Source organism: Vanellus vanellus, assembly GCF_965231255.1.
Source record: "Vanellus vanellus genome assembly, chromosome: 25".
NCBI classification, from domain to species: Eukaryota; Metazoa; Chordata; class Aves; order Charadriiformes; family Charadriidae; genus Vanellus; species Vanellus vanellus.
The window spans coordinates 2,956,335-3,187,424 of NC_138930.1; the positions used below are offsets into that span (position 1 = coordinate 2,956,335).

The 231,090-nt window shown below is 52.0% G+C and overlaps 1 protein-coding gene across 3 annotated transcripts; it reads left to right on the forward strand.

Moving 5' to 3' along the window:
• The first annotated feature begins 56,399 nt into the window (after positions 1 to 56,399).
• On the forward strand, positions 56,400 to 221,122 carry PTPRS (protein tyrosine phosphatase receptor type S). Of its 3 annotated transcripts, none has more exons than XM_082495277.1 (34): positions 56,400 to 56,472; positions 120,856 to 121,023; positions 140,098 to 140,243; positions 141,184 to 141,325; positions 149,481 to 149,669; positions 159,392 to 159,502; positions 172,353 to 172,622; positions 174,779 to 175,360; positions 176,292 to 176,425; positions 176,596 to 176,740; positions 182,714 to 183,019; positions 184,426 to 184,619; positions 185,060 to 185,086; positions 186,893 to 187,010; positions 190,585 to 191,175; positions 191,849 to 191,946; positions 192,434 to 192,687; positions 193,057 to 193,150; positions 193,379 to 193,594; positions 195,383 to 195,540; positions 198,397 to 198,509; positions 200,824 to 200,871; positions 205,039 to 205,136; positions 207,886 to 208,009; positions 210,944 to 211,119; positions 211,700 to 211,819; positions 211,949 to 212,103; positions 214,040 to 214,325; positions 214,788 to 214,966; positions 215,851 to 215,977; positions 216,057 to 216,182; positions 217,250 to 217,404; positions 218,119 to 218,254; positions 218,746 to 221,122. In XM_082495277.1, the coding sequence occupies exons 2-34, from the start codon at positions 120,936 to 120,938 to the stop codon at positions 218,812 to 218,814; spliced, it is 5,775 nt and encodes a 1,924-aa protein (XP_082351403.1). In that variant the 5' UTR covers positions 56,400 to 56,472; positions 120,856 to 120,935; the 3' UTR covers positions 218,815 to 221,122. The 3 variants fall into 3 exon arrangements, with proteins under 3 accessions (XP_082351403.1, XP_082351405.1, XP_082351404.1); XM_082495278.1 differs by lacking the exon at positions 56,400 to 56,472 and adding an exon at positions 83,279 to 83,322; XM_082495279.1 differs by lacking the exon at positions 200,824 to 200,871.
• The last annotated feature ends 9,968 nt before the right edge of the window (positions 221,123 to 231,090 follow it).

Consider the following 231,090-nt stretch of genomic DNA (forward strand, 5'->3'; position numbering starts at 1 on the left):
CTGATCCAAATTCCACTGAAGTCCACAGCAAGGCTCATTACCTCCGTCTGGCATTAGCTCTGGCTCTTTGCTCACGATAGCTCCGGGCAAGAACTCCCTCCCCAAGGAACCCCGACGCAATTAACTGGGGAAGCATCGCTCCCATCTCAAAGCTGGGGAAAAGCCCCAGACCCTTCCCCACTTAACACGGGCACATCGGTACCGACCGAGCCGTTCAGCCTGGGTCCAATAGAGGGCAACAATATCACACAAACCGCTTCATTAAACTAATTGCGAACAGCCAAGGTGAGAATAACTGCCCACACTCCTCCAGGGCTGGATTTATCCCTTCTCTCTCCCCTTTCCCTGGGAGCTGAGCAGACGCACACGCAGCCTCAGGCTTCGGAGGCGGTGGCATGGCCAGGATGGACAACCCCAAAGCGTTTGAGCTTTGGGTGCCTCTCAGCCAGCCACGCTGCTTTCCCCCTTGCTGTGGGACCCCACAAAGCTACCAAACCATCCATCCTCCCCTGGGACCCACCAGGCCACAGTCCTCGCTCAGAGCTCTGCCTCCCCCTCCCCGCCTGCAGCTTATTACGGCAATAACAAGATGCACTCCGTGTAGAACCACAACCTTCTGTGAGGCTGTTTTGCATAAAGACACCTTATACACTAGTGAACATTTGTTTAATTAACACTCTTGCTTGCCAGAGGTCTGCCCACAACCCCCATCGCTGCGCAGGGAGAGGGGTTTTCCCCACTGCAACTCAGTTCTGACCCCTCTGAGCAGAGGAGTCCTTAGGAGCCAGGATGGGGATGCACCATCCCCTTCACCCGGGGGAATCACCCTGCACTGTGCTCGCTGCAGCCTCCCCAGCGCCGCTCTGTATCCAGGCACGTCATCCTAACGAGTCTGTGCAATCGCATTGCCCAAGGGGAGCATATCCCAAGCTCGCAAGCAAGGAATGCCCATGGGATGCTGGCAGCAGGCATCAACGCAAAGCAGCTTGGCTAGCACGGCTGCACGCTAGCGAGGTCTGGATTGCAGCAGGCCTGGCAAAACGGGGGCTTTTTGGGGGGGGAAAGCGCTACAAAAAGCAGAGCTCTGAGTTGTCCCCCATCAACTGAGCCACAGGAATCACCAGTGCACTTGTATTGTGAAATGAATCAGTGTAACGACTGCTGCGGGAGGTTAAGCTAATATTTTACTCTTCACCCGGAGCAGGCAGGGGGCTGGCAGGCAGGCAGCTCGCAGGCAGGCAGGCACTGCAAGTCCCCATCCTGGGCTAAGGCGACTGCGTGCATCCGTGGTTTAAGCTCTTATTACAAGAGGGTGAAAGTAGAGCTGTCGACACTTTCAAGGGAGTGGGATTTCACCCTTGCTCCCACCTGAGAGTCCATGGAGGATTCCCAGCAACATCAGCAAAGTCAAAGTTTTACCCTTTCCCGTCCCCAGGGTTGGCTCGTGCCACCTTGCGTTTGGTTACAGCGTGGGTGGCAACCACGTCTGTCAGCGTTACACACCGCACGTCTCCTGTCATCAAACCCAAACCATGCCCGAGGAATTTGGTGGAAGTAGGAGAGATGAAGAAGCCGGGATTTCACTTGGGTTGGCAGCAGAGCCTCGGTCCCAGCATCCCCCATGGGTTTCATCCAAGCAGGCTCAGACAGGCTGCTCACGTCAGTGTGGGGATGAGAGCCTGAATCGCCCAAATTGCAGGCTCCTGCTGTACCCCAACCTGTCCTCCCTCCCCACAGCACACAGGACTCCTCCAGCCCATCAGCTCTCCCCCCCCCTCCCCCCCCCAAAACCTACGCACCAGCTTTGAGGCTCCCTGTGAGGGGCCACCAGAGAGGCTCTGTCCCCATCACCAAGCAAGCCCCCTTCAATCCATGAACCAGCACAAAGGCAGAACTCGGCTACTTGAGACGCTGGTAAAGGCTGGACCTGAGCCACAGTGTTGAGCTCAGGGACTAAGTCACCTCCAAATTTGGGGGACCGGGAGGAAAGGCTCCATTCGACCCTGAAACCAGCAGCTGAGACGAGCTGGGAGCTGCAGTTTGACCAAAGGAATTCCTCCCACCAGCAGCTGCTGAGCTCTGTTCAAAGCCCTCAAGCCGAAGGCTTGGCCGAGAGCCTGCAGGACGAGCTCGCCTCTCGCTGGATGCGTATTTGTTTTCCCCGGGATTTAAATGATGAGATCAAAGCAGCTGCACTGAGGTTAGATAGGATTTACGGAGGGCAGAGCTCTGGGGCGTTTGGTTGTATGGTTTTGCCCCCATCTCCATTTCACCGGGGGGAGTTCGAAGCTGTCTGAAGGATGAGTTGGGCTGATTTGCGGTAGCCCACTGCAACCTGTGTGTGCCCAGTGCCACTCGCCTCCAGGCGCTATATATGCCGCCAGACAGCAACTTCTGGCAGAATATGCCAAAACGAGCTCCCAGTGCTCATCTCTGCACAGGGATGGACAGACTGAAGCCAGGAACAACTGCAAACCCGCCTTATGGGACACAACCAGGGGACCTGGGCACCTGTATGCAGACACTCAATCCTCCTTTCAAGCTGGAGAAGTTACCGACTTTGCTTTCACAGAAGCGAGGACATTGGTGCACCTCCAGCGGTTCTGGCACAGACCCGTCCCACAGCAGGGCAGCAAACGGCTGCTTTGGAGCCTTTCTCCCAACCCTCACCCCCCATGTGGCCACACGGTCCCCTACACAATAAAAGCACAACGCTCCCAGCCAGCGACGTAGCGCGCAGGGCACTGGCACGCGCTGCTGGGGCAGCCCAAATGACTGACCCCTCCTCTGCAGCAACACCGTAAGAGCTGACCCTCCACTTAAATACATAACGCAGGAGGCAACGTGGCAGGGGAGCACATGGGCTCCAAACCCACCTTCTCCAAAGCTGATCCCTACACGGCAGCAGCACTCGAAGCCGCGATTCACCCCTCGGCGCTCCGTCACCAACGGTGGGTGACACCCTCCCACAGCGGCTGCGGTTACACCGGGTCCACCGGAGCAACCTCCTCGGCACCAGAATTATTAGGGCTGAAATTTGGGGGAGGCGGTTTAAAGAACAGATGGTTGTGCTTTAGTATCGCAACACACTGCCAGTTAATTAATGCTAGCTGTAATTAAACTTTACACAAATTAGCTGTCAGCTATGCTAAAGGGAATCATTTCTCTCAAATGCCACCTTGAATCGCTGAGTTGTGAGACTTTTCTACAACGTAATTAAAAGCAGGAGGCTGGCATGGAAGGGGGCGGGTGGCAGGGGAGGGAATAGCCGGGAGATGAAAGCTGCAGGCTGGGAAGCAGCTGGAGATCCCCACCCTGCATGAGCAGCTCCTCTCCTTTGGTCTGGGGGACCCCAAGGACTCTGCTTGGCTTTTATCCCTTCCGGCATACAAAGGAGGTTCCTCTCAAAGAGTCAAAGTTTTAGTCTGGAGCTGAATTTTTTGGCTCTCGGAAGGAAAAATTTTGAGTTCAAGAGGCCCAAGAAGAGGTGGTAGGACCTTGGCAGGACAAGGAGAAAGTTAGGTCGGGAGTTGTTGCAACGAAGCCCTTCTATTCAGAAAAGCAGAAAGCAAGAGGAGTTTACAGGGAAAGGGCTGGTTTTGACAAGTCTTCTGCTTAAAAGAAAGAAGTCTGTCAAAACAGCCATGTTGACATTTTCCAACCAGTTGCATTTTAGTCTGAGTGATGCTTTGGATATTTTAGCTCATTCCTTGCTCTGCATGTTCGCCAGCGCTCATCGAGCTATGAGCTGACTAACCAAGAGCACCATAACCAAGGAGGTGCACACTTACTTGAGCTGGGGGGAACTGGGAATATTAAGGCTAATTTATCCCAAATGCAGCACAACTTTTAGCTGGAAATCTAATTGGGGAAACAGACAACAAACACCTGAGTGTCAGATATATTGATGGTGACTGGTAGAGGTTTTCAAACGTGCTCCTCTTTGCACAGAAACATACAGGACACATTGGGGGGTACCTGAGCATGGAGATGGCCATCCCTAGAAGAAGCTCCAGGGTCCAGACAGGCAGGAGATGAGGCTGGAAGCAAGACAGTAGAGAAACCATGGAAAAAAGAGGACTGGAACCCCATCATGGGCTTAAATAGCACTCCTGAGTGAGTGGGTGGGGGTCCAAGGTGAAGCTGCTTAAGGCAATTAAAGCCAATTAGTGCACTCGGAATCCATGAAGTCAAACCACAGCCTTAAGGAAGAGCCAAGTAACCCCAATTAGACTTAATGGCTTAAGTCCTCAGGGTTATTTCCCTACTTTCCGGTCCTGTGACCACCTGCACCCCTGTCCAGGTGCACTGGATGGTGCATCACCACCCCAGCCCCATGCGGGACCTGGGCGATGGGCCCCAAAGTCAGCTGAGGGGCCGCGCACGTCCCCTGGGGATCCGTCTCAGGCAGCCCGAGGCGTTACTGATGCTCACGTCTCATGCAGTCACGGGTAATTGATATGCCCAGATGTTTTCCACTCCATGATACAGAGGAAAGCAAAAATCTCCGTGGTTCCTGCCAGACTGACATGTGGAAAATTCCTTCCTGATCCCGAATCTGCTAATCAGATCAAGCACTTCAGGGAGACTTGGCGGGCGAGCGTGTCTCAGGAAGGAGTCCCTACACCCCCCTGGCCATGCTCGCTGCCCGTCCGGCATCCCACCTCCCACCCGGCCGCCATTCGGAGCACCTGGGACCACAGCTGGCCAGATGTGCGCCTGAGAAACCATTTCTCCTCCACTCCTGCAGACAACCGGCTGAGGCTCAGGATAAGTTATAGTCATGGCCTCGCCGCAGAGCTCCGAGTGTTACGAACATCTTGAGGGCAGAGCGGGACGGCCTTCTCTCCGAGGGCAGGAGCGGGGGGGATTTATGAATTAAGGTCAGGAAGGGCCACCGTGACTCTCTCCCCTGTTCCTCCCAAATGCATACGCCGCAGCTATTTTTCTCCTTCAGCAGCTGAATTAAAGCCTCTGGTTTGTAGCAATACCAAATCTCATTTTGGAGGCTCTAAGCAACAGTAAATCCCCGGTCCCTTGCTCTCCGTCAGCCCTCGCTACCCTGCAGCGTGTCCTCCTCCAAGGTTGCCTTCAGCTTCCAGCAATTAGGGCTTCTCCGGCATTTTGCTTGACAGGCTGTAGGCTCCGTTTCCAGCCTGATACGCACAGAGGAGTTCAATTCCTCTGCACCAGCGCTCTCACACCTCTCCTGGGGGACCCCGAGCCTCCCACCCCACCGCTCGCCTCCCACCACCATCAAAGCCCCTTTACGCATTCGGGCTGGCGGGTGCGGCGAGCAGGGCTGGCCCCGACGGCCGGGCAGATTAGCTCAACCATATTCCCCCGCACGCTGCGCCGCCTCAAGAACTCAAGAGCACTTGTCGGCTTTTCTTTTCTTTCCTTTTTTTTTTTTTTTTTTTTAAAGCTCAATCAAGGATCACATCAACTTCTCTTTTTCCCGCAGCTCCGCGCTGGGAGCTCATGATGAGGGAGTTATACACCCATGACCCCTAAATCCTTTTCTGAGTCACTGCTGCTGCAAGCTCTGCTCTCCCATCCTGGAGGCAAACAATCCGGCTCCTTTGTTCCCACATAAGCTACAGCGGCCTCATACAAAGCACCGAAGTCATCGCTATTTTGCACTTCGGGAGTGCTTTGCAGCACAACACAGTCGTAGCACGGCAGTACCTGGAGTCCCCAGCGCAGACCGAAGGGGGTCGAGCGGCGTATTTCTAGGGTCTGTGTATTGCTAAATTAGGGGTGAAAAGGCTGAAGATGGGCGTTGATGTGAGCCCGGGCCAAAACTTTTGCCCTTTATGGATTTCTGAGCTCACTCAGCCTGGCAGCAAGAAGCACCCCCAACCCAAAGAGCAGGAACCTCCCCATGTCTTTCCTCAGCCAAAAGGGACCCACAGTTTTTATACAAGACTTCTCTACCCCCAAGTCCTTACTCCAGGGCAGCCCTGATCCTCGGCTGTGTGTGACAGACTGTTTGCCCGGCCTGCGGCCACCTTGTCCCCGGTCCAGGAGCGATTCAGCCCATTGCAAACCTCATGAGAACCGTTTGGTGGCCTCCGCTTTGCTTCTGCAGCGAGGCTGGGACACGCAGAGCTCTGCGTGCAGCATCGTGTTTGACCACAGAGCTCCTCTGGGCTCAGAGAACGGCTGCATGGACCCTGTCCCACCGTCAGGGCTGGAAGAAGGGGACAGAGCTGCCGAGCACAGTGATGGCCGAGATGCAGCACACAGAGCGGGCTTTGCACCTCATCCTGCTGCCAACAGCACCCGCAGGAGCTCAGTCGTGGCTCAGAGATTCACCCAACCTCGTCTCCTGCTGGACCCACGACGTACACCTGGTTCTTGCTTCTCTAAGCAAAAAGGACGCGATTTGGTTTAAAAAAGAAAGCAGAACGTACTCGAGAAGCGGCGGGTGGGAGAGCACTGTGCGTGTGACACAGGGCTCTGATTTCGCTCCTTCTTCCCCCTGCCAAAGGATACCTGCCCGGGAGTCAGCCAGAAACAGCCCCAAACGCCGCCTGAGCGGAGGGAGGCAGAGCGCTCCGTCCCAGCGTTACACCACCGAGAGCTGCAGGAGGTATCGACTGCCTTCCCCCACCTCCTCCAGTTCAATTAAGGAACAACATGTTTTCCTCCTTGTCTCCATCCTTGTATCTCCGGCTCCTTCTCGCGCTGCTCTTCCGTCTCTCCCTTCGCGTGACGGTGGCATCGTGGTACCCAGCTCGCACAGCCCCCGGGAGCACGGCTGCATCTCGCAGCCTGCGGGAGGCTGCAGTGAGTGACACAGGCAGCTGTGCATGTGTGCATGGGTGCGCATGGGTGTGCGCCTGCGTGTGCACGTGTGTGTGCATGCATGTGTGTGTGTGCACGTCTGCATACACGTTATCCCCACCTCTAAGGCAGCACTGGCACTGGGGAATCACTTTGCTGAGTGTGTCCGCTGGAGTGGTTTAAGGTTAAAAAAGGTGGTTTTGGTTGGAGGCAAGGAGTGGGTGTTTGGTGAAGGAGGAGTTGTACGCAGGTGCTGAGCTGTGCCTGCCCGGCCACCCCAGCAAACACTCGGCAGTGCCCCGCTTGCAGGATGCTCCTCCGCCTTTTCCGTGCCGTGCTGTAACGCGGATGCTCAGCTGCGCAGAGACGAAACACGGCCCCGGGGAAAGGTCTGCGCGGGGTTAAGGAGAGGGCTGGTGTGGGGAGGAAGGGCTGTGGGCACAGCGGGCGTTGGTTAGCGGTGGGTGTGCATTTCCTCCTCCGGCTTCGCCGAATCACCATTTGCATCTCACTTGCCGGAGATTTGAGGGCTCGGCTGCCCGGCTGCGGTGTGCGCCCACTTTCCCGTGGTAAAGGGAGCTTTCCTGGAGGAAAGCCCAAACAAAACCCACGCGCGGATCTCCCGTGCCCAGGTACAAGGTGTCCGCTGTCACCGAGCATCGCCAGATGCGGGGGTACGGCCCCAGACAATTTGTAGATGTCACAAATAAAGTCGTCAGCATTGACAGGGAACAACTCGAGGACGTCGCCTGCAGGGAGACCCCACCGGAGCTACAGGCATTAGCTGCGCTGAAGTTGTTCAATAAATTCCTGGATTTAAGGCCAGGAGGGACCTTTCAATCATCCTGGCTGACCCCGTCCATCGCAGTTCCCCCCTTGTGCTGGGAATCGGGGAGACGGGGGTTATTAGAGCCCTTTCGGAGTGGTACCCGGCGGTGCCGTGGACGGGAACCCACCGCTCCGCTCTGCTCCGCCGCCCGCCCACCCGAAACGCATCTCCCTGCCTGAGTCAGCTCCTGTCTCACACGACGCTCACTAAATCAAAGGCCCCTCGTTCTCCCCGAAGGTAACGCTGCGTTGTAATCTCAGCAGGGAGCTCTTCACATCGCTCACTGTCAGGGTTGTTCTCCTCGAGGTCCCTTCGCTGCGTGCCAGCCCCGGCTGCGGGGACCAGCCTGGCTCCGCCTGGGCGCGGGGAGAGCGCATCCCACCGAATTACCCATCCGGGATGCAAAGGTCCAAAGCGAGCACATCACCCTGAACAGCGCTGCGGTGAGCGAGTGGGATGGGTGTCCTGGGGGAGACTTGGCTGGTCACGCTGAACGACAGCAGGCGGGTTCCTGCCCCGCTGCCTCTTGCGGTCACACAAGTTGAGAGCAAAGGGACAGATCCCGGGACAGACACGGGTCTGGTGCTGCTCGCAGAGGCTCTGCCCCTCCTCTCCATGGACTCACCCCGACTGACGCCAGCTCAGGGGGGGAATCAGGCCCGTGTCATCGCTTGAAGGCAGTGATGGATTCGTCTTTCAGGTGAGTAACTGGAGGTAACTGAACAACCTTTCCACAGCGAATGGGATGTTCAGGCCCCAGTAGATGCACGGTCCAACTGGGAATCCCGCCTGTCCTCATTCCAGCTCCACCATAGCGAGCCTTGAAGAATTTAGCAAAAAGAACAGAGCTGCTTTGAATCTGTAGCGAGAGGATGGAAAAGCAGAGCTGGGCTATTCAGGAGCCAGAATAAAAAGAGACGTTATAAGGTCTCAGGCCTGGGTGGCCATTGCCACACTGAGCCCACGTTTTGCTGTCCCAAAAAGCTCCTCTGCATTTCCCGGCGTGCGGTGGCGGATGCCATGGGGGACACACGGGCAGAGCACTGTCCATCTGTGAGGTCTCGCGCCGTCCGGTGCTGAGGATGGAGACACCGGTCCTACTGCCAGCCCTGCCGCTGGCACACGGCGTGGGACCTGCTCGCGGGTACCACTCCTCCTTGCTCCTCAGCTTCCCCATCCTCGAATCAGGGACGATAAACACTTTCTCCAAGCTGTATTATTCATGCGTTAACTTTATTGATGGGCAATACAGGACATCAGGCAGGATGAGGACCCTGGTAAATGAAGCAACACAGAACTGGAGCTCAAGGCAAGTAGAAATCTGCCCATCTGCAGCTCTGGAGTTCAAGAAATGTCTCCTTAAACCGGGCTGCAATTTCATGAGTCTCTGCTCTGCACTATTTGCTTTTGCTTTATATTGTGCTTGGAGGGCTCTGGATGACAAGGACACTATTATTATTATATACTCCTGCATGCGAGTGCCTGCACAGTGGCTCAGGTGTCTATCGGTCGGAATAAATTACAGAGAGACGGCGAAAGGAAATGTTGCGTTTCATTAAAGCCCCGCTTTTCATTTGCACTGGGAGTTTCTCCGGTTAGAAGTCAAACTGCACACCCGCCACTCGCTAATTGCACTTTTCAGAATCAAAGGCTTTAGCCAAAGGGATAAATATATAAAATTGTCGGGAAGGAAACATTTTCTTCTTGAATTCCAAGTGAAAACTGAACTAATACAGACTTCTTTTGATAATAAAAGCAGCAGAAACAGATATCTGATCTCCGTGGCTAAAGGCAGCTTGAAACAGAAGTAAAAGATTCGCTTATCAGGCCAGGAGGACTGTTCTAAGTGACTGAAATTATATTAGGAAAATCATGTCCCTGTTTTCTTCTGTAATTATCTCTTGGGTTTTCAGCCTCTTTTCCAGGTAACTCAGTCAATGGGATATTTGATCCATCTCCACGTTTTTTCCCTGCTTCTTAGATCATCTCGCCAAAGGGACCAGCAAAGAGCACCAACGAGACAAACCACAGTGTTCGGCATCCCAGCTGCGGGATCCTCCCCGAACCCCAGCCACCCACCTCCTTTATTTCCCTTCATTCCCCCTTTTTTGTCCCTTTTCCAGCCAAACCGTGGCCATTCCTCACTCCTGGGACAGGGAGATGGAGGACGGAGTCACGCATTGTTAACCCCCCCCTTTCCTGGGGCTGCCGGTGATTTATTAAGAGCAACGAGGCATGAGGACGGCGAGGCGAGGACCGGGGAGCATCTTCGCTCCGTCCCAGCTCAGGGCTGCTTAATAAGCCATTTTAAAGGGAAGTTGGGGGGGGGGGGGCAGTACTTATTGGGTGAAAAAGTAGAGGACACGGGGTTTTATTTATTTCATGCCTTGGTTTTTAAGGAGGAAAAATGTCTCCATTTCGGATGGGGCAGCTTGAAAGCACAACGTCACGCCAGGAGGATTCAGCCCTGAGTGGAGAGGCCGGATCCTGCTCCTGGTTGCGGTTTCAGACACTGGGGTGGATGACTTGGTGAGAGCTTCCTCTGCCGCTGTGTAACGGAGGCGAAACCCAGGCACGTGCCCCTGTATTTATGCATTTTCACCTGGTTTCTGGCACGGTTTTCGTCATCTGGTTTCATTTTTGCCCTAGGAATCAAGTTCGTTCACTGATTAAAAAAAAGGGGGGAAAAAATTATGTGATTACTAAATAAATAAATAACAAGAATTAAAAACCCCTACTGGAAACTCTGCCTCTTTTTTTTGCAAAAGCGACTGTGAAATTTATGGAACGACAGCTAAATGGAATGAGATTAGGAAGAAAAGGGCCTGTCTATTTATGTGAAGAGTTTTCAGAGTTATCATAATTAATTATAACAAACATTTCGCAATACACATTAAATCTCAGGCTTCGAGGCTTAGGCTGGTTCCAGACGCTCCAGCTCGGGACGAAGGGCTGAGCTGCCGGAGGCATCCTCACCGCATCCTCGCCGGCAGGACCGCAGCAGCGGTGTGATGTGGAGCAGAATGCGACCCTGCTCCTCCACCTCAGCACTGAAATGAAGCCAGAAATGCAGTAAAACCCCCTCATATTTCTTAAAAACATATTAGGTGGGGTTTGTTTAAAGAAGCCAAACCTGGTCCATGCATGCCATAAGCTCCATGGACCGGCTGGGCTCCTCGCAGCAGGATCCGACCCAGGTGTGCACGTGGAAATGCATCATCCAGGAGGGAAATAAAACCAGGGCAGGGTCAGAAATGCCTCACACGGATTTGGGAGATTCCAGGAGTTAATGGTGGGCTCGGCTTTGCCTCACTAGCGCCTTCCCTGCCTCCAGCTCGGGGGGTGCCCACAGCAGAAGGCCCCGGAGCTGTTGGAGCGGGGCCAGAGGAGGCCCCAGAGAGATGCTGGGAGGGCTGGAGCCCCTCTGCTGGGAGGACAGGCTGGGAGAGGTGGGGGGGTTCAGCCTGGGGAAGAGAAGGCTCCGGGGAGAGCTCAGAGCCCCTTCCAGTGCCTAAAGGGGCTCCAGGAGAGCTGGGGAGGGACTCCATTAGGGAGGGGACCCATGGGATGAGGGGGAACAGTTTGACACTGGAAGAGGGGAGATTGAGATGAGATCTGAGGAAGAACTTCTTGGCTGTGGGGGTGGTGAGCCCCCGGCGCAGGGTGCCCCGAGAAGCTGTGGCTGCCCCATCCCTGGAGGTGTTCAAGGCCGGGTTGGACGGGACTGGGAGCAACCTGGGCTGGGGGGAGGTGGCCCTGCCCCGGGCAGGGGGTGGCACTGGGTGGTCTTTAAGGTCCCTTCCAACCTAAACCATTCCATGATTCTGTGAGTCCCACAGGTCACGCACATGGGCACTGACTCCGGCACCACTTGTTAAGATTTAATTAGGGACTAGTGGCTGCGGATCCGGATCCAGTCCCACCTGCAGCTCTTGGCTCTGCGTAAATGTTAACTCCCAACATGTAGCAGCCCATCGAAGAGCCTCCCACTCTCCCTCCTGGCTGCCCAGATTGGAAATGGTTTGGGGAAGGATGTCAGGAGAGCCCGGGGGAGATGCACAGGCAGGAAAATCAGGGAAAACAGGGAAAACATCCATCCCTATGGATGCCCGAGGATTCACGCAAGGAAAGAGGCTCCTCAAAGCTGAATGATCTCGACCCAGAGTAAGGTTTAAATCTCCTTCTCTCTGTGGTTTCGGAGCTAAGGCAGGAGTTCGCAGAGCCCCCCGAGCATCTCCGGCTTCGTGGCTCCCGACGGCCGAGGGCAGCAGCAGCTGCGCGCTGCTCGGATAAATACAGAAATTGCCAAATCTGCCGAGAGAACTGAAGCGGGTGGAGGAAAGGCAGAGAAAAATCACCTCTGCCAGGCTCCGCGCGTGCTCCTGGGTACGCAAACGCCAGGCTTGATATCTCGCCTGCGGGGCGGTGCCAAGAAATGGTCCCTCTTGCATCTCTGGATGGGGGCAGGAATTTGAGGTAAATCACCCCGGTTTGAGCAGAACCCATTCCCCAGCGCAGCAGGCGGCCGGCTCCCTCCCGGCCTGTCCGCGAGGGCTTATTGCCTTCACCTTTAAACCCTCCCCAGGTTTTCAAGATGTATTACTTGGGGGCTTTTGCGTTTCCTGAAGCGAAGGTTAAAAAAATACAAAACCCCTCGGGCTGGGTTTCCTCACTCTGGTGCAGAGACCCCGGTCCCCAGCAGCCTCCCGAGCCCAGCCCCGCTCAGCACTAATTAACCGTTGCTCGTCCCGCCTGGCTCTCACCGGCAGCTTGTGTTTCCATCAAGCTTTTCCAGCCAAAAAGGCGAAGGGGAATAAACCCAATGAGAGCCCGTGCGCCTCCCCCAGGCACAAACCGATGCACGAGGGTCTCCTCCAGCAGCGCTCGCCCCGGTCCCGCGCGCAGGGGAAGCTCAGCACCGCGGTGCCCGGGGCTGGTTTAGGTCCCGGATGCGGCAGGGCTGATCCTGCCACGTCGCGTGGGCACAGTGGTGTCCTCGGAGCGAGCCAGGAGCTCGGCACGCTGCCGCTCCTCGCTGGCATCTCCAAAGTCTCCTTGAATATTTGGCCCAGCGACAGCAAGAAACGGTCGGTCGGGCTTATCCTGGCACTAACCGGAGACATTTTTTTCATTATTATAAACAATAAATCCATCCTGATCCCCAGCCCCTGCCCCGGGCTGCAATTACCCACCGGGTACAACCGAGACAGATGCAGGGACACGATCGCGGCTTGGAAAAAAAAAAAGGGGCATTGGGGACCTTGTGGCACCCCGGCCACCCGCAGCACCCGCTCCCCCCGTGGGAGACACGGCCCCCGGGCACAGCGTCCTGCGGCCGTGGCTCTGCTCCAAACTGACTCTCGTCCCACCGCTGATTTGCGGCTGCCTGCGGGCCTTGGCCCGCCGTGCCGGGAGGTAAATCGTTACAAGTTTTTGTGCTTTCAGCAAAAATGAGAAAGGAAAGGAAGGTATAATAATAATAATAATAATAATAATAATAATAATAATAATAATAATAATAATAAAATCCTCCTGCCCCCCAGCAAGGTAATAAACTGCTGTGGAGCCGCGGCCGCCGCTGGCTGCTGCACCGGGAGGGATGGGGAGGGTACCCAGCACCGGGTATCGACACGCTGCAACACTGGGAGCAGGGCGAGAGCCCCCGGGTGGGAGGTGGGACTCCCCCCGGTGCCACCCCACCACCAGTAAACGCAGTGGCGGGAGAGCTGAAAGGGTCCTGGGTTTTAGGGAAAAGCTCGATACACAGGTTGACGTGCCCCCCGCCTTCCCTCGACTTTGGTAGCGTGGAGTCATCTTATTTCCACAGCATTAAGCGATTCGGGTTTGGCTTCTGATGCTCAAATAAATATTTTAATTTAACACGCGTAGCAGGCTTGATATTATAATCCACAGAGTTCGTCCAAACAATGTGCTTTAACCATTCGGGGAAAACAAGTGTGTAGAGCCCGGAGGGAAATCCCCAAATTCCAGCTACGTGCACAATAGTGACCGCTCGCGAAAATAACCCTCAAGTGTATTGCAATTTTTAGCCCCTTCTGTGAAACCCAGGGACAGAAGGACAAACTGGGGACAGACAGACAAGGGCCAGGATGGCCAAGGGCATTTTTTCAGCGCGTTTCACCGTTTCTAGTATTTCCCCGCACTACAGCGGTGAAGCGAGAGGCTTGACAGCATCTGCGGTGCCGGTAAAAGGAGCGGAGTTATTCCGCCTGCAGCCCAGTGCTGGACCCCATCCCGAGTTCGCAGACCCGAGGGGTTTGGATTAAAAAAGCTTGTTTTGGTGCAGGGTTTGGTTTTAAGCAAGGTTATGAATTCAGCTGCCCGCCAAGGGTGCCCAGCTGGGACCCACGGGACCACCAGAAAAAAGAAGAGGAAAGAAATACAGAGTTAGATTCCTCCCCAGACCAGGAACTACCTCAATATTTAAGAAAGAAAGAAAAAAAAAAAAGCCAAGTTATGCCAACGCAACTCCACTGAAAATTTTTACTTAATCTGCTGCCATGATTGAGCCAGATGGATAAAATTAAACCTACTGGGGAAGAGCCACACGTGCTTTTCTTCATTTGCAACCAATATATCAACTCAGCCTTCCTGCATGGATTATGAAACGCAAAACTTCATGCTTTCAGAGCCCAGAAATAAAGAAATAATGGCATAGAATTAATATAAATATTGGGGGAAATCATGTTTCCTGTCATTTAAAGAAGAAATCTTTATACAACAGAAAAGCTGGCAGGTCCATCACAGTGCTGCCGGTTGAAAAAAAAAAAAAAACAAACAAAAAAAAGTCATTCGACAGGACCCAGGAATCACGAGACTGATGCAAAATCGTTACATTTTTAAAAATGGAGATTAAATCGTACCCCTTGATATGCGTCCCGCACTCCCACGCCGCATGTCAGAGCAGCGGCAAAAGGGTCCGCGGGGATTATCGGTGGGTAAACGAAGGCTTGTGCTTATGTCTGAAAAGCTGTGGGTTTGCATCGTCGCTTCAAACGCTGGGGTAAATATATTTTTTTTTTTTTGGTGTGTGTGTATATGATCTCTCTCCCAGGCCTTCCCCTCCGTCCCATCCTCGCAGGGTCCGGGGAGGTTAATAGAGACATGGCTGTCTCCCCCCTCCAGGCAACAAATCCATTATGTAAATGGAGCCGCCTTTGACTCCTCAGCCTCTACCTTTTATCCAGTTTGGCAGAGGAACATCATTGACTCATATCATAAATCAAACATTTCTCCCTGCGCAGCTCCAGCCGGGCTCTGAAGGCTTTCATTAGGGTTTGGGGACACCCTGTCCCGGCCGGCCGGGCTCGGACCCAAATCCTCCCCCCACCCCCACCTCGTTGCCTTAGCAGAAGGGAAAGAGGTGGGGGCTCAATTCAGCCCTGGGGATGGGTGAATCGGGGACAGGGCTGTCCCCCTTTCAAAGTGACCTCTGCTGCAGCTGGCAGCGGGCAACGGGGGGGTCTGCAGGCAGGGGGAGCCCAGAGCCCCCCCAGTTTTCTGCATGGGCACTGGGGGGGCAGAGCCCAAGTTCTTGCCGGGGTGGCTCCGACCGACTCCTTTTGTCACCCTCTGCCTCATTTTCCTCCTTTTTCAAACGTCCGTGCTGCTGTTAATATTGATAATTGATTTTTTTGAGGTGCTCAGATGAAAAATAAAAATTAACATCCAGCCAAGTGCAGAAAAAATCGCCGCAGAGGCAAAGTCAGGAGGACTCTGTAACCCCAGGCGGCCCCTCTCCGCCCACCGTGCCCTGCTGCCCGCAGCGCTGCCCGGGCCGCATCCATCACCATCACCAGGGCCCCACGAGAGCCCCCTCCTGCCCGGGCACCTCCTCCCGCGGGGCACTGATGTGCCTCTTGGGCTTAAACCTGCGGCTGGTTTTCTTACAGGCTGCCCTGGGGGGTTTAATTCTCCCCGGAAAACTGCACCCAGCTTGTTTCCCGGGTCCAAAATGACCAAAAGTGGAGAATATGGAAGAAAAACTCCAGCACTGCGTTGGACACCAGGTAGGCATCAAACACCCCCGCTGCGCCACAGCGGCACCGGGGACTTTCCTCATGCCAGGTTTGGAGGATCACCCCGGCTTGGAGGATCACCTCACCCGTGTTTGCAGCGGCAGACTCCAGACGTTTGCTCTTCTCCCCTTCCCGGCTGAAGATGGAGCGGCCAAGTCCATCGCCTCGCTGTACCCAGAGCTGAGCACGCACGTCCCTCCTTAAGCACTGAAGCCAACGGCTGCCTCTGCCAGGACCGAAGCAAACCCCATTAGAGGCTCCTTTAGGAAAATTCCAGCCCAAGGCTCTAAAAGCAAGTTAGGGACAGGAAAAAAAAAAAAAAAAACAAACAAACGCAAATGAATTTAATAAGAGCTTAATTGGATTCTCCACAGCGGAGAAAGCTGCTGCTTCCCAGCAAATGCCCCCTGCAGCAGCCGATGAGTCAACCCACTCCCCCAGTTACCCCAGTTTGGGGCGGGGGGGCAGGTCTCTCCTTGGGTGACCACAGCCCAGGACATGTCCTCGTGTCCCCACCAAGCCTGGCCCGGCCAAAATCCACGGGGTGACGGGCAGGTGGGTGCTGCAGCAGGAGCACCTTGGGAGCACCGAGCCCGGCAGCCCTGGGGGTCCCCAAGGACCAAGAAAGCGACTGGAAACGGTGGGGAGTAAACCCCAGAGCTGAAACTATCCCCTGCAGCCCCCGGCCGTGGGCTCAGGCACAAGAAGGGGCCATCTCTGTCTTTGAATCCTTTGCACAGCTCTAAGCAGTAGCTGCGAATTGCAGCCGGGGCCCGAAGCGGCCCCCACGGCAGATGTGACCCCTCGGATGAGCGTGGGTCCCCACGGGGAGGGACGTGGCAGCGGATGGGCCCCACTGATGCGGATTTACTGTCACCCATGGGGCCCATGGTGCAACCAGCCCTCATCCCCGTGGCTCCTGGTCTCCCCCGGACATCGTTAGCCCCCTCCGTCACCGCCCCACGCTTGGGCACCTCTCTGACCAACCTCCCCCAACGCGCGTGGCCTTGCTGCCGCGTTCTTCCCCCCCCCGTTGACCCCCACCAGCTACAAATAAAATAAAAAAAAACATCTGCGGAGCAAAGCTGCATTAAATCAATGAGCCAATACGCCTGCTGCTAAGATAAGCACAGCTACCGGGGTCTCTCGCTCCGTCTTTAGTGCTGTAGGATTCTCAGAGCCAGAAAACCCGGGGAGACTCATTAGGAGAAGCGGCACTTCTGGCTGGATTTACTGAGAGTCTCTCTCCAGCCTCCGCGCTCCCCTTTTTCGCTGCAGGAAGCCCTGCCCTTGCTCTGATCTGGTATGCAGCGTGCGGAGCCCATAAGGCTTTCAAAAATAACACGCTATTAAAATAGTTTTAATCAGAATTCCTCCAGCCAAGACACAGCAGCCAGAGATCCTGCAGTCTTTGGCAGAAAGGAGCTCGGAGAAATTACGCGATGATGGGAGGAAGTGATTTCAAAAAGCCCGACCGTATCTCGCTCCATCAAGGTGGACCTGGAGTTTTTCATGAGGTTCGGACCCAGGAGGGGAAACCCAGCCCGGCTGTAAGAACAAATTTAGATTAAGAGATGAAGATCCAACCGCAGTTCCTGTTTCTGCAAAACGTTTTCTCTATGGTCTTGGGCAGGTCACGTAATTCCTTCGTGCCTCAAGTTCCCCAGCAACTAAATAAGCTTTTTTTTCGCTTTTCTTCTGCCCTGCCTCCCTTTTGGAGTCGAGGCTTTCTCAGGGTGTTTGCAGAGCCGCGTTTGGACCTCAGCCTCAGCATTATAGTGAGAAGCAGAAGGAGAAACCACCTCTGCGCACGGGCAGGAGGGTGTGCAAGGAGCTGCCGGGAGCTCTTCAGAAATGACTCCCGGAGGCAGCATTTTAAGGAGCAATCCCTAGGTTTGGCGATCTCAGCTCCTCTTTGGCACCTGGGGAACTCAGCAGGACCAGGACCCGTCTCGGGGGTCAGTGTCTGAGAGCAGCGGGTGCTGCAAAAACCCCTTTTCGGGCAATATGGGGCAACAGCTTCGCACGTAACGAGGCAACGGACTCAGCTTTTTGGGGTCTCCCTTGTGTGAAGATGCTTTCGGCAAGATCAGCCTCCAGCTGATTGACTTTGGGATGAATCCTGGGCCAAAGCGTGGCCACCAGTGGTCTCTCACTGGAGAACAAGGGTCTGCCTGGATTTCTTTGGTCCAAAATCCAGTTTTGCTTATTATGGTCTGCATATCTACCCATTTGGAGAAAAATCAGACCTGTGACATCTCCAGGAAGCCACTCCCAGCACTGCCCAAACCATTAGGACAGCCCTAACTCAGCCCTCCACCAGCAGCACCACAGGGATGCGTCCACTGGCCAACGGAGACTCCCGATGCTGGTCTGGGTTCGCAGCGGATGGACTTGGGTGTGAGAAGCTGCCAGCCCCATCTGGAGGGTTTTTGAAGACTTGGTGATTTTTTAACTTTTTAATTTTTTTTTAAACACTCACCGGTATCCTGCATGGATTCTCCAGGGTCTTGTAGGGTCATTCACGTGGTAAAATCACGCTTAGCCATGGGACCAAGAATATTTTGTGCTGGAGCAGCAGGGAAACGGCCTGTCCAGAGGAGCTGGTACAAGTCCTCAACAGCAGCAGAGAAGATTTTCATACTTTTCAGGTTCCCTCAAACCTGCAGGAACACAAAAATGAGCGTAAATTGAGATCAGAGACACTGATGGACACCGCACAGTGAAGCACAGCCGGGCTCCCTGGTCCCCAGCGAATGGGGCATTTCAGGGGCATTTTTTACATTAAATTTAAAAAGTTGTTTTTTGGTTTTTTTTTAACTACCCTCTGGCTGAGGGTAGTTAATTTGTCAGAGCAGGGCAGGTATTAACCTTCTCCACATGAGAGCCAAAACCACCGCACACAGAGCAACCCGTCCGTGGCGGCCATGAGCAGAAGGAAGGAGGAGGAGGAGGCAGAGAAGGAGGAGGAAGAGAAGGAGGAGGAGGAGGGGTCCCCAAAAGCCATTCAGATCCCTGGAGAAGTATTTGGGAACGGAGACCTGGAGCGCACGGCAGCCCAAGCACGAGTGCATTCACTTCAAAAATAAAACAGATGGTTTATAGCCGAGAGAAACAGGCAAACAATGAACGGATGCGTTGGAAAAAGCCAACCAAAGCCAGACATTCAGGATTGCTTGAATAACCATAAAATACACTTTTTTTTTTTTTTAATTCATAAATTACTATGAATTGGGGTTTTTTCCTCCACTTCCAGCAGTCCTGGGGCACGTGATAGCTCTGCCCATTCCCATCCCAAATGGAGGAGGGGATTTCCCCACTATCTCCTCCTTCTTTACAGGAAAAAAAACCCAACAGGGGTTCAGCCCTCATTTTCCACCCACTGCAAAAATCCCTACCCCGCGCACACCTCCTGGCTGCCGCAGCCCAGTCTTCCCAGTTTAGCAGCCCCAACCTCCAGTGCCAACCACCAGTGCAATGCTTTGCTGGACAGACATCATCTCCGGGAGGTTCCTGCCCATCACGGCGTGGAAACGTACTGTCACGGCCCCAGATTTAATTAAAATAAAATATCCCATGCCAACAGGAGCCTCGTTGTCTTTCAGGGTTGTCTCAATAATTATACAATAAATTGCGTTTCTATTGCGCCTTTCATCCTTGGATCTCAAAGTGTTTTACAAGCGTTAATTAATTTAGCTTTCAAATAGCCTTTCCCTCTGATGTCCTATAAAAATTTAATAAACAGGTAGTGGAGAGGCAGGGACCTGTCCTGGGGCACGCGGCAGGTCAGCGGCAAGTGCGGAGGGAAAACCCCCAAAGACCAGAGCTTGCAGGGCGTGGGGGTGTGAAAAAGAGGAAAAAAAGCCATGGAACAGAGATCCGACCATCGCTGCATCCATCCCTGCTTTGGGGCCCCGGAACCCCCCACAGCTCCCTGCCGGCGTGGGGAATCGCTGCCGGGGAAGGGGGAAACCCAGGCTGGGAGTGTCAGGAGCTGTTAAGACGCGTGACATATTGAGGGAATTAAAACACATTTAGGGAAATCTCCAAATAGGGTTTTTCTTTTTTTTTTCCCCCCCCTCTCTTTTTTTTTTTTTCTTTTTTATAGCTGTAAAGAATAACACCGACTGTCTCAAGCTGTGGTAATGTATTCAGGCAACACAACTGAGTCAGAGCTAATTGAATTTAAAAGCAGGTATTACATCTGTGCCTTCGGAGTGAGTACATCCTGAAAATCACTTCAGTGATGAAGTGTTTTACCCAACTACTACTTAATCTTTTTACATAGAAAGCAGAATTAACCCCGCTGCGCAGCCTTCATTAAGGAAACCAAATGAAGTTACCTGGTGAGGTGCAAATGTGCTGCAAGTGGTAAAACTTCAGCTGAAGTTTCTTAAATCCAGAGGGACTTTTTTTTTTTTTTTTTTTTTTGTTAAATCCTGCAAAGTGGTTTAAACCAGGTCAGTTATCTGGGTCCTGTTTTACTTTCCCTCGTTAAATCTGAGAGGAAATAAGTACACCTGGCCCTGTGTATAAATACATATATGACTAGAGAAATAGGTCAGCTTCCCCTTCCCGCACCCCTCTCCCCGGCACCGTCCGCGCCTGCCCTCTTTTCCCCATTCCCATCCCATTTTCTCTTTCCCTCCAGACCGTCTCCCTCTCTCCAGGAGAGAGGATAAAATAAATGAAGGCGAAAACGTGCCCTGAAGAAAACTCCAAAAATAATCCACGCCCCCTCCCCGCGGCGGCACTGAGCATCGTCCAGAGCCCCCCCTGCTCTCCCTCCGCAGCGCAACAAACTGCGGGGCAGGTCAGCAACCTTACGGCTACGCGACGGTAACTCTTCATGGGTGGAGTAAAAGCCCATAGCTTCTTTATATATATTTATTATTTTTATATATATATACATAGCCATAGAACGGTTTGGGTTGGAAGGAACCTTACAGATCATCTAGTTTCACCCCCTTATATATAAATTTTTACTTACGTACTTTTATAATATAAGTGTGTATATACACACTTATATAGATATATTTATATTATATTACTTTATAGAATTGGTATTTTATTTCACATACTTGTTAGATTACTTTTTATATATATCTCACATGTATTATACATACGACTTTATATTCTTGGTCTCTTTATACCAAGTAAAAGCCCAAAGCAATTAGCCGAGCACAAGAGCTGGATGTGCCCACCAGTACTCCCAGCCGAGGCAGGGCCCTGGGGGAGGTGACAGACCCTCCTGCCATGGACTGGAAACAGAGCAGGGAAAACACCCCGAAGAGCCATTTGTGAAACTGTTGCAGCAAATCATGGGTTTTGGCTGGCTGTATTTATCCATCAGCTCCCAAGGCAGCCACCAGGGAGCCGGGAAAGCTGTGGGGATCCCCTCAACGCTTCATGAATTTCAAGCGCAGACAATTGATTTACATCGCCAGAAATTTGCACGGGGATAGCAAAAAAAAAAAAAAAAAAAAAAAAAAATAAAATGAGCTCTTCATCATTCATTAATTTTCTCTAAAATTCATTCATCCAATTAGGCAGCTGAAATGGTGCGTTGTAATTTAGATACCCTGTGACACACCATGACTATTGATGGTTCCCGATTCAAAGGGAACAAGAACAGAATAAATCCCAGGCTATGCGCTCTTCAAAACCTAATTTCCTTCTAGTTATGAACCAGGAAATCATCCGGAGAAATCAGGAGAGATTCAGCCAAATTTAGGTTGGGCATCAGGAAACAGAGCAGGTTCTTCGCTGGCTGGGAGCAAGAGTTTGAGCCTCAGCTCAAAATTTTCAGCTCAGCTGTAAATTTGGGGGAATTTTTCCTTTACAAAATATCTCAGCAGTTATCATGGCTGAATCTGAAATAGGGGCACCCACCCACCCTTGTGTGTCCACCCGGGAGAGCGTCTCCTGCAGCATCGCCAGCTTTCTTAACTGGGGTTTCATTTCCAACCTCAGCATCTTTATTAGCGAGGAGAGGCACCGGGCGGGACAACTGCCAAAGTCCGTACATCAGGTTTGGGCTGCAGAGGGCAGGTTTTAACAATAACAAACAAGGTGATTTTTACCTTGCCTCTTCGCCATTAAGAGCCACTGCAATTTGCTGACCGAGATGGAAGCGGACATTATCGGGGTAATGAAGCAGCGACGTGGGGGTCCTATGGAGGTTACCAGCCAGGTCTTCCCACTCCACGGGGCTCGACCCATTTTGCAGAGGAGGAAAGCAAAGCGATGGGTATTGTCAAAATTTTCCAGGTATGAAGTTGAATAAAGTTGCAATCCTAGCAAAAAAAAAAATCTCACCGAGGTAGAAAAAACACGTGGAAATCAGGTTTTCCCCAATTTCCCTTACTGACCTCTCCAGGGGCGCTCCATCCACTTGTCTGCAAGATGCATTTAAGGGGCCCCATTTAACACAGGCAAAAAGAGGGAAATGTGGGGCCAGACCAAGTCGTTGGAAGGCTCCCACAAGTCATCCATGGGCTGTGGAAGAGAACCGAGGACTTCACCTTCCCCTAACGACCGTGAAACCCCACGGCTGGGCTCGGGGTCCTGCTCCACCTCAGGGCTATGGGAACACACGGCATAAATAATACAGCAATAAATATTCAAGTCAGCCGGCTTCATCCTTTAAGTGAATATGGAGATATATATAGATACGTATTTAGAGAGAGTTATAGGCAACTCATCATCGTAACGTGTGAGCACTTATTGAGTTTTCCAGGATTTAGGGTGAGATCCAGAGATGCACTTTAGGTGCTGTAACTTAGGCGATGCAACGCCTAAAATAAACGATGGGATGCTCAAGGACACGGCTTCAGGGGTGGTCGATGCCGAGACCGGTGCTTTCCAAGAGGAAAGGCTTCTTCCCTGGCCACACCAAAGGACTTTCCTCGTGTCCCACAGAAACCTCGGGGCAGCACCAGGGTTTAAATCCAGATGTCCCGAGGCTCAGCCCAACGCCTCAGCTCCCAAACCCACAGGGTGAAAAAGAGATATAAACCCATAATCTGGGGCGCTGCAGAGGTTTCGCCCCCTCCCCGAGTCAGACTTCCCTCTGGATGCATTTCTTCCCTGATCCCCATTTTAGGAGGGGAACCACCTAAAATCTCTGCCTGGGGAGGTGTTGGGAGGAGCAGGTGACCAAACCCTTCGCGAGCTGCTCCGTGCCGTAAGGGACGGCTCGTGCTGCTCCACGGCAGGGAGAAGCACCTGCCGCCTGTTGGGGTTTTTTTTTTTTTTTGGTTTTTTTTTTTTTTTTTTTTTTTTCTCTCTCCAAAAAAATAAGCTCCAGAAATACAGAGTGAAGATCTGAAGGCTGGAGGTAAAAAGGCAACGTGTGGTGCCAGGCGCCTGTCAGCACTGGGGAAAATAAAAGTCGCCTTTCCCCAAAAGCCTCCCAGAAAGAAAACCAAAAAAAAAAAAAAAAAGGAAGAAGTAAATAAATTTCACTGAGCCTTTTGAAAACGCCGTAATTGCCTTTGTGGTCTAATTGCTCCTGGTTTTACAGCCTCATTTCTTGTCATAAAATTAGTCCCACTTTTTATGCTTTTTCCTTTGCTACTGGTCTGTGATTATTATTTTTTAATTGCTTTGCTATGTTGATCTCTCCCACATCTCCCCGGGGAAGGGGGAGAGGGACCCAATTCTGCGGCTGCCGCCTGCGCGCAGGGTGCCGCGGCTGCCGAAAGGAGATGACCGCTCAACTTTTTGGGTGAATATTAACATTAACCTCCCCCAAATCGTCGCTGATACCCAGAAGCAGCGCTGGGCACAGGGACGGTGCGTCCGAGCGGAGCTCCGCTGCGAGGGGAGGAGACGGTTATCAGAACCGCAGCAATTTCTTGCGGGACTTTCTGGGGAAAGAAGAGGCGATCTGGATACAAACCGCAGCCGTCGGGAATGTAATAAGAGCATAGGAGGAAACAAAACCACCTGAAAAAGATAAAAGCTGCATCATCTGTAACCCTTTTAATAACCATCTTATTTCAAACAGCACCAACTCCTCCTCGCCTGCTCTCCGGAACAGCGTCTGTATTTGTTTTCTTTTTGATATACAGCTGCAATAGGAAGCCATGCGTGAAGTTTATTAAGCCTGGGTAATTTTCTATCAGTTCTGCGTGCTATTGATTTCATCTGTACTGTTATCTCGCTCTGCCTGAACCTGAGAAGTCATTTAAAAACCAAAAAAAAAACCCCAACATATAATTCTTCAAAAAATGCAACTATTATGGGATGTAGGACTTTGCCATTTTGGATGCATTAACAACATGCTGAAAATGAATGTGTCGGAGATACAAATCTTATTAAGGAGACTTTGATGATACCGAGACTACAAGGGAAGGGGCAGTCTGAGCTGAACCAAAACGCGGAGCCGAATCTGAACTTCACTCCGCACATTTCTGTCCCAGGGGTGGAAGGCAAATTGCATTTGCTTTGGCTTCCAGCCAGCCTTGCTTCATCCCAAACCAGCTCTCCGCTGCCCAACCTCTCCCACGTCCTTGGAGTTACTCCCAGTTTACGGCATGAGCCCGAGTGAGCTCAGAGCGAGAGGCTCTACCCACCGCGCCGGCGATGCTCAGAGCTGGCGCGGGTCCACCTCGGGCTCGCGAGTCTCGCACGGCGTCAGAGAAATGCAGATCCTCAACGCAGAGAAGCAAACCTTGAAGCCTTCTCCGGGCCACAAAGCATTTGCGAAGATCTTCAGCCCGACCCGGGGCTTCCCACGCACTCCTCCACGAAAGGAGAGCACCCAGGAGCCACGGGATGGAGGGGACCGCGTCCTGCGTGCATCCCAGCCCCAGGCCCAAGAGCGGCCAGCCCAAACCAGCAAAGCTGCTCTGCCACAGCTGGATTGTCAGCCTCGTGTTTTGAGCTCCCCGAATCAAAAAGACAACGGTGACAGAGCAAGTTAGACATGGGTCCCAGCCAAATCCAAACCTTCCCGGAGCCGCGGGATGCCGGGATTTGGGTCAGGCCCATCTGTACTCAACTCATCGGCTCTCTCAGCTGACTGGCACAAACCGCCCTGCAGTGACATTTAAAATATATTAATTAAGAAATCAAAATCAGTCATCTAATTTAGCCCTTTCTCCAAGCACGGCTCCTTGTCGCTCATGGCAATTGGCACAACGCGCAGGTCTCCAAGCTCACCTCTCCAGCCCTGCTCCTCTCCCTGCCCTGCCCTAACCGGAAATGTCCTTTCGGGTTTTGTTTTTTCCAGTTTTCCATGGGTTTAGGTCACCTTCGTTTTCTTACACCGGCCAGACCACTGTAATCCAGGGACATCAACCATCCCAGACCCACAGCACAAGGAGAATTTGTCCTGGCTGGACTTAAAAAAAAAAAAAAAAGAAAGGAAAGTACAGCTGAAGGCTGCAAGATGAGTTGCGGGAATGAGAGTGCTTTGTGGGACATCATCCAATTCCTGCTGGACAAAATCCATCATCCCCTCGGTACTCACCTGCCTCTGCGCCAAGAGACACCAAAGATAGCCAGGAGCTTCAGAGACCTTCAAAACTTCGTCCTACCAACGCGGGGTGGAGCCCCTTGGGTGGACGGGGGAGGCAAACCCCAAATGAGTTTTCTAGAGCTTAGGAGCACCTGGAAAAACCGATGGAAAGCAGCAGGCCTGCTGCCCACGGCTGCAGCTTGTAATCTTGTGCTTGTCCCAGGCTTTCTCCAGACTTCACTGGAGAACATCTCTGCAGCACGGTATTGCACCTCGCAGGTGGGAGAGAGGGGCAGGATGGGCTCGGGCTCAAATTTCCTCTGCAATTCAGCTCATCGCCGGCACCTGTGGGCATTTTGGGATGGGGCTAGATGCCTTTACCACCTCCCAGCCCCTGGTCTCATAGACGTATCAAGGGAATTGCTTGTGCCGTTGTTTTTGTGTGTGCGGTGCGTTGGGCAGAAGAGATGGGCAAACTTCATCCGTACTGCTCCATCGTCATCAGCTGGACGCAGCCAGGCACTTCCCAAAGAGCGGAGGAGCAGCCCCATGGCTGTGACATTTGCGATGCATTAAGTTTAAACATTTTCCATAAAGAAAAACAATCCATTCAGACTTGCTTTATGATTCATAGTAATTGCAAATAGAAGCAGTTAATATAATTGTCCAGCTGAGACCAGCAGGCTGGGAACATGTAGCAGTGAGATGTACAATCAAGGAAGGTTGGGAGGGAATTTAAGTGCAGGTTAAGCAAATGCATTACTTTAATAACACACAGAGACAGCCCTTGTAGTTATAAAGAGGATAAAATAAATATTGTACCAGAAATCTACAGAATGGGAGGTTTTATCACCAAGAACTGCCCGCTCGCTATTTACTTTCAATTTAGATTTTACAAAAGCTGCGCTTGCCATGTTTTTTATGTACGGAAGAGAATGACTTGAATTGACAAATGACCTTATTTCTCCATAAGTTTTACAAGGGAGCCTCAGTTTCTCAAAGAAAAACGATCACCTCCCGGCAGTCGTCCTGGGGAGAGAAAGATGCTTTTTTTTCTTTTTTTTTTTTTGAAAAAAAAAAGGAGGACTATAATTCCAAGAGGAGATGGTGCTCCTGCTCCTCTCGCCCTTGGAGGTGGGCCAACCTCTTTGACTTCTCCAAATCGCAGAGGGAAGGGACCTGCTTCCCTGCAGCGGGTCTGTGCCTGAATTTCAACCCTTTCCTTACTCCGTCTCGGACGTGACAGTGGTGGTAGGTACCGGCCTGGGAGGAAGGTCCAGCTCTGGGGCACGGCTCTGACGTTGGCCATGACCCTACTTTGGGTTTCCCGATCCTGAAAATTAGGGTTTTCCCCCTTTTAAATAATTAACTTGAGGTGGTTCAGTGTGAAGCGTGTAAAGAGGAGCGGGGTAAAGAAGAAGCTATTGAAAGACATCATCATCATCATCATTTATGCGGCTTAACCGAACTCTGGCTCTCCAGAGAAGAACTATAGTGCTTTATTTATTAAAAGATATTTCTGAGGGCAACACATTAAATTAAAGTATCTTGTTCACAGCCTCCCGACTTAACGACACATAAACAGCTAAACAAAACAGAACATCGTCTCATTACAACCATTTATAAAATATTAAGGGTCTTAAAAATTAATTACTCACAGGCACCTTCCGCTTGTTTATGGGGGAGAATGAGGATGCACGGGCTGGAGCAGGCCACCTGCAATACAGAAAGAGAAATATTGTTGTAAAACTCCCTCTGCGTGTCAGCTGGTGTCTCCCGTTATTTTTTGGGGGGGATGGGGTGGGTTAATGTGATGAGTTAATTCTGGGGTGGCAGTGCCTGGACGTTGGCACCTCCCCAGAAGACTGCATCCTTCAGCGTCCTCCATCCGGGCGAGGGGCTAAGAAATGCAGGATAAGAAATGCAAAAAATATCAATACCCACTGCTCCAAAAAACCCCATCCTGAACCCAAACGACTAGCAGCTCTTGCAGGGCACCCCAGGACCATCCCTTGCGCCGCACGGTTGTGGGTGTAGTACACAAACCTGTATCCAGAGGGCTTCATACCAGGGAAAGGAGACAGGGAATGTAATTTTAAAGTCGCAGAATTTAGCATAAGAAGGTAATGGGATTGCAGTGGCTTTCCAGTAAATGTCATTGCCGTAATTAGGAGAACAATTATTGTCAACCGGCAGAATTGTCCCCTATCTGTCATTTCAGCAGGAACAGCCAGAGCCACAATTAACACCCGCGCAGGTGGGTCGCCCAGTTCAACCCCCATTAAATGGGATTGACGAGGGCAGAGCAGCGCCCGCCGATGGCGGGGGTCACTGGGGGACAGGGATTTTGGGGGTCCGTCCCGCTGGTCCCACTCCTGACTCACACCAGCCCCGCAAGAGGCAATGTCACACCTCTTGTCTTGACGGAGCTATTTATTACGACCCCAGCCCGACGCTCTGGCCTTGTACAGGAAAGTCTTTAAACAAATGCTTAACTTGGAAAAAAATAATGTGCTTGAACTGATTTGCAAATTTGAGGCCTTGGAGGCCAAACCTGCCTCCACCTACAGCAGCACGAAGCTGGAGGAGCTCCAGGGAGGAGGAGGAGGAGGATGCCCCAGTGATGAATGCAGCACAGGAACACGTACGTTATCTCCAGTTTCCCTCCCCCCCCCCCCCATCTACTTATTTTCTCGGCGAGAAGGTTGCCAAAAGCGCAGCTGACAGCACATCTGAAGTGCGGGGCACCGATGAGTCAAAAAGCAGTTCCCGTGATGTGAGAGGGAGGCGGTGGCTGCAGCCGTAACCCGCTATTAACGGCACCCGAGTCCCCCGGGACGGCTGATCCCCGGCTCGAGCCCCGCGTTTCCCGGGGCACGGCCCCCAGCTCCCAAATCCCCTTCTCCTGCCGCGCAACCCGACGTGCGAACGCTGCGGCTCTTGAGCCCCGATGCGAATTGGGCGAAGCACAGCCCTTCCCCGACTCTCTGAGGGTGTCACCGCCAGCGAAGCCGAAATGAAAAAAGCAAGCAGCGGCGTGCAGCCCAATTTCTCAACTTGGGGAGAGAAGAGGCTCCTGCTCCGAAGGAAAGGGGGCCGCAGGGGCGGGGAGGAACAGGAGGGGCAATTACATCCAGTGAAAGCATTTGCAGCATCTTTGCAGCTTGCTATGATTAACTGCGGCCAGAGTGCTATTAGCAGCCTGGTATGATGATTAACAAGCTCTCCTAATAGCTGTTTTTAAACCTGCTTTAAAAAAAGCCGGAGCGGAGCTGGAAGGGGGTGGGGAGACCGAGTGGTATCTCCAAGGAAACCAGAAACAAAATGGGCTTTGGCACATCGCAGAACCAGGCGGGTAATCAAAGATTACAACCAGTTTTAATTTAAGGTTAATTATTGTTTACTCTCTGGAGGCCGTCCCGGAGAAAAGCAGCAGTCGGTCTGACCTTCAGCAGCTCACGGTGGGGCCCTCCGGTTCTCCCCCTCCCCGGATACGCTCACCGGCATCTCCCGGTGGGAGCGGGAATGGAGGGGGGGAAACGGGAGCTGCAAGAGGGAGGAATGGATGGGGGAGGGTGGCGCAAGGGAACAGGGATGGAGGCATCCGGCACCGACATGAATCCCACCCCAGCGGCACGTTGAAAAGCTTCATTCAGTTTTATTTAAATGCTTGCCCCCGCTGCAGACATGGTTAATTAATATTGGACTCCCATCGATTTCCCATTTGGTGGAATCACACTGGCATTTTTGCACGAAAGCAGCCCCATTTTCATCAGTGAAAATGCTGCGTGTGGAGGTGTCTGCCCCCAGTGAGGTACACCCCCCGGAGGAGAGACGGAGGCGTTAACACGGTCAGGTCACAGATTTGCTCGGGGATAGGGCATCCTGCCCGGGGACGGGGCCAGCCGGGCGCGAGGATTCGGGGAGCTCCTCTTACCAATGGCCACGACCTATCAGGCACCAACACAGCCCCCAGCTCCTCTCGCTGTCCCCCGGCGGGTGGACGAGGTCGGATCCTTCCCCGAGAACAGATATGATGTCTATAGATAGAAGCGGGCAAGGACCGGGCTCAGCACTCAGCGCTCACACGTCCCCACCCCTTTTTCTCCTCCGTAGCACCCAAAGATGCCCATGAGCCCAACTCAACCTGTTGAACCCCAACTTTGTAAAACACCCCTCCTGCTCTAATACCCCCTTGCTCATCTCTAGGCTGGATCCACTCTGCTTTTGCCAAAGCAGAATGCAAAGATGGAGGACATTTCTCAAAGTTTAACCTGGAAGACACTTTTTTTTTTTCCTCCCCAAAACCATTTTGCTGCTGCCTTGACAGCACTGCTGAGGAATGGCAGCTGAGATTAAGGATGGTGACAACTCCCCTAAGCTCTCCTCCCTTTGCTCGGAGACAGACATATTTAATTATGATAGAAAGGCGATCCTGGTGCGCGCTGCAAATACTTAAGGTGATTTGAAGCGTGAAGCTGCATACGGTTTGCGAGATTTGAGTTCCCAATCTGTTTGGGCTTGTTTAGACAGTTTCTGCTGTTTATTCCCTCTGTATTTTTATTTGCTTTCGAGCACATGGGGACTTCAGAAAGACGAGTCGGAAGAAATCATTGCAGAAAGGTTTTGATAACTTCATTCCCCATTTCATGCCTGGGATGAAACCCGTTAGCAGCGATGGGAGCACGGGGTTGGGCGAGGAGGGGACGGGTACCGGAGGAGGCATCACTTCTCTCCAGAGCAGATTTCAGTCCCTCTCTTTAGGATTCATCTCCCTCCTGCTCATCACTTTGCGGATCACTTTGCTTTGGCTTCATAGGGGTTTGCAAAGGTGTTTGTAACTGGGTGTGTGCATTGGGCAGAGGGAGAGGGCTTCCCTGTGATGCTGGTCCCTCGAGTTAGACCTGTCTGTTGTCCTCTCCATGGCACAAAATTTGGGGTAGATGTCAATGGCATCAGCAGGACCAACAAGGACACCCATGTCTTCCCGGTGCAACATGCAGAGAAACTCGGGGTGCAGTAAACATCCCCTTCTCCTGCACCCCTGAGACCTGAAGACCCAGCAGAAAGCAGCTCTTGGATGTCAACATGGACCTTGGTCAACTCGTTGTCTCTCAACCCAACTGGTTCACATGCGGATCCTGGAGATCGAGGGCTGGTTTGGGATGTCCCTGAGCTACCAGTCAACGTCACATCCATTTGCCTTTGATCCCGGCAGGAAAGCACCGATAGCAGATTTCAGACCTGGATAAGGACAGGTTTAAATCCTGCCCGGTTGGAAACACTGCAGGTATTTGGAGAAAACAAAACAAACGGCTTTCCAGTGTTAATATTTACCAGGGAGATCAAATGATTAAACTATAATCTCCTCAGAACTCTTCTTCTATTAAGTTGCCTTCAAAAATATTTATCACATTTCCCTTCTGCAGCGTCGCTGTCCCCACAGCGACCCCGATGCCCTCCCACCCCAAGGAGACCTGCCCAATGCCACCAAAGAGGCCAGCAGCAGAGCAAGAACTTCAAGCCAAGACAACAAAGTGCTATCCCGACACTGCCCCATTTGCCCCCAAAAGTGAGATATTGGCTCTTTTGCTGCCAGAGGATGCTCTGGTGCAGCCCGTCTCGCACCAAGGGAAGTATCTGGGTTGGAGAAATCACCCTCCCACTGTCAAAACAGAGGTGGGGGATGAATCCAGGTGGCCTCATGGAGGCCTTTCCCTAAATCTGTCCCAAATCTGCTGAGTCCTTCAGCCACAAAGCATCCCCCTTCCAGGCCGATGGATGCTCTGGCTCTTGTGCTCACTTTGTCGCCGCGCCGCCTTCATTTCCAAAGATGCACTCAATTAAATGTAAGCTCTCTGTATTCACTTCACCGAACCAGGTTTTAAGGTACTCAGATATACATAATTAAATCTTACAGATCCTCCAGCATTTCTGCAGATGTATTTCCTATAGGAGATGTGCCGCGGTTCCCTAAAGTATCATTTCTATGGACACCCATTGGTTTTTATCCCCATTAAATATTATAAGAGTCTCTTAGGATTTCTTTCATAGGGACTTGCCGTGATTCCCAAGAGAGAAACTTCTATTAGTCTGATCTCTCTTGCTCCAGCTCCCAGCGCAGCCCCAGAGCCTCGTACCATCAGGTTTTACTGGGAGGTCTGATCCTGGCCGAATGCGGTGAGACGACAGCAGCCACACCGCCTGGATTTGGCTGAGCCGGGGGCTTTGGCTGAGCCGGGGGCTTTGGTCTGAACGATGAGTATTGATGAAGGTGAAAAGGCGAATCTTTCCCTTAAGGGAAAGTAGATCCCAATTTTCACGCAACCAAGAAGTCACCATGTATATAAACACCGGATTTGGGCCGGGCCCGCAGCAAGGCACAGCACCCATCCAAAACCTGTGGCATATAACCGCCACGTGCTGCGTGATGTCCCCGGGCACATCCCTGTCCCGAGCAACTCCTTGTGTGCAGGGTCGGGGGATCCTGCAGGCGTGCACACACACGTTTGCATGCTCCTGGGGGACATCGTTCATGGGGACACTCCAGGGCAGACCGAAGCCCTCAAAAAGGGTTTGGGGATGGAGCACCGTAGCCTGCTGCGGCGGGGACACAGAGAGGAATGGCTCAGTCCTGGGGTGTGTGGCCATTTCACGCCTTTCTTGCTGTGGCATATAAATGGCCTATTTTTTCCCCGTTGGACTATTGAGGCAAGGAGCACATCGCAAATCATAGTGGCTCAGTGGCCAAGGCTGTTACTACCTCTGCACTGAGGAGAGTGCAAAAACACGGAGGAAAAAATTAGCTATTTTGATAAATATACTCAAAACGGTACCTGCTTGAGATGGGGCCTGGGAAGACGGACACACGGAGGCACCCGGGATGCTGCAATTATTTACACCTCTGGTGCGGAGGGTGCCACCAGGCGGCACCGGCTCCTGATCAGGTCCCACAAGAAAAAAACAAGTCGGGGGGAAGGAGGCGAGAAGGATGCTTTGGGTCTCATGGCATGGAGGATTTGTTTGTTTGGGGTTTTAAGCAGCAGGTTTGCATCACTGGTTGCCATGGCAGTGCGGAGCGGACCGCGCGCTGCATCCCTCGGAGCCGGCAGAGCTGAGCACCGCGCCGAGCTGGTCCAGCGATGGCCAAGCGTGACTGGGGCCCAAACAAGGTGTCAAAGGCAGCTCGAAACCTGCGGCAAGACTCGGAGCAGAGCAAGGGGCAACCCCGGGGCCTGCAGAGCCACACACCATCCTCTTCCCAGGAGCTCCTTGGCCACCGCTTCCTGCGGGATGCAGCTGCCTCCTCCACTGCCCCACCAGCCTGCAGGTGCCCTTCCAGCTCTGCAGCCAGACACAGCGCTGGTAAAGCCGGTTATGGGCAGCAGCCGGAGAAAATCAGCACCTTCCCCTTCCCGCCCAGGGCTGCCCCACGCCGAGGAGGTGACCCTGCCCTCGCTTTCTCCTCGATCTCACCGTCGCAGCGGTGTGGAGGGGCCGTTCCCTCTCTGCCCACGCAAAGGGCCACGGCAGCGAGGAAAGCAGCAGCCCAAAGTTTACAGCTTCAGCACGTTTCCCGGCTGCTGTTTCCCTTGTAGTTGCTCCCAGCGTCTCCATTCCCATCTCAAATCTGTGCTGTCCTTATGCCCGTTACCTTGAGTGCTTCTCTTTATTGTCCTGTTTGTCTCCTCTCCACAGTGTAATTTTATCTTGTTAGAGCGACACTGGGCTGTGTTTACTTTGTTTTACTTTTGTGGTGCTTTTTATTCTAAATTCTCTTCATCTGGGCAGCATTTTATCAGCGAGGGGAAGCCGAAGGAAGCTATCTTTCATCCTTATCGAGATTCCTCTCCTTTCATTATCTCCAGTGCTGCTACAGAGCATCAAAAGGGCATCTTTGTTCTTGCAATCTAATGTAATTTCAAATATAGCAATTCAAGCCTTTTGAGAAAATTGTGTACACAAACACCCACCCATTACCACCCCTCAGTTCCCCCCGGCGACGCTCCCACGGGAGCCCCACTTTGGGGCTGCTTTGGGGCTGCCTGGTGTTAAGGGGTGCACGGTGGAGGAAAAAGACATTTTTAGGGCCACGTGGGCTGAAGATGGAGGATGGGGATGAGCCAGTGCAGGGCTTGAGCATCTCTGGTCCTGATGCCATCCCGTGGGTGTGAGGATGGCCCCAGGGGCTGGGGGGGCAGTGGGACCAGTCAGGAACTGCCAGTGGGCAGTGTTTTTGTCCACTGATGTGCCCACGCTTGGCTGGAAGTGCTGCTCCGTGCTAGATGCCAGTGAGATGGTCCAGATGTTTCCTCCCGGCTCCATCTGTGGCAGAGCCATCTGCAGCCATCGATCTCATTGCGTCTCCCGCGCGAGGAGCGGTGCGAGGTGCAGGGTGGGCTGGGGGCCGTTAGCAGGGATGGACGGTGCTGCTGTTGATGGAGAGCCCGGCCGGGCACAGCGGAGGAAGTCACAGATCTTCCATTGCAAGAGGTGACATGGACGGGGTGAGTGGCCAAGAGGAGACGGGAAAAGCAAAGTCACGGGGAACTTCTGCCTGGGAGCACTTCCCGGGCAAAGGGATTTGCTGGAGAGGTTTGGTGGGGGTCTGGCTTGAAATCCTCCTTGCTGGGGCGGGCAGGATGCCTGTCCCTCATGGTCCTGCTCCTTCCTAGTCCCAACCAAGAGGAAAACCCCAATTTTGCTCAGCGATCGAATGCTGAGAGCCAATGCGGTGTTCTCACCACGTCTCCAAGCTCTGTATGACGTCGTAAGCACATTCACTGAGACCCGTCCTTCAGTTCCCCCAGCCCAACCCTCACCTCCAGCTCCTCTTCCCTCTCCCATGCTCAGCCGAGCAGATGCCCGGAGGCCTGGGCACGGCCAGGTCGCAGCAACCCTCTCCTGAGCTCATCCACACGTCGAAGATAACCAGGTGTGAAGGTGGAAAAGCTTTTTAAAGCTCCTGGAATTAAGGGACATGAGGGGGCTTCGATGGGTTTTGGAATAAATTGTCCATGAAGTGCTGGGGAAAACCTATCTAGGGAAAAGAAGAGAGAAAGAGGGCGAGACAATGATATATCTAGGAAGGAGAGAAGAGGAGAGATCGGGAAGCGACTGGCTGATTGTTCCATAAGCACCTCTTAAAAGCAAACACAATAGACATGAGCAGTTTTTAAAATGACAGACAATACAATGGGAGATAATATATTTAAAACCCATATCAGTTGTTAACAGACCATAAAAACGCCGGTACATTAATCTATGCTGTCTGTCATAGGCTCATGAAGCAGCTGTGTTATTTTATAGTTTCATTCCTGCGGGCTTCTCTGACACTTCCACAAATACATCTCAATTTATTTGGATAAGAACAAATAGAAATATTGAATTCTTCTTCCTCTGCTTCTGCTGCTTTTTTTTTTTTTTTTCCCCCAGCCCCAACGATTCACGGACGGCACTCGGCACAGCTTTGCCAGTGTATTTTTATCTGCCAAAATGATTGTTTTAGGAGGAACGCACCATGCAGATGCGTGCCTCTCCCTCGCTTTGGACGTCCTGAGCTGCTTCTGTGCCTTCACAGCGAGCGGGATGAAGGCTGGGCTCCCGCAGCACCCCTGGCTGCCGGTCCCGGCGGGCTGCTGCTGGGGGCTCGCGCGGGGCAGCTCTCCCCATCCCGCAGCACGTTCGGACTCTCAACCTGATGGTTCTTAAACGCTGAAGTGGGACGATTTCTTCCTTAATAATTGTCCATCTTTCACCTTTGCTCGCGGAGCTCTGTCCCCGTCTCCTGCCTCCTCCTTCCCTGTGAGCTGGGACCAGCCCGTCCCTAAATCACGTCCAAAATCCCAGTGCCTTCACTCCCTATTTGCTTTTATTTCTGAAGAGGAAAGAGGAGGAGAGATAATGTGCTCCTTTGCTCCCAAGGAACATAAAGCATGGATGAGGTGTTTGCTCAAAGCCAGTTTTGTTTTCCCTCTAAATTTGCACTCAACTTCTTTAAGCATCAATTTTATGATCATAAATACACACACACACGCAACACTGTCGATGGCAGAGGCGGCGGCTGCTCCCAACCCGCTGCTCCCCACGCACAGGGTGAGTCCCGTGCAGCCCTTTTCCAGGGACTCAGGACCCACCCCGCGCTCCCGTCCTATTAACCCCATGAGCAGTGCTGCTCCCTGGGGGCTCTGCAGACCTATGGGCACCCCACAAACACGCCGGCGACGCTCTCACCCCCTTCCCCGCTCTCCGGCACAGCCCAGGAACAAGGGGAGCTCTGGTCCCCGCACCACTACGACCAAATGTTTAACACGAATTACTGCGGGTGACGGCACGCGGTAGGTTCAAAGCACGGATACACGCTTTGGTGCGGGCCCTTCAAAGAAGAGGCGTTTCTGCTGCAGCTCCCGTGGGACGCCGGTTGGGAATAGCTTAAGATGCTGCAAAGCGCTCGGTGCGCGTCTCTAACGAGGGTGGCAGGAGAGCGGGAGCCTGCCTGGGGAAAAGCAGGCAGGGGGCTGGAGGGGGCTTGTGATGAGGGAGCCAGAGCGGCGGTTTTTAACGCTGAACGAAAAAGCTTCGATCACCCTCAAGATGCGAGTTGAGGGCCGGGTGCCCCTGCGAGGGCAGCATCGTCGTGCCCCCTCCCCGCTCCGCCTGCCTGGACCACGGCTCCGGTTTGCAGCGGGTGGTGTGCGCGCCCCAAAACTCAGCACCGCTGGCACCGCTGGCATGCGGTGCTCCCAGGCAATCTGTGAGCGGCTCCCAGCAGCAGCAAAAGGAGGACAAACCCCTCTGCATTGGCAAAGAGGGAAAGAACCCGCCTGACAGCTACCACGGACGAGTCGGTGCCCGGGAACTCTTCAGCATCCCGTTAGGAAATCCCCGGTCAGATCTCCATCACTGCCCCGGGAGAGGGAAAATCATCTGCAAAGCAGATCGGCGACACAGAGATGAGGAAAAAACCAACATGATTATCATTATTATCATTATTATTATTATCATCATCATCATTGTCATCGTCGTCATCATCCTTGTTGCCTTTCTTCTGCAGCTACTGATCCAAAACAGAGCCGGACTCCGACCCTTTCTACACACCCTGCCCCAAAGGAGGAGGCACATACCTTGAAAACAATTGCCATTCAGCCTGCCAAGGCAACACAATTGCTTCTCTTCGATCATAAAAGTATACAAATAAACATTTGTCATCCACACATAACCTTTTGGTTTGTCAGCTGAAATACTGCTGCTGTCCCCCGTATATTTTCTGTCCCAGCCCGGCCCCGGCCCCGCTCCCTCCAGCTCTCGGGGCTGTCACTCAGCTGCAATTTCCCACTCTGGATCCGCGAGAAGGAGAAGCCGCGAATCCTCCGGCACTGTCAGGATATCATTAACCTTTGCTTTGGATTTAAATGGTCTCTTCTTGTCAGCTCCCAGCTGTGCAGTCATTTACTTCCAGCCTCCTCGCTCGCAGCCTCCTTCCATCCTCCAGGTCCCGGGCAGCGCTTTGCTGGGTCCCAGCACAACCTGCAGCTCCCACGTCCCCGCACACATGCGTTCGCCCAGCAGACACGTGTGTCTCCGCCCCACCGTTGGCCTCCCCATCTCCACGGAGGATGCCCATGGCAGAACCGGCACATCCACCCAGGAAAGGCGGCTCTGCCGCAGCACCGGATGGAAACTGGGCAACCCGATGGAGTTGAAGGTGTCCCTGCTCATGGCAGGGGGTTGGACTAGATGGTTTTTAAAGGTCGCTTCCCACCCAAACTATTCTATGAGTCTGTGATTTTATATATCTTCTCTATCGCAGCAAACCTCATCCCGACCGTGCTGCCGCTCTCGCGACGACGGGAGCTCCTCCAGCCTGCCCCGCGCACGCCTGTGCCGCCCAGCACGCTGCTCCCGCGGCTGCTCGCAGCACAACGGGGGATGCTCAGGCCACCTCCTCCTCTGCCCAAACTCGCCTTTCCCTCCCCTGTGGCCTGGAGAAATCAGACACGTCCCTTTCCCCCCTTGCTTTTATCTTAATTTGTGCTCATTACCCGGAGCTCCACAGAGGAGAAGAAAAGCGGCGGAAACGACGAACTTCCACACCTCCAACGGGCAGCGCTGCCCCCCGCAGCCCCGCGTTCTCCCCCTCTGGCCACACAGCTCTTAATTACAGAGGCGGCAGCGCCGGGGAGAGGCATCGACGGGGAGGGCGGCTCGATACGGCTATCGGCTGCTTCTCCCCATAAATCACTCCCCGGCGTTGGTTTGTGCTTCCCGAAGCGCTGGGGGGGGCGGCAGGGCCGGGGAGCGCCATCCCGGCGCTGCGGCCGCTTCGGGGCGGGTGGCTTTCGGCCCCGTAACTCATCGGTGTTTTCTCCTCTCCGCATGTGAGGAGCCGCAGGAGCACCGTGAGCACGGCCAGCCCTTTTCCTGGGAATTTAGGGGAAATAAAGGGGCAATATTGAGGGGGGTGTGGATGTGAGAGACAGGCCCCAGGTGCATTTATAGCGGCAGCTCCTTCCTCCGTCAGAGCATCGGAGATCTTTTTGGTTCGTGGTCTCCCCTCCCTGCGGTCACTGTGGGCTGCCTGTGTCAAGCATACGAAAAGTAATAAAAAAAGAAAAAAACCAATAAGGGACTTCTCTAAATGCAAAAGGGGAATCTGCTTCTCTGATGCTTTGCGGGCAGAAGCATGCAGCTGCCCGGGGTGGCTGAGATGCGGCCGCAGCCGCTCTGCGCCTCGCTCCGCGCCCAGCAAAGCCAAAGGGCAAAAATTGCAAATTGCGGGAGCGTTCGGCCCCTGCGGTGCCCCGGGGCCGCGCGTTTGCACGGAGCGGAGCGGGTGGGGATGTGCATCACATCCTCCTCTCTCAGCGGCCCCCAGGGCTGTCGGCGGCTTTCGCCGCTTTTGGCCTTTTGCGAAGTTTTTCTCTCCGCGTTTCCTGAGTTGGACAGAGAGAGGGATGGCGTGATGTGGTGGGGCCGGAGCGGGGATTGGTAGCGACGGGTAAACTGCAGCCCCAGAGTCACTCTGTCGTGTTCCCAGAGAGGCTTAACCCTCCTATTAAAAAAAAATAAAAAAATTAAAAAAAAAAACAACTGGAAACGAAGAACGCAGCCGAGATCAGACAGCGGGTGAGCAGCACGTATCAAATCTCGCTCCGGAGGGCTGAGAGCAGCGAGAGCTTCACGGACGATTGCAGAGAAGCAGCCGGACTGGCCCAAATCGCCTTTGCCGCCGTCGGGAGAAGCCGACCGCTTTTTGGGCAAGAAATCGGCCATTTGGTGATCGAGCTGCCGAGCTCTCCGCCGCCGGGTGCTCTGCTCTCCGCTGAGCCCCAGCCGCCGCGTGAATGTGAAATGATGATCAAATATACAAATATAATGAGGAGCGGGAGGAGGGGGGAGCGAAGCCGTGGCAGATGGGCGGGAGACGGGCGCTTCGCATCGGCCCCGCGCCGCTCCCGGGGGGCAGCGGCAGCTCCCCGGGCTCTCACGACGGGCACAGAGACTCGGGGTTTGCTTTTGAGCAAGGAAATAAGATTTTCTTCTTCTTCACTATTTTATTTTTTTTTTTCCCCACCCCCAGCAAGGGAATTTTCTTCTCCCAGATCTCCCATCCTAATCCAGAGGCAAACATTTAACTTGAACTAATGGGAAACGGAGGTTTGGCAAAGGTTTGGGAGCCAGGCAGAGGGGAAAGGGCAGTGCTGGCTGAGGATTTCGGTTAAATCAGATATTTCCGTCATTTTTAAATGGTTCCTGTCTTTTATGCCGCTTTGCACATGAATTTGGTCCCAACTCAAGCTGGGGGAAGAGGGGAGTTTTTCTTTCTACGCACCAGAAAGGAAGTTTTGATCATTTCAGAGTAGTTTTGTCCATCAAAACCAAATGTGCAATTCAAGAAACATGCGGAAGTCAGGTCTGCCCAGTGGAAATTTTCAGTTTTAACACGAAAAACACTTCTGCAAATGAAAAAAATAGTGGAAAGTCCCTCCCACAGCGATGCCAGGAACACCGGCTCCCTCCGGGCGCTCACGGCAGATGTGAGCAGACCCGATCCACTGCCCGGGAGAGGGCTCAGAACGGGGGGGACGGGGATGCAGAAGCCTTTGACCCCCTTTTGGCCCCGTTTGGTCCCCAGCCGGAGGCGCGATGCTCGGGGGAGGTTGGCGCTGCTGCTCAGCAGTGAGCTCCATCCCACCCGCACGCGTGTGCGGGACACGTCTCCCCACGGTGCCATCCTCCCAGATCGTTAGGAGAAAACAATTACTATGCAAATCTTAATGAATCAAGGCCACAACCCACAACTGGGAACATAAATATCAAAGCGCGGGCTTCGATTGAAGGCAGAGGAAGAAGTGTAATTAATTCCATCACGAACCGCCGTCCCGCTCCAACCAAGAGGCGGCTGAGTCTCACGGAGGGGAGGACAGGTATGGATGTGCCCGGGCTCCCGGCTGGAATCGGGATGCCGGACCCCATCCCCTTTGGGCAGTCCCCCCCCCCCAGAGGACACGGCTCCGTGTATCTGCATCTTGGCTCCCGGCTCAGAATTAAAAGGTTATTTGAGACTTTGCCAATTGCTTTTGATCTGGTGATGAAAGACGATGATAAATCTTAAGAGACCCAAATTAATAGAGAGGAAATTGATTTTGTAACGTGTGGACTTGTTTTATTAGGCTCCTGCAGGCTGGGCGAGATTGGGAAGGCAGCAGTGTTCGGCTGGGTAACGGCACCGGCACGTCTCTGCCGCCCCGTTCACGCGGGCGCAACCCTTCCCCCCCTCCCCCCTCTTACACAGACACGGGCAGAATAAACTCACCGCCCGGTCCTGCCCCCACAGCACCCCCTGCCACGGGCTGATGGGGTGGCGATGGAGAGCATGCAGGTGCCCAAACCCTTCCCCATCGTTGCCGCCTTCTTTGCCGCGCCACAAGAAACATTTTGTTTATGTAAAGGCTGAGGATCTCGCTTCTGCCCCCTCCCCAAAAAATTACACCCCCTCCCAAACCTGGAGCCTGACCTTCCAGCTGCAAAGATCTGAACTGCTGGAGTGACGGCTTCGCAAATGATGGAGTTCGCAGCCCGTGGACTGGGCGCTCGCATCTGTTTATTAATTATAATGACTCGGTATCGTTCATTAAGAGCTGGAATTTATTAATCAGGCAGAGGCAGAGTGCCGTGCAATATTAGGGTTCGATTTTGTTCCGTGAGATGGCAGAGGAGCCCAGGAATTAGGAATGACTCTGTGCATTGGGCAGGAAAGAGATGTACGTATCAAGCTAACAACATGGGAGAGAAGCAAAATTGAGATACATGGCGCATGCCCGCTCCGCTCCGGAGGAGTAAATGGACGTACATATTATTATTGCAATATAATTTGAGCAAAGTATTTTCCTAGGATCTAGAGCGTTTGCTATAGTTAATTGAGATCCTGAAGTTCAGTGCCTTTCATTATAGCAAAGCTCTGGAGCGGAATACTCTCGGCTAATGATCAGAAGAAGATGGAAAGGGCATTTACCGGAGCTGCATAAAAGCGGCTCAGAGGTGGGAGAGTGTCAACAAACACGCTCCAACTCCCACGCCGGGGCTGCTCCGCGGCACGGCGGCGTAAATCTGGAGTGAGCTGGAAAAAAAACCTTCCTGGGGTGCAAAAGAAAGCCGGAGCTTGGCTCGGCGGAGTCGAGGGAGAAGCTTTGCTCGTTGGCGCGTCTGAACTCACGGAGCGGGTGAGCACCGCGGGGTTTTGCTCTCCGGGTCTGTGCTCCCGAGTAAGGATGCCATCACCCCGTCAGCTCTCCCTCCTGGGAAGGAGCGGGACCGTCCCCTCCAGCAGCTCCGGTGCGGCCTCGGGGGGCTGCAGGTCTTGCCCTGCCTTCTCCCCAGCCGCCCTTTCCACTCATAACCGCGGCATCTTCCGAGCAACCGCTTCTCTCTGCCTTTCTCTGTCCCAAACTAATCTCAACTAACAACGGGAGCAGTTATCCTAATAACTCTCCACCCTGCTGGAGAAGTAATTACTGCAAGTCCAGAAGAAAATGTTAAAAAAGCAATAACGGAGCTCAATAAGGGCAATAAGGGGCCGAACTCGCGGGACGGGAGCCCGGTGCAGCCCCTGCCACCCCCCCGGGGCCAAGGTGGACATCTGGCACATCTTTGCACCAAGGAGGAAAACCCACAGTGGAACCTGCTGGGGCGACAGCCAGGTCCTGCGTCTGGCAGGAAGCACCGAGCCCCGGCGCTTGGCTGGTGCTCAGGCACCTTGCATGGTTTTTACACCGATTCCCGTATTTACGCCCGTGCAACCGTCACGGCATGAACCGATCCCGCACCCAGAGGGTCAGCAAAGCACAAAGCAGAGGCTCAGCTCACACCGTCGGAGTGATGCTGCCTACCACGGTCCCTCCCTCTTCCAAATAAAAAGGTGATCTTTTGTCCCCGATCAGGCTACAAAGCCACCAAACCCAGGGGCTTGGGGGGGGTCCTGCCCCATCCCCCCCCACCCCCCAAAAAAAAGGCTCCCCTGGGAAATGTGAGCCCTCCATCATTTTGATGTGCGCACCTCGCGGCGCCTGTCATCCATCCCACTCCACCTGTGCACAGCAGGCTTCGCTTTTCATTAGAAATAAAAATAACCCTTGTCAGAAGGTGTGTTGTTGGTTTTTGTTGTTTTTTTTTTTTTTTTTCCCCGCGGTTGAACGCGGAGACAGCAGATGAGCGTCGGCTGAGCCGGGCCCCCCTGGCAAGGCTGGGAGCCGGAGAATTTCTCTGGAGTTTTTCTAGGTTTAGCGAGGCGGAAAATAGACAAGGAGAACACAAAAGCAAAGGCCGTCACTCAGGCTAACTTTATCTCAAATTAATCCTGCCAAAACGTGGCAGCGAGGGAAGGGCTGCAGGGGGAAGGGAAAAATAAAATCAAAGGTAATACGGAGAAAGTACTAATAAAAAGGTGTTTTTTCCCGTGGCCAGAGTGGCTCTGCTCCGGGGCGCAGTGTCGGATCTCTTCTGCAGCTCCCAGGCTGTGGGATTCCTCCCTCCTGCCCAGGCGGGTGCCCGGGATGGGGTCCCCGCTGCTGCCTGGCACATCCCGGCCCCGCCAGCGAGGGATGCACCAGCGCCCGCAAATTCAAGGCTTGAACCAGCACAGAATGCAACTCCAGCTTCTTTAGAGAACTGGAAGTTGGGCGGGGAGGAGGGGCAGCCCCCAAAACAGGGGTGCTGTGCAAGGCTGGATGGCGCTGGGGGACGAGGGGGGGGACTGCCCCCGCCGCCACGGGAGGGAAAGGGGGATGAGGACGGCCCCTGGGGCTGGGGTATGTCTGGGCTACATGGCGGTTTGGGAGCACGCGGGGGACCCGGCCCTGCTGCTTCTCCCCCGTGCACCGGAGCTGCTCTTTGGAAATTAGGTTTTAGAGCTGGGCGAGAGAAACAGCCCCCCCGAGTGCTTCAGCACCAGTTTCCCCACCCGCGCCCGGGGATCACCGGCTCCTCTCTCCCCTTTACCATCGCGCTGCTTTCCACAATTGCTTTTATTTTATTTATTTCCCACCTCAGCTGCTTCCGAGCTCCTTTACCCGGTTGCTATAGCACTTTCTGCTCCGAAATGCCCTCTTTGCCCCCAAATCTGCCCGATTTTAGCCCGAAAGAGGCCGGGCGGCTGCAGCCTCTGCCCATCCGGCAGGCAGGGCGGCCTTTCGGGGCGCAGCTCTGCAGCTCCCACGCCATCGCTCCTCTCTCTCTGGTCCCTATTTCGAGCTGCATAGGTTCTCGCTGGAAACAAAAATACTCCTTATTGCTGGAAAAGAAAACCTACACACCTGCCTGGGATTAGGCAAGGTGTTATTTTAAGCTAGATCTATTTTAAGACGGTGCCGGTCCCGGGGGAAGCGAAGCGGAGTGAGTGTGTTTACACGAGGAGATGGGGGGGTGTGTGGCATTGCGCCTTCTCACGCAGAAAACACCCTGTTTCCAGCCGCTTCTCCTCTCTCCTGTATTTTTAACCCTGACGCCCCCCTCGTGAGGGTCCCCCAAAGCCTGCGCTCCCGCAGTTCCGTGGCTGCCCTTTTCCTCCCATTTGCCGCTGCTGAGATTTACGCCGGGACCTGAGGACCGTCTCAGGGGCGGGGGGAGGGGGCGATGCAGGAGGCGAGGGGCAGCACCCGCATCCCCCATCTGCCGCGGCGCGCCTGGGGAGACGGCGGGGCAGGGGGGTAGGAGGCTGCAGGGACACATCTGGCAGACGTGGGTCCACTCAGCCCTAACACATCTGGACAGATGAGCAGGCGTCTGAGGCAGCGGGGAGCGGGCAGGGGCTCCGCAGCATCAGCCCCGCGGGTACCGCCGGGCAAAGCTCAGCTGGGGAAAATAATAAGCGAACGCCAGTGCAGGCGGCAGGGAGGGCTCCGCTGCGGGTCCCCGGCCCCCGGCCCGCTGGGTGACCCCGGAGGTGAGCCGGGATGCGCACCCATCTCCATCACCACCCTGGCAGCGGGTTATAATAGCGCCCTCGTTAAAAGCTAAAAAAGGCCGCCCAGGTAATAGGGATAGAGGGCCAATGCCCCTTCGGAGTCGCTCCCCGAGCATCCGGCACGTGCGTGGGAAAAGCAGCCGAGCCATTTGGCAAGCAGCCGGGCGGCAACCCAAGGCTGGAAAGGGGCTTTAAACTCGCAAGGTTTACAGCCGTCCACCCTCCGAAACCCTTTTACATGATCAGAGCGATGACCACGGGGGAAGCGGGACTGCTTGTACCCACCATGGGGCGATGCGCTGGAGCCTCGTTTGGGAGAGAGGAAAAAAATAGAGTGAAACCTCTGTAAGTCCCTATAAGCTCATATATGTCAGGGAAAGCATCATATATGCCTATGATGGCGTGTCCGTGTCTCGGTGTGACTGGTGCCCGAATGGAAGCTGTGAACGCAGGCAGCACATCCCCGCGTCGGTGGGTGCGTAGGTGCTGCGCGTCGCTGTGGCGTGTGGCTGCGTGGCATGGCGTGGGCACCCACGGGGTGCCCCAGGGTTGGGGCCGGTGCGTCCCAGTGAGCCCGCGGAGACGCTCCCTCCGGGGTTATCTGCAGGTCACTTCCCAGCACTTGCAGAGAAGAAAGACAGTTTTTTTCCTGCCCAGTGACCAGGCTGAACTTCCCAAGCTGTTCGAGTGCCTGTGAGTGAAAACTCCAGCTCATTAATTAAGCCCAGAAAATTAGAAACTGGCCTAAATATAGCCGCCCAATGAGGCTGCAAAACGAAAGGAAAACATCCTTCGCCCGGCTTCGCCCGCCCCGCTGGCAGGCAAATAAAAGGCAGAAATTCCCATTTAAACTCCGCTTCCCCCGTGCGCGAGTGAGGCTTCGGGGACCCGCGCGGGGGAGAAATTCAATTAGAGAAAGAGCTGTTTGCAAAGAGGTTGGTCCGGTCTCCCACCCTGCAGGTCCCTGGGGTGCGGGAGCGTCCCCCGGCACCGGGAGCCCTGGCTGCGCTGCCCGCGGCGAGCGCGCTGCGTGTCCCCGGTGCGTGTCCCCGGTGCCCGTCCCCGGTGCCCGTCCCCGGTGCCTGTTCCCAGTGCCCAGGGCTCGGGCGGGCAGCAGCCGCATCCTCGGGGGTCCCCACCAAACCTCCCGCAGCCTCCCGCCTGCCCCTCGTCTGGGAGAGGGTGAGAGGAAAAGGGGTGGAGGAAGGGAGGAAGGGAGGGAGGAGGGACGGAAGGAAGGGAGGAAAGAAGGAAGGCAGGGAGGAAGGAAGGAAAGAAGGAAGGGAGGAAAGAAGGGAGGGAGGGAGGGAGGAAGGAAGGCAAGAAAGAAGGAAGGCAGGGAGGGAGGGAGGGAGGAAGGAAGGAAGGAAGGAAGGAAGGAAGGAAGGAAGGAAGGAAAGAAGGGAGGGAGGGAGGGAGGAAGGAAGGCAAGAAAGAAGGAAGGCAGGGAGGGAGGGAGGGAGGAAGGAAGGAAAGAAGGGAGGAAGGCAGGGAGGGAGGGAGGAAGGAAGGAAGGGAGGAAGGAAGGAAAGAAGGAAGGAAGGCAGGGAGGGAGGGAGGAAGGGAGGGAGGAAGGAAGGAAGGAAGGGAGGGAGGAAGGAAGGAAGGAAGGAAGGAAGGAAGGAAGGAAGGAAGGAAGGAAGGAAAGAAGGAAGGGAGGGAGGGAGGGAGGGAGGGAGGAAGGAAGGAAGGAAGGAAGGAAGGAAGGAAGGAAGGAAGGAAGGAAGGAAGGAAGGAAAGAAGGAAGGGAGAGAGGAAGGGAGGGAGGGAGGGAGGAAGGAAGGAAGGAAGGAAGGAAGGAAGGAAGGAAGGAAGGAAGGCAGGGAGGGAGGGAGGAAGGAAGGAAAGAAGGGAGGAAGGAAAGAAGGAAGGCAGGGAGGGAGGAAGGAAGGAAGATAGGAAGGAAGGAAGGAAGGAAGGAAGGAAGGAAGGAAGGAAGGAAGGAAGGAAGGAAGGAAAGAAGGAAGGGAGGAAGGAAGGAAGGAAGGAAGGAAGGAAGGAAGGCAGGGAGGGAGGGAGGAAGGAAGGAAAGAAGGGAGGAAGGAAAGAAGGAAGGCAGGGAGGGAGGAAGGAAGGAAGATAGGAAGGAAGGAAGGAAGGAAGGAAGGAAGGAAGGAAGGAAGGAAGGAAGGAAGGAAAGAAGGAAGGGAGGAAGGAAGGAAGGAAGGAAGGAAGGGAGGGAGGAAGGAAGGAAGGAAGGAAGGAAGGAAGGAAGGAAGGAAGGAAGGAAGGAAGGAAGGAAGGAAGGAAGGAAGGAAAGAAGGAAGGGAGGAAGGAAGGAAGGAAGGAAGGAAGGGAGGGAGGAAGGAAGGAAGGGAGGGAGGAAGAAAGGAAGGAAGTTACGTATATAAATTTTTCTCTTCCTCCTCGAGGGCAGGCAGAGCATTAAGACCCCATTTGTTGAGCACAGAGATCACCAGAGTCCCATACGGCGCATTTCATTTGACCTTAGAAGACTGTTTCCTGTTTTATATTCTGGATAATCTAACCCAGTCCACACAAAATCTTCCCTCCCTGCCCCAAGCACAGCAATTCCCCAACACACTCACACACTCCAACGGGGCACAGACCTGCAAAGAGCCATCCAGGGGCGACAGATCCAGATTTTTTTACCCGTAGGATCATGCTGGAGGGGTCATTCCCCTGTTAGGTCCTACAGGGACAAGTGTAAGCACACACACACACATACACACGTATGTATTTCAGGCATCATTTTCCATTTTCTTATGAAGGACTTTTCCATAAAGAGGCACTGGCTTCATCAGGGAGCTTTGCTGGACCAGGAGCACTGGAGATGGTGATGGTGAAGCATCGCTGCACGTGCCCATAGACAGCCTCAGCCAGTTGCCACCTCTTGGGAGGTGATGCTGCTCCGGCCTTGGTGCCTGAGCCTGGGCTGCGCACGAGCTTTTCTGCCTGATGCCTCTTCCCACGACTCCTGAGCTCGCTCCAGTCCGCGCGATAGCGATATTAGCCAGGAGTCGCTCCCCAGCATCAGTGGAAAGGGCTCTGGCCCTGGGAGGGCAGTGGCTGTGTCACCATCCCGTTGCCATTTTCCCGCGGTGGGGCTGACGCCGGGGCTGACGTTGGCTCAGCGGGTGCAGCACCCAACGGCGGGTGCAGAGCAGAAGCCGCGAGCAGAGCCGAAACGGCAGGACCGCTCCCACGCTGCAACCCGCGGCTTTGCTCTCTGCCAGCAGCAACGCGGCAGACCCGGCGGACACCCGGCGATGGCAAAACCGGCAAACCAGCCGGGATGAAGGGCTGCACATGGGCTCCCGGAGTGACGGCATCTCCCTCCTCCTGGGACACGGGCTGCTATGGCAATGAGGGCTGTATAAATACCAGGCATCCATCGGCCGTAATTCCCCGACTGAGGAAAGCAGGGCGGCGGGTTAACGACAGCCCTCGGGGCCGGATCCTCAGCTGCGCGGTTGTGGAGAGCAGAGAGAAATTCCCTCTCTTCCCCGCGTGTTCCTCCGGCTCGGCAGCCCCAGGTTGTGTCTTGCCGCACGGCGATGTTCTGCCACGGCCCATTGGAGTTTACGAGCCCATTTGTCTCTTCTGCCTTCCCCCCCTTTTAGCTCCCAGGGCCCATGAGGGCAAAACCAGAAGCGGGGATGGGCTGAGTGACACCCATAAATACGTCCCCGCCGGCACAGGGAGGGTCTGAGTGCCGGGGCCGGAGTGAGTCAGCTTCCAGGTGACAGCAATGCTTGAGTGTCTCAATTAGCAGCGGCTCCTGAAGAAGGTGAAATGACTAATGACCAATCTCGCCACGCTATTCCGACCAGTTTTGTTCTCATTTCATTCAGACAAAAAGCCTCTGCTGCCTGCTCCGGCCGGGGAGGAGCGATTGTAACGGCGATGGCAGTAACGTGGGCAGCTCCTCTTCGCGCTGTGCTGCCCAAACAGGGCTTTTTTTGGGGGTTGGCGGCTCCGTGGGGTGACCCCGAGCAGAGGGGAGGTGGGATGGGGGTGGCTGGTGCTGAGCGGGACTTCGGGGCGCAGCGAGGAGAGGGTCGCAGGGCAGACGGGGGCTCGGCCCCGGCTGAGGGATCCTTCTGCGTCGGGCTGGAGGAGGCGCGTGTGCCATGGGAGCAAAGCCAAGGGAAGCGAGGCGGGGAGGACGCAGCCCGGTTTAGGAGCTGGATGTGGATGAAGAAGAGGCGATAACTGAGGGCTGGAGATTGGGACGCCCACAGGGGACCCAGCCCAGAGGCAGGAGAAGACGCCCCAAGGCGCGTCCTGCCACCCGCTCTCCTCACCGGCGCCAGGCGGTGCGCGGTTGCTTTGCCTACAAGCCAGCCTCGTGCCCGGCTAACAGTGCCGTGCCACCAGCCCGGCCACCACGTGCCACCTCCTCCCGGCCCCTGCGCCAGCACCCACCCGCCTCTTTGGCTACAAAAGGGAAAATTCGTTTGCAGGAAGGGGGGAAATCCCTGCCACTGCTTCTCCCCTCCTCCCTCGTCGGTCCCGCGGGGTCCGGCCGGTGTTCGGGCAGTCGCCCTGGGACGGTGCCCACCACGGCACGGTTTCACAGCAGCGGTGGCTCGTGGTGGGGAAAGCCAAACCCCAGCACGGGTGTGTTTAGACCTTAAATACGGAGTGGGTTACATTCGCGGCGAGGCTCTTCACAGCATCCCGCGCAGCTTTTCCTTATTTAGCCCCTTCCATATTTATCCCACGGGCTCCTCTCCCCACACCAAAACCCATCGCGATTTAGGCACCGCGGAGCAGAGGGTGATCTCCAGCCCCACCACGCCACTGAGCTGGAAACGTCCCTCCTGGAAATGAAACCGGAGGGAAATCAGCTGAGGGCTTTTTTTCCCAACGGATTGCTTTCCGCGTGTAACAGGTTGCTGTCGGCGCCGGGCGCGGGGATGCTGCTGCCTTGATCCAAAGCACCCGCGTTCGCACCGAGCCGGGCTGGAGCGCAAAGAGCCGTTTTTAGGCTTGGAAGCTAAAAAGATTCATCACGATTTTATAGCTTTTGCTCTGCGGTTATGAAATGGTGACCACAAGCCAAATCCCTCTGTCCTTTACCTTCCTGCAACGCCAATGACTTTGGTGCAATAGCGAGCAGGATTCAGCCTGCCATTTTTCACTGCAAAGACAGAATTCAGCCCGTAATGTTCTTGATAAAGCGAAGTACCAATGACACAGCTGAAAAACATCAGCGGAGCAAAGAGCAGTGAAAACTTCCCTGGGCTTCCATATGGCACCGCTCCATCTTGGACCGCGTCATTATTATATTTCATCCAGCTTTAGCTGCTCTCTGTGTTATCTGACGCGGGGAAAATGTTGATGTGGAGGACTCTGGTACAGAGACTGGGCTTTTCTCTCCCGCCAGTGCGTGCCGCATTTGTATTCTCCCCAGTACTGCGACGTTTTCAAAATGTTTTGTTAAGTTAATTTGTATCCGCAGCCACTTGTGAATTTTTCAGATTATTTGATCTGTAACTGAACTAACATGAAGAGTAACTATTGTTCTGCAGGAGCAGACGGTGCCAAAGCGTGTCTTACGTGTTTGACGCGTGACCATCTTCTAACCCCAAATGAGGTCCCCAGGCACCAGCGATGCTGCTGGAAACCAGTCTGGGGATGGCACTGGGTGCCTCCCTGCACTGGTCCAGCCCGAGCTGCCACCCCACAGCCCCCAGGCACCATCACGCCCCAAAAACTCCTCGCTGGGAGGCATTTGCCTTCATTGCAAATTACCCCAGATCAGAAACTGTGCCTCAAACGTGCTCCTGCAGCCCAGGGAGCTTCTTCATGTGTCTCATGGACATGTGGAGTATGGCTGGAGAGCAGCCCTGAGGAGAAGGACTTGGGGGTGTTGGTTGATGAGAAGCTCCACATGTCCCTGCAATGTGCGCCGGCAGCCCAGAAAGCCCCCCGCCCCCCGGGCTGCATCCCCAGCAGCGTGGCCAGCAGGGCCAGGGGGGGATTGTGCCCCTCTGCTGCGCTCTGCTCTGCTCTGCTCTGGGGAGACCCCCCCGCAGTGCTGCCTCCAGCTCGGGGGGTGCCCACAGCAGAAGGCCCCGGAGCTGTTGGAGCGGGGCCAGAGGAGGCCCCAGAGAGATGCTGGGAGGGCTGGAGCCCCTCTGCTGGGAGGAGAGGCTGGGAGAGGTGGGGGGGTCAGCCTGGAGAAGAGAAGGCTCTGGGGAGACCTCAGAGCCCCTTCCAGTATCTGAAGGGCACCTACAAGAAAGCTGGAGAGGGACTTGTTACAAGGGCATGGAGTGATAGGACAAGGGGAAATGGCTTCCAACTGGAAGAGGGGAGATTTAGATGAGATGTGAGGAAGAACTTCTTGGCTGTGTGGGTGCTGAGCCCCTGGTGCACGGTGCCCCGAGAAGCTGTGGCTGCCTCATCCCTGGAGGTGTCCAAGGCCGGGTTGGACGGGGCTGGGAGCAACCTGGGCTGGGGGGAGGTGGCCCTGCCCAGGGCAGGGGGTGGCACTGGGTGATCTTAAAGGTCCCTTCCAACCCAAACCATTTGGTGATATGATATGATATGATCTGGTTTTGGGGGAGCCTCTGAACATGGGCAGCTTTGCTCGAGCCTCGGCGGGGGGCTGAGCCTTGCAGGGCCTCCCCCTGCTCCGTTTGCTTAACAAGGGAGAGGGTTTTCATTTTTCCGTACCAACCGCAGCAGTTCCATTGCGTTTGGGCCACACAGGGGCTGAGCCTGGGGCCAGCATGAAGCCTCACGTGGGCTGGATTCACATGAGGTTCCCCCATCGCTGTGACTATAGAGGAACTTATTCCTCACCGTTTTTCTCTGGATAACAACGGGTAAGGACTTGGGAGCAAGGAGAGAGCACAAGGCTGGAGCAAAAACTCCTGAGGGCAGCGGTGAGCTCGGGTTTACCCCTCCCTGCTGCTCCATCACAGCCTCTCTGTCCCTGTGGGACAACAGCAATGGAGAACCACTCTTTTAGTGAGACCCGGAGATGAGTTTCTGCCTCAGGAACAGCCCGGGATGAGTTTTTAGGAATGATTTCTCAGCCACCAATGAGACTTTCTTCAGGAGGCTCTGGAGATTGGGGGGATTGGTCGCTCCCCATGGCTGACCTGCCAAAATCCTCCGGTGACCACTGAAACCGCTGATCTGCTCTGGTTGGAAGCAAAGGGAAATTAAACAGAAAACGCGACGAAATCGCAGGCTCAGTCATCGCCCGCCACCCTTACCCGAGGCCACAGGTACGCGCGCATTCAGCATCTGCCAGAAGCGATAGCGGCGACTGCGGCCCTCGGCGCGGGGTGGCGGCACAGGCTCCTCTCCCGGCGGATGGTGTTTACGGATCGGCACCTGCCCTTCCAACCCGCGACGAGCCAGCATCGATCGCGCGCTGCACTTGTTCTTTAACTTGTTGTTTTACCAGCTTTAATTTAAGAACTGAATTCAAATGCCGTCAAGGGGGAGATCAATAGGTGTTTTCACAACCCACCAGTGAGCGTGTCTGGGCACGGCGGCTACGGCTGCTGCAGGCGACTGGTTTTCCACCCTGGCTTTTAGATTAAGTAAAACCCAATGGAAACAAGAACGGGTTGGAAAAGAATCATGGACTCATAGAATCGTTTTGGTTGGAAGAGATCTTTAAGATCATCAAGTCCAAGCGTTAACCTAACGCTGCCAAGTTACCACTAACCCACGTCCCTCAGCACCACGTCTACACATCTTTTAAATGCCGGGATTTCTCCCCACCCCCCCGGCACCTGCTGGCCCCATCAGGGCCATGGAAGAGTGGGGCTTTGCCATATCCCGCTCCAGCCGGCCTGCTGCGGCCCTGGGCTACTGGGGACCGGCCCGGGCATGTGCACCTTGGGGCTGGAAGGCTTTGGAGATGGCCTCTGCACAGCTCCTGGCGCAGCAGAGTGGGGTTTCGGGGCCTGGACATGGCCAGCCCGGAGAGAGACGTGATTTATAGCTCTGCCCTCTTCCGTACGTTATCGTAGAATCGTTTAGGTTGGAAAAGAGCTTTGAGATCATCGAGTCCAAGCGTTAACCCAGCACTGCCAAGTCCACCACGAACCCATGTCCCCCAGTGCCACATCTACACGTCTTTTAAATCCCTCCAGGGATGGGGATTCCAGCCCTTCCCCGGGCAGCCTGTTCCAGCGTTTGATAACCCTTTTGGTGAAGAAATTTTCCCTAATCTCCATCCTAAACCTCCCCTGGGGCAACTTGAGGCCATTTCCTCTTGTCCCATCGCCTGTTCCTTGGGAGAAGTGAAGTTGGAATCAAAGTTGCCTCCAGCACAACCCCAAGTGTCAAGGTCAAGCCCAAACCTTTGATTCCCTTAGGTGGTGCTTTCGGGTGTTGGGTTTACAGGATAAAGGATGCTCCAGCCTTCAAAAAGTCTCCGTTTCACTTTGCAGGACCCACAAAACCTGTCTGCGTGGGCCAGATCGCCCCGTCTTGGTACAACGTGATGACACATTAAGACGTGACTCTTCCCCACCGCAGGAGTACTGCAGTAGCTTCTCCGCACCAACCACCGCCGGGATCAGGAGATGTCATACGCTTCAGCAGATCAACGGATAAAAAAAAAAAAAAAAAAAATCAAGCAGGATTTGGGGGCACATCTCCGCAGGCTCCACGTGCACCTGAGAACTCAGCCATTAGTCATGAGGACACCCAGGAATTGCGCATCCCTCAGTCATTCCCGGCTTTATGGCAAGTCATGAGATATTTGGTATTTTCCTTCCAGCAAACAAAAGCAGATGATTAAGGCAGAGGCGCAGCTTGCTCGCTTTCAGGAGGAAGACAGCTTGCAAAATGCAACTCTCAGAGCTTCAATAAAACTCCAGAAAGCAAATAAACTGCCTGGCTGCGAGGATAACGCTCCCGGTTCCCTGAATTTTAAGCCAAATTTGGAATTGGGGGGGGGGGAGAGGGGGGGTGGGGAGGCGGGGAGGGATTACCTCCTGCGAAACTGGCCCCAGTGAAAATGTCGTGAGCGCACAGACGCTGAAATGCGGAGAAACGTGTGTCGCAGCCCCAGACTGACTTTTCAGAACCAGAAACTTCTAAAACTTCGAGTAGAAAATGGTTTCCAAATGGAAAGCCAAAAAGAAAGCAGCTGAGTTTCACCCTTCTAATTTTTTTTGTGTGTGTGTGTGTCATTATTTTCATTTCCAAAGCCATTTTTGCCTAAGGCAATATGTTTATACAAAACGCTTCATTCTTCAATAATAATAATAATAAAAATATTAAAAAAATACTCTTTTCAGATGGAAAAATACTCTGTCAGAAATTTCCTGGCCACTTCTCCATTTCATGCCAACGCTTCGCGTGCTTTGAAGGGCTATAAATGACTGTAGAGCAGCAAATTTGGCCACTGAGGTTTTAAACCGTGGTGTAGCAGCCCTCCACGCGCAGGATTTAGCCCCCCCACGCACTTATTTCACACTTTCCTTCACAACTCTCTCTCAGCTATAAAATATACATGGAAGCATCGATTGCTCTAGTGATCAAATCTCTCTCCCTTCAAAAATATAGCTTTATCCAGAAATGTACGCATCCTAATTAAAAATACGTTGGAGAGTTGAATTGCAAATGAATCAATTCCTTCCTAAAAAAAAAAAAAAAAAAATAATAAAAAAGAAAATATAAAAATCCAGTCAAGCAAGACCAGAATGGGATGGTTAATAATTGATATTTACATTTCTCCCGTGTCTGATCAAAGGATTTGATTGCATGACAAATGAGGAAATTACTGTAAAGTATTATACATCCATTAAGAAGAGAGATGCGGCAGATAGGGCGCGGGGGCCGGCGGGGGGCGGGGGGCGCCACCAGACTCCGCGGCTGTTTGGAAGGCAGTTGGGCTGACGGCGAACGCGGATATTTTCCGGATGTGGAAGAAAATCAGCGCTCGATCCCTTGGTTTATAGGAGATGGCGCAGGACGGGACGGGAAGGGGTGTCCAGGGCAGAGCCATCTCCTCCAGGAGATGAGAAGGTACGGCCGGACCCCACAGCAGCATGGTGGGCACCTTGTAGCTGGTCCTGTGGGTCCCTATGGGCTCCTATGGACCCCTGTGGGGTCCTGTGGGTCCGTAAGGGCTCCTATGGACTCCTATGGGTCTCTGTGGGTCCCCATGGAACGTTATGGATCTCTGTGGGTCTCTACGGACTCCTATGGATCCCTGTGGGACTCTATGGATTCCTGTGGATCCCTATGGGACCCTATGGGCCCCTCTGGACCTCTAATGGGTCCCTGTTGTCTCCTATGGAATGCTGTCCATCTGTATGGGCTCCTATGGACCCCTGCAGCTGTGTATGGGCCCCCATGGACCCCTGCAGGTCTCTGCGGGCTCCTATGGACCGCTGCGGGACCCTACAGGCTCCTATGGGTCGTATGGGTCCCCATGGGCTGCTATGGACCCCTAAGGTCTCAAAGTGCTCCTATGGACCCCTACGGGCTCTTATGCACCCCAATGCATCTGTAGGGGCTCCTATGCCCCCCTACAGGTCTATATGGACCCCTGTGGGTCTTGATAGGCTCTTGTGGACCCCTATGGGCCCCGATGGGTCTTTATGGGCTCCTGTGGACACCTATGGACTCCTACGGACCCCTATAGATCTCTGTGGTCTCCTAAAATTGGAAATTGCCCTTCCTCACAAAGGAAAAGGAATTTTCAAATCAGTTTGAAGGTTCCCCGTCCCGTTGCAGCACCTCCTGTGGCAGAGGGGCCGCGGCGCTGCCCCAGGCCCTGCCGGCTCGCGCGGCGCCTCCGCCCGCGGCTCTGACGGCGGCACGGGGAGCTGAGGGCGTTTTCCGGGCGTCTCCAGGAAAACAGAGCAGGTTTGGCGCCCGCAATTTATTCCCAAGGCCGCGGCGACGGCAGCCTCTCGGCTCAACAGCAGGCGGTTCTCCTCACACGGAAAACCGGGCAAAATCCCGAATCCATGCCCGCATCCCGAGGCTGCGCGGCGGAGCGGCTCCTCTCGGCCTCTGGAAGAGAAATAATAACATTTTTTTCTGCCGGATTTCCCCCAGAACAGTTAAAACTCGGCGCCGGGCTGACATTTGGTCAGTATTAGGAGGCGCACGAGGGGATCAGGGAAAGTTCACGGAGCGGCAGATGGGGGAGCGGGCGGTTGCCCCCGGAGCGCGAGCGCCCACCTGGCACGCTCGGGGGCTTCAGGAACGGAAAATGATAAAATAAAATGTTTCCTCCAATTCTCTCTCTTTTTTTTTTTGGTTTTTTTTTTTTTTTTTCCCCTTTATTTTTTTTTCCCCCGTTTGAAAAGTGCTTCTCTCGTGGAGCAGCCGGCAGCGGTTCTCCGGCTACGGATGCCGAGCTGCCGGCTATCGGCCCCGCTCGCGCAAAAACACCCCTTTGGGGCAAAGGTTTTGCTTTTTTTTTTTTTTTTTTTGCTAATTTGAGCATTTGGGCACCGGAGGTGGAGGGCATCACGGGGTGTCGCAGCCCCCAGGAGCACCGGGGGGGAAAGAGCCGCCGCGGTGGGGCCAAATGGTGGGAAACAGCGAAGGGAGAGGCACTGAGGATGGGAAATATATTAAAAATGGGGAATATATTAAATCTGGGGAATATATTAAATATAGGGAATACGTTAAATATGGGGAATACGTTAAATATGGGGAATACATTAAATATGGCAAGTATATTGACTATGAGAAATATATTAAATATGGGAAGTGTACTGAGTATGAGGAATATATTAAATATGGGGGGAAATTAAATATGGGAAATATATTAAATGTGGGGAAATATTAAGTATGAGAAATATATTAAATATAGGGAAAAATTAAATACGAGAAATATATTAAATATGGGAAGTATATTGAATATGGGGAATATATTGAATATGGGGAATATATTAAACATGGGGAAAAAAATAAGTATGATAAATATATTAGATATGGGAAGTATCTGGAACGTGAGGAATATATTAAATATGGGGGAAATATTAAATATGAGAAATATATGAATTATGAGGAATGTATTAAATATAGTTAATACATTGAATATGAATAAAATACTGAGGTGCAAAATACCAAATATGATGACTATATTACCTGTGAGTATGTATTGAATATGGGAAAAATATTGATTATAGGTAATATATTGAATATTGGCAATACATTAGATCGGGCAAATACGTCACATCGAAGCAGCCGACAATACAGTGCGTTCACTGTGGGGAAGATGCCGAATGTGAGAAATGAGAGTGAAAGTTGTTAATACGGGTCAGGTGTGGAACACAATGAATAGCGATTATATATTAAGGGAAATCCGTTAAACAGCAGAAATGCACCGACGATGGCAAATACACTAAATACTGCGAATATGCCCAGAAATTGGAAGTACACTGAAAAAGGGGAATTTATGGAAATAGGCGCGGCGGGGCGGGGCGGGGGGCGAGGAGGGCCACCAGGGCCACCCCGGGTCCCCCGAGCCCCGCGTCCCTCGCCGCCCCGCGCCCACGTGCGCCACACCCGCGCGGGGCCTTTAAGGCGCGGCCACGCCCCGCCGACGCGCGCCTCGCCTCCGCGGTGACGTCAGCCACTCCCCCCCCCCCCTCCACCCCGCGCGCGCGCGCCCCCCTCCCCAACGCGAGGAGGAGGAGGAGGAGGAGGGGGAGGAGGGGGAGGGGTGTGGCCCGCCCCGCGGTGACGTCAGGCGGCGGCGGCTCGGGGAATGACATCACCTGTGCGAGTGGCCGGCGGCGGGCGGGAGCTCGCGCCGCAGTGTCCCCGCGCCGCGGCCCCAGCGCAGCCGCCGGGCGGAGGCGGAGGGAGGAGGCGGAGGCGGAGGAGGAGGAGGCGGAGGACGGAGGGGGGGGCGGTGGCCGCGGCCCTTCCGCGCCCCTCCGCCGGCCAGCATGGGAGCGGGCGGCCGTGCCGGCAGGTACGGCGGGGGGGGGCGGGGGCGCGGTATAGCGGGGGGCGGTGGGTGTGGGGCGCGGTGTAGAGGGGGCGGGGGGACGGACACACACACACACACACCCCCCACACCCGTCGCAGCGGGGCCGCTTTGTCCGGCGCGGGTGCAGGTGGGGTGCACTGAGCGCGCGTTGTAGCGGGGGGGCGCAGGTGGGTCGCGTGGACGGGTTACGCGGGGGAGCGAGCGGCGCGCGGGTGGGTTACGCGGAGGGGTGGGGGGGTGGGTCGCGTTATAGCGAGGTGAGCGGTGGAGCGGGGGGGGGCGCGGTGGAGCGGCGCTGGACGGGAGAGGGGCGCAGGTGGCGGGAGGGCGAGGGTGGCGTTATAGCGGGGGGGGGGGCGCTTGAGAGGGGTGTGGGCAGGCGGCGTTGGGGTCGCGGTGCGGGGGGTGCTGCCGGCGGGTGTGGGGGGGGCGCGTTGTAATGGTGGGGGTGTAGAGGAGCGGCAGGCAGGTGGCACCGGAGGGGGGGAGGGCGTATCGAAGGGGGGGGGAGGGCGCGCTATAGCGAGGGGAGGGGGCGCGCTAGGGCCACCGGCACTGGCAGCGGTGGGGTGCGAGGGAGGGCGGGGGGGGACGCCGGTACCGGGCGGGGGGGTCCTCGGGGTGAGCCCGGTGCTGGGGATGAGCTCCGGTCCTCGGGCGGTGCTCTGCGCTCCCTCCCGCGCCCCCCCCCCCCCCGGTACCGGTTCACTCCCTCCGCCCCCCCCTCCTTCCCCTCCCCGTTAGGACGGGGGTCCCCCCTTCCCCCGCCGTGCTCTGGCCCCGCTCCCCCTGTGCGTGTCCCCCCCCGCTACCCCTTCCCACCCACGGTGCCACCCACGGGATGATCCACCCGATGGGATTTGGGGTGTTCCGGCGTCTCCCCCGCGCTAAGGGCTGCGGGACCACCCGTGCTGGTGGGGGGCACCCGTGTCCCCACTCGGTGGCATCGGTGGCTTCGCCGCCTCCCGGCATCCGCCTGCGCTGGGGATGCTCCGGTGGCAAAGCCGTTGGCGCTCCCGGAGCAGCATCGCTGGGATGCGGGTACCGGAGGAGGTGTCGGATGCGGGTACCGGAGGAGGTGTCGGACCCCGCCTGTGTCCCCCCGGGGTGCTGCCCTTACCCCACCCCAAACACCGGTGGCTCCGGGGGTCCCTTGTCCTCTCCGCCAGCTCCGGAGCCCGTCGGGAAGTGGGTTTTGCTCTGCGGCGGCCCCGGTGATGGTGACAGCAGTGAGGAAGGGCTCCACTTCACCCCAAAACTACCCGGGACCCCGTGTCTGGGGGTGTCCCCTCCCCTGCACCAAACCTCCTCCTCCTGCCAGGTGCAGGTGGCTCCGGGGACGGAGGGACACCCCTGGGTGGCCCTTTTCCATCTGCCCTCGGGGATTTCAGCTGAAATCCTGAGCCTTGGGGCCATCCTGCGGCGGGCGAGAGCTGCCCCCGTGTCCCCGAGCCAACACTTGTCACACGGAGGGCGAAAATAAAAACAACCAACAAAACCCCCAAAATAAGAGTAACCATTAATAGTGTTTGTGTTTCACTGGGAGGATCCTGTTCCAGTCCCTCCTGGGGAAGCAAATGGTGTGGGTGTGGGATAAGGGCGGAAAAAAGCTGATGCTGGTGCCGAGGTGACACCCGTGGGAGGGGTGTCGGGGACAGGGGTGTCACCGGTGGGTGCTGCGCCCTCCCGGGGCGGGGGCAGCTCCGCTTGTTGGGCGTTTGTCCTCTCCGAGCCCCCGGGAGGCTCCGCTTTTGGGAAAGCGCTCGTTGCGATCGGGAGGAAAAAGCGGGTTTGTGTGCGTGCGTGTGTGTGTGTGTGTGTGTGTTCCAGCCCTTCCTCCGAGCTGGAAGACCCCGCGGGGGGCGAGGGGGTGCACTCCTGGGGTGTCCCCCTGTCCTCTCCCCACACAACCCCCTGCTGGTGAAATTTGCGGGGGACACCCCCCCTCCCCCCCCCCCAGCTTTTCTGCTGCCGGTGGCTCCCGGGCTGTCAGCGCTCCGCCAGGAACAAGTGTAGTAAAATATTATGGATTTTATATTTTTAATTTTTTTTTTCCACCCCCTATAAAGCGTCTTTTGGGGGGTGCGTACCCGCGCTGGGCTGGGGGAGCCAGCGGTGTGACCTGACGGGGGGGGGGGGGGTCCCGCTGCGGGGGCTGAGGCTGCGCGTCCCCTCGGGCCGGGGGAGCTCCCGGTGGGGGAGGAAAAATGTGTCCCGTGGGGGTCCTGAGCACGGAGCCGCTGCGTTGGGTCGGGCAGCACAGGGCGCGTGCCGATGCGGGGACCCTCCTGCCCTCCCCCGGGGGACGGTACCCCCTCGTCCTGCCAACCCCACGGTGGGAAAGCTGCTAATTGCTCCCTGCCAGATTGACTTATAAATTAACGAGTTTGCCGGCGCTCTCCTCCTCCTTCCTGTGCGTGGTGAGGGCCCATGTTTCAAACGGGGAAAAGTCATAAATGCTTTGAGTAATGCGAGAGGAGCTTCCAGCTGAAGCCGTGCCACCGCGTACCGCGGGGGAGAGGGGGCCCCGGCGGCCGAGCCCTTCCCGCGGTGGAGGTGATGGGGCGCAGGAGGTCCTGGAAGTCTTCTGGTAGTTGCCTTCTGGCATCGGCCTGGCTGGCAGGATGGAGTCAGGTCCTTCGTGTCCCCTGGGTCGCTGTCCCCCCTGGTCACCGGGTTTTTTTAAACGTGAGTTTGGTAAAGGCGGCCTCTTCTTGGGCTGTCCCCTCCATCTCGCCCCGAGGGGAGCGGGTCCGCTCTGCCTTTTCTCTGGATGCTGAAGAACGACCGGTGTGACACGTTGCCGAAGGAGAAGAGGAAAAATGCGCCTTTGCTTTTTCTCCGGGCGGGTGGATTCTCCTTAGAGCCTTAATTCTGCTGCTGCTTTGAGGGGAGAGGTGGGAATGAGGGTGAAGAGACACCCGCCGTGCAGCCAGGTGGGACGTCCGAGGAGACGACATGGCCACACGCTGGGGAAACTGAGGCTGGAGGAGGGGTGGCGCTTGTGGTTTTTCACAGGGTAGGGACAACTGCTGCCCACCCCGCAGCCACGCTTCCCCGGAGGGCTTGGGCCGTGGCTAGAGGCCTCCAAGGGGTCTTTGAGGTGGGACACTGTCCCACCTCATGCAGCTTTGAGGTCTCTAAGCGCAGCCCTGCGGTGGGCTGGCAGCGGGTGGGGGTGTCAGCGCCCTGCGGTGCCCCCCCGTGGGTTTTGCAGGCTCGAACCCGGCGTGGAGCGGGACGTGGGTCCCGTCCGGCAGAATAACTCGAGGCAGTGAACACACGCCGGACTGTTTATCCGCTTTTCCACGTGGGGTATGAGGGTGCGCGGGTGGCGACTCGCCGGGACGGGTGGGAGATGTTGCCGCCACGTGTGGGTTTTGTTTGACCCCTCTCCGTTCCCAGCTGAAATGGGTTTTCATTTGCATTGCGGAGATAACGAAATTGCGGGTACGGGATACGGAGGTAAGGGGAAGGCAGATGTAACCCGCGTCGGCGCGGGCAGGGCGAGCGCGCGGTAAGGAGAGAGGTTATTCGGTCGCGTTAAGAAGGCGCTGCCAAGTAGTTTAATCCACGGTTGCAGAACTTTGAGCTTTAAATTCTTCTTATATGAGTTGATAAGAAAGTGTGTATTATTCGTGACTCTCCCCCCCCCCCCCCAAAAAAAAAAAAGGGAAAATCTGCAAATGACTTTGCTTAAATATCGTTGCTTCGACAGCGTGAAAAATGTGCCTTTCTCCTTCCAAGAGTGCCGTCCCTTGGCCCCGCTCCCTCCGGCCGCGCAGCGCTGTTCCCTTCCGCTCGCGCGGCGGTCAGCGGGGTCGGAGCCCGCCGGCCTGGGCTTTGCTCCGGGCTGAGTCCTCGGAGCTTTTATTTATTTTTTTTCTTTATATTTGCAAAATGAAGAAAATCGCCAGGCTGGGCGGGCTGGGAAGCTTCTGGCTATAAGAGTATTATTTTTGTAAAAATTGTCAATTTTTAAACCTGTGAGCCCCGCAGTAGTAACGCTCAGGCCAGCCTCCTCCCTGCGAAGTTTATTACACAATAAGCTGGAACAATCTGAGGACTCTGTTTATTAGACACTTTTTTTTTTTGCTCTTGCCCTCTCTTTCTGATTGTTTGCTTTATAACCTGCCTGATTTCCCCCCCCCCGCCCCCCCTTACATCAGCTTAGCAAACTGGAAATTGTCTTTTTTTTTTTGCCCCATCCTTTAACTCATAAACCCTCTCGACTTCTGGGTCGGATCCAACATAATTGGACTTTTTTTTTTTTTTTTTTTTTTTTTTCCTATGTATCTTGGGCATCATTGTCTTGGCTTAGTAATCCGTCCAGCTCAGTGTTCCCGTTGCAAGATCTGCCTGCGCTGTCGGATTATGCGCTGCTCGTCTGAACAAGCCCTTGCGGAGCCGCGTGTCCCGCACGCAGAGCTCTTCGCGGATGGCTGTGTCCCGGTGCAGCCCCCAGCGTCATCCAAAAAAAGAGCAATTTTCAGCCCGTGATGCCTTCTTGACATCACTTGATAAGGAGCTGGGCGGGAGGTGTGAGGTTTCTTTAATTTTTATTTTTATTTTTTTTTTAAATCCGTGGAGCCTCTTGGCTCCCGTCCTCCCAGCGGCTCCCGAGGGCTGGCGTGGTTGGCACGGGGCTCCCACGCACGCGTGCGAGCAGCACACGCCGGCCGCAGCCGCCGAAAGAGGAGGCGGAGGTGCTGCGGCGGCAGAGGGAGGGAACGGGTACGTGTGTCCCCCCCGGCGTGTCCGGGTGTGAGGAGGGGGACACGTGCGGGTGCGGGGAGAGGGGCACGGGCTGTACGCAGACCTCAGCGCATTCAAGGAGATGCGGATCCTCAAAGGTGCTCAGGGATGCTCTGCGCCCTCTCTGGGGACAGAGGGGTGGTGATGAGGATGACGACAGCCCAGTTTGTGGGGATGGGGACACACCAGGACCCAACATTGGGATTTCTCCCCACCCCTGGCACCTGCTGGCCCCATCAGGGACTTCTGTGCCCCGCCGTGGAAGAGCGGGGCTTTGCCATATCCTGCTCCAGCCGGCCTGCTGCGGCCCTGGGCTACTGGGGACCAGCCCGGGCATGTGCACCTTGGGGCTGGAAGGCTTTGGAGATGGCCTCTGCACAGCTCCTGGCGCAGCAGAGCGGGGTTTCGGGGCCTGGACACGGCCAGCCCGGAGAGAGACGCGATTTATAGCTCTGCCCTCTTCCTTACGTTATCGTAGAATCGTTTAGGTTGGAAAAGAGCTTTGAGATCATCGAGTCCAAGCGTTAACCCAGCACTGCCAAGTCCACCACGAACCCATGTCCCCCAGTGCCACATCTACACGTCTTTTAAATCCCTCCAGGGATGGGGATTCCAGCCCTTCCCCGGGCAGCCTGTTCCAGCGTTTGATAACCCTTTTGGTGAAGAAATTTTCCCTAATCTCCATCCTAAACCTCCCCTGGGGCAACTTGAGGCCATTTCCTCTTGTCCCATCGCCTGTTCCTCGGGAGCAGAGACCGACCCCCCCCTCGCTGCCCCCTCCTTTCAGGGAGCTGCAGAGAGCGAGAAGGTCTCCCCTCAGCCTCCTCTTCTCCAGGCTGAACCCCCCCAGCTCCCTCAGCCGCTCCTCACCAGACGTGTGCTCCAGACCCCTCACGGCTCCATTGCCCTTCTCTGGACACCTCCAGCGCCTCAATGTCTGTCTTGTCGTGAGGGGCCCAAAACTGAACACAGCACTCGCGGTGGGGCCTCACCAGTGCTGAGCACAGGGGGATGATCGCTGCCCTAAAAATATAAATAAATAAAGATACACACATATGTGCACACACGTATATAGTACAGCTCAGGCCATTGCAGTTTGAGTGTTGTCACACAAAGAGGATCGGCCGTGCTCTACTTCCTCGGCAACATTCGCACAATTAAGAGCTGCTCTAGATTGGAAAGCAGATCGTGGTTTGCCTAAACGGGTTTAAAACCCCATCAAATTAAACTAGGCCAGGCGACTCATGCACCGTGCACACCTAAATTGGTTTAACATTTGCATAAATCAGATTAAATCGGGACTGTGGGGTGGTTCAGCGTAGGCCTGTGCCCGTTTCTGCCCATCTCCTGGAGGTCTCCGCTCCTGCCGTGGTGTCGGGGCTGTTTTTGCAGAGCAGCAGCTGAATCACTTGTTTACAGCCTCCCGTCGTGGGTGGCGGCTCTACACTGTGGTGGTTTACACCAGCCCAGAGGGTTGCAGTTGGGCTGGGACCTGGGGGGCAACAGGGGTGCCCCCACCTTAGCGGGGATGTCCTAACGGAGGAGGAGACCTGAAGGTTCGAGTGGCTTTTAAAGGAGGTGGGCAGCGGGGCTGCAGGCAGCCGGTTCCCATCGCGCCTGGTTCGGCGGTGGCCACGATTTGGGACGCACGGCGGGTCCTGGGGGTGGTTTGCAAGAAGGGTCTCTCTCTCTCTCTCTCTCGGGGGGGATTTTTAATTCCGTTGGGGTTTGAGTAGTGAAGCGTTCGCATGTGAGCCTGTGCGTGGGGAGCACAAGCCCTGGGGGTCCTGCCTCTCCTGCTGCCGTCCCTCTGCTCCGGTCTTGGGGAACCTCAGACGTGGTCCGTGGGGGTGTGAAGGTGGGAACGCATCTGGTGTCCCGCTTCGGAGCGTTGAGTTTCCTCTAGTTACCCGGTTTAAGAGCACAGCAGGTAAGCTGGTCTGCTCCGACTGCGGGAGCGATTCGCTCTCTTCGGCGCTTGCTGCCGTGTTCCTGGGAGGTGGTGGGTTTCCACACCCTATCGAGGGACGGGTTGAGATACACCAGATCCCAACTTCAGAACTGCCTGAGCTTTACATAGTGCTGCTTTCGGGTTTTTCCCCCCCCTTTCACCTCTGTTTGCGGGCAGCGAACACGTGATGCGGTGCGGCGTTACACGGGGTAACCACGTGCTCTGGGTGCGGAAGGCACAAGGCTGGAGGCAAAGCGCTCTCGATCTCTCTTGCTTCCGTCCACCGAGCCGGGATGGCAGATAGCGGGAAGGAGAGGGAGGGCACGGTGTGCCGGTATCTGTGTGGCTTCTCAAAATGCAGTAATCCCATCTCGGGGAAGACAGCAGCCTCGTCTGGAAAGCAGCGCGTTGTCTCTGTGGTCCTTGAGTCGTATCTCACCATCTCTCCCTCTGAGCTGTTGCTTAATTGTTTTATTCTTTGTGGTGTCCCTGTATCCAAATTAGCGTTGCTAGTAATTCCGTGGATGATTTAAATCTGAAAGGTTCTTAAAAGTCTTGATGGTGCTTCCCTCCATTTTGCTTTTGCGAAGGCAGCAGAGGTGGCCGGGTCACCTGCTCGCCGCGCTGCAAGTGCATGTGTGTGTGTGTGTGTGCGCGCATGCAAAATCTGCAGGAATTGGGGATTATTCTTAATCTAATCTTCAGGTCCAATATCATCAAGTGGTTGCTTTGGTTCCCGTGAAACGTAGATGGGTGTTGTTTCTGGCTTGCGCTGATGGAGGTTTCCCTCCTGCTGCTTCTTTCCTTTGTTTACCACGCGTTGCTGTCGCTCGCTGGCACCGGCTTCGCCTCTTTCCCTCCTCGGCTGCGACGGGGAGTCGGGAGCTGAGCAGCAGTTTCCAGTCGCCACGTGAAGTTCCCGTGTCAGCCCCGACCGGCCGCGGCTCAGGATGTGCGGGAACCAAAGGTGGTGGGCAGAGCCGCATCCCGCTGGGAGCTCCGAGGTGGCAGAGGCAGGTGGGGACCAAACCGTCCTTTTGTCCCCGCAGAAGGGGACGTGCCGGGGGTGGCGGGGTGGCCCTGGGCGGGCGGTGACGGTTAGGGTCAAAGCACATCAAAGGTGTGCCTCAGGATGCTGTGGTTTCCACCAACAAATTGTTGTCCCGTGGGATTGCTCCGCTCCCCTCCAGGCAGCTGGCCGGTGCTCCCGACCCCGCTGGGCAGCCTGGGAGAAGGGGAAGACGGGGCTGAGCACTGCAGCCCAGCGCCCGGACCCGCAGCAGGCGCCGATGGCCACCTGGGAGCGGGCAGAGTGGTGGCCGTGCCGTCTCCTGGCCAGGCGTGACCCGGTTGAGCTGAACGCCCCGCGAAGGGCAGAGGGATGCTCAGGAACCCCAGTGGCACCGGTGCAGGAGCAGTGCAGAGGGCTGGGCGTCGCTGGGGTTTGCCCAGTGCAAACCAGTTTGTGAATTTACTGGTATTTCTGTCCCCCGGTCCCCAGGATGGTGTCACCAGTGGTGGCAACAGACCTCAGCTCTGCGGCATTTTGTGCTGGACCACGGCGCGGCGTGAGCAGAGCGGTGCAGGAACCTCCCGGTCGGCTCCTTCCCTCCGAGTCGCCATTTTATTTTTCTTAAACGTTTATGTATAACCGTACACTAACCTATAAAAATTAGTTTAGGATGGCTGCCAAGAAAATCTCTGCAGTGCCTTGTGGGTAACTCCCTGTGAATTACCATAAAAGCTGTAGTGCCGAGGCTGCTGTGGCAGTTGTGAGGACGCCAGTCATAATGCTCGGTATTTAAAATTCAGATGAATGTGTAATGCGTTCGTGTCTGGATTGCAGCAGCTCGGAGCGTTTCTGGTGTCCCTGCCCTGCCTGCCGCTGCACCCGCGCTCGCTTTTCAATCTCTCCTTGTGCTCTTCCAAGCGTTTTGCCTGGTGGCAAAATGCAACAGGTAGCACAACGCGGACTTCGCCGTGCTGGGAGGGAGAGTGGTTTCTGATAGCTTCCTCCCAGGGGGGACCGACCTCCTGCTTCCATTGAGCCGGCGGCAATATTTCACTTAAGGGAAAAGCCGCTCGGTAACCCTTCCCCTCCGCATCCTGCACGAGCGGCGTCCTGTTTCCGAGGGCGCTCTATTTCTGGGTGTGATGAACGCCGGGACCCGAACTCACTGGAGTAAATGAAACGGGTTGTCCCGACGCTCGGCGGAGCCTGCGCGAGGGGGACGTCTCGCTGCTGCGCTGGGGAAGGCTGCAAGCCCGCCGGTTGGCTTTGCTGCTTCGCTGTGTGCGCTTGGAAATAAATACAAAGTGCTTCTCTTTATCTCTCGCCGCTGGTTTTCCCCCGGAGCAGCGAGCCAAGGTGACCGCAGGTCTCCGAAGTGGAGCCGCGGTGGAGGAGCCGCTCGGCTCGGTGCGGCGCGGGCGCTCGGCAGAAGGTGTTGCTGATCTTCTGCTGGGCATGATGGATCATTTCATTTAAATTTTCCTGAAATATAATATTCATCACAGTGTCACTGTCCCACCTTCATTATAGCTGCCTGATAAACATCTCTAATCGGAGAGCGATCTCTCTGCCCTGCCAGAAGCCGCCTGGGGATAATGAATACGTTTTTGGAGCCGGGAGAGGGTGTCTCGGGGATGTGTTCCTGCTCTCCCACCCCTGTCTGTGCGCGGGGAATCGCTTGCCTGGCTGATAAATAAAGCAAGAACCAAATCTGCTTTTTTTCCCAGGTATATTGGTGGTATTTGCGTGTGGCTGTTTCTGTTCAGGGCTCTAAGACGGTGGGGCTTTGGATGTAACCCGGTGTCCCTGTTAGTACCCGACAGTGGGTTTTTTTTTCCCAGGGATTTCTGAAGGGACCCCCGAAGGCGGCCCCCGTCCTGCCTGCGGCTGGGGGTGTAGGGCAGCACCCCAATGCAGCTTATCGCCCCCCCTGCACTGGGTGGCCAGGCTGCCTCCTCCACCCCACGAGGGGTGAATCCCTGCCACTGTCCCGGCTGGTTTTCGGCAGGAGGGGCTTTACGCCGGCTCTCGCGGGGTGCCGGGGTGGTGATGGCCCCGCGTGAGGTGAGGCACGTGCCACGTGCGGTTCAGATGAGCCATTGTACCCTTCTCCCTGCGGCCCCAGAGCAAGCGCGGGAGCGGGCAGGACCCGGTACCAGTCCTGGGAGCGGTTCAGCCGTCGGCGGGCTCGGCGCGGTGCCGGGGAGGGCAGCCTGATTTGGGGCACGCAGCACCGCCACGATGGCCCCAGCTTCCCGCCCGGCACGGTGGCCTCTGCGTCCCCGCGTTGCCGGCAGCCAGGGAGCATCCATCAAAGTGCTGCTCGTCTCGTTCCTCTCATCATTGGTTTTACCGCCGAGGACGGGCTGCGGTTCCGCAGAGAGCTCTGACGGCGGGAACTCAGTGTCTGCCCTCCCGTGGGGCACGGCCGGGGGGTCGGTGTGCCCCGCTCGGCTCTGCCGGCCTCGGCCGCCCGCTCCAAAGCAAAGGTGATGTCTGCTGTGCCTGGGATGGATTTTTTTTTCATCTGTGCAGCAGTGGGAGATGGCGGCTGCTGCTGGTCCCGATGCCACTGGGACTGCCCCCCTCCAGCGGGGAGAGCTGCTGGTTACTCGTCCTCTGAGCCCGTTTTGGGAAAGACCCTGGAGGTTTTGAGGAACCAGCTCCTGATCATCTCTGGGGTTTTGACCTTCGGCATCAGAGTTGAAGCGTTGTGGATCCCCAGAAGCCTCGTACAGACATGACCTGCTGGGCTGCTCTTCTGGAGAGGGCTTTCCTCTCCCTGCGCCTCAGCTCCTGCCTCCGCTTCCTCCTCCGCATTTGACCCAGAACAAGCTGAATCTGCCTCTGGTTTGGGATTTCCTGTCACCTCTGATCCTCTCCGGCATCACAGCCTGTTTCTGTCCTGTTGCAAAACTTGTCAGGAGGAGGAAAGTCGCCCTGAATTGGGAGTCGCTGGACACGGGCCACCCGTAACGCCCGACTGGTGCTCTGCCGTGGAAGCCCTGGCTCTGCTTCGAGCCCCGCTCGGGGCCCCGAGGAGGGCAGCCGAAAAAGCTCCCTGCTAACTCCTTCCTGGAAGGACTTGTTACATGGTGCTGATAAGAAGATTTATTTTTTCCAGCAGCCCAAAGCCCAACGTGGCACCCTCCGAGGCTGAGGATGAACCCGCTGTCGTGCTCCGAGCGGAGCTGGGCACAGGGAGGAGGCGGCGGTGAGGTCTGAGGATGAGCCACCATCACCGCGTGTCCTTCCGACGTTATCCCGCTTCCGCGGGGAGGGATGAGGAGGACACTCCCGCAGGCCCTATCTCATTTCAGCACCTCAGTTTTAGCCGCCTGACCCGTGGCAGCCTGTCTGGCGCTGCGGGCTGGGACCACCGCTGCCGTTCCTGACCCCCGGGGCCGCGCACAGACTGCGTGCCCTAAAGGCTTCGCTGCTGGTCCCCGTAAGGGGATCCCGGTGAGGCTGTTTGGGGTTTGAGAGCGACCACAGACCTCCCAGCATCAGCTCCTGAGCTGCAGGCAGCAGGACGACAGCTTCGATGCTTTATCCATCCATCCATCCATCCATCCATCCATCCATCCATCCATCCATCCATCCATCCCTCTGCAAAGCAGCTTGAGAATCCCCGGGGCTGAGCCGCTGCCCCGGCGCTGCGGAGGGCACCGCCGTCCCTTTGCTTCTCCTCCTGTCGGAGGTGACACGGGGGACAGCGCCCATCCAGCCGCTCCAAGACGTGCCGGCCTAAAAACGGGTGTAAGGTTGCTTTGAAAGGAGGGAAAGTTGGGAGGTGGGGAGGAACTAAAGTATTTCTTGTAAGTCAGAGAGGAAGATGAATAAAATATTTAACGGCCCTCGCAGCGAAGGCTTCTCATCCCGGCTGCCGTGGGAGCATGCCGCGTGGGTTGGGGGGGCTCAGGTGGGTGCCACGGGCCTCCGGCGCGTGCCTGGCCTGGCAAGGAGCTGGATTTTGGGCTGGGGGAGGAGTAGCGAGGAGGGGATGAAGAGAGGAGACGCAGTTTTCCTGCCCAGAGGTGCGTCTGCAGCTGGCGGGGGTCCTCCCGGCCTACGTGTGCGCACAGAGCTGCGCGCGAGGACCCACCTGGGACATGGTCCCCACTGTCCTACCTCGTCCTGTGCTTTAGTTACTGGGATGTCCCCTCTTATTGAGGATGGGTGATGTGGTTTGGGTCCCTGCTCCGCGTCTAGGGGAGCTGGGGGACAGGACTGGTGGAGCGGGGCGGGCAGGTCACGCCTGCGCTGCCTTCGGGTGCCTCCTCGAAGGGGTGAGCTTGCTGCGTGCTTGAGCGCGTCCTATCTGCTGGTGCAGCCCGTGCCGAGCGGGCGCTGGGGGGGTGGGAAGCTGGGGGAGAAGCGCTTCAGCTCTTGCCGGGAGTCTTCCTTCAAACTGCTTTGCGGAGGGCTGTCCTCGGAGGGGTCTGTGCCCCGGAGCCACCGTCCCCAGCGCTGGCCCGGCCGGTTCAGCCCGCAGAGCACATAGGTTTATATTTCGCTCTTAAAAACCACCCAGAGCCAGGCTGTAATTAGGCTGCGTTGTCTCGTAACTGGATCTCCCAGCCTGATGCTTTGTTCTTGGCTTACCCTTGACTTTTTCCGATGTCTTTGAGCGAGTCGTATCCCTTCTCTGCGCCTCAATTTTTCATCCTCCGTCCTGACTGCTGCAGGACAGACGCTCTCGAGGCAGGGGCTGTCCGGCACTGTCTCAGGCGGTGCTTGTCCCGAAGAGCTGTGCTCTCCTCCGAGCCCCCTGAACCTTCTCACGAGGAGCATTTACAGGTGATTTGATTGCAGGTTTTTCTGGGAAGTATCAGAGGAGCTTGTGATGCCGGACCCCCCCAGAACGCTCTGCGGCGTGCTTTAATCTTCAGAATAAAATTAAAGCAAGACTTTCAACTTGGATTTTTCTTTGGAAGTTGCTTCATTTTAAAACCACTTTTTTTTTTTTTTCTGATTGGTCTTTTAGGAGGGGGAAAAAACCCATATCCTGAAATCCTGCCTATTAAATAATTGCAGGGCTTGAGCTTTTCTAAGTTGCGAGATGGCTGTGCTGCTTTCTCAGTGCCCTGCGTCAAGGCGGCGCTGAACGCGGTGGCATCAAATGGAGTTCTGTCTGTCAGTCCTTTGCTGTCCGTATGTGCATCTCTTGGCTCCTCTTGCGGTTGCAGCCTCTGGATGCGGATGGGGGGGGCAGGGAGCGCAGGGCAGAGGTACCCTTTGGCACGCTTGCGCTGCCCGTCGGCTGATGCCGTGAGCACGCGCTTGCTTGCCATCGAGCCTCTCGAAGCGCGCATCGGCACAACTGGGAAAACCCACATTGCTGCCGAGCAGCCCCATTCCGGGGAATGTTTGGGGCTCTTGGGAAAGCTTTGGGGCAGCCGGGATGGGATGAGCCAGCAGCGCTCGGTGAGGGTGCGTGGGGGAGGACGGTGCGGGCGGCAGCAGATGGGCGTGCGGGGGACACCGCCGGGAAGGAGGCGGTGGAAGGGACGCCGGGTGCGGGAACAGCCCGTGCGCTCGGTGGCGGAGGGGACGCGCAGCCCCGCTGCTCAGCTCGGTGCCAGCTGCCCCCACGCCGGCTGCGCCGCTCCTCCCGGCAGGGCTCCACGCCACCGCCACCGCCACCGCCCCCTCCCAGGGGGATGCGTGAAAGCTTCTGCGGAGCCTCGTGCCGTGGGAGTGGGAGCTCCCCGATGCCACGGGAGAGCCCAGGCTCCATCCTGCCCCCGCAGATGCTTGTGGAACGTCTCCCATGGGTGCTGCAGCACTGGGCACAGGTTGACCAAAGTCATGTCTCCCTGTCTGCAGCTCCTGGGCTCTGCCCACGCACTGCTGCTTGGATCAGGCCCTCCTGGCAATGCTTCTCTTGGTTTCTGTTGGAATTTCCATGTGCCGCAGAGGCAAACCGGAGCAGCATCCCCACTCTGCATCTTCTTGGGCAGAGAAGCTGGCAGCCCTTCCTGCTGCTGGGACCAGGAATCATCCAGAGAACGTGGCAGGCTGGTGTGGGAAGCAGCTTTTGCTCTCCTGCCTGGTACCTGCTCTGCTCTGGGGTGGGGGTTTGGCATTTTGGGGCAGGACTGTGAAATCCCAGCGTGGGCCACCGCGCTGCATCGTGTTGCTGCGCTTTGGGCATCGCGCAGAGCCTGAGGCTTTGACCAACAGTGCGACGTCCCTATAGCAGGGTGGCAGGAGGGATGGGGGACACTGCTGCTGACCCCTGTGGGTGCGTGTGAGCAGAGATGCTTTTTGGACCCGCATCAGCCTTCCAACGCACGGGGAGGCTCCAGCCCTGAGATGAGACTGGGGCTGACGCGCAGAAACCTGCAGCAGCTCCTCTTCTCCCCGGCCTCCTGCAATTATACACGCAGGTGGAGCGGTGTCTGCAGCGGAGCTGACGATGGTGGGCTCGGTGGCTCCGGCCCTGGGGACGAACGGACACCAACCGTTTTCGTTTTCAGGCGCTTTCATAACTGGCATAGCTGGGCCTCGCGCTGCAGGGTGTCCTGTTCCGCCTCGCCTCCGGCACCGGCCGCTCTGTAACTGTATGTTCCCAGCAGTAAATTCACCCCCGAGGGGAGGTCTCAGGTTCCCTCCCGGCTGGAGGGGTGCCCGGCAGCGGCGGCGCTCGCTCCCTGCCCCGTGGCATGACCCGGCGGGGAACGCAGCCCTGTCTGCCCGTGGCCTCTGCGACCGCTTCCTGCTGTGCTGACGCAGCTTTCGGGTTCCTCCGGTTAGGAGATGGGGTGCCCTGAGCACTGCTTGTGGGGTAACGCGGGAAAAACTCTTCCAGACATCCCAGCTCGAGGTGGCAGAGGTTGTGGCAGAGCGCCGTTGCGTGGTTCATCGGCACGTGCCGGAGCTTTCCCTGCTCCTGGTGGGATACAAACGGGCTCTGCCATGCGTCCGACGCTGCCTCTGGGTCCTACCCGAGTGGTGGATGCCCTGAGCGGCCCTAAGAGAAACCCTGTGGCTTTGTTGGTTGTTGCTTCTGCTGTTTGCAGTAAAATGGAGCAGTGTCCCGGGGGCTACGAGGCACGCGAGGACCGGTCTCCGTCTCCCCGGGGGCAGAGGGAGCTGCTCGGGGCGCTGCTGGCAGGCTCCGCGCATGCGTCGTCCCACCACCAAACCCTTTCGGGGTGCAAACTCCTGCCCTTCTCTGGGGAGGGATTTGCAGCAGATTTTCCAGCCTTTCTGGGCTGTTGGGGCAGATCTGCCCTCGTGCGTGTTGGTTATTTATTCTTTTGGGATGTGAGGGCTTGGCTAAGCATCCTGGCTGTGTTTTTTCGCCGCGGGTGAGCGCGGGAGCAGAACGAGCCCTCTGTTCCCCGGGGTGGTCAGGGCGAGCTGGGGAAGGTCAGGGGAACGCGGTGGTCCCAGCCAGCCCCTGAGTCGAGGGGAGTGTGGTGGGGGGTTTGGGAGCCCAGGAGAGCAAAAAGGGCTTGTTTGCGATCACGAGTGGATGCTCATGCTCTAGCACTGGTCGTTAGCATCCCTCTGCGCTCTGCTCAGAGCTTGCGGGACTGGGAGCACTGGGCTTGCAGCTGGCGGAGGCGTGGGCTGATGGTCCCCGTATCCCCAGCGGTGATGGTGGCCCCGTGTGCCCTGTCCCCCTTCCCTTCAAGCCGAGCAGGGGGAGCTCTTGGAGAGCTTCTCCCGACCTTTCCAGCTCCGTGCCCTCAGCTGCCACCAAGTGACACAGTGACATTTCACGTCTTGAATGTCTGAGCAATTTCATAAAGAAAAAGCCAGCAGAAATGAAATGCTTTGGCTTTTTGTGTCTGACAAATTGGATTCGTTAACCTGAAGCTCCATCTGTCAGCTGGCAGGGCCCCTCTGCGGCCGGCGCCTGGTGGGACGGGGTGGGAATCACAGAATCAGAATGGTCGGGGTTGGAAGGGACCTCTGGAGATCATCCAGTCCAACCCCTGAAGAGTTGGAAGGGGAGGGGACGCGGGGCTGGGACATGGCGAGGAGGAGGAGGAGGAGGAGGAGGGAGTGGTTGGTACTCAGCGGTGTGTAATATGTGCTGTATTTTCAGCAGTGCATTTCCGGAGGTCTTTTTGGAAGAGACGGGTCTTTGCATCGGGCATGGGGCAGCTGAGCTGCAGCCCAGCCCGGTCGGGGTGGCGATTGCTGTTTCTCTCTCCCAAGCCGGGGAAGCGGAGTCCTTACCCGCCTCCGTCAGAGAGGCGATGCTCCCATATGCTGATGTACCCCGGCACGCGACAGCGGCAAAGCGAGATCGATGCCACGGAGGTTCTGTGCTGCAGAAACCGCAGCCCTCGCTGGGCATGTTTGGACGGTGCGTGGCTGCCCGGCGCGGCGTGCACGGCCCTGGGCACGAGCCCGTCGTGTTTGCACGGAGCGCGGGCCTCGTTTGCTGAGGGAGGAGCGGGCACCAGCCCCGGCACGGCTCACGGTGAGACGGCCAGTGCCACAGGACCTGCTTTTAAATAGCACTCCTCCGCGTGGCGTGTTATTTATAGTGCGTGCGTATGGCAGGTAGAAGATGCGCCCGCAGGTCGCTGCTGCCGTCCCCGGGGAGCGGGAGGAAGCGTGTGTGCAGGGGGAGGTCCTCTCCTCTGCTTTCGGGCTCTGTTGCAGAGCTCCGTTCGGATTTAATGCAGTTTAACCCTGCTCTGGGGATGGGCTCGAGGAGTCCTGGCTCCCTGGAGGATCGCGCAGTTGCTTCCCTCCCCTTTTCCTTTTTTCTAAATTAAGAAAAAAGAAAGAAAACAAACAAAAAAAGGCTCTCCGTGAAGCGAGCGTGCGGAGAGCCAGCGCCATGCCAAACTGTCGCGGGCAGCAGCCACCGCTGCCTTGGGGCTTTGGGGACCCTTTGGGGACCCTTTGGGGACCCGGCGGTGCTGGCAGCGCTGGAGCCGGGTGCTTTTGCTCTCTGTCCCTGTGTCCCCTCGGCCGTGGCACCGTGCTGCCGCAGCTCCATCCGTGCCGTCTCTCTCAGCCTCGCCTTTCCCCGGCAGTGGTTTCGTACGTCCTCGCTGGATGCGTTACTGCCCACGTGGTCCCCGTGGCAGCTCGCAGCCTGCGTTGGGGTTGCGCAGGTCTCGCTTGGCTGCTCGGGAGGCTCCAGCGTGGGATGGCTGCAGGCGCTGGAAGACTCTCCTGTGCTGCTCATATGGAAAACACTCTCAGTAACCACAAAGAATGGAGATGGCGCTTAAAAAAAACACACAGAGAGGTCATCTGTAGGGGCCTACAGAGTGGGGATGTGGAAGCTGCCTCGTGTAATTTCTGCTGGGGTTGACTTGAGAATCTCCTTCCCCTGAACCCCAGGGATGTCTTTACGAAGCAGAGCAGCGCAGGGGATGTCCCATCCTGCGGATGTCGTTGGACTGGATGCTCCCTCCCGCCGGCGCAGCCCCACCGGGAGCTCACCGCCGAAACACCATGCTGACAGCCCCGGTGGCGCTGCCTCGGGAGGGCTGATTAACCCTGTTTTTCAGTCGCACGGGTCCCTGTGCATCAGCTGCTGCTTTGGGCATTTCCTGCACGCCTGGAGCAATCCCATGGGAGGGCAAAACATGAATCCTGAATCCTCCTGCGCGAGCAACCGCGGCCGCTGGGACAGGAGAGGAGCTCCAGCTCCGACAGGGATGTGGGCGCCTGAGATAGCCTCGGCTCGCTGCTGACCTTGGAGGGCTCCAGGAGGGCTCAGGGACGTGGCCAACATCTTGCTCAGGTCTTGGGGTGAGGTTGGAGGAGTCGGCAAGGTGCTGCAGCACTGCGAGTCGCTGCCTGGTGCTTGCCATGGCCGTGCTTTTGCAGGAGAACTGTTGGAGAGAGAAGGACCTTCAAAGATTATTTGGTTCCCGATGCACACGTTGCAGCTTCTTCTGTCCTACCATCACCCAGAAGCTCCCCCCCACCCTGAGCGTCGGGGACATGCGGCAGAGCCCAAGGCCAGGGGCTATATTTGAGGCTGAGGTACCCAAACCCTCCCGGGGCATCAACCAGACCAAAGCTTGGGCACGGCAGGCAGTGAGTCCAGCGGGGCCACCAGGAACGTGGCTGCTAGAAGATACCCAGTGGGGTGGAAAATCCCTTTATTTTTCCTTTGTCTGAAGTGCGAGTGGGAGACTTGGACCTGGCTTTTCCCAGTGTGGAGAAAGGGACTGAAACCTTCTCCCCAGGCACCGGTGCCATGGCTGCATGTGGCACATCCTCCCGGCTCCATCGCCTCGATTTGAAGATTTGATGCATCCTGCTGTTTAAAAATAAATAGCTAGTTATTTTGGGCCAGGGAGGCAAACAAATCAACAGGCCAGTGATTTCTTCAATCATCCTGCATGCTGCACAGGGGAAAAATTAATAAAGTACCTGCCATCCCCAGAAGCTATTTGTTAAAGCCAACCATAATGATGGGCAAAATTGAGTTCCTGCTTATGACGGGTTTGCTCCGCTCCTGCGCTCCCTCTCCAAAGCATCGCTGTTCCTGACAGTGCCGTGGGGGCAAAGGAGGTATTGATCCACGCTCCGGGTCTGAGCTTTTCCAGCCGTGGCAAGAGCAGCACAGGACTCTCCAGCCTCTCTGGGGACTCCCTGTGCTCTGAGAATTGGGTCCTTTTAGGTGTTTTGGGATCCATGAGAAATCCGGATTATGTGCGGAGTCGCCGTCCTGTGGTTATTGCTCACTTCTTGGTAAGTTTGGGCCTTTAGAGGCTTTTAAGGGTTTTCCAGACGCTGCTCCTGGTGTTTGCCTGGTGGAAACCGCGGCATGTGGTGGTGGCTGTTGGAGGAAGGATGGTTGGGAGCAGGCTCTGTTCCCTGCTCTGCTGCAGACCAAGGGAACATTGTTTTTCCAGTTCATTCTTGAACTTTCTCATTTGTAAAATGGGCACATGTGTAGCCGTCCTTCACCAGGAGCCCAGGGCTCAACTCGTGGATCCATGGGGTTTTCACATGACAACCGTGAACTTGAGAAGACCAAACTTTCCTTGGGCTACTGATAACTCGCCCAGAGAAGCAACCAGCAGTACCCAGCTCCTTAGGGCGCTGTTGGCTGCTCTGTGTTTGCCCTCCGAAGGTTAAACCTTTGGTTTCTGATGCTGAGAATAAAACACCACATCATGGGAGCATCCAGCATCTCTTGATCGCAGAGTTAGTGGTGTAGGAAGGCTGAAGGAGCATCCTCGCCTCTGGGTCTTGTTGCTGCAGAGCAAAGCCCTACGGGCACCCGCTGTCATATCTGCCCTCCCCAGCTCCTGCGCTCAGTGGCATCCAAAATACTCCTCCTGCAGCCTTGCAGCAGGGACATCCCACAGCTCGTTGCAGTTTTGGGGGGCTGCCGTCGGGTTCCCATGAAACTTTCCTCCTGGCCAACTCATTTCAGGAATACTTCATGTATGATAACAGTGCAGGATCTCATGTCAAGAGAGTTGGAGGGTTTGTCCAGCTGGGAAATGGGGCTGTTTATTTACTGGTTTAGCGCTGTGTGTGTCTTGCATTGCCTCGGTGGAATATTAGCTATGGAAACAGCAGGTTAAACGGCTATGAGGGTAAGAGGCAACCCCAAACACGCCGGTGTGGGGGCCCGAGGGAAAGCTGAGCAGGTGACCGCTCACATCCCACAGTTTGAGTGGACAGAGGTCTCCTGAGAGATGACTTGAGAAGAGAAACCTTTCTTCCCCGTCCCCGTTTGGGTGATGCCCCATCCTTAACCTTGTCCACAGGAGCCCTTTTGGCATCAGGGAAGCTGAAGGCAGTGTTAGCTGCTCTGGGTTTTGGGTTTTTTTTTGTGATGAATATTCTCCTCCTCCACAAAATACCCCCCTTCGGGCTGCTTTCATGTTCAAAGCAAGAGGCGCACAGCTCCTCCTGCTAATGAACCTTTGCTGGTTGCCCCGGCTCGTGGGTGGGTGTGAAGAGCAGATCTGGATTTAGCTGACTGCTGGCGAGGGTTTGGGAAAAAGGGGGGGAAAGTCCCTTTTGAGTTTACCGTTGCTGTAAGAGGCGCAGGCTCGGTGGCTGGCGTTAATTGGAGACCGTTGGCAGTAAGGTGGTACGAAGCGGCCCCTGAGCTGAAGGTGTGCTCCATGGTGGTGGATGGAGCTCCCATCCCACTTGCCGGATGGCTCACGGGTCCTGTCCTGGCACCGATGAATATTTAAACCAAGTGTTGATCTGTGTTTGGAGCATTTAAACGAAATAGACTGCAAGTTGTATTTTTAAGCTGCTGTTGTTGAGCTCTTGGGATTCTGTGGATGGAGAGGACCCATGGTCCGCTGCATCTCACTGTGGTGGGGCAGTAGCTGGCCCTTTCCAGCTGGGTTCATTTTGGGACTCCGGCTTCCTTCGTACCTGTCTCTGGGCATCCTGCACCTTTTTTTGCAAGCAGAGCAATACATGGTCTTTTTAGAGAAAAAACATTACTCTGCAGCGATGGAAAATGAGCTAAAAAATCACTGTCCTTGGAGGAACAGAGAGAAGATCTGGGGCAAATCCTGAGTCCTGTCTTTAAGGTCCAGATGTCTGTTTTCATCTTGGGGTGGTGGGTCTGAGACTGGACTGTCCCAGGAGACCCTCTCTTGGGGGCCGGGAGGAGCCGACCTCCCCTCCGGGGGTGGGTTGCGTTGGGGCTCCAAGCTGCTCCCACCCCAACACGGGGACCTCACCGCGAACGCTCTCGATAAAGCCGTGTGGCAGCCACTGCAAGCGGCTCGGGCCTTCTCTGGCACAGAAAGGACAAATTAAATAAACATGCTTGATTGCTTAAACATTTGTTTTTTAAATTAGCAGCAGCTTTTTTATATTAAAGTATGTGGATATGCTGCTGGGGAACACTTTAGCAAGTTGTTTTTTTCTTCCTGGTGCTACTTTTCCAGAGTGATTCCTGATTTAAAAACCAAATGCAAAATGCAGGCCAAGTTTGAGGTTTAATCCCGTAAAAGATGTCGATGGGAAGAAAGTGTGATGCTTGGAGCCGTGGGGTCCCGCTCGGATGGGTGAGGAGACGGCATTGGCACACCGTGCCTTGCAAGCGCTGGAGAAAAGGGTCTATGGAAAGGGGCTCCATGGACGTCCACAGCTTCTCGGGAAAAGTTTTAGTGGTCCACGAATTGTAAAAATGTTGAAGTCTTCTGCAGGGAGGTGTTTGGAGGTGCTGTATATGGGAATGTCGTTGTCTGTGTGCTCAGAGGGACTTGGGTCCGCAGCCCTGGTCTCGGTGAGCGGTGGGGGACTGTTCCCCCATGCGTGGCACGGTGGGTGGCCCTGCGCCGGGCTCTGCCCCGGCTGCGCCTCTAGTTTTGTTTTTACTCTTTGGTCTCTGTCCTGTTTAGACGGCAAAGAGACAGCACCGCGTGAGAGTTACAGCTCGTTCGGCATTACAGGATGAGGGGTTTTTAGATGCTGCTCTAATAGTAACCGAGATTGCTAAATAGCATCTCTGGGAAGGCAAAATGCAGCCAGAGAGACGCTAATGCTTCAGGTTGACCTTGCTTGAAGCATGTGGGGGTTTTGCTGTTTCCATAGGCTTTCTGTCTGTCCTAAAATAGCATCTGTCCAAAAAAATAACTCCAATAACAGAGGAAGGATCCCTGTGCGTGTACCTGGGGGAGTACCGTCCCCGCTGGGGCTTTCCGGGTGTGGTGGCACTGCAGCTTCAACTGTGCTCCTGCAATTTTAGAGAAAAAAATAATAAACAGAGTTCCCACAACCCCGCTGCTTTTTGTGTCATCCCCCCGAGTTGTAGCAAAGCTCCCGGCAGCCGGCTCGGGGACCAGCCTGGCCTGGGGCAGCCCGTGGGAGCACCCCGGGCCGGCGCCGCTCCCTTTCCCTTTGCATGAACCCCAGGCTGTGTCCTTAAGTTTTTAATTAATGGCTGCATCCCGCACGAGCGCAGCTCCAGCGCGACTGCGAGGGTCCCTGCGCAGCCGCAGGATCGGGGCCCCTCCGGCACCCGAGCGGGGAAGGGGATGGGGGGGGCAGAGGCTGCTCCGTACCCTGGCTCTGCGCCCTCCCTACAGGCGACCGGCAGTGGGGTTTGTTGTTGTTGTTTTGTTTTTACGTATTAAAGGTTTAATAAATGGAATTAAATACTGTGAAACTTAAGGTAATTAAATGTGGAAGCAGAAGGAAAAAAATTGTAAAGCATCCTCTCCAGGAAACTAATAGGCTCCATGCCTCCTTATCTTAATGATTTTCATAATTTAGCTGAATGCAGAGATAATGGATCTGATGAACCTTTCTGGAGCTAACTTTAGATTTAATGGGCTTCTTGCTGGGGAGCGGGGTGGGGGCAGGTGCAATCAATGCGCTTAAGGAGGGAAGATAAGAGCAAGAGAAGCCGAAATAAACAGCCAAACGGCTTTTCGGGAGACTTAAAAGTTGCTGCGTGTCCACGCTGAGTGCTCCCTCCTTCCCACCTGGAATTAACCTCGGAAATCATTTTCAGAGCCCATGTGATTTCCTCCGGCTCGGCCGCAGCGGCGTTGCCAGCGGGTTTTGCCTTTCTGCCCAACCTCTGACCCTCCCTGGGACGAGGGAGCCGCAAAGCCGGGATCATCTGCGTTAATCTGGTCTCATTGAGGCGGGATCAGTGAAACCACCTCGCAGATTCACTGTATTATGGAGCAGATTGAGGGACTTAGAGAGCAAATTTAATAAATATCATTTCGATATTACTGGGCGGAAAAAAAGATATCCGCGGAGCGGCTGCTGTTGGAGCACCCTGTGAAGGATGGTTAATAGGGACCTGATGTGTTTGGGGAGCTGGGGGAGAGGGGATGGGGAAAACACTGAATATGGGGGTGAAGTGGGGGGGATGGGAGGAAGGGACATCCCTTGGGGCTGGCCTGTGCCAAGAGCTGGGGCACGGCGGCACATGCAAATGTGCAAAAGCAAGCAGGGAAGGGAGAATGGGGATGTTTGCTGAGGGATGGAGGTAGGACCCGCGCCTTCGGTTCCTCTCCGGTGCAGCCACGAGTCTCCTGCTGCCTCCTTGGCTCTAGCGGCAGTTTGCACGGCCGGGGCGCTCCGGCTGGTGTAGGGGCAGAGCCGGGTGGAGATGCTGAAGCTGACCCCGGACCCAAAACAGTTTTGCGGTGTCAATGCTGTGATAACTGCCCGCAATGCGGAGCCAAACGGACCCCCGTGCACCCGGGGCCAAGCCAGCACCCCTCCACGGGCACTGCGGGCAGCGTAGTGAGTGGCTCTGGAGGTGGTGGCCAAAGCTGGGGGTTTTTGCAGCTGGGTATTTGAAAGTGCCATTTGCCACATTGGTTTATATCTCCTTTGTGTCAGGGAGGTGGTGCGGTGTGTTGCCACGTCCAGGGTGGCTCTGCCATGTCCAGGTGCAGAACTTTGGGGGTCCCATGGCGCTTTTGGGTCTCGGGGCTCCCTCTAGTTCCCAGTGGAGTCTGTGCTGTGCTCTAACATGCCTGAAGCCTCTTTGGGAACTTTCCAGTGGAAAAAACAGAGCTGCTCTAACAGGCTGAGGGCAGGAATGGGGGGACGTGAGGCGGGTGGAGGCACCGGGGGTCCCCAGCACAGCCTGCGCTGGGTGCTGTGCCCAAGCTGCGATCCACGCTGTGTGCCAGGTCCTGCACATGGATGGGGTCTTCTGCCCGGCCACGAGTGGAGCAGAGTGGTGCAGCCAAACAAAACCCTGTTGACTGGGCCCAAGGAAAGCTCCGGCTGGAGGGGAAGAAGGGAAAATCGATTGCTGTGGGAAACCCCAAACCGTTTCTCCCAGGGCTGGTCATGGTGAGCGGGGTTTTGGCTGTGCCAGGGTGTGGGGATGGGTGCTGCTGCCCGCTGCCTCTCCTGGGAAGTGTGCCTGGATTGTCCACCTTCCCAAAAAGCTCTAGCGAGGGCAGCGCACCCGTCCCGCGCCTGCACTGAGGACCCGCAGCGGAAGGTGCAGAGCTCGCAGCCGAAGGGGCTGGTTCATCTTTGTCCCTGGCAGGACCCCCTGCCTGCTGGAAAAACACTTGGGTTAGGAGAAATGTGTGACCTCTTGCTAACCCCCTTCCCCTTCCCCTCTTGCTCGGCAAGATGTTAAAAAGAAGGAGGAGAAAAAAAGAAAAAAAAGAAAAAAAAAAACCCCACGCTGCGGCCAATCCAAGGAGGGCGAGAGCCGGGGACCATATCATTAAAATGCTAAAAATGAGCGTGCTGAAAACAGACACAATTGGGTATTTAAAGCTCTGAATGAAAAGAGTGTGTGTTAGCCGGCTTGTGGAGAGCCGGTCTCCCAGAGCCCCTGGAAAATATGTGGTCAAGCCCGCACCATTAACTTTTTGTTTCTGGTTTGCAAAGTAGCTGTGAAATCCTGGGGGGGGGGGCTGGACCCCAGTCCCTGCCGGGCCGGGGAGGATGCCCGCGCTCTGCTGGAGGGGCGGCTTTGCCAGTCGCTTGCTGTACGTTGGGCAGCCCTTTGCTGTCCTGCAGCGATCTTTATCCCAAAATGTGGTGCTCAGCATGGGGACTCGTGTGGCCCCTGCATCCCGGTGTCTCCGGGGACCCCTCTGCCACCTCTGGTGCAGACCGGGTGGGATTTGCACCAGCCCGTCCCTCTCACACCAAAGCATGGGCTGCGTGGATGGAGGGGCGACGCAGCTTCAGCTCTGCCCCAAACCAGCCACAAATTGACTGCTGGGTGAATCACCGCTAAGTCACTGCAGGGCTGTTGCATCATTTGTTTGCGGCTTCTTAAAAACTGGGCAGCTCAGGCTGCTGGAGGCTACCAGCGCAGGTGCCCAGGGCCATACCAAGGGACACTGATGTCCTCCAGCGGTTGATGGTGTCTCCTTTACCTGCCAACGTGGATCTTTGCAGCCGCGCTCCGGGCACGGGTTTGCCGCACCCTGGCTCGTCCCTGGGTGGAGGTTGTGGCCGATGTTCAGCTGCAGGTTGATGCTGCCGTGCGGGAGGGCGAAGGTGTGCAGGGGCTTATTTCTGTGCCCCTACGCGTGTTTCCCTCGGGTGCCTATGCAGAGATGGATCCGTGTGGGTGCAAAATGCCCCTAAGATGTCTCCTTAGGGCAAGCATTAACTGCCAGGCTGGGCTTAGCTCCAGCAGGCAGGAACAGATGAATCAGACACTTAATGGTAAAATCAAACCCCTCAAAGTATTAAAAACAACCCAGCTCCAGCGGGCTCCTCTCTGCCGAACGGGGAGCCCCAGCGAGAGGGAGCGAGAAGGGTTTTTTAAACCAAACTGGGATATTTCGGGGGGCCTCCCCCTGCCTCCCCCCGCCATATCTCTTGGCTGCCAGCCTCTCCGAAGGGGAAGTTCTACCCCGCCTCCCGCGGTCTCGGATGTCAGGTTGGCAAGAAAAATCCCATCTGTTTTCAATCTGGATCCTCACTTCCATCCACCCAGCCTTTCTCCTCCCTGCGCTCCCCCGCTCCCAGCCCCCAGAGCTGGCGTGTGCGCCAGGCAGGCCTCTGTGATGCTTTTTTTTTTCTCCTTTTTTTTTTTTCCCCCTATTTTTTTTTCTTCTAAAAATGTATGTGGCCTCCTTTGCCCCCCGTTTCCCCACCCCCCTTCTCCCAGGCACACGGTCCAGCGCAGCCCTCACCGCGCCGGGGTCTGCCAAAATTCTCTCTGAGCTCAGCCCCGCTATGGTCGCTGGCTCAGAGAATTCCCAAATGACCGAGGATTTTTTCAACCCCAAGCTTTCCAAAGGTAAAAAAAAAAAAAAAAAGGCAAAATATCTCTCTGTGCAGGAAAAAAAAAAAATAGGCAAAATCGAGAGGGGAAGGGAGGGAAGGAATTTTGTTGTTGTGATTTTATTTTTTTTTTGTTTGGGGGTTTTGTTCGGTTCCAGCTTCTTGGTACAATTTGGAAAAGGGCAAGTACAGAGTGTTTTGTTCCTGCCCAGAGATAACAGCTACTCTGAAATCCTATATAGAGTCAATGCAAAGATGTATACATAGCAATCGTGATACCCTAATCCCTCTCTGAAGAAACCCTTTTGTTGAGTGCCCCCCTCGCCTTTCTTTTCACTGTCCTCTTGCCACGTTTATGTCTTATTTAAACTATAAAGTCCTCAGGCTAGGAATTACCTTCTCTCTTTACAGATGGCTGCAAGAGCTTTGCACATCTGCAGAGCTCCATGAAAAATAAATGAAGAAAGTTGTGGCTTTTATTGTTGGTTGTTTTTTTTTTTTTTTTTTCTAAAGTGTTTGGAGGTGAGAGTTTATCTGATGGTAGGCCCAAGGTAGCAAGGACCCGATGAGCGGTATTGGGCTTTGTATGGCCAAAAACCTGCAGGTGGGGGCTAACCCCGCTGCACCCCCTTCCCTTTCGGCTCTCTGCGCCAGCCAGGCATGGCACCACTCGAAGCTGCCCCGTGTCCAGGGCCTGGGGGGCTGAGGGGGAGCCCCGGCTCCTGTGGGGACGGCATCAGCCGAGGGCAGAGCCTGGGCGCTGTCGTGCCTCAGTTTCCCCTTTGGGCAAGCGCTGCCAGCGAGCGGCTGCCCTGTGGGGATGAGGTTAATGGTGGGGTGGCCAAGGGGTGCCGGGGGAGCAGTGGTGCTCCCCTGCCCTGGGGAGGGTGAGGCGGGGGGCTTTTTGCTTTTTATTTTGGGGAGTACGATGTGAGCTGTGGGGACCGGGCTGCCTGTGAGGTGACCCAAAGGGACTGGTATGGGGGGAACGGACCCCAAAGGGCCAGGCGGGACGCCAAGGGCAGGCTCGGGGAGACCCTGAGTGGAGGCTGGGGTGGTCCCAGGGCCAGGCAAGGGGGGACCCCAGGGCTCGGCCCCAGGGACACTGGGGGAGGAATCCGGGACCAGACGGGGTATCCCGGGGCTGGGCTGTGCGGGACCCCGCGGCCGAACACCCTGAGGTAACGCCGGCCAGGCCTGACGGGCGGCGGCGCTCCCCCGCCCCGGGCCTCCCTCCCTCCGCCCGCCCCGGGCGCGCTGCCCCCCTCAGCCTCCCCCGGCCCCGCTCCCCCCAGTCGCTTTGGGCCCCGCGGCCCGGCCCCGCCCCGGCTCCGCCTCCCTCCGCCCGGGCCGCGGCGGGCTCCTCGGCGGGGTCGCGGCGCCCGTGGGCCCGGTAGGCGCCGCGGGCCGCCGTGCCGAGGGCGGCGCGGGTGGGACGGCCGGTCCCCTCCCGGTAAGTGCCTACCCCGCGCCCCGACAACCCCCGTCCCCGGGGGCGCCGAGGGGTTCCCCTCGCCCCAGACCCCCCCCATACCCGAAACGAGACTCGAGGCAGTCGGTTTGATTTAAAAAATTAAATTTTTTTCCTCATTTTTCAAGGGGAAACACTCCTCCCCCGCGGTAGCATCCAGCGCGGCCGGGGCCTCCCCCGGCGCGGTGTGAGGGGAGGGACGGGCCGGCGGCCTGAGGGAGCGGCGAGGGGCAGCCGGGGGGTCTCGGGGGGAGGGCGGGAGGACTCAGCCGCCGGGGGATAATCGGTAAAATACCCATTTCTGTAGGGTTCTTCCCGGCCGGGCGTTATCTGCGGAGCGATGGGTAACGTTGCTCTGATGGAGGAGAGCGCTCGTGGGGCGGGGGGAGCGCTTGGAAGTTGGAAAGGGGACACCCCCCCATTCTCCTCCTCCTCCTCCTCTTTCTTCCCCCTCTTTTCCCCAGCCGGTGGCTCACGGGAGCGTTTTGCTGCAAAACAAGAGACAAAGTGTAAAAAACGCATCCAGCCCCCCCCCCCCCCCCCCGTGTGTGTATGTGTGTGCGCGTTGGGAGCCCTCCTCTGCCTTACAAAGGGCCGGCTCTCTAGTTCACCCTTTTCCCCAAATTCTCCCTTTTACTACACGTTTGGGTGTTTTTTTCCCCGTACTAGAAATGTCTTTTATTTGTTAATGAGTAAAAGGCAGCCCAGGTCCGCAGCGGTCGCCTGCGCGATGCTCTCCGCAGCTCGGGGCAGGACACGGGCTGTGAGCGTTTTACAAAATTTATTCGTTGTAAACATTGCACAACTTCTGTGCTCGGTTCCCAGGATTAAAATATAACTCGCTTTCTCGCTTTTATATGACTTGCTTGCTAGCCGTTACGCTACTGCTTAAGCTTGAGATGCAGATTTGTCTAAAATATGTAATTTTAGCAACATAAGAGGGGAAAAAAAGCTCCATTTTGTTACGGGAACTGTGTAGGTGGAACTTTCCTAAGAAATGGCCATATTTTATCCCTTTATGGTTTCTTTCTCACTCTGGCAAAGGCAAAATACTTTTATGTTGCAGGTAACTTTTACGTCAAGGCTCTAACTTTGAATTTGCAGCAGCTGGTCTGACTCGAGGCAGTTAAAGGAACCCTTGAAATTAAATTTGAATTTATATTGTTCATTGGCGGACAACTCTCCTGCAGTTAAGGATAAAAATGTAAAGATTAAGCTGATCATTGCTATATATGAAAAGCAGTTTCAAACATTAACATTATGGTTTGTCTCTTAAAAAAAAACGGGGGATTCTCTAGCCTGTGCTTTGTATAGCTGCATCTCGCCATCCTTTCATTTCCCTTTTCCTGAAAACGTCACTTAGCAGAGGAGAAATCACAAATTCCAGCGCACTGGGATCGCCACACACAGAACAGAGGAACATCTGCTGAAAAGAGACTTTCTGAGAATAACAAACCACCTGCACTGAGAAATTTTTCTTCTCTTGTAACTAGCTCAGTGTTTGTCGGGTGCAGGTCTGGAATCCACTGCTGGTCTGTTTCTGGCTGCAGAGGTGCTTGTCAGCCCTGGTGTTTTACAAGGTTAATATTTATTTACAGACTGACACTACTGGTTGGGTTTTTGTTGTTTGGGGTTTTTTTTTGCCAAAAAGGAGGAAGTGAAAAATCTGCATTTGATCTAATTGAGCTATTTTAACAGTTTCTTCACGATTTACGTTTTCTCTAACGTAACGAGCATCTGGAGTTGTTTGGTGCCTTTCAAGCCACCCTCTCACTTCTTGTGGAGGAGTGTGTTGGGACGTGGGCTCGAAGACGGTGAGTAAAGCTGGCTCAGACAGCAGCTCTGGCTTGGTGAGGTGGTCCTGCATCAGGGACTGAGCTGCACTGGAGGAGGGGTCTGCACAGAGGACAGCAGCTCCGGGGCTGCGCTTCCCTCTTTGCCTTTTCATCCCTGGAGTAAAATGCTCACCATCCTGTCATGTTATTACTCTGAGAACCTGCCAAGTAGAAGGTATCTGTATCTTTTATCGTCTTGGGAGCGTGTCGTTGATCCCTAGTGCAGAAAGAGGTACGTGCCATCCAGGAGAAGTGCGGGATGCTTGTTCCAAACCTTTCTGCCAGTCAGAGTGGAAACGTGGGAGTGGGGGAGTGTCGGGGTTGCTGCTCTGCGGTCCGGCTGCTCTGTGACCTCCTCCTGCAGCTGAATGGCAAAGCAGTGATTTTTCAAAGGCATTGAAAGCAGAGAAGGCCCAATTATGCTTTTGACTTGGAAGAGATGCGTATCATTTTTGGGGGAGGTGGAGGTACCAGAATAAACCGTCTGAATGTTCAGTGTGTGGACAGGGAGTGAATTTAGTATTAGGTGCTAAATTCCTGCAAAGGTGACAGTTGCAGCAGGTATATGAGGAAATCCCTCATTACCCTGCAGAGCTGGAAAAGCAGGATATGGTGTTTTATTATGTTTCTTAACCTTGATCACAGCAAGTCTCAAACACCCTCTTTACCCTCGCTGTTGAATCTGGCCTGTGGGTACAGATTCTTGTACAGCGCAGCTATTTCACTAGATTTAATCTCTAAGGAGCGTGCCAGAAAAACAGCCTTGGGGAAATGGCAATCTGCTAGCTTCCTTGTCTGTAAAATGGGAATAGCGATGCGTAACTCCTTTCTGCGAAGTGTTTTAGGGTCGACTGGTGAAAAGTGCTTGAAATGCCATGGGTTGAATCGTTTGGCCAAAAAAAACTGAGGCAGAAGCAGTAGCGAGGCTTGCCCAGGCTCCCGCGGCAGGTCGGCAGCGAGGCCAGGAATAGACCTGGTATCTCTGATTTCTGCTCGAGCGTCCCTGTCTGCTGCGCGTGGGTGCGGGCCAAAAAAGAGCAGCAGCACCGGTGACACCTGGCTATGTGTAAAGGAGAAAATCGAGGTTGCACGATGCCGTCCTCGGTGCCTTTCTGAGGGCTGCCCCGTGGTGCCAGGTGTAGGAGTGACAAGTTGTCTGACACCGGTCCGCGAAGAGCTGGATTGAAGCCACTTCCTCATTTCATGCTGGCTTCTGTGCAGCCCTTGTCTAGTAAGGACTTTGTAGATGCTGCTCACCTGGGCTGAATTTTTAAGCAGTCACCTGGAGATGAAAGGCACTCTATGCCATTACCACTCCCCCCAAGCCATCCTCTGCCCTCTCTTTGAAGAGATTTTGAACCCCAGGTATACTTTATTCCCATGCAAGGCTTTGCTGTCAGACTCGGCAGAGATTGCAGTGCGTCCTGTGGCACCGGGGAAGTATAATCTTGTTACATTTGAATTTATTTCATGCTGCGCTTACGGGTGTGAAGAATGAACAGGTAGAATTAGGGACTGTGGAAGGTGTGAGACACCGTGTTTGTTCAAATGCTGACGGTGGGAAAACATCTGTTAGAAGCTCTCTTTGAAGGAGTGGCTGCCCTTCCAGAACTATTTTGTAGGAGTAATAACTGTTGCGGTAGGTGCGACCTTCTGAATGAGGAGGCACCTGGGAGATGTTACAGCTGTGAACGTGCAGGGGGTGATGCAGGGATGGGGATGTATCAAACTGAACACTACACCACCTTTATTTTTCCCTTGCATCTTGTGTCATTTCCAAAGTGACTGCGGCCTTAATTTTGCATGAGCTCATGTGTGCTTGGGTGAGTTTGGGGTTTTAAAGAAGCTGTTCTGCCCTTCCTTTCTATTTACAGGTAACTCTTTTCTGAGTTTGTAAGGGTGTGTTTCAACTTCTCCGTGTACTGATTAGCGCTCTCATTAGCACTTAGTAAGCAAAAAGTCTTTATTAAAACCTGTGCGGTGGTAGGTTTTATTCGTGTGAGGAAGCCACACAGTGCCCGGTTTCAGCATCAGCTCCCAAGTCCCAGGGTGACTTACCTGCTCATTTAGACTTGCTATCTATTTACGACTGCAGGAAGCAGTGCATTGCAGCTAAGGGAATTGAGGCCAGCCCCCTGTTTATGGTAATTCTTAAATAGTTCATTTGGGCGTAATGCCTCTTTTTATAGTTGATTCTCTATTACAAACAGATTTTCTGATAATGGCACCTGTGCCGTTCAGATGGGATCATTATTATAATAGCAGCAAGTATTGTTATGGAATCGGTATGTGGAATTTATGTAGGATCATTATAATGACAGAAGTAATACCATAAATAAAATGATGCTGTAGCAGCAGCACTAAACCTGTGTATAATAGGGAAAATGACAGTTCAAATTTCCCCCAAATCTCGGCACCTCGAGCCTTGCGAGGATTTGTCCAGGGATGCTCGGGGTGTGGGAGGGAGGAGAGATGCTCCTCCTGTACAAGTCAGGGAAACCTTGAGCTGGAGCTGTTTTAAAAGCCGACCAGGGAGATTGTTGCAAATAATTAGTTGTAGAAACGGGGCGTTGCTCTTATTCGGCAGGGCGCTGAGTTTTGCTCTTAGGCTGGCTCTGTTAACACAGTTTTTTCTGGGATGGGTTTCAGGCGGGGCTTTTGCGTGCACAGCTTGTCCTTCTTGCGTGGTGTTGGGACGGTCTGTGCCTGCCGGCACGTTGCTTCTCCCGTTTCTCTGAGGGAAACGTGGGAAAGCTTGAAATTGCATTTGTGAAATAAGGGTGGGGGTGAGACTGTAACTGCCCAGTGGGACTTGACAGAGGAGGCTTATGTAAATAGCATGCCCTAATGCCGGAAGCAGTAGTACCGAATGCCCACAAACGAAGAAAAAGGGAAGAAAGGGTAAAAAATCAGTGCATTTGAAAAGTTACTGAGGATGTGGAGTGGAGGATATCCCCCCTCCACTTTTCTTTCTACGAACAAATCCCTGGAGGTGGGTGTGTTGTCTTAAAGGCTGGTCTTGCGGTCGGGTTTAGCAAATACAGATAATCCAGATGGCTAATCTGGAGCGTGGTTTGGCTAGCAAAATCCTTCTGGCAGGCGGTGATGAGGATGCCGGGAAGAGGTTTGCAACAGTAGTATTTAAACAAAGTCGCTGCTAATGCTGCTTCAGCCATTGTGTGGACAGAGCACAGATGTCTGTCTTGGGTTTTGATTTTTTTAAAAAATAAAATCCCTTTTATTTTCCATTGGTGACCCTTGTTTTAAATCCCTGATCCAAGAGGGGGAATTGCAGCCCCTTGGCAGACTCAGATACGGTTTGAGTTTTGTCACTGTGTCCCCAGTGAGGGATGTGGCCCCTCTCCGGCACGCTGGTGCCCAGGGTGTGTAGCAGCAGAAGGATGCTCGGCTGTGCAGGCGGGTTATGGTGCTTTGAACTCGCTTTTTGCCCAGGGGCCCCGTCGGGACAGGGGCGATGGGGCGATTGCTTTTTGATGCTTGGCGCTGCTTTTGTCAGTGGACATCTGGTGCCAGGATTGCTGCTGTCGGGGCTGGGGGTGGGCTGCAAGGCCAGGGAATTTGATGGATTAGTGCGGTTGGAGGGCTGGGGGAGGGGACGGGTAGGGTTTCAGCTCTTGCTGCAGGTAGAGAGAGAATTTGGGGATTAGGGGCACTTTTCTGCAAGCTGCAAGGGTGGGGGGGATTTGGAGAGGGGGAAGGGTTGGGAAGAAAACGGTCTTTCCAGTTTTCCCAGAGAAATGACATTTGTTTGCTCTTTAAGGCAGCATAAGGGAAATGTGTGTGCGTCCGGAGCAGGGGATGAAAAAAAATCCACAGCAAATCTAGTGCCGGTCTGTCCCCCCAGCTTTGTAACCCTTGGGAATCCTGGTTGCTTGTGCCTGGCCTCAGGGTCACTTGGTTCATTCCCCGCTGCTTTCTATGGATTCAATAACCTCCTTTCTCTCCCTAGAGATCAGCTTAAATTAAAACTTTATCCTTTACTTAAGGAAGCAAGCAGCAGCCTCTCCCCATGCTCTGTTACAAGATCTGGGTAGTTTGCATGTCCCCATCCATCCGTCTTTCTCTGTGGTCACCAGATGGGCTGCGCTAGGAATCGGCAGCTTTTGAGCCGCTGGAGCAGGAGGAGGGGGATGTGGGATATCTCCTGCCCCTGATCTCCTGGAGTGATTTTTAAAAGTCTCTCCCGAGGGCGAATATTTCAATACACTCATGCCAGGAAAGGGGAAAATTGATATTTTTCTTGGGGTAGGACCAGCCTCTCGGGGCTATTGCTGGGATGCACGACACAGTCCTTTCCTGGAACTCTCTGTGCCAGTGAGTGTCCATGCATGGGTGGAAATACCCTGTCCCTTGTCTGCCTGCAAGAACAGGAGGGTTTGCGTAGCAGCGAGGGCCACCGGCAACTGGCCAAAATGGGGACCTCGAGGAATAGTCACAGTGAAATCCAGTCTCTGACCAGCACCATGTTTGAGGATCAAATCCACGTGTAAAAACTGCCTGGAAGATTTAATGTCTGCGGGCTTTGGATCCTGGAAACACTGCTGTGGGGAGGTCGGCTCTCTGGGAGGCACGTTCGGGCCCTTGATTCATGTTTTGGGGCTACACGTGCACATGCGTGTGCTGTAGACATCGGATTTGTTTCATGCAGGGAGGGATGTGCAGCCGCCCCGCACGCAGCTCCTTTCCGCCTGTCAGACGTGGGCAATGTGTGGCAGAGATACAGCCCCAGCCATGCGGGGAGCTCTGTGCATGTGTTGTAAAATATGCCCTCATGCGTGATTTTTTTTTTTTTTTTAGAATCATAGGATAGTTTGGGTGGGAAGGACCTTTCAAGGCCATCTAGTCCAACCCCCCTGCCATGAGCAGGGACATCTTCAACTGGCTCAGGTTGCTCAGAGCCCCATCCAACCTGACCTGGAATGTTTCCCAGGATAGAGCATTGACCACCTCGCTGGCCAGTGTTTCACCACCCTCATTGTAAAAAATTTCTTCCTTATATGTAGTCTAAATCTACACTTTTTTACTTTAAAGCCATTACCCCTTGTCCTATTGCAACAGCCAATGTAAAATGTTTGTTCCCATCTTTCTTACAACCCCCCTTTAAATACTGAAAGGCCACAATGAGGTCTCCCCGGAGCCTTCTCTTCTCTAGGCTGAACAACCCCAACTCTCTCAACCTGTCCTCATAGGACAGGTGTTCATTCCTATCTCATTTTTGTGGCTTCCTCTGGACCCACTCCAACAGGTCTATTTTTCCCCCTTTCCAGCAGAAATCAAGAAAATTGGGGGTGGGGAGGAGCAGGAAATTCACGTGTAATGAAGGAAATTTGGGGACTGAGATGAGGGAGGTACTGTAAAGCATGAGAGACACCTGAGGGCTGTTGGAGGGTTTGGACCGAGGGATCTTTTTTCTTTCCTTGTCTTGCTGTAGCCATAATGTCAAGGCTCTTGAACTGCCCTTTGAATTTTGATTTCTTCTCTGTGTTGAACAAAGTGGTGGCTAAGGGCCGTGGCAATGGAGCAAGTCTTCTGTCTGCAAGGTTTCTGAAGTCAGAAAGCCTTAAAACACTGGTCTGAAAAAAAGGAAAATTAAAAATAAGGGATAAAGTTACAACTAACATCTTGAAAATGTGTTTATTTGAACTTTAGGAGCAAGAGGCAGAAAAACTTGGGGGAGAGGACGGAAGAACTCAGTGTAAAAATGCATGCAGGGAAGCGAACAGCTGTCTTGTTCTGTGAAATGGGAGCTGCTCGAATTCAAAGGATTATTTCATTAACCAAGACCTGGTGTTTGCACTGGGGCTGAAGGCTGCAGCCCCAAGTGTGCGGGCAGGAGGAGACCTTGCAGAAGTTCAGGCTGCTCCAGGCTTCCCAGGTGGGTTAAATCCTGCTGGAGATGGTCCCTGGTAGCCAGAAAGGCTCCGGTCTCCCCAGACCCTATATCACAGTATCACACAGGCCCTTTTGTCCTTGGAGTACTTTCATGCCATCCAAGCCTTGTACCTGGTGCGTTGAGTAGGCGTCAAGGAGTGAAAACTTGGTTATTTGCTGCCGTTTCTCCAGTGTTAATGGATTTGGTGTCCTGGATGCTGCAGGACGCCATAGGCAAGTGCTCCTCTGCGGTCCCTGCCCTGCTGGACTGATCCAGTTCTGCTTCAGGTCCTCTGCCAAGCGGTCATGGCTTGGAGCTAGGAAAAAACTTCACCCAGACAGGTAATTCCTCTGAAGCGTCTGATTTTGGGTGCTGCTGGCGCTGGTGTGCTGGACTGGATGAATCACCATTGCCTCCAGCCTGACGTGTTTGATGGTTGCAGCGCTGCCTTCCTGGAGGGGAAGGAATTGTAGTCCATTACCAGGAGCCCATTTCTCTTACTGAAGGTGGAGCGTCACACGAAGCACCAAGTGCTGCTTGCTGAGTGTGCCTGGTTCCTCGCAGCAAGCTTCGCTCGTGTGCCATGAAACACTTGCTTGACAGCGCGTTCCAGAGCAATATCCTGAAATGAATGATGGGCCCGTGCGGTGCTTTATGCACTGCCCTGAGAGGTGGGAATGTGTAAATCGCACCATCTGAATGATTTAGCCCCAGGTATAGTTGTGATTCAAAATGAATTTCTGTCCCTGCTTCTCCCTTGCGCCAGTGCTGGAGTAACTGCTTGCTATAAACCAGTGGAAAATTGCAACAGCCCGTGCGCCAGAGAGGTTGTACAGGGCTGGGCTGGGAGGATGTGTGGCTGTACCCTCCTCTGTCCCCTGCATCCGTGGTCTCGACGTGGAAGCGCAGGGATGCAGGGTGTAGGTTTGGTATTGTCCCTCTCTGTCTCTGGGCTACTCATCCAAATCTGCGTCTGTCCCTAAGCGGGCAGCCGTGCCACACAGTTTCCATTAGGCTTAATAGGGAAGATGAGTGACATGTTAAAAGTGGCTTTAGGTTTTATGCAAAGCCAATGATGCTTAAGCCAGCTGGTGGATTTTAGTTTTTTCAGCAAGTTTCAACGGACAAAAATTTCCTTTGGAAATTGTCTCAGGTCTGGTGTGAAATTCTGATGGAGATCGAGGTGATGGGGAGTTGTGGGTGCCTCATGCGGTGTCTCACCTTGTTGCTCCTTTGGAGAGTTGATTGTCTTCCCTCCTGCTTTGGGGGAAAAATGGCAGAATCATGAGAAAGGCCTCGTTTCCTTTGTGGTGAGGAATGAACATTAATATTAAAACATTTGGTTTTTTTTTTAAAAGATTAGTTTTGCTTCTTGGCTGGTACCCTGGTTTAGATCTGGAATAGCTTTGGAAATGCAAGTCTAGGCAAGTACATAGAAAAGATGAAGCATGGACTCCACTCTGCTGTTTTCCTTGCAATTTGCTTTTGCAGGGAGCTGTTCTAGTGCTTCACTGCTGTCTTGGCGCTGTCTGATGTCCAGGAGTCAGTTGTTTCTCAAAATATAAAGATCAGAGGTACTGGAGGAGGAATGAAGCCTGAAGACTTGGTCACTGAGGCTTCAGCTATCCTAAAGCAAATGCAGCGCGAGTGCTTTCTTCTCAGGGAATTCTTGAATCTACCTGTGTTAATTTCACTGTTTTGAACTCTAGAAATTAAATCATGACTGTAATTTCTAGAGAAAAATATGCACTTGCTGTTCTTTGCCTGTTAGAAGCGCGGTTTTGTGGATAGCCAAATAAAATTCTTAGTTCGAAGTGTTTCAGCAATGTGTTAAAGTTTATGGAGCATTTAACAAACTTTTTTAGTGTGCAGTAGTTTATAGTGCCAGAGAACAGCCAAGTGTCACATCAAAGTTGTAGTCTTTTTCTCACTTAATGGCACAATGTTTAGTGCTTCTTCAGTTTATCTTGGGTGGCTTTTCAGTGCACAGCTCAGCATGGCTTTTTTTTTCCTTTTTTCCCCCCCAAACCTCAAACAGACAGATTATAAATACTGATTGAGGGCCCGCAGAGTGGTTGGATTTATTTTTACCTTTAAAGAGAAAAAAAAAAGCAAATAATCACAGTGACTTCAGTGGTCTCCCTGTGCAGTTCCCTGCTGGGCTGGGAGAGCAGAGCGGTGAGATGAAATCTGCTCTTCACTGAAGACAGGGAGAGTTTTGCCATCAACTCTTACAAATCTGTAAGGATTTTTTTTTTATCGCAGGAGTTGGGGTGTGTCTCAGACAGGGATGGTCTCTGCAGCTGAGATTAGCAGATATGGTCGAGCTAGAGCCCACTGACACCGGCATCGGTGAGGCTGGTTCCTTTTGCCCAGATTTTAGGATTTGCTCCTTGTCTGGACTGGAAGAGGATGAGCTTTGGGGAATTCTGCAAAGGGCTTTCCTCTGCCCCAGTGCTTGGGATCGCAGTCATGTATGAGAGGAACGAGGAGGGAACGTACAAGGAGTTAAACCTCCTAAAGCAACTGCTTCCATCAGGGACGTTCTAAAGCTTGGGGTTGTCATTTCTACTAAATTTGAACTAAATAGGTGTAAAAACTTGATAACGATGCCTAGATAATGCATCATAAACTGTCTTATTTTCTTTATTGTAGATTTAATTATCATAATGCATATACATAGAATTACGTCTGCACACAAGATCTATTCAGTAGTAAAGGCTTTATATAACGTTATAAATAATGAAACCTGAGCTGTATCGAGGGCTCCCTGTAGCATCCTTCATCATATCCCCGCTGAAAGCGGGAAGTCTCCTCTTCTGTGTGAATTACACACCGTTGGGATTATTGAGGTTCAGCCGCTTTGAAGGGGTTGGGTTTTCTGGCACGGGGTGTGATTTTCATCACACCGCCTGCATTTCAGTCTTAGTTTGCTTTGGAAATTTCCTGTAGAGTGGAAGACAGCATAAAACGTCTTATTAATGTTGATGTGATCTGTCATGAGCAGTAACCAGTGAATTGGTATATGAGAGAGGCATGTAAACAAATTTGAAACCAAAATAATCTGACTGTGTATTATTAAAAACGAGCCAATATGCAGCAATATAATATGAGGAAATTCCATTTTGAGTTTCTAACGACAAACCTTTCGCACGTTCTTCCCATGATTTATATAATTGCCAAATCGCTTTGATGGCTTGATGGAATTATAGCTCTGCATTACACAATGGATAATCAATCAAAATAAACTGTGTTTACCCCTTTTCTGCAGCATGTGTATGAAACGGATACATTATAGTGTGAATTATTCTTTAACGCTGGTATTTGTACTGAGTTTCGGGTGTGATTTCGGGATCTGATATCTGCATGAACCTGATCTCACCTTGTAGGCTTCAAAATCGTGCTGGCTTAAGCAGGGGCTGTAGTGACTTGCTCTTTCTGTGGTGCATGTAGGAACATTTCTGCCTAAATATGCACTGGGCTTGTTTGTTTAAATATCATAGAAAATAAAACCACAGCAAGGAGGCAAAAGGTGCCAACACCCGAGCTCTTTGTAAGGGCTAGGTAAGGCTTGCAGGTTGAAATTCTGCCTTTCTAGGCAAGCTTGGAGTTGGTCGTGTCTGATATTTAATAGGCTGTTCCCCGCCTCATTTGCTGCACAAGTTATTTGAGTTTTAGTCTATGGCTTTGGAAGAATTTCTTACCCTATTTACCAAATGTGCTGTTGTGAGATGTGGAAACCCTTTTTTCTGAGGGGTTACTGGAGTAAAAATTAAAACCAGTCTTTGTAGCGAGCAATAGCTGGGACAATAAAAGAAGTGGTTAATATTTGTATTTAAATAGATGACTTTTGCAGGAGGTGATCCCATTTCCTATAGCATAGAGCACAGTCGTATCTTTCATTGGGCCTTTCGCTATTGCCTACCCCATTTTTAGTCTGTTTACCTAATGGCAGGGCTTTTTTAGGGAGGTTATGAAGCGCAGTGTTTAAATGGCTTCCATGGTATTGCAGACCCGCGGCTGTGCATACGCAGCGTCCCTTCGGTCTCTCTCCTCTGCGTGCAAAACCTGCCAGATTCTGATGAAAGGGAGATAAAATGGACGGACTCGGGCAGGGCTGCAGGCGCAGCGCCTCGTTGCTCACCCCGCTCTCTTATTCCTTGCCGCAGCATCTCCATCTCTGGCTGGGGTTTATTTTTGGGTTTTTCTCCTGCAGAAAGGCGGCTCTCCCCATCACTTCTCCCCGGAGAATCCCGTCTGCTCTCCCTCCTCGCCTCGCTGTAAGGGGATCACAGCTGCTGAGTAAATGTTAAGATAATAGTGTTATTACGGAGTAATTATACTGCAAGTTATTGAATTAAAAGTGATGAGACTGCCTGTAATGCTGAATGGGGAGAGGAGGGAGAGGCTGGGTGGGAGAGCGTGGAGCCGAGAAGGTAGAGAATAGAGAAAACCTAATAAATTTCCTCTTGTCGAGAGCCCCTCACTGCCGGGACTGGGACTGAGAATGAATGAAAGGGAAGCTCAAAGAGCTAATAAATAAACCATTTCCCTGAGAATAGAGGGTATAATTAGAAACCGTGGCCCTGTGGTTTTGTGTCTGCCCTGGGGTGGAATCTGCTCAGTGCTGTACTGTGGCGATAAAACAGGGAGACAATGCAGAGATGATGTCGCACAGTTGTTAACTTTTGAGGAAGGAGATGCGTTGTTCCTCTCTTTTTCTAGAAAAATAAAAATAATAATAAATAATTTAAGCTTTACGTTGCAAAACTTCCAATAACTGGCTATACCCTGGAGCCTCTCTATCAGTAACTCTGGCTGATCTTGCATTTTTCTTTCTGTATGTTTTCTTGGGGGGAGGGTGGTTTTCAGTGTAGACCTTGGAAGATTTTACTCTCTTTTTTAATTTTTCTTTTTTTTTCCCCGTGAGGGCCAAATAAGACTGTTTCTTTTTTTTCTTTTTCTCCTATCTCAGGCTGAGATACCTACAAATTTAACATCTCTCATTCCTCTCCTGCTATAGCATTGGCATTGCTGTGCGTTTCAGGATGGTTAGCTAATTGATGGTACGCCAGCTTTTAGTTTGTCCTTACTAGCTCAGCCTGTCTCTGCCCTGGAAGATCCCACCTTCTCGTCTGTGGTGTATCAGACACTGGGTCTCCCAGCTTGCAAGTGTGAACAGCTAAAACTCAACCCAAAAGGAGGAGAACAGCGTGTTAAACAGGTTTGCCCTGGAGCCTCAGTCTCCCCCTTAGGCCAACAGGGATCTTCCATGAGCTTGGACAAGCTGCTGGTCCTTCCGTTATGCATCTTTGGGATGGGGATAACGAGTGTGACGGCAGATGCAGAAAACGCTGTGAAGCTCTGCAATAAATGCAGCAGTACGGAGGTACTGGGGATGCATAGGTGGAAAGCCTTGCAGTCGCAGGGAGCAGAAGGAAAACGGGATCCGTACCATGCTCTGTTTGGGTATGGACAGTCTTTAATAGCCACAGGGGTTTCATAACTTGAAAAAAAAAAAAAAAAAATTGCTGTCTCCTTCCTCTCCTGAGAGAAGATGCATCACTGTCTGCCCGTGGCCAGTTCCTCTGCGGCTGCCTGCGCGGGGGTCAGGAGTCGGTACCCTGCCCACACCGATGGGCGAGAGCAGCCCCTGCCCTGAGCGCTGGAGCCACCGTGTCTGCAGGGCTGTGGGCTGGCGGGAGGGTGGCTGCACGAGGGCCCAGGGAGCTGCTCCTTTTGTGTGTAATAATCGGTGGATCTTTAAAGAGAGGAGACAATAACTAGTAAGGAAAGTCTGGGGGAGGAGGGAAGAGAGTGTATTTTGCTGCTTTTCAACCTCAGAGTGTCTTTGGTGGCTTTGGATGCAAAGGGGGATATGATGCACTCGTATCTAAATAGGAAGGGTCCCCCACACGGGTGTTTGTGCAGCTTAAGTAATTATTTCTGAGAAGTGCTTTGGTAGGTGCTAGAGAAATGTGGAGTGTTTACCTTACTTTATAATCTAAAAGGCCCTAATAAAATACACAACAGGAGTATTAACAATGAAACTGTTTTGAGGATTATTAAGCTGTTATAAAAGAATGGAAGAAAATCTGCCTGGCATTATGTTCTATGCCACTAGATATTTAAATTAATGCCTTCCCTATAGTAGCTCCTTCAGAAATCTCAAGGCACTTAAACATCTTTAGTGAATTAGATACTTGGTATTGTTAAGTAGCTCTTCAGCATTCTCTATTGATGTATCACAGGGAGAAACTGAGGCAGAATGATTTGGCCAGTGCATTCACCATGGGAAGGGTAAAGCAGGAATCTGATTCATATGGGTTTCCATGACACTTTGGCATGATGTCTGATGGAAGGTGGCCTTGTCCAGCAGTGCTTCCCACAGCCTGGGGATGCCAGACCGTATTCCTTTCCTTTTCCTCATCTTGTCCTGCTGCTGTGGAGCAGAGCCATGTTGTGGGCACCAAGAAAATCCTTGTGATTTTGCTTTTTGCCTAACTGATGCTCTTGCAGTATTTCCAGCGCTGCCCATGCCCATCTCAGGGAAGCCCATAAACTCTGATATAATGTTATTTACTTGTAAAAGGCAATTTGTAAAGATCTGTCTGGGGGCTGCTGTCACCATATCCCTGGGATTTATTCCCTGTTTATTTACAGTTTGCGCTCATGTATATGCAGTTCTTCTTTCCCTTCGTAATCCAAAATTTGATCATCCCTTGGACTTTTCTGTCACTTGCAGTGTCAGCTGCACAGGTCCCAGGGCTTCCTCTCTCATGCAGGTTGATTTCTTTAAAACTTTTTTTCTTTTTCTGAGGTCAGAGAGGAAGATCTGTAGTCACTACATCAACCTCGGTCTTGAAATTTGCTTCAGGAGGAGAGAGAAGGGCATGGAGCTTCTGGTGCAGTCATGCTGGGAGTGAGCTTCCCTGAAAACATACATTTTTCTTTCTTGCTTTCCTTGATCTGGCTCCTGGGTGATTTGCCCCAGCCTCCTTTATTTTCTGCAGAGTTTTTTCCTGGACTTGACAAACCTTCTTTTTCCTTCGCCTTTTCAGGCTTAGTTTTCTGTTGGCGGTGGAGGAGCCAAGCAAAGGATGGGAGATGGCACCTGCAGGGCAACCTGGGTCCTTCAGATCAGACAGCGGGTGCTTTTTTGCTGCCGTTACCCCTGCCCAGAGCTGTCTGTGCTGCACGGTAACTAGAATTACGGGCTGCTTACTTCCTGCAAAGAGGGAGGATGGTGGTATCAACCGAGCATTGCTTAGAACAGGGGCACGTGTGCTACTGCAGCTCTTTTCCAAATGGTCTCGAACTGTGTCTGGCTCGGTCAGGTGAGGCTGCAGCTGGCAGGCTGCTGTTGGTGGGATGAAGCTGTTAACGTGGAGCAGACCTCCCCCTTGCACCCAGCTGGATTAATTTGCACCACAAAGATTATGTGTAAAATTCTTGGCTTTAGATTTGGGTTAATAAATGACGGATTTCCTGGCTTTGATGATGCACAAATGGTTTGGTTCAGGACTGGATGACTGATTTTAAGGGGTGATTTCTCCTTGGTCTCTGCAGTCTGCTTGTGATGGGGCCGGAGGGCTCTTGCTTTACCTGTTCTTACAAGCACTGGGCATAGTAGGTTAATACCTGGAAATGATAATTTAAAAATAAGGTTATGGCAAAAGGCTCTGATACCTTAAATGTCTTTAATTGACGAAGTTTGGTATATGCTCAAGATTTCTACTTGCTTTCACTCATAATGATCCCACCCAAAAGAAAGTCTCGCCTCTTCTCCGTGCTGGATATCCTTGGTGGAAGACAACGTCTGCTTTGAAGGGAAACGGCCACTGCAGATCCGTGGCTGGGCTGGAAATAGCTCCTGGATCTTCAGCATCAATGTGCAATCCGTCATCCATGCAGTCCCTCTCGAGCAAATCTTGAAACAGATCCCAGCACAGCCACGGTCCTGGGCAGACATCTGAAGCGGTTGTTGTGGTAGTTGCTGACCCAGGGGTGCTTTCTTCAAGGAACAGTTCAGAAAAGGGACCTGAACTGGTGGAATTGGTTGGTACATGGAGGAACATGCTGTAGATATTCTGAAAAAACAAAATCAAATAGGAGAACTGGTAGTGGAGCTCTTTGAAAATTGTTCAAAGGGACCCTGTCAATGTGAAACTCCTATTTATGTTTTTTCTTCCTCCTCCTTTCTTTTGTTGATACAATCTTGGAAGTGGGAGGATTTACAAAAATGCATGTGTTTTTAAGCTGCTTCTTCAGACGCTTTTTTCCCTTGTAAATATTGTGTAAGAGGCTGAAATGAAAAACACAGAAAACAAATACGGATGAGTCCTTGTTAGACCCCCACTCTAATCACTTCAGAACCTGAAAATCAGATTTGTCGTTGGATGTGTTGTAAATGTATCCTCACAGCTTTGTAGATGCACCAAGGATAGACCTGTAAAACCCATCGTTTAAACCAAACTAGTGACTCCTTTAAAGGTCTGGTCCGCCAGAGCAGGGATGCTCAGCACCGCTCGGCTTCCCAACAGAGGCACCTCCAGACTCATCAGCCTGAGGGTCCTGCCTCGAGGAGCTTCGGTCCTTCTTCTGGTGGAGCTATCCAGTCTCTGACTTTGGTCTATTCAAGGGCATCTAAAATAACCCTGAAGTCGAAGGAAGAGGAGCAACCTTCGGCCTTCCCTCTGCTGGACCAACTTTCAAACCTCCCCTCCCAGTGCTGGACCCCATCGGGGCATCTCCAAAGATGGCGATGAGGACTGCTCCAGCAGAGAGAGGGCTGCTGGTGCTTCAAGCAATAAAAGGGAGTTTTCAGAAGGTTTTCTGCCGCTGGTTTCAGCAGCAGCAGCGCTAGGGTGGGTGGCATGAGTGACATACAGCCCTGCAACACAAAGCCAGGGAGAACTGAGGAAACTGCGCATTTACTGAAGTTAGCACTGAAGGCTCTGTGGATGCTGCTTTTTTTCTCCTTCAGGTGGTTTACAGGTTACTTGGAGGTTGTGTATGGGCTGAGCGAGCAATCTCAAGAGAAGGTTATATCAGAGCAGATGTACGTTTTCATGTAAATTAACAAGTAAAGGCAAAACTTGTGGGGTCCCTTGGCTTTTCACTCACTGCCTCGCTCATGGGAACTCTATATGTACTTTGGCTTCTGGGCGATGCTCTAACAAGCTCACACTAAGACCGTGCCAGCCCTGAGTTTGCAAGGAGCAGGTTTCTTAAATCAAAGTAAGTGTTTTTATTGGGGATTTGCATTGGTTTGGTTGAACCGTTTGCAAAGGTGCATGTGAACCAGGGAGAGGGGATGGCACAGCTTTCCTCCGCGGCCGGGGCCGCGTGGCTTTGCTCTGGCAGGGTAGTCTGTGCAGCACATGCAGGCGGAGAGCGAGAGCAGGCGATGAAGGGCATAATTACAGGGAAGGATGTGGAAACCAGTGCGCTGAAAGGCAAAATGATTTGCCCAAGGACATGGGGGATGGAGATGGGGTTGGAGCTCAGCAGCTCCATCTCTTGTGCTGGAGCGCTGTGTCCAGGCTGGTGCTCCTGCTGGGAAGTGGTTTTGGGGTAGTTTGCCAATACCTTTACCTTGATTTTTCTGGCTGTCGAAAAGCCGTAAAGGCCTGGAGTACTCGAGTTCAGATGACTGGTCTGAATGTCTCTCCCTTAAAGCTATGGAAAGCAGTACTTGCAGTCCTGTTTGAACTTGTTAGTTGACAAGTTAAAAGGTTGTTTTGACCCTTCAGGATATTTAGAAAAAAAATATTTCTTTCACCTTCCTTCTCCCAGTTTTATGAGAGGGCCGAGCCAAGAGCTTTGTATTTGGCAGTAGGAGTGTAATTACAGCAAGTCTGGGCGAGCGATTCTCCCCCAGGGCTGTTTCATAGTTGGTTTTTACTCCTCTCTTTCCCCACCCCCCCGCCCATGTTATTGCTCTTATTCTTCTGCCTCCCCACGCACGTGCGATTCCGCAGCAGCTGCGGGACCCCACTCCTTCCCCCAGAGCCCTGGTGGGAGCGGTCCGGTTTTGCCGGGGGATGCGGCCCTTGCACGCAGGAAGCAGATGAAGCAAATCGGAGCTGGAAAGGAGCAGCAGCCAGCGGGGTCTGCCGCCAACCGACCCCGAGCCATCGCAGAGGAACGGCTGGATGGGACCCAGCGCAGCTGCTCTGGCCGGGGGAGCCGGGCCCAGCTTTCAGCCCGTGTGTCTGTGCAGACTTGAGCAGGGCAGGACCAGCGGGCAGATGGAGCGCTGCCTGCCCGGAAAGCGGCTCCCAGCTCCCCCTGCCCATGGCACGGCTTGGCGGGGTGAGCATGCTGGGTGCGTGCCGCCGGCAGGGCTTTGCGAGCTCTCGCTTTGCTCGTTCGTGCCGTGCTTAATGAGCAGAGAGGGTTTCTTTTTTGGGTTGCGTCTTGGAAAGTGCCTAACTCCTGTGGAGTCGGCTTGCGCGTCCTCAGTGTCTCGGGCTCTCCCGTGGGAGCATCAGGGCAGGGGAGGCCCAGGGAGCAGTGGGTCTCACAGTATGTCCCCGTCATCCTGCTCTGAGCTGCATGGGCACCATGCACCCTGCTGCAATGCTGCCTGCTTTTTTCGGGGTGGAAAGAAGCACTGACTGTTTTCATGGGTGGGAGCAAGTGCGATCAGCTCCATCTCCTTTGCTGCTCCTGCCAGCAGGATCCGAGAGGGCTGGGGGATACTGGGGAGTGGACGCACAGCTCTGCTACTTCCCTGCTGCGTGACCTTGGTCATGCTCACCTGTGTGTAGGATGTGAAGTTGTTAATCCATGCAGAAGGTAGGGTGTGGCGTGCACCATGCTGTTCGCCTGTAGCACCCTGGGCCCCTAGCTGCCTGTGGGCGCTGGCTCCTGCCCACATGGCCACCTCTAGCACATACCGGTATGGCACTTCCATGGGGTGCACAGGCACTTTGTGGGTGCACATCCTCTGTCTGAAGGGGTTTACTTTGGGTTTTCTTCAGGGGTGGCTGCCATTAACCCACCTCGAGTGTGTTTTCTACCAAAATGAGGATGTGAGCGGGAGGATGGAGAGGATCAGGATGCTTCTGCCTCCACAGTGTGGTCTGTCCTGGGCTTTATGAATGTGATTTGAGCCTTGTGATGCTCCATTACAGAGCAGGATATTATCCCCGTGTTTCAAGATGGTGAAGGGTGAGCATGCGAGTCCCCGTGGAGTGGCTGTGGGGCTGGGTGGCCGAGGGCTGCTCTCTGCCACGGCTGCTCGGAAAGGTTGAGCTTGGACTGGAGTGAACAGACAAAAATGCCAAAAGAAATTATGAGTGCTTTGCTTCTCTCAGGGAGCTTGATTGGGCTGAAATGGGTGACTGAGAGCGCCTTGCTGTGCTCGCTGCCTTTTACCTGCTTTATTTAATTGCCAGTGTAGCCGAGCCCTTTCCAGCCATATATCGAAGGTGCTTGGGTGCCGTTGCCAGCCAGGTGCACGAGGCAGCACGTGGGGAGGTCGGAGGCGTTATGTGGGTGTGCAGAGCTGCGAGTGCATTTCTGGAGCTGGGGTTCCTCCTGTTCCCCAGCTGCGTCTCTCGCCCCAGGTTTCTTTTACCTGGAGAGCTATGAGCCCCGGTGGCTGGTGGTGGTGGCTGGAGGGGCAGCAAGCCATGCCTGAGACCCAGGGTATGGTGTTGGTACCTCCTCCTGCAAATGGGAAAGTCCCTGGTTGGAAAAGGTCCTAAATGCTCTGTTCCACCTGGGGCCAGACCGCAGCCACAGCTTGATTTGTTGTGGTGCAGGGAAAAGCCTGTGTCTTTGGGGTCTGATATTCCCCTGTGCAGATGTGCCTTTGCATCTCATCTGGAAGGCTGAATTTATCCTGGCATAAACTGGATGCAACCCCAGATTGGTTCTGCTGGAAGAGCAATGATCATCAAAGTCCCCTTAATTCTCAATTAGTCTGTCTGCCCAAGGCTTTAAAATTGCTTAGATAAACTGCATTAATAGTTAAATCTGAATTAACCTTTCCTTGCATAGACGACCCCTTGGAGCCCCGACTGCGGCAAAGCCAGGGCTAGATGCAGAGCACAAGGTTCCTTTTGGGGCAACCCCTTTCTGGGGCCAAAGTGGGTACTTTTGGGTGCATTCCCCCCGCACGACACCCTTCGCAGCAGGGCTGCTCCTCTTTGCATGGCTCAGCCCTGCGGTGAGCTGACCCTTGGCACAGGGCTGCTGTGCCGGGGTATTTTTAGAGAAGATAAGAGTGATGGCAGGAGAGAGGGCTCCATTCCAGGGAGCTCCAACTCTTTAATTATGTTTTTGGTCTAGAAAATTATACGGTTCCTAGAGCGTAAACAGAGAACGTATGGAAGGTAATTGCACCTCCGGGTGCAGGGAGAGGCTGTGTGGAGGCCGGGATCAGAGAGAAAAGCTGGGCCAAGGGAGAGGGAGAAATCAGCTCCTGGGGGCTGCCGGGCATTGCCCTGCTGCAGGGCAGCTCCTGGGTCCACCCGGTGGTCTGGGGTGCAAGTGCCTCGGGGTTGAGGAGCAGTCCCGTGACACCCGGCTGCCATTAGTCCCTGCATTCTGCCAGCAGCTTCCTTCAAACCTGCCTGCAGGCGTACCTCGTCGGGGCTTCCCTGGGCACAGGGGCCGGTCCAGTTTTACTGGAGATAGTGGAAATCTGGCCCCTGCCTCTGGCCACTGTGTGCCCCGACCTGCTCCGCAGGGAGAAAAGAAATGTAAAACATGTTTTCATGCTTGTGCCTTCCACCCTGCTGAGGAGTGGGGTACATCCAAGGTGACCCTCGATTTTCTCTGCATTTTCTTTTTCTTCGGAGCAGCCCTGATTTCAGATGTGTAATCCAGAAGTGCATGGGTGTGGGGTACGGGGCTTGGCGTGCATCCCTCGCTGTTGTGTGCTGCCAAAAAAGTTGCTGTCATTCTGCTGCAGAAAAGGCAAAAGCAAGAGCTTTTTCTTTTAAAGTGCCTGTTTTATATGGACAAGCTTAATTTTTGGTGTTCCCTTTTCTTTTAAAGAATGCATTAAATTAAAAAACACCCAAAGCTCTGCATTGGCGGCGGTGATTTTCTGCGTGGTTCACTCTCCCTTCCCTCCTTCCACGAAGTGCGAGCAATTTGGGTGGAGGATCCTGCAAACAAAGAGAAGGGAGTGAGCTCGGGCTGCCGCCACGCGCGCCCAGGAGGACAGCGAAGGGTGAATGTGCTGGGTGCTGCTCAGCATGACTGGTCTTGCAGAGTTGAGTGCCTGCAGTGATGAGAGCCAAAACCTTTGTTAGGTGTAGAAACATGAGCAGGGACCTGCGGTAACCCTGTCCCTGCATTTGCATGCTTCCCTGCTAATAGAGACAAGGAGGTTTCTCCAGGTGGGACCTCATTGTCCAGACACCTCCTTTCCAATCCCTGGAGTCCTGGTGGTCTTGGGATCTAAAGCCTGTATTCGGGGCGAGTCCAGCAAACTCTTTGCTTAAGATAAAGATTGAAGGTCTTGATGATGGGAGGCAGCCTGGCTGCTGGTGCTGGGAGATAGGAGAGGGACTCTGGAGAAAAGAACTGGGATTGGATAAGGAAATTTGGGCTTCAGTCTCAAATCCTGTCTCCAGCTGCAGTTTGTGAAGCAGTTTTGCGGAGCCTTTCCCCAGCTTCCCTCCTCCGGTTTAACCCTCCACCTGGCTGAGTGCTGGATATATGGGATTTTACCCTCTCGGTCCCTTCTTCCTCATGGTTCCCAGTATAAATACATGGAGCAAAGCCGCCAGCTCTGTTTATTGAACACAAATAGAAGATAAAATAGTGGAAAACTAATTTTTTCATGCTCATTGGTGGGAAAGATTAAAATTATGCAAATCCTCGGCAGCGAGCTTGGTGCAGAGATAAGGGGATGTTCAAGTCGGCTGGCTGCCTGCTAATTCACTCATTGAAAAAGAAATGAGCAGGAAAGCTGTGATCAGCGTCACCGGCCCCTCACGGTGCTCACGGGGCTGGGATTTCTTTGCTGTGCTGGGAGGAAGCTGAACAAAGGAAACCTTTTTTTGGAGGAGTGCAGGATCCGTGCTGAGATGCTCACCCCAAAATCACGTGTCTGCCGAGTACCGGCTGCGATTGCTGCCTGATGAGCGGTGGGATACAGCACCTAGACTTCATCCAGGGTGTTCCTGCTGCCCTCCAGCCAGTTTGCAATGACTTGAAAACCCCTAAAAGCTCAAGTGCTCCCCCCCCCCCCCCCCCATATGCTGATTCTGGGGATGAATCAGGTGAAATCTGTCATCTTGATGCCTCCGTTGGATCCCATAAGCAGAGCAAGGCTGGGAGTTGAGTGGGAAACCACCAAAACCAAGCAATGCTGGTGCCTGGTGCTGTCTGCTGCACTCTTGTGGTTCTTGGGGCTGCAGAAGGCAAAGTGGGGTGCAGCAGGAGGTTCGCTAACCCGATACAAAGGGTTGTGCAAGGCAGGGGAAGGGCAGGTCTGCGCTGTGCTCTGGGTCTGGACTTTACCCTGCCATCCCAGCGCAGCTGTCCATGAAATGGTGCCCATCTCCCCGAGAGATGCCTGCTTTGTAGTGGAAAGCAAGTCTCGAAATTCCCCGTATGGGCACATTAATTAATTTTTGCAAAGCACAGTGCTGTGGGGGTTTTCCCGGGATGAAAGGCCTCTGTGTGTGTGTCCGTGAAGGATCAGGGTATGTGCAGATGTGTTTGCGGTCAGGAAAAAGCAAGTGTGAAGCAGCATCCCATCGCCCCCATGACTCCGGGTCTCTGACTCAGCCCTGCACTTTGGCTGAAGGAAAGATTTAACTCCTTCAGACCAAACTGAGCCTGTAATGCCAGAGAGCATTAGTTGGCCACCTCTCCCCTCCTGGAGAGAGATTAGGGCACATAGTGGGTCTTTGCTCGTTGTGCGGTGTGCTGTGGAGCGCAGGCTCCTCGGCCGTCCGATCCATGCATTTATTTCTTGAAATCTCTCAAGACGACGCCGGTGTGCGATGCCCGGCATGGGGGAGAGCGGTACCCCCTGGAAACCAAAACTCTGCAAAGCAGCTCAAACTGCCAACCATGTAAAGGCACCCATAAAATGATGACGGCTGCTCATCGTGCTGGGAGAGGGACCTGGTGCCAGCGTGTGTTTTTGGAAGGGTTTGTCTGACTTCCTGTCAAATCAATATTTATTCACAAATCTATTTGTTTGCTTTTGTCACTGAAAACTCTTGTGGGTTTTTTTTTTGTGTGTGTGTGTGTTGTTTTGTTCCCCTTGTGTATTTTTGGCTGCGCAATGCTGGCGAGAGGGGCTGCTACAGCTTTTGCTGGCTCCAGCCATTCCAGCTGCTTCTCCTAACCCATGGTTTTGAGCCTCTTTTGTAAGGAGGGACTCGGCTGGCAGCTCTCCTCCGCCTGGGCACTTTCTCCCCGCTCCCCCCGCGCACCCTTGGGCCGGAGGTGACAATGCTGCCGGGATTGGAAGGGGCTGACCTTAGCGAACGTGGATGGCATTTTTCCATGACTGCGTCATGAATCAGGGTGGATGAGGGATGTGGAAGAGATCAACTGCCCCACAGAATGCCATGATAGTATCGGTGCTAGCTCTGGACCCGTGTGTTTTGTTTTCCTTCATCTCCATAGGTGTAGCCAAAGCCATTGCTGGTTTGTGGGCACAATGCCGGCCACCCCCTGCATCCACACTAGCCCAGCGGTGCAGGAGCTGCCTGGGTCGCAGCGTGCCGTGCGGTGCCGCAGCCCCTGAGCCGTCCCTCCCGCTGTGTCTGCCCTGGCAGCCTGCCTGGGACTGGGGGATAGCGCGTGCGCGAGCGTTTCCCTCCAGGCCTGCAGTCGTACTCGAGTTTCACCATCACCACTAACAGTCCCGTTCATTTATTTTTCCATTTTACTCTCCGTGAAACAAATAATGGCTTGAGCTTCGCCCTCCCTCCGGCTGCTCTCCCCCTTCTCTCTGCCTCCATCCCCTGACTCATTCCCCACTGCCTGAGCCCATCCTGCTGGTGTTTGTTTTCCTCCCTGCCCATCCTCTTACTTTCTTGCTGGTTTCTTTGCACTACCGTAGTGCTTAGCGTACGGACGGGGACTGTGGATGTAGCACCTCTCTTTTCCTTCCAGCTGGAGCGGGTCCAGCTGTTTGCAGAGCTCTCTGCACCTGCTAAAAGCTGTGTCTGATGGAGATGGTGCCGTGGTGGAGGCGCAGCCCCGGGGCCAGGGGCTGGAGCTGCAGGTGGAATAAAAAAGGGGTTTTTTTTAGCAGGCAGCCAAGGACCTCTGGTGCTCCAGAGCACCTTGGGCATGGGGAGAACATTGCCTCCTCCTGGGGTTGTCTGCAGAGCCCCGTAGCTGGAATATTATTTATCTCCCCCTAGCCAAATCACGCAAAGCTAAATTGAGCTGTGGCAGGCAAAAGTGTGAAGCGTATTATTAGGAACAGGGAGCTCTTGTTCCACAGCTGCTGCTGCCGCTGCCATTGGTAATTAATGTTTGAGGAATTGCAGATCTTCATTAGGAGAACAATTAGATTAACGAGAGAACCCGAGCTGAGGCTGTAGTGGGAAAGGGTTGGGGGGAGGCTTTAAAAACAAAATAAAATGCCTCCCTGGCACCCTGCCTTGCTGCTCCAGAGACGTGCCGATGCTCTTGGAGGTGTGCCGGGAGGAGACCAGTTCTCTCTGCCCGAGCAGTGACAGGCGCTAACGGACTTGCATGGGGGGGACGCGTGCGAGGGGATCATTATGGAGAGGAAAGAAGCAATCTGCGATCATCATAAATATTTAAGGCAGCCCAGCACCCATCGCTCGGCCGCAGCACCAGGTTATTAGCAGAGAGCGTACTGGGTGAAGGCTGCTCGGGGCTTAGCAAGGTCCCGGGTTTGCATCGTTAAAAGCTTTAATTGGTGTCCTTGTTGCTGGAAACACTGACCCCTCCAAGGCAAGAGCCACCCTGGCCACAGGGTATCGCCTTCAGGGTCTGGGCTTTAATTCAGGCCGATGAATGAACCTGAAGTTGAGAAATTTAAGATGCTTCTTAAAACTTTTTTTCACCAAGAGGTTTTTGGGGTTCCCCCCAGCCCTTATTTCCTTCCCTGTGGGGTAGCCCCATACTGGGGCCATCCATGCACCTGCGGCGGGTTTGCGCTCACACAGTGTCGTCTCTGTAAGGTGCTGCATAACTGGCTGATGAGCAGGATGCAGCAGGAATTCGCTCAGGATAAATGAACCATTTAGAGAGGTTGTAAAATCATAGAAAGTAACAACAGCAGGAAGGTTGGAAGGTCAATTAGTCCCTCTCGCTGGCCCAAGGCAGCATTGCGTATTTGGAAGTTGTATGAGGCAGATGCATGTCTGGTCATCTTTAAAACCTGCCGTGATGGTGTTCGCATCCCTGGGCTGTGCTCCCCGTCTGCCTGCACTGCCTGGCTGTGGCCCCGCTTGCTGGCTCAGCCCCACACAGCCTCTCCCGCAGGGTACCATCCATGTCCTCCCCATGGGAAATGCTCCACATCACCCCTCCAAACCAGCCACACTGTCCCCCACTTCTGGTGAAAGGGCGAGGATGGGGGATTCTCATCTCCTCTTGTTTTAGGAAATTTGAGTGCAAGAAACTCTTTGTTTTCCAGCAAGGTGGAACCCCTGAGTGGTGCAGACAGGTCTGAGCTGGGATGGGGGAGGCTGTGGGCAGCTCAGAGCAGAGAGAGTCAGGGCTCAGGGGGTTGTAAAACCCGAGTGTGCTGCAGAGGGGGCTCAGCTCTGTTTCACCCATCACCACTGCCCTAGTGGGGGGAGAAAGTGCAAAGTTTTGCCTTTCAGGGTATGGCAGATTTCTCCCTTCGGTAATTGATGGGGACAAAAAAGTTGCATTTCCCGGTGACTCCAGATGGTGCAGCGAGAATAAAAGCATTTTCTGCAATATGGTGGCTTCTGCGTGTCCGAAGCAGAGATTTGTTGTTGGACCCATTCCTGTTTGGCTCAGTACCTCTGAAGATGGACAAGTCATTACTGAGCGCTCTCGCTGGCTGGGCGGGCAGAGGGGTCGTGGGCTTTGGAAAGCTTCCTGCAGCCACACTCATCAAGAGTGAAAGAATCTGCTTTGATGAGGCAGTGCTCTTCCTGCCCTGCTGAAAATGGAGGACAAAAAGCATCCTTTTCCCTGGCCAGGCTTAGCCCGTTGCATGCTGATGGTCTTCACCTGCCAAGTAAATATTATTGCATGTTTAATTCATTGCCCATTTCTCACGGGGGGGGGGTGTGTGCGCGTGCATATGTGTTGTTTGGCATTACAAAAACATTGTCGTGAATACTCAGCCAGCCTACTCAGAAGAATCTCTTTGCCTGATCTTTGCGATGATTGACTGATAACAAATACACCTAGGTGATCTCACCAGCTTGTCAAAAAAAACCCCTTGTGTTGCTTTAAAGGAAAATACAAAATGACATGCCTACAAGGTGGAGTCTATTTGAATCCTGGGTAATGGGTAGGTTCTCCCAGGGTCCTCTCGCAAGCTCCTTTCCTACAGCGTACTGTAGGAGGGATATTATCAATCCCTGAATCCTTATAAATGTTTTAAGCTGCCTCTGATGCATCCCTGGTGTGGACAGGCTGCGTATGGGTTGCTTTATCTTAACCAATGAAATGCAGCTACCTCTGGGGTGGGATGTCTGTTAGCCCGGCAGGACCGTGCTGCTACAGCTGCTTGGAGCAGAAAGGGAGGAAAATCATATTTAATAGAAATAACCCAGCAGGGCAAGATTAGGCTGACGGGCAGGAGTTGGAATATCGCGAGGATGATGTTACTACCAATTTCTGCCTCTTAATTTTGCATCTCATACAGAAGATGAAGATTGCAGCAAAGCACTGCCTGACCGAGCTGCTCAGCTCAGAATTGTTCCTGGCTTGTACCACTCGGGCGTTGCTGCACACTGGCATGTTTTGTGGGGCTTCGTTCAGCCCACTGAGGTAACTCCTGGAGGCACCAGTTAGAGCTGGGGCTTTCTACAAGGATGTGACAAGAGCCAGAGGCTTCCCTAGACAGACAGGCCAGAATTAAATCAGAGGGAAACCGAGCATGGAGCGTGGACGTGGCTTCCTAGCCCTGTTGCTGACCTTGAGCAGTGCAGCCTGAGACTCTGTCCAACCTGCTCTGGTGTCTGCTGATCTGCAGGGCTCCACCAGCTCAAGCGGTGACCTAGCATCCTCCCAGCTTAGCTCTTAAATTCAGATGAGATCATGGCAACGAATGATGGATGGGGTTTTTTTCTTTCTCTCCTCTTTTCTTAATCTCTCCTGGCTGGTGGGTCTGAGACACGGGATTCCTGCCAGAGCAAGGGAAGGGATTTGCTCATCTTCTGTCTTGCAAGCTCAAAACCAAATCCTCTTTATGGAGTTTAACCCCCTGTGTTGGCTGGCAGCACTGGATTGCCTGGCGAGGAAATGGTGGAGGGAAGAGGTACTGGGGGGAAAGGGCAGGTTGAACTAGAGAGGGGTGGACCAGGCACGACATCCCTGTGCCCTCGGTGCCCAAGGGGTGTGCTCTGTCTTTGTGTTGGCCTTGTTTGCAGCATGCTTGATCCTGGGGTGGAAAAAACACAGATGGAGGTGTTGATGGGCTGTAGGAGCCACGTTACCCCATGTGCTGGCTGGTGGTGGGTCCCCACAGTGAGATGAAGTGTCCCCAGTGCACAGAGGTTGGATGAATGTCCTCCCATGCAGAACTCCAGAGCAGGCTGCTGCAAAACCTGGGGAGGCAGCACTTACTAATAACCTTGATTAGCTTTACTTGCTGGTTACTAATCAGCAAGATGCAAGCCGTGGCAGTGAAGCCGGCTCTACAGTATGGACCAAGAAAGACGAGCCTCTCTATCCTTCTTACTGCGGCTCAGCATCCCTGTCCTCACTTGCTGGGGGATTTGCTGGTACGGTTGTGCTGTGGGGAGCAGCCGGGCTCACCCTCCGGTTGCCGCCACTGCTTCTAACCCTTCCTAATTGAAGCACAACTGTGCCTTTTTCATGGGGTATGAGGAAACAAAACAGATCATCAGCTGCACTGTTGCCACAATGATTTTCATTTACCACCAAATAGTAATTAGGCTAAACTTTGCTTGTTTGCTTCACTACTTTTATTTCCTCCCATTTGTTTTTTGCTGATAAGCAGAGTGTGTGCAGGCGGCTCCATCCTTGCACAGGGACTGCAGCATTCCCGTGTCGTCTCCCAGCCTGGCTACCCAGAGGGGTGCAGACAAGAGTGGCCATGTCACGTACAGGCCATAGAAGGAAATGTATTTCTTTCCTTTTTTCTTTCCCAAGGCTTTCCGCTTGCCTGTATGTGGGCTTGAGCTGGTCCAACCTCTGGGGTTTAATTGCCTGTTTTCCTGAATGAGAAAGCAAGGGCAGGCCCTCTGCATCTCTTGGCCATGGGAGACCCTAAAACTGATAAGCAGGGCGGTAAATTTTGCTCTGTATCAGTGTAAATCCAGACCAGCTCCATGTTAGTGAACAGGAGCCTCTCTGGGTTCAGCGCGGTGTGACGGAACGGGGTCCTTGCCTGGGTCTATAGTGTAATTGAAATTCTCCAGCGTGTTGTGTCTGGAGTGAGTTTTGCTGCTCACTTTTGGCCTTTTGTGTGTGTTTGTGCGGTTTGGAGATTTTTTGGGGGTATTTCTATTGTAGCTCATAGTATTGGGGACTCTGTCTACCTGGGGGGAAAAAAGGAGGGATGAAAAATCGGGACGAAGCCGGGGGTTTTAGCACTCCCCTCCCTGCGGCGATGCTGGTGGCAGAGAGGGTCCAGCGCTGGGTGGTGAACTCCCATGGGAGCACCAGGAGGGTCCCACCACCACCCTCCCACGGGGCCCATCCAGCTGCCTGGGTGCTCAGTGTTGGGCTCGATGGAAAGTGCTGCGGAGCCTGAGCGCAGATGAAGATAACAAATGGAGGCAATCGATCAGCAATTGCCTGTAATGAGAAGGTCGTTCTTGCGAGAGGGCTGGTGACATCCTACACCGGTCCAGCGCTCTGAGCTGGCACTGATAAAGTACCCCCATGTTCCTAATTAACTTTCTTCCTTTAATTTTTTTTCCTTTTGATTTTTCATCTCTTTTCTGTCTTCTGCTTGGGCTGAAGGCTCGTGAAAGATGCTTTGCTTGGGCACAAACTCATAGCGGCAATAGATGGGCAGGTTGTATCGCTCGGCCGCAGCCCTGCTCCGCGGTGATGGACCTGTGCAGGGCAGTGACTGGCCCCCCATGCTCCTGGCCCAGCTCTTGGGCTGGAAACCCAGTGGTTATCCTCAGTGAGAGGTTTGCACAAGACTCTTCGGTAACAAACACCTATTTTGTGAGAAAGCAGCTTAAGGGCAGCAGAAAACTATGTAGGAGCTGGAGAAAGGCCAGGCAGGTTTCTGTCAGCAGCTGAGCTGCCATCAGCGAGAGCAGTGTTGTCAGACCCAGGAATGGGGTTTGACCCCTCTTGCACAGGGTTTTTGGGGTGAAGGAGGGGGCTGTCACTCCCTCCTGCTGCTAATGGCAGAGGGAGTCCCCGTGCTGACCTAGTGGAGCGGGTGAGCGGTTCGGAGGGTGGAGAAGGTTGCAAGACGCAGCAGCATCCAAATTGCTGTGTGAAGGGAGCAGTAAGCCAAAGCTGGAGGGATTAGCCTGCTCAGAGGGACAGATGCCATCTGGATGGGCTCTTCCCAGTACAGGTCATCTTCATGCCATGCTGCAAGTCAGAAAAGCACTGATTCCTCATTGTTCAGTGTTCTTCTCATATGATCTTAGTTCGACACACACAGGTGTGAGTCCAGGAAGTCTTTCCTCCCTGGGAACGTGGAACACTGATCTGAACCTTCATTTAATCTGGGGTAGAAAGATGCTTTTCCTTAGCTTGGACTCCAGACATCAGAAAAAGCTGTTGCAGTTTTGCTGGTGGTGGGCTGTTGTTTTGGTTGGGCTCTTTGTTGAGATTTTTTTCTCTTTTTTCTTTTTTCCTCTGCTTTGTTTGAGTGGTCCTTGATACCTCTGATTTGGAAAAGGTCAGATGATGATTATGGCCACTTTGCCCAGCTTGGAGAAGGGATGGCCGTGATGGGGAGAGGTGTTAGTGCTCCTGTCAGTGCTTGGAGTGAGGAGTTGTGTAAAGGGACGCAGACCTGCAGGTTGCTAGCGACCAACATGGCTATAAATGATGACAAGTGCCTTTTGAGGGATGGTGTGTATATGCAGGAACTGCAGCCTGTTGTGTTTGCTGTAGGTCCCTTTTCTTCAGACTTATTCAGCAATTTCTACCTGCTGAAAACATTTAGGCCAAAGAAAAAAAAAAAAAGATTTTGGTATTTTTTTAAATTATATGTCATCTTAGTTGGCAGCGTGCCTTGTGTCCCAAAGGCGAAAGCGACTGTTGCTGAATGTGTGCTCCTTTGCTTGTCTGTGCTTCTCCACCGGTCTTGAGCATGTTGCAATAACCTGGTGTCCCCCATCTGCCCGGCTCCCAGGCTTGGGGCGCGGGTGCTTTGGGAGGGGGATGTTAGTGATTTTCTCTTTAGCGTTATTTTCTCGCAGAAGATCATGTTTATTCCCCTTGCGGAGGCTGGCTGGTGCGCTGTGCTGAGGATGCTGAGATGAGGCTGAGGGACGATTATTTACCCAGTGCTGTCGGCGTGCGCGTGGCAAGCACGGAGACGAGATGCAGTCTGTGCCCCAAGGAACTCCCAGTCTGTCAGGCAGCTAAGCTGGGGCTAATGATGAATGACTTCCTAAATAAATAAATAAAGCTCGAAGGCCTGAAAAAAGAAGCGCAAAGTATTACCCTGAACCGCAAGGAAATGCAGTTGTCCGTGATTGCTGATGCTGTCAGGCAGTCAGCAGAGATCTGCGATGGTTTGTTGGTAAACGCTGAAGAATGGTGTGCTGGCAAGGGGCAGGGGATGGGGATGAGGCAGAGGAGAAAGGGATGGGGCAGAGGGGAATGTGGTCCTGGGTCAGATTCTTCCCTGCCTTGCGCATTTGTGCATCGCAGAGGAGAGCCCAGCTCCTGCCCTGCGTGCAGAGGCAGAGGAGAAGCCATGTCTTCAGCCCAGCTCTGTGGTGGGCCCAGGAGAATGCTCCTGGGATTTCTGGTTGCTCCAGTGTTTCCTGCCTCTCACTGGTGATGCTGTGGTGCTGGCACCGGTGCAGGCTTTTTGCTCTGCCTTAACTGCAGCAGGGGTGGTCCTTTGGGCTCCTCCCTGGCCTGCAGCCGCAGCACCCCACATCGTGCGTGGGCTTGGGCTTAACAGGGGTGCAGCCTGGCCAGGAGAGCTGTGCTTCCTCTTCCTCCTTCTCCTCCTCCTCCTTGTCCTCTGGCTCCTGATTGCCTCTGGCTGCAGCGATGTCCCCTCTGCCCCTGTCCGCGCTGTGCTGCACCTGCTGAACACTTCCCGTCCACCGCAGATACATCACCGCTTGTCAGAGCTGTCACTGCAGGGAACATGGTCAGGGAAAAGTAATTTTGCCTGACGATTCGAACCGAACTCAGAGTTCTCCAGTCTCATTTCTCCTGCAGTGAAGATGTTTTAACCCTCTCCCTCCCTGGGAGCAACATCTCTTGCAACGCCCACATTGCTGAACCCCAAAATGCCCCTGCTGCCTTCGCTTGGGGACAGGCAGCCAAGGCTGGGCACTTGGCACACATGGGAGAACCAGAAATGCCGCAGGAAGAAAGAAAAAGAGAGTGTGTATGTGTGTGTGTGCGCGTGCAAATGCAGCGAAAAGCGGTATGACTTCATGCTCAGACCACTGTCTTAGTGTGCAGTTTCTTCTGGTTTCCCACATTGTAAAAAGGGATAATACTGTCATATTAAAGCACTTGGAGATCTGGGGATGAAAAGCAGTGTATAGGACCGTGACAGTCCTGATCAAAGCTCTTTTTTCTCCATCTGTGTTTGTTTCCCTATGGAAGATAATACGCTGCCTCTTTCTTGTAAATATTTTTTTTAAGATCTAAGTAATTCCCTGATAGATAAACAGTCATGCTTAGCTCTGAAGGATCTCTACTGGCTGTTCTAATTGTGTTTACCAAGACCATGGCCTGCATTTTGAAGTGGGCTGGGGAGTTGCATTCGAGCATAAAGGAGGAACTGCGTCCAGCAGCCTCAGAGAGGAAGGGGCTGACTTGGAAATACTCCGACACCTCATTTTTTGGGCAGGATCATGTGTCTTTTGAGATCAGTCCTTTCTGCATGGCCCTTGGAGCTGGGCACCTAAAGCCACCAGTTAGTCTTGGGGTGACCTTTGCTGGTGGAGGGGGTTGTATTTGTTTTACTAAGGTGTATTGAAGTGCTGTGGGGAGCGTGGGTCCTGTTTGAGATGGGAGCGTGGCAGTCCCCTGTGCCCCAGGGGGGAGGCTGATCCTCTGAGCAGCAGTGGGCTCCCAGACATCCAGAGCGTCTTTGCTGAGATGAAGTGGCCCAGAAAGCAGTCATTTGGGGGGGTTTGCTGGCCTGATGAGTGTGATTCAGCAGGCGCGGGGAGGTCTGCGGAGCATTAGGAGTCTCCTTGTTGTGGGGGGAAGGATGTGCACAGTTCTGGCACTGGGTCTCGCTGGGACTTTTTAGTGTTTTGCTTTTGTGGCTGGCAGGTTTGTTTTGCTTTTTCTCTCCCCTGAACTAACCCTGAGAGCAGCAGCAGCAATGCTGTTGCGTGTGGATCCGGCTCTCTGGGTGAGGTTCCTCAGGGGCTCTCCGAGTGAGGTTCCTCAGGGGCTCTCCGAGTGAGGTTCCTCAGGGGCTCTCCTGTCTCTAACCAAGATGTGAAGTCGAGAGCTGCTTTTTAAGCAGAGGCATCAGCAGCATCTCCCTCTGCCCCGACGCTGGCTTTCAAGTGCCTGATAGGGAACTACGATGGCTCCGGTCTCTCCCCCCGCTATTAAATAGGGTTTAGGTGGTCAGCATGTTAGTGGGAGAGGAGGGGGAAATGTGCGTCAGAAACACACACTTTGAAGCTTACGTCTTCATGCTCTGTTTCCCCAGGAAAAGAGGCTAATACTTGCCAGCAAAGCAACCTGAGTGTGGAGACATGGACCACGTGGGCTTCCAGCGACAGCATTGCATGTTGGCATCTCCTTGTTCCCTGGCACCCATGGGGAAGGTCCCATGATGGGGTCCTGGGCCAGATGTCAGCAGGCAGCTGCCCACGTTGCACGGGCCACCAGCACTGGCATCCCCATCCCAGCCCTGGCGGGGTTGGGTTTGCTGCGGGCAGGGTCTTAGATAGGAGCAAGATAGAAATGTGGGGTGGCGAATTTAAATTTCGTCTCTCCCCTCCCCAGGGGAGGTGACAAATGAGGTAGTGGTTGTGCTAAAAGCTTTTCTTTCTTTCTTTAAAGAGGTTGCTGGGAGGAAATGAAGTGACCCACTGACCTTTGTTAATACACAGCACAAACTAAGCCGGTGCTGCTGGAAGGAAAAGAGACCTCAGTGCAGCCCTCTGCCTGCAAGGTGTTTGCTTCGATTGATATGTCTAATGGGAGTAATTCTCCCGCAGCAGCTACTGAAAATGAAGATGTTTAATCATCCGCTAGATCTGCGTGGAACTTTTTGCAGAGAATTTCTTTAAAATTGCCCTTCTCCTTTTTGCATGCAGGTGAAACAGAAGAGAAGCCTAAATGCGTTTTGTGAAATTTTTTCAAGTTGTTATATTTTAATGAATCTGAAATGAAGGCATGATCCCTCCCTCCTGCATTTTTTTTAAATGCAGAGCAAATGTTTCAATCACCGGCTCCCTGAGGGCCAAGAAAAAGTAACAAATGGCAAAATACCCGCATAGCTGTGATCCACCCCAATGTCTGTAACTGTGCAGACACTTGTTTTTAGTGGCATTTCCCACAGGCTCCCTTTTTAAGCAGTGGGAACCAAGCTAGCCAAACTGGTCTGTAGATAAAGCCCCCTCCTCCTATATCCTCTCAGATACCCAAAGTAGCTTAAGGGAGTTAGATGTCCCACACCCTCTGAAATGGGGAGTTACTGGGAGGAAAATCTTCAAAAGCATCTTAGCAGCTTAGGTTAAGTCCCTTTGACTCTCAATGGAACTTAAGCTCTTAAGAAATGTAGGTGCTTTTGAGCATTTTACCCTTTGTGCCTAGCACCCTTGGGTCCCCGGAGATCCCTAGCTCAGTACTGGCTGGAGGAGCCACAGCGGGAAGCTGCTTCTTGGAAAGGCTTCTCAGTTGTATTATTTCTAATAATACTCTTCAAGACCCTGTGCTCAGCGCTTACAAGATGCACGCATGTACGTACTTAGAGCTAGAGAACAGGCAGTGCACAAGAATGAATGCCTTACAGGAGCTCTTTTACTGTAAGAATTAATCTTATTCCTGAAATGTGACCGTATCTAGCACAAATCTGACCCCGCTGGGGGCCATGGCTTCACTTAATTGCATTCTTTAGCAAGGATTGAGGTCTATTAGGTGGTTTGCTTGTGTTGTAGGGGATCCTGTGCCAGAGAATTTAGTGAGGGTTTGCAGGTCTGTGGAGCAGCACGGGAAAACTGCCATTATGTTTACTTGTATGGTGCCAGGAGCTTGGCTGGGTGCTCAGCAGACGGGCGGGAGGAGTGATGCAAACCTGCTTCAAAGAGCATAGACAAGGTAAGCTGTGCACACGCAGAGGAGGGGAGAGGATGGGTGATGAAACCCTTGTGATTTGAGCATTCTTCAAAGCAATTCCCACTTGAATTCAGCCCCGCTGGGAGGGCAGGAGAGCCTTCTAGCATGGTGGCTGGGTTTCCAAATGTTGCATGTTTTGCATTGTAGGCAGGAATCGTGCAGTGGATAAGAGTTCATTTCCACTCTCCCTACTGACAAGGTGTTAACCAAGAGAGCAGAGCAAACCCCTGTCCCAGTGTCTCTTTGCTCTCCGCAGGGGAACCAGGTGGGTGCACATCTTGCTGTCCTGAAAATCCCATATCCAGGGGGAGACAGCCAGTGACGTACCTGCTCTGAAGGATGAGTTGCTGGATTGAAGTTGACGTGTCCTAATATCTCTGCCAGCACTTTCTGTCTCCGTCAAGGGCTCGGGAAGCACATTAGCACCAGAGCGGAAGTGTCACCCTCTGGCATCTCCTTCTCTAATCTTGGAGTTGTTGCTATATCCCCTTTACCAGACCTTCTCTATCGGAGGCCATTATATGGCATGAAAAGCTGCACTAGATGTGGGACAAGACCTTCTCTATCGGAGCCCATTATATGGCGTCAAAAGCCATGCTAGATGTGGGAGAGTGGAGCTGCTGGGCTCCTCTCTTCAGAGGAGGTGGAATATTTCCCTGACATGCCTGCATTCAGCTCCATCGTTGGGGGGACTTTGGGGGTGTGCTGCATGGGGCAGTGCAGCCTCTTGGCTGTTGTGAGCTGTGGAATGTCGCTGGTGCTGCATTTGGAGAGCAGGTGAGGCTCAAGGAGATGCTTGGTGGCATTTACTGGGGCTTGGGGGGGATATACTGCTCTCATAAAGAAAAACAAGAGTTTCTGAAATGCTGGCTGAGCTAGCCCTGTGGTGTTTTTTTTTTTAATATAGAGAACTAAAATGGTTGGGAGGATGCTTACTCTCTCCAGCTCCTGCCCTCTACCCCTCCAGCCTCGCTGGTGGGAACTAGGAGCTGTGTGACCGAAGCAGGGAGAAGGGAGAGACAGCGAACAGCAACGTAGTTCCCTTTGTTGTGCTGGCGTTGATACCACACCCCCAGTTTAATTAACAGTTACCATTGCAGCTATTCATAATGTTCCCGGTCTGTGCCTGCCTCTGACGACAACAAAAGCAACCCTAACCCGTTGTTTTGCACCCTGGAACCCTGTGAACCCCCTGTTAAGTCTGGCTGGAGCCTCTGTGTGTTTCTCTAAGTGCATCTAGAACAATCATTTGAAGAGATTCCCAGTGGTATACTCCAGATTTTTTCTCTTTTTGTGAGAGTATCAGTATTTATGCTCGCTTTTTCACAAGCCTGCACTGGAGCACGATGGATCTAGACTAGCACAGAGCACACAGCAGAGGCTTTGTAATCCTCAAAGTGCAAGTCCAAAGCTTCTCTCTGAAAAGTTGCTCTTTAGGGCCGAGTACATATGGGGACTTCTTGTTTATCCTGGCTTTTCTTTTAATTCTGTACAGTTCAGCCTTGGAGAGTTAATGGGACAGAAAAAGATTAAAATGCCCCTTCACACTGCCTGTCCCGATAGTCTCATACCCTGATGTGTATCAAAAAGCTAAGCAACCTCGCTATCCCCTTAGTCCTTTTAAAGCCTTTGATCACTGTACAATATCTCCTACCTGGCTTTTCTCCAAAAGGTGATAAACCTCGGTTTTGATTTTTAATTGGGGTAACTGGTAGCAGGAAGGAATCTGTACAGATCTGAGAGCATCCTTCACACAGCTCTGGCCCATTATTCTGGTGCTTAGAGTCTGTCTGATGGAGGAACCTCTTTGCCACTGACCCTATGAGACGGTTGTGGCTGCAGTTTTCACTCTAGTTTCAACCCTTCTGGGGCAAAGCTTGCCTCTGTCACCGAAGGAAGCGTTTACCAGTATTGACACATGGGACTGGGGTAGTTGCTAAGAATACAGCTCCCTTAATGCCATTCCAGCTTTGCAAAGGGATCAGGATAAAGCTGTAAGCAGGCAGCTCCGTTTGGAGCCAGGAGTTGTCTCCATGGAAATGTGCTGGCAGGGCAAGGGGAACAGGCTGGTGCTGAGCTTGCTCTCTGCTGTCGCAGCCGTGCTAATACGCTGGTGCTGTCCTGCAGCCACATTCTGCCACGTCCAGGGCAGAAGAGGTCAGGAGAAAATCTCTCCCGTGTCCTTTGGGGTTTGTGTCTGCCTGCTGTGCCTTTGGGTCCATCAGCGTCAGCTGTGGTACCCTCTGCTTCAGGTTTCTTCTCTTCCAGTTTTGTGTTAGCTCGGGTTGCTCCGTGTGTTGCAGGTGGGGAAACTGAGGCACTGAGCAGGGTAGGGACTCTCAGACATGCAGAGTAGCTGCTGTAATCCCAGCCACGGTAAGAAACCTGGGAGGTTTGCTGTGCATTTGACTTGCAAGAGGGGCTTTGGGACACCTTTGTTGTTTCCAGGGCTGAGGTCCAGACTAGCTGTGTTGGGGTGAGTGCTGCGCGGCACAGAGCCTGCCTGGGCAGGAAAGAAATCCCTCCCCCAACTGCATGGATCCTCACCAAACAGAAGGGACACAGGGAGACATCTCCTGCTTCATCTTCCCTCTTGTGGGTTGTCTTTTTTTCTTCCTTCCTGGGTTTTTCATGTGTGAGGTTTCAGTTTTTCTTCACCCGCCCTGCGCCATTGTGGAAAAATCGCCCTTTAAGAGGGTCCCTGGGCCCTGTCGGGTCACATCCCTTCACACCTCATTGCTCGTGTGCTGCTCGGCCAGCACTGCCTTCCTCCCGTGTTGGGGAGAGAAGCCGACGGGTGTTAAACTTTAAACACAGGCTCTGAGCAGTTGGTGCCTCCCAGTTACGCTTCTGTTTCTTGCGCTGTTCCCTCCCTTTGCGTGAGTGCGTGCATGGACATTCGCCATTACCTGCCGAGGTAGGGAGGCTGCTGCAGGCCGGCCTTGTGCCCCCACCAGTCCGCTTGCTGATGGAGCTGGCCCAGTCCTTCGTGGCACCAAGGTGAAGGGGCTGCCTGGCCTCCCCACAGGGATTGTATACAGCCGCTGCTTTCCCCAGACCCTGCTGCCTCTCCAGGCTCCTTTCACCTTCTTCCTCCCTTGGCGATGTCAGCTGCCCGCTTTCCTCTCACTAAGTGCTCTCCCCTTTGCATTTGTGCATCCGCAGGTGCTGACAACGCTGGGGAGACGCTGTGAGTCCTGCTGACCCGCAGCCTTCCCGGCTGGGGCTGAAGGCTGTTGCAGAGGATGAGGATCCTTCCCAGCCCTGGGATGTCTTCGCTGGTCTCCCTCGTGAATCTCCTCTCCGTGCTGCTGATAGGCTGCGTAGCTGAAAGTAAGTGACTCTGCGATCCCCCTGCCCCTCTTTTGCCCCCATGCTTCACCTCCCCTGGAGAAGGACAGCAGGAGCAGGCTTTAGTGCTTACAGCCAGCAAACGTATCCCCCACCTTTTTAGCGTTAAGGAAGTGCTTAGATCATGTGTCTTAGTTTTCCAGCATCTTTAACTTTCCACCAGTGCCTTCCTGTTGTTCCCAGTACCGCCTCAGAGGCACATTATAGAGCAGCTAGGTCCTCACAGCCTGCTTTGAATCTCGGGTTGTCCTGAAGACTGGCAAAGAGCTGGAGAGAAGGGGAGGGAACTGCCTGACAGCTCTTGCTGGAGCCTTCCTCCCCCTTCTCCCAGCCCCATCTCCACCCAGCTCGCCCATGTCGTCCTCTCCTGCACTTGCCTTTCAGGCATCTGTCAGACACTGGTGACCGTTGTCCTGTTACTCACTGGGGCTGGATTCAAAACAGCATCTGAAGAAAGAGTATTATGTTTCTTCTTCCCCTGAGTGAACCAGTTCCAGTTTAACACAGTTTTTATCTTTGCTGCCTTTCAATTCTTGCTTTAAAAAATGAAAAGAGGAAGGAAAAAAAAATGTGAAAATCTTCAGTGGCTTGAATGTAATGTTCCTTCAACATGAAGGCTGATCACTCGGGATCAGTGGGGAATAGAATCTTCCAAGCTGATAGAATTATGACTTTTTTTTTTCCTTCCCAGCAAAGCTGCTTGAAGCTGGTGAGAGGGCTGCTCTGGTCAGCATAGCCCTTGACAGCTTTTAACGTAATCGCTTCGTTATCAGGGTTTATTAAGATGACGCGGTCACTGGGGATTGAATGGATCCTCGACCTTTTGTTGCTGGGAGATTTTTTTTTTGAACAGTGCTTTCTCTCTTCTCTGCAGTAGGCGAGTGGGGATGGATTTGCCCTTGTCTCACTCCTGAGTTTTGTTCAGTTCATGCTTAGGCCCTATTTGCAGGGAGAAACATTCATGTACAGAAAGATAATGTTTCCTTTTGTTCTTTTTTTCATTTAATAAGCCCGGGAAGTGAGCTGAGCTCCGGGAGGTTCACTGTGGGGCCACTTTTTTGGTGTGTAGCTGTCGGTCAGTCTGTACCTCAAATGGTGCCACCGGTGTTCATAAAGACATACACAAGCTTCCATTCGAGCTGCCTGTCTTGAGTAGCAGGAGCAGTGTGGTGTTTTGCAGCAAGGAACCTGGCATGAGCCTTTTGCCCAAGTACTTATCCAGGATCCTGCTTGTCCAGGGTCCTACTTGGATGTTGCAGCCGATGCTCTGGTAGGTTCTTTATGAGCGCCCAGGGTAGGCAGTTAGAGCTAGCTGCTCTGTTCCACCTGGGCTCAGGGTGGCCTTGTTGTCTTGTGAAAGTGGACACTGGTGGTACGTAAGCTGCTACCTACATTGGCTCCTGCAAAAACAAGAGACTGCAAGCAGAAATCTCCATCCCTGGCTCTTTGTGCAGTAAAGTCAGGAGAGGAGGGGACGCTTATGGTGGAAAATCCAGTGTTGGGGCTCCAGGGTCCCATTCCTGCCACTGGTTTGCTGTAACACTCCTGGCCAAATCACTTTGTCCTCTTCTTTTCAAAGAAGCAGTGCAGCTTTGTAGGTGCAGATGGGGAGTTCCTGTGTGTGCAAGTGCCTCTCCGTATGAGCAAAGCCCTGATTCATCTATTGTGTGTCTGAGTGCCTGTGAAGACTGGGCTCCTTTTTTTCTTAAGTGTGTACCGAGCCCTGTGTGCTCGCTGCTGGGAGTGGGCACTCTGCAGAATCACGGCTTCTCAAAATGATGGCTGTGTGACTTCAGTTTTTCTGTGGCTTTGGTTTTCCTGGGAAGAAACAAGCATCTTGTCTGTCCCTGTCTTCTGTGGGGTGAGATCTGCTCAGAGATTCCAGCAGAGCTGGGAGTTCCCACATGCTATTTGACTGCTAAAAAGCACTTTTGGTGGAAATGTGCCCTGAGGAAGGACTGGTGCTGATCGGGCACAGAAGGCACCAGTTGTGTGGCCCAAGCCCCGCTGAAATCTGTCACTGATCAGCAGACACCTTGCCGCTAGCAGCCAATTGTCTCTCTCCTGTAGCTCTGCAGTGTCCTTGGATCCTGAACTGTGAGGTTTTGTGGTTTTTTTCCTCTTGCTGCTCACAGGTGTACATACGGGAACTTTGCAGGTTGTAGGAGTCGGTATCCAAGGCCGGGCTGCTCTTACCTGCTTGATGTGCAGGTGAAGTTGGGCCAGGCGTTGTCTCTTCTCCTAAGCTGTAGAGCATGCCAGCATCTACTTGACCTGTTTGCCCTTGGGGCTGCTCCCCGTTATGGGCCAGTTGTTTGAGTTGTTGTGCGGCTGTAGCTGTCTGTGTTGTGATGGTGAGCTGATAGCTCCTGATTTTGGAGGGGCTGCTGAATTCTGCCTGGAGAGGCAGCAGCATCTGAGCTGGTTTGCAGTGCTCCCCACTGAGGCATGCAAACAGCAAACAGCTTTGTCTGTCACAACGAGGAGAGTGTGTGAGGAGCTGTCACTCTGTTCTGACAATGTCCTCTCCCATCAGATGGCCCTGGGCTCTGTCACACTGCCTCTCGCGTAATCCCTTGGCCGGCATCCATTTGGCTGGCGCTTGCCACGCTGCTGACCCGATTTCCTGCCCTAATTCACCGAAGGGGTTGCCAAGGCCTTGCAGCCCCCAGGGCGAGCGATGCCAGGCAGTGCTGGGGTGGTGCCCCTGCCGCGGTGGGAAGCCCACGTGGCAGGTAGGAAACCCCTGGGACGTTGGCTTTTGGAGGGCACCGTCTTCCCAGCTTCGCAGGGGAATGGCTCCCCTTGCAGCAAAGCGTGGGGCTTGAAAGCTTGAACTGGAAGCCTCCTCTTCCAGTGCAGCGCTGGAGGAGCTGCGGCCTCTGCAATCAAAGGACCATTAAAATACTTCCCTTGTTTCCTAGGCTAATTGATCTCAGTCAGTGATTTAAATCTTTCTATGGCAGGAACATTCTATTTAAAGGAAACTGCTATTTAAATTAAAAAACCAAAGCACCACACTGCTTTCAGCCTGCTGTTCTTCCTTGGGAAGCTGAAGAGGATAATAATTGAAAGGTATAAAGCAGACCTGTTTCTTCTCTTTTTCTTTGGTTGCATATGGACACTTCCTTTGTTTCTTCTGTATGGTCAAGGGGAGCCATAGAGCTGGAAATTGCTAACTCCATGATTATTTTCCGTGGGCTCTCATTAAATGGAATGTATTATCATTTTGTTGGATTGAGCTGGTTGCACGAGTAACATCAACGGCGTTACTGCAGTGAGTTAGGGGAGGCCTTCCCCAAAGCTGTGCCCTGCCAAGGAGGCAGGTCTGGTGCCCCTTAGAGCTTGTGGAAAACCAGACAGCACAAACAGACAGATGAAGTCTGGATATGGGTCTGGGGAGGGGAATAGTTTCCCAGATTCCTGCTATTTCTGGGCACAGGACCAATGCCCAGTCATGCCCCCAGCCCAAGTCATAAAATCTCTGCAGTGAGCACCTTAAAACCATCTCATTTTGTGCATACGCAAGATGAGTCTCATCTCGCCGGCTGTAGCAGGACAGGATGTTTTCCTGCCCGCGCTGTGCAGAGTGCGGCCACATCGGACTGGGGCTCAGGGCAGTGGTCAGATACTCCTGCCCTTATCTGCTGCCCGAAGGAACAACGAGCCCACTTTAAGTGCTCCTCAGTTGCAGATAAAAAGCCACTTACTGTATAGAAATGCGGTAATTTTTATAACTGAAATCAGCACGCTCGCTGTTTTCAAGTGGATTTTTCCCATTGATTAAACCTTTGCGTTTTACAATAGTGCTTTGCTAATTGGTACTTTGCATACACAGAAGGCTGGTGTGTGGCTCTCCGCCCCAGCAAAGATTTAATAGCAGATGCAGTAGCGAACATTACTTACTACTTAGGTTTCCTTCCTTTTATAAATCACGTTATAGAACGGTTACTAGCACACTCTGAAGTATTACCATAAATAATTAAATCTAAATTGCAATTGACAAAATAAAAGAATAAAGCCCCTTTTATGATGCATTACCCTGGCTTTCTTCCCTTTTAATTGCCCTTGCTCCATCGTTAATTTGCAGAACACAGTAATTCACGCCGGGCCCATGTGTGTGGGGGGCTCTTGCGCTTCAGGAGCTGCAGTGCATCCGTGGAGGCTGGCAGCAGATGGCAGCAAGGGTTGCACCGCGCGTGCGGGGCTTGCGGGGAGGATGGAAAACATGTGCGGTGGGTTGGGAGAGGAGCTCAGCTCGTGTAGGTCCATGTTCATGCTGGCAAAGCAGCGCTGCGTTTTGGGAGCTGGTTGCAATGAAGAAAGGCGTGTGGGGCGTGTGTGCTCCATGCCGCGAGATGTAGGAGCTGGCTGCATGGCTTGTCTTGCTGAGATCCAGATCGCAGTGACTTACGGGTGTATCTGACTCCTCTTCTCTGAATGTTTCCTCCCGTGCTCTTCTCCACAGAGGATTAATCTCTGTAGCAGAGCTCACAGCTTTTAGCTCTGGAGGTCCTAGCTTTGATCTGTTGTTGGCCAAGACAGCAGTTGTCAGATAAGATGGCAGTAAAAATCAAGAAGACTCTATCTTAGAACTTGATAGACACGTTAAAACGACATCAGTTGGAAGTGAATCTTTCTCCACTGTGGGAGAAAGCTGCTTCATGGATAAGTGTTTGAGACTGATCCATGAAAACACAACAGCATTGTCCCGAGAGAAGGAAGGTGTCGAAGTCTGTTGAGGCTGAATTGCCCCACAAGCGGTTCAGGTACACGACAGTACCTGTTGGGGGCTGAGGAGCCGGGGGGATGCCGCAAAAGGCTTTTCCTCTTGGTGGGTGTGGGCTGGAGGGGTAGCTGATGTTAAGGTGGGAGGTTGTGCGGTCAGTTGGTAGGTAGTGGAGTTTCTACTTGGTGTTGCACGTTGTTCCTGCAGTGAGTAGAGTCTAACGGTGTGCAAGGGGAGGAAGCATCTGAACTGTGTCCTCCCAGAAGGCAGAGGTGCTGGTTTCCCTCCCCCGGATCCACTTGCGGTTTGTGTTCCCTGTGCACCACTTGCCTTGGTAGGCACGGAGACACCTTGCTGTCCTTGTTTCTGAATTACCCTTCCCTTTGCCGCCTTCTCCAGCTGCCAGCTGCGATCCAGCCTGCGGTTGCTGAGGGTTCTGGACTAGTTGTTGTCCCACTCAAGGACACAGAATTAAGCTTCTGTGTCACCTTGTTTAAGTGTCTGATTAAATTAAACCTTGCCTGCCTGGATCGAGTGATGTATCTCTTTTTTTCCTTTTTTTGCCAGTCTTTTTCTTTTCTTTTTTTAGATAACTCAAATTAGAAAGTTTGTGTCTTCTATAGGACCAGGAGAGGAAATAAATCATCTTTTGAAAGAGCTTCCTTGGGGGCAGGGGGGGCTGTCACCTCCCAGGTCTCAGCTGTGCCCCACACTGCGAATGCTTATTAGATTAATCTCTGCTGAGGAGCACCTGGGGACAGCAGCAGCCACGGGTGTTTGGGACCCAGTCATGGGTGTCTCCTGGTAAAGGATCTTTTCCCAACCGGAGGTTCTTGCTGCTCAGCTTCATTAGATGGCTAAGTTAGGGGAAAAGAGCATCTGTTTGTTGTGTAAACAAGTGGCTTGTATGAAAATGTCACCCACATAGTATTTGTGATAGAGAAAATGTACATGTTCGCCATACCTGGGTGCCAAAACTAGGGCTTTTACTCTGGGTTGGGCTTTACTGGGAAGCCCATACTTACTTCTTTGTGACGTGTCCCTTTGGGTGTGCTGTTCACCCAGGCAGTTCTTGCACAGGCTGTCTGGAAGGACAGGATCTTTCTGGTATCTCACCAAGACCTGGGGTCACATCAGCTCTTCATCTGCCTGGCAAGGTCTGTGTGGTTGTGTCTTTTCAAGACCAACTAGATACAAATCTCCCGGGTCACTAAAGGGAATCTGCGAGGGTATTCCCACCCTTTCCGTGGCCTGGCAAGCCAAATATCATTCTTAGAAGGCAAAGCAGAATGTTTTTCAAGGACGCCCGACCAGAGGAATGTCGTTCTTCGGTGTGCGTGGGATGGAATCTGGGCTCGAGCTGGCCTGTGAGACACAATCTCTGAAGAACAGTTTTATTTACTCTGTGCCACTCTTCCCCTCCAGTCAAGGATGTTCTCTTGCAACATAATTGGTCCCAGTTCCCACCTTAGAAAGCTGTGATGTTCCCTGCACTGCAGCTGCCTTTAATTTTTTGGGATTGTTAAAGTTCATGAAAACAGTCACGTTTTATGCCATCTGCTGCATGTGGTGGAGCTCACCATCGCACGGGCTGCGGGCTGAGGACTGGGTCAGGAGTCAGGAGCGTCCTCGCTCTGAGAACGCGCCTTCTCAACCCTCCTTCCCTCCTTTTGCTTGTCTGGATCTGCTTTTTTGAGCAAGGGCTTCTCTTGCCATGTTCTTGTCTGGTGTAATTAGTCTCAGTCTTGGGTCGAGGTTCTCATACCGCAAACGCTAAATAGTCATGTTACGGTTTGGCAGAGGAGCCACCTGTTTCGTCCAAGGGCACAGCAGATAACAGCGTGACTGTGGAAGAGATCACAGCTAACGTAGACCTGAAGGTTGCCAGGAGAGAGCATTATAAATATATCTTGGACGTCTACTGCTAAGATTCTGAAAGGGGATATTGCAATGAATGATTTGAACAGTTGACATGAAGGAGTATGGATTGACCTGTTTTCACAGTATCGTTGCGTAGAGAATTTTTAGCATGTCCCATCTTGCTTGTTGCAGACATGAAACATCGCTGCTTCATACGAGGTTGGTTAAAACCAATGCCGCTAGTTTCATCTGAAATGCACAGAATCATTTCTGTTTCCTTTTGAGGCCAAGAGGAAAAGCAAAGCTTTAAAAAAGAAAAAAATAAATAAATAGAAGGAGCTGCAACTGGTTTAGCATTCCACAAAGTTTCTCCAAGTCCTCCAAACCTTTAATTGACTCAGGAGCATAAAATTGAGAAGGGGAGAGAGTGAGAGAGCATGTGGAGTGGCGCGAGCGATTTGAATAATTTATTGTCCTTTGAAGTTGCAAGAGAAATTTCAGCTGCCTTGGGGAGTAATTTCTCCCCATTCTGAAAGGGTTTCTCCTTATTTTAAACTCATTCAGAGGATGATAGTTTTGCATTTTCTGCATAATTAATGAGCATAACTCTCCCCCACTCTCACACAACCTCTAAAGAGTGGTGGGGTGATGAAACTTGGTGGTTTTTTTAATTAATAAAGTCAAATTAATTTGGCTACGTCCTCTTCCTCCCTCACCTCTGTTAGAATTCGTGGATTTATTCATAAATTAGTCTGAGTGCCGACACTTACAAATCTTTAGTGTGGACTTTGATTTGTTTGAATGAACTTCTAAAAGATGGTGTAGGTTTTTTAAGTTCAGCTATTAAAGATCACCTTGAGACTGGCGCTGTTGTGATCATCCGGTGATCCAGGAAGATCCTTCAGCTCTCATTTGTCTATCTGTACGGGTAAGATCTGTTTTGTTTTGAGGGCTTTCTGTGTATTTTTTTTTTCCTTAATGAATGTTATGATACTCCCCTTTCCTTATTAAATCTGCTAATTGTGGTTAATTCCAGTAGCTGCCACTTGAGGGACTGCCTTCACCTGGAAGGGTAAGGCATCTTCTGCCCCTGGTGCCTGGAGGGGCTGCATTACAGCCTTCTTCAAAGAAGCCATCCCTTGCATCTCTTGGCAGGTGTCAAACACGAACAGAAACCTGTCCTACTAAAAAAAATGCACCTTCCTCAGTCACTGTCTTTGATAAAAGAATTTAAGGGGTCCTTGCTGCTGCTTTTCCATGTTTCCATTTCTTTCTTGCTCATGTGTTGCACTGTTTATCGGGCTTGCTGAATCTCTAGTTATCCCAAAGCTGAATTTGTAGAGTTCCCACTGCTGTCACTTCTCAGCACTGTTGTTAGATTCTTCCTTTTTTTCTTCTTTTGTGTTTACGTGCCCACTACAAATCTGAACGATGATTATTGTGGTTCAGAGACAGAAACTATAATGACTCCTGTGGTAAGAGTCAAAGTTTATAGAGTCACAGAATGGTTTGGGTTGGAAGGGACCTTAAAGCCTGTCTAGTTCCAACCCCCCTGCCATGGGCAGGGACACCTTCCACTAGACCAGGTTGCTCAAAGCCCCCTCCAGTTTGGCCTCGAAGTTACTGTTACAATAACAGGTCATGATCGTTAAAGGTGGTGTTCTTCCGTTAGCTTTATTAGGGTTTTGTTTCTTGTTTTCAAGATCTCCTATCTTGAGCTCCCTTGATATCCCTGTCCCAATACTGATGAGCAGTACAAGCTCATCTTAACAAGATCTTAACAATACACTGTTAAGACCCAGGGTAAGGTGTTTCAAGGTTGTGTATCCAGAATCTCCTTTTGTTCCATGGAAATGTGGCCTGAAATCTCTTACCAGAGGTCGGACAGGAATGATGTATCAAGCTTTTGACAATGACCAAAATTCTGTGCCCTAGGAATTGTACCTTGCCCCTTTCCTGTAGATCAGGCAACTTCCTCTCTTGCCTAAAAGAAAGGAGGAGACAACAGCTAGTACGTGGAAGTAATATAGCTTTTATTTACAGGAGTAAAAGAGCAGAGTTTTATCAGACTGTTTTGTTTATCTGGAGTGCCTTTCATCCCCAAATGATCCCTACAGGCATGTATTAGCTAGCAAATCTTGATGGGGATCATTCATCTACTGCAGTGCTCTAGTCCCTTCTGAGCGGGCGATGCAAGGCAGGGGACCCAGCTATGTGTTTACGTTTTGCAAAGGTCTTTGTCATATTACTAAAGCAAGGATCAGAACTGATCTCCCTGATCACATCCTTGGGGCTTCTCGCACTGCGCTTTCTCTGAAAGATCATGAGATGCAGAAGCTTGTAGCAGTTTGTTTTCCCCATTGCTGCTGACTCTGCTGTCACTTTTCAGTGGCTCGGGACCTCTGCTGGGCTATATTAAGATGGCATGGCCCCCTGGGAGTTGGGATCCTTGCTCGTTAAGCTTTTTCGTCTTTCAGGCTTGTCCCATAGGAGGTGGTTTTTCATGTTCTGGTATCCCCCATAGACTCTGATTCTTTAGTGACTCAGAGCAGCGGAAGTTGAGTAAAGAGCCCAGTCCTTTCTAGCTGTGTCTTTTCTAGGTAGGGGGTGGATCGAGCTTCTCCAGGATGCCAATATCGATGACATGGCGGGAGTAGAAGCTGTCCTAGCAACATGACAAGGGGAGGGACAGCTCCCTGCCTTAAGCTTCTGATTGCAAACAATCTGGGATTGCTGTCATGGCATTGATGGACAAGGGGCTCTCATTAAGTTGCCAGGATAGCTCCTTGGGTTTCTTGCTCTTGCTCTGCTCTGGGTTATTATGCCTTGTTATAGGATTTGTGGACAAATATGGAATGAGGTGTTGTTACAGTTGATTGAAAGGACTTGTGTACCCGCAGGGTCCTGGCCTGCCACATTGCTGCGGCTGCATGTGCTCTTATGCTTTCTGGCCCTTCAGCAGCTGATCCCGGGACTGCCATCTTACATGACAGCATTGCTCGCCTGCTTCTGCTGGTCACAAGGAGCATCCTTCTTCCTGGCATTGTGGTGCCAGAAGGTGAATGAGAATCCTGGCCGGAGGTCCACCTCCACTACCACCTACTTGCTCCTTTGCCCCTCAGTTTGGTTTGTTGCAGGGAGGGAGGGTGGGAGTATTCTGTTCAGGCGGTAAGCAGAGAGAGAAGCAGTTGGTACTCCTGAAGCGCTCCCCATGTGAATTGGTATGAGAAGGGAGATGAGGAAACTGAGGGACAGGGAGAGGATACTTGTGGAGTGGGGCCACAGAATGCATTGAAAAGCAAATTCAGTCTTGTGTCTTCTAGACCACATTCTGTCATGCACATACTCCATATGCTGCTAAATGCTGCCTCTTTTCCATCCTTTCTTGCATTATGTGCAGAGTCCCATTCTGATGCCGGACACCAGCTGCCTGCTGTGGTTGCTGTCCTTTACTGCCAAAATACCAATCCCTTCACCCCCGATGTCAATCCCCTATTTCTAACTCATTAGACTGAAGCCCACATGGTGCTCTGGGCTTCCCCTGTGCCACAGCTCTCAAAGGATGGGGAGTTTCTGGTGTGCGCACACTACGTGGCAAGAGGCACCAGATACCAGTTTTCCTGTGTTAGTGAGGGAGGGAAGAAGGACGTCCAGAATACATCCCGCTCCCTGTAGAACAGGGACAGCTCTGTTCTGTCCTGTCCTGTACAGCAGTTTGCATCCCGTATACGTGTATCATTACAATGTGCATATACATTTGCATAAATCATGGTTGGAAGAATGTTTTCCTTGGCTGTATCAAGGTGGCAGTCACTAGGGCTGGGACTGATCTGTGGCAGTGACAGATACGCTTTGCGCTATGGGGAAAGGTGGATCCTTCCATACATACGGATGTATGATGGTAGCCTGGAGAAGCCCTGCCGAAACTGGATGACTTCATCCTAGCTGCCGTTCCCATGCGATAAGGCACAGGCCCATCCCTGAAAACTAGCAGTTTAAATAGACCAGAAGGAAGGATTATGCTTCCCCTCCAGCAGGCGGGATAACGTGGTTTTTCTCACCTTGGGTGTCAGAACTAGGAATAGATCTTTGGTAGCCTCAGTCTCATCCTGCCTCCACTGCTGCAGGCTCGTACCTCCTCTTCCAAAGGGTCTGTATCCGAGTGCATTGCAAACAGAAGCCTGAAGGCTGTATGGATGTGCCAGATCCCCAAAATTACAAGAATGGCAAGAATAAAATTACTCATGGCAAGAACAGCTTGGCAGGGGTGCTGGCTCTGAGGGGTCTGCTGCTTCATCCCGGCTGAGGGGATGTGGGACTGGCAGTGCCAGCAGGCGTCAGGAAGGAGCGGGTGTTGGGGCTGTTGGAGCCAGTGAGGTAAAGGTGTATGAAATGTGTTCTTGATCTTTCTCACCTATTTTCTGCTCCTGTTAAATCCCATGCTGGGTCACGTCCTTCGCTGCTCTCCTTCCCTCTCTGGGGCCTTGCAAGAAAGGAGAGAGGGGGTAATCTTTCAAGTGACATTCCCTCGTGTCCAACAGGGAAAAAACCTTCCTTCACCTGTGTATAGCCCAGCTTTTCTGAGTCAGGTACGAGCTTCAGTGGATCAGCAGCAGGGGAATAGCGAGGTGGAAGTACTTCACTTCTGAAAAAAATGTCCCCGATCTTTTTTTACCCTCCTTTCCCCAACCCTGCCGGTCCCATCTCCCTGAAGGGAGCCAAGAGCTGCTGACAGTAAGAGGAAGTCTCTGTCTGAAGCCTATAATTATCCTGTCTGCCTTCCCAGAAAAGGCCAGTTGGGGAGCGAGCGTGCTTCTGTTTCACGGACGAGCCCTATGTTCTGCTGCCTCCCCAATTACTGCTTAATGGACTTTTTATGATGATAAGACGACTGGGTTGGGGAAAAGTTATTGACAGGGAAATGGAATATAATTCACTCCCTGTTTGTTTTTTCTGTCAGAAAAACCCTCATTTTAATTTTATTTGTGAGGCACTGAGAAACAACTCTCGGGAAAAAAAAATGCAAAATCTATCAGTAAAAACCCGGATTTCAAGGGGACCAGAGTCTCTGCAGAACCTCTCCAAAGGGTGTTTTCAATCTTGTTGAGTGTCTCCATAGAGACCCTCCCCACAGCCTGCATCAGTCCTGCTCCCAGTTTGCAGCTCTCACTCCTCTCATGAATTAAAATGTAAATTATGGAGCCATCTTTCTTGCCTTTACCCCTCTTGCAAGCTCCCCCGCTCCCTAATGCCGCTGCTTTGAAATACGTACCCATTCCAAACATCGCATTCTTGCTCCCCACTCTCCATCTGTCTCAAATTTGGCTGCTCTTTCCTGTTTTCATCTGCTCCGTGGTTCGCCTCCTCTATCTAATCTTCACTTCCTTGCTCTGGCTCCGAACACCTCCCTCCTCTGCATCTTGCTCCAGTTCTCTTGCATTTTCCCTGTTGATCTCTTCTCTCCCGATCTGATTTTCCCATCGTTTCTGCCCTCTGCTCCCCTCGTTAGCTCTCCCTTTTAGTGGTTTGACAAAGCTGTTCCTCTGCTCCTCTGGTGGTGCCTCCCAGGCTGTCCCCAGCTGGTCAGCACTCCCATCCCCATCCCTCAAACGCAGGGCATGCATCTGCTGCATGCGAGCAGACCACAGCAGCACATGCGTGTAAAACACGTTTCCTAAACCAGCAAACAAACACTCAGTGCATGGCAGGACCCGGATCTCGCGTTCCTGGAGAGGTTTTTAGGAGGGGAGATGAAAGCAATGCTGCCCAGGGCTGTAGTTGGGGGAGTACCTTGTGCTGCTTCTCCGGTTGTGAGCCTGTCAGCAGTTGTGGGAAAGGGAGATGGAGTTTCACCACATTGGCAGAAAGTTTCAGCCCAAAAAAAACAAACGGGGGGGGGGGGGGGGGGGGGGGAGAGGAAGAGAAGGAGAAGAGGGGGGTTTAACTCTTTGCGTGCCTGTGAGAACGCCATCGGATTCCTTCCTGGTTGCTCTTGAAATTAGCGAGGGGTGAGAAATAATGGAGAGGTGTCCCGGTACAAGCTAACTTGACCTGGTTGTCGGGAGAATGCAAAGCTTTGTTTTTTTATCTTCTTCTCCCACCACGAAGTACATGTGGAAGGTCTCTGAGTTCTGCCTGTAGTGATTTTTTGTGGCTATTTTATTTTGTTTGTATTACAGTATTTAGAGGCTGTACCACCTGGGGTGTTGAGTGCTGAACAGATCTGTTCGGAGACCATCCTTTGCTCCAAATTACTTGTAGTGTCTAGACCGAGACAGGCAGGTGTGAGAAATGAGGATTGTCACCTCCGCGCGACGTGTGGCAGACTGAGGTGTGGGGAAGGGTGAGTGCCCAAGGTCAGCCAAATTTGCGTCAGAGCCAGAGATCTGAATCCCGATTATGGGAATCATCTGGAGCCTGGAAGAGCAAATCAGGGTGTGCTAACGCTAACGGCAAAATAACATTGACTGTAAATGGCTTAATGGTCTCCTTTTTTAACTTTGTTCTTGAAAGGTAGATGTGCATATATGCACAAAAAAGGGTAAATTTTGATCTGTTCAGTATTTTTCAGCTAGGGTAAAGGCTGACAGTGGTAACGTGACCTGAATCTCCCTTGTAGCATGGGCACGTGCTCATGGTGGGCAGCTCCGCAGGGAAACGTCGGGCTCCGCACCACGGGGCTGTTTGTTGGTCAACCAGGAACGGTGGGCAAAAGGATGGCTGCTGTACGTGTTTGGGAAGGCTATGATAAGCCGGCCAAACGGCAAGAAAATGGCCTGCCTGCTGTGCTCTTGCTTTTGCTTTAGTTTCAGTGGCGGGTCTCAGGTACAGTGGAGAGCCCCTCCGTTCCCCGGGGTGCGGATAATGAAATGAGTGTTTATTCACCAGCCAAGGAGGAGCTGGAACCCGGCACTACGTGTGCCATTGCTGTGGGTCAGTGGTGCCAGAGCACTGACGGCAGGGACGGGGAGCACCAAAACTGGAAGCAAAACCTTTTAAAATACGCATTTTTGTAACTGGCTTTCTTTTGTCTCCATGGATTGCTGCCGCTGTGGGCGAGGGACCCTTTCAGCCAGGCTCACGCTGCTCTCTGTGCTAGGGCCAGATGAAAGAATAAGTGGTTTGTCTTTATTTGTGGTCCATTGTTGAGGTGCTTTCCTGGGGGTGGCGGGACGGGGCTGCAGAAACAGAGGGCATTAAGCAAAGAGGTAAATTTTGCCATCTAAAACACCAGGTCCCTGCCGTGGGGCTGGCGGTGAGGGGAGCGAGCTGGGTGGGAGGTCAGGAGGAAGCAGAGATGTGGAGGTGCCTGGCTGCGGCCCCTTGGGGAGAGCCTGCGGCGCGAGGGGATGGTTTACACGCAGCCTGCCCATTTCCTACCCAAAGCTGGGGCAAATAATGCAGTTACATGGTCAGGGACCATCCTCAGGCCTGGGGAGCTGAGGGGCCGTGAGTCGGGCCTGTGGGGAGATGGGCCCATTACGATGGTGGTGGTGCCTCCAAACCCCGCCTGTGGCTATCAGGTGGATGGAAGATGGTGGACATGTCATCTCTACTCTGTGGGTGCTGCTTTTTGCCTCGGACCTGCCCCAAAATTGGCGGGCTGTGGCTCAGGAGGGAGGAGCAATTTAGGTCACAGTTGGGTCTTCCAGGCATTTTGGCAGCAAAGCATGTGGGGTCTTCTCTTCCCCCATGGCGGAGAGGTGGAGGGCCGCGTGCCGCTGGCCAGTCCTGCCTGTAACGGGACTGAGGGTTTTACCTGAAGAGGTTCATGGTGTGGGGCAGGTTCTGGCTGTTGTGTGCTCGTGCAGCCCAGGCCGGAGGGAGAGGGGGCTGTCTTCAGTCCGCTTTTGTTGGCCAATCCCATACCTTGCCCAAATTGTCCCGTATTCCTGAGCCAGCACCACGGCGTTTTGGATGTCAGGGGATTGATCTGGCAGGCTGGCACAAAATGCTGTGAGAATCAATTTTGTGTCAGAAAGGCCCAGAGGAGTCAATATTTCCCCACCGGGACCTGCCTCTCTCCTTCCCCTTGTTCAGGCTAACTGGTTGGCCTTCCCTTGAAACTACCGGGGAGATGGGGAGTGGGGCTGGCGGCCGCCATACTGGTATTACACAGCCCTCTGTACAGCCAGGGCTTCGTTCGACTGCCAATGGTAGTTTTCCCCTCGGCTTTTCAGGCTGTCTCTCCCATTTTGTGGCGGGAGCATACTGGGGGAGCATGTTGAAAGCTGATCCTGGCCTGTGGTGTGGCCTGCAAGGCTAAATGCATCCCTGCCCTCCTTGTCCCTCCGTAAACCCACCTGTGGAGCTGGCAGGAGGGGCAGCCATCTCTGTCTGGAGACCAGGTTCACAGGAGGATCTGTGGTGCAAGCTCATAACCGTGCTTTTTCTTTGTCTCCTCCCTGCACCCCGCTCCCCTTCATCTGTCAGCTCAGATAGGTTAAATCCATTTGTGCTCCTGCCTCTCTCCCACCCCTCAAACAACCTCTGGGTTCTCCATCCCTTTCTCTGTCTTTGGCTTTTGATGTTTCAGACAGGCATATGGTGGTCGGCCTGTCTCCCTCGTTCCTTGTCTGTCACCCGCTATTCACCATGGCAGCAGTTCCTGAGGGACATTTGGGTTTAAAGGGTGAGATGTCCCCTCCTTGTCCCCGCTTCTGTATCTTTCAAGCTTTCCTTGCTGTAAAGCTTCTCAGACTGTTTTGCCATCTGTGTATCATTAGCAGGGAGATGTTGGGGTTTTTTTACATGGCTGCATTTGAAGAACCTTTTCTGCTTTGGTGTGACATGAAAGAGGGAAGGGAGGAGAGGCGAGGCAAGGCAAGGCGGCAGCATTTTCCTCTTCTGTGAGGAAATCTGCCTCGATGTGCAGCCCTTGTACGTGGGCTGATGTCGTACGGTGCTCCTCTAGCGTGTGTGTCTTGGGGATGAGTAGGAGACCCCACCCGTACCACCTCGCAGCTTCTTCGCAAAATCTGCGTTAGAATTCACAAAATCCCAGCAGCGAATGTGCGTCATGTCCCTTCAGAACAGATGCCGACACCGCCCATGTTACTCTAGGCCTGTGCTGTGGAAAGTGAAACCCACTGGAGGTTTGGAGGTTGTCTGCACCGGGGTGACCGGGAGGGTGAGCGCGTGGTCCCGTCAGCTGCCCTCGACAGCCGTCGGGAACGCAGGGCAGGAGCAGAGCTGTCTGGAAGGGGTGGCAGAGGCTAGGGCAGAGGGCAGATGGTGTGTGTGCTGAGCGTCTTTGCGGATGCAATTACAGAGTCGCGGGATGGATGGTGAATATGTGTCTCTTCCTTACAGTCTGTGGCAACTGTCCAGCATGTCGCTTGCCCCAGCCGTTGCTTTTGGGAAGCGCGGAGACGCTGGGCAGGAGCGAAAGGTTCAGTGTGACTTGATGGCGTTCCATTAAGCTGTAGAGAAGAATCACAGGTACGCAGCAGCCATCCGGTCTTTTCAGCCTTCTCTCCGGAGACCCAGACCCCATAGGAAACCTCTTGTAGTAGGAAAATTCTTTCAAGCTCCAGGTTTTTCCATTCCTGTTTTGATACTGCAAAAAAATGTGTTCTGCTACTTTGTAAGCAGAGAAAGAGGAAAAAGACAAATCTCTTGCGACCACTGGACCTAGGTGGAACTCAAACTCAACCTTTCCAAGACTGACTTGCTCTCAGCTGTCTGTGATTGGTGAAGTGATCTGAACTCTCCTGGATTGCAAGTATGTCATCTGGAAAATGCCTGTCTCTGATTTTTATTTATTTATTTAAAACTGAGGGCCTGCAGTCTTGGCAAATGAGGGGAAACACATAAGCCCCTCTGAGTGGGCTGATAGTGCTTCACTTTCACACAGCGCCTTGTTCCTGCTTTTGGAGCCTTTCAAAGCAATTTGCAGAGCTGAAGACTGAATTCTGACTGCATGTTTCCCTGCAAGCTGCGCCTGGCATGGCAGAGCTGTGGCAGTCCTACGCAGCACGTAGGAATTTGTTTCGGCTTTGTATCATCACCACCTTGCCTGCGATAGTGCTGGCTTTCTCTTTCCCAGAGGGGAGAGGGTTGTTCTGCGGTTGGCGTGGGCTGGAGTGACAAGCGCTGCAGTGACATGGGGTGCATCGGTGGAGAGCGCCATGGGTGATTTGGCGGGGGGGGGGGAGGAATCAAAGTCTGGAGCTCAGAGGCTTGGGCAATTTTAAAATCAACAATTTAGCTTTGATTTTCACCAATTTTCCAAGTGAGTAGCAAAACCTAATAGATTGTTTGATAGGGACTTTTGTTTGGTTTCTTTTCCTTTGTCTCTTGCTGTCTAAGAGTGAGTTTACCGTAGCAGTTCAGCATTACAGCGAGCTCAGGAAGGCAGCGTTCACAAAGCAACTCAGCTTCCCCCTTACCACACACAGAGTCAACAGAGGTCCCCAAAAAGGGATGTTGAGCAATGACGCTAAGTTCATTATCTTTTGGAGCACCGTCCCTTTCTCCAGGACAGAAATAGAGCCTCATTTTTCTCCTCAGCTGTGCTGTCATCATAACTGCTTGCGCCCATTTAAATGTATATGTGACATTAAGGATTATTAGGGGCTTTTATTTTAAGAAACGAACTTGCATCAATAAAGTGTTCTTAAAAGCCCTGGATGTTTTTGGCTGTACCTTCAGAATTGACTTCTGCTAATTCTTCAGATATTGAACTGAGGAGAAGAGAGGAAGGAAGTCAGGTTGTGGGCAGAGTGAGCATTTATATTTTAGCCTGAAGCAAAGTTTTGGTTTTGCATTTCTCAGATGGAAGACGGATTCCCCAGTGCCAGTACCTCCAGTGGGACTCGCTTGATAACCTTTAGCTGTAACATTGCAAAGAAGATTCTGACCTCTAAATATAGATTTGGATATTTATAAATCTGATGCTTTGTACACACAGCATTCGGTGGGACGTAAACAGCTCCAGCAAATTGTATTTACCTCCAGCATGGAAACAAATGCTTGATTGCATCACATGAGCTTGCTCAGTGGCTTTTATTTATATACTGCTGGCTACACCAGGCAGGGAAGGGAGGAATGCTTCCTTTTGTCTTTCGACCCCTAAAAGACCCTGGAGACTTCTCTCTAGCTTCCATTTGCCCTCTTCTTAAGGTCTTTGGTAGGCTGTTTACATCTTATTTTATAGACTCTGAGTATGTACATATAAATACACACATTTCAGAGTCATGTGGTCTACTTTTCTCAAGAATAACAGACGGCAACTTTATGATCTGAGTGATTTTATTTGAACACAGCTGTGGCCTTGTGATTTAAATATTTCAATAAATTTTAAACTAACTAGATGAGAGGAAAGTGTGCAGGGAAAACAGGTTAGAGCACGGAAGGAGAATTCCCTGAGGGTAGAGGCAATTGGGCTCTGCATGAACACTCCTGACCTCATCCTCCTCTCATCAGAAGGCCTTTGACACCTTCCTTGGTCAGAAAGCCCATCCCAGCATCCTTTCCCCCTCTTGCAGAGGTGCTCTTGAAGGCAGTTGGATGTGGTTGGAAATCAGTGGCAGGGGGTGAGGGAGAGGTGCTGCGAGCTCAAGTGTTGTTCCCTTGGGTCCAGGCTGACTAAAGTGCAGCCCCAGGCTCTGAGTGTGTTTGTTCAGGCATCACTGCACCTTTGAGCATCTGGTTATGAGAAGAGTTTGAGGAGCTTTTGGCTTCTTCCTTCAGCAGCGTGAATTCCTTGGGTTTCTCAGATGTCTCATGATGCGAAGGGGGGAGAAGGGGGAACTGCAGGAGCAGACAGCAGACTTGGCTGCCTTGGTCTTGACAACTGGATTGTTTTGAAATGATCACGACATCAGTTTGTTGGGCTGATCCTGTCAACTCGCCTGTTCCAAAGGATGGTTTGCCTGTTGCTGTGTAAATGTGCCAGTGAGAACCAGGGGAAAGATTTGCAGATAAAAACAGAGGTACTACAAGCCAAGGAGGTTTCACATCCCAAAGCCACTGGCATCAGCCTGTTTCACACCATCATCCTCAAGATCTCATGTGCTCCATTTGTTTCATGGTCCTTCTTCCACCTTTTGCCCCTTCCTGTGTTCCTGTAAATCTGCTAGGATCTGGGGAGTGCAATTCAGTGTTTCCAGATGTTGTTTTCAGCTCTACCAACTTTTGGTGATGATCATTAGATGGGCTTTGGGAGGGCAATTTCCCCTGTGCAAAACAGTTCAGAAGTTCACTTTTCAGAAATAAGAGAGGCTTTGCAACGTCATCACATTGAAATCTCTTTGTAGGATCAGGCCCTTAATCATTTTGTGCTGCAGCTTCTTCATATGTGAAATGGAGGTAAAGACTGTTTGTTCCTAAAAGGTCAAGAGGTTTAATTTCATCTGGGATCATTAGAGAATAGCAGTGATAATGCTACTGTTAATTACAAACAGCATTTATTAGATTTTTTCTTTCCTTGTGCCAATGGTGATACTTCTTTTTTTTTCTTAAAGGTCCCCCTGTGTTCATTAAAAAACCTGTGGACCAAATCGGTGTGTCGGGAGGGGTGGCCTCCTTCGTATGCCAAGCGACTGGAGATCCAAAGCCACGGGTCACCTGGAACAAGAAAGGAAAGAAAGTGAACTCTCAGAGGTTTGAGGTAAGAGATGTCCTTGAAATCTGTGTCTGTGTGTATATAAAGAGAGAGAGACTGACACAACACAGCTAGTGCTCCTCTTTGGCCATTCTGAGACCTGATAAAAAAAGGGAGGTTTGGAAGGGGAGGAGTTTTAACAGCAGGAGGAGTGAAATGCAAGCTCTTGGCCATGTCAACAGCTGGGTTTGTTCCAAAGCAAGAGAGAACTTGGCTCACTTACATTATTGGAGTTCTTTTGTTTTGTTGGGGTTTTCTCCCCTCCTGGGATATAATATAAAGCTGCCTTCTTCCTTCCCTGAGACACCCTAACTAAGCTGATACTTCTTCAGCTCTGTAAATGCACCTTTCATACCCATCCATGGCTCATTATTTTAACCCTGGGACAGCCTGGAGTAAACATTACTGTTGCTGGCAACCAGACACAAGCAATTGGCATTGTTTAGATAGAAATGAGAGTGGAGGAACAAGGACTAGGAGGTCATCCTGTGGAATTTGCTGTGGGACTCAGTCCTGCCAAGCAGCTGTGTGCTGAGAGGAGTTTTGTGGCATCAGCTGCCCATGCAGATGGAAGAATAAGGTGGGGGATCATTTTTATTTTGGTTTCGCTTGGTCTGTTTCCTCCTCCTTCATCACAGTTGAACTCTGAACACCCACCCCGCACACACCATCACCACGGCTCATTCTTTCAGAGCATTTGAGATGTACATGGCAGTGGGTCAGTGGTCAGGGACAGGGTTTGGCATGGGACGGTTCTTTGTCACCTCAGGGTCAGTGGAGAGACAAGTTGACCGTGTCGGTTGTGTGTAGGGGATTGTGGGGCAGCTGCTGAAGTGTGTTTGTGAGTGTGCGTGCTGGTGCCTCCTTTAGAAACAGGAATGAACCTTCTACTGGCAACCCAAGGAGGCTTACTCTCTGCGTGTCTTTCTCTCCCTTTATCCTCCAGACGATTGAATTTGATGAAAGTGCAGGTGCTGTTTTGAGGATCCAGCCCCTCCGGACTCCCCGGGATGAGAACATTTATGAGTGTGTTGCTCAAAACCCTCATGGGGAGGTCACCGTCCATGCCAAGCTCACCGTCCTCCGAGGTAAAGAGCATGTCTGCCTCCATGTGTCAGTGTCACAGGGGAGAAGGGACCCTTCAGCCTCTCCCTTCAGCTTCTCCCTTCCTTCAGATGACTGGGAAGCCTATCACAAAATTTGTGACCAAGGCACAAAGTCCTCCTTTTTTTCGGTTTGCTCTGACCTGCCAGATCTGTTTGCTGTTACTCTCCCAGAGAGTCATAAAATTGCTATGTAAGAAACAAAGCTAAAACTGGACCCCTTGAGGAGGTTTGACTGGATGATGGGCTGAGGTTCCTTCCAACCTGAATTATCCTTATTATCCTGAATTGTTATGAGCAGGACCAGCAACTCCCCATCATTTTCCTCAGAAATATGGCACCATTCATCCAGACACCCAAGAAAACCTTCTTCATTGAGGAATCACTTAATGGGCTGAGATTAAGATTATTATACATCTGCATGGGCTTTCACGCCATTGGCAGCACTGCCAACCTCTTCCCTTGTGCAAGATGCCTATTTTGCCCTTCTTCTGGGCATCTTCCCTCATTCCAGAGCTCCTTTGCTCCATGCACTCTGCAGGAAAACAGTTCCCCTCTCCATTTTGTTCTGGCTCTTTTTTTCACTTGTCCCCACTATAGAGGATGTTTACATGGATGCCTCCTTCATGTCATCTGTTTGAAATATGCTCCCTGAACTTGATGTGGGGGAGGGAACAATATGCTATTGCTGTGGATGCCTCTGGATGTTTACTGTTATTACCCTGGAGATCTGTAAAATTGCTATGTGGAGCACTAAGCTAGGCTGCTTGCTAAAACTGACCCATTTTAGGGGAAAAGATGCGTGGTGTTCTCTGTTCAGACCACAGGGCAATGCAAGTGATCCTGGCAGAAGGGGGGTGGTGGATAACTGCCCGAGAGCTCCTGGAGGGAGTTTAGCTTGGGAGCAGTAGCTATTGATGAAGCCATCAGCAGGAGGTGCTGTAGAAAAGCCATAGTGTTTTGAGTAGGGCAGCTTGCAGGAAGAGCCATTATTTCTGCAGTGAGCAGTGCTAACAACAGTTTTAGGTGCTCCAGGCAGTGTGTGGTCCTCGTAAGGGCAAGCAGTAGCTCTGCCTGTGTGCCAGTTGCCTTTTCTTCAGCAATTTCAGTGTTCTCTCCAAGAGCATCTTAAGTCCTTCTGTTTGAACAGACAGTGAGCACATCTCTAATAGTGCAGAGCAAAATTTGTGTGCAAATCCCCAACGTACGGCGGTAAATAAAGAATAGACATAAAGGGCACATGGCAAAGCCCTTGACCTCCCCTTGTAGCAGGGAATATCCCTTCTGCTGCCCGCCTGGCAGGCTCTGCATTGTCAAGATGCTGGCTGCCTTTGAGCGTGCAGGCCCAGGGTCCAGTCATGCCTGACAGATTTGTGGAGGTGCACTCAAATCTTTGTGTAGCTCCTTTGCCTGGCATGGCATTTAACCTTCTGTTAGCAGTACGTGGTGGGATGTATCTGTCAGGAGATTGGAACGGCGCTTTATGACAAGAGCGTTTCAAGCTGCAGTTATTCCAGAGGGCTGGGAGCACTGATTCCCATATACTCCTTGGGAGCTGTTTGGGAGAAGTGCCTCTGCAATCATACTCAAAATTTCTGCCCCTTGAATTTAGCTAGGAGCAGTGGCACGAGAGAAGGTTGTCCTCCAGCTGCTGCCCTCACAATTCCCCGGATTCTCACAGCATTTTTAAGGCACTCTCCACCAAAAGAAAGCTGCACTGTATGGGAAGTGACGAGCTGAGCTCAGTGACTGTCTTTAGGGACCAAGATTCTTTGTACATGTCTTTTTGTAGCTTTTTCTTCCGGTATCGGCATCATACCCGTGTCAGCCAGAGAGACAGATGACAGAACAGGAGCTACATCTCCCCACTGCCTGACTAATTACGCACTTTGCTGATCCCACCAGAACATGATTACTGTGTGCTTTGCTCCTGTGTTGTGCTGCTTTCACAAGCATTCCAGTTCTGTTTGCCGAACAGGACCTCGTTCGGTAGCTTTGTTTGTGCCGGAGCAGCCGGGGTACCCAGTTCACGAAATCTGGGGGAGCGGTAATTAGCTGCAGGCCTGGGCCAAGATGTTATTGAAGAGCATCAAGGAAGCTGTTTTTATATGATGCCCTCCCCTTTCCTGCTCAGTTGGAGTTATTCCATCCTTAATCTTTCCTTAGCTTTCACACAGCAAAGACTGTCTCCTCTTTATCCGCATTTTTAAGTGCTGGGGAAGTTGAAAGGACCAAGTGCAAATCCACTAATCTCCACAATGACAAAGTTAGCGTGCTGGCATCGATTCCTCTCTTCTTCCTCCCCTCTTCTGCATTCACCCACTCTCCTGTTTGTCTTTTCTCTATCTTTCCTTGCGAGGCCTCCTCCTCCTTTCCGTCTCTCTTCTCTCACTTTCAGAACTAATATTTAGCATAAAGACGGGGGCTGCTCCGCAGCATGGAGATGAATGTGAGCTGTCGTTTGCCGAAGCTGTTACCTTGGCGGAGTGTGGAGTATGGAAGCCCGGGCCCCAGCTGTTACAAACCCTGCGGGATGGGCTGTGTAGTCGTTGTGCAGCCTGTTGGCTGTGCTGTTGGTACCAGTTAGACATACATGTGTGTACCTTCATACTACACACATGGAGGAACAGTTACGGGATTTCCTGAAGGCCAGTGCAGCCAGAGCAGAAGAGGAGAAAAATAATATGTTCTTCCGTACTAGATGCAGCTGCGGAAGGGATTGAGAGTAAAACGCCTTTTTGCTTATGCACATGACTACTCCTGGATCAGACCCGAGTAGAAATGCACATGCATTCGCTTAAAAACAGGAAGCTGCGGGAGAGGAAACCTTTGGCAGCTTCTGAGAAGCAGAGCTTGTGATGGACACTGTTCAACTTGTACAAAGTCTCTTAACACCAGCTCTGCTGGCTTGTTTGTCCTCCTTGTTCTGCTTCTCGAGGGATGGGAGTTTTGATAGGGCTGTGGAGACTTGCTGTTCTTTCCACAGCTGGCTAGACACGGTGCCTGCAAACCTGATTCCTGCAGAGCCCAAAAGAAAAGCAAAGCAAATGGTTTTGGGAAGCATTTTCCAGTTATTGTTGACTCCAGCTGCTGTCATTTTCCATTACAACTTAGGCTTAAAGGAAGCGAGTTGGCACAGGCACCCCGGCTCTCAGATGGTGGAGTTTCTCTAAGCGCCACACTCCCAGGAAAGATAGATATTTTTTCTTATTATTATCGCTTCCTGTATACAGACTATAATTTCCCTCCAATTCTTTAGGAGCCCGAGACAGAGATTCTGATGCTGCGAAGGTGTGTCCTGTGCTGTCGGCAGCTGAGTGGGCTGAGCGGGGGGGGCCTGCCTGCAGCTTTCCCCCCGCGTTGCCCCCGCTGCTGGGGGGCACAGGAGGGTTTGAGCAGAGCCCGGATGGGCTTAGTTCTTTGCTCGGTTGAAGCTGATAGAGAGAGTTCCGTGAAGGGTTACCCTTTGTGAATCGTTAGTAAATGTGGCACGATCCCATAAAAACCAGTGCTTTGGTCCAGTTAAATGTTGTGGAACGAAATGTACTGTGCCCTGATACGTCGCGGGCTGCACACTGGCCGATGCCATCTTTTCCTGAGGATTACTGCATGCTGGAAAACTGGCTGTTAGACCTGTAAGGGCTGTGGTACTTACTACTGGAGTATGATGCAGGCTGCTATGGACAGACTTTCAGAACTTGATTTTCTAGTGATTCCCTGCTGATTTTATTATTTTTTTTTTTACAAAGTGTTCATACATTTCTCTAAGAATTCTGGCCTGAAATTTTCCTCACACATTTCCCACTCCAAGAGGACATCTGGTGTGGGCATGTACAAAGTTCTAGCAAGATCCCTGCTGTTTTGTTGTTTTTTGTAATTGTTGGCTTTCGATCAGCAAAAGGTAAACAAAAATCAGTTCTAGAAGCTCAGCAGAAAGTGCGGAGTCCCACAGGCACGCATCTTAAAGAGAAACTGGCCCCTTTGAAATATTACCTTGCCACTTGGAAAATTCTTGGCAGTCTTTCTTCAAACTTGACTTGTTTTGCTTTTCTCGTAGTGACCTAAAAATCAGGCCGCGTTGAAAGCAGGTTAGTTCTGTAGCTTATGAATAATGTCAGAGTGATTTTAACTCAGATGCCTTTATAAGGAGGGTACGCGGGGATACATCAATGTAGGGAAGGCAGTGTACTACCTGCAGTATTACAGGGTCCAACACACATATCTACGTGTGTATTTATTGTCTATAAGCCTGCAAATTTTTAATAACGTTGTTAGGCTATTACTATTTTCATAGTAAAGCTTTTCAGATCAAAATAAATGGAATCAACAGACAGAGCATGTTAGTGAGACTCCTGGAGTGTATTGAAATTGGCTGTGAAATAATGTTAACTAAGACACAGGTAAATACATATTGATGGGCAGAACTTGTTGGTATGATTTCACAAGGTGCATGATACCGGGATACCTGCTGGCGAGGGGGCAGCTGTAAGGGTTCATAAAAGAACAGGGAACTCAGGAGTGCTGGGTTTTAATCCTGATTCTGCTTAAAACTAGTGTCGCTCAGGCTGCTTCACCTCTGTGTTCTTCCACCTGAGGCGAGGATAGTTGACTGCTCAGAGACCAGCCAGTGTCTGTATGCTGGGCCACATATCTCCAGAGAAGGGTGAAAAATTACTCCTTCACTTCAGGAGCATCCTCATTGTGGCTTTCTGCATTCAATACGTAGTGTGTCTGTATGTGCTCACACCCTCCTTCTCCTCTAAATTATTAAACAACTGTGCACACCCTGCGGGAAAAAGAGCAGCAGCAACACCCGCTTTATCTTTCTTTATCATCCTCATTTCCCGCGCAGCTAATTATCTAAACACAGAGCTGCCACCTTCTAGAGCGACAAGGAGACAGCGAGCACTGGTGTCTCCCTTCGCTGGTGCTGGCGCCCCTTGCTTTTTCTGTCTGACCGTGTGCGTGTCAGTGCACGCACCCAGGTTGGTTCGCAGCGTGCCCCCCAGCACAGAGCACACCGTCTGGTAGGATTTATTGTAAATGAATGCTGAAGTGCTCTTCTCTCCCTGTCTCCCTCCACCCCTTCTCCCCTAATCTTTCTCACCCTACTTTGTTCAGTGGCCTTGAGGTAATTCACCAGCTTTTCATCTGGGAAGCCTTTAAACAACTCCGTGTAAGAGCAGGTACGGATGAGGTGTTTGGGATGCTCTGTTAATATGGCAACACACGAAAATGTTTGCCTGCGTAAGCCAGCATGATTTTCAACAGCAAGCAGCTGCCCAGATGTGCCCTTGAAGCATCTTCAGCTCGCGTCTTGGTTCTTTTGTTCTTGCGGTTGCCCAGGCTGCTTTTAGAACGAGAATTCGTAATCTAAGGCACTCCTCGTTTATTTGGTAACAGGTTTGGGCTGGTGTTTGGGGATTGATGGGGAGGGTGGCAGGGCATGTGTGTGCATGTCTTGTGGGGATTGAGTTGAGGTAGTAATTGCATTATTACAGGGAATCCAATTGTTAGGGGATGAAGGCAGTTTCACTTTCTTGGCAGGAAGGAAATCTGAGCACTTGAATCAGTGCAATATGTGATGTTCAGAGATGCTTCCGCCGCTGATCTGATCCTCAAATCTGATCACGCCTCTAGTCGCAGTTGTTTTAATTAAACTCAGAGGAATTCTGCACATTGTGCTGCAAGATTAACATTTTTGTTTAATTAGAAACACTTGGTAATAATAGTTGTAGCAGGCCTCCCCCAACACACACACACACACACACACACACACACACACACACGTGCACACACACACAATCACACACGCACCCTGCCAGTCAAGAGGGCCGTTCTCTCTGTGGATTAATTGGTTCATGAAATTAACGGATGCGGGTCTGAGCCAGGTGGAGTAGCATCACCAGGGAGCAGGATAAAAGCAGTAATCAATAATGATGTCATCTGCAGCCAATGCGGCAGCAGCGCCACGGCTCCTTAACAACACACCACCGCCTGGTTAAATAGCAGAAGGGAAGAGAAGACGTTAAAAGCCTGGCTGAAAGCTGTGCACAGGCAAAGCAATTCCCAGGGCCCCTCTGTCCTGAGCTCACTCTTGGGGGGCCAGGGTTTTGCAGCACACATGATCTGCAAGAGCACACACTGTTTGGAGACTCCTACAGTACCCAGGCACAGCCTGGTGAACTGAAAACTCAAAGGTTTGGTTCAGTCCCTTGTTAACGATGGTTATCTTTCTCTTTAGAATGCAGTATTCTGGTTTAGAGGTGCTTCAGGCATGCCAAAATGGCCATGCCTTTATACAACTGTAAGTTTGTCCATACTGGGAGATGTGTATTATTTTAGCAGTTATAAAATGGTATGTGCTTTTTTGTTTGTGGTCAGATTCCTTTGATATATGGGGAGAGGTGTGGTTAATACATTTCACTCTCCAGTGAGTCACAATAGATCCTTTATAACTCTCCGACAATGGTCAGAGGAAGGAAACAATGCACACTTTTAAACACACAATTGAGGCATTTAAACCCTTTTCTTCTCTGCAGTAGCTGTGCGCTGCTAAGAACGGTATTAGACAAGAGTTTCTTGGCCTCAGGTATCGGAGCACCGCAGAAACCTTTAGCTCTGCCTTCATGATCTTCATAGGTTTTTGGAAGTTGAGCGTGAGGCAGAGCAGAGTGGAATAGCTCTTACCAAATCATGTGTGTTTGGAGGTTGTGTGGAGCGGTACTGGGATCTGGTGATCCTGCTTTGCTCTTACAGGAGAAGACACCCACCATAGCAAGGCCACCAGGTTTCTCTCTTGTTCCAGTCTCTGGGTTCAGCCGTACGTAGTTTGGCTCCATTGCTTCTGATACGTAATGTGTCGTCAGTAGGAAACGAGCTCTTGTTGTGTTTGCAGTTGGCAGGGATGTTTCCCAACCAAGGCAAGGGTTTCCAGCCCGTCTCTGCTGCCATTGTGAGAGCTCCCATTGGTTTCTGGGGAGCTGATTGTGCTGTATGTTACCTTTTTAAAAATCTCACCTTTTTAAAATCCTTTATGTTATTTCCCTTCTGTTCCCTCACCTGCTTTTGGGATGGATTCAATGCCATAGATTCCCGAGGCTGTGATTCCTCAACACACCTCATTTGAAACGATGGAGAATCCCTGTAAGGTCTCACCCTGGTGTCCACATCCTCTTTCCTGGCTGCCGCCCCCCAAAGACTGATTTTCTGGGGGGAAAAAATGGCATGTTCCTGATCTCTATCAGCCAGCATAAGATAGATCTCTTCCACATGAGTTAGGAGGTCGTGACAAAGATTGTGGGGGAAGCACTGGGGTTTTGTATTAGTTATCGCAAATTAGTCAGCATGGGTTAGGATTGCCCTCCTCACCCTCATTAGCGGAGGCAAAGGCGAGATGGAGAGGGAGCAGGAAGCTCAGTTGAGCACGTCTTCTTGGTGCTGGTGCCACGTCCCTCCTCTTCTAGGGCAGCAGCACTCTGAATTAATAAATCTAAAAATCACACCCTGTCTGACAGCACTGGGCTTACTGTTGTTACGTGTGTCCCCTCTGGTAACTACAGCTGGATGATATTTTCCTCTCCTTTCTCTCTCGGTTTCCACTGTGGCTTTGAGGGGCCTTTTCACGTAGTCACCTTCGTTATTTCTCTTGCGCAGTTTGTTTTGTACTGCGGGGTTTGGAGGGGGCGGAAGAACCCCTCCTTTTAAATGTGGCTGCATAGACTGTACTGCGCGGTGCCGGGATCTTTGCCGTGCGTGCGCACAGCTCCTGCTGTAAAAACAGCGAAGTGCGAGTCGCTTCCCTGACAGAGGGATTCAGTGCAAGACCTGGAGAAACTTTGAAATTACTATTCCCATGCCTCAAAGGGTTTTAATAGTTTGCATTTAAATATAGAATCTTCTTGTGGGACGTTAGAATAGTCACACAAAATGGACAAATTGGTAATTTTGCTGTATAATGTATTTTCACAAACCATCTGTGGACCGTTTACTGTAGCCTTGTTTCAAAGTGCATTGCACAGAGTACTGGGCAGCAAGTCTGCCTGATGCTTTCTTCGCTGTGTTGCCCTGAACAGCTCCTCCAGCTGCGCCAGTCCCTCGTACGTGTTTAACCGACTCCTCCTTTGTTCTCTCCCACCAGAGGACCAGTTACCTCCCGGCTTCCCAAACATTGATATGGGCCCCCAGCTGAAAGTGGTGGAGAGGACACGAACAGCCACAATGCTCTGTGCGGCCAGTGGGAACCCAGACCCAGAGATCACTTGGTTTAAAGATTTCCTGCCCGTTGACCCCAGCGCGAGCAATGGGAGAATAAAACAACTGAGATCAGGTAAGGTCTTTGTGTGAGACTGGAGGAATTGAGACCTCGACAGAGCCGTGAAGAGACTGGTCAGAGGTTTCTGAAGTAGAAGAGAGGGCTGGTAGATGTGCTCCCTCCCCCCTGGGTGTGGATTGGGGCAATCACTTTTTTTGGGGTTTTGGGACTCATGTTCTTACCCAGGGAGTGGTTGGAGTATTTTCCCCTCCAACCCATCCTCTTCGCCTTCCCTGCTGCCTACTTGACAGAAGGGGAATGGCAGCAGGAAAGCTGGTTCCCATCCAGGAGACACTGTAACTGCTTCACTGGAGAACGGTGCTCTTGGGGCTCAGGGGAAACTGGGGACTGGATGGGGGCTGAGGGTTTTATCCTCAGACCAAGAACCAAGTAAGGAAGAAAGAGAACTGCTACGGCAGACCTGGCTTTTTCGACCATGCGCACCTGGTTATAGGGTCGGCAGCTCAGGCAGCCTCTTGCTGTCGAAACATGATCCTGTTGGTGTAAACTGAGCCTCGCAAAGCCGGTGTTGAAGAACAGCTCTTGCGGGATCTCTCTGGCATCAAGTCCCTGCAGTCATCACTGGAGAGCAGTTGTGAGCGTTCTGGAGTGACCCCTTGGTGCTCGGGGGCAGTGCCCATGGAGTGGGTCTCCGTGAACAGATGTACCCCAGCTCTGTGGCTCTTGTCAGTTTTCTGTCTTTCCCCATCTGCTTGTCCATCTGTCTCTTTTGTTTGTTCTATGTTTGTTGTTTTGTGTGTGTGTCAACATGACATCTCTTAATATTCACCTTTCAGGAGCTGTTTTTATACTGTTAAATCTGCCAGTTCCCTGTGTGAGAATGTGTGTATGTGTGCAAGGCACAGGGGTGTTTATTTTGAACACTACTGATAAAGAACTTCCATTGATAGCTTCTAAAATGAAACATGCTTTGGAAGTTTTACCTTTTGACAAAAACTAACCTGAGAAATAATCCTTTTCAAATACTGCTTGGACTGAGTGCTTTGACCCAGCCTAGAGAAAACACGTCTGCGTGGTTGGACGTAGCAAGCGCTAGCGTCACTTCAGCTACTCAGAACGTTTCTTTGGGCAAGAAGGATGGAGCATTTTCAAGAGTCTTTTTTTTTTGGCAAAAGAATGGCTTTGTTGTAGGCAAAGGGAAAGCAGAAGCTTCAGTGAAGCAACTGGGGTTGCTTTGTTCATATTAGACATCTTACAAGTCAGCCGCTCCACTGATAGCCGCTACTTCTGCTCAGGGCTCTGCTGGCTCTGGAGAAATCGGTTCTGACTACGGTAATGCTGGATCTGAATGTCAGAGAATGTAACTGCCTGTTTTTTCTCAAAGATTCTATACAAAGATTTCTAATTCTGTGGGCAACCGGTGGAAAAGATTCAGTCTAGTTCCAGTTCTCTGTAGCTTTTATACACCTGCATAAATGCATCCCTATTCAGTGAAGCAAACTTACAAGCAGATACTTAAACTGCTTTGTTGAATTAGAATGGATTGTTGAATCCCACAAACACAGATGAGATTGACCTCCCTGTTTTATCATAACAGCTGAGGCAAATGCAAATAAAAAAAAATCACTCAGCATAAATAATGAGAGGTAAACTAGAATTATATCGTGCTCTGTGACCGTGATCTGAAGTGTGAGTAATGCACAGACAGATTATTTTTAATACATTTATCATCTTGCTAGAATGCCTTTATACTCCTTAACTGGGTTCGATCTGGTGTTCTCCTTAAAGCCACCTGAGTGCTGCATTTTTATTCCAGTGAATTGGTTAGCCTCAGAGTGAACCCTTGGCCTTTCTGATAAATCAGAAGATACCTGCTGAGAATTAATCTCATTTACAGCTGCTTTGAATTAGTAAACTGGTGAAACCCTGCAGCATCCCTGTTGTCCCTAGGGGCGGAAACCTGTTGCTTGTGTGAAAGGGAGTGCAGATTCCTGGACTGTCAGGACTTGAGTTCTCCTATTTCATCTACTTTTATGGCCTTTCAAAACCTGCATGTTCTGTGCTGTAAAGGCCAAAGTATTAAAGTGCTAAACGTATTAACATTAGGGTCATCTGTACTGTGTTAGTGTTTTGGTCAGTGGAGAGGAGTTGTTTTAAGTCCAAGGCAGAGCAGATTCAAGTGTGTGTTTGTACCTGAGTTTGTAACAGGCGATGCCTGTTTGAGTGCTGATGGTGCGAGTGCTGCTAAAGTCAGAACTTAATTTAATACATTTATCTTTCCAGAAAACAAACTTTGCTGCCAGAAGTGTGGCACTAGCAAACATTAGGGTATTGGATGCTTCAGGACACTGCTAATGAGCTTCAGTGTCGTTCACCCACAGGTCATCAGCATGACTCCAGCCCAGCTTCTTGGGGATTAACAATTACGCCCCACTAACGGGTGTTTGACAAGCCCTCTGTGAATAGGAGTGCAGGGAGGAGGAGTGACCCTGGTACTAAATCACAACTTCAGCACTCCACTTTGGCTAACAGGCTTAGCATAGAAGCCAGTGACTGCGTTGTCTCTGAAGACTTGGCTGTGCGTTGCTCCCTGATGGAGACGGGACAGGGACAGGCTGAGAGCGGCGGGACAGGACAGGCACCCCTGTTCTGCCTTGGAGATAAAGTCATCAGGATGGCAGCCGCAGTGTTGTATTATGAAGGGTATTAAGAACTGAATTGATATCAATATATAAGTTAGTGGCAAACATGCAAATTAGCTCATTAAAAGGTACAAGTGAAATGTCATATACAGAGCTCTGCAAAATTGGGTAGCCGTGTCCAGATTTGGTTCTCATTTATATTAAAAAAACCTGAATGTTTCTCTGGCAGTATAAATGGACCGCTGAGACCATGGTCACATCATCCTGTGGACCCATTATTTCGTGGGTCTTCAATATAATTGAGAAACAGGTGATATGTCATTAACCATAGAGGGTTTTCTCTATCCAGTATTTCTTCTTCCTTCAATCTCCAGATAAACTTTCCAAGCAACCAGAAATCATTTAATGTTTGGGGGTTCTGACTGAATGAAAAGCTGAATTGTCAATCAAAAGAACCTTTGTTTAGCCTCCTGCTTCCCTTATACATACATGAGCATCTCAGCTTTAGAGACCCAGGTTGTCTAAGAGTTTACCTGGTCTTGGTGGTGGAAGAGAAACGGATATTTCTGCTTAACCCCGACACAGGCAGTCTCAGGACATTTCACGTAGAAGCCAATGTCCTTTGCTCAGCCGTGCCACCTAGGGGGGATCACAGGAGGCAGCCTGCAGCCACCTTCTTGCATCACAGAAACACTAAAACCTTTTGTGTCTTGTTGTTGTCTTCTGTTTTCTAAATAACTGGCTATAACGAACTTACTTTTCCTTTTTTTTTTCTTTTTTTCACCTTTTTTTAACATTCAGAGACCTTTGGTAAGTTTGTTCAATTAAAAAAACAATCAAACCAAAAAACCCCAAACCTGCTAATGTCCAGATTTGTAACCCTTGCCCTTTAAACTAATTCCTTTGTAACAGCTTCTTGAGAGGCATGCTATGCATTTCTTCTACTAACTCTTTCAGTAGGGATATTCTGCCCTCTTAATGAATTTCTGCAGGGGTATTGCAGGCTACAAAAAGAATAATAACCATCCTAATTAATATATCTGTATAAAGAGATAACAGCTAAATATGAACCTCCTAACATTGGATAGATTTTTTTTGTAACTTAGCAACAGTTGTCCTGGAATTCCCCAATTACACAATAGCTTGTACCCTGGAACGGTGATAATTGTGTTCACACCTGCAGGAGGTCTTGGAGTTTCACATCTAACAGGGTTATTGGCATTTGCAGAAGGGAGAGGTGGGGGTGCAGCATTTTCAAATTGAAGCTGTAAATCACAGGTCATCTGCTATGGGAAAGGGTCGAGCAAAGGAAAAGCCCCCTCCTCCAGATCGTCTCTGTCCCTTGAGAAGGCAGGAGCCTGTCTGCAGAACTCGTGGCACATTTCCTCCGTGTGCCAAGTCCCCTTTTGTTATTAGAGATGTAGCAATTGCAGCTGTCAGCCAGGATCCAGCATGTTAAAATTGCAGAAGACCCTTGATGATTGCTTGCTTGTTTAGAATAGAAAGCTCTCTCCAGCCCTCGGGAGAGGAGCATAGCACACACATGTTCTCACACGTGGCCCGACAGAAGGTGGGGATGTGTTTTCTGTCATTACCATGGCAATGGTGACTGTCCTCCTCTCCCTGTTTTCAAGGCTTGGAGAATCCATAGGCAGCTTGGCGTTTGGGAAGCCAGAGGAGGGGATGGTGGAAGAGCAGATCCCATCCTCTGTGACACAGGGGGACACCTGCACGTGGTATTCTGCCTGGCACCATCTTGGTCCTTTATAATCCAGAGGCAAGTCCTTTAAAGCTGTCGTTTGCCTCTGCTGCTAAACACTAGGTTGGCCATCTGGGCTCACGCAGCCTCAAAATTTGCCCTTAATAGGCAGATCTGCAGATCCTGGGAGGCTGTGGAAGGCAGTATGAATAATTTGCACATAGCTTCTCGGAACCAGCTTTTCACTCCAAAGTCGGTGTCCAGTGTGAGTTCTTCCTCCTTTAGCTTTCCTGCAAAGCTGGTGCCCGTATTCTGCCCTAGACAGTGCTTAGCCTCGTGCGTTTGCTCGTGCACTGTGTAGGAGACCGGGCAGGCCAGCTATTGAATGCAGGTGCCTCCCCTCCACCACCACGACCCCTTACCAAATCTTACAGGACCTGTCAGAGTTCTTCAGAAGAATTAAATTATTCCAGATCATCCTCTGGCACCATCCTGCTGCCCCTGTATTGAATATGAAGCTGGTTAGATGTGAAACTCCAACAGTGAAAATCTACCATCTGTGTCCCTGCCGCCATTCGAACCACTCTTCTTTCCTCGCAAGTTACTTGAGCTCATTTGGATTCAAATTCCGTCCCCTCCGTCCCTGATGTGGGGCATCTCGCAAAACATGTTTTGCTCCTCATCTCTGTGTCCCGTGTGCCAGGGTTAGAACTGGAAAGACCGAGGTGGCGTTGCTTGGCTGCTCTTGGTCCCCAAGAGCAGAGGCTCCAGGACAGTCTGTCTCGGAGAGCTGCTGACAGCCCATTTCCAGAGGCAGCGTTGATGCTTAGAAGGAACGGGGAATAGCTAACCTACAATGACACAAGAAAGTAACAGCTGCTGTTGTATCTATGCTTACATAGCTCTAACTTCCAGCATGTTTCTCCTGTCAATTAGAGCGAACCTTTGCAGGAAATTGCCAGGCTTAGCCCAGGCCGAAGCAGCTTTATAGCGGTGGGTGATGTGGGGTCTCTCCCCCTCCTCTACCCTCTTCCCGTTTAGCCTTGTTCCAGATTTGTGCCACAGATGGCAGATTTTCACTCCAGTTTTGAGACAGAAGGATGTATCGGAGGCTGTTTTTATTTCCACTGAATTGAACTATAACCCTCTGCTGCTTTGTCTCTCTCTCTCTCTCTCTCTCTCTCGCTTTTTAAAACCTTCCTGCCATCTCCTGTGCGGAGACCTGCCCAAGTACTCGCTCCCCCCACCTCTTTCTCTTTCAAGCGCTGTCTCTCCAACCTTTGTCCTGATAGCTAACCAGCCTGCTTTATTAACCTTAGCTAGTTCCTAACCCTAACTAGATGCTAACTTTTCTCTAGCAAATAACCTAACCTCTTAAGTAGAAGCTGAGTATAACTAGACTCTAATATCCTAACACTATAATACCTCTCTTCCCTCATCTCCTTTTAAAAATAAAGGTGAACTGTAATTGGTATCTATATATTTTTACCTTCTATCCTGAAAATGGAGGACTGAACCGCAGCACAAAAAGCATGAGCAGGGCTGAAGGATAAGGAGGGAAGGGGGGTTCTGGTGGTTAAGGCAGCAGATTGGCAGCAGGAGACTTTGGCTCCTGTTCTTGCCTCTGCCACAGACTTCCCTCTGTGACCTTGGGCAATTTGCTTCACCTCTACCTCGGTTTCCCCGTCTGTAAAGTGGGGGTAATAATGCTGCTGTACCTCACTGGGGGAGAGGAGAGAGCGCAGGGCTGATGTTTATCACGTAATGCGCTGTACAAGCCCTGGCTGGGAGGTGCTGCAGAACGGCGGCATTGTTACCGTTGCAGAGAAGCTCTTGCATTTCTCCCGAGTAAGAGGCAATACTCGTAATTGCGGAATCTGCCCTGTTCTCAGGATTGGGGTAAAAACCAAGCAACTAAACCCCCTTCTTTGATAAGCTGTGTGACAAGTTTGAATGCCACTGTGAGCAAAAGGACCTGCCATGTTTTCGAAGGAAGATGGTTGCAACCTCAGGAGGTCAAATGGGGGGACAGTGATTTACCGTTGCCCGTGGCATGGTTCACCAGCCACCATGTCACTTCCTCTCATCTGAGAGCCCTGCTGAGGCAGAAAACTTACGTTAGGCACTAGAGACAACTGGAGGGGGGTTAAATCAAAATAACCCAAGGGAGATGCAGTCAACAGGCAAGTGTGTAGCAGGACTCCTCTCTCTCCATAGCCCTCCTCCTGCGCTGGCCTTGGGGAGGCTTCCAGAGCAGTAGTGTGAGGTAGCCCTGGCCCTTGCGCAGTAGCATGGCCTTCTTCAGTGCAGAGCATCTGGCTGCGGTCTCCGTGCTGAGCCACTGAAGGGTAACCAAAGGTCCTGATAAGGACACGCATTGAATTCCTCACACATCTGTGCCAATAACTGAAGTTTGGAACTGGGAATTCCAAAGGTGGGATCAAACCTGCAACTCTTAATGTGATGCAAGGTACCTGGATGTCCCTTTCCCTGTCTGGGCTAACGCAGCCATAATGCCGACCCTTCTCCCCAGGAGTGATGAAGATAAATGCAGGTTCATCGTATATTCTGCAAGTAGCAAACAGTAGTGTTAGCTGAGAGCCTGAAGACTTTTTTTCATTCTTGGCAACAAAATGGAGCCAGTCTTAAGACTCGTCAAGCCAAGCGCAATGGAGGCTTTGCAAACTGCCAGCTGAATTGGCCTGCTTTCAAAAGGGCATCCCCATCTCGAGTACTCTGAACTCTCTTCAGTTTGTCCCTATCACTTAAGATGAGGTAGAGCAGGAAGTTTCCTACTGGGAACTGTCTTCCTTGACTCAGGTCCTTTTCCCACGGGCAGTCCAGGTGTTTGGGGTTTTACAGTCTTTTCACTTATTTTCTTTGTTTTCTTTGCAGAAGGTACACCGATCCGAGGTAAGACATCCCCAACTCACTCACTCACCCACTCTCCAAACACTTCTCTCCACTCAGTTCCCGTTTCATTGACCTGTGCTCAATACAGATTCTTGCTGTTGTTGTTGTTGTGTTTTCTTGTCCTGCTTCACCTCTGGATATTTATTTTTTATACCTGTCTTTATTTTATATATGGTTATAATGTCCTTTTTTGTTTGCTGGGTGCACTTGGTAATACTGATACTGTTATTCTAATAACGCCTCAGGCTGTGCTGCCTGAGATTTATGGCAGAGTTTTAAGAGCTAATCTCTCCAGGACTGTGAAGGACTGAAGTTCATCTTGAGCATTAAATGCTATCAACGCTTGGTAGATACTTAGGACCTTCTCTTGATTGGTGCAAAGTGCTCCTGAGCCACAGATGGTGGTTAAAGTTTTCCAATCCTCTGCTCAGACAGATCTTCAGCGCTTACCAGCTCAGTGTACTCATTTGTTTGGCTTCAGAGCCTTCTTCCCCCTTCCTCCCCACACTCTTACCCTTAGGTTTTTCTGGGAAAGATACCCGTGGTAAGTAGCTTCTGCACTGTCTCTTTAATGGAGCCAAAAAGATACTGGACCTCAAGCTGTCATTGGAAGTCATCAGGAGTTGGGTGTGCACCCCTTGGTTTGGTTTTATCTACACTGGCAAATTTAAAAGTCCTCAATTCTCTGCTGGTAAAAGCAACAGGAGGTGCTGTAGGTGAGATTTACTTCTTCACACATCATCTCTGTTGGCTTCTGACAAGTACTGAAAACTCACTGACCTCTCTACAGTACAGTTTCCACCGTTGCATTCACCAGCAAAGCTGCAGTGGTCAAGATGCAAGGGGTGAGTCTTCATTCCCCGGTGAAGCCGCTGGCCTGCAGTTCGTGGTTCTGTTCCTGCTCTGCCGTGTGGCTTTGTCTCCCCTTGTGTACGCTCACATAAGCAATGCTCATGAGCCACACAAAAAATTTGTCTTGAACCAGTGGAAGCAACCAACAGATTTGTCCAAATTAACAGAAATTATTAGGAAAACTCACCTACCAGCTCTCCACCAAAGTGGGGCTTTCAGATGGCAGAGTGTGCTCGAGCTGTAATTCAGTATGAAAGGCGCTCAGCTGGTGTCTCAGTGTGAAGCTTCAGTCTGTTTGGTTTGTAACTCCTGTTACACTGAAATGCCTGCAGATTCTTTTGAAATGAATTTAGTTTGGTTTAGTGGCTTGGTTGGGTGTTTTTTTTTTTTGTTTTTTAATTCTATCTGTTCTGCCTTTGGGAGCTACCAGACACAGTGGATGCTGGCGGGAGTCGCACTATCACACCCCATCCCTGTCATAAATAGTCTCACAGCCTCACGTCTTCCCACGCAGCATCCTTTTTCACCCAGGCACACACAGAGGAACATGAGCTTCGTGTCCTCCTCATGTGAACACATTGGGTTTTTCTTCCTGAAGAGGCTGTGTCTGCAACCAACAATGATATCGTTTGCACGTTTCTCACTTAAGATCTTATCAATAATATTACGCTGAGCTGAAATTGTTTGATTTTCGCATTTAGGTTTTTTTCCAGAGATGGGAGTTAAGAGTCTTACCACATGTGAGCTCTGACCATATCTGTAGTATAATCATGTACTCCTAATACATAAAACATTTGATAACCCGATGAATTATTTATGTAGTATGTATTTTAACTGGAGTTTTGCAGGGATGAAGTCTTCTGAGGTAAATGAGGCAATTTTCTTCTGTGTAGTTACATGCTGCATATCTTTGCATGTTTGCATACAGGAGTGTTTAATATGGGCTCTGGGTGTATTCTTGTGGGCTGCAGTAATGTACAGGTTTAAGAAAAACCTTAATCCTTTTGGCTCAGTCAGTGTAAAGCACACAGGCAATTTCAAAGTTCCAATGCAGTGTTTACAGGGTTTTCCCTTGGGAATATTCGCTATCAGTAAGGTGCTTTTCAGACGGACTCTTATCTCCTGTAGGCTTCCTGTGAATTGGGTATTTAGGCACCAGCCAAAGGCAGCGGTGATAAAAATGCTCCAGGGATCCTGGGCAGTGGGTGACAAAGCCTTTCTCTTTTGTGGGCACTGCTTCAAATCAAGCAAGGGAAAGTCAAGTGCCTTCTGATAGATTTCTGGGGATCACAATAATATGGATTATTGAAGTTGATTTCAGGAGTTCTGGTGCAGAGTGTCTGCATTGCAGAAGCCACAAAAGTTGATACTTTTGCTGATCATTTCAGTACGGAGAGTAACCCTTCGTGTCCTGGGGGGGGGGGTGGGTTTACATTTTCTCTTCCCGTTGGGTACGTGCGCAGCCGTACCGCTGGGCACAGACCTTCGCGGGTATCAGCAGAGGGCTCCGCGCTTCCGGAGCTCATCGCCCAACATCCCCAGGGAATGTCCCAGTGTGTATTAGCCCGAGGGGAGGAGAAAACAAAATACTGACGTTATTGCTCTCTCTTAAACGCAAAACAAAATGGTGATGATGGTGTCTTTGCTGCGGTCTTCTTCTCGCCTCGCAGGTGGCCTGCAGATTGAAAGCAGCGAGGAGACGGACCAGGGGAAGTATGAATGCGTCGCCAGCAACAGCGCCGGAGTGCGCTACTCCTCCCCTGCTAACCTTTACGTGAGAGGTAGGGAGTGCATCGGCTCACAACGCTGGCAAATATCTCCCTCCCCACGGCCTTCCTTTGTCCCCAGCTGTTTGATCCGGTCCCGTCCCTGAGCACAGGGGGAGCGCTGGTGTTAATCGGTTGGAGCCCTGCTGCGCGCCGCTGAGCTTGCAGAGGGATCCTGGTGCTCCCTGACTTCCCACCATGGCTGGTGCCTCCAGCTCCCGCCCCAGAGCTGCGGAGCAGCAATACGAGGCTGTGTCACCCACAGCAAAGTCCAAGTGTGACCCAAACTAGTGTGCCTGAGAATCTGCCAGCGTCCACCCAGAGGGGAACGAACCGCTCTGGCTGCAAAGAGGCCGTAGTCCCAGTTTCTCCCAAAGGATCCCTGCTCTCCAGAGCGGGAAGGTTTCAGTTGTACTGGTGTGGGTGTGAGAGGAGGGGAGGACCCTCTCAGCCCCCTCCACTGAGCTCTCCATCCCCCGGATCTTAGCAGATTGCAACAGGCGGGTGCGTTCTCGCTTCTCGCCTGAGTCCCAGCTGGTTTTCCCTTTGCCAGCAGTAATTTGTCACTGGTTCCTTGGGCGTGAATGCTGGCCGTGGGCACAGGCTCCCAGAAAGCTGGAGACGGCCGGTAGACGTCTCTGCTGCAGCGACAGATTCCTTCAGCCATGTATCCTGGGGAGCAGATGACAGGGGGATTGGCTTCTGCTTGATGCCCCCTTGATGTTCTCACACCAGTAGGGCAACGGCCTTTCTGCTTGCTTTGTTATCTCATTTTAATCTCTCTGACCTGTAATATTTTGTGTGTAGCTTTGGTTTAATATCTTTCCACAGCAAAACCCTTTTGGTAATGAGAGAGCAGGGCTGGTCCCTCTCGCTTTTTAAAAAAAAAAAAAAAAAAAAGAAAAATACCATTGGGAGGAAAAAAGAAAAGTTACATCCCAGCAAACTGTTCCCATTTCCATCCCATCGACAGAGGAAGCGCCTCCCACCTACACTCACGTTAATTCTGCAGTCAAATGCAGAGCCATGCTCCTGTGTGCACTCCTTTCTCTCTCTCTTTCTCTCTCTCTCGTGTCTCACGCTCACTAAATCACATGCACATGGAGAGAAGGCTTTTAATAATTTAATGTTTCCAAGCTAAATTTTTAAATAGCCTTTTGTGGCCAGCTGGAAAATTGCGTTTGGAATTTGCCCTGTCGCCTGGGCCCCGAAATTCTGCTTTTGGGAACGTAAATCTGGATGTGGTACTAATTCAGGGCTAAATCCTTCGCAGACAGCTTAGCTGGAACATTTTGGGTTCTTTTTTTTTTTTTTTTTTAAAAAAAAAAAAAAAAGAAACAGGAAAAAAATGTGGGAATTTTTTATTAGTCTTTTATTTATAAATTTCCTCTACCTTTCTGGCCACTCGGAAACTACCCAGGAGACAAAGGTTGTGACCGTGGGGTTGCTTGTCTCCGCACCTGGATGAGGGTGGGCTCCAGGTGGATAGCCCTCTTTCTGTCCCCGTTAGCCTGTGTGTGCCTGAGGCCTGCCGGAAAAACAAAGCCAGCGTTAGCCGGCCGAGAGAGTGCAGAAAACACCGTGTGAGCAAGCTCGGCCTGTGGTTTGGGTGTTTTTCATGCTGTTTAATTCCTTGTTTCTTGTGTGTTAATATCGTGGAAAGGTAACGAATTTCTGAAATGGATTTGCTTTGGTGGGAGGGAGAGTTCATGCACATTTTTCTTCCCGTTTTTTGTTTTAAAAGAGTCTCGAACACTCTTGTGTTTCCAATTGACTTGTTTCTCCCATAACATGCTTGTCTCTATAGAACACCTGGGATAGGAGTTGTAAGTTTTAACATTGCAAGGAAATGTTTTGGTTTTGTTTTGCTTTTCTTTTCTTCTTCTAATTGTTTCTTTTTCCTTATTCAGTCCCGTTGTGGAGTTAGCGCAAGCAGGGCCGGGTGCGGGGCTGGTGGGAGCAGGGGCCGGGCGAGCGGACTTCCAGCTTGGGGGTCTCCTTTGTACCGGGTCTTCTCTGCCTGGTACGGATTCCGCTCCCCCTTCTCTAAAGAGCAGATGGACTGGAAGAAGTGAGAACTCCTCTCTGGGGTTGGCACCCCCGGCGGGTGCTGGCTCCGAGTCAGGATTGCTCACGGCCTGACCTCTGTACAGAGCTCGGTTGGTCTTAAACAAAAGGTACCTAGCTGGACGGGCGGGGGAAAGTGAGGAAGGCAGGAAAGAGGGTCGTTACTACCTTCATTTTTTTTTCCTTTCTTTTTATTTTGGTTAAGAGAAAAAACAAAAAAAAAAACAATCAATTTGCAGCTGACAGCCTTGAGAAGGCCTTTTTTTACTCTCTCTGTGTTTCCCCTATTTTTCTCTTCTCCTCATGTCATTGTGTTCCGCATCAAACCCCCTTAACATCCCTCAGAGCTACGAGAAGGTTGGTGTGGTTTTTTTCTTTTTTACTTTCTTTACCCACATTTTTACATTCTTAAGAGAAAAAAATGAAAAAAAAAATTATAAAAAAAAAAAAAGAGAAAAGCAAGAAATCTTTAAGATGAGCGAGACCCGCCCGTTCCCGGGTCTCGCAGAGATGAGTTGAGTTGCATTGTGGGCCTCTCTATGCATCCTTTGGTAATGTTGCTGAGTTCTTGCACTTTTTTGTCGTCATGGTTACCTTGCCGTTTGGACATTGGGCCTGATGCATGATAGGAGAATGTAACAATCTTCTTTGCATGCCACTTTTTAAATTAATTACGAATTATTTTTTCTCTATATAAATATGTATAGTTTTGGTTTGGTTTTTTTTTCTTACAATTCTGGTTTATTTGAAGTGGATTTACTCTTCTTTTCTCAATATTTTGTTCCGTTGGATTTTTTGCTTTCTCTTGATTTCCTATTTCAGTTTTGATTGGTTATGCTGTGCTGTAGTTTATTCCAAACGCATTGTGAGAAGCCAGTGTTCCTGCCCACCCGGTGGTAACTGAACTCCTCAATCCCTCCAGGAGGAAAGGAGTCACACAGCTCTAACGCCTGTCCATGGAAGCCCTGCTATTTGGGACAAGCCTTTGTTTTGGGGGGAGGGAGGGATCTGGGAAGTGGAAAAGATGGTAAGAAGCCAGGGTGTCATTCCAAAAGTTAGAGCAGACCCTGGATGACATTATTACTTACATATTTCTTGGAGGTGTGGCTCTTGTTCCACATCCTGCACGCAAACAAAAACCCTGATCCCTGTTCCGAAGGGCTTCCCCAGCGATACGGAACTCGGTCACCGGTAACCGGCCATTCCCCTCCAGTAAGACGCTGCGTACGGGAGCTAAGCTGCTGTCAGCCCAGGACGGGTAGAGGCAGAAAGCTTCCTGCTGTGTTACTGAATCACACGCAGTTGCCTTTCCTTGAGCACCTACGTGTGCGTGGAGAGCCCCGGCGTCAGGCAGTGCCTGGTCCCATCAGCGGAGCTTGGCGGGTTCCCTTGGAGGAGGGTGATGCCTCGTCCTTGCAGTGTCGGAGGCGAAGGGCAGCCAGCCAGCCGCCTTCGGCAGAAGCTTAGCTGGATCTCACTGCTCTGCCTCTCCCCGTTTACCCGCTTTCTTCCCTATCCTTGACCCGTTACTGCCTGGCTGCAGGCACCTTGAAAACCAGCCAGGTCCAGAGAAGGTAGAGCCCTCCTTTCTAAAGGAGCGTGGAAAGAGAAATTCAGCAGTGGTAGATGCTGAGAGAGGCTGCTGAGACACATCTGGCAGCTGCATCTCTATTGTAAACAGCAGCAAGAAGTCTGACAAATTACATTCTAGCTGAAAATGCCTCTTTTCCCTCTTCTCATCTCCCTGTTTATCCCCATAAAGCTTCTGTTGCATCCCATGTGTGCATCCCGAGTGGGTGAGCCACATGGGATAGTAAACAGGTGGGGTTTTTGCGGTGTGTTGGTCGTACTATTGGTGCTTGGTGCTTTTGCCCTTCGCAGAATTGAATGCCCTTCCTTTCCCTGTTGATGCATTTCCCTCTGCCCATCAGTCCTCACTTCTCAATAATCTACCAAAGGAGTGGCTTTCCTAGTGTACAGGTATTAAAGCTGTGTGATTTTTGAGAAATCCAGTGCAGTATTGACACAGTATCTGTCTCTCTCTTTCTCTATCTCTCTCTTTCTCTCTGTCTGTCTTTCTCTTTTTCTTAAAATGCTGAGATTTCAGTGCTCGGACCCTCAGTGCTGGTATTCTCCCCTCCCCTCCCCTCTCCCCGTAGATACAAGGGTACCACTCCGAAATGCTGCACTGTTGATAATGTCTTTCTGAAGCAGCCAGCTGTGGCTCTTCTAACTTTGATGCCAACAATAGCCAAAAGACATCCCCAGGCCCCAGTGCTCTATTTAAAGAAAAAAAAAAAGAAAAAAAAAGAAGAAAAAAAGGCTTGTTCTATTTAAAAAGAGCAAGAGAGAAGGAATAGTGTTTGAAATGAGGTGTTCCCATCCCACCTCCCTCCTGCCTAGGACTAAAAGGTGATAATCACTACTAATTACAGGATTTTCCTTCGTGAATAGGAGTTTGAGTTTCAGGATTTAGGTGCAATTAAAAAGGGATTTATATACCATTTTTTTATTTGTTTATTTTATCTTTTATAAAATATTTCTAACGTGTCCAAACTGCACTGCTGCTGCTAGAATCTCTTGTGATCTGAGAAGGTTTTAAGATTAAGTGCTTCCTTAAGAGCCAATAAAAATATTTATAATATCAACAACAATAAACTAAAGCTAAATTGGATATAGTCCTGATAGGCTGGAATGACACTGGGCGAGGAAATAGAGACTTGATGCCTGGCTAAAAGAGCTCACATGGTTTGCTCGAAGTTATGGGCATGGTCTTGAAATTATTGGTTAAGGGTTTGCCTTGTGTATTACTCCAGATCAAATCCTGCCGTGGTCCAAAATTACAGAGAGTCTGCTAGCAGGGAATTTCGGATGTCAAGATGGAGAAGCACCTTCATGGAGACCCACAAAGCAGATCAGAAGTGGGCGAGAGGAACTCTCCCGCCAGCCAGGGTGTATGAAAGTTCCTGGTCTAAGCCAGTTGTCCAGGTTTCACCTGTAGTCAGCAGAAAGACACAGTTCTAGTGGGCACCTTAAGGTGGGGATGCTGATTTTAGGGGAGCTATACAACTCTCCTGGCTTTCAGAAGCCTCCTTGGATGCTTCTCTGTATCCCTAGGGATGCAAATATTATCAAACTGCTGGGCCAGAGTGATTGCAGGCAAGGACGGATCAAAGCCCTGTGTATGAAGAGGTGTCTGTCTCCGTGGAGGTGTCGGGGAGCTCCGTGCCTCTCCTCGAACAGCGATGGGGACTGGCGTAGCGCAGGGGAGGCGGTGGGAGAGCCCGGCAGGTCTCACAGCTAATCAGAATGCGAATGTCTGTGTACGGCGCCCATGCAGAGGGCTGCATGGCTTCTTTCAGCTAGGATGGAAGGGAAACATTTTTGCCCTTTTCAAGAGGCTCTGCATCTTGCCCCGAAGGGCTGAGATGCTTACTCCCCTCGGGTGGATAAAACCAGGTTGAATCTCTCATACCTGAGGGTGTTTTCCTCCGAAGTGCCGGTGAGTCAACACGCGCAGGGTTCAGGCTCTGCCTCTGAGAGGGCATCTCTCTGCTTGTCCAGGATCTACAGCCACGGCTGTTTTGCCCCCTTGAAGCAGAGCGCTTTGTAGCTCTCCTCTTAATTTTGAAAGCTTCAGACTTCCACCCCCATTGCTGTGTTCTCATCCGCATACCCAGCTGCTTGGCTCCGGGGAGAGCACCGCGCGTGAGGGCTGAGCGTCTCGGCACGCTCTCCCGTGTTACAAAAGGAGAGGAAGAGGGAACAATGTGCGGTAGAGCTGTGTGGGCTGTGCTTTAGCAACCTCCGAGTACGCAGAGCTGCTGCTGTTGGTACAGGACAAATTGTCATGGTTGAATTTACCAGAATTAAAAATTTTCCCGTATTTCACAGAGTGGTGCCCTGTCAGGAGGTACAAAAGGTAGCAGTTGCGGTGCTGCAGGGATAATCCGTTTTCCCCTCCGCTCAAGCTTCTTGTTGCTCTGCTCTTTTCAAGCACGGGGAGTTTTAAATGGTTCAGCAGGCGTTTAAAACGGCACAGGGCATTCGCTGCGCCTGCCGAGGCCTCACCGCTTCTGCTGCGGGAGTCGAGTGCGGCGCTTAGTCACCCAGAGTCAGGTTCTGCAGCCCGGGTCCCGCTGAGAACGTTTCCGATATTCTTTTCAAGGCTCTCTGGAAAACCTCAACTCATTGAGGGACCGAAGATGAAAACAAGCCAGAGCTAAACACGTAATAGCAAAACTAGTGGAAATCAATTCAAATGAACCCCATAGAAAACGCAGAAATGGTGTGAATAGGACCTCAGGAAATAAAGCTTCAAAATCTATTAAAACGTGACTAATTTAATGAATAATTTAGCCCGTAGTCTGCTCCTGGGTTAAGTTTGGCTCATGTAATTTGACCATTAAACCAGAGCTGCTGGTTGCTCAGCCCGGCCCTCAATAGACAAGTGGAACGGTTGCTAAGCTTTTCGCTTTCAATGCCATTTAGAAGTTAGAAGGAAATAATTTCACTTGCGCTATAGATTTAACAAATAGCCACAAGGTCAGAACAATCATTGATATTTTAAAACGTAGGCATTTTAATACCTTTTTAGACTAGCGTTGATAAATTCTTTACTGGAAAAGGAGGGAGGCAGAAGCACCGCTGGTTCGTACGGCTGCCCCTGTAGTGCCGTTTCCTGGCGCTGGGGTTTAGGGAGAGGGTTCTGTGGCGGTTCTTCGGCGTTACGTTAGCACTTCCACGGGTGGGGGAGCGCCCTGTCCCTGTTTGGGGTGTCCTCAGCTCTGAAATTCTAGTTCAAAACCAAACAAAGCGAACAAACAACTTTGCTGTGTTTCTGCAGAAGGATTTCTCAAGGGTATCGGGAAATGGAAATGGATACAAAAAGCCACTCCCCCAAAAAAAAAACAAACCAAAAAAAAATCAAAACTGTATATATGTATATATATGTATATCTCTCTATAGAGGGCACTTTGCAGGAACACTGTGCTGTACTGATCTCGAAATCTCTGCCTGCCTGTGTCTCTTACACCTTTTGCATCGCTGTTCTCTTTGTTTTAGGGAAAAAAATTAGATTACACCTTGTCAAATTAAAATAAAAATAAAATAGTAAAGCCTGTATTTAATGTTGCAGAGCTGCTTGAAAAACAATTGGGTTCAGATTATTTTGTATTCAGTCCTGTAAAAAGCAACAGGAAAAAAAAAGCTACGAAAGACCAGAGAATGTTCAGCCAACCTGTCACTCAACTACTGTGTTTTTTTAAGTGGAAAAGTAACAGTGATTGGGAAGGTAATGGATTTCCTCCAGACCAAATCCAAGCCTTGGTCTCATCCTTTATTTATCTACCTATTTACTTATTCATTTTTATTTACCGTGAAGGAAATTAGGAGGGAGATGGGCCTGAGGAGGGAAGTATCTCGTCCTCTGGAGGGACGGAGGTCGGAAATCCGAACCCGAACAGCGTCTCGCCCCAGCGGAATGAACTTGCAATTGGAATGGGAGAGGGAGAAGGCAGAGACGGCTGCACGGACAGCACAGGGGCAGGGACGGACCACCTTTTGGGAGGGGAGGACAGGTGTAATCTAAGCTTCACTAATAACGTAGAGGCTGCACATTATTTTGGCACCCTTTCCCCTACCCCCTCCTCATTTTGGAGCAAGACGGAATGACTCCTGTCTCACCAAAATGGCCAATAATGTCCGCCTTCTCACCTCATTTGGAGCAGCAGCTTGCTGAGTGTCAAAATGTTTAATACCATTTGGTTTTGTTTGGTGCTTTCAACCAGTCACTTCACTTTCTTTTGTTCCCTTTTTCAATTAATTTCTTCTTTAAGATATGAAATATGTTTATCTTTTAGTTGGTTTAATGTGAATCGGGGTTTGAAGTGACGGGTTCTTGTCTAGTACGCTCTCCTTTCCCCACCTCGCTCCTCCTCCAACATTTTTCTCCCTGAGCTAATCTGGAAGGGGCTTAAAAAGTGGAACCGGTGGGTTTCCTCAGCGCAAACTGGTTGGTTGGTCGGTCCTCAGATTTCTCTCACTAGCAGCGTCCTGGGAACACATTTTAAGGATGGATTCTGGTGTTGCAAAAGTCAACCCTGGATCTCCCAGTGTCTCTTCCGATCAGGTCTGTAAATCTGTCCCTTTCGAAAACATCTCTCACCTTGCGGACCCCAGCTCTCTTTGTGACCGAGTGGTGGTGGTGGTGAGGAGCCTTAGCGATGTCGATTGGTACCTTCTCGTTGGAAAGAATAATGCACCAAAAATGCCACTCACAGAACACAAACTGGGTTAACCTCTCGGCAACAAAACCAATTGGCTTTACGAGGGTGTGAAAAGTTATGGATCTGTACAGTTTCTAATGAAAGTTATGTTGAGCAGAATTTGCGTGTGTGAAATACTGATCCAACAGACAGTATCGAACAGACTCATAACTAACTGTACTTAAATCTTTCTATGCCTCAGAAATGGCTTCTCTGCATTGAAGTAATTTGACCTGCATCACAAATGTCTGGCTCCAGTTCTAAAATCTGGTTCTTTCAGTAACGAGCTGTATCCTTGTTTGAAAAAAGCTCCTGAGACTTTTTTTGCCGTTGAAGATGTGTGTTTGTGTGTGCCTGCTTGTGTGCGTATGTCGGGAGATGCTGCACATGCACATGGAGCACGCACATCTGCGTATGCATGCAAGGTTGGCTTCGTAACATGGGTCTGACAAAGCTGTCATGGAAACCAAACATCCCTGAAACTTAGGGAAGGTGCTTCTTGAAACCAGAAATTGGTAAAAGCATTAGATAAGTGGCTATAAAGTAGAGCCCTGACTGCCCTTTCCCAACAGTTCCTTTCCAGAGAGGGCAGTTCTTTTCTTTCCAGTCCTTCGAATGTGTTGGATAGCAAAATAGAAGGAATCTCTTCACCGCATTTTTACGTGTTAAATTTCACTCTTTCGGCTGCTGTGTGTGAATCGCAGCTGGACCCAGAGCTGAAATTGTTCTTGATTCAATCTCGAGCTGCACTTCAAGCTTTCTTCCCCCCACCGCTCTCCTCCTCCTAAGCCCTGACCTAAACGCTGACCCAGAGATTCTCAGCTTGACAAATCTCCTGTCAACAGCCAAATCAGAGTGGTATAGCAATTAAAATAAACAGCAGCGTGATGGTTCTTGGTATCCAGAGACGAGCCCTATCAGTATTTCCCGTTACAGTAAATGCGGCTGTCACAGCCCTGAGCCGTTGCAGGGATGTATCTAGGGACTCTCGGAGGTCTCCAGCATTTAATGTGGGAGTTGTTTTCACGTCCTAGACTGGTGTGTGGATGTTTGTGTATTTGTGCACACACGGGAGTGTGTAGCTTTTTTTAAACCAGGATGCACAACAGAAGGGCGACTGTCTGTGTTGGCCGTGCGTTGGCCTGCCGCTAACCCTGATCCACATTCTCCCGTTGTGCAGAACGCGCGTCGTTTTGGGCTGGCGTCCAGAATCCAGATGTGCTGGTTGCTTCCCATTAGTCAAGTGGGACAAATGCCGTTAAAACAGCCAAAAAGGAATGCTGCCCTGAGACCCCGCGAAGCTGACCTAAACCCCTGGGTGCTGCGAGGAGGGTGGGGAGAATTGCTTCGCAGTTGCTGGCGAGCGTGCTCAGCACGGCTCCGGCTCCGGGGCCCCCGGCTTGTGTTTTGTGAGTGGATCTCCTCCCTTCCCTGCCCAAAACCACGCAGACGTCAGCAGTCTGTTCCCTTCAGACTCCGATTCTCAGCACTCCACCGTACATCAAATGATGCTTTTTAGTTATTCAATTCTGGTTTGTTTTTCTTTTTTTTTTTTAGTATTTATTTTTCTTTTCTTCTTTGTCTTTTAGTTCGGTTTTATTTCTTTGTGATTAGCTTCGGTTTGAATTAATTGTCTTGTTCTGTTTCCATGACAACTCAGTGTTTGCATCCCACCTGCCGTTGTTTGTTGCTGTTGATGCTGTTTGCTGACCGGATCTTGTCCGGCATATGTCTCCCCATTTCTCCTCGCCTCTTCCCACCTTGCCTCCCCTCTCCAGAAGGTTACATATCAGCCCCTCCTCAAAAGAGTCATCCCCACCCCAGATCTCTCTGCATGTTGACCCCACTTGTTTCTTTTCAAGTTCTCTCCATCTTGTCTCAGATTGTGACCGGGGTGGTCTTCACATGGCTCCATTTTCTGAAGTGCGGTACCTCCTGAAGCAGACAGTGGAAAAAAGGATGGAGTAGGCAACGGGGACGTACCCTCATGTCTGGGGCTAAACGTTTCCCATAGCGGTGTGACAGGAGGGAGCAAGGAGCACGTTGCCTGCTCTCTTGCGCCAGTGCTGGTGCCTGAGGTTGTGCAAATCTCATGGTACTCCCCTTACACCTTTCTCTATGCAGAAAGTCATCTTCTAGGGTTAGTGTCCAGTTGAGTTTGCAGTCTCTCCCTCCACACTCCACTCCTTTCCCCAGCTGCGTTGGAGGTGAGGGCATGCTATCCATTCTCTTCGCAAACCCCCGCATGCGGGAATTCTCCTCTGACATCTCTTGGCTCCCGATGCTGCAAATCTGGAATTCTTCTCTTCCTTGCCTCTCAGTACTGGTCCCTGGGTACTCGTAACCATGCGGAAAGGGATCTGATAGCACGATGGGAAGAGCGCACCTTTCTATGAAGACATCTCCTTGTCAGCTTGCGGGAGGAGGCACAGGCTAGATTTGGCTTTTGTTCAACCAAAGCCCCACTAAATGGAAAACAGCCACTACCTCTCCTGGCAGCGCGCTTCCTGTCTGAAAAGAGCTGTAATGTTGAGCGGCAGCCAGGGAAGTGGGCTGGAAGCTACATACTGGAAAAACCCAGGACATCGGGTCCGGGGGACACCTGAAGGCACTAGGACTTGGGAAGAGCGATGGCAGGCTAAGCTCTGATGTCCTTTGCATTGCTTTTGCATGGATGCAGTTGCCACTGATTTTTTGGAGATGTTGTTCAGAGCGGTTACCTGGGAATAGGACAGCAGGGACAGGTATTTTTCAGGCCCCCAGCACTCCTAACGCTCCTGCCCCCTCGCTCGCCCCACCTGAGGGGAGTTTGCTGCATGGCTGTCTCTGAAGCTGGAGGGATCCCGCGCTCCTTTTCTCCTTAGGCTGCTGCGCCTGTGACTTCTCGGGGTCTGTATCCTTTTGTCTGGGCTTGCGGGATGGGACCGTGTCCTCAGCTCCCTCCCTAGGGCCCCTCTCATCCACTTACCTTTCTCCTTTGTCCGTTCTCCTGCTTCCACCCCTAAGGAAGAGCACCCACCGCGGCCAGCCTGCCCAGTTAGTTCAGAAAATGGAGCCAAGGAAACCGCACCCTCCCCTTTGCGTCCATGTTCTTATCGTGTAAGGTCTGGAAGCTGCATCCACCTCTCTGCTAAGGAGATGCACAGAACATGTCACTGTTTTCTCAACGTTAAAGTTTCATTACCTTGTTTTTCTTATTAATTCTATTCTATTTATTATTCCGCCAGGGCTGAGATGTGACAATGTGAGCCACCACATTGGGTCACATCAGCTAGAAAAAGTATGCAGCATTAAAGTGGGTTTCCCCCTCCCCTCCCTCTCTTTCTCTCTCTTCTTTCTCCCTTCCCCTCCTTGTTCTCCTTCTCCTTGTCTTCCTTTCTTTCTCTGTCGCTCTCTTTCTATTCAGTATCCATGTGGGCATTTGCTAGCCGCCCATAAATTATCTCTCTCTGCATTTTCCTCTCTCTTTCTCTTTCTATCTTTTTCTCTCTCTCTTTTTTACCTATTTTGCATGATGTTTGTGACTCTGAGAGCTGCATCTATCGATGGAACCGTGTCAGATCTTAAAGAGGCTTCGTTAGGGTTTCTATACCCGAAAACCACAAAAATTTCATTAGAGTTTCTCATCTTTTCCACACTCTTTCTCGCTCCAGGGGGACTGCCTCCCCTTGGACGGCTCTCACACGCAGACACTAACTAAATTCTGTCCCGCTCCGGGGACTCCCTCTCCTTCCTTTTTGTATATTTTTGCCTCTTTACTTTTCAAGTGGCGTCTCTCTGGCGTTTGGGGATGTGATACTTCTCTCTTTGTTGGATTCTCTGGGTCCAACAAGTTAAAATCCTGAGAAGTTTCCATCTCCATCCCAGCCTTCTCCTCGCCACCGCCCCACCTCCGCAGCATCCCTCGGGCGCGGAGCGGCCACTGGGAGAGGGCCCCTCTCCGGAGATGGAGAAGGCACCTGGACCGGTTCAGGCCGTGGCGGTGGAGGGGTCGTTGCGTTTTGCTGTGGGAGAAGGTGATATGGGAGTGGGACTCCACTGGAAAAGGGGAGGAGCAGGTTTCCCGGGGCGCGGAGCGGGGAGCTGGGGGCCCCAGCGGCTGTGGAGGAGATTTTTCGACGCTCGCCATGCCAGCTCTTGCCAGTAAAGATGAGAAATTGCTAATAAATTTTTGTGTATTTATCTGTGCTGTGATGGGTCTAATCTTGATCAATGGAACCCTGTTGCTATGAAATATCGCTTTTATGTCTATATTCTATATATTGTTTGTGAAGTAAAAATTTATTTGAAGTTTAATTTTTTTGGTTTTTGGTTTTTGATTTTTTAATTTTTTTGGTTTTTGTTTTGTTTTTAATGAAGGAAGAAAATAAATGATGACAAACCCCATCTATATTTAAATTATCTTTTGCTCTTTTTCTTTTTCTCCCTTCTTTTTCTTTTCTTTCTTTCTTTCTTTCTTTCTTTTTTTGTTTTGTTTTGTTTTGTTTGTTTTGTTTTGTTTTTTTTGTTACCTCTGTGCGTCTCGTCCACAGTTCGCCGTGTGGCCCCTCGCTTCTCCATCTTACCCGTCAGCCATGAAATCATGCCCGGCGGCAACGTCAACATCACCTGCGTGGCCGTGGGTTCGCCCATGCCATACGTCAAGTGGATGCAGGGAGCAGAGGACCTGACGCCTGAAGATGACATGCCTGTGGGCCGCAATGTCTTGGAGCTCACGGATGTCAAGGACTCAGCCAACTACACGTGTGTGGCCATGTCCAGTCTGGGAGTCATAGAAGCCGTTGCTCAGATCACGGTGAAATGTAAGAGAGTGTGAACACGCCTGCGTGAGCGAGTGCGTGGGTTCCCCGACTGTGCACGTTTGGAGGAGCATGCATGCACAAGCGTGTGAGCTGCTGCACGGGTGTATATATGCGCAAGGCACATGTTGTACGCGCAGCAACAGCACGTCTGAGCATGTGTGCAAAGCAAATGTGAGCACGTGTCATGTTTATGCATGTGAGCACTTGTGGAAACGTGGTCGTGCCTGTCAGCCGTCACCGGTGCATGAGTGGGGGTGTCACTGCGCGACTGTGGGTACCTGTTTCTGCTTGTGTCTCTGTGTGTCTGCATGGGGTGAGCCTGTGACTGATCTGCACGTGAGGAGCGTGGGGACACAATTATGCATGTAAAAAGGTAGTTGTGCATGAGTGTGTGTGCATGGGAGGAGGAGCAACGTGGCTGTATGGGCATGTGGTGCCTGACTGCATGTATGTAAGTCCGTGTTGTTTGTTACCAGCCCGGATGTACGTGCGTAGGTGTGTGAGCATGAGCAGAAAGACAAACTCGTGCACGACGAGTGCCATGTGCTGGGATCTGTGCATGCATCTTCGAGGATCCCACGCACAAAGAGATCCACAGCGAAGGGGAAGCTGGTGGCTTGAGATCTTTCCTGGCTTTAGGACAACTGAGCCGTTTGTTATGAAGAGAACTGTGATTCCGACCCCTGCATGCTTGTTTCTGTCCTGGGATATGAGGCTGGCTGGGCAGTTTGCAAGGAGCCTTGGGTGGCTTGAAGCCTGCATGCCATCCTCTTCCAAGGTTAGAGATTCAGCCAAGGCCCTGAGGATCTCTGGCATGTGTGCCCTTGCAGTAGACCCTAGTTCCAGCATCTTAGTGGCCGTTGTTGCCTCAGCAAGAGGGGGAATAACCCCAGCTTCCAGCTAGAAATTCCCAAGAGGAGCACGGGTGCAATCTTCAATCTATTCTGTCCTCAGCAGGGGAGTATTAAAACCCAAGCGGGATGCCCCTGTGGTTGGGTGAGTGTAGAGCTCTCTGTATGAGCTGGTGTCTGCTCTGAGTGTCGGCATTGCCCACGAGGGGTCTGGGGGGAGAGGGGGTGGGAAAGGATGTGGGCGGGTGGGGGAGAGGAGGAGAAATACTTTGGAGAAGGGGAGGGCCAAAGAAAACCAACCCTGTTGTATCAGTGCGTCCAACTAAGAAAGGTCTGACAAAAGAAATGAGTAGGGACTAGTGAATCTGGACATGACACTCATCCTGAGCTTTTGCACAGGGAGTGGGCTCACGAGCTAGCAGAAGGATGCCTGAGGCTGGACTGAGGTGCTCTTTATTTTCCTGAATATTTTCCTCCTTCTCCTTTTTCCATGTCTTATACTATCAATTTAAAAAGCTGCTGTGTAAGATACGTTGCTTCTGCTTCCAACTATTCTGTCTTCTCCGATGGGGAATCTCACCCTGCTGGTACCTTCTGCCTTTTGTCATTTTATTTGCATTCTACTCCCCCTTGTCTTCCTGCGTGTAAGCATCTGCAATCTTTCCCAGGCAGAAGATGAAAGGAGAAGTTAGAGCTGTAGAGGTGCTCAGGTCTAGAGAAGAGGGTTGGAAGGGGTCTAGAGTGTGTAGCGAGGAGAACACGTAAAGCGTGCTGTTAACGGTGTCTGACATGGAGCGTGCAGTCTCCAGCAAGCTCCAAAGACAGTCTTCTGGGTGAGGGACAGGGGGGGATGAGTATTAACACATGTTAATTCCAAGTATTTGTAGTTTTCTAGTTCTGGAGCGCGCAGTCTGCACTGTACCGTTACCTGCACGCTAAACACGGAGAGCTTCGGCAGTGCCGGAGCCGGGCTGCCAGCACTATTTCAGAATATCTGATTGCGTGCTCGGAAGAAGCTTCTGCGAAACTGCTTTTTTCTTACTGCCACGTGAGCCGGCGGATGTGCAGCTGAAATCTGTGCTAATGATTCCAGATGTTTAGCTGAACACTTTCCTTTTGATGGAGCAGTTTAAGGAGGATAATAGAGTGGATAACTAGGTTCATAATATTTCAGCAGCACTTTACCAAACTGCCGCACTGTGATTGGTACTGTGCCTCTGGCTCCTGCAGCCCTAACTAGCCCAATTAGGCACCATTTCAGCATATGTGGGTTTTTTTAAAATGTCTGTTCTTCCTGATTCTCAGCACTCCCCAAGGCTCCTGGGACGCCAGTGGTGACAGAGACGACAGCAACAAGTATCACCATCACCTGGGACTCTGGAAATCCAGACCCTGTGTCCTACTATGTCATTGAATACAAGTCTAAAAGCCAAGATGGACCGTATCAGATCAAAGAGGACATCACCACCACGCGCTACAGCATTGGGGGCCTCAGCCCCAACTCTGAGTATGAGATCTGGGTCTCTGCAGTCAACAGCATCGGGCAGGGGCCTCCCAGTGAGTCAGTGGTCACTCGCACTGGGGAACAAGCTCCTGCCAGTGCCCCCCGTAATGTGCAGGGACGAATGCTGAGCAGCACCACCATGATCATCCAGTGGGAGGAACCAGTGGAGCCCAACGGGCAGATCCGTGGCTATCGTGTGTATTATACCATGGAGCCTGATCAACCTGTCAGCAACTGGCAGAAGCACAACGTGGACGACAGCCTCCTGACCACGGTGGGCAGCCTTCTCGAGGACGAAACCTACACAGTCCGGGTCCTGGCCTTCACCTCCGTGGGAGACGGGCCTCTCTCCGACCCCATCCAGGTTAAGACGCAGCAAGGAGGTGAGCACCTGTGTCCCTGCCTTTGATGCACTGAGCTGCAGGAGGGAGAGGTGTTGGCTTATAGCGTTATCCAGCTGTGGCTGCCCTCTCACCAGAGCATTTTTTTCTTTGTTGGTTCAATATGATTAAAATAGAAATAATTTCCCATGAGCAAGTTCAGTCCGGTGGCTGGAGCCAGAGGGCCTGGTGTGTGATTTCGGATCTGTTTTTTCTCGGAAAGGTTGTTGCTTAAATGGGTGAGGCAAGCAATTATGCAAAGAGAATCCATTTCTGCTGTGCCGTGTTTCAAAGTGAGGTATCTTATTGCTTCCAGTTTCTAAATGTCTTTAATAGACCTAAAAATACTCATTGTCCAGGCTGTGGTGAAGCTTAACTCTTCTCAAAGTAGCCAGAAACTACCTTCTCAGACATGAGTGGGAATGAGCCTTATTTTGCCTTTTTCTAAAATGGGAGCAAAACAAAGCCCTAATTGTCACAGCAGATGTGTTGAACTGAGAAAAAAAGGTGTTTTATCGCAGGTCGTCAGCCAGCATGCTTTCGGGTGCTCTGCTTATGGTGTAGGGTGCTGGTGAGGAAACCCCGTCCTCAATGGGGCTGCTCATGGGCTTCCCGCTTCCAGAATCTTTTAGTACTGGGGACTGGTGGGAAGGGCTGTATCCTGCACTACCAAGAAAGAGGCATATGATCCAGTAGGACTCTTCCATCTCCAGCAGCTTTGGATGTGCTCGAGTCCCGCAGTGGGATTTAACCCTCCACTGCTTTAAAGGAATGACCTGCCCGCTCTGCAGGGTGGCATTTTGCTGCTGGTGTGCTTTTCACACACAGGCTTTGAAGAAAACAGGGCACGAGTCTTCTAATTTGCCAAATTAATGTGGTTTCTCCCATCTCTCATCTTGCCTCCTCTGCCCCATTGGCTCCTTCTCTGTGTCAGTTCCTGGGCAGCCGATGAACTTCCGAGCAGAAGCCAAGACGGAGACGAGCATCGTGTTGTCGTGGAGCCCTCCCCGCCAGGAGATCATAGTGAAGTATGAGCTCCTCTATAAGGAAGGAGACCACGGCAGAGAGGTGAGTGCGGAGAGGAGCAGCACAAAGGGTTGGGGCCCTGAGGAGCATCCCGACCCTCCGTTCCCTGAGGTGGCTGAGAGCGGGGAGTAGGGCAGGTGTCTCTGGGCAGGGCTTGCCTGTGCTCCTTTTTGTTTGGTTTTATTCTTTTTCTTCCCCCTCGCCCACCTCAGGTGCCGAAGAACTTCGAGCCAACGACCTCCTTCACTTTGGAAGGCCTGAAGCCCAACACTGAGTATGTCTTCCGGCTGGCTGCCCGCTCGGCTCTGGGCCTGGGGGCCTTCACCCCGGAGGTCAGAGAGCGCACCTTGCAGTCTAGTAGGTGTCTCTCCTTTTCCCACCCTTCTCTGAGGGGAAGACAGTCAGGGAGCCAGAGATGGTGGGCACAGGGGTACGGAGCTGTGGGGCGGACGTTGGCGGTGCTGCGGCGTTTCGCCCGTCTGGGGTTCCTCTGGGGGGAGGTGGGCAGTGGCGGGGGACACCTCTGGGACCTGCTGCCTTCTCCCTTTGCTGCCCAGATAGCTGAGATGTGGAGGAAGAGTGGGGCCGGTGCATGCTTTGGGGAGGGGAGCAGGGATGGGAGGCCAGTTAGCACCATCCACTTGATGGGATGGGGACCAGTGAAAAGCTCGTTGACGGGCCGCACTGGCCCTCGGTGCTGAGCATGCTCAGGGAGGACGGCACCCCACCGTCGCGCAGCCGCTTGCTGGTCCACCGGCAGAAACTGAGCAGCAGTGGTCTGGAAGGGGGGCACAAGCAATGGAGCAGGGAGGCAGTGGGGGAATCGGGAGGAAGAGAAGAAGGGAAGGTGATCAATCAAAAATCCAAGGTTTTCACCAGCCTTTGGGAAAGCAGTCCTCATGCTCTTTTCCATGAGCGACTTCGTAGCCGTGGGGATGAAGGCCTGCTGGCCCCGCGAGCGCTGGGAACGGTCCCGTCTGGGCTCCGGCAGAGCGGGAGAAAGGAGTCATGTGGAGGCTGGGGAGGGGGAGAAATTAATGACACCAGGATGGAGCGTATGCAACCAAAATGTGCTGGTTTTAGTTTAATGGATTGTCTCCCTTCGCTGTTGCCCTGGGGACAATAACCCTGGATGGCAATATTTCAACCCGGGCTTTTCACAGATCTTTGCTTTTAAATGAGGTGTTTTTTCACTGCATGAGTGGCTGTGGCAGCTGTTCTTTGTGTTTTCTGTCTCCTCTCATCTCTACTAAATCACTCCGCTGCAGTTTGGAGTAGCCGGGAGCAGAACTAACTCAGAAATGGCTCTGGTCACCAGTGTGAGGAGAGCGAGCGCCTGCTCCCATCTCTCAGAGTCCTTAACAAGGGAGAGCAGCGGGCTCTCAGCTGGGCGCCTGCCCCATCTTTCCGTTTTAATTGTCACGTCCTGCTGTCTCTCTCTCTCTTTTCCCTGTCTCTCTCCTCTTTCTCTCCCCCCCAGGAGAGGGAGGAAATGGGACTCTGTTTCTGCATAGACAGAATTCCTTACTGGGGCTTTCTCAGGCCTCCAGTCCATTCAAAGATATTTTGTTTTCTTCTTTCCTTCAAATGTTTTTCCCCTTTTTTCCTTTTATTTTTTTTTTCTTACTCTCTCTACATATCTAAAGAAAATCCTATCCTGACTCTGCTGCAGATCTGCTGGTTCTGACCCCAGTATGGTACTGTCAGAGGGAGCGTCGCTGTGGGGTGGGTGAAAATGAACTGAAAGGACCTGAAAAATAAGTGTCAAACTTACCCACACTCTGCTTCTGTTTTACAACGAGTTTCCCTCTTTGAGATTCGTGGGGTTGGGAGGAAAGGAGGGTCTGGGATTTGTGCTTTCTGGTTCAATAAAAACAGGCTGGAAGAGGGGTGCGGGAGCTGATGGCAGTAGGGCTTAGTGACGCTGAAAATTTTTCCCTCAAGAGTGAAGAGAAGGGGATCTGGGAAAGAGGAATGCTTTGGGGCTTTTTCTAACTTGGCACCTGCCCAGAATGAGGCCTGGTTTATTTCTGTGTAGCTCAGCTTTCATAGGGATAGTTTCATTAATTTAACGCTCTCGAGAACATCAGCTGGGAGCTGTCAGTGTCCTGGAACACAGTGAAACATTTTTTCCTGGCTGGCTGTTGGAGGAACGAGTCAATTCTCCCCGGTCCGGGCGACATCCTTCGGCTCACAGACCTTCTGGCTCGGGACAGGCTTTTGTGTCTTCCCTCTGCAGCTCCTTTTCCGTTCAGCTCCTCCCTGGCCCCCTCCATGCCTCTTCTTTCTTTTCTCTTCCGCTCTCTGCCTGCCTGCCTGCATGCTCTCACAGCCAGATGAAACCAGCTCCCTGCTCTCTGTCTGTCTGTCTCTCGCTGGGCGGTTTCACACCACGATGGCATCTTGGCTCTGCAACGGCAAAACCTCCTTCGTCCTCCCGCAGCCTGCCGCGGTGTTGGGTGCTCTACCCCTCCCAGCTCAGCTGGCAAGCATGTGCCTGCATGCCGCAGCCCTCCCCGCATTGCACACCTTGCTGCACAACACCCTCCACCTCCCTGTCAGGGTGGCTCCTCCTGAGCATCATAACCAAAGTAAAATCCATTAAACTAAAGGTAAAGTATCTTTTTCTTCTTGAAGTAGCTGGGTTTTAACTCTTCAAGTACCAGAGACGTAGATTGTACAAAAATAACGGAGTCTCACGGTGGGAGGAAGCTGGTGTGCCCTTTCTAACTAGCCATGACCTTCCCAGGGCTCCTTGGCAACTCTCCTACTCGGAAATTTTGGAGTGCAAAGCATGTGGCGACAGACAGGGGTGGCAGGGCGGGTGCTGTGAGGCTGCATGTGCAGGTGTAGAGGAACGAGGGGGCTTTCTTACCCTCTGTTCCTTCCTGAGAAAGGATGTTTTCCCCCAGCCGTTAGCTCTGCTCTCCTTCCCTTCCCCCTTCCTCACAGTATATCAAGTGAACGAAACGTATACAAAGTCTATGGTACCTAAAGGGTTAAAAAACATTGTATTGTACAAGGTCAGTAAGGGTCATTCTTGTGGCTTGGACAGTCAACTTTAAAGCATGTAAAAGGTGCAGTTCAGGTGAGTACTGGCTGGTCTCAAGCGGATTCACAAATACAGTCCACCCTGTCGCTGCAGGCTCACGCACGCGTGCGTGGATCTGCACACTCATGTATGTCCTGGAGCCCGTGGGAGGGCGGGCAGGGGTTCCCAAAGAAGCGGCTGCCTGGTAAAAACAGGCCAGCAGACAAAGGTGATGATCTCCTGCCTGGGAGGCTCTCGCCCGGGCTGTGGCTGCCTCTCCAGCAAAGGGGCTTGTTGCAGAGGTGGGCTCGCAGCCTCCGCTTTGGGCTGCAGTGCTTTGCCTCCTGCACACAGCTCCCGCCTTCCCGGTGCTGTCCCCCCCCGCGCGCATGCGCGTCTCCAGGGTCACGCAGGGTGGGCTGGATTGTGAAGGAAACTCACAGTGCCATGAACTCCCCAGATGCGTCTCCACTATGGCCAGCCAGCTCTTGGTGGCTGTTTTCATCCAGGTGCTGTAGTCGATGAGAGTGCCGGGGCCGGGGGCCGGGTGGGAGCTGGGCTTTCTCCCCCATCACCCACCCATCCCCACCCCACCTTTTTGACCAGAGAAAGCGCAAACCATCCCAAAAGGAGGCCTCACTCCAGGGCCTCCCGGTAGGTCCCTGTGCTGGAGCGTAGCGGGTGAGTGAGCGAGCGAGCCCGACCACGCGCAGCAGCCCCAGTGCCAGCAGTGAGCCCAGGCGCCAGCTGGAGCTCCGGCTCTGCTCGCTGGGGCTTTCAGAATGAGTTTCAGGATGGAAAGGGTAGGTCAGGTCAGACCCTCTCTGCAGTGGGTTTCTCAGCCGTGGTGGCTTTGGCTGGACTGCTAAGCAGGAAAGGTGGCTTTAACACTACCAGCCCTTGATGGGGAGAAAAGAGAAGCGAAACGGCGTCATGGCAGGCGCTGGAAGAGGGTTGAGCTTTTCCTCCGTACCCTGAAAGGGACTTGAGTTGCTTCTGGGGTGTGGGAAGGAGCAGCGCACCTCCGTTCCAGAGATGTTGGTGCTGCACGGGTCAGAGCAATAGGGGGAAGGAGATCCCGTAGTGGGAATCTGCCGCTCTGCTCTCTGGACAGGTAACTTAGCAAAAGAGAATGGATTGGGGTCCAAAATTGCCGTTACTGCAATAGCTAGGGCTCTGCTGGCAGCGGGGGAGTGACGCAGTCCGGGGAGCTAGCAGTGGGGCAGGGTGGCATTTTAAAAGCCAGTCATGTGCAGAAACCCACCAGGAGCTTGGTCTGGCCTCGTAGCTCAGTTTCTCTTGCTCTCTCGTTAAGAAAGTCTTATAAATTAGCAGTTGAAGCGTGGAAGGTAGGTAAACAGACTGGGAATGTTCTGGAAGGAGTCACTTTTTATATCAGTATTATTTTATTATTATGATTTCCTTTCTGATATTTTGTTATTTTAAATTACTGGCTTGATTTATGTTTTGTTTTCCAGTTTATTACTTTTGGTTTTGTTTGTTTGGCATATTTTGTCTTATTTTGCGTGGCTAGCCATGGCCGGGGGTCGTCGCCCCCTGCAGTGGGATTTCTGAGGCTAAGGGTTTCATTCTGCCCTTTAAAATACAGCCACAGCATAGCAATAAAGCAGGAAAGTGGGAGGACAACACCCAAAATGTCCTACTGGACATTGCGGTGTAAGGACTTACCCTTTCTGCAAAACCCTCCGATTTCTGTTTGATGGAGGCGTACACAAAGCGGTGGCTTTCACTCCAGCACGGCTTCATTTAGCAGAGTCCTCAAGGCAGGCTGGGCCGAAACATCTGTTTGTGACTCAGGGATGGGAGTGAGAGGTTTGAAAAAATCATTCCTCAGTAAAAGAGCTTTTTCTTGATTGAAAAGCAACGGAGAAATGAGAAACGGTGACCAGCGTTTATCTACTCCCTTGCTTCTTGCAGGTGATGCTTTGGGGGCTTATAAGGACACGCCGGTTCCTGGCAGTGCCTGCAGGGAGTTAAAAAGCGATTTAATGCAGTTTGACTGTGTTGGGTGAGGTTGGATTTGCAGATTTGCCTTGAAAACCTATCACTCTGCTTACCTGGGCTAATTGATTGTAATCAGTGATTGAAAGAAGCCTGCTGTAAGATTTCCCAAAGCGCCCAGGTTACAGTTGGGGTACGGAAGGGGCAGACTCTCTGCCCAGACGTCGCCAGGGTCTCAGGCCCGCGGCACCTCCATCAGCAAACTGCAGTTTCCTGCGCTTCTCCCTGTACCTCCGGGCACGGCCACGGCATAGCAGTGTGCGCCCCGGCACGTAGTGTCTGACGGAGCTGGTGTCAGCGTCCTGCTTCCTACCGAGCAGACCGCGCTAAAAATTACCTACTGCGGCTCAGTAAACACCAAAGTGAGCAGCGCTGCGCCAGAAAGCTGTGGTTTACACCTTCCCCATCTCCTCAAAATCAGCCCTTAGACAGTTGTCTGCTGCCACCGTGAGAACATGCGGCTGCATAGGGCCGCGTTTCCAAAGGTGTCTGTCCTCCTGGGACTTTCAGAAATACCTTGACGTAGTTTAGGCGGAGAGTGCGAGAGGAGCTGGACCTGCTGCCGCTTCTGAAAACCCCGCCGGGTTCCCGAATACCTCGTCAAACCCGCTGCCTGGCTCTGTGCAAGGCTTCTCTCTCAAACCCTCCGATCTAAACACGTTGTGAGCTCATTGCCCGGCATTATCCGGGGCATTACCCCGTGGTATTTCACCTCCTTCAGTCTGCGGACAACTAATAACTTCCATCTGGAGGTACAGCCTGTTAAATTTAAGCCTCCTGGCAAAAGATTTACTTTCCTTACTTACTTTTCACAGATCCCTTCAAAGAAATTCGAGATCCCAGAGACTGCAGTTGGGAAACAAGCGCTTTACCAGCCAGGGCAGGGTTTGCCAGACTGCTGTAAACGGGGAGCTAAAGGAAAGGTCTTTTACAGGGTGAAGCTGGGCGCTGAGTTTTGTGCCAGCTGCCCTTAGGGGAAGCAGCAGGACCCTCTTGGCTAGCCCGCTTGCTGTTTTAGTCCTTTGCTTTGGAACATTTCAGTTTTGATGCCCCATTTCATTTCTGTTGGCTTTTTTTTCTTTTCATTTAAAAAAAAAAAAAAAGACAACAACAAAAAGCTCTCCTCTTTTTTAATTTTATCTTCCTAAACCAAATTTTTGTACGTTTTATTTTAGATTTTTTTGTTATCATTTTCCTTTTTTTTTTTCTTTTATCTTTCCCATCTTTTGTTTTTTCCCCCTTCTTCCCTTTCCCTCCTGAATTTTCCCCCCTCGTAGAACCGTCTGCCCCCCCTCAAGACGTAAAATGCGTCAGCACCAGATCCACCGCCATTCTGGTAAGTTGGCGGCCGCCTCCGGCCGAAAGCCAAAATGGCGTCCTGGCTGGCTACAGCGTCTACTATCGAGCGCTGGACTCTGAGGACACGGAGCTTAAGGAGGTGAATGATATCCCCCCAACCACCAGTCAGATCCTACTGGAGTCCCTGGAGAAGTGGACAGAGTATCGCATCACTGTCGTGGCTCATACGGAGGTGGGGCCGGGCCCGGAGAGCTCGCCGGTTATCGTCCGGACAGATGAAGATGGTAATTGCACTTTTTCTGGTTTTCTCCCGAGTCCCCTGGTGAATACGTGTCCCTGGAGTGGGCTTTTCCCGCGCTGGGGAGGACGCGTCAGGTCCCTTCTCACGGCTCGTGTGGTGCGGGGCCAAAGCCTCCTGTCCCAGGCGAGACGCGCAGTGTCCTCTGCTGCCATCTGCCCCGGCCCCTCCGAGCCTTGGCGTCTGTAGGGTTGTCCTTCCCTGCTTTAGGATTGGGGGCTTTTTTTTTTGGATTTCTGGGTTGGTTTTTTTTAATATGAAGCCTCTGAGCCTTGACTGCACCACTTTTCCTGAAAAGATGCTCTTGCTGAGCTAGGAAGCGGCTGAGGCAGCGAGGAAATGAAATCAGAGAAGAGGAGACGATTGCTGCCAAAAACTGTTTTAAAATACTTCAGAGCTCTTCCCACGCATGCCTTGTTACTGGCTCCTCTTTAAGTCGAAGTTTTGGTTAGTGGTAGAAAGGAAGGATCTCTGTTAAAGTTCCAAAAGCCTTCAGTGATGAGCAGTTTAGACGCCAGTTCGGTGGCGCAGCTCAGAGGCTTTTGGCACAAACAGGAACAAAGAGGCTTGAATTTCCCTGGTGTTTCTACAGCAAAATAAAACCAGGACAAAAGGTGAACGTGTGCATGAAGGGAGAGCACCCTCACTGCGAGGGTGAGGTAGGACCCTCAAATACTATAGGTAAAGTAAATAACGTCAGTAAATTCCAGACTTCTCAGGCTTTCTTCCTCCATCCCAAATAAAAAAGAATTTTTTAAAAAGCAGCAGGTTTGTCCCCAGTGTGGGTCCTGTTTCCCTGAGCATCTGCCCACATCCAAATGGATAGAATGCCTTGCTCAGAGGAGGTACGGCTTTCTTGCAGATGAAGCTGTCATGCACTGTATTATTATTGTTATTATTAATATTTCCAAAAATTCAGCCCAAATTCCATCCGTCTTGTTTCCTGTCCTGAGATTGCCACCGTCCCACCTGCCCTGCCTGGGAGACGAGGGAGCTCCAAGGGCAAGTCCCCCTCTGCATCCCCTCCACCCTGACACCCCACAGGCAGGACCAGAGCTTTTCTGGCTCATTAGAAATTGGCTTTGCCCTCAGAATGTGATCTGAAGCTATCATTTCTTCCATCTGAGCAAATTGGAGCCTGTGGAAGAACGGCTGGACTGTGCGATGGACCTGTTGCCATGCGTATCTCCGAGCTGCGCAGATTAGATCCCCTAGAACGCTGCCCTGTTTCACTGAATTAAGGCCGGTGACAGATGACGGGATATCTAGCTCGTTAAGTCTCCCCCTTCTTTCAGGGCCGTAGATTCCTGTGTGTACGTCCCGTAGGTGAAGTGACAGGCTCCGGAGAGAAGTCCCCGAGTGACTCTTGCCCTTTTCTTCCCTTCCTCGCAGTGCCCAGTGCGCCGCCTCGCAAAGTGGAGGTGGAGGTCCTGAACTCAACTGCAATCCAAGTGTTCTGGCGCTCTCCAGTCCAGAACCGCCAGCATGGCCAGATTCGCGGCTACCAGGTCCACTATGTACGCATGGAGAACGGCGAGGCCAGGGGGCTGCCCCAGATCAAGGATATCATGCTGGCTGACGCCCAGGTAAGGACTCGCCTCCCACTCCGGTCTCCTCTCGTGGAAGGTGTGAGGGGGTGGGTGCTCCAGCCGCCTCGTCTCATCCCAACCAACATAATGCTGGAGAAAACAGATGGGTGTCTCTGTGACAAGGTATATGTTGTTTATCTGCAGTTCATTTGCATTCCCAGACAATAACTATTGTGGAAGAGTATGAACTGCTGTCCCAGCACTGAACTAAATACCATCCATCCTCCCTGTGTCTGGGAAGTCTTTTAAGACAGGCAAAGGCCACAGTGGAATCTACTAATTTCTCCCACTCTACTTCTTCCTTCATGCTGGCCTGGTAACTTCTGACCTTGTGTGGCTGCTTGCTCAGGGATTCCTTCCTTATGCTGTGTCTCTGTCTTTCCCTTCTTTCCCCTCTTGTATTCTCATGTGCAAAACCTCTCTTGTTCTCTGCCCAGTGGGAAACAGATGACACTGCTGAATATGTAAGTAAACCAGTAAAAATCCTCCCGTCCTGGTTCTGTCCCTTCCCTTCTCCCGCTTCCTGTTGTGGTGTGATACTTTCCTTTTCCGTTATTTTTTTTGCAGTGACAGTGTGCCTGTTTTAAAGCCCGTTGTTGGTGTTCCCATGCATTGTCCCTACCCCGTTCTCTTTGCTCGGCGACCCTGTGTGATTGTGTAGTTTGTCGGCACGCAGCAGTACCGCAGGGTTTTCCCCTCGGCTCTGAAGGGAAGATGAGTCCGCTGCTCCTTTGCGGGGAAGCAGATGGGACGTTGAATTTGGGACTGCCTTGAACATAGGGTTACAGCTGGGCTGGGCTGCAAGCACCTCCGGCTTGTGTCTGAAAAAACACAGTTGGGCTGAAAAGCGTTGGGTATTCAAAGCCCCATAATTCCTAAGCTGTCGGGGCATGAACGAATGCGTTGTGCCCTTAAAGGGCCAAGATTCTTAGATACTCATTCATACAAAGCACTGAATCACTATCGGTGCTTTTACCTTTTAAGTCGACCTTAAAATCAGCTTGGCTCTTTGGCATTGGCTACTTCTGCTAAAATGCGAAATGTTTTCCATGATCTTACAGCTACAAAGCAGTAGGAGAAGGCGTTTCCTTCTTGGAATGTCAGGGTCCCAAGATAATGCGCTGTTAAATTGAATATATTCATGTCTCCTAGAGATCGCCAAGGGCCCTACAAAAGCGAGGGGCCTTTCTTTTACAGATGGAGAAACCGAGTCGCACGAAAGGCAAAGTCTCTTGCCTAAAATCTTAATAAAACTCAGTGGCAAGTGTGGAAGCAGAACAGGTTTCTTGACTTCTAGAAGACAGACCTCGCGCTGTAGCTAATGGCTTCCAAACTTGTTGATTTGAAGTTCTGCTGTTCCGCTCCCTGCGTAGCTTTGGGGGCAATACAGATATTTTCAGGACCAGCAAGTTCTTCCCCAAGTGCTGCCCTGAGATTTAATACTGAAAGCACAAAGGGGCAGTGGGGGGTGAGGGGAGAAGAGGGCCATAAAACATGCACAACATTCACATCTCCCTCCTTTTCAGGGCCTTGGACAAAACCCTGCTGCATATGCTCTCATCCTGTTTGATTTAGCACGGGTATTCCTTTTACAACACGGCCTTTTGAAGGGCTGAATCCTTCACGGGGAAGGGCTGTTCTCGAGGGCAGTCCTCTAACAAAAGCTCTCGGGAGCCAGGTGTGGTGAGGCTGATAGAGGCTGGAGGAAGGAGGCTGCTGGGGATTTAGCAGAGCGCTTTAGCATGCAAGCAGAAAATGTCGTCTTGCACTTTGCGTTAAAGCAATCCCTTTAATATTATGAAGGCATTAAAAAATATCTTTTGAGGAGAGAAGGGAGGGGGGTAATGGAGAAAAAAATGTAATCTCCCTGAAACCGCTGAGACCTCCTCTGAGACGGCATAGTGAAGAGGAACACTTTGAAGAGCGCAACAGCGTTTTGATGGCTGAAGCAGTTTGTGTTGAGATAGGGAATGTGTGAGAGGTGGATCTGGAAGAGAACGCATTGAACCAGGGCCCTGCAGAGACACGCTGTGTTCACAGAGGTTCTGTTTGCCACCGCGCTGTGCGTGCCTCTCGCTCAGGGAACGTGGCGCTCATCCTCCTGCCAGTTGCCCCATCTACCCAGTTGCCCCAGAGTGTCTCATGGTTTCAGATTCAGTGAATGTTCCTGCATGCTAGAAAAGGGCTGAGACTCCTGCAAGGAGGAGAGATCCACCCGTGAGTATGTACCTGAATATTGACATAATTTTCCTTTGGAATCTCACAAACAGGAAATGATCATTGCTGGGCTCCAGCCTGAGACTGCATATTCCATCACCGTAGCCGCCTACACCATGAAGGGAGATGGTGCTCGCAGCAAACCAAAAGTGGTCACCACGAAGGGTGCAGGTAAGAGTCTTTTCCTCAACCCCTGGGATTCATCAGTTTCCTAAAGCCAAGAAGCTCTTTATCCAAACTCAGCTTCTTTCATCCCGCTCCCTTCACGAAGGACAGACTTGCAACAAACGCCATGCTGCCCTGAAGACAGAATTATTTCTAGTAAGGCAGAAACCCTTAATTCCTCACAGGTAGCCCTCACTAAATGACATAATTTTCTCTTCAGTGCTGCAGAAAGCCCAGGCACACCCAGAAATGCAGAAGAGGATGAATTCATTGCCTGTAATCTCTTGTGCTATAAATTCCGGGGCACTAGAAGTAAAGAGAATCTCTGCTGATCTGACACTGTGGAGAGACTGTAGCTTTGGTGGTTGGCACACACAGGTACCCCGAGGAACAGGAGAGCCAGAGGTCTGCTGTCATGGTGTTGACTTGCAAAGATCTGAAAAGCAGCAGGGAGACAGTGGTGGCTTATACTGCCCACTCTCCTCTTCTTCTAGTATCACGTCTGAACATATGTCCCCTTTGCTCAGGACTAGCGGAGGGAAAAGTACTGACAGTGTTGACCTTTCCTCGCTGGCATTTCTGGGACCTGGGCTCTGTCTGCACATACCATCCAGACTCATTCCTGCCTTTGACCTATTCTTCGTGGCAAAGTGTCCGTCAGCCTCAGTACAGAGGAGGCGGTGCCAAGCTGGGATGGCAGGGCCTGCACAGAGGAATGACAAAGGGCAACAGGGTGTCCCTCGCTCCTCCAAACAGTTGTGCTGCAGGCAGAAAGGAGAGGTACACACTCTACCTGTCCTCAGCATCTGCATTCCTGTGGTTTCTGTTCTCGTGGCTAAACCTCTGCTCTGCAGTATGGGAAGAGTTCCGTGCAGCAGAGGGAGACTGTGGTGCCTAGACCTGGAGTTGTCCCTCGCCCAGCCCATCTCTTGTTGGACTGTGGTTACCTTCTCCCACCCCATCTTCCCATACTTTTTCTTTTGGTCCTGCTGTCAAATGATGGCTTTCTCCCCTGTTCACTTCTTTTCTTTGTCTACTACCTTTGCACCCCTGGCTATCTGTTCATTTTCTCCTTAGTTTTGGGGCAGCCGTCTTCACCCACCCTGTAGCAGCTGCATAAACTGACATCATCCCTTGTTTCTGGAAGAACATTGCTCTCTGCCTCTGCAGGGATCGAAGGCCTTTGGTCAGCGCAGCATAATTAACCCGGAAACCTCTGCTCGGGCTCTGGAGGCAGCACAGGCACTCAGCCGAGCGCACAGGACAGAGGGCTCGAGAGCCCTGGCCTGGAACCCACAGGGCTGGAGCCGCGGCTGCCCTCCATGCCCTTGCCTCTTCCCTGTCCTAGCTCACATCTTCATCTCATTTTATGTTCTTGTGTTCAGACAAGTGAATGAGATTTCAGCCTTTCTCTCCCCTCTTGCCTCTCCTGCCTAGTTAAGAGAACAGTACGCAGGAGAACAAGGTTGCTTTCCAGAACACCAACTCTTGCAGATGTTCCAGCAGGGTACATTTGGATGTCAGCATCCAGGCCCCTGTCCTCGCGCCTTGTAGTGTCAGCGCACTGTCAGAAGCCTTTTCCTTCGCTCACCCTCTTCTCCTTCCCCCTCTGGCTTTGCCCATGTTTCTTCTCACCAGCTCCCTGGTTCTCTCCTGTCATTTCCTCCTTCCGGAGGCTCTCTACCCTTTTCATTTTTCTGTCCCGGAGCCTTTCTGTCTGCCTCCCTCCCTTGTCACTCTCTCTTGTCACCCTCCCTCATCTCTCCCCATTAGGATTTGCAGTGCAGGTGATCAGTCACAGAGGGATGTTTTCTCCAGCACAGCAGCTATTACCCAAAACTCAATTTCCCCCAACTTGAAATAGCTATTTTAAAAAAAATCTTTCAAATGGCTCTGTAACATTCTTATCTTCTTTGCAGTGTTGAGTCAATATACCTTCTGAGAGGAGAGATTTCTTTCTTTATCATTCAGGGCTAGGGGCTGAATTTAAATACAGTAATACATCCAATTTTCTCCTTTACTGTCCAAACCAATTGCAAAATAAAACACTTCCCCCCCCTCCACGCTTTCTTCTCACCTTTCTTCCAAACAATATTTGTTGTGCAAATGTAATATTTTCAAGCTCAGCTGATTATAGTAACATTGTGATAAAAACCGAAACATAAAGGTAATGGCATTGTTTTTCTCTTTAATGTGTTTCTTAGGCATTTCCAAGGGGGCCTCTCCCAGCGCTGTTCCCTAGCCATTCTTTGGCAGTTTGAAATGAATAAAGTATTTGTTTCAGAGACAGCCCCTCATCCCCGTGTTCAGATGTCAGTCGATGCAGCAGGCAGAGTGTTTTCCCCAGTTTGACTCTGCCGGGATCCCTGACACAGGCAGCATCCTTCCCTGCCGGCTCCCTCCTCGCATCGTTAGCCGCAGTACGGCTTTCCAACGTGCCGACCCTCGGTCGGACTCGTGCTGCGAGAGTGGGCCGGGATCTCTCCTAACTCCATTCTCTCTCCTTCTCCTGTTCAACCAGAAGAAATACCAGAGAGGAGAGAAAGAAATTAGATCTCTAATAGTGGAGTTGAGTGTAAATGACGCGTGAGCTGCTGGAATTAATGCTCTGGTTTCTCCAGCTTCAGGAACCTCTGGGCTTACACATGTCATTTAACTGTGGCTGTGGGCTTGCTTAGCAGTCGGGCAGTGCCAGGGCTCATTAGACAGAGGCACAGCACTGCTGAGCTCCTACAATATATCCCCCCAAATGTGGGGGAACTAACCGACAGGTTAAGGAGGGAGCTACCTGAAAACACACCGACACCCGGCTGTCTTCTCCCTTCCTCCAGAGGAGAGAAACTGCACAGAGTAAGCAGCATTTTTCCCTACCCTCTGCCTTGCGCAGATTTTGGGCTCTGTTTCTGCTCTCTGTATGCATCCTTCTTTCTGTACCCAACTGGGTGATCAGATGCCTGCCAGACTCGCTGAGCTGGCCTCCCCCCTGCTGCTCAGGACCTGGGGCTGCCCAGACTTCCTTTCCCATCCTTCATTACTTCACCCTCAGCTGCTCTGGACTTCCCAACCTGAGCCAATCTGTTCCAGTCTCTTTCTGCATGAGTTGTGCTGCGTAATGGAGACAGAGAGAGGACGGGAGTTTGGGGGACTCCTGCGTTCGTTCTGCCCTGCCCTGGGAAGCAATCTGCTCGGGTGATTGGGACGGGAATCTGGGATTCAGAGCTCCTGAGCTTGTTCTTCCCAGCTGTGGGAGCATATGTGCTCCAGTGATACGGGAGGAGCTGTGCACACCGTTACATCCCGAGAAAAAGGAAGAAAATAAATCCAGAAATGGTCGGTATCTCACAGCCGACACGTTGGCAGTGCACCTCATTTCCTAAACTTGATAGATCCCTTCCACCTGTACCGCGGGTGGGTAGCAGCAGCACATTTTACAAGGGGATGGTACACTAAAGTACACAGAGTTGAGCTGAAACGTTGTCATTGATTTGAGGAACCTGTTGCTGCAGCTTAAGAGTCTCTGCATCTCCTCCCCAGCCACCCTGTCCCACCTTTGACTGAAGACGTCTCTCTTCTCTCCCAGTCCCAGGGAAGCCCATCCTGTCAGTGCACCAGACAGAGGAGAACACTCTTCTGGTGAAATGGGAGCCTCCGTTGGATGCGGAAGGCCAGGTGATGGGCTACCGGCTCCAGTTCGGCCGCAAGGATGTTGAACCCCTGGCTACCTTGGAGTTCACAGCCCTGGAGGATAAGTACACCGCTCCTAGCATCCACAAGGGCGCCACGTATGTTTTCAAGCTGGCCGTGAAAAGCCGGGCTGGCTTTGGGGAGGAAGCTGTGCAGGAACTCACCACCCCTGAAGACATCCCCAAGGGTTACCCCCAAATCCTCGAGGCGAGCAACATCACTTCCATGTCGGTCCAGTTTGGCTGGCTCCCCCCCGTGCTGGCCGAGAGGAACGGAGCCATCGTCAAATACACCGTGGCCTACCGGGAAGCCGGTTCTCCCGGCAACCCGCTGGAAAAAGACCTGCCCCCCTCCCCAGAGAACTCGTACACCCTCAACGGCCTCAAACCCAACACCGCCTATGATGTTAAAATCCGTGCTCACACCAGTAAAGGCCCCGGGCCCTACAGCCCGACCGTCCAGTATCGGACGTTCCAGCTGGATCAAGGTAGGACTTACCGGTTTCTCCTCCCTCTCTCTCCTTGTAACCGGGGCTGGTGCCGGGAGGCAGAGAGCTGGAGAGGTCAAGCCAGGCTCAGCCAGGCTCGTGAGTAAATGCAGAGCACTCTGGTTTCACACTCAGTCCCTCAGCTCCTCTCTGCCTTGCGTCAGGTAAGTCCCTTTTACCACTTTCTTCTAAGTAAAGTCCGGACACCCTTCTTTCGCTGGCACCTGAAGTGGGGGGCCAGTCGCTATACAGGTGGGAAGAGCGTTTTCTTCAGCTTTTGTGAACAGCCAAAAGAAAACAAAAAAAATAAAAAACAAACCTCAAAATGTGACCTGGGATGGGTTTCCTCACCTGAGCATGCTCAGAAAGCCGGTGCCTCGTTCCTGCAGCAGCCACCCAGACCCATAAGCGCGTGGGCAAAGCCACGCACCCTCCCTCACCCCTCCCCGGGGTTAGGCATGGGGACAGGGAGCACTAGGAGATGGACCTTGGCAAAACTCAAGCAAAGTGTGGAGGAGGGAGCAAGGCCTTCCATTGTTGCAGCAGAAGCCAGACCCAGACTGGTGGGCCCTTTTCCCAGTGCCTGACATTGTCTTCCTTCTCTTTCTTGCTCTTCCTTCCCTCTGCTGCCTTTTCTTCTTTCTCCCCTTCCTCCTCACTTTTCTCTCAGCAGTTTTACCCAAGAACTTCAAGGTGAAGATGGTGACAAAGACATCTGTTCTTTTGAGCTGGGAGTTTCCTGAGAATTACAATTCTCCCACCCCATACAAGGCAAGTGAAATGGAAGAGTCAGAAATGTGTTTATTCCCAGTTTCCTGGGACTCTTATCTGTTGGTTTGAATAAGAGGTTGTAAGAATCCAGAATTCCTGCCTCAGATATCGGCAGATTATGGTTAATCACAAGTTCCAGGAGGTGGCCTGAAAATCAGGGCTGTCGGGTTGCATTCCCGACACCAAATCATTGTGTCCCTAGACAAGTTACCACCATTTTCCCATTTCGGGAAAGTCTCAAGGCTTTGTCCTCCATCTGCCTGGTGCTTGAGGGACCCTCTTGTGTGGTGGGCGCAAGAGACAGACAGCTCCCCACTCAAACGCCTTCTGTTCCTGTGTTTGCTCCATCTCTGGCGGAGCTGGGTGCAGCGTGGCGGGGCTGAGCGCCCCATGCTCGTTTGAAGCAGCGGGGAGGAAGGAGGTCGGTTGCTTGGGCAGTATCACCCTTGCTCCTGGTACAACTTTGCTGCCTCTTCGCCTCCCACAGATCCAGTACAATGGGCTGAACGTCGATGTGGATGGCCGCACCACCAAGAAACTCATCACCAACCTGAAGCCCCGCACGTTCTACAACTTTGTTCTGATGAACCGGGGTAATAGCATGGGGGGCTTGCAGCAGAACGTCGCTGCCTGGACCGCTGCTGACATGTTATCGAAGAAGCCGGAGGTGACCCATAAGCCTGATGCTGATGGCAACGTGGTGGTGATTCTCCCAGACGTGAAGAGCTCTGTGCCTGTCCAGTATGTTTCTGTTAAACTGCAGATGTGGGGTGCTCAGTTGAGGTTTTGGGGGTCAGCCCCGATGGCTGCACTCCACAGTACAGACCCGCAAGGTTATATTTTGGAGCCACTTCCCAGAGCTAACAGGGGATGGCGAAGAAATGCAAAGGGAGTAAAAAAGGAGACGTGTCATACGGAGCTGCCACTGAATCCAGGCTCGTTCCAGGAGCAGCAGCAACTGTGCGAAATTAAAAATAAGGGGTTTGCTGGGTTGGGTCAGTGGGGCTGGTTGGGCGAACCTAACCTTCCACAGCAGTGTGTGCGCTCTCTTCTGTGGCTCGTAGAATGAGGTTAATTCCTCCCATTTCTTCTGATTATTCCCACTCTTAGGGCTTACTACATTGTGGTGGTGCCTCTAAGGAAGTCCCGGGGAGGACAGTTCCTCAACCCCTTGGGCAGCCCTGAGGAGATGGACCTGGAGGAGGTGAGTGTGAGTGAAATTAAAGCCAACTGTAGGGAGAGAGCAAACAGCTGTAATGGATGGGGTGGTGACCTGAGAGCCTGGGAAGGGTGGTTTTGGGTATCTGTGCTCCATGTTCCGAGTAGCTAAGATGAGGCCAGTCTGAGTAGCGTGGTTTGGTTCTCCTTCCTTCCTGCTCCCTTGATGGTGCTAAAGGCATCAGGGCTCAGAGTGTTCCTTTGCTTCTTCCAGCTCGTTCAGGACATTGCCAGGCTCCGACGCCGAAGTCTGCGTCATTCCCGACAACTGGACTTCCCCAAGCCCTACATTGCTGCCCGGTTTCGCTCCCTCCCCTCCCACTTCATCCTGGGGGACATGAAGCACTACGACAACTTCGAGAACAGAGCCCTGGAGCCAGGGCAGAAATATGTCATCTTCATCCTGGCTGTGCTCCAGGAACCCGAGGCCGTAAGTGCTGCCTGCTTTCTCTTGCCCTCTTCAGATGCTTGTGCCCCTCTGTCCTGTCGACCAGAGACAGCAGCTGCTCCCTCGTGAGCTGCCAGAAGCCCTGGTGCCCTCCTGGCATTCTCCGTAACTCTCTCCCACCAGATGCCAGAGCTTGAGGTTTTTCCTTTGTAAAGACCTTCCAGTCCAGCTGTGGAGCTTTTGCATGTGGCTGTTGGAGCTGTTTGCGCTTGCGTCCGCATGCAGCAAACGTGCTCTTCCAAGCAAACTGGGTAATGACGCAAGTGTCTTGTGCGCTGCTGCTGCATTTTGCCAGGCTTCATGGGCAGGACTTGCTACACTTGTGGCTCCAGATTTGAGTCCAGAATGGGGAGTACTGAATTATCCGCTCAGGACTACACTCGATTTCAGAGATTCCCTAGGTCAAACCCCTTTACAAAGAGTAATTTCTTGTAAAGGCTGTCCTTGTATTCCTTAGAGCCCTGACCCTAGACAGCCTGCTTTGAGAGCAGCATGTCATACGCCCTGGACATTACTAAGTTCCTGGCTAAGCACAAAGAGGAGCATTTTTTTTATGGAAAACTACGTGTGCTCTCTGCTCTTTATACCACTTCAGCACCTCTGCTGATTTCAGTGGTGCTGTGTTCGGCTTTATGAAAACAACTGTTGTAATATTTACCTGCCTCCTCCCTCATGCGCAATAGGAAGCAGTCTAATACTTTGTTGTTTTTAAATCCCCCTATGGAGTTGTAGCAGGGAGCTATTTGAAATTAAGGGTTTTCAGAGTTGTTGTTTTTTTTTATCAAATAAATATTTAGTTGTCTATTTGATATTAAAGGATTAGGCTGACACGCTTCTGAATGGGTTTCTCAATCGGATTACTGCAGCTTGTGGTAATTTCTGCTTTAGAAGTAGTACTGCGTACTCGCTCACAACGCCCTGGGTTCACAGCAGCTCCCGAGTACGTAGCAGCGTTTCAGTCTTGCTGAGAGCTGATAGAGTTCAAGGACCCAGAGCCCAAATCTCCCGTTCTTGTCCTGTCCCAGACTTTTCCCTCAAACCAGGGCATGCCAGTTGTCCTCTGTACATCCTAGTTTCTGTAGTTGCTGTGCAAGACGGGAACGCAGCCTTCCTAGGGTGGGGAGACTGTAGCACTCATGAGAACAAGCAGGCGGTGCCCATTAATTAGGACTCTGATGAGTATCAGTGTGCTTCTGATGCTCCTCAAGAGCACAGCTCACAGCAGAGGGACCAGAGGAGATATATTGCATTTTATTAATTTATATTTAATTCTAAGGGTGGGGGGTTTTCAGTCACCAGACCACGCTGTTTCTAAGCGTTGATTCTTGTTTTAATCCCTTCCCTCTTTCTCCGTAATCCCATCTGACTGTCAAAATCCAGATGGTTACATGAAAGCTTGGAGAAAGTGTTTGTGGCAGTGGAGGGGGCTCAGGGATGTGGTGGAGCAGAGGCAGAAACAACTGGTTTTCTAAAAGCGCATTCCTATAAGATTAGGTGAGCCATAGGCACAAGGCAGTCACCAGTTTCATGTGAAGGTGATCTTGCAATGGTCTGTCTTGCCTGGAGTGCTGGAGGAGGAAGATACCTGTCACATGGGTGCTCACAGACGAGCTTTTTCTGTAGATGGAAGAGGGCTTTTTCTCTGTTGTTATTTGGAATGTGCTCCAGAGAGCTCACATCCTCTCTAGCAATTTCTCTTGTGGAATACTGTGTGTTTGCCCATTGTTTTTAGTCCCTGAACTCTGTTCCACAACTTTTCATGTCTTACAGACTTTTGCTGCTAGTCCTTTCTCCGACCCCATCCAGCTGGACAACCCCGATCCACAGCCGATCATTGATGGAGAGGAAGGGCTGATCTGGGTCATCGGGCCCGTCCTGGCCGTGGTGTTCATCATCTGCATTGTTATTGCCATTCTACTCTACAAAAAGTAAGAGATGCTTCTTGCCCAGAGCTGTGGCCATTCTGAATGTCCCCAAACCCCTAAAGGGAATTTCCTTCTTGGTCCTGTGGTTGTCAGCTGAGGGCAAATCCTTCCACCCGCACCAGAGAGAGGAGCCCTGAGGCACAAACGCTCTAATGGAAGGGTGTGACTGTGTGACTGGCACAGGAGAGATTAGCAGTGGGTTGCAGGGACTTGCTGCTTCAGAGTCTACCCCATGGCACTCGCAGTAAAGCTGTCCTTGCCTGTAGACACTCTGTTGTGGCATATGTGGAGTGAATTTGTCCGGTGTCTAGTCTGTCACCTCCAGAAGAGCTGCTCACAGCCACAGCCAGAGTTCACCTTCCTGTTCTCTGTGTGTGTGCGCGCAGTGGGGGTGATGCAGAGAAAGCACCTTTGTGCTGCCGATCAGCAGAGACCTCCATTGTTCCCAGACTGGATTTCAGCTGGAGTTGGGAGACAAGAGCAGCAGCAGTACTGTGAGTCTGCAGGAGAGAGGAGGGAACAACCCCTGGAAATGTCTCCCTTCTCCTTGGCTTTCCCAGCAGCTCACGGTGCGTGTGTGGGAGCGAGGGCCCCCTTGGGCACACACAGGCCACACTGTGCAGTGAAAGAGGACAGGAGAGAAGCAGATGCTGAGCAAAACAGATCAAGAAAAGGGGCAGGATGGCTGCTATGGCCAACACAGGGGTGTCCTTAGCTGGGACATCTAGTACACAGGATGGAGAGAGCTTTCTTAACCCTGCTCTATCTTTTATCTGCACAGGTGTGTTTGTGTATACACATGGGTGTGCCTTTTGCATCCCAGCACGTGTGAAGCTGCTGCACACACACGTGCTTTGGGGTCAGGGACTCAGGTGGTCCTTGTTGGTGTTCATTAGCACTGATCTTTGCTGGTCCCATCTTCCACCTGTGTTACCAGGGTTAGAGCTGAGCAAATGCTTCCCCCTTCCTCTGCAAGTCCTTTCTAACCTGAACATTTGTCTTGTCTTCTCTCCATTTACCGCTTTCCTGGACAGCAAGCCAGACAGGTAAGAGCACCAGATTTGCCATTTACTTAGGTTCTTTCTTGCTGGGCTGGCTGTGCGTTAGGCAGTGCTTACTGTTTGTGGTGATGGGGCTTTGGTGGTAGAGTTCCTACCATTAGATCTGTTCTAACAGACACTCTGTGTCAGGCTAGCATGGGACCATGTTTGAATCAGGGCAAAAAAAGCAGAGAAAGCCCAGCTTTCTCCCCCTTGTCCATTCCTAAATATAATGGCCCTTTCTCAAGCTGAGCAGCAGTGACAGTAAACGGCTCATAAAATGTTGGGTTAATGGAGCAGAGAAACACCCATTTGTGTTGCAGTCAGAGGTGAAGGCAGGTTTTCTCCATGTCTGACTGCTCCATACAGGCTGTCCCTGAGCCGCTGGCACACTGGAAGCAGAATCTCACCAGCTGAGCTGTCCTTGCCGTGTTGCAAAAGCTATTCTTGCCCCATCAGCCAGGGACTTCTAACAGAGTTCGTTTATGACTGCAAAAATGAGACTTATTTCAAACCATTTCCAAGGCTGGAAGAGCTTTCACTGGAAGTAACTGATGGGTTTAGCCAACAAACTATTAACGGCCATTCTGGTACTGCGGCAAAAATAAACTACTCCCAAACTGCAAAGTGGTGTAATTCCAAAATGCTGCCCCATGCAGTGCTGGCAGGGCTCATGCCACTTCTTCTAGCTATTAATGACATTAAGAGACAGCTAAAAATGTACTGAATAACCTCCTCTCTGCCTAAGTAATTGCCATTATTGCTGCAGGCATATTACTGGAGGCTTCTGTGCAACCCAAGCGGGAGAGGCGAGGGGCTCTGCAGCCATCTTGCTGGAAGGGCCAGGACAGTATTTGCAAGCCTCAGGGTGTGGGTGCGCGTTCTCTGCCCGCTGGAGAAGTTCTGCTCCCAGCAGCTTGTCACTGTTCCCTTGCCAGAGGTTATCGCATCTTCAGATCAGCACTGGGCTTTGCTTCCAAATTCTCTTCAAGGAGAATGAGCCGGGTCAGCAAAGACTTTTCAACTGCCTCAGCTAACCTAACCCATTTTGAACAAAATATATTAGGAAGCACTTACATGTGCAACTCAGCTGGCAGGTTGGAGCGGGCTTCAGGTTCTGGCAAGGAGGTGAGACAGATCTCAGCAGGCACAGCTGTGATGGGAGAGGATGAGTGTACGCTGCTTTTTGAACCCAGATTTTTAGAGTTCTGCAGATCAAAAAAGGTCGAAAACCACTGCTCTGACTTCTCTGTCTGCAGCCAGGCACCAAGAGCTCCTAAACAAGCCAACAGAGCAATATCAGTACTTTATGTCCAAGGTCACGGCCAGGAGATTCTGTACTTTTCCAAATGATTGTGTTGGCTCTGGTTCTTTCGGGCTGAAAATGGCTTGGCCGGAATTGGAAGGCTTTTGCTTGCAGAGCTCTGCAGAGTTCAGTGGCGGCTTGTCCGTGCAGGGAGGCTGAGGTGGGAGCTCCCAGCACCTCAGCTGCTCCTTGCTGCCTGTCTGTACTGCTGCTGTGAGAAGGGGGAACTTCCAGACTTGTCTGAAAGCTGCTGAGGGGCTGCTGGGCCGTTGTAAACCCATCAAATAACAGCACTGACAAAATCTTCCAAACCCCATCCCTTTTCTGATGCGTTTTGTGTAACTGACATCCTTGGCTGCGTCTGGCTGTGATTTCGGTGGGAGCTGTACACAGGTCTGAACACGGCCTGAGTAGCTGAAAAGACTGAAAGGCCCATAAGCTAAGATGCTTTGTCTTTTTGTTTTTTTTGTTTCTTTTTTTTTTTTTTTTTTTTTTTTTTTAAAAAAAAAAAAGCAAACGGAAAGATTCAGAGCCACGGACAAAATGCCTCCTCAACAATGCTGAAATCACCCCTCACCACCCTAAGGACCCCGTGGAAATGAGGCGCATCAACTTCCAGACGCCAGGTAACCGGCTGCAAACCAGCCTTTCTCACCGGGAAGGCAGGAGCGGAAGCGACTGCCCTTTCCTCAGCCCCTTCCTGCCTGCGTGAAGGCCGCTGCAGTGCCGCCTTTGAGACCCAGCGCTAACCTAGGATGCAGCCAAGGAACCTCGAGCCTTGTCTGCGCTAAGCGAGACTGCCGAAATAAACCTTTGCTGGGAGACCTCAAGGACCTTGTGCGGGCTGTAGCCGGCACCAGCAAGGCAGGAAGAAGGGCTTTCCTGGGTACTCAGCTAAATTGGTGCATTCTGGGCTAAGTACGCAGCTGCAAGCGCCGTGGCCGCGCCAAGCTTGCCAGACCACCGATGCCGCTGCGCAGCGCCGTGCCTCGCACTGGGAGATCCCCGGGGGTGGTGGAGATGAAGCGTGGCGGGCTGCCCAGCACGCACTGCTCCAGCCACATCTTTAACTGGCACTTTCTGCATACGTGCCGAAACACCCCTGTCAGGAGCCAGGGCTGCCCCGTGGCTTGTGCGGAGAGGGAAGGGCAGCTGGTTGCTTCGCGCAGACGAGGCAGCGTCTCCTCGCTAAGTGCAGACGCCATCACTGCAAACAGCCACTGAGCCAACGTGTAACGGCACTTAACTCCCCGGACAGAGAGGCTCCATGCACCCTCCTTTCTGTACACGTGTGTCCCCATGTGCATGCGTGTCTTAGCCGCCTGCATGACACCTCTGCAAGCCACCACTGACACGGCCCGGCACGGGCATGTCCCCATGCAGACAGACACACGCCTGCGCGCTGGTACACCGCTCTGCCTCTGAGGTCCTGGTGCTTGAGGATTTGGAAGGGAATTTATTGTGCTTTTTGGGGACTGGCTTGTTTTTTTTTCAGTTTGTTTGTATTTTTTTGCTGTTTTGTGCTTGTTAGTAATGTTTCTGCAGCTCCTGTTTCCCCTTCCCGTCCCAGTCCTGTCCTTAGCGTTGTCTGAGTTTTCTTAGGGTGAGGTTGGCAAGTCATTAGGAACCCAGAGGACAGGGATCTCTGGGGGGGAGGCACAGAGGGAGCACTGAGCAGAGGGTTTCACATCAAAAAGAGTTAGGAACAACTCACTGGTATCAGCCCAGGCTTAGGAACGATCGAGTCTCAGCTGAGGGTTGGAAGCAAGTTCAATCCAGCATGCAGGGGCAGTTCAGCAGCAGTGACGTCCCTAAATCAGTTCTTACTTAGTGGTGCTCTTGCAGGAGAGTCTGAAGGTGTGTGGGATCTTTCAAGTGTCCCCAGCTGCAGCTCGGCAGCGGTTTGCATTTGTCTGGGCTCAGTGTTGTATACTGGGTGCAAACAGGAGCTCCCTTTGGGAGTGCTCAGGTTGGCTTCTGGGTGCTCCGGGTGGTCGTGTGAGACCCAAGAGAACGAGCTGCACTCCCCCATGTGAAACCTGGGCTGAGATGCACGTCCAGCTTGCCCTGGGTGCTGAGGAGCAGCTGGGAGTGCTGTTTCATGACTTTCCCTTACTGGGTATTTCTCCCTGTCCCCCTGGGATAGCAGTCAGCTCTGGGCACCTCCCAGCTTCAGCTGATGTGATGGATAGATGAGTGAGTCCATCTTCCATTGGCCCTGCTGTTCCGGTCATGCCGTACCTCTGAATTCTCTAAGAGGCTGTCAAAGGTAGCCAAGACATGCAGACCTGCCGTTAAGGCTCTGCTAGGCGGAGGTCTGCAGATCTCAAAAGACTGCCCGGCTTTGTCCGGTCTACCTTTAGAAAGATGCTGCCGCCTTTTCTTTATAAGTTTATCTAGCCGAGAGTTTACCCCAGCGAGTTTATTCTGCTATATAGTTTGTAAAGCGGTAAAAGGTTTTAAAGGATTTTGGAGAGTTGGTCACCTGCCTCCCACAGAATTTTGTAAACAGTTGGGTGAAAATGGAAATGGGTGGAAAATCGGAGCTTGAAGTGTGTCGGTGGTGATGGAGAGATTGTGGTGCAGTTTGCAGGGGCAGACTCCATAGGTGCTGTCTGAATTAAATATGCTGTGGTTTAGAAGAGGGTCTGTAGGCCCTTCCCCAGGCAGATGACCCCGGGTCCAGCGGGCAGAGAGTCCGGTTCCTGTCCCCAGCGGCAGAACAGAGGGGGGAGGCGGGAATGGGAGTGTGCGTGAGCATCTGTGCAGCTGGGGAGGGGAAAGCATAGCACATCAGAGATCCTGTCCTAGCCTGATCAGCACAAGAAATAACTTTCTTTTCCTCTTCAGATTTATGTTGGTTTTTGGTTTTTTTTATTAGCATGAAATTTTTTAAAAAAGTGTATATTTTATTTATTTATTTTTTACTGTTTTCTGCAGATTCTGGTCTGAGCAGCCCTCTCAGTGACCCTGAGTTTGACTTTGAAAGTTAGTTCCTGTGTGTTTTTGTTCCTGTTGGTTTCATTTTACCCCCCCCCCATTATTATTTTTTTTTCTCTTCTGTCCCTTTCCTTTCCAATTCTGTTTTGTTCCTGGTTTTGGTTTCATTTTTTTTCTGAATTCTCTGTATTCCTGCAGTGTTTGCCCATCTCATCCCTTTTCTGTGCCATCCGTTTGTCTGAACTGCGCTTCCAGTTTTACAGTATCAAATACCAGGCCTTTTGCACCACGAGGGCGGCAGCAGCATAGAGCCCCTGGTAGCAGCGTGGGACACTGTCTGTCCTTCTGTGTCTCTTTTGCTGTCTCAGGAGGAAGACCTGGCTTTCAAGGCTTCCTTTTCTCCCCGTTGTCGAAGATGTTTCATTTCTGAAGCTTGGCTAAATGTCCCTCGTACTTACTCACGGGCGGAAAGCGATCTTTTGTGCCCCAGTGTGTGTGTGTTGCGTGTGTGCGTGCCTGTGTTTTTGTGTTCGTTGCTTCGTAACGTGGTGAAAGAGAAAACTGGAGCTGCAGCTGACGATCCCCCCGCTCTTTGGAGAGAGCCGCGCAGGCACCTTTTCATGTCAGATGAGGAAAAGGGCCGTTTCCCATCGGTGGCAGGTGCCCGCTCCTTGGCATCGACTTGTTCCAGGAGCACAAAGACGCGAGGCCTCTCCACGGTCCTCCACACCCCCCGGGTTTCACGCAGAGTGCCATCCAGCCGCGGTGACTTTGCAAGGATAAATGGGCTCTGGCCCATGTAGCAGATGTTAGGGTGACGTTTCTGGCGAGTTGGCTGGTGCACAGAGAATCAAGTCTTTTGTGATAAGATTAGAGAGATTCAAGTGATTGAAACGTTAGATGAGACTGGCTCTGAAAGGCTTCGTCCCCGTTAGAAGCCAAGATCCCAGCTTGGCTGGGTGGGTTTCACTTTTGGGTTTGTTTTTTTTTTTGTGCTGGGCAGGGAAGTAGATGTGAGGTTTTAGCTGACAAATGTGAAGAATCACAGATGCTGCTCGTGCTCGGAGATGTGAGGGCTGGGATGTTTTTCTGAATAGTTTAATCCAAATATTGGTCTCTTTGGTATTGAATATTCCTGTCAATACCGTCCCGGTCCACCTGCTGCCTCCCCTCGGCCCCCTTACTGTCACAGAGCGGGTTTGGGGGCGGTTTCAAGCCTGGGCTGAGGTTCAGCCCGTGGCAGCGCTCCCTCTGCCACCCTCGCCGCTGCGGGAGGTCTCCCTGGGTGGCAGCCCCGCAGGTAGCCGGGAGGCCGCAGAGCAGCAGAACCTGCCCGCCATTCCCCTTCACGTCTAAATAAGAGTTATTGAATTAAAACAGGCAAAAGAGAAGCTGACACAGCAGTGCCGGCTGGTACCACTGGGAAGTACCGCTCCTGGCTTGTTTAATGTCAGACTCCTCCTGGATCTTAATGGGAACCCCGATGCACTTGGCATTTTGACCAGGAAAGTGTTTATCGCTGCAGAGGTTTCCGGTCTTCTTTTATTATAAAGAGCCCTAGAAATTGATCCGACAAGGACTTTGCTGTCTTTAACAGCAGCAAAACAAGGCAAGTTCCCATGTGCTCTCGGCCAGTGTCTGTTTGCAGCAGCGTGGAGGTGGGGGCAGAGAGACAGAGCTGGTTTTTAGGAGTCGGTCACACTGAGGATTTTTCCTGGAGCTTTTATGAAGGCAACTTGTGAAATGCCTTCAAGGGGAACGTGACTTCTTGTTCCAGATTGGCACAGTGACCCTTTCCCATGCACCCCACTTGCTCAGAGGGAATGACACGTATTGCTCCGTGACTTCTAAGCCAAAGAGAATCTGGGTTTTTCTTGCTTGCTCATTATTACTAGGTTTTCTGACTGTGGGGGTTGGTGGCTTTTTTTCCTTTTAACCTGTGTGTTCATCATTTGGGATTTCATTTATGGCACTGTGTTTCTAAGCATGCTTCAGCAAATAATCTCTAGCTTTTTGCAGCGGAGTCGGGTGTTGTGGCCGGGCACAGAGCTGCCCGGCTGCCTCCCGGCCCGGGGGGAAGAAGTCAGTGAGGGGGTGACCCGCGCAGAGCTGGAGATGGTTTATTGAGTTGCCAGAAGTTGTTCTGAGTAGGTTTTGGCTTTGCTCTAATGCTACAGCTGAAGGTGTGTTTGCTACCCTCTCCAGCCCTTACTTCCAGAGGCAGAAGGACAGACACTGAGAAGAGTGTTTATAAAATTAACTTGGTTTGGCTTCTGATCTCTGGCGTCTCAGCCAGTGTGGCCTTCCCGTCCCACGCGGGCAGAGAGAGGACCAGTTCATCCCAATACCCCCAGTCTGCACCCGTTGCTGCGGTACTGGGGTGTACGGCAGCCACCTTCCAGTACAGGGTGGGAAGCAAAGGAGAAATCCTGCTCCAGGTACAATGGGCTACAGGACGGCAAGAGACTAACTAGCAGCTTTTCCTCCCTGAGCCGGGAGAGGCTTTCTGCCCTGATGCTCCACGGACAAGAATGGAGCCAGTGCAGCCTCCAGAATACTTTAAGGTTATTTTTGTGGGCTTTTTTGGTCTACTCCCCCTCTCCTTCTATTTTCAGCCAGACTTCCTTGTGCTGAAAATAGATGTCTAGTTAGCTTAGGAGAAACCTGCTGGAGTGGTGGCTCAAATCCCCGCTCCCTGGCTGACTCGTCCTGTCCCCAGGCCTGGGGGAGGCAGCATCTCTCCAGAAGTCACTGTAAAACTGAGGATGTCATGCTTGCTTTGCCATCTGTGTGCTGAGTTTTCAGAGTATCTGACCATGCTGCTGCCACCGCCGCTGCTTTGTCACACACCAACACCCACGGGGCTCGAAATTCTCCCTGGCTTCCATCTCTTCTCCACTCCTGTCCTTCTCACTGGGGGCACTGCCCGGGGCTTCTCGGCATGCTGCTGTCCTTGCCTGTCCGCTGTCATTGGCAGCGGGATCGGCTAGCAGACAGCATGGGAAGCCTTTGGAAAAACATAATCCAATGCAGATGAGCAAAGCACGGAGCGCTTTTCCACCCTGGTTTGTAGCGTAGCTATTTGAGATGGTAGGACGGGAAGGATCCCTGCTCTTCCCAGAGCTCCAGCTGCCCCTCTTGGAGCAGAATGTGCAGATTGCACTTCAGACTGAAAACTGAGTCTGCCTTCGCTGCTCAGCGCCATTCGTGGCTGAGATGTGCCTTCAGTGACCAGTGTGATGCAGCGTGGCCCTCCCACTGCCAGCACATCTCAGAGAAGATGGAGTCTTGTTCCATGGCAGTTCTGTCTGCCTCAATACGAACACAACTAAGTGTGGGTGAGAATTGCAAGGGCAGCAGGTAAAGCGGAGTCACGAGGCATCGCTCTCCCCAGCAAATTGTTTCCCATCCCCCAGACTGAGAAGGGGCAAGAGGGTCTTTTGCCCCTCCGGCACAAAAGGTAGCGACCGCCCCAGCAGAGACTGCGACGGGTCAGTACAGCCTGCCCCGCAGGTGGGAAAGGGAGGGCGAGGACAGGGCATCCTCCAGGGGGGCATCATGTAGGAAGGACATCCTCCCCCGGCCATGAGCGGGAAGAGGAGCCAGTGCTTGACATTTCCGTACCTGGTGGCACTCTCGGAGCGGCAAAGGTCAGACCGCTGCATCCATGAGCTCACCAGAAGCTTACCGAGCCAATGTTGTGCCAAGGACAATTCCTGAAAAGCCTCCCCTGCTTTTCCCCCCATCTGCATTCCCTTCCCCTGCCCCACATCCCCATGGTCGGCTGGATCCCTGCCCCTTCCCTTCTTTTGTGTTGGAGTTTGTTTATGATCATTGCGGGTGCTGTAACATTTGCTGCGTAGGTTCCTCTGGCAGCGTTTGCTCATTTTAAGTCCACTATTGGAATCGCTAACACGCATCTGCTCTTCGGATTTTCCTTTTTGTTTTGCTCTGATTTACACATTGAAAATGGGGCCATCATGGGAACACTCTCATTTTACCTTTTTTTTTTATTTCCTTGATTTTTTTTTTTTTTACTTCCAAGGACACAATTTCGAGCCCTGAATTCTTCTCTTCTAACCTCCCTACTTTCATTGCAGATCTTACATTGTAATTTTTTTCTTTTCTTGTTTCTTCTTTCTTATAAAATGTGCAACAGTTGTGAATTTTAGTTATTATTAAATGAGATTCTTTTCCTGCTGTCTTGTCTTTTAGGTATGCTCAGCCACCCACCAATCCCCGTTTCCGAGCTGGCTGAACACACAGAGCATCTCAAAGCTAATGATAACCTGAAATTGTCCCAAGAGTACGAGGTATGAGCGAGAGCGAGTGCTGTGCATGGTTTTCCAGAGCCAGGGAATTAGGAAATTCAGACAGGCCCTCATCCAGACAAACATAGCTTCATTTTAAGGAGCTAGTTAGTTGAAATAAAAAAGCTATTTATGTATGGAAAATTAAGTACTTGCTCAGTGCTTTGCTAGATTCAATTCCAGATCATAAAAAAGAAAGAGGCTCTGCGAGCCGTCCCTTCCAAAGGGTGGGCATCTGGGGCAGCGTCTGAGCTCCCTTCACGAAGGGGGATGCATTTCTGGAAGATGACGGCCAGTGAGATGGGTTGGGGGTGTCCGTGGGGGTGCCTGTGTCTTGCTGCTGAACGTGGAGAGGACCAAGCCAAGGAACGCGATACCCAGTTTTGGATAGCTGTAGTTAGCGAGATGAACGGTTGAGTCCTCCACAGCTGACTTGGTCAGCAGCCACGGGGCTAAAGCTGAGAAGACAGGATGATTTGTACCTTCCTTGTCTTGTCTGGGGGTTTTGTGCTCTTTTTTTCTCCTTCCTGCTAACGTTTGGTTACTCAGATGGGCTCCTGCAGGGGACTGGCTGTGGCTGCTGGACTTGCATTTCAAATGATGATCCCAGACTGTAAAATTCCCACCTTGCCGGGGCTGACGGGTCGGGCCGGTCCCAAGGCAGGCTGAGGGGGTAGGCGAAGAGCATCATAGCCCCCACGTTCCCGCTGCCGATGCGTAGCGTGGCATCCTCGTCACCAGACGGGGAAGAGCGGTGCGCTTGCACAAACCTGCTCCTGTCTGCTCGCAGTATTGCGGCTGCATCAGCACTGGTTAAATCCCAGTGCGAATGCCCGCTGCTGCCGGGACCATCGGTATGCGAGTTGCTTTCATTGCACATGGAACAGAGGACTGAATTTTTTCTGTTGTTGTTCAAAGACATAAAACGCCCTGATATTTTTAGACTAATAACTAGTCTAGACTGCCGAGTTCTGTTTGCAGGCAGAGAGTGAGGGGATATTTTCTGAACAAAGGACTGGTTCTGGGATGCTTTCTCCCCGGTCTGGCTTGCAGACATCGGCATGCGTGAAGCCGCTCTGTCCTCGCAGCTCCGCATCCACGGAGGGGAGGTTGTGCGGTGGAGAAGGCACATTTGCTCTGCTGGGGTCTTTCACCCCACATTGGGGCGCGGGGGGAGCAGCAGCCTGTTAATATGCTCAATCCAGATTTCAAAGACTGATTTGCATAATGCAATATCCCAAGTGCCCTGGCTTCGTTCCAGCACAACCTCCTCTAGTGGGAGAGCCAGAGCTAAACAAACATCGCTAATGAAATGAATGCGAGGCGAGATTAGAGGGATAGAGAGCAAACAGACACATTACAACAGTATAAATACCCATTAGTTAGAAACGCTCCGCAGCGAGAGTGCAAGAGGACGTTTGTGTCGGTGGTTTTTGTACCGGTGTTGTCACCACCACCCGAGCGGAGCTGTGCCCGGGGAGCTCTGGGCTCGGCAAGGGCAGCGGGAGTGGGTGCCTGGCAAGGACCGACCTCTGCCAGCTCGAAGGGATGAACCCAGGCAGGCGTGCGCAGGGCCCCATCCTCACCAGCCCGGGGCGGCAGGCAGGGAGAGGGAGAGCGAACGGCAAGAAACGCAACTCGGCACGCTCCTGCCAAGCCTCCAATTGAGGCAAACCCCTAGGGTTCTGCGAAATGATGAAGGAATTAAGCCCTTGTTTTATTTAATTCTCTGGCTGAGGATTTAGAGGTAAACGTAATTAACCTAATTTCCATATCTGGGACAGCTGGACTTCAGGAAAAAAAAAAAAAAAAACAACCAGCAAACCTGGCATAAATCACCAGGACAGGCAGAGAGGATTTTTTTTCTCCAGTGCATTTTGTTGTTTACTGCTTCATCCCTTCTAGGAAAAAGCCATGTTGACTCAGTTGCTTCGGGCCAGGGTCCTTTCCCCTCCTCTGTCCGGGGAGACGCACTCATCCCACCCCGCTGAGCAGGCGGGTGCTTGCCCCTGCCGGGCTCCCATCGCGCTTTCTCCCTGCTTCGCGCCTGGGAGACCTTTGGCACTGAGTCTTTGTGGTCCCAAGTAGTGTTGTCTCTGCTCTTGGTGGAGCAGCTCAGTCCCCTCCCGCTGCCCGTGACAGCGAGGGTTTTCCCTGATGTTTCATATCCCACTTGCACACCTGGTTATAAACCTTGTGCCTAGCTTAAATACCTTCTGCGCAGGTATTGGCACTCGCCAAGACACTGGTATATTTATGCCCTCTTAATCATTGTTTAGCTGAACCACGTGCAGGTTTAGCCTCTTCATCACTTCATAAATACATCCTGATGTGATTGTTCCTGTTCTCTCCCAGTCACCGGCCGTTTGTCAGTGTCGGTAACGCAGGCTGTAACTAATCCCGCGCAGCCTCGGCAGAAGTATGATCCAAGGCCTCTGTATTGCAGCCTGAAATTGCACTGATGCTTTTGCCACCAGGTTGCACTGCATCATGCCAGAGGGGGAGTTATCTCAGGTACCGCTCTGGGTGTGCTTGTGGCCAAGGGAGGTGGGACGTGAGCACCTTGTGCTGCCGGGCTGAGGCTTTTCCCCAGCAAAGATCGGTTCTTGAGAGAAGCAAATGGTGAATACCGCGTTCCTCAGCTAGATCTTCAGAGCCGCGATCTGTCCCACATGGAACAAGGTGTTCAGAGCTTGATTTGCTGCTTTTCTCCTCTCTGACTCTTCCATTTTTTCCTCCTTGATTCCTCCAGTCCATTGACCCTGGCCAGCAGTTCACCTGGGAGCACTCCAACCTCGAAGTGAACAAACCCAAAAACCGCTATGCGAATGTGATTGCCTACGACCATTCGCGCGTCATCCTGCTGCCCATTGAAGGTACTGTAGCATCACTACTCCCACGTGTTAGTGCGAGGCTGAGATTGCTGCAGGGAAACGTATTGCACGTGCTCTTCTCCCTTTCCTGTTACCCTCCTTTTATATTCTTCTCTTAATATCTCCCTGGGAGTTTAGCAAGCGGGAGATACCTCTGTAAACCAGGCATTTGTTAAATTCTGGTGACTGACATATTCCCTGGAGCTGCAGTCTCTCATTTCAAGGGCTGGTTTATCAAGAAACTGTCTTCCCTTTACTTGGAGATCGCTGCTCGATACGTTTCTGACTAACGGGAAGAATTCAGACCCCATAGTGCTTCAGAGAGAGCGGGAACAGGGCAGTGGGTGGCAGTGAATGTGGAGCGTATCTGTACGGCGGATGAATGAGAAGTAGGCACAGGGCTAATTGTACAAATGTGAGTGTCGGCAGTGCAGCAAAGATGTGGCTGCCGAGTTGTACAGCCGTAAAGATGACTTGATGTGCAGCTCCTGCTGCAGTCCCGGCCCCTAAAAGGCTCAGAATAAGCAGGGTTAGTGTTAGCCTGGTAGGTCATAAATTGTTTCCTGAGCTTCTTGTGCGAGTGATGGTGCAGTCAGAAAATTTACATTAAATTTCACAACTCGTGGCTCTTGACAGAGTTGCTCTGGTGCACGCTGGGATGAAAGAGGGGTTTTTGGTGGAGAGGAGATGGAGTTTAATAGGGCACCTGCTCTGATTGCTGCTGCCGAGATAGTATTGGAGTTGGGTTGTCTCGGGTTGTGTGTGGCTGTGCTGTACGAATAAAGCATTTAGGCCGGTCTCGCGTTGCCAAGAGCTGATCGTCTGAGCAGAGAGGATATGGGATGTCCTGGTGAATGCAAAGGTTAATTCAGAAGCCTTTGTGACAAGGGAATTGCTAGAATAATCTCCCTCCGCTGAGGTAACCCTGAGGGACACAGGGAAGTGGCTGTTCCTGAGGTAACAACAGATCACGGTGATTTGCCAAAAAGCTGCTCAAATCTGGATTGGTCTTGTCTGCCATTAGAGGATTTTAAACATTTCTCATTGTGAAGATGACTGTGTTCTGGCTTGTTTTTTCTTCTGAGATTAATACTGTATGAGCCAAGAAAGCAAAGTCTTTTAGAAGTTGCCTTGTCATTCAAGGGACAAGAGAAGAGCGCAAGTGTAGAAATGAAGGACACTTTGGGCTGGTGTCGGCTCTGAGGACAGCAGAGGCACGGGGCTGGATGCAGGCAGCAGTCTAACCCTGCCCGATGGTGCACGTATGACAGACCAAGGTTTAGTTTTCAAGCATCTGAGAGGTTCTGACATGTCTTGGCCAATGTGTTCCTTCCTACCAGGCTGTATTTTATGCTGAGGGCAGGAAGATGAGAGGAGTTGGGAGGAATTATTTGTTGCTTGCTTTTTGTTTTAAATCTGGATCTGTCAAGGCTGCAGATTGTCACCGTCTGCTTGGTCAGGAAGAAGCAGTGGCTTTAATTCCGTGACTTCTCTGTAACTGGGCCTGTCACACAGCAAAACAGTGCAGGAGCTCATGGCCACCATTTTAAATTAGAAAGGGGACCCGAGAGGGCTGGAGAGATTAATTCCGGAAGCTCAGCCTTGATCACGTTCCTCCTGCTGCTGCACAGCCGCCTTCCCTCCTGAAATTTCAGTTGGGGAAGAAATGGGGGCAGGGAACCCTCCAGAAATTTAATCAAAAGCCATTTCTACCAGCAGCTGAAATTACCAAGTACCCTTGAGGACTGGCAGGCAATTCAGCGTGGATTGCGCCTTGCCAACAGAAGCAGCGATGTCTATTGCTACGGCAGGATGAGGACTAGCAACCCAATTTCATATTGGTGCTGCTCCCCACCCTGGGCTCCCCCTCGAGACACAAGTTAAGCGTTCTGTACCGAGTTAATCATAGGTTAGCAGAAACCTGCCAACCTTGCCAGCCGCTCAACTGTAATTAGGAACGGGCCCGATCGCCAAACAGCGCGCATCCTCCGTGCCAATCTCGGAGGCTCTCTAAAGCTGAACCTGAACATCAGTGCTTGCCAGTGTCCATTTTAACTTCAGAGCAGTTTGCTCCTGCCATGTTCCAATCGCCCTCTTCGCGCTGGCAGTACCTCCTGCCATTCGTATCAAACCCCTCCAGCAGGGACACAGGCAAGCAGCTGTAACTCAATAGCCTGTAACTCATGGAATGGAAAAAAAACCCACTCGTAAAAATGACAGCGGACAATTTAAAGCAAGTCAAAGCCTGTAATTTCAAAGCCTTTGCTGGCTGAATCAAGCCTGGTTTTATTCTTTACTTTGTCCAGCTGTAGCTGACTGCCTGGGATTAGACTATAGACTGCGCGGTGCATCGACCAGGTGTGTTTGCGGCGCAGGCTCTGGGCGTTCTGGGACAAGGACTTGGGTTTGTCCTATTTGAGACCAGCGAAGCAAGAGCCCCAGGCCAGGACTCTTGCTCCTATTAGCAACGCTAGTAAGAAGACCATGGTTTCAAGGCTCGATGTTTGGTCTCTAATACCTTTTGCAAGAAGTTATTTCATAGAATCATAGAATGGTTTAGATTGGAAAGGACCTTGAAGATCATCGAGTTCCAACCCCCCTGCCATAGACAGGGACACCTCCCACCGGCCCAGGTTGCCCAAGACCACGTCCAGCCTGGCCTTGAACACCTCCAGGGATGGGGCCTCAACAGCCTCTCTGGGCAACCTGCTGTTTGTCTCCCTGCAGTGCAGACCTGCGAGGCAGGAGCTTCAGCTGGGAAGAGCTTGCGAAGAGCCTGTTACTCCCGGCTGTGATTCTAACCCAGCGAACCATGAAGGCTCTGGGGTTTTTGCAGGGGAATTATCTCTAACAACATTCCTGCAAAGATCTCCTCGTGCTTCCAACTATATCAAGTCCTGCACAATCCCCTAACTTGCTTTTGCTGGTTTAATACAGGAATTGTGGGCAGCGATTACATCAACGCCAACTACATTGACGGCTACCGGAAGCAGAATGCCTACATTGCCACGCAGGGGCCGCTGCCAGAGACCTTCGGAGACTTTTGGAGGATGGTGTGGGAGCAGCGTTCAGCTACTATTGTTATGATGACTAAGCTGGAGGAGAAATCACGGGTAAGATGCATGAGAGGGATGACTAGTTAGTCATAATCCCGGGGGACTGGAGGGGAGGGTTGGGGAGCAGCAAATCCCTTTGATCCGCAGCCCACGTTTCTGTCGGTGGGGGATTTCGGCCTGCTTCGCCAGCACCCTGAAAGTTCAGTGATTCATTGCTTTTAAAAAAACAAACCATTCACCCTGGAAAGCTGCAGCCTCCTTTGCAACTCCAGGAGAAGAGGACACTCGATTCCATTGCATGCTTTGTAGGTCTGTCTCGGAGTTAATCATGTGGCAAGTTTCACATTCAGTTCTCGTGTTTAACAAGCCCCAGTACATTCCCTCTAATCTTCAGGATCATTCCAGTCTATTGTCTACATGATTGATGTGGTGCATCAAAGCCTGTGCTTAGTCAGTAGGAGCTTTTCATGCCGGGTCTGTCCCTATCCCCGTGCTCTGGAAAGACATTCCTTGCGCCTTCCCTCCCCTTTGGGACCTCACCAGCTTCACCTGCGACAACACCAGGGCAGCTCTGGAATGAGCTTCCCCTGCAGCACAGGGCTTGCTCCAGCGATCTGCGATGCCTCCTGTCTTCCAGATAAAGTGTGACCAGTACTGGCCGGGCCGAGGTACAGACACCTATGGAATGATTCAAGTGACGTTACTCGATACCATTGAATTGGCCACATTCTGCGTTCGAACGTTCTCCCTTCATAAGGTAAGCTTTCTCCCGCTCCTCTTTCTTCCCTGGAGATGGGCTATGGCACACTCTCCTTCCACAGCACAGACGAGGTATGGCGGTGTGACAGTACCTCCCGTCACTCTTGGTGCTCTTTTCTCTTTGCAGAATGGCTCCAGTGAGAAACGGGAGGTCCGCCAGTTCCAGTTCACAGCATGGCCTGACCACGGGGTACCCGAGTACCCCACCCCCTTCCTGGCTTTTCTGAGACGGGTGAAAACCTGCAACCCCCCTGACGCTGGTCCCATTGTGGTGCACTGCAGGTACGGATTTCCTGCACCGAACTCGGTCTGCGAGGGAGGCGGACGTTCAGTAGGATGGTGATTTGCACTGGGGAGACACGTACAGTCTCGTAGCGAGTACCCAGCAGAGAAGAGCTGTGCTGTACGGTGACATCCCAGCCAGTGTCTGAGGAGGATACTCAGGGTTTTCATTGAGCATGGAATTTCCTGATGTGATGCGTGGTTTAGTTTGCACCAAATCACTTAAATCTTGTTAGCGATGGGAAGCGCCCGGACCTGTCCTGGTGTCTGGTGCTGCGTGTAGGGGTTGTTTCTTGTCGCAGCGGGAAAGGGGGAAGATGGAGTGCCACCTAGGAAGCTGCTCGGTGGTGCTGCATTGGGCGTTTGGGAGGCAGAGCTGCCTCAGCTGTCAAAGGGAGAGCTGACAGTGACTGAAATAGGGGTCTTTTGAGTGCTGCAGAATGGTCTGATAGTGACGAACGGAAGGCCCCTATGGGCAGGTAGTGTTCCCTAATTCAATTTACAACCCGACGAGGAACGCTTGCAGCCTCAACTCAGATAAATCCGCGTGTTCCTCGGGAGGGAGTGGAGGAGCCTGCAGGTTCCTCGGCACTGAGGAAAGACATCTGAATTTTAGAGGCTGCTGGGGAAAGCTAATCCTGCCTCTCCTGGAGGATGCCATTTAAACAGTCTTTGTAAGTGGGCAACTTATCACTAACCTTGCAGATGGCAATTATCGCGCACCTCTCAGAAAATGAATAAAGAGAGCTGTCAGCTCACAACGTGCAGGAACCAGCTCCCAGATCAGCTGCTAAATTTGTGCCAAAGCTCCAGTCACCTGCTTGGTTCAGGTGTGAGGCAGTCTAATTAACAGAGATCAAGGGGGCTCTATGAAAAAAGGGACTGCACTGGAATAGTAAAAGGAAACCCTTTATTAGCAGCAGCAAATGCATAGACCCGCAGAGCCCTGCTGATTCACAAACGCCATTACACACAGGTTTGATGTTACCTCGATCCACAAAAACATTTAGGAAAAGAGGTGACGCGTGTTATTCATTACAACATCAGTAGTTTCGCAGCTGCTGAAAGATCTGAGTGATTAAACATGCTTTTTAAGCCCTTAGATTGCGCCGGCCTTTTGTTCAAGCCTCGAGCCCCCTACCTGGAATTGTCATAATTGTGTGTGTGTGCCAGGAGAGCTCTGGTCCTGGGGATGTCACAGATGACGAGGCAGGAGAAACGGGGCACATCAGTACGGAGGGGCAATAGGCACGTCACCAGAGACACGTTTTCATCTTCTGTCCTGTCCTCGGGTGACATAAGCCCAAACTTGGTTGTGGAAGTTTCTGCTAAACTGAGCTGCGACGGGAAGCAAACCTCTGCACGTTGCAAACTCTTTGGGTCTGAGCCCTTCTGTACACTGACCGGCACAGGAGATGAGGGGTTGTGGCAGCACTGGCCCAGGTGGGGCTCAGATAAACAGCTTTTTAGGTTCCGGGGGAGGCTTTACCAGTCGTGGTGCAGCACTGTGCTCGCGCACCAGAGCACCAGTGACCGCTGTCCTCCTCTGCGTGATGTACAACTGTCCCAAACCCTCCAACACAGTCAAGGGCAACACAGCGAGGTGAGTGGGCAGTAACACTCACCAGCACCAGTTCCCTTAGGCAAGTTCCTTTAATACAACAAAATTAATGAAATGGCTGGCCCCACGCATTGGGCTGGGTTGCCAAGATTTCCTTTGCTCGCTTCATCGCTAGCTGTGTTCACAAGGCTTTGGTTCCTTCCCAGTGCCTGAGTGCGTTTGTTGTTCACTCTCTGCCTTGTGCATCTGTTTCTACCCTGTGTTTACTGCTCTTTGTGGCAGCGGAAACATCCTCCCGCGTGGGCGGCCTTTTGGAACATCTTCCTTCAGTGGCAGAATAGTCCATCACTTCATTTTTTCCCTTTTTCTTTCCAGTGCGGGCGTTGGACGGACCGGCTGCTTCATTGTGATCGACGCCATGCTAGAGAGGATAAAACACGAGAAGACGGTGGACATTTATGGGCACGTCACCCTCATGAGGTCACAGCGCAACTACATGGTACAGACAGAAGACCAGTACAGCTTTATACATGACGCCTTGCTCGAGGCTGTTGCTTGCGGCAACACAGAGGTCCCAGCTCGGAATCTCTACACCTACATCCAGAAACTGGCGCAGATTGAAGTCGGAGAGCACGTGACAGGCATGGAGCTGGAGTTCAAGGTACTGGTAGATGCTTGAATGGGGACAGTAGTCACAGGGGAAGCTGTGTATCCTCACAGGAATTTGTTCTGCTGGCACTCATGTGTCGCAGACAGGGAGCCTTTATACGGCTGATGGGAACATTTTGGTTTCATGTTAGAGAAGTAATTACTTTTCTGACTTAAGCTACTGCAGTTCCCAGGGGAGAGAACTACCTGGCGCTGCAGGAGGCTTCTCTGGTCATTTCAAATCCAGATTGAATTTGCTCACTCTTTAGATTGAGTTTTTAAGCTTTTTTCTTTTTTTTCTTTGGAAGTTCTGCTGGGGAAAAGGTCTCAGACGCTGTTCCCACCCAGAGAAACCCCAAAGGAGGGCACACAAAGCAGAACAATGGGGTGGAACATGGAGGGCAAGTTAAGTGGGCTTAACTTGCCAAAAAAAAAAATGCTGAGCGAATGGTTGTGATTCTGCTTTTGCCCTCAGCGACTCGCCAACTCCAAAGCCCACACCTCCAGGTTCATCAGCGCCAACCTCCCATGCAACAAATTCAAGAATCGCCTTGTCAACATCATGCCATACGAGACCACGCGGGTCTGCCTTCAGCCCATCAGAGGAGTGGAAGGGTCAGACTACATCAACGCCAGCTTTATCGATGGCTACAGGTAAACTGCGCCTTCCTGCCCTGCCGCTGTCGGGGAGTTTTCTGTGTGTTCCTGAGGAAGGGATTAGGTCTTAACAGGGGAAGTCTGTTGTTCTGTCCCATCACCTACCTATCCTGCACGCGGTGGGGCAGTACTAGAGGTAAATTCCCTCTTGCTGATGGCCAGCAACCCACACGGACTCAAATACAGACTTCTGATAAGCTCTATTCTCTGTGGTCTTAAAATTACTTATCCCCTAAAGCAAACCAAACCCTTCTCCAGCTGCAGGTCCTAAACACAGAGTGTCAGTGAGGGGGTGCATTTTGCCTTCGGGAGGTTTCTAAAAACAGATTAGCCTTTTTATTACTTTTGTGATTTGGGGACGTCGCAATTCTGACGGCTTCCCACGGGCAATCCATGCCATGTGCTCGCGCCTGAGGAGCTGCAGCCCTCCGCTGCTGTGCTCGGAGCCTGGCCAGCTAAAGCGGAGCCCTCACTGAAGGGACAAAGCAACCCCATGTGCAGGATTCCTCACCTCCCGGTGCATATCTGTGCCTGGCAGTTGAATTCTCGCTGCTACTCAGGCCCAGAAAACACAGATTCTGGTTGCAAGAATCCAGCATGCCCCATGTTACACCTGCTGCCATCTAGGGTATCGTGTTAGATTAATCTGGATTTGCCCCTTGGAAACAGCAGAGAAAGCTTCACCATTGGCTTATTTTTTTTGACCATTAGTACCAAAGGCAGCTCCTGCCCCTTTAGACCTTGCGCTGTTCTAGTTCTTCCCCAGCATTGCCATGTGTTTTCCTACTCTCCAGCTTTTGTATGCGTTTCCCACAGCTTCTGCTCAAGCAATTCTCCACACACCCCCTTCACTCACCCCTTGTGTCTGGGCTCGATTTCAGACAACAGAAGGCGTACATTGCTACTCAAGGGCCACTGGCAGAGACCACTGAAGATTTCTGGCGGATGCTATGGGAGAACAACTCCACCATTGTCGTGATGCTGACTAAGCTTCGCGAGATGGGGCGGGTAAGCGCGTGCTAAGGGCAAACATGGGGGGAAGCCAATAGCACAAGGGCTAACAGAGACCTTCCCTTCCCCTGGGCAGGAAAAGTGCCACCAGTACTGGCCAGCGGAGCGCTCTGCCCGGTACCAGTACTTTGTAGTAGATCCCATGGCTGAATACAACATGCCTCAGTACATCCTGCGAGAATTCAAGGTCACTGATGCCAGGGTAAGTGTGTGCTGCACAACATGCAGTTGGTGCTTGTGAGGGTTGTCGCTGGGGCTGGGCTGGAGCGGTTCAAAGCTGTGCAAGAGGGAAGGTGGCTCAAAGCAAACAAGGGTGTTTGGCGTGTTCTGGCTCCCCTAAGAGCGAGGTGTAAACAGTTTCTCTGTGAAAGTCTGGGATTACCATCAATGGGGGAGAGCTTAGTTGTGACAAAGAACAGAACACACCAACACACAGAGATGGCACTTGAATATATCTTCTTACAAACTGAAAGTAGTTTTCTAACCTCTGCTCACTAATCACAGTAGCGAGTCACTTTGTTAGGGACGTACGCGGCTTTTGGTTTTACCTGCAGCTTATTGAAAGTTGCTGAAAGCAGAAAATAGCATCTCCCAAAGAGCTAATAAAAACACAGACTTGCAAAGGATACTTTGCGTCCAACAGAAAACGTGCGCTTCTCCTCAGGTTTTCAGAGGAGCCGCCGTGACTCGTATTCAAAGGGGCACATTCACTCCCATAATGTCAGATTTCTCCTCTGAAGGAATATGTCAGTACCCTCTGAAATTTGTTTAGCAAATGTAACCCTCGCGCTCCAAGTAGAGTCTTCGGCGGTTGCCAGTATTAGAGAACCCGATAACTCTATTTGCAAGGTTGAGGAGGAGGATGCCTCATCAGTCCTGCTAGAACAAGATTTATCTTCCTGTCAGCTGTAATTCTGACACTGTGGCAAACTCTTTCTCAAGATTGATAGAGAGGCCATAACCTCACCTTGAATGTTCCTTTGCTGAAGACTCCATCTGTGCAGCCTTTGCTGTGGTCAGAGCTTTCCGCGCACCCGCCAGGAGCACAGATCTCTACTGACAAGACCGTTCCAGAAATGGCAACTGCACCACGAGCAGCTCCATCATTACGTATATAAAATACATCTATTTTCACTTGATTATAACTCAAAGTTGGTTCAACTCCTTGTGCCCTTTAATGAACTAGCAACAAAATGGGGGATTTTTTGCCTTTTGTCCTTAGTGCCACAAATACAGGATGTTTTAAATATTACTATTTTCTCCCCCCAGGACGGTCAGTCACGAACCGTTCGTCAGTTCCAGTTCACTGACTGGCCAGAACAAGGCGTGCCAAAATCAGGAGAAGGTTTTATCGATTTCATTGGACAGGTACATAAGACCAAGGAACAGTTTGGGCAGGACGGCCCCATCTCTGTCCACTGCAGGTAGGCACGCGCTAATGGTAACATCTAATTCAGCTGAGGAGTCAAAAGAGCAGAAGGAATTAAAATCCTACAGCTATCTCCTTCCTCTCCCACCCCATCTTTGCAGGCGGATGTCTTGGGGTGTCTGGAGGGCGGGGGGGGGGGGGGGGCAAACAGTGTTGCTTCTGCCAACCAAACTCATTTCCCTTCAGACCTGGGCACTGCCCAAAAGGCCTCTCACCCTTTTTATCTGGGAGAGAGGTACGAAATGCTGCTACTCTGAAGGAGACAGGAACCACAGTGTTAATCAATATTTGACCTGCAGAATTAGAGGTATTTTTTACCAGTAACAGGGCTGGGCTGTGTTTGCTGGTAGCAAGAATGGTACCTCCCTACCCCTGGGCAGCACGGGATAATGTGTTCTTCAAATTATTTAATTTAAAAAGCTTAACGTTACATATTAGTAATAATTTTCACACTGAATGCTCTTTACCACTACCCAAAGCTTTTGATTTATTTTTATTTTTTTTTATTTCACTTTCTCAAATGTTTGTTTGGGTCACGCGCTCTGGCAGATTTACTGTTTCCTACCTCCTGGAGGACTCACTGAGGCTCTTCAGTTCTAACACGTTCATGTTCATAAGACACAGCTCAACCATACCGCAACCTCAGCGTTTAGAGCAGCATTTGAACGCTGTAACATACAGTTTCCTGTTTTTTCTCCCATTCCTGCAGTGCTGGCGTGGGCAGGACTGGAGTGTTTATCACATTGAGTATCGTCCTGGAAAGAATGCGTTATGAGGGTGTTGTAGATATTTTCCAGACAGTAAAGATGCTGCGAACACAACGACCTGCTATGGTGCAAACAGAGGTGAGCGGGAGTGGGGAGCGCGGCCCCGGCACAGCTCGGAGCGCTGCGTAGCGCGGCACAGCGGCTGCAGAAGGGGCTGGGTGCAGCGCGCTTTTTGCCTTCCTAACCACGAGCACGGCCTTAGCCGAGGAGTACTCAGCAAGCCCAGGCTGCGCTGCTCATTTTACCTAAGTAATAAAAATTCCTGTTGTTATAAAGGCTCTTAAAGATTTCATCCCGCTCTGCCAGCCCCGATTCTTGTCTCATCCCCACCTCTGGGGTAAGGGGACTCACCTGCCTCGAAACTCAGCCCCCGCCGGCTGCAGCGCCAGAAGGCTCAGTAGGAGGAGGATGCACAAACAATAAAGGGAAGGGATTTCCTTTCCCAGTAGATCGAAGCTCTTCGAGAATAAAAGATGGTTCCTGCCCGAGGGTGTGGTAGCGGGAGAGGGGGGAGGGATCCTGAAGGGCTGTTCCAAACCTCTGAAGGCGGTTCTCTTTGCTGTTCGCAGGATGAGTACCAGTTCTGTTACCAGGCAGCTCTGGAGTATCTGGGAAGTTTTGATCACTATGCAACATAAAAAGCCATCCGTTGTGCAGACTCTACCAACCACTTAAGTCCTGGAAGGCCTCTTTTGACCCAGGAGGAGCGCTTGAACTTAGAAAACTGAATCAGAAGAAGTACCTTTTCATCTGGACAACGCATCGGGGAGCAGGGGGAAGGATTGAAAGGAACACCCCTTCAGGAACTCCATGTTGTAACCTGGACCGTGAAGAGGCAGCTCAGGAGATTGCTGAAGGACTGCTTTAAGTGGTGAACTGCTCTTGTTACCTCAAGTGGTGTTCGCTGTGGAGGACGTATGGACATCGTGAAACAGATCCAAAAGCTAAAACACACCTTGCGAAATGTTACCGCTGGAGAAGGGAAGGAAACCGACTTTGGTTACATCATTAGAGTTCAGTTTATTTACTAATATAGTTGGCAGTCTTTAAAGGAAGTCACTTGCAGAATTGAAGGTGTTCTGTAAAAGATAAGAAAAGGAACTAAATCTCAACACTAAGGCAGACTTAGGGTCAGGAGTTCTTCTAGCTGGAGTCTTAATAACCTCAGTGTCAGCATTGGGATGATCCTGGGCTTACAGGCACCTTGCAAACAGCCTTCACCGAATGCCCCTGCCACGCCGGAGGTTTTATAGCTCACATTTTGAATACTTGGAACATTCCTCATTTCTTCTAATTCCAAAAGTTATTTTTTAGGATATTTAAAATTATAGAGACAGAGATACAAACCCCAGACCTGGCTGTGTGGTGTGGCCCCCTCCCCTCGCGCACCAGTGGGACAGGCAGAGGCAGCGGCTTCCCCGCGCTGGGTTCGCTGACTGCTGGTTCTGTTCCCCCTGGTCAGCACATCCAGCTAACGCAAAGGCATTCATTTGAGCGGTGGCGGGACACCCCCTGAAGAAAGGCGGCCCCTTTCCCATCCTCTTTGCACATTCGCCCACCCCCACTCCTGCTGCCAGCAGCCGCGCCGCCCCGCCAGCCCCTGCTGCGGGAGGCCAGGAGCATCTCTCCGAACGGAGCAGAAGCGCCCTTAAGAACCGTATCCCCAATAGCCAACCGCTTCTCGCTGCCAACCCCGCGCCTCTGCCCACCGCGGCGCTGCGGGAGCGATGCAGAGATACTCTCAGGACTGTCCCGGTACCGCGTCACCCCGAGCTCGCTGGCACAGCTACGAACATGCCCTAGCTGTACAAATAACGGGGAGAGATCAAGTAAGATGCGTTCAATGGCATATACTGTGAGTGGCTTTCTTTAAAGTATCGATGTAACTGTAACAAGTGACATTACCTTTTTTTTAAATAGTGTATTTTTTCCTTTTTTTTAAAAAAAAAAAAGACAAAGAATATCAGTCAATGAATTTAAAAGAAAAATTTGCTTATTTGTTCATATTATGTTCAAAGACAGTCTATTTTTTCACTGTAGAAATGTTACGTGTAATGGCTGTGATATATAAAAATGCAGTGCAAATTGCTACTTCTACATATTGCTTTTCTACCATTTAAAAGGTTTAACTTGCTCATGTAAGTACAAAATGTCCTTTCTGGATTATTTTTTTTTTTGGGTTCTTTTGTTTTAAACCGCAGACATATCAGGTGTCTCTGGCAGGGGGTGAGGGGAGCAGGCAGGCCAGACGCGGTGGCAGTGCCAACCCCCTCCCCTTCACCTGCGGCCGTGTTGCCCGGTCGTAACAGGGCCAGGGGTGAACGGGGAGATTAAACAATACCTGTGTCTTATGATGACTGAAACCAGAAAGACAGCGATTTCAGAGCCATGGCACACGTCAGCGCACACACAGATTCTTTTTTAACATCAAAGGTGTACTGTAGGTAACGGCCCACGTCTGTCCGTGCGCTGGTTGTAGATATGATGCTCTCGCAAGTGTACGTGACAAGGCGGTTTCTTGCAGAAGTGCACAGAGGACAGCATGTCTTGGAAAAGACGCACTGCCCTGAACACTGCTTGCCTGTGACTTTTCCTTTTTTTATTTTTCTAGAAGGGGTAATCATGGCCATCAAGTGCTACCCAGAAACCCCCAAACAATCGATTTCCTGTCTTTAACTCAAAAAAGAAAAAAAAAAAAAAAAGAAATGAACGAAAGGCTTCTTCGAGATTTTACTTCTTATTTGTGTGAAAGTTGCCCAAATTTCTAAGTATGTTGCAGCAAAATCGTACTGGACGAGTTGGGGGGAGGGGGGAGGTTTTTTTCTTTGTATGAGAGCAAAGTGCTGTTGCTTTCACACTGTTATTTCAAACTGAAACAGTAAGTGGTTTTCATACCACTGTGTATGTAGATATATTGACTTTGTATTAAAGGAAGATTGTCTGAAAGGCTGACTGCAAACCTCTTTGTTGGTTGAAGTGGGCAGCGAACGAAGCAGTTCTGCAGCAACTGCAGGAACCTTCTCTCTGGCACCCGCGGGCAGGTAGCAGGTTGCTCTCCCTTGGCTGTGCTTATGCTCCGTCTAAAAATAGGCCACCTTTACATGCCAAACATGTGGCTGCAAAGAAATGAGCTCATTTGGAGAGCTTTTGGCCAAGTAGCTGCAGTGACACAGGGATAAGCTCACCACTAGTTTAGCTACGGCAGTGTGGGCTTTGGCACGAGCGGAGCCAGGACTGCGGCTGCACCGAGAAGCCGCGGGCGCACGGGTTGTGCCTACCTTGAGGTTCAACACCTTCAGTGATCTCCGTTTCTGCTGACGTGGCTGTGTTGCCCTTATGTGGGACAGTGGTTTCAAAAGGAGCGGATCCCCTCCCCTTCCCTGCTCAGTCTGGAGCCTGGGTGCTGTCCCAGCTTGGCATGACAATGATGATGATGATGATGATGACGATGACAACGATGATGACAACGGCAGCTCCTCACCTGCAGACAAGGGAAAGCAAAAAGTCTCCTTGAAGAAGTCTCTGAAGAAACAGAGGTACTCAAAGCAGAAGGCAGCACAAGTCAAAGGTCCCATTTGAAGGTCATGGCCACAGCAGACGGCAATATCTCCCTTGTTATGGAATTCCCCTGTTTAGGGGAATGGTTGAGGACAAGAAAGCAGCTCACAGCTCCTCCCGTGCCTGGCACCACCACAACCTACAACGCAATGGGGTGGCAAGGCTGAAAGCAGAAGATGTATCATCTGCTTTCTCAATGCCAACATGAGCTGCTTAAAAGTCTTTGTGCAGCGGCGCCGGAGCCTGCCGAGCCGGAGCAGAGCTGTGCTGACGGGGTGCTGCCCCCGGGGAGGCGCAGGACAGCTGAGCGTCCCTCTGCAGCCACAGAAGGACAGATCGGAGCGCCGCGGGGAGCGGCTGGTGAGGACACGGGGTTTGGAAGCAGCAGGAGGAGGAGGATGGGAATATTCTTTATTGGTTTTTTTTTTTTTCCCCTCCCTTTTACAGCTGGGCTGTGCCAGCACAAACCTGCTCTCCTGACCAGAATGACACCACCAGCGGTGGTGTGGCTTAAGGTTAAAAGGGGGGGGGGGGAAATTAGTGAGTTAGTGTAGCCCCATGATCAACCATCAGGTGAGCTGTGACCCCAGGGAGTCACATCACCCCCGAAATGGTGTTACTCCATGTGATGGGGGGGACACACGACCAAACAAACATCAAATAGCAACAACCCTGATGGCACAGGAAAAAAACCCAAAAGACTCCTGGTTTATAATTATGTCTCATGTACACAAGTATCTCCAGGCAGTGACATCCATAGTAATGATTTTTGACTTCATACTCTCCTGGACTCAAAGAGATAATTTGTAGCCCTGAGCTTTACAGATCAGCCGTGCAGGACAGGACAGGCACCTTTCATCACCCTTACATCAATCAGTGTGTTGATTCTGGATGCTCACTTTATGTTATCAATGAAGAATAGAAAGAAAAAACAACTGATTTTTCTTCTGAGCTCTGTTCATCAGCCGCCCGCCCTCCGTCCTCTGCCTACCTGCTCTCCTGCGCGCTCAGCAATACTATTCTTGTCCCTCTGTGACGCTAATCGCTCCCATCGCTGCTCTCCAGCCTCTTATTTTTGTTCTGTCCTTTTTTGAGCTGGTGCGACCATCCCCCGTGTGGAGATGCAAAACCCCTACAGAACAGAACCACATACCACACGGGGTACAGGAAGGTGAGTGACAAAGAGAATTGGAACAACAGCTGGAGACTAAGTAAATCTTTCCAAAAAAAACCCCAACCGATATGGCAGGAAGCCAGTTGGAGAAGCAAATACAAAACGAAATCTTCTCAGCACAAGAGTAAAGCTTAGAAAAGCTGCACAGCCTTAACACCAGCACCGAGTCCACCTTGACACTGCAGCAGTGATGGTCCTGCAACAGCTTCTCCTGGAAAGTCAAGAAACATGAGTGCCATTGCTACGAAAAACCCGTTACCATCTCTGCCTTCCGATTTCCATTGCATCGCTCCACGCAAAACTTCAAATACAGGAGAAGAAACTTAAGCCATGTCTGTAGCAGCAGTAACCAGCTGGGCTCCCTCCTGCTCCTCACACCACAAGATCGGGATGAGCACGTGGGAGGAAAGCGGCAGCAGAACCCTCCGTCGTTCGCCACCAGACACACCGGGATGCTCCGGAGGATGATTCTGGCACAGAAAAACCCATCAGAGGTGTCCCAATTTGGCCACCCAGAGAAACCCCCACTGAGAAGGAAGGGAGCTGAGACACCAGTAAACACCTCTGTGGTTTGCTGCAGCTGGAACAGGTGGGGACGGCTGGTTGGGATGGAGCACAGGTGACCAAACCAAAAAGCTCGGGGGTCTGGGGAAAAAAGAAAAAAAAAAAAAAAAAAGCCATTGCTCAGGGCCAGGGGCCAGGCAGGGGCTGACTCGGACCATCAGAGCCAAACCGCGCTGGTCCTCGTGCTTTTAGATACCTAAAGATATCTGCTCACAGCTGAAAAGCCAAAAGGAGGTAAGCGAAGAGCAGCTACCACCTCCAAGCTCCTCAGGGCAAAGAGCGATAACGGAGGACCTGCAGAGACCTGATCTCAGCTCCACAAAAACCTCCTACCTGGAACACTCGACTCAGCTCAGTGTAATTCGTACTGCAAAGCTTTTCACAGTCGTTTTATCACCCAAGATAACCGGCAGGTTTCATGCTCTGCCTCTGCTTTAGGCCAGGACAGCCTCAGCACCACGAACACATTGAGAAATCCGCACGTAACCATCCCAGTGACGCAGCCTTTTACTGGTGCTCATAAACTGCTGAAATTACATTCTAATTCGTGTTTTCCAAATGCGACAGACCGATGTGCTCGTGGTGTGATTAAGCGTAAATGATTCCGGGCGCCGGGATGCGCGTGGTACACCCCGGCCGCACCGCGGCACCGGCCCACGCTGCGAAGAGCAAATGGAATCGGAATTCTTGGTACACACTCGGTCTCTCGGGGTTTGCTCTGCCAGACAGCACCGGCCCGAGACCCGGCACACAGCCGACTTCCCTCTTATTTTAATTAAACACTAAGTGAGGGCCCATTAATGCCCATTTTCAGCAGGGCAGTAGGGAAGGCTCTTGTTTCTTATTGATCCAAGGGCCTTTTTTTAATCTCTCTCTCTCACTCTTCTTTTTCTTCAATACGAGCTCCGACAGACAGCTTTGCCACAAGTTCAGCGGTGATGGCAGCACACGGCAAAATGGGTAAACCATTGCAAGTACCATATTTACAGAAAAGGAGTGTCACCAGGGCTCCAGGTCTACACCGATACTATTCCTTACAGGGGAGCGGGGTTAAAGCACAGATACTGGTTTTAGAAGGGAATCTCACCTGCAGAGACCTCTCTTACTACAGGTGAGCGAGACATGGAGAACGGAGCGTAACCCATCCCTGCAGAAGATCCTGCAGCGCACGTTTCCGTACAGAGAGAGGGTCCGGGGCATATTTCAGTCTTTGCTCCGAGGAGCAGTTTCCCACAGCAGCGGATACAGCCAGGAGCAGCCCCGGCAGGATTCAGAGCTGACCCTGACCAGCACTGGTCCCACCACCAGGGACCCCCGGGTGAGCCTCAGGCAGCGCTCCCCCCAGCCCAGAGCCTCGTGGGGACCTCGCGGGCAGCGCCCGGCCCTGCACACCCCTCTGCAGCAGCACAGCACCACTCGGAGAGTCACCAAATGGTTTGGGTGAGAAGGAACCCTAAAGCTCATCCAGTGCCACCCCCTGCCCGGGGCAGGGCCACCTCCCCCCAGCCCAGGTTGCTCCCAGCCCCGTCCAACCCGGCCTTGACCACCTCCAGGGATGGGGCAGCCACAGCTTCTCGGGGCACCCTGCGCCAGGGGCTCACCGCCCGCACAGCCAACAATTTCTTCCTCAGATCTCCCCTCTTCCAGTGTAAACCCGTCCCCCCTCATCCCATGGCTGCCCTCCCTGACCACGAGCAGGTGGATCTCACGGCATTTCTGACATCATTTATATGCAAATCCTGAACCGATTCTTTTCACAGTTTAATAAATGTCTCTAAGCTCTCCCTCTCTCCTCTCCCTTTAACATAACTCTCTGTTTATGCTACATCCAAAGGTCAATCCTGAATTACTCTTTCTCTGCTCAAGCGCAGCTGCTGGCAGGCCCCCGAGCCCCCCCCCCGGCCGGGGCCACCGGCAGACCCCAGCCCAGGTCCTGGCACGTGCCAGCGCCACCCTGCCCGCGCCAGCGCGGCCACCTCAGCCACGGGCAGCCGAGACACTGCGTGTCCGTCCCTCCCTCTGCCATGGGACGTCCTCCCGGGGCAGTGAGGGGCACCCGGTGCGATGGGCCGGAGGGGTCAGCTGAGAGCAGCAGAGACGGCGCTCGGCAGGAGAGAGCCCTTCCCCGCGGCTTGGAGGGGGCAGCCTCGTCCCGGGTCTCAGTTACCCCACGCCGGGCAAAACCAGCTCCTGCATCAGCCTTAATTTGCAGCGGTCTGGATGCCAAATCACCGAGGGACGGATTTGCGAAGCCCCTACGCCTCTGCACAAACCCAAACGCAGAGCCCCTCCACTCCCCTGCAGCAGAACAAAGACTTTAAAGTAGATGTAACTGTAATTTACATTCCAGAGGAAAAGGAAAAGCCTTTCTTGGTTTATAGAATTACCCAAGTGGCAAAGTAGTTCCCAGGCCAGGAGAAATTCTTCATGTTGCAATATGCTTTAATTATACCGAGAGAAGCAGTAACAGAATGAGAAATCAATTCCTTCTCCTAAATAAGATGGTTTCAAATTCCAAGTCGGTAACTGAACAGATGTAGAACCGAAATGGAAAAAGTAAATACCCTCATAGGCACAGAGAAAATTGTCTTATGATCTCAACAAGTTCATCCACCGGGAAAGGGATACAGGGAGACTGCTCCCAAATTTCCTAAGGAAACCACAACAAGTTCCAGCGCTTTCGTTGCGGTGTCACAGTGGGCACCAGGACAGACACACCACCGCCCCTCTGTGCCCACGGCTGCGCGGAGGCCCTCTCTCCCCCATCAGGAGCAAACCCCATGTCGGAGCACGGCAGAAGCCGCAGCCCAAGAACCGTCACAGCTTTCCCTCCTCACATCCGAGCTTCCGTCGCCGCCACAGGGTGGGAAGGAGAAGCCCACCCCTGGCTACCCCTTTCTCGCTCACGTCCCTCCCGCTCTCCGCACCACCCTCACCTCGTCCCGCACCAACTCCCGGCACAACCGGAGCCATCCCGGACCCACAGGGCTGCTGGTGCTCGTCCCGTGAAGCCAAACGCCCTCTCAGCCTGGAGAGGAGCCGCCTTCGCTGCGGAACCCCTACGCTGGCACGCCGAAAGCATCACCCAACGCCTGGGATGCCGAGGACAGTTCTCGGAGTGTGGCTTGCACCCCACGTGTGCCGAAGTGAGACACCGCGGCCCTCCTTTCGTGGGCTGAAGGCAGTGCCGGGGCTGTGCCGGCGGAGGCGGGATGGGCTCAGCAGGGCCAACGGATCCTCCGCGCATCCCGAGCACCAAATCCGTCTATCCCGGGGGAGCGGAGACGGTGACATTCAACTCACTGCGCACACACTGACCTCTCGGCTAACAGCAGGACGGGGACTCGGCTCTGCCAGCAGCGGAGACCCAAAAGATGAATCCGAGTTGGAATCCCAAACACTGATGTAAGTCCACGTTCGGGATGATACAGGAGGTGGGAAACAGCTTCACCCCCCAACCGGCGCGTGAGCAAGGCGGGGGGAGGGGTAGGGCACAGCCCCTCCGCCTTCACCCTTGTTCAAAACATCTCCGGGTGGGAGGGGAGGGCCTCAAAGTCACATTTAGGATACAGCAGATAAAGAACACAGAATTATGAAAGGATTCAAAGAAACCACTGTGCTGGTGACTAACCGGGGCACAACCGTGCAGCCACAAGCAGTTAAAAAAGGCGGCGATTGCTTCAGACCTCACCCATGAGTACAGCTGCGTCTGCCTCTCGCGCTTGCGTTAACTATTCACAATAAAATCAAATTTCTAGATTGTTTCAAACGTAGGACGATGGCTGAGGCCCCAACAGCAGCGCTACATTCCTATCTATTAACAGCGCGCCCTCTCCGGCCATTTAACGTATTCGTCTCATCCATCTTTAATCCGCCCATTTTTCTATTGTCGACTTATCCATCCACCCGTCTCCACGCCAGCGCGGTAACTCCAGACCCCTTCGCAATTTGCACAGAGGTCAAAGCCCCATGTCACGATCTCATCGCGCCTTTGTCTCTCGAAAGACCGACACGCGCCATTCCCTTCCAGTCATTAAAGGGGATTCCCGATTAAGAGAGTTTGGGGCTCCATCCATCTGGGTATGCACATGGCGACGCACACACACGGGCACACGCGCGCGCAGATGGCAATCCCGGATTAGCAGGTTACACAAGGGGGTTATCGGGGCTTACTGAGGATGATAAACCCCTCAAAAAAAAAAAAAAGTGTCCAAATGATTAAAAAAAACCCTCTTTTCTTTAAATACATAACATTCTGCCTGAGCTGCGCGGAAGGTGTTGTTCAGGAAATCGCTATATGTTACTCATTCAGGTTCTGCTTCCACCGGACCCTCCCTCCAGCTCCTCCTGGCCGGCAGAGCCCAGTGCTTCCCAGCAGAACCACCACGGCACGGACAGGGATGGCACGCTGGCATTTCTCTGAACAAAGAATAAGCCAGATCATTCAAAAATATTTTTTTCTCTTTTCTTTAGGGCAATAAATCCCAGACTGGTGGGGGTTGGAAGGGCCCTCTGGAGCTCCCCCAGTGCCACCCCCCACCAGAGCAGGGGCACCTCCAGCGGTGGCACAGGACACGTCCAGGCGGGTTTGGAATGGCTCCAGAGTGGGAGACTCCCCCCCCTCTCTGGGCAGCTGTGCCAGTGCTCTGCCGCCCGCACAGGAGAGAAGTCCCTCCTCAGGTTGAGATGGAACTGCCCATGGTCATGTTTGTGCCCGTTCCCTCTCATCCTGTCACTGGGCACCACTGAAAAAGGACTGTTCCCACCCCCCGGCACCCTCCCTTGAAGGATTGATAAGCGTTGATAAGATCCCCCCTCAGTCTTCTCTTCTCCAGACTAAAGCCCCGAGTCCCTCAGCCTTTCCTCATCAGAAAGACGCTCCAGTCCCCTCATCATCTCTGTACCCTTGGCTGGACCCTCCCCAGCAGTTCCCGGTCCTTCTTAAATGCCCCGTTGAAGGCTGAGGAGGTGTCTCCCTCTGCGTTAAGCCTCAGGAGAAGGAAGGCGGGTGGCTCTGGTGCCTTCCCCCGGTCTGTGGGGATGCCCGGAGGAGGCAGCTGCACCGGGATCAACCCTGACAGCTCCCGGCTGCACGGCCCGGCGACCACAGAGCTGCCAGGCTCCGCCTGACTTTCTGCATTTCCAGGATTCACCATTAAAATAAGTAGAAGTCCCACTTTTAAAGCCAGGGGATGGGCAAAGGGGAGCTGTGAGACCTCCACCGCGCAGTTCATTTCACCCATCTCAAACACTTTGGGTCTGGTTTTGCTCAGGAGCTCCTGGTTGGGATTCAGCTGCTCCTCACCCTCCCGGCAGCAGCGGGACGGGCCCCGAGCAACGTCCTTCACTTGCCTTGGCCAAACCCAGACAGCAACGAGGGACGGGCAAAGCGATCCAGTGGAAACGTGCATTTGCGGTTCCTATTTTCAATTCAGTCCCTTTCAGCAACCTAACTCCTTCCTGCCAGACTCCAAAGGGACTTTTCTTAATAAAACTTGACCATGGCTTTCTACCGCAACTCACCGTGGCGCAATGGTATCAAGACACCTCAGCAAGGCCAGATTTCTTGAAGGCATCTCCACTGCGTTCCAAACCCCACCGAGCTGTTACCCCAACCAGGCACCTCCAGCGGTACTGCCGACGCCTGGGGAAGCAGAGACACAAACGAGCGCCCACCGGTGACCTGTAGCCATGAGTCTTCCAAAAGGACACAGTCAGTGACACCAAGTTAAACCACAACAGGGACCTTCTGCTTGGTTTGTTAATCCATACAATCATTTTAAAATAGATAAAACTGAAATAACATTTCCCATACTGCTACATCTAACAGACAGAAGAGGACACAGCGGAGATTTATATGTGTTCTCCTAAAATGCGGTGGAGGAAGAGATGGTGGAATTGCAGTATCATTTGCATCCATCTTCACTTCCTCCAAAACACCCCAATGAAATGGAGCCGGCGGAGCGTTTGCCTTGGGGGTGAGGTGCAAACCCTTCCTACAGACTGGCCTGGAGATGACAGCTGAGGCGTACGGCACCTGCCTGAATCACACAGCCACAAATACAATGCAAACAGCCCCCCAAAATGCAAATTATTAAAATAACTGCCATGGGCCTACAGATATTACCCACGGGATATTTTTAGGGGTTGGGGAGGAGATGCTGAAGCGTTACCTTCAGAGAAGCGATGCCAGCGGAGCCGTGCTGCTCCGTCTCCTGGAGCTCCCTTTGACGGGCATTTGCCTTGGGGGTGCCGGGGTCCCCCCGGCTGCCATGTGGTCACCACCACCTCCGGGGCAGAGCTGGACCCGCACGAGCTTTGCCACAACCCCACCAAAAGCCCCTTTCAGCCTCCTGCAGCAGCTGGTGCCCCAGCACTTCATGCGAGCAAACAACGTGGATTTGGGGGCGAGACACGGACGTTTGGATCTCCAGCCCTCCCCCACCAGCGGGAAGGCAAAAATATCTTGGGAGAAGATGGAGGAGAGACAAGGGACCGACAGCAAAGCAGAACAAGTCGGGAGGACTATTGCTTAGAAACCAACAGTACCTGTAGCTGCAGATCCACCGCATCTCGGAACGCAAACACGCCGGACCTTCACCCACACCAGCTAACCTCCATCCCCGGGGAAAGCGAAGCCTCTCGGTGACGCTGAGCCCCTGCCTGGGGACCTGCCTGGCCGCCCCTGGGCCAGCAAGTGCAGGACGAAGCACCGAGCTGGAGCAAAGCAGGGCTAGAAAGTGGCATCAGGTGTATGATTGGGGCAGCGAAGCAGCTGGGTGGCACCAACGGCCCCTTCCTGCCCACGAACAAAAGAATTAATGTTCTGCTCTGAAAGAGAGGCCAAGAGAAAATCTGCTGCAGCTGTCACACAAAAGAAAGGATCTTAAAAACGTTCAGAAATACAATTTGCAGAAACCTGCACTTCCAGAATTAAAAGAGAACTGGTTGTTGGCCCTCGTGTTCTCAGCTTTGGAGGCTGTTACGTTCTGAAGATGCTGCTCAGACTCCCCGAGACTGTAACAACACTTCCAAAGCTGTTTATCCCACAGGTGGAGATGTTCTGGTGTTTACGAGGACGGACAACTCCTCCGCCCCTGTTCCCCCTGAAGAACGGGGCCCAGAGGTGACCGGGCGATGACTGCAGACAACATTCACAACGAAGCTGAGAAAGTGCCAGAAGTGACTGAACAAATCCCACGGCAGGAGGGGGGATCTCCGTGTCCCCACGGTCCGGTTAAGCTGCAAAGGGCACGACAGAAAGCAGCTGTGCCACCGCCAAGGAGAGCGGGACGTGGGGCCTCGTGACTCCTCAGATGATACAATAAATGAGAAATTCCTTCTTTACAACAGCCTTACACCGCCACCAGGCCTCTGACCAAACCCCACTCTCTGCGTTTCCATGATGAACGCCTCTGCCCCGATCTTTGCCATGGCAAGCTAAATCTCTGCAAAAGCCGTGCAAAGCACAGCCTCTGGGGATTTGGTCTCAGGTATTTTAATTTATTTTTACTAAGGTCAATTTAGCATAATGCTGGTGAAGCGGCAAGGTCTAGAACTCACGTTCCTCTAACCTGGACACTCATTCCACAGGTGAGACCTCAAACCCTTCTGTTTT

Coding starts and splice junctions, on each gene's coding strand:
- PTPRS (XM_082495277.1), top strand. CDS start 120,936: ATGAGGATCCTTCCCAGCCCTGGGATGTCTTCGCTGGTCTCCCTCGTG. Junction 172,623..174,778: donor TGCTCAGATCACGGTGAAAT/GTAAGAGAGTGT, acceptor CCTGATTCTCAG/CACTCCCCAAGGCTCCTGGG. Junction 185,087..186,892: donor CAGATGACACTGCTGAATAT/GTAAGTAAACCA, acceptor TCTCACAAACAG/GAAATGATCATTGCTGGGCT.